Consider the following 271,609-nt stretch of genomic DNA (forward strand, 5'->3'; position numbering starts at 1 on the left):
TACTGTTAGATGAGGGCACACCAGTTAGGAATAGAGTCACATCCACCTAGCATTTCATACTATGTTTCTGAAGGTTCAGAAATGAATAGTTGGTGGTTTGATGACAATAGATTTAACTTTAATGACATATATAAGGGGGCTGGAGAGATGGCTCTGAGGTTGAAAGCACTGGCTGCTCTTCAACAGGGTCCTGAGTTCAATTCCCAGCAACCATCTCAAGATGATATATATATATATATATATATATATATATATATATATATCACCTCCCAATAATATTTTTAACCACACAAAATTTAAAGAATCCAGATAGAGGAAGGATTCAATAACTCACAAGGTTTAAGGACTGAGTGTATGGGTCCCCAGAATCCATACAAAGGCAGACACAGTAATAGGCACCCATAACCCCATCTAAAGGGAAGATGGGAGCAGAGACAGAAAAATCCCCGAAGCCTGTGAGCCAGGTGACCTAGCTTGTGAAGTGGTTGAACAACCAGAGACATTACCTCAAACAAGGTGCCTTTCACTGGGGACTGACATGGGAAGTTGTTCTCTCATCTCCACAGGCAAGCCATGACGTGCGTGTGGCTGCAGTCACACACGAGAATAAGCACACTACCCACAAAGATAAGTCAATTAATATTTAGAGAATCCGACATTTTGAAAGACTTAGGACACCATCCAAAACTGTAAGTGCAAAGCTTGGAGTTACACGGACTGTTCAGCTTCTGTCCATTTTACTCCAGTGACTGAGAGGGGGACGTGTCTGAAACAGACTCTAAGTTACTGAAAGAGGTCTTTTGGGGCCAAGTCACCCAGTGTCTTTCCTACATTCTCCACTTCAGTTGTGTTTGGACAGTCAGTAAACTCAGCTTTAGTTCTCCTTGGAGATGCCAAGAGGAAGTGACATTTCAAAAAACTCAGCTGGTTCCACAGATAAGAGACTTAAAAAAAATAATAAAGTCTATGTCAAAAAGATCTTACCAAACAGCTTCAGGCAGTAATTAGAACCCATCTGTTCCCCCTTGAGCCCCATCCTCCTTTCATGGGTTTGTCCTTATGCAAGTATAGGGAATTTATTTGGTCTGGGGTCTCTTCCTGATGTGGGCTGTGGATGAAATAATCAGCTCTTTGGAAAAAGTTGCCGACTTTTCAAAGACAAGCCTGTGATTGGAGAATCTTCTTAGATAATTCTTGCCACACCCTCACTTCTGTATCAGGCTCCCTGGCTCTAGAAGTGATTGAAAAGAATAGTAAAAAAAAAAAAATAGTTAGGTTTTATAGTCAAATAGAAATAGAGCTATCCTGAGAATTCATCTCTCACCAAGCTGTGCCAGAGGGGACGGTACAACTGTGTTCTCAACTGTGTTTTTAGGATTTGGTCTCCCTCCTAACAGCCTTTCCTAGAAGCCAGAAGTGGGGAACCCAGAAACCCTTTTCTTGGTGACTTTGTGTCATAGACCTACTTCATCTTGCAGTCAACTGCAAATCTGTGATAAATCATGCCATCAAACACCACATAGTTTTATAGTTAACTCAGAGCCAATCTATACTAACAGATGGCTGTTAGCAAGGGAATGCCATTCCCATTTATTGGGCTGATGGAATTAGCAGCTTGTTTTGAGCTTTAAAGGAGGACAATCTGATATTGTGTCTTGAATAGAGTGGGTGTTCCCAAAGTCCTTACTTAATTATCTATCTATAATCAGAAATGAGAAGGAAAAAATGTTCATATGCAGCTATCTATGCCAGTTGGAATTTGGTGAAGATACTTGGTTCAACACACACACACACATACACACACACACACACACACACACACCTACCTTTTCCAAAATACTTTCCCATTGTTGCTCTTACTTTAATTAAAGCATCTCCTGCCTGTCTTGCCAGAGCTATGAATACAGCTCCAAACTTTCCAATACACCTTACAATTGTGGCCTGAGGTCGCAGTACTCCAGAGGACAATGGAATAGATTGATTTGTGGAGGGGACGTCACAGGCGTGTCTGGGCTTCTTCCTCTCAAGCTCCCACCAGCTCTCCCTAGAAGACGATGCCAAGAGTGTACAAAGGTCTGCCCTTAGCTACAAATAACTGTGCTATTCTAAGGACTCCTGGGCCTCTATAAGGCAATGGAGCCAGAGGATTTGTGAGTTGAATTTTAGATACCAGCAAGGAAGCTTCCAGTGGAGCAGAGTGGGTCCAAATGAGATCAGAATTAGATGCTGGCCTCTACAAAGGGGAAGATGCTGACAGTAAGCAGAAAGCCAAGATTCATGGTACCACCCTCAGGACCAGAGCCTCATAGAGGACTTTCTTGGCTCTGATCCCACATGTCAGTTTCCCTCTCTGTGCCTCCTGTGCTGGGTTTTCAACATCAGCTGCAATGGTAGACAGAAGTCTGTGTATCCCCCGTTTCCTAGGAAGCTAGTTGTAAGGCTGGGAGCCATCTTTATAGATGATAGAATTTTAATAACCAGGAAACTAGAGCAACGTGACCCCCAGGAGCCTTCCCTCTCCCACTGTGATGATGGGACTCTGGGCCATGCCAGAGGATAAAGCTGCTTGGGTGGATGTGGTTCATCTTAAGGAAATGGTGTCAAGGCACCAGGTTTCCTAAAGGCCATATTTTTTGCTAATGGTACAATCACATTGCCATCACGGACCTTAAACCCACAAGGCTAATCAGAAGCCCTTCCACCATCTCCTGTGCGGTCTGAGCCAGTGTATCCAACCTATTACTTTCCTCTTCACACAATCTCTGGCATCTGTACCGGTTAGCTTTCATGCCGCCAGCTTGATCTCATTCCCAGTGTGCCCTTGGCCTTTTAAACACTGCGCGTGCTTCCTTCTGGAAACCTACTTTTCTGACGTCACTGCACCACACCCCTCCTCTGCTCAGAAGCCGTCATGGCGCCTGCCTGCGTGCTGTGCTAATAGATAAAGGTCTAAATTAACCTGGTATCTACAGGCTGTGAAAATCTAGCCCAGGGTTGTACTTCTACTCTTATCTTTTGACATAAATTATACATTCTTCCCAAGTGAGACTATTCAGTGGCCTGAAGACATTTGGCTTATTCCTACTTCCCTCACGCCCCAAAGGTTGTGACCCCTGGCCCCTGGCGGGGGAATGCTGTTCCTTCATTAATTTCCCTAAGTACAGTCCCTTGCTCCCCCACCCTCACACCAGCTAAATGTACTCAGAACTAGGCTAGGTCTGAAATGGGCAGTCTTACCTTTGGAGGACTTCTTCCATAGATGTGTGTCATTATTTGAAGATGTGCCAGAGGGCTAGGGAATCCTCTGTGGTCAGTCGTTAGCCCATATCCACTGGTGTGTGTATTCCAGGATCTAATGAGGACAAAGGATTCATAGTACACAATTTGGACTTGTGAAAAATGCTGACTTACACAATACTACTATTTGAAAAGAATGTAACAGACCCACACCTTGTTCTTCAAAGTGAGGTTCACAGACCAGCAGCTGTGGACACTAGGGACCTGTTAGCAACAGTGTTGGCCCTACCCTCTCCTACTGATTAGGACCTGCATAGTGACAAGGTTCCCAGGTGATCGGAGTGCACAGTGAGGACTGAGAGGTACCAGGACCAGCCCTCCCTTGAGACTGTGACATGGAAAGAGGAAAGAGCTAGTGAAGAACCTTTTGAAACATGAGCCAGAAGTTGGGCCTTTCGTGTCATTTCTTTGCTAGATCCTTGAAGGGAAAAAAAATCACTTAATAATTCAGAGGTTTGCTTTCACGGAGTGGTCGGGAGATTCAAAACAAGCAAGTAAACATGAAAAGGCGATGTTTTTAATTATGTAAGGCTAACACATATGGTTAAGTCATTGTTATTGGTATTTTCTGATTCATGCTTTCCTGAGGGTGTCAGAGCTGGTTTGTGGCAGAGCAGGGACCATGATATAGTGTCCAGCCTTCTACCCCAGTCCATGGTGAACAGGACTCTATCACCACAGACTCAGTCTTTGGCACTGCCAGAAAAGCTGGAAGTGCCTCTGGAGAAAGGAATTTGATATGTCCCCAGAGTCTTTAAATGTGTCAGTACCCTGTGACCCGGGCGTTCTCCACTGAGCTCTGCCTTAAGGAAATAAACAAGAATGCAGATGAGAACTTGCAAGTAATGCCACCCATTGCAAACTGACTTATATCGGGTTAAGAATACCTGCAAACAACATGAACATCTAACAACTGGCAATGGTTAAACCAATTACAGGAATTCATAAGCTAGTCCATTATGCAACTATTAAGATTTTTCCTTAAAAAGAGTTTGTAAGGACATGCAAGAAAAATGTTCAATGTAATATTTAGCCTAAGAGGGGAAAAAAAGAGATGGATCATAAAATTATATATAAAGTATGATCTCAACCCGGTTTTAAACAGTGTGTGGAGAAACGCCACAGGGAGACTTAGGAAAATGTTAACAGTGTGTGTGTCTGGACAGCAGTGCTTGTGTTGCTGTCCCTTCTTTTAAATGCTACTTGTCTGACTTTGTGCAGAGCGCTGGGGAATGCCTTTAGCGAACCAAAAGCACAGCGGATCCGGGCGGGGTGGCACAGGCCTTTAATCCCAGCATTCAGGAGACAGACGCAGATATCTCTGTGAATTTGAGTCCAGTCTGGTCTAGAGAGTGAGTTCCAGGACAGCCAGGGCTAAAAGAAAAAAAACAAAAAAGTGGTGTTCCTCTCTAGTCCATATAATGGAAGTGAAGTATCTGCTGGCCAGTAGCCACAGCTACTTTTAAAATAGCTTGTCCTTTTATTATTTATTCACATATTTGTGTATTGAGATAGGCTCTTAATCAGTATCTGAGACAAGCCTCAGACATAGGAAAATCCTATCTTGGCCTCCTGCATGCTGGGATTACAGGCAAGAGCCACAATGTCAAGCAAAATAACTTATTTTGTTTTTCTCTCATTATGAATCAAGAACACCACACACACACACACACACACACACACACACACACAGCCTTCAGACCCTATCTGCAACATCTGTGGAGTTAGAGTAAGACACAAATTTGGTCCACATAGCATCTGTCTAAACACTTAGATATTAGAAATCTTGGCAACCTGCCTGTAAATGGAATATTTCATCTTCTTCTTCTCCTTTTCTCCTTCTCCTTCTCCTTCTCCTTCTTCTTCTTTTCTTCTTCTTCTTCTTCTTCTTCTTCTTCTTCTTCTTCTTCTTCTTCTTCTTCTTCTTCTTCTTCTTCTTCTTCTTCTTCTTTCTCTCCTCCTCCTCCTCCTCCTTCTCCTTCTTTTTTTTTACAAAGACACCTTCACAATGGCCTGGATGTTTGGCTTCAAATCTGAGATTATCCAAGCCCACAAAGGAGACCAGCCATGACCTTGAACATCCAGCTCCGGGGACTCTTGAACACTTGTGTGCACATCCTGGTCACCTGTGCCTTAACAGGGAGGAGACCACTGCCTCTTGTGGATTTGGAAGTTGTGCTGAGGAGAAACTGCCAACTCTCTGGAGGCTAGGACCCAGTATCCGGGCTGTTCAGGAAGCAGGTGTAGGGACAATTCTTATTTCTTAGATACTTAGAGCAAGACCCGGGAGGGATGAGCTTGGCTCATTGGATGCCTGACCCTGTGGGGTGCAGGGCAGCCCCCCTGTCACCTGTTTGCTGGCTTTTCTTTTTCTTTTTGTATCTTCTCAAACACAGTTTGACAAGTTGTTGAGTGATCCTGGTGGCAAGCTGCTATAAAGATTTCATTGTCAAATTAACCTACCAATGCATATAAAATGACACAGTGGTTTATATTTCCTTTAATGCAAACCAAAATCAAACAAACAAATGACACACATATGCTTTGAGCCTGGTGTGGTAGAACAGCCCTGTAATCCCAGCGTGATGGGGCTGAAAGAGGAGAATCCTGAGTTTGGGGCTAGTCTAGGTTATGTAGTGAGGTCATGTCTAAAGAGGCAAACAAATTAAAAAAAATGAGATACACACATACACATAAACGTACATACATATATAGACACATACACACATGTACACACAAACACACACAGAGAGACACACATACAAAACACACAGACAACACACACATGCATACACAAACACACACATAGACATACACAAATACACATGCATACATTAATGCACACAGATAGGTGCAAACACACACATAGATATATACACACAAATATATAAACATACAGACAGACACACTTACACACCCAAAATACACACACACACAAACACAAGTGCACATATACATACACACTAATGCAAATCTGAAATATTGATCAAGAGCAGATTGTCTCTTTAGAAAATGCATCCTGGGTGGTGTTCTCTTCAGCACCTTTGTTCCATACCATGCCAGCACTGAGTGGTGATGAGCATTTTCTAAATGTTGCCAATCTGATAGGCAAAACAGGACGTGTAATCTCTCTCTCTCTCTCTCTCTCTCTCTCTCTATCTCTCTCTCTTTCTCTCTTGTAAACTGACAACTCATATCTTTTGCCTGTGGATGCTCTTTTTCTAACTGACTTGTACAGGGAAAGTGAGATACATTTTACTGGCATTTTTCAGTTTCGAAATTTGGACATGGTTTGCAGCATTTTTAATTTCTTTACTGTTTTGTGTTTTGAGACAGGATCTCTGCCTGGCCTTGAACTTACCATAATGATAAAGAAGACCTTAAACTTCTGATCTTCCTGCTTCAAACTCCTAAGACCCTAGCGCTAGGGTACATCACAAAGCCTGGCCCAGTGGTCCAATGGTCCAGTGGAGCTGGGGGTGGAACACAGGGGTGCTTGTGTACAAGGCAACCTTCTACCACAGAGCTATGTCCCCAGAGCCACAGTATTTTTAAGCTATGTTGTTAGTACCCTGGAGGAAGAGACCCAAAAATTGCTGCAAGTTTGTGACTAGTCTGGGGGCTACATTGCAAGACTGAGTCTTAGGAAACAATAGTGATTTTTTTTTTTCTGAATAAAACAACTTATGTGTGACTTATCCACAGAAGTTGATGGCTGATGATGAATAAACCTGTAGCACTGGAAGCGTTTGAAATAATCAGAAGATAAAGTTTTCCTTAGTAGAAACATGGATGCCAGATTGTAGATCTGTTGAATTACTGGTGGAGGGGAAGGGGGAAGGGTTGTCTGAAATTCTATTCTTTGTGTGGTGGCTTCGAGGGTCCTGTTTCTGCTGGGTGGGAAACGCAAGTTGAGTCATTTTGAGAAGAGAGTCAGGAGAAAGGCCAGTCTGACTACTCATTGTGTGGGGTTTTGGGGAGATCGTATGGTAGTTCTGAGGAAAGTCTTGGAAGTCTGAGGACAGAAAGAAGTTCTAACTAAGATCGTCTTTCTTTTTTTTTTTTTAGGAAGTTGGTGCCAGTTGTCAGGAAAGCCGCAGTGGTAGCCGCATTTATAACCTGTACTTTGAAGTTGGACTCGGACCTATTTTTACATGCCCAGGCGGGAGACAAACCTCAAAGCAGGTGCTGACCCAGGCAGCTAACTCTGCTTAGATCCACTGTGTGGTGGCTCCCACGAGTGACTCCACAATATAGAAAGAAGGTCCCCACACTGGGCCACCAGCCCTCTCTGCGCAGAGGTCAGCCAGGAATTAGTGTCAGTGAGACATCACAGGAAGGGTGCTGGAAACATCCAGAAACAGGAAGTAGGTGTCTTATTTGTCGGAAAGGGGACAAGGAAGCAGCTTGCCCTAGGTCATGTGGCCTCAAGGGTAACGTGCCTCAGAGAGAGAGAGAGAGAGAGAGAGAGAGAGAGAGAGAGAGAGAGAGAGAGAGAGAGAGAGAGAGAGAACAAACACCATATAAAGGCAGAGACTCCTCCTCACTCTCCATTTCAGCCCACCTCTAAACATTCTATCTTACAAACCCAGGTAGCCCTGTCTCTGAGTCCGTGGGCGTCAGTCTCCGTTACTTGAAAATACTCTGACACTAATTGAAGTTCAAAGAGGGAATTCCCGTAAAGGGCTGAGATCTTAACCAACACAGTCTGGACTCGGCTCATGCCAAGTAGATCTGGGCCACATCCCGCATTCTCTCCGCATCACATCCGACACTGCTTTGGTTCCTAGAGCAGTCCGCATCCTCTCCCTGCCGAGCTGCCCTCCCGGATCCCACCCTGCCTCATCCCCGTCCCCCACCCACCCCACTCTGGCTCAGCTTCGGGGCTGTGGAACAGGGCTGTTCAATTTCTGAAGCTGTTGGCTCCAGACAGATTTTCTTGAGCCCTGGCTGCTGAAGTTGGTTTTTTTTTCTCTGCCAGAGCCTGTGTCTCTCCTAAGCAGAGACCTTTTCAAACACTGCCTGGACTGCTCTTTATGAGGATCACCCTTATCTATGAGGTGGGTGCACAGTGACCAAACCTTCTGTTTCCTCCACCTTGGGGTTGAAGCTTCAGGCGACGACAAAACCCAGGGCTTTGTGTGCTGTACAAATACTCTACCAACTGAGCGAAATCCCTAGCAACTGAAATGTATTAGTGTATATCGATTATGCAAGTAATGGGGTTCCACTATGACATTTCCACATGTGTTAATAGGATATTTTTATCATCTCTCCCAGTCTCCCTAGTGATCTTTTTCTTTTCTCCCCTCTGGTCCCTTTCTACCTTCACGCCTTTTGGGAGGGTGGCCCATGCATTTCAGTGGAGTTGCTTACAGGAGTGTGGGCCCCTTACCAGTGCTTTCGGCGTTTGTTGTTGTTGTTGTTTTGTTTGTTTGTTTTTTGGTTTTTGGTTTTTTTTTTGTTTTTTTTTTTTTTTTTTTTGACGCAGAGTCACGTGTATCCAGGCTGTTTCTGAACTCACTGAGTAGCTAAGGGTGACCTTGAGTTCCTGACCTTCCAGCCTCCGCTTCCTAAATACCAACACCGGAGCAACCTGGTTCAATCCCCTCTGCCTTTTATTGTACATTCATTGCTAGTACGAAGTATCGGCCTTCCCCCACCCCACCCTCTCCCCCTTAACGTTACCATCTATCCCTTTAAAATGTACGGTCCAGAGCTGGGGCTGTATCTCAGAGGAAAGTCACTCAATGCTGGTAGAAGGCTTTGTGTTTGATCCCTCCCTTTGTTTGTTTGTTTGTTTGTTTGTTTTAGTATGCTTATAAATTCGGCTGAGTCCTACGTATTGCCTATAATTTTAGGAGATGTGCATTGTTCCCAAAAGAAACACTCCCTGTTGGCAGCCCTCCCCCCATTTGCCTCTCCTCCCAGACTCAGGCCGTCTGTTTTCTGTCTCTCTAAATTTGCCTGTTCTGAACATTTTCAAATAAATGAAGTTTTACAGCCTGTGGCTTGGTGTGTCTGGCTTCTTTCACTTGGGCTGAGATTTCTCAAGGGTCAGCCAGTTGTAGCGTGCACCAGTATTTTATTCTTTTAAATGGTTCAACCGTACTCCATACCATGGCTCCTTCCCATTATGTTTTTTTCAAAGCCGAGGGACATTTGACTTATTTCCGAGTTGGGACTATGATGCTCCAGGATGCCACTTTGAGGATCTGTAGACCAGGTCTTGTGCAAATGCACATTTTCCGATGCTCTTGTTACACCTAGGGGTGGAGATGCTGGGCTGCGTGGTTTCTCTGTTTAAGCTTTTTGAGAAACTGTCAGAATGATTGCCAAAGTGGCTACAGCTTTTTCCATTCCCAGCAGCAGAGGGTGTGGGCTGAGGCCTCCACATTGTAGTATAAAAGTCAATGTGAGGGAAGTTATTTGAGGTGAACAAGAATGCTGAGGAGGATTGAGCTCACTAATCTGTCAATCACTGATAGCCTAGAGCTCACATTGACGAGCAAGATCAACTTCAGATTGAATAACTCATGTCACCAAAGCTATCTGTAGTTTTAGAAAGCATTCAGACCCATGGATAGAAAAACCGCAGTAACTTTACAATTGAAAGCCACATAGCATTGGCTTTTGCCTAAGTCTAAGTCATCCCCTACTGGGGCTCAGGCATGTCTGGGCCTGCTCAGGACACTGGGCTGCCAGAAACGATTTTTTTTTTTTTTTTTTTTTTTTTTGGTTTCTTCGAGACAGGGTTTCTCTGTGTAGCCCTAGCTGTCCTGGCACTCACTTTGTAGACCAGGCTGGCCTCGAACTCAGAAATCCGCCTGCCTCTGCCTCCCGAGTGCTGGGACTAAAGGCGTGTGCCACCACGCCCGGCTCAGAAACGATTTTTTAAGAGAGACCAGTGAGTTTGGGAGAGAGCAAATTCATTTAGTGGAAGAGAGGCTGAAACAGAAATGCTCAAGGCTTCTGACAGACACTGGCTGTGTGGTAGCATCACTTCAATAATAGGGTGTATCATGGTTTCCAGAGGATCTGCCTCCACCTGAAGGTCATGTCAAGGTGGCGGGGATAGTAATGTTCTGTAGGGGGTGGTGACTGGGAATATTGGAGGTGGCTTTGAGTCACCTTCAAACAACCGATGGGCAGTAAGGGGCTGGGCAGCTGACATCACTGCAGATGGAGGCGGTACCCATAGGAACCCTACACTTTTCAGTAAGCTAGCTGAGATTCTCCCTGGAGACTCCCAGATGAGACAGAATTGGGGACAATAGTTCTCTATCAAGAGAAAGGGCTAGGAAACACACGGATCGTGACTGTGAATTAACAGGGAACTAACAGACGGTGATATTTTAGCTGGGAAACAGAGTCTGTTAGTGAAATAGAATGAAAAATGACCAAGGAGCCAAGAGATAAGCCAAACGAATTCAGACTGACTGCCCAAAGACACATTGTTCCTTTTGAGACGAATAGTGGGACTATAAAATCAAATCCTTTTCCATTTTCACAGTCTTTTGTGAGTGCTGTAGCTGACGCAGTGTGGCTATCTCACAGTCTTTCCTATCATAGGTGGCTGGGTTGGTCTCCTAGTTGGGAACTTTCCATTGCCTTGGGGACCGACTTTCCCACAGTTTTCCTCCCATGAAGCCTGCGTTTAGAGATGAAAGCAGCGAAAGTCAATGGCAGGAAGAGCGAGCAGCTGGTACACTGTGCTATGACTTCAGAGTGATGCAAGCGTCGCTGGAACCGGGATGCTGAACGAACAGAAACCCACAGTGCAGAACATCAGGGAGGCCAGCCACACCCTGACGGCCTCGCCTTGTGAGGACACAAAGGGACAGTTCATGGGCCAGCAAAAGATACTTTTCAGCCCTTTAATGAAGGAATGGTGGAGCTCATCTGACAAGTTCTCAGCACACAAGCGAAACATTCAAAACAGCTTGGGTGTGGCCTCTTTCTAGGGGAGAAGGGATGGAGGACACCTTTTTATATCATGGTCTTTTGTTGTTTTTGTTGCTGTAGCAAAATGCTAGAGGTCCAATGCTTTATAAAGATAAAAAATTCCTATGCTGCCATTGGCTCAGCCCTAGGGAAAGTTTTATGGTGGGTGACCTAAAAATGAGCAGACTGGGAGCAGAAGTGAAACACCACAGGGCTGGAGACACTCTTTTCATAACAATTTTGTCTTTTGGGAACTAACCCCACTTCAATTAGACAACGTTGGCGAGCATGGAACCCCATGACCTTTGATTTTCCTGTAGGTCCAACCTCTTCAAGGCTCCACTACTTCAGCAGGGCCACACTAGAAGCCAAACTTCCATTGCATGAGCCTTTGGGGACTAAATCTTCAAATCACAGCACCTAGATTCTGCTGGGGCTCCAACAATACTTTCAAAATGTTCTGGACTGGAGATACTAGAATGGCGCATAGATTTGTGGTCCCCTCAAAAAAAAATCAAACAAGTTTTTGATTGTGTGTGTGTGTGTATGTATATGGGTGTGTGTGCATACATGTGTGTTTAGGTGTGTGTGCATATATATGAGTGTGTGTGGAGGCCAGAGATCAATATTGGGTGTCTTCTTTAACAGCTCTATTTTTTAGATGGGTTTACCAATAATGTAGCAAAGGATGGCTTTGAACTCCTGATCCTCTCATCTCTACCTCTAAGTTCTAGGATTATAGTACTACCAGACCTGGCCTCCTCTGTTCAAATACACATTTTAGAGAAGGACTAAAAGACAATGTACAAAAGAGATTAAGGAGATAGGAAGGTGGTTCAGTTGGAAAAGTATTTGTCATACTCAGGTCTGAGGACCCAAGTTTGGATTCCCAGAACCTGGGTATAAAGCTGGGTATGGTGGAATGGATCTGTAATCCTAGCACTGGGTAGCCAGAGACAGGAGGCTCCCTGCACTCAGTGGCTAGCTGGTCTCATGGAATGGGTAAAGTCCAATTTTAGTAAGACACTTTGTCTACAAATACGAGTTGGAGAGCACTAGAGAAAGACACCTGATATCAAACTTTGACTTCCACACATGTGTACACATACATATGTGCACATGTGCGAACACACACACAGCCCAGAACATAGGGATTTGCAGAGAGGGGAGACAGAAAGCGTGGAGTCTGTTTGAATCCACTCTGCAAATATGGTTTCCCGCGAAGAGCTGTCTCTTGGCTGAATCCTGTACATTAATCACAGTCAAGGCAAGCCCAGTGGCTGTTCCTCTCTCACACCAGGAGCTCATCCGCTCCTGAGTCTCTTCTCAGACCCTGGCAACTTGTCACAGCTGCTTTGTTACTGAGCCACGTGGTCAACAGGGAGTGGAGCTCAGCTTTGCTGGATCTACCACCCCAGCCCCTGGCTGACCTCACTATACACCCTCATGTATGGCGGAGAAACTCAGGAGCCAGCGTGCATCGGTTAAACTGCTGGCCTCTCCAGGATTTGGGGAGCTCTGCTCAGCACAGTGGGGACACAAAAGGGAATTGGGGGACAACTATGGAAGTGGCAGAAGACTGCAGCGTCCTCGGCTTGGAAAGCCCGGTCACATTAGGACTCAGCTCCGTGGTCATTGGAAACTACGTGTCACAGATTGAGTCCAAACCCAGCCTTGACAGATTTCAGTTTTCATTCTGTACTCAGGCATTTTAAGGCACTAGCGAGAGAGCTGCTAATATTTTCCACACGTCACAATGGAATAAAATCAGGCAAGGAGCAGACACAGGCAGAAGTTCCTGCAGAAGGAGAAGATAAAATTGATGGAAATTAGCGATGCAGGATCTTAAGATTTTTTTGCATTCATTTATTTTTCAGTACACACACACACACACCCCTACCTGCTGAGCCACCTTTTCAGCTCCAATATCTGTGATCTTGATTTGTCACAACCTGACAAAGCAATATTTAATTTGTGAAGGCCCACAGAGCCCAGTGAGGCATCCACCTCCTCACGAGAGCTTCACCACCAGCATGGGGAGCAGGCAGATGAGTCAGCCCCTACTGGCTTCTGCCCCATCTGGCCTCTTGATCCTTCGGCATTTCCCAAGCCTTGAGCCTCCCAGGGGCCCATGTGACACAACTGGAGTTCTTCGCTTGTCACAGGGCCTGGAATTTCCATGTTGCTTCCACAGCTGGTCACCAGATGGTGTCACAGGTGAAGCTTCCAGGTGGGCTCCAAGCTGCAAGGTCCCCCTGTTGTGGCTGCTTTGCCACCTGGCCTTTTTTTTTTTTTTTTCCTGTCACTCTGTCCCCAGCTGTTGTCAGACTATTCATAACTGTTTATTCTCTATGTCCATTCACCCACCTCCGGATCATGGGAGTATCCTAACTTATTATTTTGGAATTTTCAAACAGCTGACAAGAGAAAGCAGTGCAGGGGCAGATTGTCTACATTTTTTTTTTGTATTTGCACTTTTTTACACACACACACATACATGCACCCCTATACACATATATACACAATACACACACATGCATACACACAGATAGAAAGACAGACAGACAGATTCTCTCTCTCTCTCTCTCTCTCTCTCTCTCACACACACACACACACACACACACACACACACACACAGTCCTTTACAGCTGCACCTTTTCAACCTATTATCCAGTTAGGGATCATGCATTGCCATTTTATTGTCTGTTGTTGTTGTTGTTGTTGTTGTTGTTGTTGTTGTTAGTGCCTATCTAGAACAGCTTTCTGGTTTTAGGGGATCCTTTTTTTTAGGGAGGGGGACCAGCAGAGTCTCATTCTGTAGCTCAGGCTGACAGGGAACTCTCTCAATCCTCCTGCCTCAGCTCCTTGGAGGGTTGTTATAGTGGCACCTCTAGCTTGTTCCACGTGGATGTTTATGAAGAGCACAGGGCCCCTTACAAAGCAAGCATGAGGGTTGTCTGATTGTCTCGCATGCTAGATGCAGGCTAAGCATTTGGAATGGCCTACTGCTGTACGGTTTCCTTGGCTGTGCCCAGTGCTCATTTTTACTCCTCTGCTCAGGAAACTTTCTCTGTCCTCATACCCTGACAGAAGGCAAAGCCCCACAGGTGCTTACAAATAGGGGACCCAGCTGGGCTGCGGCCACCAGTTATCGCTCTGACAACTCAGTCATCTAGACTTGGCTAAGGGGAACAGAAGAACACTCGGATGTCCTCCTGTGCTGTATGACAGAGGCGCTCTTAGCCCATGCCGATCTGGTTAGCCCGAGGTGGATTGTGAGGATAAGGGATGAGACAGAGTCTCCATGGAAGCAAGGGCTTAGTGACATCAAATCGGCAGGAACTGGAAGACCTAACCTTCACCTGTGGACAGAGTTGTCTACTCCAGTAGACACTCCCAGTACAGGGCTCCGGGCATCGACAGGAAGGATGGGAGCGAGAGGAGCCTGGAAGTCTGGCTGGGGTCAGAGATCTGGCAGATATCCATGCTCTGTGCTAGCAAGGATGTCAAGGTCTTCCTTGAAAAGGAAGTACGGGTATCACACGTTGAAAAAATTAAAGTGAACCCTAGTCCAGAAGCTGTCACGGACCAGGAGACAGTAGAACAGAGTTCCTCCCAGGCAGGAAGCCTTTCCTGTTCTGGTGTCCTTATGACTAAGCTCTGTGCTTGGTTCAGGGGAAACAGGTCATTTCTGCTTTAGAACGAGTGAACGTGGCTTGGGAGGTGATTCAGGGGACAGAGTGATGGCGTAGATGCACAGAGCTTGGGGTTTGATCCCCAGCTAGGCATAAAGGGAGAGAGAGCAATGGCATGTACCTGTAATCTCAGCACTTGGGAAGCAGAGGCAGGAAGAGCACAAGTGAAGGGCATTCTCAGCTACACAGTGAATCTGAGGCTAGCCTGGGCTACCAGAGATCTGATTTGTTTGTTATTCTTCAAAAACAGAAATGAATATGATTCCCCATATGCCAGGTTTAGTAAGCGTCCCAAGGTGCCTGCTGTTGGGATAAACCATCTGAGGAGAGAGAGAGAGACAGACAGAGAGAGAGAGAGAGAGAGACAGAGAGAGAGACAGAGAGAGAGAGAGAGAGACAGAGGGAGACGGAGACAGAGACAGAGAGAGAGGGAGAGAGACAGAGAGAGATAACCCTGTTGAGATATAGGACTGAGCCAGAGAAAGCTGTTGCCTGTTATTATAATTAAATTCAACCCACCAACACCACAAATGTTTTTCACAATAAATGAACCACCTTTTCTGCCCGCAGAGACCATTTTCCCAATCATACATTTAGTAGCAAAAGCAGGGTCACAAGGCTGGCTTTTCCCTCCACTGCCACACAGGGTGGGAAGAGAAAGAAAGACGTGGACGTACTCAGAGCCAGAAAGGAGCACCCGCTACTCAGTCCTAAACATCATAAAAGCTGGGAAGAAAGCCCCACGGGGGAATCTCTCCAGATGACGTGGATAGGAAGCCAAGGTACTCCTTATAAAAAAGGCTTGAACATAAAGGTTTGGCACATTCTTAAGGAGGACAGTCAGGGTGAGTGGTGGAGCTGTGTGCCCTGGCTGTGTTCAACATCTGGAGTCTTGGATGCTTCCAGCAAGGTTCATTAGACGGATCAGGTGACCATGGAAGATTCCTTACTGGCTAGAAGTATGGAGGTTGGGGGTGGGGGTGGTGAATCAGGTGGCTTAGAAGAAGGTATTTTTAAGTTGAGCCGAGTGCAATGGCATTACCATCTCCACATTTAGAGACTAGGAGTAAAAAAAGACACAAAGAAAGGAAGTGGACTGCTCTGGGCCTTGGGTTAACTACAGCCCGGCACTGCTTCCTTATATAGGTTTCGTGTCCTTGGGTTAGGCTTTCAACAACCCATGTTTTTGTTTTTTGTTTTTTGTTTATTTATAGGCAAGCAAACCCCAATTTTTCTAAATTCTCCCTAAAGATGATGCTGAGCAGACCGTAATTTCTATGATCGCCAGGCCTGGAGCCCAGCCTTTTGCCCTTCCTGTCTGGGCCCCTTAAAGAAACTAGGTTACCCCTCCAGGCCAGTGATATTTCCTTCCTCCTGTCTTTCCTTGCCTTCCTGCCTCTTCTCTCCCTTCCTCCCCCACCTCTTCCTTTCTCCTTTCTCCCCTCTATATCTGTCTCTCCCGTGCCCTCTCCTCCCTGTCCTTTTTCCCCTCCGGGTCCCCCTCTGGCTCTTGTCTCTAAGCCCCGCCCCCTCTTGTCTCTAAGCCCTCCCAGTCCCGGAGCTGGCGGGCTCCACTTCGTTCCTAGCCTGGCTGGAGGACAGCTGGGGGAGCATTCTGCTGCCAGGGAATTGGCAGAGAGAACAAACTACCGAGGCTCTCCTGGATGGATTTTGTCATGGCAGCTGGCGCACACGACACCTCATACTTAGGATAAGAAGCACGGCATTGCTTTAGGATGACAGGATCCCCGTTTCACTCTGCTCCGAATGTTTGTCCTGTTACAGAACTAGTGCAAACAACAACAAAAAAGTTAAAGGGAAACCCCACCCTTGCACCGTTTCCTCACGCATCTCCCTCCTGCTCCGGGCCTGCCTGGCAGGACCAAGGAGGGAAAATTCTTGTAGTTACAGCCAAGTGAATGGTGGGGCCAGGTTTGGCAGCTGCAAAGGGCTGAGTAAATCTTGGAACACTGGGTCTGAAAGAGCTCTTAAGGAGGACTGAGGCCCGCATTCTCCTCTAATGGGGAAACCAAAGCCAGGCAGGTTGTTTAGTGTTTAGATAAAATTGTGTCTCCCAGTGTTTACATATCGAGGTCCCAAGAGTCCTCAGAATTGAATGTTATTTAAAAATACGAGTCTTTAGAGAGGCAATTAAGTTCAAAATAAGGTCATCAGGATGGGCCCAAATCCAGGATTAACTGGGGGCCTGATAGGAAATGGAAACTTAAACTCAGAGGCATATCATGCAGAGGGAGAGACTGCCCAGCCATGCACAGTCCTCAGAAAATACCCAAGCCTACCTACCAACCAAAGTCTAGCCACCAGAATCAGGAAATAATAAGTTTCCATTGCGGAAGCCACCCAGCTTGTAGTGCTTTGTAATAGCAACCCTAGCAAACAGATACACATACTATTCCATAAGATGGATGGATATCTCACTATAATGATCGGTAGAGTGAGACAGGGTCCCTAACTCCCCTCCTTCCAGGTACCCTGCCCCTAGTCTAGCTACAAGTTATGTGATTGCCGAGAGCAAGGGTACTTTCAGGAGGGATAGTTCTCTAAGAACCTGAAGGTCAGCCCCGGCATCTCCCAGGCTGGTATCTGCACGTGTGAGTAGAGGCAAGACTCTGCTCCTACCTCCTTAGCTATTTATTTGTTCCATGTTTTTGAGACGCAGCCCTGGCTGTCCTGGAGCTCACAATGGAGACCAGGCTGGCCTCAAACTCATGGAGATGGGCCCGTCTCTGCCTCCCATGCTAGGATTAAAAGTGTGTGCCACCAGGTGGCTCAACAGGTGTAAGTTATGCCCAGTGAATTTGTTTTCAAGGAGCCCAGGAAAGAAAGAGGCAGTCTCTTTTTCTGTGATCGGCATTACAGTTTTAGGACTTGTGTTAACTTTTTAAAGTGACCAGGGTCCTTCAATCTTTTCTGTTCATTGGCTTAGTTTGGGACAGGATCCCTTGTCCCAGGATGGCCTTGGCCTTGCTCCTGAGCTGAGGTTTGCTTCGCTCTCTCAGTTCTTCCTTCCACCTCTGCATTGTGTGCTGGGGTTACAGGTATGGGCCACTACCCTGTTCTTAGCAGCTCTTTCAGTGAGAACATCCTCACCTTAGCCACTCTCATCTTCTCCTGTGTCCACAGCTGTGTTTCTTATCGTTATTACCAAGGGTGTCTCTGATTTTTATCAAATTAAAATTGTAAACGGGCTTGAAATATGTCATTCATGCTAGTTTTAACTGTCAACTTGACACTATAGAATCATCTGGGAAGGGAATCTTAATGAGGAATTATCTAGATCAGGTTGACCCCTGGTGGGTTATCTTGATTGTTAGTTGATGTAGGAAGACGTAGCCCACTCTGAGCAGCACCAATCCCTAGGCTGGGGCCTGAACTGTATGAGAGTGAGAAAGGCAGCCACAAAGCAAGCTGGCAGCATGTTTGCATTTGCTTCTCTTTATCTCGACTGTGCATGTGATGTGGCCCACTGTCCCAGGCTCCCACCTCTGTGACTTCCCTGTAATAATGAACTGTCACCTGGAGTTGCTCTGGAGAGTGTCCTCTTCTGTAAGTTGCCTTTTGGGGGGCAGTATTTTATCACAGCAACCACAGTGAGACTAGAATATACACCATGACAGTTTTCTAGTTGGAGAAAAATGTGTTTTGTTTTGTTTGAGACAAGGTTTAGAGCTTGATAAGTAGACCAGGCTGGCCCTGCACTTGCTGCCCTACTGCCGCTGCCTTCTGAGTGCTGGAATTGACAGGTACGTGCCATCACTCTCTGCTGGAGGGACATTTATAAGGGATGGAGTGATATGGACCCTTGGGAATGACTCTTCCCAAGAGGGTGAAGTTCTGACTAGAAAGGCGATCAAAAATTATCAGCAAGGACTGTCACTACCACTAAAGCTGCCTCGGTTGCAAAATGAGATTTTCGTAAGGGCATTAGGAAGGTCAGAAGGATCAGGTAACTTGAGTGGGCTTTATTTTCCTTCAGGGTAGGCGCACCAGATTCTATGTCTGGCACAAGCCTGAGAATTTTCCAGAAAAATCCTGGTAGGCAGGGATAGAGCTAGGGACAGGCACTGGGCACCCAGGGATAAGGATTAGCCAGCTGGCCCTAGGAGAGCTTGCCATAAGAACTCTAGCTTCTATTATTACCTCCAAAAGCATGAAGAAGCTAGTCGCACACATACTAGCTTTCCAAAGGGAAAGAGTGCATGGCTCCTGGCCGTGGTGGCGCACACCTTTAATCCCAGCACTTGGGAGGCAGAGGCAGGTGGACTTCTGAGTTCAAGGCCAGCCTGGTCTACAGAGTGAGTTCCAGGACAGCCAGGGCTACACAGAGAAACCCTGTCTCGACACAAACAAACAAACAAAGGACAACTGTTACTGAGGTAGAGTCCAGGGGGATCATCCCGTGGATGAACTGCTCGCCTTCAAAGCACAAGGGCCTGAGTTTGACTCATGGGACCCATAGGGTGGAAGGAAAGAACTAATGCCACAAAGTTGACTTTTGACCTCTACATGTTGTGTAAAGTGAGGACGTGACTCCCTGCCGGGTCTGGTTGAAGGGAAGGTTTTTATTGTAGATGTGAGGGAGGCTATAGCCAGAGGCATCTGGAAGAGTCCAGAGTGGGGGAGACAAAGTAGTCCGCTGAACATGGCTAGCTGACTGAACCCTGCCATGAAAGGAGAGGTAGGGTACGTGCGTGTATGTGTGTGTGAAAGAAGAAAGGGAGAGAGAGGGAGAGAGAGAGGGAGGGAGAGAGAGAGAGAGAGAGAGAAGAAGAAGAAGAAGAAGAAGAAGAAGAAGAAGAAGAAGAAGAAGAAGAAGAAGAAGAGGAGGAGGAGGAGGAGGAGGAGGAGGAGGAGAAAGAAGAAGAGGAGGAGGAGGAGGACCAAGAGAGTCAAAAAGAGCCAAGAGAACACATGGACAAGATGGATTTCTATAGGAATGATGGCGGGGGAAGGGGATCTGGAGAAGTTTAGGGTAGGGATTGAGGTGAGAGGAGCCAGGGCATCTGGCTTTGTAACAGGTACGTGTGTTGCTGAGAGAGTCTGGAAGCCAGCATGTATTTTAACATGTCTACTAACAGGCACCAGTTAACCACTTGTCTGGAGTTTCTTTTAAACCTGACACATCTCAGCCCCAACATTTGTAGCTCCCCCTGCTTATATAAAAATAGTCCCTCCACCTTGTTCCAAGAAGAGTCTTGTTTCTCTTCAGAAAGACTATGCTTGTTAGCCACAGTCGGTTCTCCAAAGGATATGTCACCCTCCCAACAGAAGGGAAGTTCCTCCTTGTGTTAGGCCAGGCCTTCCAGGTACAGAGTCAGAGACAAGGAGGGGGCTCAAGCAGGTTACACAGAAGAGATCCCAGCCTGGGAATGAGGATGTAGGAACGAGAAGGGGAAGCAGTGCAGCCCTCATGAGGATGTACTAGTGAGCAGGCTACCCCTGGGGTGATGGGGACACAGGGCACCCTTGGTTAGTGTCACACCACTGGAATGCCGCTCTGTGTCCCCAAAGGCACCCAGCATGAAGCATCTTTCACCTGCTACACACAAGCCGCTGAGGAAGCCCTTGGCACTGTTAAATAACAGTGAGTGCCTGGCAGACCTGGGTGGGGCAGCCAGACATCTTCTCTATCGCAGTCTTGCAGCCTTCCAGTCTTTGATCTGAAATTACTACCCCGATCTGCTCTTGTAAATATCTCTTTACCTAGGCTCATGTAAGTAACCCTACTTAACCTTAATAAGGACACACACACACACACACACACACACACACACACACAGAGTGAAACTTGAAAATAGGAGGGAGTCTATTTGGGAAGAGGAAGGGGAATCAGCAGGATGGGGGAGGGGTAAAAGAGCATAATGAGGGTGAAGATGACCCATATACATCATATATGGGAATGAAAACACACCAAAACACAATATTATAGATAATTAACATATGCTGATAAAAGTCAGACAGTCTCGTTCTGAAGTTGGAGCTACCTTCAAATTCACCATCTTCTTGCTTCAGTCTCACAAATGCTGGGGTTTGAGGTCTGCCTCACCACACCTGGCCTTTCTCCGTGGGTGGCCAGAGTGCTTCTAACAACCTCTGCCTCAAAATGTATAGGTGAGGTAGCTGACAGACAAGGTTGAGAGTGCGTGTGCTCTAAGCAAGCTCTTCCACCCTCACTAAGGAACGTTTGCTAGGTGACCTGAACCAGCAATGGCCCCTTGGCTTCCTCTGCGTGCCTACTCTGAGTGATTGGCAGCGGGCTGCCAGAGCACTGTGTTGAGAATTCAGAGGCTTAGGGAAGAGGAATTGGTTGGAGGTTTCAGTCTGGAATGTCCCCCCCCAGGTTCCTGGGTAGTCTGCATGTCTGCACGTGGCTGTTTTTGTTTCTGAACAGAGGCTTATTTGAGCTCTTAGCCCTGGCAGCTAAAAAGTATACAACCAGGTAAGAGGCACGTGGCCAGGTGGGAGTGGGGTGGAGGAGTGGACAGAAAGGGGATTCAGGAAAGAGATATTACACGACACGTTGTGGTGACAAACCTTATCTGAATGACAGTAAGACCAAAAGATTCCACTGAAAAGCTCTCAGGTGGAGAGATCTGTGTGGTTGGACTGCTTCCAGGACTGCTTCATTTGCATAGGTTAGAAACACAATTACATGCTTACATTTTTATCTTGCACACGAGTGCATGCTCACTTGTGAGAGGTAGGCCTCTCCCTCTATCGTGTGGATCCTGGGATCCAACTTAGATAGGCAGACTTGGCAGGGACATCTTTATACACTGAGCCATCCCTCTGGCCCTGTAAGGACAATTTTGCTTTGCCCCTTAGAGGTTGTAGGTGAGGAGCGTAATGGAAGACACATGTTCTGGTTGCATGTTGCAGGGGGACAATTCAAGGATCTGTCATCAACACAGAAGGTAAAAACAATCACTCTAGGAACACTTACATTTTAAAAACCCTTAGACTGTCTCCAAATTGCTAGTATCTGAACTGGAGAAGTATAAATGCCTGTGATAGTTAAATCTCCAGATTCATATGTGTCACAACTGTAATGTGCCAGCGGACGGTCCCCAACTGTCACAGGCAGGGCTGCTTTGCAGGGTGGATTATGAGACCTGGGGCTTTCTCGGCCTTTTTTAGCTTTCCCCTACTGTGTTTCTTCTCAGATCTTAAACACATACTCTCTCTCTCTCTCTCTCTCACACACACACACCACACACACTCATACACACCCCCTATAGCCTCACACTCGCACAAACACACGCACTCACATGTACTCACACAGAGACACACTCACAGAACACTTTCACATACACAGAGATAGACACACACACACTCATATACTCACAGAGAGTCACACTCACATACATAAACATACACAGGGCTTGGCCTCTATCTTATGGAACACACACTGATATGTTTCAGACAGATTAATATAAAAGGTCTCAACCTCCACCCCACCCCAGTGCTGGGGACTGAAGCAAAAACCTTATGCAGTTTAGGAGCATGCTCTCCCGTGACCTAAATCTCTAGTTTTGAGGACCTAAAAGACGGAAGGAAAAGGCTGGTAATGCCCAGGGTCGGCGCGGAAATGACCACAGGCATCCTGCAGGAGGAAGGTCTTTACTGAGGTGCTACCCATCCTGTAAATACACAGTTACCACACTTAACCAGATACAAGGACCAGGGGTGAGTTAAGGCACTATTTATAATGGTGAAAAACTGTGAATTAGTTAGTAATCCAGGTTTTCTCTAAAGAAAATTGGCTACATTAGTTAGGACCTGCTCTTATGGAATGTTTTGCAGCGTTTTGAAGGAATAAATTTGTATTACACAGCAATAAGTAAATAGCTCTGAGAGACATGCTATAGCTTATGTGAATTTAGTTTCTTTATCTATAAGATTAAAAAAACAAACATGTTTCTACAGTGACTTGGTGCAGCTAAAGGGTAGAATGTATGCTCACCCTGTGCAGGGCTCAGGGTTTGATTAGTATCAATGAAAGAAAACACACACACACACACACACACACACACACACACACAATCTTTAAAAATGTCTGTCTGTCTATCCATGTGTGCATCTATGTAGCTGGTCAGCTCTCTCCTTCCACCATGTGGACTCCAGTGATCCAATTCAGGCCACCAGCCTTGTTGGCATGCAGGCTGACCAAGGTGCCATCCTGCTGGCTCCTAAGATTCTTTAAAATCTCAATTCTAAGAAAAGAGATACATATCATGGGACGTGTTGGATGTATCATGTGTGGTGATGCATGCCTGCCATCCCAGCACCTGGGAGCTACGTAGAGACAGGAAGATCAGGAGTTCAGTTACCCTGGGCTCTATATAATGAGTTTGAAGCCATCTTGGGCTACCTCATGACCCTGTCTCAAAACCAACCAAACAAAATGCATCAGCCTTCTGTCCCAAGGAAACCCTGGGAGTAAATATGTTTCAAAGGTTTACTGAGGAAAGTAATGGCCAGACACGCAAGTGCTAAAGCCAGTATTCTCCTGGTTAAGCAACGAAACAACCACCCCATAAACCTGGCCTATATAATACCACATTGTTGAAATCTACCAGCAAGTATTCCCTCAGTATTCTATACAGACTGAGCTCAAAGCATGTGGAGGAGACTTCCAGGTTCTACCTAACTCAGTAGCTGGAGTCCTGCTCAAATTGGCTCCAATCAGAGGGGCTTCAAGTTTATATGCGTCAAAAGATTAAACAAACTAACAATGCAAGTAGTCTCCTGGGAGCAGATGGAATAGATAGGATTTTTTTTTTAATAGAAAAGATAACCAAGTGAAGAGGAAGTCTCATTTCACTTTGAATAACTTTCCATAACATAACCACTCGAGAACGCACAGTTCCGTGTTGTGTGAGCAGAAAACTGGCTTTGGCTTTCTGAGCCCCCAGCTTCCCCATGTGGGAAGCAGGTAGGAATGTTTGACTCAGCTTTCAGGGTCACTTTGGAGAAAGATGACTATCAGAAGAAACTTGTGAGCACAGAGGGAGCACGCACACACTGCCACGCTGAGACCTGGAGCACGCACACACTGCCACGCCGAGACCTGGAGCACGCACACACTGCCACGCTGAGACCTGGAGCACGCACACACTGCCACGCTGAGACCTGGAGCCCATCCAGTCACTGGGGCTTGCTTGTAGCCAGAAAGGCCTCTGACGCTCATTAGAGTCTGGAATTACTTCATCCAGTGGCCTGGAAATTTCAAAGGGGAATCTCAGGAAATTTCAAAGGAAACTTCCAAATCTGCTAGCTCTTCATCAGATGGTCACTTGGCTATTTAACTTCAAACCACTAGTCCAGGCTGAACTGCACACAGACTGAGCCAAATCCTGCCTTTATCTTTGGGCAGTTCTTCCTGTTGTCAATGTGCAGACAGAATATGACCCATTGTCCCACCAGATGCAAATCATGGTCCCGATTCAACCAAAAACATCTGTCTCCAACACAGGGAAAACCAGCAGAGACTTGAAGCCAGGCAAATGTTTTGTGATGTGGCGCTGTTTGCTGAAATTCACATTATGATTAGCAAGGAAAAGAAAAGTCATAGAGAGGATTAACCAATAGTTGTTTGGAAAGATGAAAAGCTTTTGAAAGGAATTTATTTGTATGACCTGTTTATCCACGCATGCAAAGGCCATCCAGCTCCGTCAGAACACTTCCTCATCTGTGGACCCTGGAAATTATTTATCAAAACCATGGGTGACTGACTCTCAAGCCACGTAGTTGAGCAATCTTAGTTAATAATCTTTCGAGACCAAGGACTCACTATGTAGCCCAGGTTGGCCTCAAAGAACCCAGGCTGGTCTAAACACTTGTGGCGTTTCCCAGCCTTTCAAATGCTGGGATTACTGGTGGGAGCCACCGCACCTGGCAGGATAAATTAGGTTTGTACTTCTTGTAATATAGTAACACCTTAACTTTAATCTGTTGCGTCTTTAGGTCTTTGTGCCTTTCCACTGCTTTGGTAGGACTGAGAGCTTTTGTCATGTATTGCTCTACAGGAGGGTGTGAAAGAGTTAACATGCAGAGAAGGAAACCAAGTTTATATGCCTAGCTTTGAGTTTCATAAACTTGGCTTTGAAGGTCTAGAGCCAAATAAGGAGTGTATACCAGGCTCACTGTGCCCGAGTCAGCAGTGAGCACTATAATTGTATTCTTTGTTAATAACGGTTGTTAGACAATGGTTTTCCTTTGTTATTGTATAGTTGTTAGTCATTTGTACTTGTTCACTTGTGAACTGTGTTTTATTATATCCTTTTCTCATTGATATACTGGAAAATCTTAGCTCATTCCTTATTTGTTTCCATGTTAATATTTCATATATATATATACACACACACATATGTAGTTATAGCAATTTGTCTGAAACTTCTCATTAAAAAAATAGCTTCTGATTTTGTGTGTGTGCGTGCACACTGAGGAGTAAAGCAGTGCTTGTGCATGCTAGGAAGAGCATTATCTTTAAACTACACTCCCGACCCTCATTTCTATTTTTTTCTTTAATCCATAGAATTGAATATTGAATGTTTTCATGTAATCAAATGAATAGGTTTCTACCCCGCCTATGTGGCCTTTCCTCTATAGCTCTGAAAGATAGGTCCTGCTAAGAGACAGAAACATATATTCATAATTTCTTTTATTTGCTTGCAATTTGATTTTTACCTCTCTCTCTCCCGCCCCCCAAGGTATGTATGTGGTGATTGTGGACATGAACATTTGTGCTTGTGTGTGTGGAGACATGAGGTCAATATTCAGTATCTTCTATTACTTTAAAATCATTGTTTATTATTGCTCATTATTGCTTTATTAGTTGTAAAGGCTTGCTAAGCCTGGAGCTCCCAGCTGGGCAGTAAGCCCCTGGACTCGCTGTCTCTGCCTCTCAGCACTGGGATCCCAGGTGCTCCTGTGTCCGCACTGGGGACTCAAGTTCTAGTCTCCATGTTTGTAGATCTCTTCACAGTCGGAGTCCTCTCCTGGGTCCTGACAACCAGCTTTTTATTCTAATCAGAAGTTTCATTCATTTGATCAGTAAATATTTTTTGAGTGGCCCTTTATGCTTGATCAAATGTAGATACTGGGGAAAAAGTAATAGCCAAAACTATTTAGAGTAGGACAGATGGGTGACCCACAGTCGGGGCTGTGGTGAAGGTGGCTTAGCTCTTCCTGGTGCTGTGCTGAGCCCAGTCGGTCAGGGTGGAACCCTGCAGAAGCTCCTCCAGACCTGAGCCTCGTTGTCAGGGGATTCCCTCGAGCTAACGTGATAAGGAACACAGTTTCTGCTACAGGCAGAATCTGATTAACTATGGAGCATTATTCACGGCCCACTAAGAGGCAAAAAGTCACCAGAAACACAGGAAGCAAGAGGATTGTGTTTAAAATACTTAAAATAACAACGCACTACATCTTCAGCATGACTTAGAATCAGGATTCAGAGGAACAAGGCCATTCTCAAATTTGGCTCTTGCACAACAATGAAAGGAAACCTTAAAGATTAGTAAATGGGAAAAATAAAAGAACCACCTCATTTGTAATCAATGTACAACTGAAAACAGGAAGGTAACATTTTATTCAGTTCAGCAAATACTTTAAAATAAAGGATGCAGAGAAGAAGGTGCCCCATACTGATGTATAAATTAGTAAATCGGTATCATTTTCTCCCTTAACCTTGTTCTTTCTTACCAAGATTTTATTAATTAGTTAATTAATTTATCATTGATTCTCTCAAAAACCCAGCTCTTGGTACTGTTGATTCTTTGTATATTCTTTGTTTCTAATTGGTTGATTTCAGCCCTAAGTTTGACTATTTCCTGCTGTTTACCTCTCTTGGGTATGTTTGCTTTTTTTTTTAATTGGATATTTTATTTACTTACCAAGATTTTAATTTGTCTTAGGCTGACCTTGAACTTGTGACTTTCCTACCTTTCCCCCTGAGTCCTGGCATTACAGGAGTGTGCTATCCTGTCTCGCCGATGCTGCAGGACAAACCTAGAACTTTGTGTGTGCTAGGCAAGTGAGATACAACTTCAGTTCCTAACCAGTGTAATTGTTATGGAGACAATTCAGGTATACTTATCAAAATCCTTAATACCTACACACAGTCTTGGACTCATTGATTCTTTCTAGAATTTATTTAATGCAAATGGAGATTATGTATGTGATCGTTTTTGATTAAAAAAAAAAACTCATCAAAGCAGCAAAGCTTGGGGGGGAAAATCCAACAATTGGGGGCTGATGAAATGACAAAATGCCACACAAGAAATCATTTCAAATGCCAAAATCATGGGAAATAATAGATAAAATAACAAAATGGGGCAAGAGATGGCTCACCAGTTAAAAGCACAGACTGACCTTCCAGACTACTATGGCTCAATTCCCAGCATCCACATGGCAGCTCATAATCGTCCGTAACTCCTGTTCCGGGCCCTCTTCTGGCCTCCAAAGGCACTAGACACACATATGGCATGCCAGCACACATGTAGCAAATAATTTACCATGTAGGATCCACACAAGTAGGTGTCCCTATACTTATGCTATGAGTATAAACCATAAGCTCCCATACACGTAGTATAAAAAAGTATGTATTGTGTACATAGTACGTAAAAAGTATGTATACATAGTACATAAAAATAACAAAATAATTGTTACGGTATCGACACAGGAATCATGTTTGAATGCATTTTCCTTCTGAATGCCAAGAGGCTAACCTGATAGATAGTAGAACTTCTCTATCAAGTCTCTAGCTTTTTCCTTGCCTTTTTAATAGGGGACTGGAGAAATGGCTCAATGGCTGTTCTTCCAGAGGTCCTGAGTTCAATTCCCAGCAACTACATGGTGGCTCACAATCATCTATAATGGGCATCTAATGCTGTCTTCTGCTGTGTCTGAAGACAGCGACAGTGTACCCACATACACGAAATTAATTAATTAAATAAACAAATTTATCTTTCCTCTTTAATGATGTAACTGGTAGAATCTGCTCTGGTAATCTAGAGGAAACTCCAAACAGATTCCAGGAGGGAGGAGGAGGGAGGAGAGGCTCGGAGCATCTGAAGAAAAGCCAGCTGTCACCTGCGCTTGACTGGATGGATGCTTCCTTTTAAAATGACTCGAAGGCCTGGAAGGTAGTTGACCCAGTGGACAAGGATTGGCTAATGCTTTTGCAAGGGTGTCATTTCCTGCTGAGTCGTCTGAGCCATGGCTGATTATCTAGACAAGCATCCTATTCTGATCCCAGTGTTGGCTCATGGGGTGCTTCAGCCATCAGCACTTCAGACAGGCTCTCACTGGTTCTGCCATCCCAGGAGATGCTGTGCCCCTCCGGCATTGGGCCTGGACATTCATATGTTTTAGGGGATTCCTAGATAATGGGCAAGTGAAAAATTGCTTCCTGCTGTTGTGAGTTGTTAGGTTTTGCATGTACTGATTAATTCTGTCAACTCAGAATGATATCCAGAGACTCAAACACATCTGGATATTTTTTGGAAGCGTCTATATTGCTTTGATGTATAATTAGCATTTAAATCAGTGCAGAGGATCAGACCCAGAGCCCTGTGCATAGCAGGTGAGATAGCTCCAGCCCTACTTAGTAGATTTTAAGCAGATGACCTTCCATAAGTGGGTGAACCTTGATGCACTCACTCACTCCCTCACTTCTGTAAGATTAGTCACACGCCTGCCCCTAACTACCCTTTAGGCCCTGGAGGACAAGGGTTCACTTGAGACCCATTGCAAGTATCTTGTATAAGGAGCTGCACCCTGGGGAGACAAATGCCTGGATCAAGTGCAACGTTAGAATATCTGAGAATCAGTTAAGAAGAGGATTTGTAAGCGACACCATGAAAGGCCCAGAAGAAAAGGCCACCCCAGGCCCAGAGCAAACCCAGAAAAGCAGATGAAGTAAAGAAGCAAGGCTGGAGAAAAATTGGGTGGGCATAAAAACTGTCATAAAAGCAGGACTTGGATAGCAAGCTAAAGAATTTAGACTTTATTCTCTAGGTTAGTTGATCTACCCTGCAGTCCACAGATCTGTCTAAAAGGGTTCTGCAATGCAGGCCGGACGAAAAGGCCAGAAACTTGTGTTAAAGGTTTAATCCATATTAAAGGTGGCTGTAGAATTTGACGGTCACTCTTACTACTGTTTTGAGACAGGGTCTCCTTCTATAGCAATTCTCCCTCCTCAGTCTTTCAAATGGTGGGATTATGGGTATGAATGACATTGCCCAATTTATTGTTATTAACCAATAAACAAGGATTTCTTAGGAATCTGGTTATCTAGTGAGACCTTCCCACTCCCTCTTAAGAAAAACAAAACAAAACAAAACACCACCCAAACCATCCCCCAACAAAAAGCCTGTGAAAGCACAATTATGGAATTTGTGTGTGTGTGTGTGTGTGTGTGTGTGTGTAGCACAGGCAACACAGCACGTAGGTGGGGTTCAGAGACCAACTTTCAAGAGTCAGTGCTCTCCTTCCTCCATGGTGGGCCCCAGAGATCAAACTCAGGTTTACAGGTTTAGTGGCCAGCGTCTTTATCCACTGAGCCAATCTCACTGGCCCAGAATTTGTTTTAGAAACAAGGTCTCACTATGAAGCTTTGGTTGGCCTGGAATTTGATATGAAGACCAGGTTGGCCCCAAGTCAGAGATCCTAGGATCAGAGGCATGCATTACCCATGCCTGGCAGAGTTTTTGCTACTACTATAAAAGAAACACATCTATTGTTATAAGTGATAACAAGCAAATATATATTTTTTTAAAGAAAAAGCATTTATTACACTTACTTCACAAAACAACACATTTCAACATTTTAGATGATATGAGTAAACGCAACAATAGAAGGTCCAGCTACAGGTAATGAGTGTTCATATTTGTTAAGCTCCAAGCTCCCTTCCCATGCATATGTCTAAACAAAGGTTTCAAACTTCACGCATTTAGTTTTGACCTTACACATACTTTTTCTGGCATTTGCTACATCCTTGTAAAGTTATTATTAAAGCGGAACGAGATGAGTGTGTCCACATCCCAGCTATCAGGCCTTGGGTAAGTCCAGTGTGTAACTAATATTACAGCCCTTGGTCCTGCGTCTCTAGGCAGTCTCCATGGTTGTTTATGGGTAACCTTTGCCCCATGCCCACCCTAGAAACAACTGCTTTCCATTGCCCTGTTTTACACACGTGCCGTTCCCGACAGGTCATCTGAAGAGAAGCACAGGATGGTGTGTGTTTTGTACACCTGGCTGCGCTCACGGAGCGTGTTTCTCACATCTATCTGGGTCATGCTGTGGCCGTTTGTTCTTGAGCTGTCTTCTAATTTGCAGTTCTCTGTTTCAAAGCCCATGCCCACTTTTCCACTGTGGCGGCACGGATTTCACGGGGAGAGGCACAGTTAGTCTCAGGCGAAGCTGAGTTCTAGTAGCACTGGGAAAAACGATGCTCTTTAGCTTCCAAAGCAAGGACCATCAGTCCACGTCTCCGGCACTGCTGAGCCGACCATCAGTCCACGGCTCCGAGCACATCTGGCACTGACGAGGAGGATTATTTATTTGAATCAAATTTTAGTTTCCTCTCTTCAAAGAATGACATACATTTCCTATTTATTCTGTAAAGTGGGTAATCCTTTGAAGTGCATCTCTGATAGAAACATTTTTTACTGGTGTACACAGAACATAAGTAGATAAATGTTACCTTACTAAAATGTGGCCTTAGAAGTTGTTTTCCTTCACCAAGGGCCCCTGTACGTTTCTCATCCCTCAGATAAGGGGGAAACCGCTGTTTGCAAATTAGTAATTTCTGAAAAAATTAAAAAACAAAACAAAAACCAAAAAACCAAAACCTAGGTGTGGTGGCACAGACCTGCCATCCCAGCTCTCTGGAGACAGGCAGGACGAGCACCACAAATTTGAGGCCAGACAGGGGTACACAATCAAGGCTCTTTCTCAAAGCAATACAACAAAACAATAATTAAAAAAAAAAAAAAACAGTAATAGCTTGTAAGACTCATGCCCAGGCACGGATGCTCCAACCTGGAAAAGAAAGATACCCTATTCGGATCCCAAATTAACCATTACTAGATTGGCACCTCATCTAGCCTTTCCAGAAATAAAAGCTCAGGTCTGGTAAAAGTAGGTCCAGAGAAACTCTGGTCACAGAGAAACTCAGGCCTGGTGCCCACTACCCTTCCTCCGGTTTCTTACGCTTCCTGGCTGTCCCAAACGGCCTGTGTCTGATCTACTCTTCAAGCTAACACAGCCGAATCCGGCTTCCCATTTGTAGGCGCTTCTTCCTACAGGAGGCTCCAGTCTGTGTTTTTGCTTAAAGGGGTAACACCAAACTGTGTAGATGACAGCCAGCCAGCATAAAACCTGGACCTGTCCTTCTAACCAAAGGTCCCCAGTGGGGCCTGGTGGAGCCCTCCCTGTGCTCCTGGCTCTGGGAGGTGAAGGAAAGAGATGCAAAACTCTGGGCCCTCACTGGCTACATAATGGGTCCAAAGCCCGGAGAGCCTGCAAGAGTCTCAATAACAATGTCTTCAAAGGTATTTATCTTAAAGGATAGTTCTCTATTAGAAGGCATGTGAACACATATTCCTATAAATCTTCTTTGCCATGATTAATCTTAGATATCTATTATATAAAGAATAAAAGCAATGATGTAGTGGTTCACCTGGAAGCCTAGCCCGTATTTATACAAATAATGAAATGCCACAATTCACCTGGGATGTGGAGGCGTTTTACACTGAAAACCACAACTCCCTCCAGGAAGTCCCGCTTAGCACATTTGGCATCCACACTCAGCTCATCAGAGACAGAGCACCAAGTGGGCAGGAGCCTGGCATCTCCGTGGCACATAAGGAAGGTGACTCAGTTGCTGGGTCACAAGGGTGGACAAAGGATGCTCCACCACCGGGGCCACACCTTGCCTGTTCACCACAGCGCTAAGCGCTTAACACAAGGTCAGGCATCCGGTAGGTTCTTAGGTACTGAATGATCAATCTGGAACCTAACTGACTCTTCCTCACCCCCCCCCCTGCCCCCCCGCCCCCCCTCCCGCCCCGCCCAGGGAATACTGGGGATTAAACCTGGCACCTCATACTTCTGAGGCAAATGCTGTACCCCTCAGCTACACCTCTAGCCCTACATTACTTTGGGGGAGGAGTATTTAAGAAAATCCTAGATAATAGAATAGCATCTAACACTTTCTATTTACGAGGAATCTTGACTAGTTAATCCAACAATCGGATCCTGAGGGGGGTGGGGAGGTGTCAGAACAGTGCGGCTCATCCCTGCTCGGGAACCGTAAGGCACAGTCTGTGATAAACACCGTGCCATTTTAAACTTTTAAAACAGTCTTACTTTACCTTTTCAGACCAGTTGGGAAATCAAGAAGAAAAATGATATTTGGTGGGGAAAAGAGTAATTTTACTTAAAGAAGCCAGAAAATTAGTGTTCTTTATTAGCGTTGAAGGCTCTGGAAAGTTATGCCTTTTCCAGGGCTTTTGGCCAGAAACTGGGCAACGCTTACCTAACGTGCCACAGCCACGAAAAACGTTCTTAGAGGGAGAGCACACACTGGTTTATGGGGATGGGCCCCTTAGGTCCCCGTTAACGTGTCATATACCTTTCCAGAAGATCAGGACATTCAAGAAGGCCCCTTACAGCCTGACATGGGACACAGCCACAGTCACTTAAGAAACTCAGTCCTGCAAAGGATGGGACTCAGCTGCTTCTGCCAGCGCCAGTGTTAGGAGGCAATAAAGTCCACTAGCAAAACCCCAGAGATATTTTTCTTCAAAATAATTCTGATTTCTTTTTTTCCTATAAAAAGACAAATAACATCTCAGAGAATTCTGTTTGCACGCTGAGGTTCCCATCAGAGCTGTTTTACAATATGTGTTTATACAATCTCAAGTGATTGCCAGACTGCGGGTGGGGCCAGCCGGGCCAGTTCACTTTGTATCATAGACTGGTTGCATGCTCTTGTTACAGGCCAACCTGACTTGGATTTGTTTGGGGGCATTCAAGTTGGTGTGAAGTTGAGTGAGACACAACATCCAAATCACCACCAACTTCTAAAAAGCCACCCATCAACACCACATCAGGAAAACGTGCAGTGTAACACACCCTGCTGCTACCAACTGTTTCAGTGAGGAACTCCGCCTGTGCTTGTGCGGCTGAACAGGGGCCACAGCCGGTTTGGGGAGGGTCTGGAGCTCTCAGGAAACGAAGTGCTACTGGAGGAAGTACGTCACGTCACGGGGGGCGGAGCTGGCTGTGAGTTTATAGACTCACCAAGCTGGACACTGTACTCTTGATCTCCTAGATGCAGATGCAACGTGATTTGCCAGCCCTGCTTTGGAGCCTGTTTCCAAGCCTTCCTGGGCATTATAGCTCCCTCTCTGGAGTGTAAGTCAAAGGAAACTCTTGCTTTGGGTCAGAGTATTTTATCACAAAAACAGAAACCAAACCAAACCAAACACCGTTACATCAATGAATGTAAACATTTGACATTTTGAATATTCATACTTAAATAAAAAATTTGGAAACTTTATAAATGTCTGTAGCACCCAGTGTATTACTAATTACATCCCACATTAAGCAATTATGCTTTCTGTCCAAGAGCCATAGGAAATCAATACTCCAGGGATCATAAAGAAGAAAGAATAAGCAGCTGAATGTCACAAAATGCATTTTAGAGGGAGTCTGCAAACTCCACAGAAGCAAGTACATGTAGCATATCTCTTCTACTTATCATAAGAGTGAGCACGGGAGTGCGGTCTGGGGGAATAGCGGGAACACGGAAACGGGTCCCTTGCCTCTAAGCAGCCCCTCCCACTCTGCCATGCCCCCCACCCCCAAGGACTCGATGCTGCTCTCACGGTGCTCAGTTAACTGCCTGGTGCACTGTCTGGCGCACCCTCTCTTCATTAGTTTTTTAAAAAAAGCTCCTCTAGGACATGCATGCTGTCTTTAACTCCTCCAGAGTCATGTGCATTGCTGACTATTCAGTTATTTAAACAGAACACTTAAGGGAATGATAATTAAAAAACACGCATCAAACATTTCCTTGGTAAGTTTCAAGTAGAAGCAGAGAACTAGCCCACAGCTACAGTGAGTAGTGGAACAGCACTTCTAAGACACATTGAATGTAAACGAAGCATTTCCCTTTAAAACAGCCTCTTCCGGGGCTGGTGAGATGGCTCAGTGGGTAAGAGCACCCGACTGCTCTTCCGAAGGTCCAGAGTTCAAATCCCAGCAACCACATGGTGGCTCACAACCATCCGCAAGGAGATCTGGCGCCCTCTTCTGGAGTGTCTGAAGACAGCTACAGTGTACTCATGTATAATAAATAAATAAATCTTTAAAAAAAAAAACAAAAAACAAAAAAAAAAAACAGCCTCTTCCAGGGGCTGCAATGACGCAGTCCTCCCTCCAAGCACATTTCTGGAGTGTGCTGATGGCAATGACTTGGCACAGCCGTCCATGCCCACAGGTGTAAAGTTTACCTCGACTTTTTCCCTTTCTAGCTTTAATATTAGCACAGCTCAAGTTCACTCAGAGGATTTCTAAGGAAGATCTCTCACTAAACAGCTCATTTTAACTTTTAGTGTCCTCAGGTGTGTTTACGTTAAAGAAGCTCAGGCTGGGGGGCTGAAGAGATGGCTCAGTGGGTAAGAGCACCAACTGCTCTTCCTGAGGTCCTGAGTTCAATTCCCAGCAACCACATGGTGGCTCACAACCATCTGTAATGGGATCTGATGCCCTCTTTGAGTGTGTCTGAAGACAGCTACAATGTACTCACATACATAAAATAAATACATAAATCTTTCTTTAAAAAAAAAAAAAAAAAAAAAAAAAAAAAAAAAGAAGCTCAGGCTGAAGGCCGGCCGTATGATAAGGTGAATGTGGCGTAGTGAGAAAGTTCAGAGATGAGAGCAGAGAGAGAAAGAAAGGGTAAGATGGCTGCATGTGGGTTCCTACCTCCCCCATTCTCATACGAGCCAGGACACACACACTTGTGCGCAGAGTTCTCTGACTCTGTGGCAAGGCCAAAGGAGGCTCATGGGGAAAACAAGGACAAAAATGGAAGGAGACAAAGTCATTTGGCTTGTCCAACAGGACATCAGGAAGAGGTCTAAATTGTTCAGTGTCCTTAAGACAACAAAAGCATGAATCCGTATTACTTTTTCGTCTGGAGGGTAGCATCCTTTGCTGGTTGGTTACCTTTTATCTTTTATCTATGAAATGGGCAAAACCACATCCAATTATCCTTGATTGTTAAAGCATCCAAGAACGTCTTTGGGAAGAAAAAAAAAAAAAGGAGTGGAAATTGTCTCTCGAGTCCTCAAAGACAAAAGAAACTGCTAAGAACATAGCGAGAACAAGTCAGGGACATTTCTTACATCACCCGGCCCTGACTCAGACGTCTCTAATGGAAGGCGACTGACTGTGCAGTCATGAAGTTCCAGAGTTCCTCGAGCACGGGCTCCCATGCAGCCCAATGTCCACGGCCGTTTCTGTGAGCCAGAGCTTTTGAGGCTAGCTCCATGGTAAATGTAACTGGGTTCAAAGTCTGGGCTATTAGCTGAATATGAAAGGTCTGTAGAAGTGAAATGACATAACGTCTGAGACTGGCTTTTAAAGATGTCGGTAGAAAAGAAACCTTGGGAGGAAGCTAATCCAGCTAACCCTACAATCACTAACCCCAGGGGGGGGGTGCACAGCAGCTTTCCACATTATTCTATTTGTGCATTTGCCTGACGGTTTTCATAATGAGGCTTTAGAAAGTGTTAGAAATTACAGATCCTTATAAACATAGACCCATGCTCTACTAGGATGTAAAGTTATCCTAAAAGAAATTAAAGCTGGTCTTAAATCTGGGGCTGCTTACCAGATTCACAAAACCATCTTACTTTTTTTTTTTTTTTTTTAAAGAACATGACACTGTCCTGGGAAGTGGAATTATGATGCGTTTAAAACAGTTTAGTCAAAATTAGAGACATCTAAATGCTTGTAGTTGTGGGTAGACCACAGACCCTGTTACACACGAGAGACAGATCTGGCTTCTGGTTTAGCTTTTTGTTCAGAAGGAAGATGGCAAGAGCGTTAACTCCAAGAATTTGCATTTCTCAGTCATCTTGTGAGACCCAACTCTTCCCTTCCTGTTCTGGAAGCAGGTAGAGGGGGTCGGCTCCTGGAGGCCACACCTGAACCAGGATGACTCGGGGCACACTGGGCGGTCCTACCCTTCCTAGCTATTCCCTTCCCTTCTGAAGAGCCTCACATGCCCATCTCCGCTTGTGCTTCCTCCATTGGGCTTCACAACAGTCCATGCAGTTCTCAAGGGCAAGAATCGAGGACAACTGCTTTTGTTCAGGTGTGAGATCTGGCTTGGGAATTGTAACCTCAACCTAGGCCATGGGGGCTGGATTCGAGTTAAGAGTCAGATAGCAATGGACTCTGTGCAAGTTGATCTGACACCTAATTTCTTTTGGTTTTCTCTCTTCTCTTTTAGTGTCTTGAGACAAGGCCTTATATAGCCAGGCTGGTTTCAAATTGGCCATAACCAGACTGGTCCCCAGAGCAAGTTTCAGGACAGCCAGGGATACATACAGAAAGGCTTTCTCAAGGAAAAAAAAACCCTAAACCCAACAAACAGTCCATCTCCCCAAGAGGCAAACTGGGGGTGACCTTAACCCCCAGACCCTCTCAGCTTCCATCTAGGTGCTCACGGACACACCAGCCACCCCACTGGCCCTAGCTGACACACAGCTTCTGACGGACTGACACTATTTAAAGTTTTTTGTTCTTCAGGTTAAGTGTTGAGTTAGGAATTCATCCCATTAATAATGATGCCATGGAAACTTCTTTTAAAATGAGGTATTTGGTTTTACTGTTGGAGACAGTTGAGCTTTGGGCAAACTGGGGAAATGGCCCAGCAAGTAAGAAGGTGGAAGAGCCCACATGGAAGCACACACAGGGTCTGGCAACATGCCCTGACCCAAGACCCCTGAGATTCCTCGCTGTGGGTGAAACACACCCACCTAACTTATCAACAGGAACATCAGTATGACCCCTCCCACATGTCTACTGGGATACATGGGAATGAGGGTCACTGAGAAAAACCATCCTTAATACTTACGCCCTCCCAGCATGAGTACAAAAATACTTATGAGAGACCATCATTTCCCTCGCTTTCAATTATCCTAGAAGAACACTTAGAATTACAGCAATGACAGCATTTTCAAGTTCTTTTATGCACAACCGTTGCCAAGGTTCAGAATACCATGAGAAATCTTGAGAAGAGAGTTTTCACATGAAAAACTGAGCAATCAGGTTCGCCAGGCCCAAAATGATGATGATAACGTGAAACACCAACTTAGGCCACGTCAGACGCTCCTCTTGATGAAGGGAGATTATATAGATGAGAGATGGGTATATGAACACGAAAGCCAGGCCGCATGCTGCTCCCGAATACCTGCAAAATAAAACTTTCTGCTTATAGAGTCTTACTGCATTTCTGATGCTTTATAATTAAGTAAATACAGTATGATTTAAACTGTACTAGGTCTCATTTTGAAACAAAATTTGTCATTTGTTACTGACATGAGTTTAAAACTTGTTTCATTTAAATTAATAAAATTATTATTTCTACCTTGCATGCTAAAGAGTTTTTTAGTCATTCCTTAAATCTCAGAAGCACCTGAGACAGGCTTTCATCTTGATCTTTTTGGAGACCAAGCTGGCCTTGAACTTGATGTACAGCTGAGGATGTTCTTGAACTTCTGGTTCTCCTGCCTCTGCTTCCTAAGTGGGGGTACTTCAAACACCATATTGGTTTAGGAGGTGCTGGGGATGGAGCCCTGGGGTTGAAGCACTCTACCAAATGAGCTATATCCCTGGACTCAATTTTTCACCTTTATTAAGTCTTTCAGAGTTTGTGAGCATCTGTTTATGAATGAGAAAAGATGAATTTGTCTGTGGCATTCAGTGTAATTATTAAGGAAGACAAAAATCCTTAAATGAGTTTGTGACAGAGAACCATTTTCTCAATTTTCTCAAGGAATACTTTAATAGGAACTTTAAAGTTCGTTATATTCCACAGGCACCAAAGAACACTCTCCCCCACAGACACCACAGACAGAACACTCTCCCCACAGGCTCCACAGACAGAACACTCTCCCCCATAGGCACCACAGAACACTCTCCCCACAGGCTCCACAGACAGAACACTCTCCCCCATAGGCACCACAGAACACTCTCCCCACAGGCACCACAGAACACTCTCCCCACAGGCTCCACAGAACACTCTCCCCCACAGGCACCACAGAACACTCTCCCCACAGGCTCCACAGAACACTCTCCCCCACAGGCTCCACAGAACACTCTCCCCACAGGCTCCACCGAACACTCTCCCCCACAGGCACCACAGAACACTCTCCCCACAGGCTCCACAGAACACTCTCCCCACAGGCACCACAGAACACTCTCCCCACAGGCTCCACAGAACACTCTCCCCCACAGGCACCACAGAACACTCTCCCCACAGGCTCCACAGAACACTCTCCCCCACAGGCACCACAGAACACTCTCCCAACAGGCTCCACAGAACACTCTCCCCACAGGCTCCACAGAACACTCTCCCCACAGGCTCCACAGAACACTCTCCCCCACAGGCTCCACAGAACACTCTCCCCACAGGCTCCACAGAATACTCTCCCCACAGGCACCACAGAACACTCTCCCCACAGGCTCCACAGAACACTCTCCCCACAGGCTCCACAGAACACTCTCCCCACAGGCTCCACAGAACACTCTCCCCACAGGCTCCACAAAACACTCTCCCCACAGGCTCCACAAAACACTCTCCCCACAGGCTCCACAGAACACTCTCCCCCACAGGCTCCACAGACAGAACACTCTCCCCACAGGCTCCACAGACAGAACACTCTCCCCACAGGCTCCACAGACAGAACACTCTCCCCCACAGGCTCCACAGACAGAACACTCTCCCCCACAGGCTCACAGACAGAACACTCTCCCCCACAGGCTTCACAGAGCACTCTCCCCCACAGGCTCCACAGACAGAACAATTGCTCCCACAGTCCCTTCTGTACCAGAGATCAGCAACAATGAAATTTAGTGAGCACTGTAACAAACACCAGGAAGTACACTTGAACACTACCAGTCTTAAATACTGACAGAAAATTCATTCAATTAAAAACCCAACAGCAATGATGATACCAGAGCATGATTCACAGATGCGTACCTTATGATCCCTCCTATGTTTGGGTAGAAACAGGCCATGGTTACTCCAGCTCCCACAATAACTAAGTTAAGAATCAGCACATGGAAAATGCTAGAAAACAGAAGAGAGTTTATAGGAAAGAAAAGATATAAACAGGTAAGTTATAATCAATTTTCAGGAGAATAAAACTCATTCTTAACTTCTTTAAAATGATTATCTTTAATCTGCCAGCAAAACTGAAATTCACTACTCAGTGCTGGTAATGAGACAATGAGACTGGCCTTTTTATCTAATTATATAAAAAGGCAAATTTTGTAAATGGAAACTAGTAGTATGCACCAGAGTGCACATTATATATATATATATATATATATATATATATATATATATATATTTTTTTTTTTTTTTTTCCGAGTCAGGTTGTAGCCCTGGCTGTCCTGGAACCCACTCTGTAGACCAGGCTGGTCTCAAACTCAGCAATCTGCCTGCTTCTGCCTCCCAAGTGCTGGGATTAAAGGCATGCACCACCATGCCCGGCTCTCTATATAATTTTATTTGGAATATCTTAAGAAAACAGAATCATGAAGAAACCTATTAAGTAAGGTAGTTATAGAAAAATAAGAAAATTTCAGGACAAGAAAGTCAACAGGTTACTTGACAGAACATAAAACAATTATTAAAAATAATATTTATGTAGATAACCAAAAACTACTTAAACAATTTGGAAAGAAGCTAGCTGAATTTTCACTAAACAAGAAAACCTAAAGGAAAAAAGTGTAGGAAGATATTGGGGACAATATTGTCAATGTAAGTAAGGAAAATTATTTATGCTGTAGGTGGTTAGCATATATCTTGATAAATGACAGAGATAGTAGGTATCAAGATTTGATTATTCACCCAGAATTTCAGTCTTCAACTTTCTGTACCTTGGTTGTTTTTACTAAAAGAAAAAATTTTGTTAATTTTCCAAAGTAGTGGCTGTTTCTCCAAGTGTGACCATGAATTCTGTCTCAGGAAGGCTCTGAGGTAAATAGGGTTCTCATATCACTGCAAGACATCATATGATTTAAGGCAACACATAAGGGTAAAGGCATCTGTATTCTATGATGGAGTTCTCACTGCAACACTTTCAAGAGAAAACAAAACAAGAAAACAATATTTATTAACTGTGTCTGTGAGAGGGCTGGGGATACAGCTCAGGCAGGGGACCACATTTACCTACTATGCTCAAGGCCTGGGTTTGATTTCCAGTGCCCAGGGGCTGCGAGGTGCGAAGCTCCCTTTACCGAATCTCACACGTGGAGTGTGCATCATTTTACTATTCTGCGTGTTCACACGGGGAAGCGATCAGGCACATCTGCACACCAAGGACTCGGGTGTCTTGAGGAAAAGCAGCTGGGCAGTGTAGCTGGACTGAACCATCTGACGGTCTCAACAAATGCTACCCTCCCTTGAATGCAGCCCAAACAGCAGGCATCAGCCCTTGGTGATGGACTGGCATTCTCTTTAAGTGAACGTTGATGCGCTTCGCATTTGAGGACAACAACAGACAGTATTTGTCCCTGACAGTAACAGTTGAGTTTTCGATAAAAACTAGGATTTCAGAAACCTGGCATTTGCAACTTTGAGTTTGATAGTTTTCCAAAATTTAAAGACATGTTTTAAAGATGAAGTTGGTGGTGATGTTAATGGATGTGAGCTTTAGTAGTGTTTAAAGAAATGTGTGAACATCTGAGAAACCTACAGAACTCTGTGAATCAATATTAACCAAACATGGTGTCGCAAATTACTCAGGACCAAAGAGGCAAAGAGCAAGGAAGCCCACTGGATGGACTGAAGACAACCAAGGTTCTGGTTATACAATTGGAACGAGGAACTACACGGTGTCACATTTCCTCACGGCACCAAAGATGCACATTTACCATTATCTGACAAGGCTATCAAAGGTGCTTCTTCTTTTCCAGTTATACATCTACCTAGGACTGAATTTTCTTCACATATTTAAATAAAATAACAGTATAACAGATAATGCAGAAACACAAGAGTTCAACTGTCAACCAGAAAAGCAGACATTAAAAGAGTTTATAGCTGTCAAACCATTTGGTTTTGGAACTAGTTATCTCTCATAAAGATACTATTCGTGTTAACAAGTCACTGCTTTACCACAGCTTTCGAGTGAGTGTCAGGATCTCAAGAGTGCTGCTTTTGTTTTCCAAGTCAGCCTCACATGCACGAGTCTCCTGTGGGTGGGATTACAGGTGTGTGCCTGAGTTTGGACCTACTTATTTTTTAATTTTAAGGGAATCAACAGATCCCTTAACATTCTCAGTTTTAGCTTTCCACATTAAGTATCGATAGATGTCTTTGGAGATGAAAGATCCTGGTAATCTTCTATAAAATGCCCCAGTATAAATAAGTCTTGAGTCCAAAAAAGCATGCACTGTCTGTGAAGCATGCAACTGTAGGGCAAATGACAGTGTGCGCTTGTCATGGGGAACTCTGGAAACACAGAGCTGCTCTGTGGACATTCCTCTTGGATAAGGGTAACTACCTCAACAGGTCTTTTTCAAGAGGATGCACAATTCCTCCACACTCATTAAGAAGCTAAAATTCCCATAGCAAGTTAAACTTGTCTTAATTATGTAAGAAATCCAACTCATTCTATGTTTCACCTTCAACACTAAATACTGAGCATTTCTACGAAACTATACAGCTATTAATAAACAAATGTATTAATATCCAATAATTAAGAGTATTGGCTCATATTAGCACACACACCAACATAGGTTCTAAGTGCTATAAACTTCTTAGCAAGGTGCTCTTAACAGCAGTTAAGTCTTCATATAAATATATAGTAGACATCAGAGCTAATTGACTCTCGGAAGGAATGGACATCAAATTGTCCTAGGCCAGGGAGTGGCTTCTCTATTTAAAGCTCTTCTGGGAAACAGACTCTGTGATCTATCCTTAGTAACCATTTTCATTAGGCAATTTTTTTTTTTTATATATATAGCAAAAGGATCAGTCACACTTTAAATGGACCTGTTTGCACAGTCATTGGTTGCTTGGCACATCTTGCTGGTCTAGAGAGGAACCCTTACCTAGGATAAATGTCACCGAAGATATGGCCCAAGAGCTGGACACGAGCCAAGTAGCCTAAGAGTGGATATACAGTCATCATCTGGAACAGCAGGAATATCCTCGCAATGAAGGACAGGATGTCACTGCTGGGGAAGTTGTCTAAGAAGTTCTAATCCAGAAAGACAATGAAATGTCAAAACTCATCCAGGACATTCAGATTCACAAACTTTTCTGCTTATTTTGTACATAATCCCCAAATAGTGGTTTATGTACTGATGCCTGTCTACAAACTGCTTGTGAACTATTTGTCAAGAGATGAGTACAGAAACCAAAATTACATTATTTAGAAATTGATTAAAAAATTGACACTGGCATATTCTATTTTATAAACGTTCTAGTCTGAAAATTAGTCTACATTAGAATAATTAAGAAAACTTTGTTCTTTACAACAAACACAAAAAGGAACACAGCTCTATAAAGTTCAAATACAATAAACAAATCTGTTCCTAATTTACTTAAATGGCCAATTAAATTCGATGGTACTGTATCTTTGCTATAGCTCTCTGGCTTTTCTTCCTTTGACACTGCAGCACGTTCAAAGAGTGTACATGGTGGGTGTCTATCTGTCACCTGTGCATGGTGGGTGTGCATCTTTCATATGTGCATGGTGAGTGTGCATCTGTCACCTGTGCATGGTGGGTGTGTATCTGTCACTGTGCATGGTGGGTGTGTATCTGTCACTGTGCATGGTGGGTGTGCATCTTTCATATGTGCATGGTGAGTGTGCATCTGTCACCTGTGCATGGTGAGTGTGCATCTGTCACCTGTGCATGGTGGGTGTGTATCTGTCACTGTGCATGGTGGGTGTGTATCTGTCACTGTGCATGGTGGGTGTGTATCTGTCACTGTGCATGGTGGGTGTGTATCTGTCACTGTGCATGGTGGGTGTGTATCGGTCACCTGTGCATGGTGAGTGTGTATTGGTCACCTGTGCATGGTGGGTGTGTATCTGTCACTGTGCATGGTGGGTGTGCATCTGTCACCTGTGCATGGTGGGTGTGCATCTGTCACCTGTGCATGGTGGGTGTGCATCTGTCACTGTGCATGGTGGGTGTGCATCTGTCACTGTGCATGGTGGGTGTGCATCTGTCACCTGTGCATGGTGGGTGTGCATCTGTCACTGTGCATGGTGGGTGTGCATCTGTCACTGTGCATGGTGGGTGTGTGCCATCAGCCCTTGCAGTGTAGCACTAGCAGGAAGGATTTACTTTGCACCAAGGCTTGCTTTCTTCAGTTCAGTTGGGCATCTAGAAAGGTTAATTGAGAATTACACTTTGAGAATACCACAAATATTCCTATTCCCTGGGGAGGAACTTTCTGTGGGCTTAGGAATCGGGGAAATTTTCTGCAAATGCTTGCCTGCCCCAGAACTTCCACAAGGAGAACAGTTCCAGGCACCACCCAGCAGCAGCCTGTTTCCTTGGAGGACACTGTCAATGCCACTGACCCACACCTTGTAACTGGCTTAAAACACCACCGCTGACCTCTGATAGGGTTTCCTCTGGCCAGAAAATCACCCATGAAACGCTGAAATTTTCACAAGAAATTCTTGAATACTGAAAGTGTTACTATTTCTAAGTTTCATTACAATTTTTTGCTGAAGGATTTCTCTCTTCCTGGTTCTGGCTTGCACTTTTTAATAGCTAAATTGTCTGTCTTTGTTTTAGTCCTTGTTACGCAGTCCCTAAACTGTCCCTTAAAGACTGATGTATTAAAACCCAGGACATTTCTGCAGCTAAGCTTTAGAAAAACCAGAGACCTCAGTGGAGTCGTGGTGGAGGTTTTAGAAATCCATGTGAACAACAGAAACAGTGGTCTATTCTAAGAGAACTCTATCTATCTATCTATCTATCTATCTATCTATCTATCTGAGAGAGAGTGGTTGTTTGAGCATTACAACTGCCGAGTATGCAGAGCCTTACTCCAGAGTTCATCTAAAAACCAAATGGAGCACGCGTGTATTCTGTTACTTCAGGAAAAACAAAGTAGAACCCTGCAAGGGATAGGGAAGGAAGAGGTGATATTCAAACCCAGGCCTGCCCGGTCTTGCTTCTGGATTGTTCTTCCTACTACATATACAACATCCCACGGGCATACACAGTGCCTTACCTGTTCAATACAATCTTTGGGTAATGGAGGCGAAGGGAATGAGGCAAAAACCAGGACACCAATATAGAGATAAGTCAATGTCACCAGCATATAAGCAATGCATAGGTCTCTCACCTGAATGTAAACACAGAACAAAATGCTCACTCAGTACAAAGATGTCACAGTAAGTCTACTGAAGCAATGATGACAGGGAAATCCAAATGTATCCTTTTATTTTGTATGTGTTTGTATACTGAGTTCTAATTTTCACAGAACTCAGTCACACACACACACACACACATCTGATTAAAGTACTCTGTCTAATTTTTAATTTTAATGTAGACTAAACTGCTTGTTAGAAGACTTGGGAAGCTAATACAAACTGTGGTTTTAACATGACCGAAGTTCTAATTTAATTTTAAAAGGTAACATTTGTCAAATTAAAAAAGAATAAGGATAATAAAAAGGCAACAAGAAAGTCTAAGCCACTTTTGGTTTGACCTGCACATTTTTAAAAATGCTTTTTTAGCAAGTTAGCTTTTATCATCAAAGTATGCGTAGGCCAATAGGAGTGGAACATATCAAAGGATATTTAATAAAGAAGAACACTAGTTAAAGAGTAGACAAGTGAGCACTAAGGACCAGCATTACATACTTAAATGTGAAACAAAAGGGCATTTGAAAAGCAGCTGTTCAAATAGCTGTCCAAAACTATTACTGGAATCAGCAAACAAACGCAGACTGTTAAATCGAGCAGCCAGCTTTCTTCTACTGCTGCTCCCATCCTCCCAGGCGTGCAAAATAAAAAGCTCCAAGAGACTGAAGGCAGCCAGCTGCTGGACCCAAGCAGAGCAGATTCCACAGCTTGCAAACTGTCTCCTCCACTTAAGTTACAGCCAAACAATTCAACACAAAAGGAATTGTGGCAACAAGCCTATTCATTTTAGATAGAAATAACTCAAAAGCTAGGGAAACAGATTAGGAAAAAACAATTCTATGTGATTTTTAAGTTTGGTGGCATGGCAAGGATGTCTGACACTAGGGAACATTTTGGATTTTTCTGGATGAGTCTTAAAATGGGCTGAAGCAGCAGCAGGGTTCATAAGCTTGAGATCCGCAAGTCTGGTTGAGAAGCAAACAACAACGTGTGAGAAGCCTCCTGGTCAGTTCTAAACTGACAATACACGCCAGGGACACATCAGAAAAAAGATAGCGCCTCGGCCTTCCGGCCTTCCGAGGTGGAGGCTTATGTAAATTGGCCCCAGGTCTCTCAAACCTCTGTGAGAGCTTACTGTTCAAGAGCTGGCTTCCAAGGCCTCCCTCCTTAGTACAAGAAGCAGCTCTAGTGCCCAGCTCAGGCAAGAATTCCGTTTCCCCTGGGGTTGTGTCTCACTCTTGTGTGGGATGAGCAAAACACATCAAGGAATCCTATTTTCACATCAAAAAGTAGCTGGCGTCAATGACAACATTCAAGGCATTCCAGTCTCCAGCTACTCAACTGGCTCAACCTCCTTAAAAAAAAATGAAAGAAAGATTTGTTATTTTTATGTATATGTGTGTTTGTGTGTGCTGGGAATTGAACTCAGGTCCTCTGAGAAGCAGTACAAGCTGAGATATCCCTGTCTTAGCCCAATAAAGCCTCTTAAAGAAAAAAAAACCACAAACACTTGGGGATCTGGGAAGATGGCTCGGTAGTTAAAGTGCCCATTACACACCATGAGGACCAGAGTTCAGACCTCCCTTAACCTACATCAATGCCAATCCAAAGAGTAAAAATGATAGTTAGCCACATCTGTGCGCTCTGGGTTTGACAGGGGGGGATTCTGCCTCAATAAAGTGGTAAGCGCAATCAAAAATGATTCCCAACTCCAGTCTTGCATATGTATGCCCATGCATATGTAAAACACGCACACATGTACTGGGACAGACAATAGACAGACCCTCGAAAACAAAAGCAGCTGTGCCAGAGAGAGGAGGGAAGGATTTCACTGATAATCTTAATTTATATACCACCTGAATCACTGTAGTCTGACCTCCTGGGAAACAAGTCCCTTAGTGAAGTCTGGAGAGCTGTGAAGGATAATTCTAAGCGCTTCCCAACAAGACAATGTCCCCTCCACTTCTCTCTTCTCAGGGCACTGGCCACACACAGCAATACTTGTTCTAGTTGCCACTAGCTTTCATTGTAAAAACAATCCACTTAAAAGAGTTACTACTGTTACTTTTTAATGTATGTGCGTGCCTGTGTCTGTGGGTCAGTGTATATGCATAGGAGTCAAGTGGAGGATGTTGGATTCTTTGGAGCTTGAGTTACAAGAAGTTGTGAGCTGCCCAGTGTGGGTACTGGGAACTGAACTTGGGCTCTCCGCAAAAGTAGTGCACACAATTAAAGGCTGAATCATTGATTTAGTTCCCGAAATAATCGTATTTTTGAAAAAACGTTCTCAAGTGGAAAGATATCCCTGGACATTAAAAAAAGAGCTAAGCTTAACAGTTCTTTAATCAACTTCTTTTCTCCAAATAGATGCATACCGTTGGACTGTAAAACCCTGGAGACGAGACTGTCTTTTTTATATTATACTTCCAGTGCCCGGGACAAGGCTGGACATAGCAGGAACTTGTAGGAGAAAATGCAGGCGTGAGCTGGCAGCCGGCCTTCCTGGCACACTGAGCTTCTAAATGAGAAGCATAGCACGCTATGCCCCAGAAGTCAGAATACCGAATTCTGGAGCAGCCCGAGTAGTTGGTCGCTGGCCTGTGACTGAGTCCTCATTCTCTGTGTCTCCTTGAATGTGTGTCTTCCACACTGGTGGCATGAGTGTTCACTGGCCAGACTGAGGTCATGTGCTAAGTAGTGACTGTTAAGCCACGGTCTATTCTATTATGGACGTGGTTGTTCACATGCAATAAAGCAGGTGCTGTTCCTTGCAACTGTTTCCAGAGTGGTTCTTCTCCATGCCCTTTACCCACCCACGGGCACTGTGGTCTTGCTGGGGGATGTCCTGGTAACAATGGCATTATAGGTAACTCAGTATAGGTAAGAAGGTATCTACCAGCATGTCTGCTAAGCCCCTGCAGGCCATTTCATTTGATCCCCATAAAACCTTACCACACAGCTGCAGCCAGTTCCTTTACAGATGAGGTAAACTGAGCACAGAAGCCACGAGAACTTGCTCCTGGTTATACGGTGAGTAGTTTGGTAAAGCCAATATTCTAATCCCCAAACAAGGTCTTTCTGGTGCCAAACTGTGCACTTAGCTACAATGATGAAGAGTTTACTAGTCTCCAGGTATTTAAGCCATATTTAATAAATTAACAAGAGGTAAGAAGAAACAAAGAATATAACAGGAAAGCATCATTAGAGACACAAGGAAAACACCAATGCCTGTGAGGCCAGCCTTGCTTCATGTGCTCAGCACACACTGAGAGCAACTCACAAGTTGTGTGTCTGTTCTCATGAGGAAACACTGATGAGCAGAGACGATGCTAAGAGCTGAGGCTCAGCGTGATTGAGGAAGCACGCTGCCCATGAGCAGCATGCACGTATCGGGGGCTTGCTATTCTTTGAGACCCATTCCATCTCTGGACTAGCCTAAAATACAGATTCCTAAAAGCCCCTCGGATGGAAGAGGGGAGGGAGAGCTATCTTCTGGCAAACTAGTGTGTTGGGGGGAGGAGGCTCCAAGCAAACAGTATGTTTAAAAAGAGACAGAGGTGGTGATATTAGACTGTCCAGAGGCCTGCACAGTAAGGTGCTCCCCTCTGCTTCATAGGGAAGCAATGACTGGAAGACCAAGGAACTACAGACAGGTAGAATGTCAATTCCAAAAGAGGGGTAGATTCACAGTAAGATCAAAAGCAAACCTGGGAACACTTCTGCTTGTCAAACATTGTTTGTTCCATGTACTGTTCATAATGAAAATACTACCCTGTAAAGCACTTATTATGAAAAATGACAATCACACAGATCTACCCTGAACTTTAAGATTAAAAACTTCTAATGTGTAGCCAAGTATCTACAGACTCAGACAAGAAAAAAAGAACAGCAAATGAGATAGAAGGTATCTCAAATCACTTTAAAGGTCAAAGCGAGAAACAGCTACATAAACGCAAATAACCAGACTGAACAGACAGCTCCGCCTAAGGTCTGACTCAACGCCTATCCTACGGGAATCCATAGCCACAGAGACTATGCATTTTGATAACTTCTTTTTCAACCACCTAATGTTTTCCTGGTTAAGTGTGCTTTAAGAAATAGAAATGATATTCAGTTAAGAAACACATATAGAAAGTTACATTTAGTGACAAAAGTCAGCAAGGGAAGTTGAACTTGGAAATCCAGGCCACCGTGCTTGGGTAGCTGCTGAGGGCTCTACTGCTCTCCACCAGTGCCAGGGAGGAAGGGGTCAGGCCCAGCTGTGGGGACACTGGAGGGAATGGCCTGGCTTTCTACTTTCAAACACTTTCATGACTCTCATGATTTCTGACTTTAATCCCAAGGACATTTTGTATCACACTATTAACTGGACATTTTTTAGTCACATTATTTAGGGAAAGCTCTTGAAAAGTATAATCTTAAAGCTCTTAAAAGTATAATTAAGCAAGTCAATATAGTGTCCACTTAGCTTGATTAATGCCAATATAAAAGCCAATTTTGTTATAATCAAGACACTATATATTCACATACATTTAGAAGGCTATTGGCACATAGTACTTCATAAATGTTACTACTACTTTTTCTGAGTAGTAATTAACATTTTAAGAAGTACAAATGGTTTATACAAAAACAGTTAAACCAGGGCTCAGCAGGTAAAGGCTTTTATCACACACACCTCAGGACCTGAGGTCAGTGCCCAGGACCCACGTGACAGAAGAAGCAAACTGACCCCAAAAGCTGTTCTCTGATTTCTACATAGAACACTGTACACACAAAATAAGGTTGTTAAAAACCTAAACTAAACAAAACAAAAACCTTTTAGACTTTTAAAGTTAGACCACCACTTCATACTACAGTTTTAATTAAGACAGTAAAAAGGAAACACATCCATTTAAACACTGGCATTTAAGTCTTTTTTTAAAAAAATATTTTCTATCAGTGACAAAACCTGAAGACAGATTTTGTTAGTCACCTAATATACTATTTCACAGAGCCCTCTCTGACCAATTCAGCAGCTGAAAAAGCCATGCGTCCAGCACTCTAGTTTGTTCTGTGTATGCACTGCTATCTCTTAACCTCATGCCTCACACAGTGCCGAGCAGGTGCTCCACTGACCTCCACTGTAGCCACTAGCCTGGTAGACCTCTTTAGCCCTGAGGGCAGTGAACCAAGGCACCTGTGTCTCTCCAGTTCTCAGCTTCCCACGAAGAGGCATGGTACCCTCCCAGACAAACAGGTTCAACCTTCTAGAAAAGCAATTCCACTTGAGACTTTTGGGAGCAAGAGTTAAGCCCTGACAGGCTGCATCTGGCAGTGCAGCAGTTCTGTGCAGCCAGAAGCTATGAATACCTGTGACAGTGACAGGAATTATGATGGTTGTGTAATCTTTGACAATTTTTGCTGGAACATTAAATTTTTTAGTATTTGCTACAAATGGAGAAGGAAATGAAAGAAATATTAGCATTGTAATTTAAAATATGCCAACAAAGGGCCTGGGGATGTAGCACTTTCCCACATGCACAAGGCCCTAGGTTCAATACCCAGCACTGCAATAAATGAACAAACAAATAAGTGAATTAATCCAAAGCACTGAACAATAGAATGTTCTGCTTTTTTAAAACCTCAGAGTAGTTTGATGTAAACTTCCTTCACCTGGCCTGGTCTTACGGAGCGCGGGAGCTGCCACTAATCATGCTGTGCGCGTGTTACTGACCCAGTGCTTTGTGAACGGAGAGCAGTGAGCATTATTCTAGTCAAGGTCCAGAACTCATAGCTTGGGCTAACTAAAATCTGAACCCTAGTGAGGCCCATGTAACCTGACCCACAGTAATTAAATTTGTGCATGTAGGGAATCATGAAATGTGAGAATCGCCTGCACTTTAACTCCTTATAAATCCTAGCATTCAGGAGGCAGATCAGTGTGAGTTCCAAGCCAGCCTGCTCTATACAGTGAGTTCCAGGCCAGACAAGACTCACAATAAAAACTTGTCTAAAACAACAACAACACCCATAAAATACAAAACAAAAAAAAATGACTTTCCCAGTCAACTGCTTTTCGTGTTTTGAAACACTTGGTTTCCCATGGTTCAGGCTGGTCTTAGACTCGCTATGTAGTGGCAGATGACCCTGGACTCCTGATTTTCCTGTGTAGCACTTGGAAGTGGAGGAAGGTCAGGCTTTTGATTTCACAATTTTATTTTTAATGTAGGTATTTTTAGCTGTACATATCCCTTTAAATACAGCTTTAGGGACAATCTCATGGATTTTAGTATTCTGAATTTTCATTTTTCAGTAACCTTCAAGGTTTTAAAATTTTTTTTCTTGTGACTTTTTCTTTAACTTGCTGGTTATATAGGGAAATGTTGGTTAACTTTCATATATTTGTAAATCCCCAAATGTCTGTTATTAGTTTGTATTCTTACTTTGTTATGGCTAGAGAACAGACTGGGCGCAGCTTTCCTTTGTGTCTACTGACACTTGTTTCGTGACCTAGCATGGACCTTATCTTGGTAGGTGTTTCTGGGTATTTGAAAAGAATATACATTCTGCTACTGAGAAGACTTTTATAAATTCAATCTAGCCGGTTCATGGTATTTTTCATGCTTTCTACACTTGTAATCTTTTGTCTATTTGTTCTTCCAGCTATTCAGGAGGAGGGAAGACAACTCCAATCATAATTGTGTACTTGTCTACTTTCACTTTGTTGTTACTTCATTTATCTTAACTTTTTTTTTTCTTTCTCTCCCCCCCCCCCACCCCCCACCGGTCCACCGAGACAGGGTTTCTCTGTGTAGTCCTGGATGTCCTGGAACTCACTTTGTAGACCAGGCTAGACTTGAACTCAGAAATCTGCCTGCCTCTGCCTCTCAAGTGCTGGGACTAAAGGCGTGAACCACCACGCCCAGCTTTATCTTAACTTTTAATTACATATTATTAATGTACTGACTGTGTGTGTCTCTGTGTGTGTCTGTGTTTGTGAGTGTGTGTGTGTCTCTGTGTGTAGGTCAGAAGACAGCTTTCCAGGGTCACTCTTCTACTGCATGGCTCCCAAGGACTGAGCTCAGGCTGACAGGCTTTTTGTAAGTGCTTTTGCCTGCCCTGCTCTGCCCACTCCAATCACTGAATGAATATAGATTTAGTATTATTACATTTGATTTAATCTTTCTTTTCCCCTTTCTTTCTCTCTACCTCTTTCTTTCTCTCTCCTCCTCTCTCTCTCTTTCTCTCTTTCTCCTTTCCTTTCCTTTCCTTTCTTTTCCTCTCCCCCCTCTCTGTCTCTCTCTCTTTCTTTCTTCCAAGAGAATGTTGTATTTCAATGCATAGTTTCTGTATAACCTGATATTAAAGCAAAAAAAGTAGCAAACATAGCATTTCCTCTGCAATGCACGATGTCTCGCTTACAAACGTGGTCACAAGCAAGCTTATAAAAACTAGTAGACTTAACATGGAAAGTGAGAAAAGAAGGAACACAAATGGAGAACATTGTGATCTAACAGTATCAACCGGACAGTACTTCATTTGTAATATTACATTTTTCAGTAACTAAGAGTAAATATACTGTTAACTAACATTTTTTATAATATTAGTAAATGGCCAAACCTAAATCAAACATAGGATGAACTTCTTCCTATAGGGCATTTTCTCAAATGTAAATTTTATGTATATCACCATGGTACTTCCAATCCAATCAGCTCATAAGGACCACAGTATAATCATTCATCTTTGACTCCGGCATTATCATTTGTGCTGCTAAGTTACATAGACTTTCTACTTTCTTATATTCCAAGGCTATATTTTTATATTAAAAGTTTCTTAAGGATATTATATAATTAATTTTATTTTTAAAAAATTTGACAATTTTTTATTGCAGTGCTTGGAGCATTTACATTTAGTGTAGTTTTTCAATGTTTAAATGTATTAGCTTGCTATTTAGTTTCTTTTTCATACCGATTTTTTTGTTCTTTTCTTGTCTTTAGTATCTTCATTTTTTAATAATTATTATTGGAGTTTTTGACCTGTTCTCTGCTTTTGCAAACAAAGCTTTTTTTGGAGCATAGATATTACCCATGTGTTTATTTATTGCCTGTGGCTGTTTTCACACTACAAAAGCAGGATTGGGCAGCTGTAACAAGAACATAGCCTGCAAAGCCTAAAATACTTACCATCTAAATTTTTCATATGTTTGACCACTGATCTACAATTTAAACTTAAAAAATTAAGATGTAATATCATCTTAACTTTACTCAAAACATAAAGTGCTTCAAACACGCATTAAAGTCTATGCTTACGAAATACTGAGGCAGCTTCCGAGTTAGCCACTCACATTATTTTCTTGGTTCTTGTTGTTTTTCAAGAGTGTGATGATGCAATTGTGAATAAAGAAGGCCAGAGTAAGCACCCCCATCAGCTGTGGAAACTGAGCTCTTATCTCTAGGAGAAAAGACAAAAACAAAATGTTAAAATGCTGAGTCGGATCAGCCATATGCTACTGTTTATCAGGTCCCTCACGGTGAGCAGTCTGTGTGGTCAGAACACTTGGAAGGGAAGGAGTGAGGGAGAGCGCGTTCTGCGGCTCTCTCTCCGTCACCGCTAGCCGAGACCCCACAAGGAGGTTTGCGTTCAGGGTTTGTCTATGAGTCCAAAATCTTTCTCTCTTCTAATACCTGAGGGTCTCAGAGAAGTCCCTCTAGAAATGGAATCATAGAGAGAGAAAAAGGCTACTCATGGCTCTTGGGTGACAAATCTAAAATGCATTTCTTAAAAATAAAGCTGGAGGGCTGGAGAGATGGCTCAGCGGTTAAGAGTGCCGATTGCTCTTCTGAAGGTCATGAGTTCAAATCCCAGCAACCACATGGTGGCTCACAACCATCCGTAATGAGATCTGATGCCCTCCTCTTGGGGTGTCTGAAGACAGCTACAGTGTGCTTACATATAATAAATAAATAAATATTTAAAAAAAATAAATAAAGCTGGATAAACTAAGCTATAGTTTTGCCGTGGGATGCAGTGAAGATTTAATGCCAGGACAAATGTCTAGGTGTCGAGCTTGTCAAGAATGATTCTGGTTTGTTTTTTTTAAATGCACATAAACAGCTGCAGATTTTTATACTCAAGGAAAGAAAGAAAAAAAAACATTAACACAATCACTGTGGTTTTTCCCTGGCTTCTAGGATTAATTTAAATTAACCACCTAATTTTCTATAATAAATAGTTATTTAAAATTAACATTCTGTGAGCACTATTCGGAGGCAGGTAATAAATATGCGAACAATTAGTTAATGTGGAGTCAGGCTACAATTTACTCGGTAATACTGGTAGGTCTAGGCACAACATGTGGCAGTCTAGAGAACAACCTGCCTCAGATTCAGCTTGGTGCCCAGAGCAGAAGTGTAGAAAGGGCCCCTGACTCTTCACTACACTGACTGGAAAGGAAGTGATTCAGTCTCTTACATCTCTGCTCTAAACACAAGCAGAAGGCAAGGCCAGCACACACAGGCTGCTCCCTTCTTTTTGCTTGATTTGCTTTACTGCCTCAGCCTCCTGAGGCCCACACTCAGCTTACTGGGATGAGTCATCATCATGGCTAAGTCTGTGTTCTGTCATATTTCCCGTCTGTCACCTTCCACCTGTATTTTTTATCCATGGATGCAATTCTTCCTTGGTTAGACTAAAAGATGTTTTTTAGTAATCTTTTTACACCACCTTTTAATGAACTGAGGTCACTTCTAGTTGACAACAGCAATACACACACACACACACACACACACACACGATTATAAAAGCACTATTTTTGTAAATGACATTTTGTAAATCATGTGCAGATAAAACTAACTTACTGATATGTTTAACAGAGAAATAACTAACAAACTCTTTAGCTGGAATCCAAAGTAAAGCAGCTAAGTAGAAAAGAAAAATCGCCAGTCATGGTGGTTCATGCCTGTAATCCTAGCATTGGGAGGCTGTGTCCGGGGCCAGTCTGGGCTAGTTAGTTAAATTCCAGATTTAGCCTGGGCTAGAGTGAGATCCTGTCTCAAAAGGCTACCTTGTACCATTAACATCGTTCTTACAGACATATAATAACAGGTTAGACGCTCTAAGAAAGCATACTAAACAATCCCATCCACATTAGCAAAACTGACATAAATTTGGCCTAGCAATGCTTTCCTCTCTATAAGCTAAATGTACATTCATGTACTTAGATGTGTTAGCGTTACCATAGATGTACAACACTCAGCATTACCATAGAAGTACAGCACTCAGCGTTACCATGGCTGTACAGCACTCAGTGTTACCATGTATGTACAACACTCAGCGTTACCATGTATGTACAGCACTCAGCGTTACCATGGATGTACAGCACTCAGAGTTACCATGGACGTACAGCACTCAGTGTTACCATGTATGAACAACACTCAGCGTTACCATGTATGTACAGCACTCAGCGTTACCATGGATGTACAGCACTCAGAGTTACCATGGACGTACAGCACTCAGTGTTACCATGTATGTACAACACTCAGCGTTACCATGTATGTACAGCACTCAGCGTTACCATGGATGTACAGCACTCAGAGTTACCATGGACGTACAGCACTCAGTGTTACCATGTATGTACAACACTCAGCGTTACCATGTATGTACAGCACTCAGCGTTACCATGGATGTACAGCACTCAGAGTTACCATGGACGTACAGCACTCAGTGTTACCATGTATGTACAACACTCAGCGTTACCATGTATGTACAGCACTCAGTGTTACCATGTATGTACAACACTCAGCGTTACCATGTATGTACAGCACTCAGTGTTACCATGTATGAACAACACTCAGCGTTACCATGTATGAACAACACTCAGCGTTACCATGGACGTACAGCACTCAGTGTTACCATGTATGAACAACACTCAGCGTTACCATGTATGTACAGCACTCAGCGTTACCATGGATGTACAGCACTCAGAGTTACCATGGACGTACAGCACTCAGTGTTACCATGTATGTACAACACTCAGCGTTACCATGTATGTACAGCACTCAGTGTTACCATGTATGTACAACACTCAGCGTTACCATGTATGTACAGCACTCAGTGTTACCATGTATGTACAACACTCAGCGTTACCATGGACGTACAGCACTCAGTGTTACCATGTATGTACAACACTCAGCGTTACCATGTATGTACAGCACTCAGTGTTACCATGTATGTACAACACTCAGCGTTACCATGTATGTACAGCACTCAGCGTTACCATGTATGTACAGCACTCAGTGTTACCCTGTAAGTACAGCACTCAGTGTTACCATGTAAGTACAGCACTCAGCGTTACCCTGTAAGTACAGCACTCAGTGTCACCCTGTAAGTACAGCACTCCGATTTCCCTTTAGTGACACCCTAAGCAAGGAGATTGCTAGCTGATAGTTTCTGGCTGCAGCCCTGGCTGTCTGCTGCCTGTTCCTGCCCCAGACATCCTTCCACTGGACAGCTACTAGTCAGCTCTGATGTGCATTAGGGTTCAGGCACATTTATGGAACCCGAGACTACTCTAGAGACAATATTTGCATTGAGGGTCATGGCGGGTTGGCCAGGACGTTCTGAATTCACTGCTTCCGTTCTTTCTCTTCTTTCCTACACATCTCGACCATGCGTAGTCTTGCTCCCAACACTTTCATCTTTCACAAGTGCTGCCCCAATACATTTCTTGCTCTTCTAAGCCCGTTTTGGCACCTGCTTACAGAACCTAAACTGACCCAGTCAGTACTGAAAGTAGTCTAAGAAACTGGGCAGTGAGAAGGGATCTGAGGACTGGCTCCCCCTCCCATATTCATCTGTGCTGTGGTTTATGCTAGAGCCTAAGGTTCTTTATGGTTTTGTGATAGGATCTTATGCAGCCCAGGCTGCCCTAAACCCACTATGTACTTGAGAATGACTTTGAACTGCACGGTCCTCCTAGATCTACCTCTCTGGGCCATACACAGTTTTAGGAGGTGCTGAGGACCAAACCCAAGGGCTCTTGCACACCAGGCAAGCACTGGGTGAATGGTGCTAGCCCAGCCCCAAAGGTTCTGACAGTGTTCTACTGTGAGTGAGAGTGACTAACGGAGGGAACGCGCCCCTGACCTCACCCTTTTTGGGGAGTATCCCATCATGATAGCTTCACTATAAATTCTGTTTTTAAGCAGAGAACTATAGGACCATTCTTCCTTCTCTCTGATGCTCTTCTGAGGACATAAAAGCCTATCTTGCAAGTGTGGGAGGAGGGGGAGGAGAAGGTCATGACTGGCCTTTAGAGTTATATTTAGCTTAAAAGAGAAGGCTGTTCACTCTGGTCCATCCCTTTTAGGACTTCCTACCATTTTCTCAACAAGTATTCTTTTACTTGAGCCATTCAGATTCTCATGATTTCCTAAATGAGTCATGTTACTTCAGATCTTAACTGGGCATGGCATGGCATGGCCCTGAGAATTCTCCAATTTCTCATTTAGAGATCTCCTTTTAGCCATTAATAGATCCCTCAGAGATCCCTTCCCTGCCTCCTCTTGTATGTGCAATCCTTATGTACTCCGGGATCCCTTGGGTATTTCTTTTGTTACCATGGTTACAGCATCAAATGCCCCACTGCTCAACTGGTATCTCTTGGAGGACGGTGGGTCATGTTTTCTGTAGCACTGGCATGTAGCAGGAACACTATTTTTAAAACTGAAGGACTCCCAGCCATGGACACGATCAAAATTCTATTTAAAACTATTTTAGAGTTGAGATCTTCTAATTTTACTTTGACAGGTCTCAGAGAACTCAGTCAGTCTGTGCTGCCCTGTGAAACTGGTCCTTTCCAAACTGAGGCTTTTGCAATTTTGTGTTGGTTGTGTGCAAACCAACACAAATACTTTTTGAATAACATTTTTAAAACTTGAGATTTTTTCATTGCTATTAAAATATAATTCCTATGTTTTATCCATGCAAAGTGTAAACATGAGTGGTTTTTAGTATATTCAGGATTGTGTGACCACAACCACATTACTTTGTTCCTTTCTAATGCTGAATAATATTCCACTGTACGGATACATCATGCTTTATATACCGGTCGGGGCAGACATTGAGTTGCTTTCACTTTTACGATTACAAATAATGCAGTCATGAACACACGCGCGCGCGCACACACACACATGGAAATGCGCCAAGTACGAATTTTCACAGAATATAACATTCACGCTAGGATTATTACCTCACAACTAAAGAAGACAGATTCACAACAAGTTTAAGGGCTTCCTAAACCTCTAGTCATTCTCAAACCATTTAATTTCTCTTTTGAAAACGTGTGTCAGAAGAGGATGCAGGTTCGTGCTGGGATGGAGCTATGGTGCTTGCCTGGCGTATGCAAGGCCCTAAGACTTATTCCAAACAGTGGGGACAGGGAGAAGATAATTTCAATAAATCCATCCGACGAAGTACTAATAGCCAGGATAAGGAAATATAAGTTAAGGCATGAAAAACAGAAGACACTCAGAGAAGTACTTCACCATGTCTAGTGACATGAATAAGTGCTACCTTGCTGGGCAAGATGACCCAATGCCTGTAAACCCAGCACTCAGGAAGCCGAGGCAAGAGGATGAGTGCTGGTGAGGGCGTGGAGCAGCTACAGTGCATAAACAAGATCAGCAGAACGGACCGGGCACAGCCACTGTGCAAAGCCGCTGGGCAGCGTCTCTCAAGCAGGACAGCATATTCTCTGACCTAGGTTTATACCCATGAGAAGGCAGCCACACGCTCCTCAAGCTGTATGGGAATGAAGAGTACTGCAGATTGAAACTAGTATTAAAAATTAGAGACTACGCAGATCTTCGATAATGGCAAAACCAGACTGTAGCAGATACACAAAGCAACGGCTTACGTACACTTACGCACACCACATGCACCAGTGGGGCCTGATCTCACATGAAGAGCCAGACCCCAAACAACACAGGGGTGGGCAGGGGGTAACTGGTGTCTAAAGTCTCTCTGAAGTCTATGAGGACTGGGTTGGTTTTTTTTTTTTTTTTCTATTTTGTTTTGCTTTTTAAGATAGGTCTTACTATGTAGCCCAGACTAACCTCTAATTTGTGATAATCCCTCTGGCTCAGCCATCTGGGTGCTAGGGGTACAGGTCTGAGCCACACTATATCTAGCTCAGAAATGTCATCTTAAGTGCAGTTTTAAGTGTACGAATTGTGTAGTGTTAGCCTGGCATCGTGGCGTATACCTATGATCTTAGCACCATGGAGAAAGAGGCAAGAACAGGATTTGAAGGCTATCCTCAGGTACACAGTACATTAGGCCAGCCTAAGCTACATAAAACCCTGTCTGCTCCCTTCCCCCCAGGATGAGGGGGAAACACAACCAAACACAAATAGCTAAAGGTCAGACACCATTGGGGGGGGCATGGTTTAGTCACTAAAGCACATGCCAAGAATGATGGAGGACTGGATCCGCCCTCAGCAGCACACAAACCACATGTGGTGGTTGGGGCTAATAGTCAACACGGATCAGAGGGGCTAAGTAATCAGGGTCTTAATTTGGATTTGAAAAATCAAGTATTATTTTTATGATTATGATGGAATTCATAGTAAGCTGTGCATTGAGCTGTTTTTCTGGAGAAAATAAATAACTTTCTTCTTTTTTCAGTCCCTTACTAAATACTAGTAATGCTAGTTAATACTAGTTAATACTAGTTTTCCCTCGAATTTTACTCAGGCATTGTGAGCTCTCCCCTCTCAATCTATAGAAAACATCAAGCATGCTTTGTACCCCACCGTGGGCATCTGCCTACGTCTTGCAGTTTGCTCTGGCTTCCTGTGCAGCCTGTCCCTAGTTCTTCCTTCACTATGTCTCTTATATTTTAATGTAACTTAGGAGGAAGGCAAATAAACGCATTTACTTAGTCAATAATTCTTTCTTTACAGCTTGTTGTTTTATTTGTGTGTATGAGTGTGTGTGTGCGTGTATGTGTATGTGTGTATGTGTATGTGTGTACGTGTATGTGTGTGTGTGTGTATGTGTGTGTGTATGAGTGTGTGTGAGTGTGTATGAGTGTGTGTATGTGTGTGTGTGTGAGTGTGTATGAGTGTGTGTATGAGTATGTGTGTGAGAGTGTGTGTGTATATATGAGTATGTATGAGTGTGTATGAGTGTGTATGAGTGTGTGTATGAGTGTGTGTGTGTGTGTGTGTGAGTGTGGCAGTCAGACGACAACTTGAGGGAGCTGGTTCTCTCTTCGGCGTGTGTGGATCTCGGGGATTGAACTCAGGGCGTCAGGTTTGGCAGCAGGTGCCTTTACCTGTTGAGTCAGCTCACTGACCTTCAACACTTATCTCTTATTAGCACCATGTGTGCCAGGAAATCTATAGGATTTGGGAATACCACAGTGTACTGGCTATTTTTATGTCAACTTGACACAGCTGGAGTTATCACAGAGAAAGGAGCTTCAGTTGAGGAAATGCCTCCATGAGATCCAACTGTAAGGCATTTTCTCAATTAGTGATCAAGGGGGAAAGGCCCCTTGTGGGTGGGACCATCCCTGGGCTGGTAGTCTTGGGTTCTATAAGAGAGTAGGCTGAGCAAGTCAGGGGAGGCAAGCCAGTGAAGAACATCCCTCCATGGCTTCTGCATCAGCTCCTGCTTTCTGACCTGCTTGAGTTCCAGTCCTGACTTCCTTTGGTGATGAACAGCAGTATGGAAGTGTAAGGCGAATAAACCCTTTCCTCCCCAACTTGCTTCTTGGTCATGATGTTTGTGCAGGAATAGGAACCCTGACTAAGACATACAGTAATACAGTAGTTTAAAAACAAAACAAAACAAGAATACTACTCCTTTTCTCAGAGTGTAATATTCCAGTTAAAGGAGACAGATATGTAAATAGAAAATAAATTTTCAATATCAGAATTCAAGAACCCAAAACATTGAGCAACATTTCTGTCTAAGTTCCTTTTACGGCAACTTTTGCTACTTGGTAACACTCAGGAACAAAATGGACTGGAGTAAGCTGGGCCCCCCAAGATCCTGACTCACTAAAATCAGGCATATTAACAGATACCACAGGTACCTGCACACAAGACTGAGTGCTGGGAAGAGCTTCAAAGAGAATTCTCAAGGAGACTGAGGGTGGATAGGTAGTTGGAGATCTGAGAAGACAGGGTGTTCATATGCTGGGAACAGCAAATGCCAACATTCTCAGATAGGAATGTGCAACATACAACAGCAAGACAGCCAGTGCAATGTGGTGTGAGTCAGAGGGAAAGCGGTAGGCAAGTCAAGGACAAGAGTAGTCAGACCAGACTGGCTCTAAGGACTATGACAGACCTGGTGCCATTCTGAATGACACGTGAAATCATTACAGATTCCTGTGGGTTCTGGTTTGTGTTTTGTTGTTCTTGTATTAAGATGGGGCTTATTATGTCATTCAGGCTGGCCTTAAACTCCAGAGCCTTTAAGGTATGCATGACCAAACTGGCTTGGGTTGATTTACAAGGGTTACTCTAACTGCTGGGTGTACAATAGTTTTCAGTGGAGAAGACAGACCATTAGTTAGGAGGACACTACTGTAATCCAGGCATGAGATTAATAGCTTGACATAGTTCTTTTGGGTTGAGATGCTCAGAAGTCAGATGATCAGCTGTTTTTTAAAGAATAAAACAGACGCACTTTGCAGATGGATTGAGTGTAGATGGAGAACAGTCAAAGACTATGGAGTGTTTGACCAATTGGAAAACAAAGCTGGAAGAGTCTGAGAGAAGAGCGAGTCACACAGGTTGCCTGACAGGGATGGACACTTAAACACCTAAGTATTTGGTCTTCGTCAATTTGAGCTTGACATGGCCACAGACAAGGACGTAGACAGAGACAGAGAAGGTGTGAGTTGGGCCCGTGAGAATGGCCTTCTTGGAGGATCTGGGCTGGAGATGTAAAATTGGGACTGGTTACCACACAGACAGCACATAAAGCCAGTTGACTATGTGACGTTACTTAGGGGATAAAAGTCTGAATGGCGAAGAAAGTAGAATAAGTGCTTAAGTTTTTCCCCAACTACTACCCAAGAGCAAAGCTGATGACGGACTTACTAAAGCATCGAGGTTTAGAAATAAGAATACAGAGCAAGCCAGATGCTCATCGGGGAAAGGCACTTGCTGCTAAGACTGACAACCCGAGTTCCACACGCAGTGCACTGGCTTCTTTTATGTCATCAGAGAGGAAGGAACCTCAGTCGAGAAAACGCCTCCATAAGATCCAGCTGTAAGGCATTTTCTTAATTAGTGACTACTGGGGAGGGCCCAGACCTTTGTGGGTGGTGCCCTCCCTGGGAGGGCGGTCCTGGGTTCTGTAAGAAAGCAGGCAGAGTAAGTCATGAAGAGCAAGCCAGCAAGCAGCACCCTCCATAGCCTCTCTATCAGCTCCTGCCATGCTTGAGTTCCTGTCCTGACTTCCTCTGATGATGAACTGTGATGTGGAAGTGTAAGCAAAATAAACCCTTTCCTCCCCAAGTTGCTTTTTTGGTCCTGGTGTTTTGTTGCAGCAATAGAAACTCTGACTAGGACACTCAGTAACCCACAGGTTGAAGAAGAAAACCAGTGTCAAAAATTGTCCTGGGATGTCCACACACATCCTGTGGTATGTGCATAAATAAATGAGTGTCATGAATAATTGTAAAAGAAACAAGAATATTCAAAGTTCCATCAGAATTGCACAGTGTGACTTCTCATGAGGACAGTAGAGGCTTACCCTCTCCAGTGCTCTGGTATTTAGTTAGCCTTCCAGAAAACACTTAGAACACTTCATTTTTCAGACAGTCCCTAATAGTAATTTTAGGATCCTAGTTATGAAAACATGCCTTGTTTAATCTCTGTTGTTTCCCCTTTGTACTTTATAAAACTGGACAACGGAAAATGAATGACTCACTATGTACTCAGAAATTTCTTCTTTTCTGTTTCCCAGATGACTATTTTTCCTTTCCCTGGTTACACATTTTTAGAAACATATTTATCTTATGTTTAGTATAATTCTGTTGTGTAAGTATGTTCATGTGGGTACAGGCACCCACAGGTGTAACTGTGTCTGTGTGAGGATGTGGTGAGGGTACAGGCACCCACAGGTGTAACTGTGTCTGTGTGAGGATGTGGTGTGGGTACAGGCACCCACAGGTGTAACTGTCTGTGTGAGGATGTGGTGTGGGTACAGGCACCCACAGGTGTTACTGTGTCTGTATGAGGATGTGGTGTGGGTACAGGCACCCACAGGTGTAACTGTGTCTGTGTGAGGATGTGGTGTGGGTACAGGCACCCACAGGTGTAACTGTGTCTGTATGAGGATGTGGTGTGGGTACAGGTACCCACAGGTGTAACTGTGTCTGTGTGAGGATGTGGTGTGGGTACAGGCACCCACAGGTGTAACTGTGTCTGTGTAAGGATGTGGTGAGGGTACAGGTACCCACAGGTGTAACTGTGTCTGTGTGAGGATGTGGTGTGGGTACAGGCACCCACAGGTGTTACTGTGTCTGTGTGAGGATGTGGTGTGGGTACAGGCACCCACAGGTGTTACTGTGTCTGTGTGAGGATGTGGTGTGGGTACAGGCACCCACAGGTGTAACTGTGTCTGTGTGAGGATGTGGTGAGGGTACAGGCACCCACAGGTGTAACTGTGTCTGTGTGAGGATGTGGTGTGGGTACAGGCACCCACAGGTGTTACTGTGTCTGTGAGGATGTGGTGAGGGTACAGGCACCCACAGGTGTTACTGTGTCTGTGTGAGGATGTGGTGTGGGTACAGGTACCCACAGGTGTAACTGTGTCTGTGTGAGGATGTGGTGAGGGTACAGGTACCCACAGGTGTAACTGTGTCTGTGTGAGGATGTGGTGTGGGTACAGGCACCCACAGGTGTTACTGTGTCTGTGTGAGGATGTGGTGTGGGTACAGGCACCCACAGGTGTAACTGTGTCTGTGTGAGGATGTGGTGAGGGTACAGGCACCCACAGGTGTAACTGTGTCTGTGTGAGGATGTGGTGTGGGTACAGGCACCCACAGGTGTTACTGTGTCTGTGTGAGGATGTGGTGAGGGTACAGGCACCCACAGGTGTTACTGTGTCTGTGTGAGGATGTGGTGTGGGTACAGGTACCCACAGGTGTAACTGTGTCTGTGTGAGGATGTGGTGAGGGTACAGGTACCCACAGGTGTTACTGTGTCTGTGTGAGGATGTGGTGTGGGTACAGGCACCCACAGGTGTAACTGTGTCTGTGTGAGGATGTGGTGTGGGTACAGGCACCCACAGGTGTAACTGTGTCTGTGTGAGGATGTGGTGTGGGTACAGGCACCCACAGGTGTTACTGTGTCTGTGTGAGGATGTGGTGTGGGTACAGGCACCCACAGGTGTAACTGTGTCTGTGTGAGGATGTGGTGAGGGTACAGGTACCCACAGGTGTAACTGTGTCTGTGTGAGGATGTGGTGTGGGTACAGGCACCCACAGGTGTTACTGTGTCTGTGTGAGGATGTGGTGTGGGTACAGGCACCCACAGGTGTAACTGTGTCTGTGTGAGGATGTGGTGAGGGTACAGGCACCCACAGGTGTAACTGTGTCTGTGTGAGGATGTGGTGTGGGTACAGGCACCCACAGGTGTTACTGTGTCTGTGTGAGGATGTGGTGAGGGTACAGGCACCCACAGGTGTTACTGTGTCTGTGTGAGGATGTGGTGTGGGTACAGGTACCCACAGGTGTAACTGTGTCTGTGTGAGGATGTGGTGAGGGTACAGGTACCCACAGGTGTTACTGTGTCTGTGTGAGGATGTGGTGTGGGTACAGGCACCCACAGGTGTAACTGTGTCTGTGTGAGGATGTGGTGTGGGTACAGGCACCCACAGGTGTAACTGTGTCTGTGTGAGGATGTGGTGTGGGTACAGGCACCCACAGGTGTTACTGTGTCTGTGTGAGGATGTGGTGTGGGTACAGGCACCCACAGGTGTAACTGTGTCTGTGTGAGGATGTGGTGAGGGTACAGGCACCCACAGGTGTAACTGTGTCTGTGTGAGGATGTGGTGTGGGTACAGGCACCCACAGGTGTTACTGTGTCTGTGTGAGGATGTGGTGAGGGTACAGGCACCCACAGGTGTTACTGTGTCTGTGTGAGGATGTGGTGTGGGTACAGGTACCCACAGGTGTAACTGTGTCTGTGTGAGGATGTGGTGAGGGTACAGGTACCCACAGGTGTTACTGTGTCTGTGTGAGGATGTGGTGTGGGTACAGGCACCCACAGGTGTTACTGTGTCTGTGTGAGGATGTGGTGTGGGTACAGGCACCCACAGGTGTTACTGTGTCTGTGTGAGGATGTGGTGTGGGTACAGGTACCCACAGGTGTAACTGTGTCTGTGTGAGGATGTGGTGAGGGTACAGGCACCCACAGGTGTAACTGTGTCTGTGTGAGGATGTGGTGTGGGTACAGGTACCCACAGGTGTAACTGTGTCTGTGTGAGGATGTGGTGTGGGTACAGGCACCCACAGGTGTAACTGTGTCTGTGTGAGGATGTGGTGTGGGTACAGGCACCCACAGGTGTAACTGTGTCTGTGTGAGGATGTGGTGAGGGTACAGGTACCCACAGGTGTTACTGTGTCTGTGTGAGGATGTGGTGTGGGTACAGGTACCCACAGGTGTAACTGTGTCTGTGTGAGGATGTGGTGAGGGTACAGGCACCCACTGGTGTAACTGTGTCTGTGTGAGGATGTGGTGTGGGTACAGGCACCCACAGGTGTTACTGTGTCTGTGTGAGGATGTGGTGTGGGTACAGGCACCCACAGGTGTAACTGTGTCTGTGTGAGGATGTGGTGAGGGTACAGGCACCCACAGGTGTAACTGTGTCTGTGTGAGGATGTGGTGTGGGTACAGGCACCCACAGGTGTTACTGTGTCTGTGTGAGGATGTGGTGAGGGTACAGGCACCCACAGGTGTTACTGTGTCTGTGTGAGGATGTGGTGTGGGTACAGGTACCCACAGGTGTAACTGTGTCTGTGTGAGGATGTGGTGAGGGTACAGGCACCCACAGGTGTTACTGTGTCTGTGTGAGGATGTGGTGTGGGTACAGGTACCCACAGGTGTAACTGTGTCTGTGTGAGGATGTGGTGAGGGTACAGGTACCCACAGGTGTTACTGTGTCTGTGTGAGGATGTGGTGTGGGTACAGGCACCCACAGGTGTAACTGTGTCTGTGTGAGGATGTGGTGTGGGTACAGGCACCCACAGGTGTAACTGTGTCTGTGTGAGGATGTGGTGTGGGTACAGGCACCTACAGGTGTTACTGTGTCTGTGTGAGGATGTGGTGTGGGTACAGGCACCCACAGGTGTAACTGTGTCTGTGTGAGGATGTGGTGAGGGTACAGGTACCCACAGGTGTAACTGTGTCTGTGTGAGGATGTGGTGTGGGTACAGGCACCCACAGGTGTTACTGTGTCTGTGTGAGGATGTGGTGAGGGTACAGGCACCCACAGGTGTTACTGTGTCTGTGTGAGGATGTGGTGTGGGTACAGGTACCCACAGGTGTAACTGTGTCTGTGTGAGGATGTGGTGAGGGTACAGGTACCCACAGGTGTTACTGTGTCTGTGTGAGGATGTGGTGTGGGTACAGGCACCCACAGGTGTTACTGTGTCTGTGTGAGGATGTGGTGAGGGTACAGGTACCCACAGGTGTTACTGTGTCTGTGTGAGGATGTGGTGTGGGTACAGGCACCCACAGGTGTAACTGTGTCTGTGTGAGGATGTGGTGTGGGTACAGGCACCCACAGGTGTAACTGTGTCTGTGTGAGGATGTGGTGTGGGTACAGGCACCCACAGGTGTTACTGTGTCTGTGTGAGGATGTGGTGTGGGTACAGGCACCCACAGGTGTAACTGTGTCTGTGTGAGGATGTGGTGAGGGTACAGGCACCCACAGGTGTAACTGTGTCTGTGTGAGGATGTGGTGTGGGTACAGGCACCCACAGGTGTTACTGTGTCTGTGTGAGGATGTGGTGAGGGTACAGGCACCCACAGGTGTTACTGTGTCTGTGTGAGGATGTGGTGTGGGTACAGGTACCCACAGGTGTAACTGTGTCTGTGTGAGGATGTGGTGAGGGTACAGGTACCCACAGGTGTTACTGTGTCTGTGTGAGGATGTGGTGTGGGTACAGGCACCCACAGGTGTTACTGTGTCTGTGTGAGGATGTGGTGAGGGTACAGGTACCCACAGGTGTTACTGTGTCTGTGTGAGGATGTGGTGTGGGTACAGGCACCCACAGGTGTAACTGTGTCTGTGTGAGGATGTGGTGTGGGTACAGGCACCCACAGGTGTAACTGTGTCTGTGTGAGGATGTGGTGTGGGTACAGGCACCCACAGGTGTTACTGTGTCTGTGTGAGGATGTGGTGTGGGTACAGGCACCCACAGGTGTAACTGTGTCTGTGTGAGGATGTGGTGAGGGTACAGGCACCCACAGGTGTAACTGTGTCTGTGTGAGGATGTGGTGTGGGTACAGGCACCCACAGGTGTTACTGTGTCTGTGTGAGGATGTGGTGAGGGTACAGGCACCCACAGGTGTTACTGTGTCTGTGTGAGGATGTGGTGTGGGTACAGGTACCCACAGGTGTAACTGTGTCTGTGTGAGGATGTGGTGAGGGTACAGGTACCCACAGGTGTTACTGTGTCTGTGTGAGGATGTGGTGTGGGTACAGGCACCCACAGGTGTTACTGTGTCTGTGTGAGGATGTGGTGTGGGTACAGGCACCCACAGGTGTTACTGTGTCTGTGTGAGGATGTGGTGTGGGTACAGGTACCCACAGGTGTAACTGTGTCTGTGTGAGGATGTGGTGAGGGTACAGGCACCCACAGGTGTAACTGTGTCTGTGTGAGGATGTGGTGTGGGTACAGGCACCCACAGGTGTTACTGTGTCTGTGTGAGGATGTGGTGTGGGTACAGGCACCCACAGGTGTAACTGTGTCTGTGTGAGGATGTGGTGAGGGTACAGGCACCCACAGGTGTAACTGTGTCTGTGTGAGGATGTGGTGTGGGTACAGGCACCCACAGGTGTTACTGTGTCTGTGTGAGGATGTGGTGAGGGTACAGGCACCCACAGGTGTTACTGTGTCTGTGTGAGGATGTGGTGTGGGTACAGGCACCCACTGGTGTAACTGTGTCTGTGTGAGGATGTGGTGTGGGTACAGGCACCCACAGGTGTAACTGTGTCTGTGTGAGGATGTGGTGTGGGTACAGGCACCCACAGGTGTTACTGTGTCTGTGTGAGGATGTGGTGTGGGTACAGGTACCCACAGGTGTAACTGTGTCTGTGTGAGGATGTGGTGTGGGTACAGGCACCCACAGGTGTAACTGTGTCTGTGTGAGGATGTGGTGTGGGTACAGGCACCCACAGGTGTAACTGTGTCTGTGTGAGGATGTGGTGTGGGTACAGGCACCCACAGGTGTAACTGTGTCTGTGTGAGGATGTGGTGTACACTGGTTCCTTGAAGTTGGAGTTACACCTGGTGGTTGCAGGTTCTGGAAGCCAAGTGTGAATCCTTTACCAGAACAGCAAATACTCCTAGTTGCTATATCTTGTCTCTAGTTCCACTAACTATTTTTAGTGTACTATCACTAGTAGAAACTTCCCTCACTATTGCTTAATAAATAACAATAGATAGAATATGAAAAAGCAATATCCTAGACTATTTCTGTCGATCAGTGGAAGAATTCAATACTGCCGTTGTCAGTGGGCTTTTCTTTTTTCTTTTCTTTTCTTTTTGTCTTTTTGTGACGGGGTCTCTCAATTATGTAGCTTTGGCTGTCCTGGAACTCACAGAGATCCAGCTGCCTCCTCCTCCCCAATGCTGGGATTAAAGGTGTGTGCCACCACACCATCTGGAAAGAAGTATGCCCTTTCAAGGCTCAATATGTTGGAAAATCAAAGAGAATAAAGTCAAATGTGCTGAGAACAAGTAGCCATAGTAACATAATCAACAGTTTCCAATAACCTCCTACTCAATGCAGCTTGAAAACCTACAAAAGTTATAATAAATAAACAAACAAACAAACAACAATGACAAAGAGAGAGACAGCTCCAAGCACAAACTTCACAAGCACAGCCCGCTTCTGAGTAGCGACGGGGATTGCAGGCTGCTAGCGTTGATGGCGGAACGCAGACCAGTCTCTAAACCAGAATCAGTGCCATTCGCTCATGATCACTGTGCAAGATGTGTGTGAGACAGTCATTTTCCTTTCTTAATCGTTTTTCTCATTTAGTGGCCACTCATTCATTTATTCATTGTTTTATTGGTGCTTTTTTCTTTAAGTGTCGTACATCTTTTACATTTGGGTGAACTAAATTGTCATATCATAATCGGGAAGAGAAATGGGACAGGTATAAAATCCATTTAATAATTGTAATCTTAACCTGAAAAACATAAAATTACTAACAGAAAAACCTATAAGGAGAATGAGTTTTCTTCCTCTCACTTGCTCTCTCCCTCCCTCGCCCCTCCTTCCCTTTCTTTCCTTCTTTCTTTCTGTAGACAGGGTCTCACGATGCATACTATGTAGCCCTGGCTGGTCTGGAAATCACAATAAGGCCAGCTGGTCTCAAAGTTGCAGCGATCCTGCTTGCCTCTGCCTTGTGCGTACTGGGATTAAAGGCGTGTGCCGTCAGGCCCAGCCATGAACAATGATTTTTATGAGCAAATTATCGACATGCATCACGATGTTCTAAGTCTCTGACACTCAAAGCATGCGTTCCCTAGAAAGGTCTTGAGAATAAACTTTAGTTTTTTTTAAGGGTACTATAAATTAAATAGACTTCAAGTGTCTAGTTGAAAATAAAACCTTGGTTATCCTTAGCTGTCTGAAATACCAACTGTTGTCCTGTATTGTTTATTTATTTTTGCTTTTCTAAGGCACATCTCACTCCATGACCCAGGCTGGCCTAGAACTCTGTCTCTGCCTCCCAAGTGCTGATATCAGCAGTGAGAGCTAGCACATTATCCTGCTATTGCCTGTTTCAGACTTACAGTCCATAGCAGTCACCTTAAAGAACACGTTGTCATTATGTAGTGATTGAGTTCTTATTTTGACAAACTCACCTGGTACAAAAAATTCTGTTGGCGCAAACCAGTGAAATTCCAGATGGAATCCTAAGCGAACAGCCTTCAGGGTAACAACGAAAATCAAATAGAGGACAGACACCGTTCCTGTAAGGACAAACGGGCAAACCTAGAAACCATGCCTCATCTTTGCATATCTTACAGACTACTTGAAAAACCTGGATTGCAGAAACTATCTTCATTGATTTTTTAAAAAACCCCAGCTAGGTTCTAGAGAGTTTAGCCGCGTGGGCTGTCAGAGAATGAAACAATCGGGTAGGAAATAAACATAAGGACCCAAGACTAGGGAGACCACGAGTCACCCACTGAGTGGGAACTGCTCCGTCCGATTAGGAACCCAGTGGAAGCAACGAACCAAGGCCACCACACAATTGTCAGCTAGACAAGAAAAACGAAAACCAAACCGAACCGTGAAACCAACTTCTTTTGTTTTTAGTGTTGGGAGATACCTAACACACCTGGAAAGTTTGCCAAGTTAATTTGAAATGACAAGAAAGTCAAAAGAAGAAAAAGAAAAGAAAGATAGCAAGCATTTTCTCAGGGCAAATGCATGAGCTAGCAGCTACATATGGCTCTGCCATACAGAAGTTTTAGTAGTGTAGCAATTAGAGAATTCTTATCTTTTAATTAAAAAAATAAATGTTTTTCAAAGCATTGGGAATCAAACTCAGAGCCTTTTTGGTATCCACCAGGGAAGTGCTCACCCGCTGGCTGAGCTACAGCTCCAACTCCAGGTTATTCCTCCTGAGAAAGTAGATGCAGTCATCACGGAGGACAACCGAGCTGTTTCTGAATGCCCTGGGAGGCTGCTGCTGCTCTGTGGAAGTGGCAGTTTTAGGAGGAAGGGGAAACGGCATGGAGGACAACAGCAGACTGTCCTTAAGAAGTCTGCATGGAAGCCTGAGCCTGCTGGTGTCTCACTGTGCAAACTCTAAGTTCATGCGCTTGTGAAAGACTTGTTCCACTGGGAAGACAGAAGCGAGTCAGGGAACCACAGCAAGCCTCTAAGCTGAGAGATCAGCTGGTTCGGAAAGATGAAGACAGGAGGCTGAGCTTATGGAGCAGCTCCTTCTTGTGCTCATGCTGGCTTCCATGCTGCTCTGAGGGAGACAGTCAGAGCCTATCTTTACACTTTTGCTCTGTCAACTTAAGTAGAGTTAAACTATTCCTTTGGGGATTTCAGTAGAGCAGGACACACACACAGAGATCCATTCCTTTAAGGAGGCAACTGCACTATGAAGGCAAAACTGAGGAAGAGCAGAGAGCAGGTTGAACCCAAGAGGCCGAGCTAGGGCTGAGCAGTAGAGCGCGTTGCCCGGCAGGCACAAGGCCCTGCTGCCTTTCTGTTTGCTTTTAAAGCACTGGGTTTGATCCCAAAGACCACATGGATGGATGGATGGATGGATGGATGGATGGATGGATGAGTGAGGAAAAACAGCTCCAGAATGATCTTCTCCATTTAAAGTTAGATGGTAATTCTCTGCAATGCCTGTCTGCCCGCCCCCTTGGTTCTCTCTGTAGCCAAGGATGGCCTTGAACTCCTGCTCCTGTGCCCCATCTCCTTGGCACTGGGATTAGTGGTGTGTGTCAACACACCTGGCAGTGCAATACTCTTAAATGGGAGCTTTTGATATCTCCTCAGACTTTAGTCTATCTCCTCTAGCTGCATTCTCACAGGAAGTAAGAGTTGTTCTAGACGGTTAGATGGGAAACCTAGTAATTCCTATCAGGAAAACCAAACCAAAAACCAAAACATAACAAAACAAAGCAAAAAGAACCTGAAATGGTTGTGTCCATTTTTTTTGTGTGTGTGCGCCAAACTTTACAGAAAAAACAAAAGGCAATAGAATCAAAAGAATAGTATGAATGAACAAGTTAAGCAGCTCAGAACAGTAGGGAGGTGACTGTCACCCCACTGGCAGGAAGTTCCACAAAGCAGCGTCTTACCCAGGATATTAAATTTGGAGAAGAATGAAGGAGACTTGAAGTTGAGCAGCGGCAAGAGGAGCCCTATAAGGTAGAAGGGCACTGTTCTGGACTTGTCCCACCACTTCTCAAACAACTGCACTTCTGTGTTGTTGTAGAAAATCATGGAACTGTTGTCAGGACGGCCACCACTGCCAGCGTTTGGACATATCACTGTGAAAGCAAGAGTGTGCCAGGTCAGAGATTGAGAGCGCACGAGCTGGAGAGTCACTGTGCCCGGGGACTGGCACCTGCTCAGCTGCCAGCATGAATGCAGGCTCCCTTCTTGGAAGCGTTGTATGCATACTTTAGAAATCTTTTTGTTCGTTTTGAATAGATTTTTGAGTTTTATTGATATTTTACATGAACAAGAAATTGGAAATACAATCACATTGAAGAACAGCTTGTCACAGCTTTGATGTTTAAGCCAAACAAATTTTGTAGGGGCAGATTTTAAAGAGGTGTGGTTATAACAACTTACAAACATACTTAACCTGCTCCTAGGAATGCAAAACATGCAGCCATAGGTTACTTTCAATACAAGGAAACTTAAGTCTGTGTGCGTTAATTTCTTAAAACTACTAAGACCAAGCACTGGCTCGTACTTTTATTTACAGCATACTTCACACTCCTATGTACTCCATTCCAAATCCCAAAACCCACAACTGTTCAAACCAAAGGCTCTGCAAAATCACGATTTAACAGTTTCTTCTGCAACTAGGATGATGCTTGGAAGGATAAAAGCTTTGTAACCCCAGAGAATGCAGGCCCAGTAATGCCCAAGAGCATCAAGAAAAGAAAAGAAAAAAAGAAGCCTTGAGTGTATACACAATAGTGACTTCTTCAGCTGAATACAAATGGCAGCACACTGCTAAAGATGGAAGTTAGGCTAATTTTGTTTGAAGAATGCAGATCTAGAGTCAATTGGATCTTGACAATCGTTTTCAAGCCCTCGAAGGTTTATTTCCACTGTTGTCCACAGGTATCCTGATAAAATTCTTGGTTGTCATTATAGTAACCATAGTTACCAGAATAGTCACCACCTTGCTGAAGTGGCTGCCGAGCGATGAGTTGGGAACCCCGTTCTGTTGGTTGTTGGTCTGACGATGTTTGGAATCAGGCCGGTTGTACCCATCTGCCTTTCTCTTGCCTCCTACATTGCCCCCTCGACTGTCCCGAGCTCTACAAGAACTATGGCCTCTCTGCTGTTGTGCAGGATCCCCTCTGACACACCTTGAGCCTCTTGGTGGTCCCAAAGGTGCCCCTCCTCTGTGAAGAGCCAGCTCCACCTCTTAGAGGTGGTGCTCCGCGCCCCCTTGGTGGTGGTGGAGCACCTCACCCCCTTCTTCCTCCTCCTCCTCTTCTTATGGCATAGACATCATCATAACCACAGTAGGGATCTTCGTGATAGTCGTGATAATCAAAACCACAGTAGGGATCTTCGTGATAGTCGTGATCATCATAACCACAGTAGGGATCTTCGTGATAGTCGTGATAATCAAAACCACAGTAGGGATCTTCGTGATAGTCGTGATCATCATAACCACAGTAGGGATCTTCATGATAGTCGTGATAATCTAACCACAGTAGGGATCTTCATGATAGTCGTGATAATCAAAACCACAGTAGGGATCTTCGTGATAGTCGTGATAATCATAACCACAGTAGGGATCTTCGTGATAGTCGTGATCATCATAACCACAGTAGGGATCTTCGTGATAGTCGTGATCATCATAACCACAGTAGGGATCTTCGTGATAGTCGTGATCATCATAACCACAGTAGGGATCTTCGTGATAGTCGTGATCATCATAACCACAGTAGGGATCTTCGTGATAGTCGTGATAATCTAACCACAGTAGGGATCTTCATGATAGTCGTGATAATCATAACCACAGTAGGGATCTTCGTGATAGTCGTGATAATCATAACCACAGTAGGGATCTTCATGATAGTCGTGATAATCATAACCACAGTAGGGATCTTCATGATAGTCGTGATAATCATAACCACAGTAGGGATCTTCGTGATAGTCGTGATAATCATAACCACAGTAGGGATCTTCGTGATAGTCGTGATCATCATAACCACAGTAGGGATCTTCGTGATAGTCGTGATCATCATAACCACAGTAGGGATCTTCGTGATAGTCGTGATCATCATAACCACAGTAGGGATCTTCGTGATAGTCGTGATAATCATAGCCACAGTAGGGATCTTCGTGATAGTCGTGATAATCATCGTCAGCGTCTTCACAGCCATAGTAATCTGCAGGGGAGCCTTACCCACCTCTCCCTCCACGCCCTTGACCTCTCATTGGCGGTGGCATTCGGGAGGAGGGTGATAACCCTCATCTTCATGTGCACTGCGTCTGGAGGCCTGTCAGGCAGCCTGGCGCTCTTTCCTTTTCTTGTCTGGTGGCTTAGCTAAGACAATTTCAACTTCTTCCCCTTTTATTTCTTTTCCATTCACTTCATCCATAACCTGGACAGCAGCTGAGAGTGGATCCGTCATGAGGCGTAGACCCCAGGTAGGACCAGTCTTCTCTAAGCGGGGCACGAACTCATCCGCAGACAAGTCTCCTGGGATTTGACCTACAAAGAACTCTGTTCCACTTCCGGGTTGCACATCCGAGTAAACACTGTCTGGTGGAGGGCCACCATGCTTCCTCTGCCCCGTGGTTACATCCAAAGTCTAACCAGTCCTCTCAAGCAAGGCCTTGGTCTTTGCCTCATCTCTGTGGACTCCTGCACCTTGCTGTCTTGTTTCTCTCTTTGTCTGTGGGTCTTCAGAACTCCACATAAAATGCACTTTTGTTCTGAACCAGAGATAAGTCACTTTCTTTGAACTGCTGTAGTATAGACAAGAGCTCCTTCTTCATTAAATTCCCTGAGAGCATCGACTGCTCTTCCATCAAGATAGACATAAGCTACCAACCCAGGGCAGAGCTGAGGGTCCAGTGGCCTGGTCTGTGAGAATCAGTTTAAGAAGCTTTGAAAATGACTAGAAATGGTGCCCGCCCCCCCCCCCCCCTTTTAGGAATCTTTCACCCAAACATAAATAGTGAAAGGTAAGGGAATCGTTCAAAAGTTTTGAGGTAGCATGCACTTATATTAGGAACCAGAGAAAGCACCTATAGAATGTTCCTTGGCCCCATTGCTGGACTGAAAATACTGGACTTATGGAATCTCAATAATACAGGAAATCTCATGCGGAGTAACTGTTGCATTATTAGCCATACAAAGGCTAACTAGCAAGGTTTTCTCTTTTAAAAATATATTAGAGTTATTATGTGTATGTGTGCATGTTTGTCACAGCTCGTGTGAAGAGGTCACGGGACAACTTAGCAGAGTCAATGCCTGCCCTCCACTGTCCAGGCCTTGGGACTCAACTCAGGCCACCAGGCTTGCTTCAAGGACCTTCACCTACTGACCCATTTCACTGGCCCTCTCTGTTTCTTTTCTTAATAACAACAGTAACAAGAAAAAACAATCTATGTGTTAGGGAATTAAAAGCAGAAGTCCTCACTCATTGGTGAAAAACTGAACAATTTGGAGAATGTGAACAAGTCAAACTAATTCTGCAGTTCGCTGCATGGAGAGCAGCCGAAGAGTCTAGATGGGACCCTGAGAACTGGGAGCCTGGACAATGTGTTTCTCTTTGCCCCCTTCCTCTCTTCTCTCTCAGCATCCATCCATCCGTCTGTCTATCTATCTATCTATCTTTCTATCACCTATTTGCTATGCCACAGTTCCTTACTCAGCCATGTAGGTCCACGGGGCCAAAGTCAGGTTGTCAGGCCTGTTGCCCTTGGGATATCTCATTTTAATGCTCTGTTTAATCTTTATTCTTTCATGGGGCTGACGGTCAGAGCCAAGGCTTCACTTGCCAGGCAGGTGCCCCACCAGGGAATCACACTCCCACTTGTTTTTAATAGATACACCTATTCCGAAACATAACACTAATAATTTAACAGTGAGTCAGTAACATAGTAACATTTTTTCCCCAACCATTTACCTTAAATGGGGTCATGGATTCTATTTTTAAGTCCTTTCGGGAGCAGGAATGGGGACAAGGAAACAAACTGAATTCCAAGCTACTTACCAGGGTTGCTATTATTGGTGCTCAGTACAGTGTCTGTGTCATTAATGTGATGAATAAAATCTAAAAGTTAAAGATAAACATGTAATTAGACAATGAATGAACCGCGCCAAATCCCATCGCCACCTAAAGTCTTTTGTTTATAAAAGTAGTTATTTCCTCATAGAGCATCATTGAGTACACTGACCCCCAGCTATTTCAGCGTTACATATTTCACTTTTAGTTTCCTTTGCCTACACGAGAGAAATGTCACTTGCTTCATAGTGCCATGTAGAAAAAAAATTACATAATAATTTTATATAAGGTTTAAAAAAACAAACAAAACCTACTCACAAGACTGAATTAATGGTAGTCAAAAAGTTTGGAAGGAAGATAATGTATACAATGGTTTCTTATATTTACATCGGTTTATTGGAGGACAGCTACATTTTATGTTCTCAAGTATGCCAAAGGAGACCAACAACCATACCTGGCCGAGCCTATCTGGGAAGCCACTTAAAGTTTTCAGGAGCTACAGGAAGCTTTTAGGAAGCTAAGGCTGTATAGGAACTAATGTGCTTGTAGGAACTGTGGAGTCCCACCGGAGGAAGCACCAAAGGGTACAGGCACATGCAGGTGCCCAGGCACTCATGCCGTTCTATCCTGAATGTTTGATGGGTAAGCTGCGTGCTAAGCCAGACATTGTTGTTTGTTTGGTACAGGGTCATGCTTAATACCTAAGAAACAAACATAACTACAGATACTTTAATGCTTGAATTAGGGCGTGTGGACTATTTTATAGCCCAGGCTTTCTCAATGCATGTGATATCGTTTTCAAGGAGAAAAAGTCATTCATGAAGGGAGGAAAAAAATTACTTTTAAGAGACATAATGTGGAGATAATACCATTTATTAAAGGCGATATTAAAATTTCACTGAAGCATCAATTGGAATAAAATGTCTAAAAAGTGTTCTCAAGGGGCAGTCATTTTTTTAGAAGTGGGGAACTAGAAAACCCCGCTACAGACTATGGGGACAGAAGAAGGTTGGCAGCTGTCACACTCATGTGAGGAATATGCAGAGTCCTTGTATCATTCTGTTTATTTTGTACATGTCTGAATTTTTTATAACAAAAAGTATGAGTCTTATAATAGACTGAAACTACATTTACAAAGCCAAATTAAGGCATCACGGAAAAACTATTTCTAAAGTATGTAAGACTTTCAGCAAGAAAAATGCGAAAGACATTAAACAGAAACTTAAACTCTGCTATGATCATGGATAGGAAAACAATATCCTAGCGTATTTTCTTCCCATACCTATAAACTCAATGCAATTCTGATTAATCCTAAATCAATAGCCTAATGATATTAATTACGGTATATTGACTGAAAAATTCAATGCAATTTCAATCAAGATCTGATTACATTGTTATAGAATTTGACAAGTTGGTCTACTCTAAAATATATATAAAAGACGAATCTTAATGAAAAAAAAAAACTAATTTGAAGGTTAAAAAAAAAGATCTGCCTAGAATCACTGCATAGAAGTGAATACAAGCTATTAAGACATTGACAGCACAATGGTGGATACACAGTTAGTATTAAGACATTGACAACACAATGGTGGATACATGGTTAGTATTAAGACATTGATAGCACAATGGTGGCTACATGGTTAGTATAAATCATCAGCCTTAGACGCCCAAAAACCCAAGTGGAAGATGGAGAAAACCTATTCCCAAAGTTCTCCTCTGACTTCTCACGTGTGCCCTGGCATGTGTGTACCCACCCACATACAATACAAATAAATGCCAAAAAGGAAGCTTCAAATGGACATCTTCCATTCAATTAAAAGCCATTATGAAAAGTGCTTGGCTTGGCCATTTAGTGCCCTCCGTAGAATTGTAGAGCCGAGATGAGTAGGTAGCAGTTCTGTGGTACATAAATATTACTTAAAATTCAGTATTCTCCTGCTTTCTACTTTTAGCTTCTAATGTTTCAGTAAGTAAAACTGTTCACTGTTCAAATATTAAATTCTTCAACAACACATACCAGTGAATTTCATAAACTTTTCTACTAACAGCACTACAATTTTGTAGAAACATTTATACTGGCCGGGCGGTGGTGGCGCACGCCTTTAATCCCAGCACTCGGGAGGTAGAGGCAGGTGGATTTCTGAGTTCGAGGCCATCCTGGTCTACAGAGTAAGTTCCAGGACAGCCAGGGCTACACAGAGAAACCCTGTCTCAAAATAACAAAAAAACAAAACAAAACAAAAAAAACAAAACAAAAAAAAAACCAAAAACATTTATACTAATTGGCCCTTTTGGAGAAACATCCCTTATAAAGGTTGATGTAGCTGGGGAGGTCATACGCCCTGGTGCTGGTGTGGAAGCTACCGCTGCTGCTTGCTAAGGACCATGATGTGCCTGTCAGGCAGCCTTCTGCATAGCTATGCATATGCTCATGAGACAGTGCTGCCTTTGGTCAGCTTTGGCCAGAGAAGCTTCATTTGCAGTGGTCAGTGGTGAGTGCAGAGACTCTTAAACTGGCCAAAGCATGGAGAATAAATGACTGTGAACTGCCCAGTCGTAAGTGGGACAACTGTGACACCCTCTCCATGCTCATGGAATAACCTGGAAGATGAACCGAGGCCCCAAAACAAAACAACAAATCAAATCAAATCAAAACAAAACAAAACCAACAAACACACACCAAACCCCAAATCCCTTAGGAGACAGAGGGAGTCAGGGGCAGACGGCAAGGTAACTTCTGGGCATGATATGATTGTGCACTCTGAATGCACAGCAGTTGTGACTAACTTCCTAAGGCTGGATGGTCAAGACACTTCCAACAAGCAACCCTTGATGGGGAAGGAGAGACAGTGTGGCCAGTGGCGCAGACACTGCTGAAGCGTGGGTGCGTGAGCAGACAAGCTCTCACCCATGTTCCTGGAATCAATGTGAGCAACCCCAGTGAAACTCACGGGGGGGATAAAAAGAAAGGCATCAAAGTAGGAGGAGTCCAGCAGGGAGGAGGAAAGGGGAACAGGGGAGCAGAACAGGAAGTGCATATGACTGAACAGGAAGTGCATATAATTGTACAGGAAGTACATATGATTGTATAGGAAGTGCATATGATTGTACAGGAAGTGCATATGATTGAACAGGAAGTGCATATGATTGAACAGGAAGTGCATATAATTGAACAGGAAGTGCATATGATTGAACAGGAAGTGCATATGATTGAAATGCATTATGAAAATGTCAGAATGAAACCCATTATCTATGTAAAAAATTCATGTTTATACACACAACATTTGAGCATAGAAAAGCCTAATCAAGTGCATTATCCAGAATTTATAATAATTTACATCAAAAATGTGAGGCTAAAACTAAAATATTACAATGATATTTGGAGTAACTGTGTTAAAGGCTAGATCAATACTTACTAAAAATAAACTTTCCAGTATTAAAAAGAAAATTAGACATAAGCACCCAATAAACTATCATTGCTCCAATGAGAGACACCAAGGAGAAAAGGAGACTTGACCATTGCCCAAAGGAGCCAAAATAATGTTTGCAGACATCTGGATATTCCCAGGTACTTGTGTCCGATGTACCTAGATAAAAATGAAAGAGAAAGAATGAAACTAGGTACTATTATACACTCCACATTCATAATTTGATTTCCCCCAATTAACTCAAAATATTTAGCAAAATAGTGTGGCTACTTTACCAACAAATACAAGAACACATTATGAAAAAAAATAGCAATAAAATATAAAATAAAATAGAAATCTGTTCAGTGAAATAGCATAATCAGAGAAACAACTAGGATCCTAAGTTTTTATAACGAATTAGATCATGTGATAACCAATAGTGGGAAAACTAATTAGAAAAAAATAGAACACACACTCTCTTTTTAGCTTTAATGAGATGGTGTCTTGCTACACAGCCCACGCTAACGCCAAACTCACAACAATCCTCAAGCCGCAACCTCCCAGGTTTCTGGAACTGCAGGCTTACATCACCCCGCCGTTCATTTAAAACACTACTTAACAGTTAAACACTGTTTGACAACATGAGTGAAAGCTGCCTCGAGTCATATTTTATGCTATAAGCCAATTTAAATGTTAGATAACTAAGTTAAGAATTTAAAAGTAAAGCTAGGCATGGAAATGCACACCTGTAGTTCTAGGCTTCAGGATGCTGAGGCAGGAACATGCAAACTCCAGGCCAGCCTGGGTTACACAATGAGTTTCTGAACAGCATGAAAAACATAAACAGAGCAAGACAAAAACAACAGCACAAGATTAACACATTACAGTCACAGCACTGAAGTCTAAGATGAAAGGCTATCCTGTCTCTGAACTGAGGAAATGGTAATGGGGAAACAGAAAGTCTCAGGGAAGCCATTCAGACAGAGTGAGAAAGGAAGCCACAGGAACTTGTAGACAGGAAGCTAACAGCAACGTCACAGAGGGCTCTGAGAACAACTACAAAGGCACTCATAAACTATAAAGACTCATGGACAACCAGCAAGAGGACGGACAAACAGTACACTTAAAGGAAGCCATACCAGGAAGCCATACCACTTGGCAAGCAGAGGCAGGCGGATTTCTGAGTTCGAGGCCAGCCTGGTCTACTGAGTGAGTTCCAGGACAGTCAGGGCTACACAGAGAAACCCTGCCAAAAAGAAAAAAAAAAAAAAAAGAAAGAAAGAAAACAGAACAGAACAAAACTGGAAACACAAAATAACATGCTTCAAAGTGGCCTATCATTCATGTATATCTGGAACCACTGGAAATTACTACAGCTCTTAGAAATAAATTTAAATTTAGTGATTGTCCTTCCCTCCCTCCCTTCCTCCCTCCCTCCCTCCTTCCTTCCCTCTTCCCTCCCTCCTTCCCTCTTCCCTCCCTCCTTCCCTCTTCCCTCACCCCACTTCCTTCCTTCTGAACTGGTGATTGAACCCAAATGGCTTTGCACATGCTAAGTATGTGCTCTGCCACTTAGCCATATCTCCAGCCCATGATTTTTCCCCCTTAGGGGTCAAAATTTAAGTGAAGCAATCCAAAAGAATACCTAAAATATGCATACATTATTTTAGAAGGGTCTCTCTTAGGATAGTAACAACAGACCAGGGTGTAAACGTGCAGCAGTCCACAACTGCTAATCAATACAACAGAGCCACAAGGTACAACACACAGTCATTCAACAAACCAAACAACAAGCAAAGATAGTAATGGTGACGGCACCCATAAAGTTCACTTAAAAAAAGAGTGATGAAGTGGGAGCCAAGAGTAGAAGAAAACATACTAAATGATAAAAGACATTTGCGTAAGAAAGAACAAAAATATTTATATTTCTATGGTTGGATTATTGCCATAGCAATTTCTTTGTTTCAATATCTCAGTAAGGAATAAGAACACAAATAGGTCTAAGACAAGGTTATTTTAACTGCCCTCAACTTATAGTAACTTTATGACTCATCTTGTTTCCCAGGGGTGGAGGTGGAGAGAAATGAGGTATATAATGTGACTGTCTGTCTGTGTGTATTATATGGTAGTATATAAGTAGGAGCAGTAGAGTGCTGACCTAGCCCCCAAATCTTGTCCAATATATGTGTTTTTATGGTTCTACTCCAATAGCATTCTTATAAACATTGGGGTGTCTAAAATAAAAATAAACCACCACAAAGACAGGAAAAACACTTTTAGCCTAGAAACGCCCAATCATACTGGACTCTGAAGAATACAGATAACAAGCTTATTTATAGATATAGCACAGGAAGGTTTCTTCACGAATGACGGATAGGAACCGTCTCCTTGATTAGCAGTTGTGTCGTTAATGTTCGGCTGGAGAGTTTCACCGTAACTGCTGTACACGGTAGTCATGGATTTGTTTTCTCTGCAGGTTACATAAAGCACGGACTCCACCTTGGAGGGATGTGGCTCCTACAAATGTCCTCTTGACTACCTTACCAGGATGATTTCTGGTAATGGCCTGTGATTTTGTGATAGATTTCTTTTAAAGATGCTATATCGTCTGTATTGATCAGGAAAATCTCAATTGCTAGTTTATATGTGCAATCTCCTACATCTTTTGTAATATCTTTTTTTTTTTTTTTTTTTTTTTTTTTTTTTTTTTAGTTTTTCAAGACAGGGTTTCTCTGTATAGCCCTGGCTGTCCTGGAACTCACTTTGTAGACCAGGCTGGCCTTGAACTCAGGAATCCACCTGCCTCTGCCTCCCGAGTGCTGGGATTAAAGGCGTGTGCCACTACGTCCGGCTCTTTTCTAATATCTTTATGGATTTATTTTTTCATATTTTAGTTTGAATGCCATCTGGAGTATATTTTTGTATAAGGTATCATACAGAGTTTTTACACACACACACACACACACACACACACACACACACACAGAGTCACACACACACACAGAGTCTCACACACACACACACACACACACACACAGAGTCTCACACACACACAGTCACACACACACAGAGTCACACACACACAGAGTCACACACACACACAGAGTCACACACACACAGCAGATACTCAGTTTAACAGACATCAAATATGACAGGAAACTCATAAACCTGAGATTTATGTTTCCTTTCCCAGTCTAATTTTATAAAGATTAAACATTTTTATTCCATGTGTATGGACGATTTGCCTGAATTTCTCTGTACCATGTAGTCCCCGAGGTCAGAGCAAGGCATTTGATCTCCAAGAACTAGAGGTTGGACAGCTACGAGCTGTAGGTGCCAGGAACCAAACCTGGGTCCTCTGGAAGAGCAGCAAGAGCTTTTAAGCAGCAGCCGCCTGTCTATCCCGTCTGTCCTCTCTGGTCTTCCTGTCTCTAAGGCAGTCGTCCTCTGCTTTATCACCGTTGCTCTGTAGTATGTCTCAGTACCTGGTCGGTCTGATTCTTCCACGCCACTTCTTTTTCCTCCTTAATTTCCCTGGCTCTGTTTTAAATGGGGCTGAATTTATACATGTGGCTTTTTGTGGCTTGCCATACTGAATCTTCCAAACCACATGGCATGTTTTTCTTACTCGAGCAGATTTTATTCTTTGTGTTTAGGTAGACTATATATTTTTTTTTCCATCAAATGTGTTCTCTTGCTAAATTTTATCTACGTCCTTCAGAGTTGACTGCTGTGGTGAGTAGAATAATGTTCTCTACACTGTGGTTCTAGCTGCTGATTCTTGATTTCATAGGCAGTTAACTTTCAGATTCTTATTAATTCTAATCGCACGAGTCTTCATTCTGATACATTCTTTTGCTGTAATTATTAGTCTGTTCTAGTTTTTATATTAGCTCAACATTCTTTGGTGTATTGATACTATGTCAGACAGCTAGGAGTCACCATGAGCATTTCCTAGGACTTCGTCCTCTTCTTCCTCCTCCCCTTCTTCCTCCTCCCCTTCTTCCTCCTCCCCTTCTTCCTCCTCCTTCTCTTCTTTGACTTAAATGGAAATAGCTTTAGGCATTTTATCACTGTAGAGCTGCTGGTCCTGGTTTGGGATAAAGAAACTGTAATTTGTGTAAGTCATGCTTTCCTTAGAGCTTTACAAGATAAAGGATGCTTGCCACCATCCAATGGCTGTTTTTGTGGGGTGGTTAACAATTGATGCAACCCTGGATTTTACCTTGATTTTGTTAGTGCAGTGAACTGTGTTTGGCTTCTTAATAACAAAGTGTCCTCTCCCCTCCCTGGAATAAACACATTTTAAACACATCCTATTTTAAACACCGGATATTATTTTTTTACACTACTGATTCAAACGTTTTGTAAGTTGGTTTTTCTTTTATTTATTTTTTGTTCTGTGTGGCCTTGTACTAGGCTTGTGTTGACTTTGTAAAATGAACTGATGCAAGTTCATTGTTTTAAATGGAAGAGTTTAGGAAACCAGGCATTACCTGCTCTGTAACAGTGAGAGTGCGTGCAGAAGAGACTTTCCAGGCAGACAGCCTGGAGTAAAATTCCCACTCTCTGCATTTGTATAAAGAGCTCTCTGCCCTTTCAGTCAGCACAAAACCCACAGAAACCAAAGGCTAAACAAACTCAACCAGGAGATTGAATGGCTTTTAAACAGGCTTCTCCCAAGATCTCAAACAGTGACAACAAACTCCCCAGTGACTGGGACTCTGCTTAACTGGAGAAAGGAGCTGCTTAGACAGAAACAACTAGAAGTTGGTTTGCATTTGCTAATATGACTGAAGGAAAACCATGCCTGTCTAGGCCCTTAAAGACACACGCCCTAATATAATGTAATATAATATAATATAAAATAAATGTCTTCTCCAAAGAATGCTCAGCCCTGAATTTCAGAGTGAGCCAGCTGGGGCCAGCAGGAGCTTAGGTTAGGGAGCTGCTATCCCAGAGAACCTCACAGCACACACACACACACACACACACACACACACACACACACACACACACACAGAGAGAAAAGGTAAAAGGAGACACATATATAGAATGTACACAGTAGGATCTGCCTCATAGGAAAGTGTATTATTCCCCACAACAACCTGCCTCTACTTACTTATCATACTCCGGGACTTCACCACTCTATAGCAGCAGTAAAGTGTCAGAAGGCCCATCAGCACGATGACACACATCCCAGTGGTAAATCCAGCCTTTTTAAAAATAAAAAGTCAGGTTCCTTTCGTTACGTAAGAATAACTTCGTATGCAATTACACTGATACCCTAAACAATTCTGACAAAAACATGGTAGTGGAAAAATAAACAGAACCATCTGCTTTCTAAAGAGAATTTTACGTAAGTAATAGAACAAAATATAGTGATCATTTTCTTTTCCAGTGCTGTTATTCATTTATTTACACAGGCTAGCTTAAAATGTACTATGTAGCCCAAACTGGTCTTGAACTCACGGTCCCGTCGTCGCCTTGGCCTAAGTGTTGGGATTATAGGGATAGAAAAATCCTCGCGGGTTGAAGAGACGGCTCAGCAGTTCTGAATGCATTCTGGCCTTTCAGAGCACTGAAGCCTGGTTCGCTGCACCCATGTTGGGTGGCTCACAACTGCCTGCAACCCCAGTTCCAGGAAGGTCCAACGCCTCTGACCCCCCATGGGCACAGGGGGCTATATGCAAACACCCACACTCAGACTTGCTAATATGCATAATTAAAAATAAAAAATCATAAATCTTAAGACATTTTTAGATAAAAGTGTACTCAAAGTTCTATTACCTGTTTTATGCCCCAAGGAATACTTAGTATAGATGTCCCCATCATGGTATTCCAAATCATAAAACTGAAAGAGGAATAGCAGGAACACTGTGAGGTCAGGCTCCTCAAGCATTTTAATCAAGACAGAAGTAAACAGCCAGTTATCTTCATTCACGCATTTTACTTCATGCTCCAAGAGGTAGTTTACTCACATAGTAACTAAGCTGGTGTTTTTACCATAGCCTTCAGTGTAACTCTTAAGTTTATAGGCAGAGCCCAATGGACTATACACATAGCATTCCTCCGGAGCAGGGACTACATGGTCTGGAGCAATCTTGGAGAAAAGAAAAGAGAAATATCAGAACCGGTGTATGGACAAAAAGGATGTTTTCTGTTGATTAAAGAAACTGACTAGACACGCTTCTCAGATTTACACGGGGCTGGACCAGCTGGGGGCTCTGCTTGACGGGCTCCTCTGAGGAGCTGCCAGTGAGACTCTTGACTATTACACATCTCCCTTCCTTCCTGTCTCAAAGGTGTGATTCCCCTGCCTCCGCTGCATGACTGTTGAGATTATAAAAAGCTACCAGCATGCATATCTTTAAGACACATCTTAGTATATGTTTCTAAGTCACATAAGCATTTAGCATTACGCATCCATGATTATTTTTTCAAATATAGCAGCGGGTATAAAGGAGAATTAAGTTACTTCTACCATCAAAGTACTTTTCGCATTCATGAGAAAGTAGGAAGCCAGTAATTAAAGAAATCTCCAAGGAGGAGGCTGTCCTCAATTGAAGAGCTTTTCAGTAACAAAGTGGTGTTTACCTAACTCTGAGGTGAAGATGGTCATCTAAGACTAAAGAATTGAGGTGCCGATGCACAGTAAATGAAGAAATAGCTCATAACTTCGTGCTATGTTTCTTATTTGAGAGTAAAGTTAACAGCCTCAAACTGCCTCGAATTCCAGTTGGACACACGAAGCAATTAGATGAGATTAGGAGACACAATACAATTAAGTGTTCAACTCTGTGCTGTACTATCTCACTGGGTAAAGCAAGGAGCACCAGGGAAGACTTGAAGGAAGACATGGAGTATGAGGCCTTAGTGGGAAAAAGGGGATAGGTTATGATCACAGAAATGGCATAGCTTTCTCTTTTAATGCAATACTACCAGTGGTGACTTTGTAGGGGAGAATATCCTGAATGCTATGCATGGTGTGGATTCAGGGACAGCTAGTTCCTAGAGACACAGATAAAAATACAGATGAAAATTGTGTTTTTCCTTCTCTTTATTTACTTTTCTCTATGACCTAGATGATATTCTCCCATGAGCAAAGAAAAAGTGCAAGACTATGAATGCCCCATCAAGAAGGAAAAACAGTATAGCTGACAAAATGAATGGGAAAAAAAAACCAAAATAACAACAACAACAAAACAAGTCAAATCAGAACTTATAAGGAGCATGGTTCAATACGAGGTAGAAAAATTCTGGTTGTGGTTTTACACTGTCCTAACACAAAACGGAAGAATAAACCTATTCCATGTACACCTCACCTAATCCTGTGCCCTGTGTTAGCCTCTGGGTCTGGCTCAGGCACGGGAAGATGTGGAGGATGGGGGTGGGAAGAGTGGCAGATGCTTAGGAGGCATGGGAACAGGCAAGAGCACACCGTGGCAGTGGTGTGGTGTGGGGCAGCATTTCCATCTGAACATTCTCATGACACACAGGCTCTTGCTGACATGCAGCCCATGCTTCCCTGGCTCCGACTAAGCCCTGCACAGTGCCTTTTTGCTAAGTCCTCAGTGACACTGACAAGGCTGCTCTGTAGGCATGTGCGTTTAGTAGCAAGGACACAGGGGATGCTGGCAGGCAACTTCCTCCCCTTTCCAGCTTATAATAATAATAATAATAATAATAATAATAGCATTTCTTCCATAAATGAAGAGGCTTTACTCTATGAGCAGTGATTTATTGTTCTTCTCCAAAACACCCCGTTAGGGAAAGTGACTTGGGGAGTTTTAGAACATGAGTGTGGATGTTTATACAAATCGTTACAAGTGGAGAAATCATATTAACCTTGGCAACTGGTTAGATGCACTAGTCGTCTCTCTCAGTGCCATCTAACAGAGGGTTATGACTCAGTGCACAGTGTTGGCTTTACTTCCAGGCAGTTCTGCCCATCCAGCTCCAGATGGTATCTCTGCGGCCTGCTTCTAAAAGTACAGCCTCTGGGAGGCTGAATCAGCCTGGGATCTCAAGGCCCCAAGCATTTATATAATTCTATAATGCACTTCACCATCACTAGTCATGTAAAGGGCCCCACGGGGCAGGTAAAGATAAAAAAAAAAATTAAAACTACGAAAATTGATCCTCCATATAGCATTTCATAAGTCTTTGTTTTCAATCTTAGAGCCCAGGTATGGTGGTTTGTGCTATAAACCAAGGAGATAAGGTAGGAAGCTCGGGTTTAAGGTCACTCTCCATACACACAGAGTTGGAGGTCAGCTTGGACATCATGAGATGCTTCAAATTTAGAAGTTAACTTAAATGTTTACAAGACTAGCCAGAACCTTATGTTTTTGTCTAAGCTGCTATTTCAAAAGCAATTTGTCTTCCTCAGAGCTTTTGGTATCTGAGATAAGAAAAAAATTAAACATCAAAGCTCCAAGCTATTGTCAAACAGAGCGTTCCAAATGTCTCTACTCCAGGGCAGATAAGAATGAACAAGCCTGAAGCACATATTAACCACTATTGCTTTGACTTTGCATGATGCTATCTTTGGACTCCTCCAGTGAAAAGTTCAACCCCTGGGAGTTGCCCTGGTTTTGGTGTTTACTGTTCATTACAACTGAACTCGAGACAAACAGCAGAGCTTTGCTCCTTACCAGTGCCTTGTCTGCAGGAGTGGTGAGCCGGCTGTAGTAGTGAATCCGCTTGTTCATAGCAGCAGCATGGTCACTAACCCTCTGAATGACATCATTCACATTGACAATGTTGGTAGGCTCTATATAGAAAGGCCTAAAGAAGGGAATATATACTTGACAAAAAGCATTCAGGCAAGAATTCTGGAAGTCAGCCATTGTAGAGAATAATCTCTTGTCCTCCATGTGAAGCGGGCGGGCGCACAAAGGAAAGGCATTCACGTCTCACTTTTGGTGGGAAAAGAAAACGTCAGAGGAGAAGTGTTATCCTCCCCATAAAATACAGTTCTTGTCTCATGATACTTTTACTTTAAACACACTTGAAGCTTAAGGAAATTTACCAACAGAGGAGAGACAGCAGAAAACACTAGAGAAGTCATTAAAGAGAAATTTGGCAAAGGAAACAAAATGTATCAGCTGTTGGTCTCCAACAATTTAAGTGAGATAGAAACTGCTTTGATTAGTCTTTTAAAATACTCTGGCACTGAATCAGAGGACTTATAGACCAAATGTCCTTTTACTGAAGAGGACACTCCACTCCTTCCTCTATAAGCCAAAGTTATTTCCTTTCACAAACACATTCCTATTTCTCAGCTCATGTCCTAATGACCAGTGACCTCAACCTCTTTCTTTGTGTGGGGATCCAAAGTGGATCAAATGGAACACGGCAGCACCGGAGAGCTTTGCCCCATGGACTTTCCTTGGATCCTGGTAACATACTCTAATGTCCTATTACTTATGTTCGTTTCCTTCCTCACTATGTCCTGATAAACTGCAGATTCTAGCTTTCAATCATCATCTCCAGTCAGCCCTTCAGTGCCGTTCTGAACCTCCCTCAGTGTTTTCTAAGTTTCCCATAATGAGCACTCCAAAATGGAGAGACAAGGTAGAATCGCATTGCTCTGCCGAGTCTCAGACTCTCTGAAGTAGCAAACAGCACTGTGCCCCAGACTGTGGCTGTTAGTCTTCCACATGACACGTTGGTAAAAAGAATGGGAAAACAAAAGAAAACAAACCCCCAAGAAAATTTCCTTTCTGCTACTTTTCTAACCAACTCTGATACCTAAGACACGGTAGTTGAGTTTAGCCTTCTGACTGACATACAGAACATTTGAGTCACTTGCTATTTATTCTCCATGACAACATTCAAATATAGTAGGTATTAACTAGTCAATTTCATGGATAGTAACAAGAGCATTTATAAAAGTAAACCCATGGGCAGAGAGATCAACATAGCATGTCAAACATACTGGCAAATAAATTATAAGGGGGATATAGTAAAAGTGAGTGGGCCAGAGGCTAAACAATCACTACATATATATTTGGTAGCCTAATATAACCACCAATCTCTCAAAAGTGTTACGGTATGATATATTATTTCTACTTCTACCATGATAGTGATTCTTCATGGTGATGTACAAATATCGATGTCTGAGGGCTAGGGCGATGGTCCAGTTAGTAAAGTGCTTGCTGCACAGTATGAGGAACTGCAATTAGATCTGCAGGATGCACAGGCAAGCACAGGGACACGGCTTTAACCCCAGATCTGGGGAGGAGGTAGAAACAGATGAAGCACCGGAGCCCACTGGCTAGCCCATCTAGGCAAGCTGATGAGCTCCAGGGTCTCAAGAGGTAAGGCGGAGTGCAGTGGAGGAAGATATTCAGCACTGACTCTAGCCTCCAAAACACACGCACACGTGTGCATGCACACGCGTGCACACAGGCATCCTGGAGATACTACGTTAGGAAGCTCACACTCTACAGGATTTTCCAGCAGGATCAGTGCCCCACAAAACTCAAGAATGCTAACTTTAGGCAGATACTTGGGCTACTAAAGGACTAATATTGATAGAAAGAGGTATAGATGTTCTTCTTGTCACTGTTTACTCTGGAATTCAACGGCATTAACATCCAACCACTGGGTTGGTTTGAAGGTCTGCTGAAAAGCAGTCCGGGAAGTGTTAGGCCTTGGCTCCTGGCTCTGGCTGGCGCGTTAACTGTACCAGTTTAGTTGGCTTGGGTACTCTGAGAACAGAATGGCTTTGAAAGCTTTTCTTTTCCAACCGTTTTCATCGAGATGTTGAGTGCCTGTTCAAACAAATATTTTGGAATTTTTTCAAAACAGATTCTCTTTAAAAATATACAATTCAGCATATTTTTGGTGAATTATTAGAAACACATTTTAGAAAGTGAAAATATGAACTTTACTTAAAACACTTTAAAAATGAAGAACACTACATAGAGGATAATGTTCAGGATAAAAGACTTAAGAGCTTTTATCTTTGAACTCTCTTTCAATTGTGCCTGTCAGGGTCACTTGCCATTTGACACGCAGTTCAGCTGTACCCAATGAGAACAAGGAGGGCATATCTATCTCACCTTGTAAATAGTTAAGCTCATGCCAAAGCAAAAGAGTTTTAATTTGGAGCAAAATTTACAACATAATTTAAAATGTGATTCTATTCTCATATATTCATTTAATACACACATAAACAACGAAACCACACTCCTGCTAACACCTTTTTTAGAGTGTACTCCTTAAATTCCTTAAAATCTTTTGGCTTTTCAATCTGTCTCCACCCTCCTACTGCCAAGCCACGCTCCTGGGAGGGTTTAGTAACAACTCTATGACTCATGGCAAGGCTCATGCCCAGTGTGGAAATCTTGATTTGAAATTGCCCAGTTATTTGCATCCCTATGGAAGTTGAAGTGTTCTAACGCCCAACAGACTGGTTGGGGTAATTTATTAACACAAAACAAAACCAGACAAAAATAACAAGGCAATCAAGTATTCCAAAAATGTTACACAGATACACTTTCAAATAGTGAGCCTCTGTACTTGCTTCTACCTACTTGGTAAAACACGTTGCCTACCAGAAAGCTTTTCAATACACAGGGCAGAAAAAGAAATTACTCAGGCCACTGCACCTGGAAAGCCCTGCTGCTAGGGAATGCTGGTGAGGGCTGGCCCCCTGGTGTGTTTCTTACTTCCTCTGAAGCCCAAATATCAGCATCTCTTTACAAACACCTGCCCTGCAACCCAGCTTGAAGCACACTTGCCAAGGCTGAGCTTATATAAGCTTCTCTACTTTGGCTACTTTATTTAGAAGTGGTTTTCCAATTTATTGTATAAACATTATTTAAGTTCCAACCAAGTATTCTGCATTTGTGTTAGGCATTAAACAGTGACTAGAACACAGAACCATGAGGACTGTACAATAACCTGCTGCAGAGATATATAAATAAGTGGCATAGACCCAGAGGGAAGAAACCAAGTGTTTCATGCAACAATGGGAGCGAGGCAATTGGGAGAGCTGTGTGATGCTTCGGTTATGTGGGGGATGGGGAAGGCACAGAGAAGAGGGAACTACATCATCTGGCAGACTGTGGAGGAATTTATAGGTAAGCCGAATCTTAGAGAGGTATGGTCAATAGGAGAAAAAAGTGTTTCAAAGAATGGAAGACTAGGGATGATGTAACTCACAGGCTCAGCATGTGTAAAGCCTTGGGTTCACTCCCTGTACACACACACACACACCACAACACATGGGAGTGGAGGGAGAAGAGAGAGAATCAAAAAGAAAAAGTATGAGATATATTTTAAAACACACATTGGTCAGTGTATGGAGATTTTCACACGCTAACCCAGAATTTAATCTAAAGGAAGGAAGCCATTGCATCTGTCTCTTTGACTGATTACTTCTCAGATCTCTAATTTTTAAATGTAAGGAATCCTAGAGTTCTCAGAACAGGAGTTCTCTCCTGTGATCTCAGTCCATCAGCCGGTTCGTGCAACTTGCATCCATACAGATACTGGCTGTCCTGATGTATGCTGTCCAGACTGAAAGCCCGGCTGGTGTATCAACCGGTTCCCCACTGTGCCTCCCTTATCCCACATGTTGGACTTGAGTGCCCACAGGAGCCTCACCAGTCCTCCAACACTACAGGTGTGCACACAGCTTCTTCAGGACCTTTGCTATTCATTTCAGGTAAAACAAACTCTACAGACCTTTTATCTAGATTCCTGCACAGCTGATTTGTCACCTCTTTTAGCTCTTTCCTAAGCTGTCCCTTTCTCAACAAGGCCTTTGATGATTACGGTCATCACATGGAAACCTCAACACCTCTTTGACACTTGCTATCCACCTCTGTAGATCTTCTCCTCAGCAGCAACGATACCTAATATGATGGACAAATATTAATTTTTTGGTCCTCTCGGGTATTGTTGCTGTCATTTTGGTCACGAGCACATTTAGAGAGCCAATAACTGTATTTGGCATGTTACAGCACTGTACAAAACGTGCTAAGTGGGGGTTGGTGGTTTATCTCAGTGGTAGTGCACTTTAAAAACATGTGGTAAGGGAACACAGGATACACCAGTGCTTTAAGGAAAGCATGTGTGCCCATGTGTAGGTGTGAACATGTGTGTGTATGATGTATGTGCTTGGCGCCCAGAAGCTGACATAGGAGGTCTTCTTTAGTCAGGCTTCACGTAGTTTTTGAGATGACCATGGAGCGAGCGCATCAGTTTGGCCGGGCTGACTAGTCAGTGAGCTCGACGGAGCTGACTGTCTCCCAGTCAGAGCCCCCTAGTGCTGGGATCACAAATGCAGGCCACTGCCCCGGCTTTTATGTGGTGCTAGGGATCCAAACTCATGGTTTCATGCTTGAGTGCAAGCACTTCATGGAATGAGCCATCTTTCCAGATCCAAGGAAAAATTAGCTCGAAATAACTTTAGATTGCTACACAGAAGCTGGAAGAGCACCACATGTTTCACAAGCGGAGCAGCAGCCGTAAGAACGCTCAGCAGTTCCAAATCTAACCTATTAGCTAGGAACGCACCCAGAGCTGTCTCTGTTTCCGGGCCAAAGAGCCTACTGCAACCCGGGATGTACCAGGTCCAGAAAGGCTCTGAGATATTCCTGTAGTGTTTAGAGCTCCGCCCATGCAGCGCTCACAGAAGCTGGGTGACTCTTCCACTTTGGAAGAGGGTCGTTCAGTACACTAACTCTTCTTCCTCCATAGAAGATATGCTACCTACTGAAGGCTCCCTCTTCATCAGTGTGTGCGTGTGCGTGCGTGTGTGCGTGCGTGTGTGCGTGTGTATGCGTGCGTGTGTGTGTGTGTGTGTGTGTGTGTGTGTGTGCGTGCATGCATGTGTGTGTGCGTGTGTATGCGTGTGTGTGTGTGTGTGTGTGTGTGTGTTTGGAGCAGACAGGTGCTTGCATGTAAAGATAAAATGAACACAGAGAGTGTTAGGAATGAAGAGGGACACTTTGTGTACAGAGAGAGAGAGAAGTCGGGGGCTACATGCTGATTGGCTCCACATTAACACTATTATACCAACAATACCAGTACTTTGAGCTTTAACAAACATCCAGAGCAAGGGAGCTCATGTCTGCAATACTAGTACTCAGTAGGACGTGGCAGAAAGACTGTTAGGAGTTTGAGGCTAGCCTGGGTTATATAATGAGTTCCAGACCAGCTTGTGCTACAGAGACTTGTCTAAAAAACTAACCAACAAGAACAAGAACTGTATGGAATACCAAAATATACAAATACTATTATTTCAAGTGCTAAGTGTAAAAGAAAATTACCAGTAAATTTCAACAATTTCCACATAATTACTAGATGAAATTGAAATGAGTTTGAAATCAGCCTAAATAATTGTTACAATGTTATTTTAGAAAAGCATATCGAAGGCTTGTTATTGTAAAGTGACCTTTCACTAGACTGTTAGTATATGCCACCCAGTTGTTATCAGCATTGCTTATTTCTTATAATTAGAAGTTTCTGTGATGTATGTTAACTTACAGGATATATGAAATAAAGTGTAAGGAAGTACACACGTGTGATTTGCAAATGAACGAGTGCACGGACACACATTTATATGCAGTCCAATTTTTAGGATCACTAGTGCTATTTTTCTTAAATTTATTTTACGTGTATGAGTGCTTTGCCTGTTTGTTTGTCTGTGTACCCTATGAGTGCCTGCTGCCCATGGAGACCAGAAAGGGTGCTGGTTCCCCTGGGACTGACATTGTGGACAGTTGTGAGAGGTCATGGGGTGCTAGGGAATTGAACCTGGGTCCTCTGGAAGAGCAGCCAGGCTCTTCAACATCATGCTCTCTTTCCAGCCCCACCTGGTACTTTTAACTGAGAAGAAGATCGTGCTGAAGGAGGTCTAGAAATGTGAATGCTGAGAAGCACTTGGTTGAAGGTTATGAATTCCCCATTTTAGAATTCCAAGCTGTTAACTTAGTTGCAAGTAAACATCTTCATGAAAACCGCACGGCAAAGAACTTGGACTGAAAGTTAATTCTCAGGCTCCTACCATCCTAATGAAGTACAGATCCCACTAAGAATGAATTCCAACACTATTTTGATGCAATTCATGTTTCAAATTTTGGCTCTCAAAAATGCCACAGATGAATGTTTTAATTCTGCAATAGAAATGCAAGGATTCAGTTTTTATCTTCTTTTTCAGTATTTCATGGGGAAAGGGCAAGAGAGTCAGATCAAGAGAAGAAATGTCACAACCAAGTTCAGATGATAGGTGTACCTGTGGGTCAACCCCACATATGTGTCTATGTTTTTCTCTAGTTGATATCAACAGTGATGCCCCGCTCCACCTCAGCATGTGCTTAAAGAAGGCCATCCCATACAGGACTGCCGCAGACCCTCTGGGCCCCTTTGTCTGCGTGGAACGGGTCTCTAGTTGCGGGTGGGCAAAGTGTCGGATGAGATGACAGACAGATGCACACAGGAGAGGTTGTGTAGAATCTGAACGTAATTTGTCAAATCGAGCATCAAACTTTTTATACAGAAGACAATAAGGAAGTTGGGTGACACACCAGCAAGGTACAAAGAGGTTACTGGATTCTTACATAAAACAGAGGAATGCAAACACAGAAGGTCTAACAGGAACCACCTGGGATAGAATTCATTGTTAACAACTGGGATCAACAAGGGCTCCACCTAAGATTCACTTAATCTTAGAAGCCAGGGTCAAGGGCTTCATGCCCTTGCTATTGGAACACTGGTGAAGGCTTTAGCTATGTCAGAATTTAATCTTAAAAGGCACTTATAATAGGATAATACTAGAAGAGAGCACGTGGATCCATACACTAGACTAACGCGGGAATGGAATATTAATGTGTGGGTTAGAGAGGACGCCAGACTCCAGGAGTGAGTTTCCATGAAACTCTTCTGCCTTGTGAGTGGCTTTTAGGCCTCTCGGCTTGTCAAGCTGACTCGGCCAGAGTGCGTGGCACAGGACATGGTGAGTGACAGTCCCAAAAAGGAGATCAGGAACTCGGGATCTTCAAGCAGCTCTTCCTTACCCACTATGTGTGAATGACAAAACAAATCCAAACAGTCTTAAGTACACATAATAATTGCGAGGGGTATCGACATAATATTCTGAAACAAAGTGCTTGTTTCAATTATAAATAAAGAGTAGGCTTCTGATGTCAGGGCCATTATAAATCAGCCAAAAAAAATTCTCAAAGTATTAAGCCACCAGTCTTTGTACTCTAAACATTCCACAATGGAGTGTGTGTGGAAGGGAGGAGTAGGGAAATAAAAACATGATAGGCTAGTGGCTACCATTTTAACCAAAATTTACCCAAATTTTACCATTGACTTGAACTTTTCTTTCTTTAGAAACTTGACATATTGGAAGAATTGAGAATACACATACAGAGAGAGAGAGAGGGGGGGGGGGAGAGAGAGAGAAAAGAGGGGGGGGGAAGAGAGAGACAGAGAGAGAGAGAAAGCAGGAGAGACAGAGATAGAGAAAGAGGAAAATATCTTGCTTTTAATTTCTATATATGGTACTAAAATTGCCTTTTAAAAATCTGCTACCCTATGTAACGGTTGTGCAGCTCGGTCTTCATGTGGGACTCCTAACAGCAGGAGCAGGAGCTGTCTCTGACTCTGTTGCCTGCCTTTGGATCCCTGTCCCCTAACTGGGCTGCTTGCCTAGACACAATAGGAGAAAATATGCCTAGTCCTACTGCAACTTGTTATGCCTAGGAGGGATTATATCCATGGGAAGCCTCTATTTTTCTATCCTTGTCTCAGAAAATGGAGGGTGGGAGGATGGCGGGGAGGAAAGATGAGGAGAAAAGAGAGGAAGCTGTGACTGGGATGTAAAGTAAATTAATATATTAATAAAAAATATGCTGCCTATGTGGCCTTGAACTTCTAGTTCAGACAACTGCCACTTACCTAGCCCGCTTTTGCCATTTTACTGTAATGATTCAGAAATGGAAAAACAAGACTATGAACACTTAAACACAGCACTGAAGAACATGAGCCTCTTAATCATTCCCCTTAACCGCTTCTGAAGGATTTCTGTATTTTGCCTGTGTATGTCTGTGCACTGTATGTGTGCCTGGTATAGTTGGAGGCCAGAAGAGGCCTCCAGTGAGCTGAAACTTGAACCTGGTTCCTCTATAGGAACAAGAGTTCTGAGCTGCCTCCTCAGCCCATCTCCCTTAGTCTTCCTCAGAACCTATGTTCCCCCTCAGGGACTCAGAACTGGAGCAGGACTTCCTGCATGCCATTACAGATTTATGTCAGGGAGCAGCTATATAGCTTTATGGTCTTTCCTTAGAGATGTTTATCATCTAGGCCGCCCTAGGCCTCGTTCAGCTCAGGCTCTTACAGCTTGCACAGAGTAGCATCAGCAGAGCTCCCACCCAAGCACTTCTCAACCTGTGTGTCATGACCCCCTTGGGGTTGCATATAATATACCCCACATATCAGATATTTATATTATGAGTCACCATAGTAGAAAAGGTACAGTTATGACGTAGCAACCAAATAATGTCGTGGCTTGGGGTCACCACAACAGGAGGAACTGTATTAAAGGGTCACAGCACTAGGAAGGCTGAGAGCGCTGCTCTAGCCCTTAGCAGCACAAACAGCACCAGCACGGACATCCAGAATGCTGTGATTCCGAGGGGTCCTTGGGACCCTGGCTGGCTCAGGATGAGTTTAACTAGCATTTTCCGGGTGAAAAGTAAGGTTTGAAGACACACACATATTTTTAAAAATATTTTTAACCACTGAGTCATCCATCCTGCTTCACTATTTCTGATAGAAGGAAACACCGGGTGTATAAAGCATCTAACACACAGTGGGAACTTATAAAGCATCTAGCACACAGTGGGAACTTATAAAGCATCTAGCACACAGTGGGAATTTATAAAGCATCTAGCACACAGTGGGAACTTATAAAGCATCTAGCACACAGTGGGAACTTAGCGTTTGTTGTCAAAAGGAAGGAATGAAGAAAGAAAGGGAAATGAGAAAGAAAAGCACAAAAGAGGACAAGAGAGGAAACTATAAAAGAGGAAGGCAGAGAAGATAGACACACAAACAAACAGGGAACGACTTACGGAAGCCATACTCCTATGTGGTTTAAGTTCCAATTGACTAGGCTCACATACACTTTATACACTAAAGCACCACAGAAAGGCAGCTCCCAGGTCAGTCTTAGCAATGCTTGCTTCTGTGTGATGGATGGGGTGTGTTTCCTTATGCTTCCAGGTTTCATCCTATAGTTCTTGTATGATCCTCATCCCAAACCTTCCCAATCAGAGACAAAACAAGACAGAGTAAGAAAGAGGAGGGAGAGAAGGAAGGAAGGAAATGAACATGATCCTACAGAAGCACAGGCGATTTAAACAAAAACTTTAGCAAGGCCAGCTTATCATTCGATATCGTGTTTGTATCTAAATCAGACAAGTAATGTAGCTCATCAGAAAAGTACTATATATATATATATATATATATATATACACACACAGATATATATATACTGCAGATAATGTAAACATTGTTGAGATAATTGCTGTTGTGCTGGGTTCATTACTCAGCAGTACAGCATTTGCTTAGCATGCATCAGGCTCTGGATTCAATCTGAACACTGCAGAATGAACTAAATGGCCCAGCAACATTTTGGTGCATGGCTGAGAAACATGCATGAATGACGGACATGTGCATTTTGGTTTTGACTCCTTCTGATCTTTACATAAGACAGAATAACAATCACACATGGTGTCATTTTCTAATTTTTTCTTTGTTTGATGCTTTAAGACAGGGTCTCTTGAAGTTCAGACTGGTCTGAAACTCACAATCCTCTTGCCTCCCAGCTCCCAAGAGCTGGGATTGCAGGCTGTGCCACCGAGCTGTCATGATATGACATGTATCTAGCTTCCTCTGAGAACATTATCTTTAATGTACGTGAGATTCATCTCGTTCCCCAGCGGTGGGATCACAAGCATGTGTCACTGCACCAACCTCCTCATGGGGTTTCTGGGGGTCAAAATCAGGATCTCATGCTTGTAAGGCGAGGTCTTCACAGACTTAAGCTATCTTCCTAAGACCCCAGACCCATTTTACGAACATTATTAGCATCCGGCTTTTAACCCGTTGAAAGCCATCTTGACTCTCTTGTTACCACTACTGGCTTCAAGCTCTGGTGGTGGTGGTGGTACTGCACCCACAAATCCCTTCTGACTACACCCCGACCTAACACTGACCAGACGGATAAGGGTTTTGTTTTTGTTTTTGTTTTTTGCCTTAACTCTTCATTAACTCTTCATTCCTTTTCTGCTCAACAAAATGACTTTGACTTGACCCTGCGGAGTATCAGTTACCTCCAAAAGCTCCCTTGATCCTCCAGCTTCTCTCACTAATGTCAGTGAGAGAGGGAGAAAGTACAATAAAGTACAACGAACTTCCCAGGAGTGGGAAGAAAACAAAACAGACAAGCAAACACTCCGGAGCTGACAGATCTAAAGGGCTAAACTCAGGTGAGCTGAGCAGATACCGGAGCTGACAGATCTAAAGGGCTAAACTCAGGTGAGCTGAGCAGATACCGATCGATGGGGAAACGTTTAAAAAGATGTCTAGGGAAGAGGGAGAGAAGGAAAAAGGCACAGAAACCAAGAATTTGGGAGAGTAAGAGGATTCCAATGAGACTAGGAAAAAACCCTCATCTAGTGAAGTAACAAAGTCACATACAAATTTAAGGTGCCTCTAACACTAAGACCAAGATTTTTTTTTCCTTAAGCACTTGGCAAAAATATAGTTCTTTGAGGGACAAAAGAAAGAGGAGAAGGTGAGAAAGTATGGAGAAAACCGGGCCAAGGAGGGAAAAGGAGGGGGAGGGAAAGGAGCAGAGGAGACAGGGGAGAGATGGGTTTGATAGGGGCAGTAATACAATTTGTACGCTTGCCCCAGCGCAGTGATACCAGCGACAACTGAGGTCCTGTCTATCTAGTTATGACTGCTTGGTGGCAAGCTCTTCATCGTGTAATTCATGGTAGCGTAGCACACTAGCCCTCCTGGGAAAATCAATTGCTCTTTTTCTCCCCCTCCCCTTCCTCTCTTTAGGAAGTTTAAGATCAAATTTAGGGCCTTGTGCATGCTAAGAACATTGTCTCCACTGCCTGAATTCTTCTCATTTTTGTTGCCTATACAATCCCAAACTCTAAAATCATCAAGCACCCGGTAACCACTTCCAGTTGCTGCCAGGAGCCAGCATCTATTAAACATTTTACCTTGCCTTGGCAAACTGCGTGAGTCTTCCTCTCTCCTAAGGCCACAAATGCCCTCCTGTCAACTCAGGCTGACCTACAGTGACAGCATTTGTGGGAGGAGAAATAGAGAGGCTGATTCACAAACGCACAGACTGTAGATACCCTAAACAGCAAGGTGCCATAATGTATCTTACACGCTCCAAGGTGTGAGGAAGCTGTACATTTGAAATATCCAATTATTGGTGGCTTGTCAGAGCACTACAACATCCTCAATAGCAAAAGCTTGAATGTTAGGATTTGGTATTTTGAGATGTTTTGGTGTTGAAATGAAAACAGCCGTGTGAGTGTAATAGATGATATCTCTGATAGATCAGATTATTCTCCATTCTGATACCAGGTGGGCAACAGAGTCCTACAAGAACAGAACAGCCGAGTGCTGGTAAGTAAGCGGTAGGAGAAAAGTCTGTGTACAGAGCATGCTAAGGGGGCTGCAGCCTGAGCGAGCTCCTGCCTTACGGTGTAACCCTGGGCCTATAAAGGAGCAGCAGAAGGAAAGGGGAAACAAAGACACACAGAGAAGGGGAAAGCTAAAAATCGAGCCAAGCCCCAGTAGAGGGTTTGCGTGGCAATACACAAGGCCATGGGTTCAATGCCCAGAACTGGAAAGAAATTAAAAATCAACCATTTCATAACTTTATTGGCTGCCTGGGGTGGTCAACTTTCCCAGGGCATAGTCACAGAGAAGTAGGAAAATATGAGGCTACCCTGAGAACCAGCTCCATTAGTAGTCTCCAAAAGCCTGAGAAAAGCCTGCTCATTCCCAGTAGAATGTATCGAATAGAACACAGCAGACTTCTAGACCTTTCTGCTCTTCCATTTACTTTTTATTGTTCATTCTACCCCCAAACAGGTGACAAAATAGCATCAGAGGGAGGCGTGCTGAAGAAAAAGGGGCCTCACTTTTTTATAATGCGCCTAAATGATCCACATGCCGATGGCATGCAACTTACAACACCAAAGCCCTTCCTCCACCTGCTTTAGACTCCATCAAAATGCTTGGCCTGCAACCCCTTAGTCTGTGCCAGCTAAAAGTCTTACATCTGAACTAATTTAAGACGCAAATGCCACCTAGTGGGAGATAGAAAAATAACACAAGCTAACCGTAGGCTAAGAAACACTCAGACATCAAATGCTGTTTCCCATCATCCTACAGCCAAAGTTTCCCAAGTGCAGGATGACCCTTGACACCACAATCGTGAATGCTGACTGGCTGGTGTATATAGCAATATAAATTAGAAAAGTATACGCACTCTAAAGTCTTCACTTTACAAACATGAGATAAAGCTAAATGAACTCAGAGCTGGAAGGGGAGCAGACTGGTAAGAAACATCCAATTATACTCCCTCTCTCTCTCTCTCTCATATATATATATATATACACACACACACATATCTATATGCATATATATATACACACACACATATATATATACACATATATATACACAAGGGTGGCACTAGAGCCCGGTGACTCAAAGAACTGAAGCTTGGTACTAGTTGTCTATGTTTTATTTACATGGAAAGTTGGAGAATCTATCCCTCAGCAGGAACAATGTCTTAAAGTACTCACATACTTTTTCTTATCTAATAGTATCTGCTTTCTCCAGCAGAGATTAACCCACAAGCAGAAGCAACAAGGATTGCTAAGTTCTTACAAGTGGTTGCTCTCCTTTATACGCGCTTACCAGTTACGCCAGGATTGAAAATAGCGGATTCCTTCCTTTTTGAAGTTTCATTATAGAAAATGTATTTCCATTTAATATACCCTGTTAGATTAAAATTTCAAGGAACTGAACTGCTAACTTATCATAATGGAATGCACTTTAATGACCTATGTCTCATTGTCACAGTGGCCAATTATTTATCACAGAACTTAGAAGCTTCAAGAAAAACTCTAAGCATTCAGTCAGCATTTGTAAGTGGACTACATTCACTAATACTGGAATATACCAGTGAGAATCACAATTATCGATTTCTCTATTTCTTCTGATAGCCACTGTTAACGACACTTTCTTCAGGGATAAATTTCACACTACCAGTTTTAGCTACAAGAAGAACTGAGAAATCAACTATCAGAAGAAATGATAACAACACCGCCAGGATCAGCTCACTGCAATCTTCTTATCTCCTGGGCTGGAAATAGCTGCAGCTCTTATCTACACTAACATTCTGCTGATAGCAACGAGGGTAGTCACTGACTGGGTACTGAGGATCTACTAACTCTACGCACCAGGCTCCCTTACCTCAGCTGTGCAGTTCCTCTCAGCCATCCAAGCCTTCCCCGACTCCATCTGCACACACTGTATTGTCTTATAACACAGTGAGCAACTTTACATGAATGGTGGCAGACTATAGATACTGCTCTGCAACTCACTTTTTTCTTTTAACAAAATAACTCGAAGAGTTGTTTCATTTTGATATGTCATAAGCCCACCTCCTTTGTATTAGATGAAAAATATTCCATGTGTATGAACACACTATAATTTAGTTTTTCAGCCCTGGAAGAAAACATATTTAGTCACTCTCAATCTTAGCAATGTATACGACTCCATGCACGCACCGTTTGACACTGTAAAGCAGTGAGATTCTGCTACACAGAAACCTCAGGGTTGCTGCTGGGATCTGAGTGTAGGATCACACAAAATTTGTGGGTTCAATTCTTTTTTTCTGGTGTGCATAAGAATATGTGAGCACAAGTATAAAAAGGCCAGTCGTCATCATCAGGTATCTAATTGAACTATTTCTCTCTCTCTCTCTCTCTCTCTCTCTCTCTCTCTCTCTCTATTTAGTGGCATATTTGAGATGGTTTGTTCATTTATTTGCTATTTATTGAGACAGTCTCTTACCAGCCTGGAGCTCATCAATTTGGCTGGCCTCGCTAGCCAATGCTCTCCAGAAGCCCCCTGTCCCTGCCTCCCTAGTGTGGTGGTTACAGGTACACACCATAGCTCCTGGATTTTATATGGGTGCTCAAGCTTGTGTGACAAATACGTCACTGACGGAACCGCTCCCCTGGATTTAATCCCCCCTACATCACAATTGTATTCCTCCTGCCTGCAGTAGACAATGACTTCTGTCATAGCTTACTGATAAGGTATTTTTCTAATATCTACACTTAGACATTTCTAAATGAGGACACCTCACAATCTCTAACACCTGATGTCTGAATTCCTGTTGGCCAGGTGGCAGTGTGCTCGCTACCTTCTGGTGGTGTGCTGACATCCAACTGCCAGGCCATCTCTGTCCAACCACTGAAGGAAGGAATGGGAACCGTAAGTGAGAAGACCTCTCATGACACCATCTGGTGAGACCAGGACGGTGCAAGGACGGGAACCTGCGAGCGTCCTCAGTGCTGCTGCAGGAAGGTTGTGTCATCAAAGTCACCCACTCTCTTTACGGCCAAGGGACAACTGTCCACGTAGGAGGGACACACAACTTGTCTGATGACTAAATCAAAAGGTGATCCAGAAGAGCCAGGTTTTTTTTTTTTTTTTTTTTTTTTTGTTTTTTCGAGACAGGGTTTCTCTGTATAGCCCTGGCTGTCCTGGAACTCACTTTGTAGACCAGGCTGGCCTCGAACTCAGAAATCCGCCTGCCTCTGCCTCCCAAGTGCTGGGATTAAAGGCGTGCGCCACCACTGCCCGGCCAGGTTTTTAAAGTATGAGGTGTTAATAATGTCTTAACCAATACACTTTGTTTCTATGATCAACTTGTATAGTTCCATAAGAGACAAGTGAGAAGTAACACATATGGTCAAGAGTTCTTCCAGTGAAAACAAAGCAAAAATTCCAAGTCCAGCAGTGTACATGTATGATACACACGGGCACAGCATGCGTGAGTGAGTGTGTGCGTGTTGTGTGTTAGGTTTTTTGAAATGATCTGATTATGTGTATGGGTGCTTTGTCTGCAAGAATGTCTGCGCACCATGTGCATGGCTATTGTTGATGGAGAACAGAAGCAGGCGTCAGATCTCCTGGGACTGGAATTACAGACAGTTGTGGGCTATCTTGTATGTATGTGCTAGGAATCAAATCCAGGCCCTCTAACAGAGCAGTCAGTTCTCTTAACCACTGAACTTCGTTCCAAACCCTCTTTGTCCATCTGTCTGTCTATCAGTGTGTCTTTCTGACCCACTGGCTGACTGACCGACCTACCTACCTACCCACCATGCAAGACAAGTCTCAGTATGTAGTCCCAGCTCTCCTGGAACTCACTCTAGACCACACTGGCCTCAAACCCATAGAAATCTGCCAGTTTGTACCTCACAAGTGTTGGGATTAAAAGCATGTGCCACTATGCCAGGCTTTGTATATTTTAAACGCAATTGTCAACCAACAGCATCTCAGATTTGATGAAATATTCCAAATCCCACGTTACATCATTCAGGAACATTTTAGTTTTTCTCACAGATTTTGCACATTCCTGTTAAAACTACTACAAGCATATTTTATATATTTTTCTACCTCATTTTCTCATCTTTTTTTCCTCTCTTTCTTTCTTCATTTATTTATCTAGAGTGTGAACAAACAAGTGCTATTGTATATATCTGCAGGTCTGAAAACTTTCTTCGGGTAAGTTCTCTCCTGCTATCCTGTGCATCCTGGGGATTTAACTCAAGTAGTCAGGCTCAGTGACCTTTTCCTGCTGAGCCATCTTGCTGGTACCTTGGGGTTTTTTGCAATGCTACCTCTTTCTTTTCTTTCCTTTTCCTTTTTTTTTTTTAAACAGACAAGGTATGAGTAAGTAGCCCAGGCTGGCCCCAATCTCACAATCTTCCTGCCTCTGCCTCTTGAGTGCTAAATGCTAGGAATGGGCCATCACACATTTGGTCTTATTTTTGCCTATTTTGTAAGTAACCACTTTGTGTATGTGTGCCCACAAGTTTGTATATGCATTGAGGCCAGAGGACGGCAATTATCTTCTCTCTTGTTTCTAAGAGGCAAGGTGTCTTTCTTAGTCTGGAACTCATGTGGGTTTTTTGTTTGTTTGTTTGTTTGTTTGTTTTTTATAGACTGGCAGCCAGCAAGTCGTGGCGATCCTCCTGTCTCGACTCACTCCATCACTGTGTTTACAGTTGTACGTGGGCTCACATCTAGCTTCTGTGGTTGCTAGGATGCAACCTTTGGCCCTTCAGTTTGCACACGGAGCTTCTTACTCACGTCAGCATCTTTCTACCCAATAACTCCTTGATTGAACTCACTTTCTGGGACTTTTTTTTTTTTTTAAAGGAGATTCTTTTGATTCCAGTCATAAACTGAAAGATTATTTAATCTCAAATGGTTTTAAATTACCCGCTGTCATTGTAGCTCAGTGAAGGCAAAGGCCTATTCCTTCTCTATCTGTAGCTTACTTTGCACGAAGCAGGTAACCAACAGGCATCTGCGTCCCTTACATAAATGCGCCCTCCTTGACAAAACCCAACCCTGTGCTTAACAGACTCGTTTATCCCAAGGCACAAAAATGTGCAAGGAGGAAACAGGACTCATATGCACATACATCAGGGTATGAGTCCCGTAAGAAAATGATGATTTCATTATCGATTCTATTGATCTTTTGGGCTGTAATGTATTATGTCTTAATTGTTAGAAGCCCTAGTTATGAAATAAGCACATTAAGACCTCACCTTTTAGATCTCAGATCTGATGAATCAAATTGGATGTTCATAGGTCCAGGGCTTACTTCATGTTCCACCTCAGAGAGAAGATGCCTGGAATCACTATCCACATTTGCCATTTTTCCTCAGATTCCAGGCACTGGGGCAGCCAGTCCTATAGCAACCAGAAAAAAAAAAACGTAATTTTGTTTAATCTTAAAAAAACATTTTACTATTTTTAATATATTTGCATGCAAACAAAATAGAGAAGTATTGGAATTTGTTGCTGGTATCGATTTTAAAGAAGGCTTCCTATTCCCCAGGTTGGTCTCCGACTCTTTTTTTTTTTTTTTTTTAAAGATTTATTTATTATATGTAAGTACACTGTAGCTGTCTTCAGACACTCCAGAAGAAGGAGTCAGATCTTGTTACGGATGGTTGTGAGCCACCATGTGGTTGCTGGGATTTGAACTCTGGACCTTCAGAAGAGCAGTCGGGTGCTCTTACCCACTGAGCCATCTCACCAGCCCCGGTCTCCGACTCTTAACCAAGCCTAGGACCATAGGTGTAAAGCCACCAGGACTTAAATGAGGTATATATGATTGACATTTATCAGAAATATCATTACTAACTTGATTTTTTTTCTTTTTTTGTCTTTCAGCCTAAAGAAAAATAAGTGAGACAATCCATTTCCAGGAGTATACAGATTCAGTTATTTGGACCCAACCCTGGAATAGAATATTTTAAAAATCTTTTGGAAAGCTTAAAAAAGAGGGAATGAGATTAGGTAAGCTGGTGGCAACGAAAAGAACCATTGAAATGGCCGCAAGGGATGGGTGCAGGGAACGGCTGCTCTTTCGGAGTATTAGATGATGTCTTCAAAGCCTCCAGACTTTGGGAAACAGACAGAGACCGAGGTCCACCTAAAGGAAAGACTGTAAGAGTTTCCCCTCAGAGCAGCTCTCACGAGGAAGCTAAGTCTTCTCAACACTGTGGCTATCACATGAGGAGGTATGAAGATAAAGTGCTTCAACTACAGACAGTGCAGGAGATTGAAGGATGCCAACTTCTGCAGCAATGTTTCTAGTCAAGCATCAATCCTGAACGCACCTGCACATTCAGCTAAGCTACTCAGCATCTTTTCCTAGGTAGAATTGTATAACTCAAACTTAGCATGTTCCAAACTCGACTTTCTTCCTCAAAAATAAAAAACCTAACCCAAACCACATGCATACTCTTCCCCTACTTCAACTGGTGGCCTCCTGGTCCTTCTGCCCGTCCCGTCGGAGACTTCTCATACTCAGCATCTAATCCATTTGAACGCTTCCTGGCTTTCCCTTCACTGAAATCCAGAAGCACGGCATCTCCATTCCTTACCATCACAACTGTCTTCTTGTTTTGAGAATACACTATTTTTTTTATTATTACTGGTGCATATGAAATTTTTATTTTTAAATGTTTAAAAAGGATTATCTTCTCATCCTTGGGTACTCATGGTTTAACAGAAAACAAGCCTGGGGAGGTTAAGGGGAGAGTGTATAATGTTTTCTTCATCTATGGGCTCAGAATTTTAATTATATTAGAATTCTGGGAATCTTTCGTAGGCATTATACTATAAACCACATGGTACTATGCTGATATACTCTAGAATAACTCACTTGTTGAAATACGCTTTGTTTTGCTTACTTTATTTTTTATTGAAAAATCATCACTGCTACAATTAAAATGACCTAAAATAAAAGACAATATTTTTAACAGTAGCAGCACATGCAACCTAAGACAACTTCTCCAGTTCAGAAAAGATTGTACAGGACTCAACTGCATCTCTTTCTTCAATCAGGTTCTCCAAACACTATTTAATGTAAAGGGATAAATAACTCCAACAGATGAGTTGAACTCTCTGCTATGATCCCAGCCCTACAGTTTATTCTACCACAAAGAGGTGTAGACCACAGCAATATAGAGGGAATTTGACATCATGCAATGAGTCGGTGTAATTTGGGGGAGGATGTCTTTTAACTGACATATCAAGGACAGAGAACAGTGAGCTACTAAACATCTATAATGCATGAGACAGCTTCCTTTCAGGAAATGATCCAGGTGAAGCAGCACCACTTCTGACGCCGAGAGAACCCGCTGGAAGGAGGATCAGAGGGTTGTAACAGGAAAGACAGGAGATCTCATACGGTACTGGCAGTATGTTGTTCTTCTTCAATCTAATTGTTGTTACGGGGATATTTGCTCTGTAACTCTATGTATGTGTGAGTGTGTGCTTAATTCACTTTTGTGTATGTATATTTCACTCTACAATGCAAAGAACTATATAAAATGAAATACATTGTGAGCTGTAAAAGCAATTGCTGTTCTTATTCTTTACTGTGTAAGTTGCTGTTGGAACTGTTGTTATATGTAAAAAGGTAGAAGGTATAAAGGACCAATCACGGACTGTCAGGACCAGGCAGTCCAAATCTGAGCTGACCCTCTTCACCAGTGCTGTGCCACTTCTCCTGTTCTCTGTCAAGTCGCACTTCTGTCGCTTTCACCGTCTCCTACTTCACATTACTCTGACACTGAACAAGTAGCATCAGTCCTGATTTGTTTAACGGACTTATGTTAACTTTCCCCTGCTCCCTCCCTCTCCTTCCTTTCCACCTCCCTCTTTCTCTCTAGAGATCAGTTCAGGACACATGGCTGCTGGGTGAGTGCTCTACTCCTGAGCTTCAGGCTAGCCAATCTTATCCTGATTTCCTCACAATAATATTTATGGACGGATTGAAAGGAAATAAGGTTTTGTATTAGAAATTGGCTCTTCACTTACATGATTTAGTACCACCCATTTAACCTTTACGCCACCACCTTCCCACCTGCAAAATCAAAACAATCACACTCGCCTCTCCGGTTTACATAAGGGTTAAAAACAATACTAAGTACATTAGAACTCTGTGCCGAGAAATGTTCAGTTGTATTATTATTCATCACAATAAACAGATAAAAATACTTTTTAATGCCACCTTTTGAACTGCTCCCTTTTAAATAAAAGACGTCCTTAATAATAAACATGTAGACAACTGCCATCGACGCGCCACTGACTTTGTGACACAGATGCCAGTAACATGCTCTATTCCCCAAAGCTGTGCATTTCTGTTCTGCTTCTTTCCCTTTCACTTCCCTCTTCGCTTCTGCTTTTCTGCCCAATGCGTAAGCCAGCCAGGCCCTTACTGGGACCACTAAAGGCAAGCAAATGCTACAGACAGCCATTAGGCAGTATCTTGGGAGAGTAACGCTTCAAAGAGACTGGAAGGGAAAGACAACAGAGCTTAATGGCACAGTACTTGCACATTACATGAGAGGTCCCAGAACCACAAAGGGAAAGGGGTATAACCAAAACTAATATCACCCCAAATAAGTATTTCACTTCCACACACTGCATGGGTTAGGATGGCGGAAATTACTAAGACAGCCAAAATATTAAGTAACAGTAATGTTAAACACACTCACTCATTCAGCAAGGACTTACTGAGTCCCGACAATGTAAAGAGGTACTGGGAAAAATAGAAAATTAAGTTACATCTCCTACCATCAATAACTTTAAAAATATAATTTATAAAGCTGAGAGAAATATTATCCCCTAAATCTCTTGAGAGCTAACCTAGCTGGCGGCTGCAAACCCAATGCTAATTTTCATTTCATTACTTCAGTTTTAGTTCATCTGTATACCAATCGCTGGTTCTACTTTCTGAATCAGCTTAGCAAAACATCAGTGAAGGATTTAGTCCAAGTTGCATATTGTGAACAGTGCTTCAATAACCAAGGATGAGCAAAAAAACCAAACCAAACAGGGTTTATCCCAGGTTAAAAAGTTTCAATCAACTCTTTTGAGACAGATTCATAGAGCACACAGATTGCACACTTTCAAATGTGGAGCAAGAGAGTCTTCTATTGCAGGTGGTTCTCAACCTTCCTCATGCTGTGGTGGCCCCCAACCATAAAATGATTTCACTGCTACCTCTTCACTGTAATTCTGCTCTGTTCTGAATCGTGACATAAGTATCTGATGTGCAGGCTATCAGACGGAGATTCACGGGTTAAGAACCGTTGCTTTAGTGTAAAGGACGCACTGTTTTAAGGTAGCGGTAACTAGAATCCCGTGAAGATGGGAGCAACTCAGATAACATTAATTTCACCGAAACAGTTAAAAGAAAAAAACAGAAATCTGAAGTTTCTATTTATTTATTTATGTATTTATTTATTTATTGGCAAGAGTTCACGAGGTAGCCCTGTTGGTCTCAAATTTGCTAAGCTGTACCCAGCGTGATCGAACTGATCTCAACCCCTTCATCTACCTATTAAAACAGACAGTTCGTTTGCTTGCCTTAAGTTTTAACTAAAGTGTCAAAACTAAAGCCTTAGATTCTAAGGCAAGACATATAAGCTAAGATGTGAAAAGAAAGGGGGCCCTGGTCTCAGGTTCACTTAAACTCTCTTACCTGAGACAAGCCAAAGGTTCCAGCAAAATTAACGAAACTGTCTTAGGGATAGCCCACATAGAGGCAATGTTATTTTTATAGAGATATTTCATTATCAGGGACCATGCTTAAGGCTGAAATCACTCTGGCTTTATTCCTTTTCAAGATTGAAACCTGCATTTTCCGGGGAATCTAACAAACAAACAAGAATAGAAACTTTCTTTAAGCCATGCTGTAATCTCCTGTATATAAATGACACGCCTGCACACACACACACACACACACACACACACACACTCACACACACATACACACACACACTCACACACACATACACACACTCACACACACACATACACACACACTCACACACATACACACACACACACACACACACACACACACACACACACACACACACGGGGGAAGTTCACACCTCACGTACCGGCAATACTGTCTTTCCCTCCTGAGCACACACTCTGTTAACATCATCCATTTGTAAATATGGATTTAAAATAGATTACCAGTACATTTAACCCTGCTTCAGACTGACTCTTCCTGAAATTCTAGTCTGTAGCCGAGGCAGGGATCCCACGGCTTCTCTGTGGCGGTGTCTAAAGAGAATGCCCCAGGCTGCTGCTGCAGGTCAGTGGGGATCTCGGCTCCCACTCAGTTTAGTTTCTACACTGAAGACATGCCTAAGTTCAGGGACCATGAATCCTTTCATCTCAGGGAGCTTACCTTAACTAAGAATGGAAGGCTACTAAGAGAGTCGAGAAATTTAGGACGGTCCTTGAATTTCAGGTGGCCTCACTAAAGTGAGACTGGGATTATGGAAAGATAAGGAGCAGGAGAAGATGAAGATGGAAAAGAATTTGTCTTCTATCACTTAGAGCCACAGAGAAGCATGAAATCAAATCATGCTGGGACCCAGGACCAGTTTCTCTATGTCTAAATTGACGCTAACCTACTTATTAAGTGAGCCCTCACAATTCCATTGTTTCATTAATGTAAAAGTACAAATTTGACTAATTCTAAAAATGGCTCTTTGAGGCAATGGGTAAAATCATTCCATATGCAATATACGTGAAGCGTGGGAAATTAATCTGGGACATACGACGGCATTAAAAGCTTATGGATGCTGTAAAGATCTTGTAGGCTAGCCACCTTCAGGATTCTGCTATACCTTATATGATTTTTAAATTCTTTCAGCTGAAAAGGGCATTTTAGAAATTGAAAAAATGATTTGCAAGGAAAACAGTGTCCTCTCATAAAAAAGAATGGCCTGAGGTGAGGGGGTGGGAAGAGGAGCTTCGCCAAAATGCATTTGGAAAATCTAAAACCCTAAAAGGCTTCCTTTGCAATGGATACCTTAGCCCAGAAGCTCAGAATACCCAAGTTACAATTTGCAAAAACCCATGAAACTCAAGAAGAAGGAAGACAAAAGTGTGGATACTTCAATCCTTCTTAGAAAGGGGAACAAAATACTCATGGAAGGAGTTACAGAGACAAAGTTTGGAGCAGAGACTGAAGGCATGACCATCCAGAGACTGCCCCACCTGGGGATCCATCCCATAAACAACCACCAAACCCAGACACTATTGTGGATGCCAACAAATGCTTGCTGACAGGAGTCTGATACAGCTGTCTCCTAAGAGGCTCTACCAGTGCCTGACAAATACAGAAGTGGATGCTCATAGCCATCCATTGGATGGAGCACAGGGTCCTCAACGAAGGAGCTAGAGAAGTTTGTAGCCCCATAGGAGGAACAACAATATGAACCAATCAGTACCCCCAGAGCTCCCAGGGACTAAACCACCAATCGAAGAAAACACATGATGGGACTCATGGCTCTAGCTGCCTATATAACAGAGGATGGCCTAGTAGGACATCAATGGGAGGAGAGGCCCTTGGTCCTGTGAAAGTTCTATGCCCATATAGGGGAATGCCAGGGCCAGGGAGTGGGTAGGTTGGGGAGCAGGGGGAGGGGGAGGGGATAAGGGATTTTCGGAGGGGAAACTAGGAAAGGGGATAACATTTGAAATGTAAATAAAGGAAATATCTAATAAAAATTTTTAAAAAATTTAAAAAAAAGAAAAGGATACATTTGTTTGTATAAAACCATGCCAACCACTATTATTCTGTGAACAGGAGTTTTCACAGAGTATTTAGTATAAAGAGTACATTCTGAAGTAGAAAAAAATAAAAAGGTTGATCTTCACAGAATCATTGAACAACCACAAACAAAACAGTGCTAAAGAGAAAGAATGTGCTCCTAGTGAGCCATCGCATGCTGCTTTAGAGGAACCCCAGAGAGAAGGATGCATCTGTCAGTAGGAAGGGCGTGGGAGGCGGTGCTCCCGCTGTCGCCTACTGTCTCATGTTTTGCTTGATGCTGTTTAAACCGTTGAATTTTGGTAAATAAATATTACTGTCACATTAGAAGGCAGGCAGGGGGAAGGAGACAAGGAAGGGATAAGGAGAAACAAGTGGAATCTCAGAGAAGAAACTGGTCCTAGATCACGTAGCTGATAGAGCCCCAGCTGGAACTGACTCTGACCAGTGTGATGCCCCATGCTACCTCCTCCACACTGATGCTTGCCTTAAGGAAGAGCTTGAGTTCTCTGAAAGACCCAAGAAGATCTGAAAAATCAGGTCTTCATCATCTAGATCATGAATAAAAGACCATTAACAGCCAACATAACAAACAGGCCTTAACCTCTAAAACAGATGGAACTGGAAGAGATGGAATTACATGTTTATGCCTCCATTATTAGAAATTAAGCATAATAACTGTTTTATTTGAGGCAAACTAGTTTAGCAGACTCTGTTTCCTGATGCAAGTTTTGGGTTTTTTGTTTTGTTTTGTTTTGTTTTATTTTGTTTTGTTTGAAGGATATTTCCCAAGCCACCTTCAGTCCTTTCAGGGACAGTTCAACTGGAGAAAGGGTCCATGTGAGAGTAACAACCAATCTTCTTAAATGGTGGAAGAGGTGGTGACTACATTTCCCTGTTTGTAAACCAACACTGCAGGGTTGGTTCTTAAATAAACTAAGAGTATTCATAGGTTCAGAACGAGTCGGTCCTTTTAGGTCCTGAAGATATTTTAACTAGGGGTCGAATACTACTAAACTGGGAAAGAGGAAATATTTAGGAAGATTCTTTAAAGTCAGTCAGCCTTACCAAAAAGTGACTGATATTAGGGAAGACATGACGGCCATTCCGGAACTTAAAGGTTCTAGGTTAGCTACACATGCCTGTATTTATTTTGAGCAATGTTGAAACGTGTGGCATAGTAAAATTGGAGAGTCATTCCAAGGAAGCCCAAAGTTGATTTAAATAAAAACTCATAAACGAGGAGTCCAAAGTTCTTATTGCCTCTTTTATCAACTAGTTAAACATTTTTAAACAAATGAGCAGAGAACGTGGTGGTTTCCAGTTGCCCCAGTCAGTCAGCTCAGACTTCAAGCTCTCCGGAAACACCAATGATTCCAAAAGCAACTTAACGGTTTTTAAAAATGAGTAAAACTATAAGATACTCAGCTATGTGATGAGGTGTGTTGAGAAGGGAGAGTTCTGTGACTGTCGGTTAGCATGCAGGATGGTCCATGGCTAAGCATCCATATAATATCTCTTTGCTGCTGTCTTAATGATATGATTTGGTGGGTGTTAAACAGGCAAGGTAACATAAACAGACATATTCAGCTCTAGTATCTTAATCTTTGAGCTTTAAAACAAAGCCCTAAATCCAAGACTCTTAACCCCTAGCTAAGTCATTAAGAGTTCCTGATTGTTTAAAACTAATTTTAGTACAGGGGATACTGCTATGCTTACCTCCAAGGCTTCAGTGTTGAAGGTAATTATCAAGGCTGGAGGGACAACTCAGTGTTAAAGTCCTAAGTGGCCTTTAGGAGATGCTCAAGTCACCAATGTGATTAGTAGGGATGCAGGGTTTAAGCTGGCAGCCCCACTTTGCCCTTCCGTCCCTTTTACTTTGTGAGAACTTAGCAAGAAGGAGTCACCCTGGCAGGTCCTTACCAAGCAGCCAAAATAACTGCGCCCTGACCTTGGACTCCCTAGTCTTCAAAACTGTCAGATATAAACTTGTTTATAAATAAATTACTTCATCTCAAGTATTTTATGAGAATAGCATGAAAAAATAATAAGACAGGTCTCAAAAGGAAGTTGATGGCTTATAGAATTTGTGTGATACTGGGATAAAAACAAATGTGAGTTCAAATGAATGTCAGGATTGAAATGGTGACTTTGAGATCACTGGGGATAGGAAATAAAAGGGGTTCTAGCTGGGCATGAGATAGCCAAGCCAATGAGATAAGGAGAGAGCCCTGAAAAAACAACAACTTTGGTGGCAGGAGGTGCCATCTGGCTCCCACAAAGTCCCTACCACCACCTGAGAACATACCCAAGACAATGTTGCCCTTTCGACTCTTCTTGCAACATTGTGACAATGGCTTCTAATAAAGCCCTACCTAGTACATCCCCACTCCTACAGGCCTCTAAAGAGGATGGGGCTCTAAGTTAATATATGACCTGCATAGGTATGCTAAAAGTCACAGAGGTACTAGAAAGCAAGGATGGCTGATTAATGTATGACTATAAGTTGACTCCAACCGCAGGCAGGCGGCGAGGAGCTGGGCTTGCTGGGCTTGGTGGCAGCATGGACAGAGATGGGACTTGCTTGCCTGGAGTGTTCTCTAGCTATGGCCTGAAGGGCCTAGGTGTCCTAACACCCTCCCTATAATGATCCATAAGTGAATCTCTAGTGCCTATGCTAAGATGCTAGCATCAACTTGCAGAGCGCACTAGGTTGTGGTAAGATAAATATCTCTATGGACATAAACATCCAAGGAGTTTATGTTCTTTCTCAAAGGCTGGTATTAGTTATTGTCCAATACATTTACATATGTGATAAAATTTAAGATACTTTATATTGTTTATTAGGCATAGAGAGACTTTTTTCTATAACGGGGCAGAAAGAAATTGTCTAAGCCACTGGGCATCTGGAATTTATTCAGCTCTGCCTTTTAGTATGACAGATAGTATGAAAATGAGTATACATGGTTGTATTCTAATAACACTTTATAAAAGGAAAAGACATCAGCAGGAGATATTTGGTAAGACTTTATCTACCTCTGTAGTATATATATAAAAAAAAAGGGAATTGTGTCATTTAAAAACAGCAGCCTGCTAGATGCAGTTATTACACGTGTATCTCTTTTCTCTATAAGTCCGCTAGAGTCTACTAACACACATATATTCCTTCTTTATGAAGACTTTACCGGTGTGTTAATAGCTAATAGCCATAATTCTACAATTCTGATGTTACAGGGTGGAGGTGGGGGAGGCACATCTTTCTACTCTGATTAACTAATGCTTCAAAGGATGTTAAAAATCTGGCAGTGATGGACACAATGTAGTCTAGAAAGCACCAAAGCAATACTGTGACAACAAAGAACTTCTCCTTCTCCTAGATGAGCAACACTAGATTTTCTGAAGTAAATAAACAATTGAAATAAACAAACCAAAAGCTACTGGCAAAGCACTAAAGTTTAAATGTATTATAAAAACGCAGGCCTGCTAAAAAATTTTAACCTCTTATAATTTTTTCCTTTTTCCTATATCACTAGTGTTGGACATCACTATGTGCACCTTAACACCAGGTTTTGTTTTTTTTACAAAGGTGCAACGACCCATACACACGCTGGGTCTTCATGCTTGCAAGGTCAGCACTTTAGAGACCAGCCATTTCTCTAGCCCTGGATTTCAGATTTGAAGTCTCACTATTTAAACTGGAGACCATCCATTCCCCTGCCTCACCTTTCTAAGTCCTGGGCTTACAGGCTTGCCCCATGCCTATCTGGTTGTACTTGTTTACAAGGTATACAGGTTTCTCTTTAATTTACAAGTGTCTTTTGACCTACTGAAAAGTTCTGTTGAAAACAAATAACAAAACCCCAAATAAATAGCGAACAAACAAAAACTTTTGTCTGGTACTCCGCATGCCACTTCTTTGTTATATTTGAAGGCATGGAATAGGAAAACAGAGAGTGACCTCAACAATAGATGAGGCACGGCTAAGGGATCCTTACAATTAGGTTTTGGACAAGTTGGCTAATAAGTGACTGATGATAAGCGGATGTCTTCAATTCTGTGTAGGTCCTTTCCTGATTTATAAACCGAGGAGAAAACGTTTGACTAGCTGCCTCACAACTCCAGTATTTCAAGACAGCCAACACAGCATTGCCACCCACAATTAGAGCAGTCAGTCACTCATGGGCTGGGGAAGTAGCTTGGTGGTAGAGCGACTTCACTGCCCAGCCCTGGGTTGCATCTCCAGCACCTGTCCCAGCACAAGTGAGTCATACCCTTACCACCAGTGTGGTAGGCACAGCAGGGGCTTCCGCTCCCAATTCCCCTCTCTAGATCTTTCTCTATCCCTGCAATAATCCCAACAGTCCTCTCACCCCGGCTTCGGGTGTTCATCTGCTGTAACCCTTCCTGCCTTTTCCCAGAGGCTCCAGCAGACCCAGACTTTCTCAGCTCCCGCGGACTCCCCGCACTTGACCCATTCGAGGGACCTGCGCCAGTCTGGAGCAGTGTCCCTAGCCCGGGGCTTGGCTCTCCTGGCATCCCAAAAGACCCCTCCGTGCTGACAGCCCATTGGCTGCAAACTCAGCCCTTCCTTCCTCGCCTGGGCTCCCGCTTGGTCTGTCCCAGGGTGAGTTTGCCAGGAGCGAGAACGTGTCTACCTCAGCAGGCCAATCCCTCTACGTCGGAAAGCCAGAGCAGGAGGCGAAGACCCTTTCACAGACCTCTCAGTAGGCAGCGGCTTAGAGAGAATAGTCCTCTAAACAGGAAGAGGCAGCGGCTTAGGCCGCGGGGGATGGCGGGGGATGGAGTCCTAGGAAAACACAGTCCACGGCTTCTGTGAAAGCGCCGCCATCTGGAACTACAACTCCCAGAGGGCTCTGCAGCAGCCGGCCAGCCTACCTAAGAGCCCCGCCCTCCACCTCCGGAGGCGGGGTCGCCGAGCAGGTGCTCGAACCTCTGACCGGCTGGGTCGTCTTCTCCTCCCGAACTACCTAGGAAGAGAGAAAAAGAAGAGATCTCTTTAGGTGCTTTACAGCATCACAGGCCACGTGAGAACAAGATGATGTGCCTGACGTTCCTGGTGACGTTTTTCTCAGGCTTTCCTGGCTCCTGTTATGTTCTTCGGTCACGCCCTTGGATCCTGAGGGAAGCTGGATTGGGGTGGAATGGGGGAGCTGTTAATGAGCATTGATTTTCCTCCTGTGGTCTTCTTGTTTTGTGTTTGTTTTGGTTTGTTTTTTGTTTTGTTATTCGAGACAGTTTCTCTGTGTGTCCCTGTCTGTCCTGGAACTCACTCTGTAGACCAGGTTAGCTTCAAACTCAAAAGAACTGCCTGCTTCTGCCTCTGCCTCCTGAGTGGTGATATTAAGGAATGTCACCAATACCAGGTCTGGGTCTCACTCTCCGGAGCCCTGCTCCAACCCCCTGCCCTCCCCCCTCTGTTAACAAATTGGATTCTAGACTAAAAAGAGACTTTCAGAGAATATTGACTCCCCTCAAGTTTTCCCCAAATCGACTCAAATAAACATACGATGAACCTAAAAAAATCAATGTATGTTGGTAATGAAGTCATCTCATGGTAAGATAAGACTGATATGGCATGTCCTAAACCAGGGCTCTATAAAGAAAGCTAACATTCAAAAGCAATGTGCTATAATGTGATCAAGACCCTAAGACCTAAACTTATCAAATAGTAATGAATTCCAAGAATTTTACATTTATCGTTTTTTAAAGTCTTTGGAAACTTCATGCTTTACCTATTTTTACCAATAATGAAACAGTCTTAGAAAAGTTGTGACATGGCAAGGCTAGACAGACTTTCAAGTGGCAAAATATCTGGAATTCAAACCAAGGTCTTCCAAACTCTGCTCTTAAACTCCTCTAAATATCCACTCTGATACTGAGGGCTTAAAATTGCAAGTAGTAGTGAATGGTACCTTTTAGGGAAATACAAGTTATTTTGTTGACAGTGTTCTTGTTCCAAAAGGCTTACAACTGCATCTGGCTATACATCTGCATCTGCATTTGAAAATGAATGATACATGATTTTGTAAGTCTCTGTAATAGGAAAATTTTCTTTTTTCTTTCTTTTTTTTTCCCTGAATTCCAGTCTGAGAAAACAGTTTTAGTCAAGATTGGAAAGAGCAAAATGAATAAGCACCTTACAACTGCTGGAGAGATACTTAAAACCACAGTAACAAAATTGCTGAATTTGATAAGGCGGCACTGGTCAACTCCCACTTTCAGGTAGTGGTGACCTTAAATATGGCAGTCTACATTCTTGATGAAGGTCACTGGCACCAAAGGGAGAAGAGACCTTTTCAAGAAATTGTAACTGCCTAGTATGTTCTTGAAAGTTTCATACAAGGTTTTACCTTGGTTTTATGGGCAAAACCTTGGTTTCATGGTTTCTTGGCTCACAGGGCAGTGCTTGTCCAAATATTTGAACACATAGTCATACCTACAGGCACAAGGTCTCAGTTCAAACAAGAAATAAACAGACTAGTACTGTGCCAGGTTTCCCACTAAGAAATCCTTAATAATACATTCATGTACTATAGACTAAGATTTAAAAATTACTCAAGATACAGATAGATCAACAATTGAGAACAAATTCTAAGACACACTTAGTTTGAGTTTCTATTGCTGAAAAAAAAAAAAAAGCAAAGTCAGGGAGGAAAGAGTTTATTTGGGTATATCAGTTTTCATCAGCAAAGGAAGTCAGAACAGGAACTCAAACAGGGCAGGAACCTGTAGGCAGGAGCTGGTGTAGAGGCCATGATGTACTGCTAACTGGCCTGCTCCCCATGACTTGTGTAACCTGTTTTCTTACATAACCCAGTACCACCAGCCCAGGGATGGTACCACCCACAATGGGCTGGGCCCACCTACATCAATCAGTAATAAAGAAAATGCCCTACACACAACACACACTAACATTTAATGATTAAGTAGAGAAGGAGGCCTCAAAAGAAAAGATTCAGAATGAATTGGTCAGAGCAGTAGACAAGAACGGCCAGGAAAAGCCAGGGAGGAGAGGACAATTCTTCATGACTGTTTGGTTTTTATTTTTATTTAATTCTTAGTTACGGTCTCTGTATCCCACATTGACCCAGAACTTGCCCTGTGACCCAGGATGGCCTTGAACTTGTGACCCTTTTGCCACCTAAATGCTTGTAGTAGCAGTAGCAACAGCAGTAGCAGCAGCAGCAGCAGCAGCAGCAGCAGCAGCAGCAGCAGCAGCAGCAGCAGCAGTAGAACCTGAATCACCGGGCCTAGTTTTTTCATCTGTTTTAGTGGAAAGTTTAGCTATATACAGATGTAGAAAGTATAGGGAACCTCTATGTTTCCATTACTCATAAAAAAAAAAAAAAAACAAAAACAAAAACAAACAATCAATAAAGAACCAGGTCTCATGTCCTCTATAACCACATCTTGGTATATCTAAAATACAGAGACTGCTTTAAAAAGTCATAACCTCCCTATCAGCATACCTAAAACATGAATATTCGCTTAACATTGTTTAGTATCTAGTCAGTTAATATATCTCCCGAAGCTGTGGAGATAGCTCAGTTGGAAAAGTGCTTCCCCCCAAAGCACAGAGACTTGCATTTAATCCCCCAAAACCACATCATAAGAAAAAGCCCAGACTCATGATGGCATGTGCTGGTGATACCAATGCTGGAGATACAGAAACAGGTGAAGCCCCAGGGCTCATGGCTGGCCAAGGCTAGCCAGCTGATCAATGAGAGGCCTTGCCTCAGAAAATGAGATGGATGGTTCCCAAGGAAGGACACCGAGGATGTTCCAGGCTTCCATGCATATAAACATACACACACGCTCCCACATAAAAAAGCATGCCTTCACACACACTCAAAATAAATATCTCAATTTTTGTTTTTGAGATAGGTTCTCACTATGTAACTCCGAACTGGCCTAGAACATGCTTTGTAGACAAGACTGGTCTCAAACTCATAGAGCTCTGCCTACCTCTGCCTCCTGAGTGCTAGATTAAGGACATGTGCCACCATGCCTGGCCCAGTTTCTTGCTTTGTATCATAAACTTTATAGCTGGTAAGACTCTGGACCCACACGTGTTTGATTTGTCTCTTCTCTCCTGAGACATTTTTTTCCCAGCAACATTTCCTGCATTTTGTATTTTGTTGTCACTGCATCTGTGCTGAAACATAACATCTTCTGTTTCTTCTATTTGCCATGAACTGGGAGTTAAGTCTAAGAATTTGATTAAAGCTGAAGTTGAGTTTGAAATCAAGCCTCTACATGTAGCGTTTTGTATTTCCCACTGTGATACATCAACCAGCACATGGTTCTTGGAGGTCTTTGCTTTGTGGTATAATGTTGGCCCAGTGTGTTTAAATGTTGTCCTCTTTAAGGAGGTAGCTAGGTAAGATCACACGCCGGTTACCTACCTCCCTACTGATGCACTAACTGGTGTGTCTAGCCTAGCCTAAGGCCCTAGGGTACCATGCATCCCATAATAGCTTATGTGAGGCCCAACACATTTGTAGATAACAGCATCAGGTCATAGTGTCATAAGGTTGGACACCCCTGGCAGAGTTGCATGCACCACACTACCTTCAAAAGAGCTAAAGAAGTAAGGTGGAAAAAACAAACATCACAGTGTTCTGATTTTACTGTAACAGGAAAAGACTCACTGAAAAGATGCCAAGGCCCAGATTGCCCCTCCCACAATTCCAAGCTTCATGGAGAATGATACCTCCACTTTGGGGATGGAGAAGGAATTAAATCCTGACCACAGACTTGAAGCAGTAAGAATTTATCACCGTGATGTCAGTTCTGGGTGGAACCCTATGCATCCCGTGGCCCTGTACCTGCAGATGCTGCTGCTGGACCTGTGATAGATGGCCAACACTGCAGTTAGGAATCTTCCTGACAACTGAAGCTTTTAGAATGGAAAGCAAAACTCCACCTACTGGATGGCACAGCATGAAAGCAAGGACTCTGCCTTGCAGCTCAGGGCCAGCCTTAGTACTAGTCTCTGAGGGACCGTTGCTACCACCCGTTCCCAACCTGTAGCAGCACAACTATCCTGGACCAGTGTTCACGGATGGAACTCAAGACCTTGACATCTGTCACAGTTATGCTCTGCACCATGAGGAACTTGTCTCAGTTTGCCTTACTGCCACAGCACTGACTGTGGGCTCAGCATTGTGACATTCAGAGCCACAGTTCTGGAGTAGGAACCAGGGCTGGACCCTCTGGTGATTCTACAGTTCACAACCAGAGACAGTTGGCTTTGGAAGGCACCTGGAGGTCTATGCAAGCCCCGGACAGAGGCTTGTGTGGATGAACTACCCTTTATAAAAAGCTCCCTAATTGAGTCTTGAAAAACCCACCCGCTGAGGATTTAGGAGAAACCTAAGCTTGGATCGCCTCCTAACTCTGCCACAGGTAACCTGAATTTTGGTGCTATCTAGTGTTAGAAACTATAGGCAGAGAGAGAGAGAGAGAGAGAGAGAGAGAGAGAGAGAGAGAGAGAGAGAGAGAGAGAGAGAGAGAGAGAGAGAGAAGCATTCTTTTTTTTTCAATTTCTGAAAACAAACAAAACCAAAACAAGCCATATTATGAAGACCAGAATAAATACCTAATCCTTTGTCCTCGAATGACATCACACATCAATAAGAACCAAGGATGTTTAAGGAACTATGACCTCATCTGACAGTATAAATATAAAATGCCAGAAACTGTCAAGATAGTAACCAGTGTAGGTGGATGCTCATATGTGTACTGTATTAGTTACTTTTCCGTTGTTGTGATAAAATACCATGACTAAAGCCTGACTTATAGGAGAAGGAATTTATCCTGGCTGTGTTTTCAGAGTGATAAGACTCCATCATGGCAGGGACTCATGGAAGCCAGCAACAGGTATGATGCTGGGGCAGCAAGCTGAGAGCTCACATCCGCCACTGAAGGCACAAAACAGCAAGTGTGAGCTGGAAGTGGTGTGAGGCTATACACTAGCAAAGGCTGCCCTACTGATAACGCTGTCTCCAGGAGGACTGCATTCCCCAAGCTTCCCTGATCATCACAACCAACTGAGAACTAAATGTTCAAATGCCTGGGTCAATGGGGATCATTTCTCATTCAAACTTCCACAGATAATTAAAAGCAAATAAACGAACAAGGTTTAAGGAAACTTACTGAATTCCAATAGAAAATATAGAAATAAATCAATACTTTAGTAGATATAATTGACTGAGACATGGGGGCAATTTTTAAAAAGTTGAAATCCTTTATAATGAAGGTATACTAAACAAAACAAAATTGCATTAGGGAAGCATTGATGATAGAGTAAATCAAGCAGAAGAGAGAATGAGTGAATTCAAAGATAGGCCATTTGAAAATGCACAGAAGAGAAAAAGAATTAAGAGGAAGAAATGTACTCATGGTAACTTTGGAGCAACAGTGAAAGGGTAAGTAGGTGAGTGGGGATATGGACGGGACTTGAGAACACCAAAGGAGTTAATTGATGCAACTACGTTATGATCAACCACAGTCAGGTTCCAGGTTCTGCAGTAAACTGAATCTCCAGTTTTCACGTTATGCAGATCCATCTCCATGAATCTGGCCTGGCCTTGTGACTTTCTGGTAACTGATTAGTTGAAAGTTGCAAATATAATTGTTTAACTTCTTATGCTAGAATTCAAGAAGCCTTGCAACCATTACCCTGGTCCTTTGGAGCGATGTCCCTGACAAGTCTGTCCAGTTGAAATGCAACATCCTTACAGAGTCTGACTGAGATTGTCCAACAACCTTCAAAGCTTAAGCCGGCCTCTTGTAAAGAAAGTATTCAATTGTTCTGGCCATCCTAGCCACTAGATGCCAGAGTAGAGAAGTCACCTTGGATGTTTAAACAAACTGGTATTGGAGGTTGGGGATAAACTCAGTGGTACAGAGCTTTCCTGGCACACTCAAGTACCTAGGTTCAAACTCTGGCAATGCCAAAAAAGAAAAAAAGTTGATAGCAAACTGTCAGATAATTCAAGTTCTAGTTAGCACTTGAATGGAATTGTATGAGATGGTCTCCTGAGCCCTCTCAATCCGTGAGATAGAATTTTTTGTAAGTCAACACATTTTGCAATAGTTTGTTATATAGTTGTACTGGCTAATTTGGGTCAAACTGGAGTTATCACAGAGAAAGGAGCTTCAGTTGAGGAAATGCCTCCACGAGATCCAACTGGAAGGCATTTTCTCAATTAGTGATCAAGCGGGGAAGGCCCCTTGTGGGTGGTGCAACTCTGGGCTGGTAGTCTTGGTTCTACAAGAGAGCAGGCTGAGCAAGGTGAGCCAGGGGAAGGGAGCAAGCCAGTAAGTAACATCCCTCCATGGCCTCAGAATCAACTCCTGCTTCCTGACCTGCTTGAGTTCCAGTCCTGACTTCCTTTGGTGATTAATAGCAATGTGGAAAGTGTAAGCTGAATAAACCCTTTCCTCCCCAATTTGCTTAGTGGTCATGATGTTTTGTCCTGGAATAGAAACCCTGACTGAGACAATAGTAATAGGTAACAAGAAGAGAGCTGTGAACTCGTCATGTAATTAAGTGTTTGCTAGATTTCCTATTGCATAGTTCCCATTTTCTCTTTATATTTGGAAACAATTGTGGTAACATACCTCAGACACTATTGTTGTTCTCCCCCCTGCCCTGCACTCAAAGCTGAATTCTCAGCCAGATTCTAGTGATGTCCTCTCCATTCAAAAGCTTCAACCTTTTAGTGTTTTTTTTAAATGTTATTATTACATTTATTTATTCTGTGGTGTGTGTGTGTGTGTTTGTTAAATCAGAACATGAGTGTGTGTGTGTAAGACAGAGACAGGGTGTGTGTGTGTGTGTCAGTGGACAAGTTGTGAAAGTCAGTTCTTTTCTTCCCTTACGCGGATCTCAGGAATCAAACTCAAGTCCTCAGGTGGCCAGGTACATGTCACCTGCCTTTGCTTTATTATTATTTAGTTTTGGCTTTTGAGCCTAAGTGTTATGTTTCATAGGTTGACCTTGAATTAGCTATGCACTGAGCTCCTGATCATCCTGCCTATATCTTCCAAGTAATGGCTACAGGAATGGGCCACTGGACCTAGCAAGTGAACCTACCTGTTCACTCCAAAAATGCACAGCAAAGAATGTTTTAAAATAGGTTCATTTTAGGAAGCTTGTCCACATTTTAAATGACAGTTCTGTTAAAGTATATTGTGTTTTGGCCTTTGTTAAATGTGACTTTTAAAAGCAATTCACCTTAATAGCCTGGGAGACTATAGTGCTCACTGTATTTTTGGTGCTGAAACAGAAAGGTGGCTCTAGAAAGCTGGAGTTCCTCATCTTTAAGTTCCAGACTGAGATATCTATCTAGATATCTTCAAAAATTCAGGGAAAGGCAAGCGGTGGAAATGAAAATTAAAAACAAGAACAAGCTTTACATATATTTGATTGTTATCCCTTTGGTGGGTACTTGGAAAACCACGGATGGAATTTTCCTTCTGAAAGAGGTGAGGAGCAGGCAGAATGTGAACATCTAGTTAATGAGCTGAACTGGCCAGTGCCATCAGGACTGTAAGCAGCTATACCACAAATCCAGGCCTTGGCAAACTGGCCAATTTTTCCTCTCTTCGGTTTTCTTTTTACAGACTGGCTTTCTTGACAACTTCAAGATGGAGTCTCATCCTTGCCCTTTTTATGAAGAAGAGAAGCATAGCTTCTAGTTAGTTTTAGTAGAGGAGTGAAGTACATTTCTCAGATACAAAGAGAGCACTTCAGATGTTTAGACGCAGAATGGCCAAGCCTGGCACTTTGGGAGGTCAAGAGAAGGCTTGAATGGCTGGGAGAGAAAGCAATTAGATGTTCCACACCTTTGGTTTTTCCCCAGACAGGGTTTCTCTGTGTAGCCCTGACTGTCCTGAAGTTTGCTCTGTAGACCAGGCTGGCCTCCACCCAGAGATTTGCCTGCCTCTGCCTCCCCGAGCCCCAGATTTTAATGTTTATTTATTTATATATTTTTCTAACTTTTGAATGAACACAATGGAATGGATGGGCCCTTGGAGAGAGAAACAGGATGGAGTGCGTGGCAGCCCCGGGGATCAGCTCACTCCCACAGGCCTCCCAGGCCGTGGAGCCAAGAGGCCTCCCTGCCTCGGCCTCGGCCTCAACAAAGGCGGAGAACGCGCAGGCCGTCGGTCCATGGGGCGGGAAGCCGCGCGCCGCGGCCGCTGATTGGCTGGCGGGCCCGGTCGCCTGGTGCTATTTGTTGTCCCCGCGCCAATGACGCAGTCGGCGTCCCGGCGTCCGCCCGCACGTGCAGCCGTTTAAGCCGCGTCGGCGGGCCGCGAGGAGCCCGGGGAGCCTGGAGCGGAGAGGTGAGTGGGCCGGCGGCCTCGTCTGCCTTCCAAGCCTGGCCCTGGCCGCCCTCGCCGGGCCCCGCTGGCCTTGTGGGCAGACGCCGGCCGGCCGGAGGCTGCGCCCGTGGGCCTGCCGGGGTGGTGGGCCTTGAGGTCGGCCCGCTGGGGCCTTCCCGCCGCCGCCCCGTGGCGTCGTGCGGAGCGGAGCGCAGCGCAGAGCGGGTGTGAAGGCTTGAGGCCTGCACGGGAGGGAGGCCCAGGGAAACCTGCAGCTCAGCGCCGGGGCGGCCATTTCTCCGAAGAAACGGTGTTGGCGGTGCTCGGGAAGCGCTTGGCCCTACGGCGAAGGAATTGGGGGGCCCAGCTCTGGACAATTTTACCCCCTTAAGTCTCCAAGGCCTCAACATCCTGTCTACCAACAAACAACATCCTGTGTACCATGGCGCGGCCACAGTGGGAAATAAACTTGAATATTATTTCAGAAACTACCCGTCCACCTCATACGCACGAAGCCATTTGGGAATCCTTTCGGGCAGAACCAACAGATTTTGGGGGGCAAATTGGCACCCCTGGGAATGTGGGGATTGCTTGAATTGCTTGATTCACCAAGCCTATGAAAGATAAAAGTGCTGGCTATAAAGATCACCCTTAGGCAAGACGGTAAAGGCTTTGGGGAGGCGGGGGGAGTTAGTTTAGTAGTTGCACGTGGTGAGAAGGGACAAAAAGAATATATATATATATATATATACACACACATACATACATACATATAATGTGGTGGTCGCAAACCCTACTGCTTCATTTACTATGGGGTTGCTAGAGTACAGCCCCATAGAAGGGACAAAAAGATTATATATATATATATATATATATATATATATATATATATTGTGGTCGCAAACCCTACTACTTCATTTACTATGTCTTTGACCTAGAGTACAGCCCCATAGTTGAAAGATAGCAATTCTGATGTGTGCATGGTCAAAAGTATCTTTTCTTCTTCTTCTTGTTTTTTTTTTATTTTAAGGAACCTGAAGCTATCATGGGAGATGAAGATTGGGAGGCAGAAATACTCAAACCTCATGTGTCTTCCTATGTTCCTGTATTTGAGAAGGTAATAAAACTTACCGAGTTATTAAAAGGTGTGGATTTGTATCAGTTAATAAACTGGCGAGGAAGTTGTAAATGTTTATAGCCTGTTTCAGTGTTTATCTGCATGTGATTTTTTTTTTACCTATCTTTTATGGGGAATGAGAAAGGCAGGCTGGGCTTCCAGTTGTAATGTGATAGTAACAAGCAAAAGCTGTGTAATTCAAATCTCAATGATTTGAGACTTAGAGGCGAACACAGATTTGTACAATTGTGTTTGAAAGTCTTGGCAGATAACTTGTAAATAGAAAATATTGAAAGTAGTGATTTGATTTTGGGTGGTACTTTGAATTCTGAAAAGTAATTTTACATAAGGGGCTCAATGAGAATATACTAGACTATAAAATAGTAGATTAGATTTGCTGAACGGCCTTTGGGGAGTTAAAATTATAACTCAAGAAGGAGCTTTGGGGTTTCATCTTTTAATGGAATGTATTTTATAAGCTACTGTGTTTTGCAGAAGTTCCCTCACACTCAGAATTCCCATTTTATGCGGACGTCAGTTCTGATTCCAAGTGATGTTCTTGTGGAAGCGCTTATTTTATACCAACATAAAACATTCAGTGTTTTGATTTAATTGGAGTTGATTGATATGTGGGCTTTGAATTCAAATACCTCAAATAATAATCTGACTGGGTAATATTTCTTGGCTTGGAATCTATTTTAGGTCTAGCACCTTTAATATATGTTATCTGTTAATGGTTCTCTTTACATCATAAAAATAAATCTTTTGGAAGACAAATTACCTAAAAGTCTTGCTCTCCCGCTAGATTTTTAGTATTTACTCTTCAAAAAATGTACATAGTTTTAGTGATAGTTATAACAATTTTGATTTTTTAACTTTACTAATTATGAATTTATTAATATTTTTTACAGCATTGTATTTTGCAAAAGAATGTACTACAATATGTGATTTTCTTTGGGTGTTTTAAGATAATGGTAGCTTTTTGTTCTTATATTATTATTTATATCTATAGCTGGTTTAATTTGGAATTTTTTTCCAAAAGTGGGACTGTTGCTCCATATGCTCAGAAGACATTTAATGGCTTGTTGTTCCTTCTAGTTCTTAATAGATTTGTACAATAAAAATCTAATTAACTGATGCAGACTCTGCTCTGCTTGTACTTTGAAAGGATCTGTCTGTTTTTCTTTTCTTCAAGATTTTTTATTGTTAAACACTGTGGAGTGTGTTGTGCATATTTTTTTTGCACTGGGTTTCTGAAGTTGGGTGGAAGTTAAAATTTCATACCTTGCTTCCTCTTCCTCTTCCTTTCCCTTCGATTCTCTTTCTCTCTCCCTCCCCTCCCCTCCCCTCCCCTCCCCTCCCCTCCCCTCCCCTCCCCTCCCCTCCCCCTTCCTTTAACCTCTAAATGCAGGTGTTACGGGCTATCAGATTGGCAGGCTGTTAGGTCTTTGAAATGCACCTTTTTGGAATCTGTACTTTTCAGCAACATAACCAAGACTCTTGACATTGAGAATACTACATTGATAATTACACCTTATGATTTATTATCGTTATATGGAGCCAGTTTGTAGTAAGTTTCTTCTTTTATCTTCAGATTTGACCTCATTGTTGGCTTACTATTAGTGGCTTGGCTTTGTTGATGTGAGTGAACATGATCTAGTTCATGGCCTCTTGACCTTTCTTGAGTAAAAAGTGCAAACAATGGCGAAGGAGAAATATCATTTTTATGGAGGAAAATCTAGTATTTCATTCAGGATTTTAAGACGCTGTTAGATCCACTGAATTTTCATTTCCATTTTTAATTTATTAGTGTATTTGATATAGTGTTATGCTAATACCAGCTTAAACAGTATCTGTGATCAGACTTTTAATGAGCATTCTTTAAGATATAACAATATATGCTTATATACTTAGAAATGTTAGGGTAGTGTTCTGATAGCTCTTAGTACTCCCCAAATCTAGATTTGGAAGTGAATGTACCACCTGTGGCTAGAGCAAAGGGAGTGGAATTGTGAAAGACTGCTTAGCAGCATAGTTGAGGAGTCACAGTTGCTCCACATGAGTACTCTGTTGGCTTCTTGGAGTGAATGTCTTAGACACTTGGTTTGATTACTGTGCAGTGGTGCTTTTTGTTAACTGACTGGGAGAAATTGTAAACACAATCATTTCTGTGTAAGGCCTGTGTGCCTGTTTGGTACATTTTAGGATCGAAAAGTTCCTGAAATTAAAGTGGAAATAAATTGATTTAATCTCTCCATAACTGAAATTTTAGTAGCAGTGATAGTTGATGAGATAAGAAAATGGTAGATGACACCTCAGAGTTAACAGTAAGAATTCAGACAAATATATTCATTCAAAGTTATTTGTAGCTACAGAGAATCTTTATGGGTTAAATATTTGAAATTTCTCTATTGATGTGTTTGGGTGGCTTAAGAGACTACAAATGGTTTGTAGCTAGGTGTTCTAAAAGTAAATGATTAACGACCTGTGATTTATTCAACATAGTTTTACTTAATCCTGTGGGCTATAAATAGTGTTGGACATGATAAAATACTTTCTACCAAAGACATTGCATTGTAGGAGACAGAATAAGCACATTTGAGAACCCACTTAACTGCATGGTAGAGGGAGCTATGAATGCTTAGGCTAAGGTAATGAATCGCATGAGAAATAAAGTGCACCTCTTTTGGTTAACAAGGACTTTTTTATAGTTCTTTTCAATTAAAAATATTTTCAAAACCAATTTGAGTATCACATGTATTGTGTATTTTGGGTGGGGTCATGCATGCATGCTGCAGCCCAGGAGTGGAGAGAAGAGGACAGCTGGCAGGAGTCAGGGTCTGTCCTTCCACCATGTGGGCTCTGGGGCTGGCACGCAGGCTGTCAGGCTTGGTGCACGTACCCTTACTGACTCATGAGACGTGTGAGTCTGTTATGTTGAGGTAGGTTTAATCAAGTGGACAGGGATGGCTTCCTGAAGGTTCTGACTAGTGATCTGAGGCAGTCTCAGCATGTCTGTCCTCTTATGTGTGTGTTCTCCTATTACTTCTCTCTTAATGACACCCAGGATGACAAATTAAGACTCAGCTGGATAATCTAGGATAACACCATATCAGAATCCTTAATTATGCGATTTTCTTTCAAATAAGATATTTATGAATTCCAAGGGTTAGCAGCATATATGGGACAGGAGCTCACCTCTAGGTAAAAAGCTGATGGCAATTGATGGTTCTTAGGGGAGGGAGAGTCAGGTTTTTTTCAGGGATGTAGCCCCTGAGAGGCTACTTGTCATCTGCTGGCTGTGCTCAGTAAGGAGGCTTACTTGATGTAAGTGCTCAGGGAATTTGTAAAAATCATATATGGTGAGGAGGGAAACACGGTGGTGTGAGCATAGAGGAGGATCTGACAGGCAGGGGATAGGGATGGGGATGGGATTTGATCAAGGCTCGGTATATGCATGTATGACATTCTCAAGCAACAACAAACACCACTGCAATTCCGAGAGGAGAGGCTACATTTTTTACAAAGCATTTGAGGTCAGAGGTGAATGGAAGCTGGGCTGGGCACAGCTTGAAGGAAGCAAGGGAGGCAGCAGCTGTGGATGATGTTCTAAGGGAGGCAGAGAAATGGGGCAGCAGCTGGAGAGACAAGGAAGGCAATTTAAGCTAACGAGAAGGGTTAAAAGCATTTTCCTTTTAAACTATTTTGAAAAATCAAACTTAAGCATGGATGAGTTAGAGCAGTAGAATGCACATCCTAACTCCTCAGTCCTTACCTGTTGTAATGTAAGCATGTACCTATTTTCACACGTTGCCTTGGAATTTGTAAGTTAAACATGTGAATATTGAGTTTCATAGCTTGAGGCATCATGTAGTGGTAAAATGTTCCGTTTGCTAGTGCAGGAATGTACCATCATCATTTATTGGTTTAGATACATGAAACCAGTAGGATTTTTACTCTGTTTCACTGGCAGTATCCTGTACTGATAGGGCTGGTTGGATCATTCTTGTTTTGGTATCTGGTAGCAATCAATTTGGGCTGTTTTATTATAGCAGTTTTACAGGGAATTTCAGTGACTGTTGTGGTTTTGCTCTTAGTAAGAACTTTGGAAAATAATTGGATGGTTCCTGAGCTACATAAAACTTTTAAAAGTTGCATAGTGTCTTTTGTGAGAGAAATTTTAGAAAAGTATTAGCTGAAGATAACTACTATGGGTGAACTCTCTCCAACTTTAGGTTGTAACTTTGTATTGCAGTCATTTGACTCTAATATCTATAAGTTTAGGTCATTTCATTTTAACTTACTCGTATTGTGTTCTTATATACATGAATTTCAGAGGTATAGTCTGAAAGTTTTTATTAAGAGGAAGCTTACACAAGAAGAAGTAAAGGAGTGGGCTAATGATGGAAGGCCATTATAGGTGCTAGAAATGAGAAAAGTCACTCCTATTGACTTAACACAGAGAAACTCTGAGAAATGCTGGGATCTTCCAAAGTTAGCTGGGTACTTAGCTATTCATTTTGTAACACAAGTTGAATCTGTTAAGCCCGTTGGTTGGTTTAATTCTGCCACAGTAATGTACAGGTACCTACAGTAGTTTGTTTTTAAGACTAGAAACAGCAACAGTGAGTGTTTGAGATTATTGAAGATAATCTCCAACCACTGGTCCCTCAAGATTAATTGAAATTAACCATGACTATTCTGACCCAGTAGGTTATTCACCACGTCATTGGATTTGAGGAACAGCCCCAGAACCCATTTAGTTTTCAGTAGGTAGCTGGAGTATTCTTTAAAGGTGGGTTCAGGACGCAAGCGGAGAAAACTCACTTCAGAGAGAGAATCTTGAAACGAAAGGATCTGAACCGAGTCCCTGAAGGGAGATGGTACATTTTTATAGGATGGGAATACAAAGTAAAGGGGATCAGGGTGGGCTATTACATTGACCAATCATATTTTGAAACAAGGGGTTAAGCAAGGAAGTTAACATTGGTGACTTGGCCTTAACTGGGTCACCTGGTTTCAAGGTCTTTGAGTTAGCTTTTGTAGCCAGGTCCCCTCCTGGACTCTGGCCTGGAATTTCAGAATGATAATGGAACAAAGGAGTGGGCAAGCTGTATGTAGTCAGTTAAGTGAAGACAAGCAACACATTTACACGTGTGGCTTAGTTAGATAACAGGATATCAGCATCTTCCCTCTCTCTATCCTTTACTGGTTAACAGACGAACATGAAACATCTGAAGAAGCAGGGTAGAACATGAACTCAGCTTTGATCCTGCCAGCCAGGTGGAACACAGGAGGCTGTGCCCTAACAAGTGTAAACATACTAACTCATTTTGGTTAACTTATTTACAATGGTAGTGTCTTAGAAACCATTCTTGAGATAGTCGTCTTATGTAGCCCAAGCTGGCCTGTCTCCTCCTCTTCCTGAGTGTTAGTCATTCCTAGTCACAGTGGCAGTCACAGTAAAGTAAGTGTCTTTACCTGGAGCCTGCTTCTGATAGCTCTGTCCTGTGTTCTACTCTACTCTGCAGCATTGCTGAGTGTACTTGTGATACCCTGAGCTCTGCAGACAATAGTGTGTATTGTCTCTGGCTTATTTACATAATAACAGTTTAAACTTCTCAGTATGAGTCAGCAAACATTTTATGTACAATACTAGTCTGCGAATGATTTAGGCTTTGTAAGTTTTAGTCTCAGGCACAGCTTGGCTATTATATCTATTGATATCATAATTAATGAATTGCTGTATTCCAATAAAATTGTTTACAGAAATGGGTAGCCTACCAGATTTGTCCTGTGGCTGTAGTTTATTAATTTAAGTGATAAATTTATGTAACACGTACAAATTAGGTTACTGTGTCCTGGAATAACTAATGAGAATACATCTGTTGACCTAGAAACCCTCACTGTTTACTGGTGTTTTGCATGCAGTCATACAATAATCTCTCTTATGCAGTATTAAGCAAAGTCATAAAATAATCTCTTTAACTGCAATTTTGCTTTTCATGGTTTCAGTTATAAGTTGCTAACTGTGGCGTAAAAATATTAAGTGGGAAATTTCAGAAGTAAATAGCTGATGTTTTAAATTTCATGTCATTTTGGGTAGCGTGTTAAAACTTGCCACCATCTCCCTTTGTCTTGCCCAGGAAAGTAAGTCATCCCTTTGTCTGGGGCATCTGTGTACACACTGTCTGACATTATGGGTTTAGGGCCCACTGTTACCTAGACGGGCTGATTCTCCTGATGTATGTCAGAAGGTCACAGTAGCTTGATCTTAAAACATCTCTGTGATCCATCGTGCTTCATCTCGTGTAGGTGGCATTAGATCATGTCACCACAGGAGGAGTGAGTAGGGTCAGCAAGGGCTTAACACTGTAGTGCCATAATTGTTGTTATTCTCTTACTACGCCAAATTCATAAACCTTTTCATAGGCATATATTATAAGAAAAAGTATCTCATATATTTTGTATGTATGAGAGATGGGGAAGAGGGAGTGAGGCAGAGAGCGAGACAAGATATGCATGATTATACGCTACTCATGGTTTCAGGCACAAATAGATGACATGTTCTTATTATTCAGAGTAGGAAACTTGACTTTCTTTCTTACAGGATAAATATTCTTCTGGAGCAAATGGAGACACTTTTAACAGGACTTCAGCTTCATCAGGTATGTGTTTAAGGCAAGATGGCTTTTCTTTTTAGGGTAAATAGACTGATATAGAGTGTGTTTTTAAGTTTCCTAATGAGGAGGACTCATTCTAATTTGGATATTTTAGAATAGGGTAACTTGTAGCTAAAGAAATTACAGTGTTATAGACTGTATTATTTAATTTAGTGAGTTGCTGCAAAACTTTTTCCAACTTGAAGGTTGCATGTTTGGCTTCAGGTTGCTAAGCATTGTCCGTCTCCTGATATAAGGAAGCAGGATAGATGGTGAGATTATAAAGCAGGTTCTAATCATGATGGCTGGCCCCAAACAATGGATTAAGCCAGACTTGTCTTACCATTAAGAACATGAATTTTTTTTTTGCCCCAGAAAACTAATTTACTGAAGTTTCCAAGAGAATGAAAGATAAATTCAAAACGAAGTTTCAACCTATTCTGCTGCTCCTGACCCCTCTCTCTGTACAGCTTTTCATCTGGGCTGCCCTCCCCTGCCTGTGGACTACCTCTATTCTATAGAGTTAATGTATGTGCTAACATGGTAGGAAGGGTAGGGGTTGGGCTAAGAAATTAAATCATGGCAGTGTTTTGTTTTGTTGGAGCCTGAAACCGGCCCAAATGTGATTGCTGCTGTGCAGTGAGAGACTTTTTAATTATGGTAAAGTGTACATAATAGTGACCATCTTCACCACTGATGTTTTTATGACTGTGTGTGTGCATTATGTGTGTGGATGCTGTGGCATGTGTGTGGAGTTCGGTGTTCTGGGAATCGAACTCTGGATGCTCAGGCCTGTCCAGCAAGGACTTCTACTTGCCAGCCCCAATCTTTGCCATTAAAAAGAAAAGATTTACTTATTATTTATGTGTATATGTGTTTTGCTAACGTGTGTGTAAGTGCAACATATGTATGCCTGGTACCTGAAGAAGCCAGAATAACATGATAGGTCCTCTGGAACTGGATTTAGAGATGGTTGTGAACGGCCGTGTCTGTGTGTGTGTGTGTGTGTGTGTGTCTGTGTGTGTGCGCGCGCAGGGAACTGAACCTGACTTCTCTGCAAGAGCAGTCAGTGCTCTTTAACTGCTGAGCCATTGCTGCAGCCCCAAGAGTCTATTTTTTTTTTTTTTTTTTTGATTTTTTGAGACAGGGTTTCTCTGTATAGCCCTGGCTGTCCTGGAACTCTCTTTGTAGACCAGGCTGGCCTCGAACTCAGAAATCCGCCTGCCTCTGCCTCCCCAGTGCTGGGATTAAAGGCGTGCGCCACCACGCCCGGCAAGAGTCTATTTTTTTTTATCTTCACTGGTTTTAGGTGTATAGTTAGTTGTCAGGCATTAAGCACTCACATGCTACATCATCTGCTATCTACCTTGAGATGTTTTTCATCTTTGCAAACTGAAATTCTGTTCCTATAAAAATAATAGCTCCTGGCTCCTTCTGTGTCCAACCCCTGGCAACCAGACTACTGCACTGCACTGCACTGTACTGCACTGTACTGTAGGGAGTTGAAGTCGCTGTGTATGCATGTGAACTACTGCTCATTTTAAGGAAGTCAAACGCAAGGCCTGTGGGCACACGAGTTTATCATTTCTCCATTAAAGTTAGAGGATGAGGTAAAGCGTCTTACAGTCAGTGGAACTGTTAGCTCACTAGAACTTGGCTTAAAGTGAAGACAAAAAACCCAACTGTGCCAAGGTAGTTTGTAGAATGTGAGCAGGGGTGGGGGTGGGGGGTTGAGACTCAGTTGATGTAGTTAAAGCAAATTTAATTCCTATGGCTCCTTTAAGTTCAAGGTAAATCTGTTGACAAAAGTTCATTAAAACCTTTGCTACTGTCAAGGAGTACTTCTCCCATAAAAGTTTAAATGTATGGCTTTAATATATAACCAGAGGCTCAAGAGCCTGCCTGAAACTAAGAGAAAGCTAATCTTGCTCCCTCCGCATGAAGACTGAGATCTTTTAAACATGAAAAAGATGGGTGTGTAAAAGTGCATTTGATAACGTAACCAGCAGGAACCTGGTTCTTTGAGCTATCAACAAAAGGCGGTTTCAGTAAAGGGATGAAGTAGGCCTATATCATAAGAGAGCGTCGTGATCTGTTGTCATAGAATTTAAAAATTAGATTGAAATAACCACCCACTAAAAGCCATAACTATTGATCTATGAATGCTTAGGCTAAGGTAATGAATCGCATGAGAAATAAAGTGCACCTCTTTTGGTTAACAAGGACTTTTTTATAGTTCTTTTCAATTAAAAATATTTTCAAAACCAATTTGAGTATCACATGTATTGTGTATTTTGGGTGGGGTCATGCATGCATGCTGCAGCCCAGGAGTGGAGAGAAGAGGACAGCTGGCAGGAGTCAGGGTCTGTCCTTCCACCATGTGGGCTCTGGGGCTGGCACGCAGGCTGTCAGGCTTGGTGCACGTACCCTTACTGACTCATTGTGTTGGTCCTATTTTATGATTGTAAGTGTAGCTTGTGGACCTACTTAGAAAGTTATTTTCTTATTGCAGCACATTCTAGTCAAGTGAATGTAGACTAAAATCGATAGATACCTACATAATTGTCAGAAATTTAAAAGTTAGGAACTAAATAATAACATTTCAAATTACCAAATTATCACCGAATTATTCAAAATCTTGGCCTCTGGGTTTGCAGTCCACTGACAGTGACTGATTCTTTTTTAGATTTCTCTATATATTCTGACATAATTGTATCAAATTTCATTTGAATTTTATGGATGTATATTGACATATTTTTTGTTGTTGAGACACAGACTTGCTTGACTTTGTTTAGCTGTCCTTGCTTTCTATACCTTTTCATTCTGTTAAGTTATACTTGATCTGGTTTCTTTTCATTTTTCCCAGAAAGGGAATCTTATTATGTTGTCTCTTGCTTTTAATTATTGTGCCCTGGTTAGTTTTTATCATTAATTTGACACAGCCTAGAGTCACTTAGAAGAAAGATCCTCAATTGAAGAATTACCTGATCATACTGGTCTGAGACCATGTATGGGGAGCATTTTCCTTATTGCTAGTTGATCTAGGAGGGCCAGCTCATGGTGGTTAGAACCATCTATAGGCAGGGTCATTATAGAAGCTACTGGAACATAGGATATTCTCCTAGAGAGGTACTAACAAACACAACTCACTTTTCAGTCAGGCTCTTTGTTGTCATTTTCCTTCTTACACTAGAGATGGAGCCTAGGGCCTCATGCATCCTAAGCAAGACAGAGATACATTCCTAGCCCTCTTTTAACTCTGTGATTCAATTTTGTTTTGAGAATGTATCTCAATACATAGCTGGCTTTGAACTTATATTGTAGCTAAGACTGTTCATGGGTCTCTTCTGCTTCAGCCTCCCAAGTAGCTTGGATCTCACTTTTCTTGTCGGTAAATAAAATTTCTCTGTTAAGTGTGTGGCACATTGAAAAGGCTTTAAATTTGTATATCTGGACACACATTTTTATTTGACTTGCTTTGAAGTGTTGTTTGCTTTAGAAATGGAAGATGGGCCTTCTGGAAGAGATCATTTCATGAGAAGTGGGTTTCCTTCTGGAAGAAGTTTAGGAAACAGAGGTAAGCACCATCTTTCTTTAATCATCCGAACTGTTGAATAATGGCATAGGGGCTTTGATTAGCTATTTGGTGCAAAGCTAGTAAGTCTGCTATAACTTAGTGGATAATAGGTCTTGTTGGTATAATGAGTTAATTTTGTGTGTGTGTAATTTTGTTTTGTTTTTTTTTGGTTTTTTTTTTTTTTTTTTTTTTTTTTTTTGAGACAGGGTTTCTCTGCGTAGCTCTGGCTGTCCTATAACTTGCTCTGTAGAACCAGGCTGGCCTTGAACTCCCAGAGATCCACCTGACTCTGCCTCCTGAATGCTGGGATTAAAGGCATGTACCACCACTGCTTGGCAAGTTAATTTTTATTTAATGTCAGGGCTGTGGGGCAGAGAAACGAGGACAGGCATGCCCAACTAGCTTTAAACTCTATATAGTATAATCCATGCTGGCCTTAAACACAGGCTGCTCATAAACTCCATGTGTAATACAGTACAGACAAGTATTGAACTTGGGATCCTCCTTCCACAGCCTCCTAAGTGCTGGGAGTGGAGGTCTGTCCACCACACTGGGTAATGCCTGAGTACTTCATGCTGTTTTATCTCTCTGGTATTAGAAGACATAGTTAAGTGGACAGACAGACAGATTGGTCCCATAGATCAGCTGCTGCTTAATTTCAGGTTTCTGTTTCTAGGAATTGATGTGAGAAGAATGTTGTAAAAACCTTGGGAGCTTAGGGTATAAGGAACTTGGGTGTTAGCTTTCTTAACAAAAGCAGTGTGGGACACACTTCTGTTAGCTCATCGGTATTAAGTCTGACAAGCTATTTACTTACTTTTGAGACAGGGTCTCTTTAACTCAGACTGGCCTCAAATCTGCTGTGTAGCTGAGACTGGCCTTAAAATTCTTATCTTCCTGCCTCCACATCCTAAATGTTGGGTTTTAAAATTACATTTTTAAGCTGTCAAAACTTGTCATGTGCACTGTAATTCCAGCACTTGGCAGGAGGATTTTGAGTTAAGGCCATCCTAGGCTGCATGCAAAACTCTTTCTCTAAACAAACACATGAACAAACGAAAAACTAGGAACATTTGGGTTTAGTAGTTATAGAGCAAAATACCTTCATTTCCCCATAATTAATAGAGTTTGATATTAAAGTGCTGAAAAATTTTATACTATGTTTTGTTATAATGCAATAACATGGTCCTAAAATTTCATGCTAACTCGAGCCTTTATGAGCTTTTTGTCTTTCAAGACATAGCATAGCTAGGACTGTTGGGTAATTTAAAAGTATCTAACACCCATTTCTTTCTCTTTGTGCTTCTTTTAATATATATATTTTTAATCTTTATTCTTTGTGAATTTCACATCATTCACCTCAATCCCATTTTTCTCTCCAATCCTTCTTATCTTCCCTCTGCCTTTTCAACCTCCTCCCTCCAAAGAAAATAGAAAAGAAAAATAAACAAAACAAAGCATAGAAAACATCTCATTGTGGAAGCTGTGGTGTATCACAGTGTTTCCCCCAGATGTTCACATCTTTACTTACAGATGTTCACTGCAGTGAGTCACTGGTCTGGTTTTGAGGCCTCTGGCTTCTGCTACACCATCAATACTAGCTCCTTACCAGGACTCCTCTTGAGTATCCTTTTGTTGCTCTGTGTCATGAGATTGCTGTAGCTTTGGATCAGCAGGACCAGCCTTTCACGTGCTCCAGCAGATAATAGATGAGGTTTTGAGGGTGGGCCAACTTAAAGCCCTGGATCTGGGCCTGGGTGATAGCTAAGTTGGTCATCCTGCCAGCTCTCCTGGGCACCACCAGGGAGAACTCTTCAGCACTGCCCTGGCCAGCTCACCCAGTGCTGCAGCTGGAAAAGGGCTGGACCAGCTCTCTCACTCTCTCACCCTTGGGTTGGCTCACTTGTGCCTTCCCCATCAGGGCCAGCTCTACTGTGTTGCCCAGGTGGGTGCAGGGCCAGCCTGCTCTTCCTGTGCTGCATGCAGCCAGTGAGGGCAGAGAGGGCCGGCTCTCCCGTTCTCATGGCCTTGGGACCAGCTCTCCTGACTGCCTCAGGTGTTGAGGAGGAGAGGAGAGCACTCTCTGTTGCCCTTGCTCACACCACCTCACAGCAGGCAAGTAGCCAGCTCCCCTGCGCCATCAGGGCCAGCTCTACTGTGCTGCTCAGGGGGAGGCCAACACTCATTCTTAAATTTATCTTTTGAAAAACTTGATTAACTCTTTTTCTATTGCTATCATAATTAAGGTATTTCATTTGACATTTGGAAAACCTAATTTCTTATTAATATATAAACACAAATTTGAATTTTATATTTGAGCACCTCACTACTAATTGTTATGATATTTAAATATTAATGTATATTTTGTTTTTAAATGTTTACATATTAATGTACATTGATGGTTTGGATCATATAGTGGATTGTTGTTTTGTTTTCCCATTTTAAAGAGTATAGCCTTATCTGTGGTGGACTTGCTATGTAAACCGACTGGCTCTGAACTTGAGTGATCCTCTTGCCTCGGCCTCATAAGTGCTAGGGTTATAAGCGTGCACACCACACTAATCTCCACCATGTAAGTGAGACAAAAGTTCAAAGGTTTTGCTAGCTCCTGCTGGCAGCAGAAATACTTAATATCTTAGTGTTATATTTAGGAGAGAATTAACAGTGTAATTATATTTTCAAACTTTAAAGAGGCTGTATGATATATTTTGATGAAAGCTTCTAAATAATAAGAGTAGAAGACTATACTTCCAGAATCCTTTCTTCTTTTTGTGCTGGGATTAAAGGCATGTGATGACATGCCTGGCCTAAATAGTACTTCTCAATGAGAAAAGGGCCAATGTAACAGATTTTGTTACAAGCTATTTTCATATGTTTTAGGTTGAAATGCATGTTGATGTTTTAAAACTAGAACTCTGAGCTAGGTGTGGTAATGCACAGCTATAGTCCCAAGCAGTACGGAAGCTTGGGAGCCTGTGGGCTCACAACCAGTCCAGAGCTGCACAGTAAGATCTGTCTCAGACAAAACCAAAATATCCCTTCTGGTTGAATGGCAATAACTTTAACAGTTATTCTTGGTACTATATATAATCTCAGAAGTTCTTCTCCTTATGGCTGACCTAAAATTTTATATATAGTTTAATCTTGGCAGTGATTTTTTTGAATTTGTGTAATTCAGTGTGTGTTAATGTGCTTTTGATTTGATTCTTAGAATTGAAATATAGCATTGATTAGCTTTTTGCAGCCTTCAAATGATGGCTGAGTACCTTTAGGTTCTTGGATTACATTACAGTTCCTAAGATATGATGAAAACACTTGGTTGTTGGCATGTGTAGTTAATACAGGCTTTTAGGAATTTTGAAGTTTTCCTTCAACACCTCTAAAATGGAATGTTAGAGAGAGAGGTAAGACAGTTTGTAGGGCCCACAGAAAACTTTCTCACAGTTACAGTTTATAGTAACAGTGCATGCTGATTTGGCTGTCTCTGTTGTGGCTGTCTCTGTTGTTCTTTTCTATTCCAGGTAGAGAAGGTAAGGGGTGTGTGTGTGTGTGTGTTTGTGTGTGTGTTTGTGTGTGTGTTTGTGTGTGTACATGCCCATGCACGCACACCTACACATATGCTCAAAATACACTGTATGAGATTCTCTCGACAATTAATGAAAATACTATAAACAACCAACGATCCTCCCTGTATTTCTGACCTTAAGAGTATTTTTCTTTTTTTGAGACGAGATTCTTATAGTGTTGTTCAGTTTGGTTCCGGTCTCTTGGGTTCAAGGGATTTTCCTACCTCAGCCTCCTAAGTATCTAGTTTGTCCGACTAAGCCTAGCTGGCTCTTGACTTAGTGGTGAGAAACACATGGACTATTCCTAAGAAGAGGCCCAGGGAGTACTAGCTCTCGGGATGATAGAGTGCTAGAGAAGCCTTCACAGAGGGATCGGTCAGGAAGAATAGGGAAGCAGGGATACTATGCCAAAGGGAACAGCATATAGAAAAAAAAAACAACTCTATGTTCACAGTATGAAGATGGAGTTATTTAGTGTGCTGGAAAGTTGGCTCATTTTTCTATATGAGTCTGATACCCTGAGTTCAGCCCCCAGCCCCACCCCCAATTCCAGACTGGAAGAAGAGTGTAAACTGAAAACTATCTTCTGACCTTTGCATATCTTTGCATATGTGCCATGGCATACATAAGTCTGCACTCAAATACACCACACACGAACACACACACACACACACATACATACATACATACATACATACATACATACATATATACCGCCACCACCACCACCACCAACAACAACAACAACTAATTAAGGGTGGTGTCATACACCCTTAATCTCAGCACAGAGAGAAATGTATCTCTAAGTTTGAGGCCAGCCTGGTTTACCTAGTGAGTTCAAGGCCAGCTAGGGCTACATGATGAGACTCTCAAAAATAGAAGAATAGTAGAGTGCTGGCAAGGTTGCTCACAGGTAAGGGTGCTTTCTGCCAAGCCCAACAACCGGGGCTTGGTTCATCATGGAAGAGTAGAGTTCACCCTGTGATTTTCAAATGCATACTCACACGGAGCTCACACAGAAATAAGTGTAAATGTTTTTAAAGTAGGAAGCTTGGAAGTGACAGAGGTGTTAGAAAATAAATAGTAGGACAATAAAATTAATATAGAACAGATTTTCAATAATGAAGATCATCATGTGGGCTGGATATAATGCTTTAGTCTGTTGAGGCAGGGGGTTTAGTTTATACTAAATCAGGGATCATGAAGTGAATTCTTGATAGAAGGAAATATAATGAGTAGAGCTTACATTTTACCATTAGTAGGTTTATGATTTTTATTCTTGAATCATAACTTGATAATTAAAGAAAACCTTTCAAGTATATAACTTATTTTTAAGTTTGTTTTCTATTTTCTTACCATCTGTAAAAGTCGTCTAACTGCAAACCTTAATTTCAGCCCTATTTTTTGATGACATAATTTTGGATATTAAGTCTAAGTAAATTTTTTCAGATACTGGCGAGTGTAGTAAGAAGGAGAGCGCATGCGCACCTGGTGGCTTCGGAAGAGGGAAGGGCTTTGGAAGCAGAGGTAATACTTGTAACGTTTTACAACCACACTTTTAGCTGACGCCAGGGCTTCCAGTTTATTTTTTTAGAAAGGAAAGCACAGAAAGTGTGTGCCATGTAGAAATCACAAGGCTCATAGAAAGTGGTTTCGTATAGGCATCGTGTAAAGGCAGCAGCCCATGCTGTCCTGGGTATGTGCAGTTTGTCTGGGTATGTCCGTTTGTCTTTTAAAGAAGAGTTTCTTCTTAGTGCATGTGTGGAGGAGTGGGTAGGTTTAGGGGGTTGCACATGTACTGCAGTGCATGTGTGGAGAATATGAGTGACTTGCAGCCATTGCTTCTCTCCTTCCTCCATGTGGGCCCCCAGGTCAGATCAGGCTTTTGCAGTGAGCACTCTAACCCGCGCTGGACCATTGCTGGCCCTCCATTTATTTGCATTTCTCGTGCTGTAGCATCATTGATTCACCTTGCACACAAGCCTATGTTCTTTCCTCCTTTACTCCTTAGGGCTCCCAGTTCCTATAGTGATTGATTGATTTCGTACCTCTGTAGGGGAACGTGCTGAGCAAGTTCTGTAGCTGAGCAAGGAGAGAGCAGTAATGCAGAGACAGGAGTTTCCTTTCTCAGGAGCTCAGCACTGACTCTTCCTGGTCACAGAATTGAGGAAGTGCAGGCAGCCATGGAGACGGCACTAGAATAGATAGAGTCCTTTTCACAAGAGCTTTGAAGATATTTAATTTAATACTTAGGCTTTTTGTAGAAATAATATTCTTTTTAGGAATTATGTATATATTTTGAAAGGAAATACCTGCTAAAGGATTTTTCTGGTCAATCATACAGTGAATACTTTTGCTTTTATACGAGAATTGTGTATTAAACTTCCATTATATTTTATTGCCACAAAGGTTTAAATTTGGTTAAACCTGTAGATGATAACACACATACCATTTATAAATTGAACAACTGCCTAAGTAACTGGATGGTTCTTATATGAAACAAGCCCAGTTGTAACTGAGTTCTTTATAATATAGTTTAGATAATGATTGATAGGCATTCCATATTGACATTTACTTTTAAGGTATGTGTCCCCAAGTATCTCTTCTGTATGTGTGAGCTAGAGCAGGACAGCCTGGGGTATCTCACTATGCTGCCCAGGTAGGTTTCTCAGCCATGAACTCAGGCGATAGATACACTGTAATTAGCTTCCAGATACCTAGGGCTGCAGCCGTGCACCACTGTACCCAGCTCCCTGAAAATTGCACACTAAAGACAGGTCTCTCAGTGAACCCAGAGCTTATTGATTTGGCCAGCCTGCCTGCCCCAGGATGCTCTTGTTCTTGCTTCCTCAGTGTGGAAATCATAGACAGGGACCATGTGTGTGACTTTGTCACAGTGGACTGGGCTGGACTCAAGCCCCTCATGCTTACATGGCAGCCACGTTATCAACTGAGCCGTCCCCTCAGCCCCAAATATATTATTTTTGATATTTTGAATAGAAAGCAAATAATGGTTATAGTGATACATACTGTTGTCTTGCCTGTGCATATAAGGGGGGATATAGGGTATTTGAAATAATATAAAATCTACTGAAACATTTTTAAATTTAAAAGAATAGAGCTAATAATCTGATAGAGGCAGAAGTTTAGTATTATTTGAATTAGTTCTCATCCTGTGTCTGTGTATGTTGTTTTTATAGAGAGTTTATCTCATTCTGTAGGGTCATCATAACTAGTTGTCCCTGAAAGACTCTTAAAACAGATTTTATTTATGTGTATATGCACATTGTATGTGTTTCTGCACACATCCTCTGGAGGTTAGCCATGGGTGTCAGATCCCTTGAAGCTGGAATTACTGGCATTGTGAGCCACCTGACGTGAGGGATCTGAACCCTGGCCCTTAGGATGGAGCACTAAGCACTTACTTCACTGTTGTATTGAGCCATCCCACCAGTCCTGAAAACTGTTTTTTAAACTATAGAGGTAAAAGAAATTCTTTCAGAAATTTGCAGTTCTCTTTTATATTTTGTATAGGTTTTTTAAATAACAAGTTTGAAGAAGGTGATAGCTCTGGTTTCTGGAAAGGTAAGTTGTATTTCTGTGCAACTTTAAAAACTTACACTGTCAGAAGCACGTACTAGAGAGACTCAGACTGGCAGTCTTACTCCGCTTCTAAGTTCATGAGGCAGTTTCATGAAGCAGCTGTAGAGACCTTAGGCAAGGGTGTAGATAAAGAATCCAGGCACCTTTAATTTGGTATTTCCCACCTGTCTTAGCTAACCTATAAAGTACAACCTTTGAAAATTGTTATCTTTAGAAAAAGTAAGTCAAGACTTAAACTCCACTGTAGGGTACTTGCAGTTACCAGCACACTTCATGAGCTGAGTTCAATCTTTAGGACCACATGTCAGAAGGGGATAACTGATTCCAGAAAGCTGCTCTCTGACCTCCATGTGTGCCCTGTGGCATGTATAAGCCCACACACACACAAATAGACGCATGCATGCACATGTGCAAATTTTATTTTTAAATTCAAGTAAGTCTAAGAGGAAAGTGATGAGAAAATGAATCTCTGTTCAGAGTAAAAGCATGTCTAAGGTACCCAAGCTCTCAGGACAAGCATGGTGAGAACGGAATGATGTTCTAGAAGGTCAGCTGCTTTACTGTGTCTGGTGGACCAGGTTTGTGCAGGGTCTTGGAACTGTATATACAGTGCATCTCTGGTGATTTTGAGATGGTTTTTGTCTGAAAAACACTAATGTATCAAATCTTGACATTGAGTTGCAGAGTTCTCAGCCCTGGCTACCTGCTAGTCTGGTGTAACTAAAGCCAGTAATTCACGCCAAGCCAGTGTTTACTACACTGTAGAATGGGGCCGTCCATCTTATGGGCTAGCTATTATGCTGTCAGTAAAAGAACAGGGCATAGTACAATTTGTGGTAAATATTTAATGTCATTTCTTAATTAGATATTTGAGGTTTGATCTTGGATTGGAGCTTAGTGGTAGTCTAATATACACAAGACCCTGGGTTCCATCCCCAGCATTTGGAGGAAAGAGAATAGGGGCTTATTTTATTATATACTTTGATTACCAAAGTCAAAACTAAGATTAAACATAATCTCTAAAACTTTAAGAATTGAGATTGGGTAATGTGTAGCTTTTGAGCATGAGCTTGCACTGTAGCCCAGGATGGCTTTGAACGTATGGTAGTTCTCCTGCCTTAGCCTTCTGAGTGCAGTGCCGGGAGTATGAGCCACCATACCTGGCTTAGGATTGGATTATAGTTCTATCAAATAAGACAGTTTCTTCCAACCATTGCTTTTAACCCTGTCCCATTCAAAAGAAAACATATAAAGGAGAATTAGTGTTCAAGAGGAAAACTTTTAAAGATTTCTTTAGTTTTGAATACTTTTGTTTTACCCTATTAATTTTTAACCTACTTACTGGTTATATTGTGTTTTCTGTGTTATTCTGTGTTACTGTAATAAAAGCAACTTAAGGAAATTTATTCCAAGAAGGCAATAGTCTGTCATGGGGGTGCATGGCAGAGGGAGTGGGGCATGGCTGGTTCTGTTGCACATACAATGAGAGAGAGGGGCCAAAGAGGCACCCAGCTCACCTTTCCTGTCATTTTTATTCACATCAGGACTCTAGCGCATGGGGTAGTGAGAGCCACATGGAGGTTGGATGGATCTATCTCCCCGGAAACAGTCTCACAGACACACTCAGAGTTGTGGTCTTATATGATTCTAAATCAGTCAACAATGAAACCTAACCATCACCATAGTCAAGACAATTCCCATCTAAGCACAGACTCCTGCATCTCCCAGTTGAATCCTTTCTAGCAGTGGGGGATCAAATAACAGCAGAGCATAAATTCCAAGTTTTCATTATGCTAGAGTGCTTTCTCCAAAATGGATTTTGCTTTTGTCTATTTCTGTTATTTTTCTTTGTTCCTCTCAGAGAAGACAAATGACACATATGGATCAAGTTCCTTCAGTCCCGCAGCTGTGGACAAATCCAGGAACGGGTTTTAGATGACCAAGCAAGATGTTTAGATGTTAAGGTGTTGCTTGTGCCACAGCCAGTGCTTTACGGCTCTGCCTCACTTGGTGTAGTGTGGTCCTAAGGGCCGGATATTTTGGAGCTGAATGCCTGAAATTTAAGACCCAGATCATCCTCGTGGTGGTTGTGTTGCCTTAAAAATGGTATTTAACTGTTTAAAGATTGTTTTTCTCTGTTTATAAGATGAGGATTATAGCTGCTGGACAAGGTGTTTCTGAGAGTTAAAGTTAGTACAGCAAAACAAAGCTGGGTGTGATAGCTTGTCTTCTGGTCCTAGCTCAGGGAACACTAAGAAGATCAGGCCAAGCTTGGGTCTCATCTCTTTAATCCCAGCACTTGGGAGGCAGAGGTAGGTGGATCTCCATTCATTTGAGGCAAATTTGGTCTACACAGAGAGTTGTAGGACAGTTTAGCATATAAAGAGAGATTCTGTCTTAAAGAACAAATGCAACACAACAAGATAAATAAGAATGTCCTTGTGCCTCGGAGTTTATGACCATTCTGGCAATTGTCGTCAGACTGTGACAGGTAGGAAGGCAGAAAGGAGGGAGTGCATGAATGACTTATCCCTTTAGAGCAGTGCCAGCTGCATAGGTTATGCAGGACATTGTTCACAGGCTGTGCAATTGTTAGGTTGTAACTATTTAATTTTACTTAATTTCATCTGTACTCTCTTTATCTTCTAGATCCACAAAGGTAACTTTTTATTTTAAACTTAAACTTACTTCTAAAATGGTTAGTTACTTCTAAAATGGTCACAAGCAGTTAGAATATAGTATAGGATTGGTTTTCATCCAAGTTTGCCTAATGCCATTATGTTTTAAAATGACAAAAAAATGACAAAAGCCACCCATATCCTAAACTGATTTATGCGGTATTTTTCTTAAAGTAGTATGAGTCAGCTCTCTCCTCTATCTCAGAGTCTAAAAACACTTTCGTCCCCAATTCTCTTGCTTAAATCTTCTTTTCAAGAAAGTTGTGTTAGAGTGCTGGCCTGGGTCTGCTTTCCCACTCTGGATATCCAGGCATCATTGTACCCTGGGGCTGGCCTGGAAGGGATTAAGCTTAGCTGGGCTTAGGTCGGTTAGAGGGACTTGGTCTGTGTGGGAGCAGAAGAAATGGCCTTCTCCACAGACAGTTTTGAGTGCAACAGCTCCCTTTATTTGGAGTTAAATAAGGATTATATAAACCTTGGGGAGTGGGTAGGTTTTGTGGTGTGTGTGTATCATTGACTGGGGTTGAGGTGCTAGGAATGCTTCATTTGCATGAAGAGGAAATCCATATGTTAGCTGGACATGTCCTTACAGGGAGAGGAAGTTTAACCTGTAAACTGACCACCAGGCTATGTGACTACCCTCAGGGATGGAGGCCGTGTGGGATGCAAGGCTTATGTGCGCTGGGACATGCTGGCCCAGAGCAAGGAGCAAGCAGTCCTATTCCCGCCAGCCTCAGGACGAGTTTTCTCAGCCTCACTCTTGCTCTGGACTGACTCCTGCAGTTGCATGATTTTCAGCTCCCACATTATATGACTCTCTTTCAGAATACATGCTGACTGCATCCGAATCTGTAAAGAGCAAATAAGTTACTTTTACAGTGATATCGATGACTGCAGATGCACAGTTGCAAAAGAGACATGGAAGGTTTCTGTGACAACCCTTACCGTTACCTCAAGCCTTCCTCCACCCCTCAAAAAAGTAGTAACAGCCTAGACAGGAAGCCATCAGAGAGAACTCAAATAGGATGCTGGGGTTTCACCTTCCACAGTGAATGACTTCCAGCAGGGATGCAGGAGGGGAAGGTCTCAGCTCCATTAGGGGGCAGAGCCCTGAGAGCTTGACCATACCCCCGTGAATAAATAGAGAACACAAATGGGACTTTTTTTTTTTCTGGGGTAAAAAGGGTGTGGGGGAGGAATCTATGATGTGCAACTCCCAAAGAACCAATAAGTATAAAACAGGCTGACTGCTGAGGCTCAGATAGTCAAGGAGCAGGGCCTTCAGCTAGCTATCAGGATAATGTTTTTAAAAATATAAAACAAAACATATTAGTTAGACAGGTACTGTAGGAGTTTAGATGATAGCCCGTAAGCTGTTTGGTCACTTGACTTTCTGTTTGAAGTTCTTGAATACTGGACACCAGTGACATGTGCTAGATATCTTGAGGCTATCTCTGTATTCCCCAAATAGGCTGTTCTAGAACTTCTGAAGAGCTTAGAGTTATATTAATAATATAAAACGTTTAAAGTTTAAAAAATTGTGCATTCCTTGCTACCACCCAGCACTAGGAACATAAAGTCTGGGAATGGAGCTTCGACATTTATTCTCACCCATTTCACTTGAGTATCCATCAGTGTTGTGACTGGTCCTCACACCACTGTTCAGAGAAGCCCTAAACGGATAGTTGTACTGTCATTAAAACAGAAAAGCTGTTGAGTTATTTGAGTTAATTAGGAAAAATGAGGAAAAGTTTGCATGGATGTAAGAAAGCACAACTGTCTAGCATTGCTAAGAATGGTAAATTATAGAAAAAGAAATGACAGTTTTAAATAGAACAGTCATGTGTCTCTAATAGCCTACGAATGCTTTTCTGAACCATTTGTTTACTTGTGGACGTTTTTCTTTTTGTATTGTTTTGTCTGGTTTTGTGGTAAGCAAATAGTGGGTGCTCAATCATTTACATTAAATATTGATATTCATAGATATACTGTATAGGGGATTTACTCTGAGCAATGTTTTTATGTTCCCAGTAAAATTATTTTAAGAATCAATGTTTATATTCAACTTGAAAACTATTTTTGATACAGTTCTGTTCTTAGCTCTTATGTCATTAAAATTACCTAGATGCAATTCACATCTTTATGTTTCTATTTAAGAGTCTAACAATGACTGTGAAGATAATCAGACTCGAAGCAGAGGGTTTTCCAAGCGAGGTGGTAAGGACAATGCTTTGAACCATTTGTTTATAAGACGAAAAGAAACGGACAAAACTGACTTTAGAAGGGCCAAAAGAAAAGTAATGAAAACGTTAAGAAAACTATGTCGATCCGTGCTTCTTGCTCCTGATACTCGAGCGGCTATCTGCAGCTCCACTTCTTCAGTTCTGCCAGTGGGGATTTGGTCCCCAAGGATCTTAAGAAGGTCATAATTGACAAAAGAGGGATTTTTGGTGTTTTGATCAGTCACAGTTTAGATAACTGAGAATGTGTTTGTCATTAGACATTTGGAAGGTCATTAGACATTTGGAAGAGGCAAGAAATTGCACATTTTTTTGTTCAGCTCTCATGATAATTCAGTACACTTTGTTAATTCTACCTATAACAAATATGAGGTGACATGTTATAGCAACCATCATGCATATTTCATGAATATCTAGGGAGACATGCTAAGACAGCAGCAGAGATGCCTTCAAAAGGAAAAGGGAAAGCCCAGTAAGTTAGGATAGAGTGTGCATCTGTGATAAAGGCTTTCCTCTTTGAAACTCCATGCTGGTATGACTTGGGAGAATCCCTCCTTTTGCCTGTAACATAGTTAGCTGACTGACTGAACAACAGGCTCTTCTCCCTCTCTAGCAAAGCTATCACTCAATTTCAGATTGAAGAAATCTGTCTCCTAAGCCAGAATTCTGCAAAGATGTGATAGTGGGGAAATATGAAATTAAGTACATCTTTTAGAATTGCTTGTTTTTAAAAGCCATTGCTGGGCGGTGTGCCCTGGCTTCCCCCTGCTGAGCTGCATCCTGTTCTTCTCTCTCTCTCTCTCTCTCTTTCCTCTCTCTCTCTCAATATTTTTTTATTTACATTTCAAATGTTATCCCCTTTCCTGGTTTTCCCTCCCAAAAACACCCTCCCGATATCCTCCTGTCCCCTCCCGCTGCTCACCAACCCACCCACCCACTCCTGCTTCCTGGCCCCGGCATTCCCCTATACTGGGGCATAGAGCCTTCACAGGACTGAGGGCCTCTCCTCCCAGTGATGTCTGACTAGGGCATCCTCTGCTGCATATGTAGCTAGCCATGAGACCCACCGTGTGTGCTCTTTGGTTGGTGGTTTAGTCCCTGGGAGCTTTCCTGTTTCTTACAACCAGTTTTGGTTTGGTTTGGTTTGGTTTGGACACCAACTGTGTAGAAAGATTGTTACATTTTTAAATATTCTGAATGTTTTCTGGAGAATGGTGAATATCTGTGTTACCTTTAAGTCAGATTAATTTATATATCTTCTTCTTCCTTCCTTTCCTCCTCTTATTCCTCCTGCTCCTCCTCCTCTTTTTTGGAGGCAGGGTTTCTCTGTGTAGCCCTGGCTATCCTAGACTTCGCTCTGTAGACCAGGCTGGTCTACAAATCTGCCTCTTGAGTGCTGGGGTTAAAGGCGTGCACCCCCACACCCAGCTAGAAGTTGTTTTTAAGTAAAACTGAAGGATAATCAGAGAAAGGAGAAAATAAAGTGGTATTAATCTTTAGACACGTCCATATGCTAGAAGGGGCAGGGACAGAGGCACACAGGAAAGACTGGAGTGAGGAAGGGCAGTGGGGAAAATGATATAATTCAATTAAAAAAAATTAACCTCAACCCCCCACACCATGGCCAAAGCATCTGCTGAAATACCAAATTCCAAAGACATCAAGTTTTACAAGGAAGGTATTTTTTTGCATTTTACATTTGGAAATAAATAATTGATCTTTACAAAGCATTTCTCCAGCTATTCATGAATTAGTTAGAACACTAAAGGAGAACAACAACAACAATAAAAACAAAAAACTGGGAAAAAAATCAGAGACAAACCACCATAAGGTGGTAGAATTAAAAATGCATGTATCGGTAATCATAACATTATTTGATGTTATGTTTCAAACAAAATATAACTAGCAATGAACATAGCATAAGGGGAGAATGTGCGAATCCTAGTATGTTTTTAGTTCTATTTCCCTCAGAAAGTAGGAGGGAGCAAACCAGAAACCACTATAGCTTTGTATACCAGCTAGCTAGCAGACTTCATGTAACATTTCTGTTTGGAATCATAGATCCTAAAATTATAAACTAGATGTTTTTTTCATCATACATTGAAATTACAGATTGATCATTTAGTAAGACCAGAAGAAACACAGAAATTGTACTATAGATTTTGTGTCATGGACAATTTCTCTCATTAAATAAAGTACAATAAAAAAGAAAAAAACTGAATCAGTAATAGATGTCTAACCTTTGTGGTTTGAGAACTGATTTTTCTCAATTTATAGTTTAGAGTCAAAATGTGAAGTGTTTTATTACCCAATAGCAATAAAAGTAGACCATGGTGATGAGGTACAGCTAGTTTATTTGGTGGGGACTAGTAAGCTGAGTTCCTGAAGGACGATAAGACAGTAAAGAGAAGATAAGAAGACAGTAGATGCAGATTAAACTGGAGCTCCTGAGATAGAGTACACTTCCTCAGTAGACTAGGAAAGCCAAACAGAAGAAATGTGGAATGGCTTCTCTGTGGTTTCACAGCAGAATTATACAGGATTCTTAGGTCTGTGTACATAGATGATGATAAGCACAGGGCAGTACAAGGCAGTGTTGGTTGGGTCTGTGAGGCAGAGAGGTACTTGAGAGAAACAAGGCAAAAACCAAACAACCCCCCATGGGCACAGTTGTACTAGGAGCTTATTAATCTTAAGCTGGATAGAAGATCCATTTGGCTTTATTATGTTTTAAATCTATATATATGTTTTATATCTTATTTGACAATGTTTATGAAAATAGTTCCTGCTTAGAAAAAGAGAAGTTTATGATTTAAAAAAAAAAGCGAGTAAGTTGATAGACTTTTTTAAAAAATGTAAATAATTTAAAATTATTAAATGAAAATAACAATTAACATATAGACAGTTGACAGATTAAGGTCTAGGTTAGCTAATAGATACGTAAATTTGAATTTTCTTTGATTGTTCTTTGGTTGGTGCTGACGATAAAGCACAGCTTCTCTTACATGCTAGGCAAGAAATTCTGCAATTGAGCCAGATCTCCAGCCCATGAATGCACTTTTACTTAGCTCTGTGTTATTGTATGATCAGGATTTTAAAATATACATAATTTACTGTCAATAATTCAAACATATAGGATTTTGGATTTTAGTAATCATTGTGTTGTTATAAATAGTAGCAAATGCATAAACTAAACATTTTTTATGTATTTTTAGCATTTGAAAGTGATCTACCTTTGCATTAAAGGAAGTCACACTTGTTGTTTGAAACAGGAAAGAGACTTTACATGGACCTGAGTTCTGTACTTTTGTTAAAGTATCTTATTTTTTTATAGGGGACAAATATACACTTGGGTTTGTTTAATCTGGTACTACATAGTAGAAATCTAGCTAATGGTGTAGTTGTGACAACTTACTGTGCTATTCAAGCAACATGTGTCTTTGACTCAGTCTTGAGTCTTCAAGCAATGCCGTTTTTGTCATAGCAATATCTATATCAGTAAAGGAGAATGGTCTACAGGTCAGTCGTGACTTTTGAAAAGTTAACTGTTTTCTTTAACTTAGATTAAATTATTTAATCTAAATATTAAATATTTAGTCAATTCTTTAATTTAGATTAAAGCCACTTGAATCATACAAATGGTAAATCCCATTACCATGTCTCCAAGATGCCTTTGTTGTTGTTGTTTTGTGCTGCTGTTGTGTGTGTGTTGATGCAGGCTATCAAGATGGAAATGATTCAGAAGCATCCAGGCCATTCAGAAGAGGTGGAAGAGGAAGTTTCCGAGGCTGCCGTGGAGGATTTGGTCTAGGAAGACCAAGTTAGTAGTGGATTGCATAAGAAAGGGTTCATTTGTTGGAAATTGTTTTTAAAAAGTTGCTATGATGCGAATATTTTAGTAGAGGAGCAGACGAGTGTCCACTCCATGTCATGTATCACTATTTTCAGAAACACGGGTAACTGAATAATAACTTGGAGCACTTATTTCAGAAGTTTGTGTTAGCTCCCAAGTCTTTATACAGCATTGTGTATTACTAAGTGCCTGGAGGCTGGGGACTATGGCTGACCTTATGAATGAGTGGTCTTCTATATGGCTCTCCCTCATATATTCTTTCACAAACAACATGGCTTCTTATTTTAAAGTCTGACAGCCAACAGTTTCTAGAAAGAAAGTATTATTTTTCATAAATCACATAGAATACATGTGTCTCTCAATAGTAATTTTGTAAACTAATGACATTGATAAATTTTCAATACTCATTAAATAAATATATAAAGTTAAATAAATTGCCCCTTATTTTAAAAACTGTACAGGTCTTTGAAGGCCAGGGCTGATAGTGTTAAATTGGCAGTGGTGGGAGCAGGGGTGATGTTTGGGTGAACAGGCAGTGAGACAATACAGTGTGGTCTCTCTGCACAATAAAAGTCCCATTTTGGGGAGGAGACTTCTGTTTGGGGTAATACTGATCCTAACTTATTTATAAAATAACATTATTTTTGAGGAAGTTATTTGTAATTCAAGTATATAATTTGTAGAGAAATCCTTTCTGTGACACTTATATATATATATATTGTGATTCTTGTTATACTATTTTACACATTTTTTTAACCTGTAATGCCATGCTTGGAGTAAAATGTTGTTAAAAGTAACACAGTCAAATTCTGTTTCTTTCAAATAAAGATAGTGAATCTGACCAAGATCAGGGGACACAGCGTGGTGGTGGCCTTTTTGGTTCTAGGAAACCAGCAGCAAGTGATTCAGGTGAGAAATGAAACTGTTACTGAGTTTGATGGTCATATATGTTCTTATGCTTTTAGCAAGAGGGCATGTTTAAGTATATCTCCAGGTTAGCTCACAGTTCCCCCGAGGCTTAGTTATGTAGGCAGAAATACGTGTGTAGTTTTGCCTCCCTTAGAACAGTGGTGCACAATGAATTGCCTTTTCTGAGCGGGCTGACAGTATGAGATGGCAGTAGATATTTATTGGGAAGAAGGGAAAAAAGGCTTGCATTGGTTTCAAAGAAAGTTTCTGAGGTAGAGGGGGAAATGATATGTATGGTTTGAGGTGAAATATAAAAAAAATTACAACTGTATTACAATTACAAGTGAAAATGCCTTAAAAGGGGTAAGGTTTAAATTAATTGTAAAATTTTTTTTTAAAAAAATCAAAGGGCCTAGGAATCCCGTTGAGTGACTATTGAATACAGTTCTTCTCCTTGTGTATCTGAGGGGAAGGGGAGTCGGGAGGCGTGTTTCCTCTAATGTGTTGCAGTGCAATGTCTTACAGGCAATGGTGACACTTACCAAAGCAGAAGTGGAAGTGGCCGAGGTGAGCTTACTTGACTGACTTCTCTGTCAGCCTTCATTTATTGTAATCTAAGTCTATTTTCTTTAGGATAAAAGTAATTGTTATTGTTTCTACATACCTGATAACTATGAACTTTTTATGACCTGTTCAAGTTCCTTAATATCAGCTTATTTTCTTTCTGGTCTAGCAATTCTATTGTAAGACTCACAAATGATAGGAGCATTTGTAAACACATGCACAAGAATGCTCACTGAGTTCTCTTTATATTAGGAAACCTGAAAATCACCTAAAATTCATCAATAAATATTTAATATAACCACAAGTGGGATATCATGTAGATGTTAAATATCGAGATATTTGTACAAATTATTAAAATACCCCTTTCATAATCTAAGAGTAAAGGAAAGATAATAAATGTGACTTCTTTACTCTCAAAAAGGTTTTTCCCCAGAGCATAAATACTTAAGTATTGTATAAAACTTAAAATACTTTTCAAATTAGTAGATCAATAAAGGTTACTTGATTTTTGGTAAATCATTAGTCTAAAAGCATTCAAAGTATTGAAGCCCCTGCCTTCTTACATTTTCCAACATTGAACAAAAAAAGTGTTAGAATCCATTTAACTCAGATCATCCCAGATGTTCACAGCTTGTCTGAAGGAGGCTTGGATACACTGAAGAGCTGAGAAGCCTGTGGGGGCCTTTGAAGTGTGACTCAAAGCATTTTGCCATGAGTCAGAGAGGACAAAGGGATACAAGACAGGAGTTCAAAGGTGATCCATTTAACTGTCAAGTTGACAAGAGATAGGTAATATTGTCAACTTGACAAGATCTGTAATCACCTGGGAGCCAAGCTTGTGTGTAAGGGATTTCCTAGACTGGGTTAATGGAGGTGTGAAGACTCCTGTGGGCAGTACAATTCCACAGGCTGGGAGCCTAGAACGAATGGAAAGCAGGGTGAGCTGAGCGCCTGCGTTCTGCTCTCTGTGCCCTCACTGCTAGCGCATGTGGCCATCTCCCTCAGGCTCCTGCAGCCCTGGCTGCTTTGCCATAATGGACTGTACCCAAAACCCAGCCAGAATTAATTCTCGCCTCCTTCAGCTGTCTTTTGTCACATCAATAGGAAAGGAAGCAAGGTTCTGCATCCCTTACTCTAGTCAGATGAATTGCTTAGCTAACTTTGGAGGACTTGGAATTGGGACAGATTGCCATTCTTTTAATCGATAAGAGTAAATCATTGTGCCCTAAATATATTATGTAGTTTATGCTGAATACTGCCTTTTTCTGTGAGGGTCTTGGATTTTATGCTATATGCTAGGCAGAAGGTACAGAAGTTACCAACTTTCAAGTGAAAATTCTGGATGAGTCTCTGAAGTGCTCTGGTAAATACTGTGTTGTCAAAACTCCCTTAGAGACGACTGGGAAGCTTGACTCAGGTCCCTCTTTCTTGGTTGAGTATGCTCCTTAGTAATTCACTTTAGTACATCATAGCTACGACGACGGCCACAATCTGGGTGGTCCTCGCAGAGTCATGGATGCTGAAGAATGGTCTTAGGCACTTCCCAACGCAGTTTTAGTTTCTTATAGAAAATTATTTCCTTGCTGATCAGGGAAAAGATCTCATAGCTTAAGGAAAGACATAGCGCAGTCTGTAATGCACATAAAACCATCATGTTGATTACTAAACAACCTTAAAATGTGTAAGATTCTCTCTCTTTACCTTTTTTCCCATCTCATTTTTCTCCTCTCCCTCCTTTCTTCTCATGCTGGGGATTGACATACCCGGGGACTTGTGCACATTAAATTAACACTTAGCACTGAGATGTGCCTGTAGCCTCTAACCCCACTTGTAAGCAGTGACTTTAAAGATGCTCTCGGTTTTAAGACCGTGAGAGTAAAGACACGCCCAGCTTTGTGTCGTAATTGATTATCACTCTGAATTTCTTTAATAGGTGGTTACAAAGGTTTAAATGAAGAAGTAGTAACAGGTTCTGGAAAGAGTAAGTTTTATTTTGGAAAAAGATTTTGATCTTTATAGTACTGTTATTTTATTCCTCAGTTAACATTTATCCTTCTGGTTTTATCCCCTTTAAGATTCTTGGAAGTCAGAAACTGAAGGAGGTGAAAGCAGTGATATTCAAGGTACATTGGTGTTTGCATTATCTAGCTGAATATGTGCACAATTTCCTCAGCCTGGTCTACACAGTGAGCGCCAGGACAGCCAGGGCTACACAGAGAAACCTTGTCTGGAAAAAAAATATTTAAAGCTTTAGTTAAATTAAAAACATTTGCACAATGAAAATCTTAGTAGTTATTACACTTATAATATTAATTATTAATAATCTTAACAGTTATTTTCTATTTGGGTTTGTCTGTTTTTGTCATTTTCTCTTGTTTGTACTTCTAGTTTGTAAATTATATTTTTTATTTACATTCCAAGGTCCAAAAGTGACATATATACCCCCTCCTCCACCAGAGGATGAGGACTCCATCTTTGCACATTATCAGACAGGCATAAACTTTGATAAATATGACACCATACTTGTTGAAGTATCTGGACATGATGCACCACCGGCAATTTTGGTCAGTGTATTATTTCTGTATTGATATACATGCATGGTATGATGAAATTGCTATCAATATGAAGTTACCTTTTCCATGCCTACGATCCTTGAATGACAATTGAGAGGCATTGCTTACCATTTCAGTAGGATTGCTGTATCACAAGAGGAAGTACTGGAATTCATCTCTACTCCCCATACCATATTAAGAACTTTGTTTAAATTTATGGAAAAGGCTACTTTTTCTTTTTTTTTTTTTAGCATTTCGAGTGTTTTACTTAATTATACATTTATGTACATGTCTGCATAATGTTCACATCCTAATTACGTGAGAAAAGTAGCTCTTAGGATGTGGATTTTATGTGTATGGCTGTTTTGTCTTTGTACATGACTGTCTTGTGGCTGTAATAGCCAGAAGATGGCATCAGAGCCCCTAGAACTGGAATTACAGATGGTTGTTGTAAGTCTCTATGTGGGTTCATATCCTTTGGAAGAGCTGCCAGTGCTCTCAGCTGCTGAGCTGTTTCTTCAGCCATGGGAAGTGGGATTTTGTATGGAGAATAGCAGAAATCTCCTATTGCCTGTTAATTATCTTCACAGTAAGCCTTCGTTACTTACCAGAGCTTTCTGTGCCTCAGGATTTATGAGGGCTGATAAAGTATTGACAAGGAATGTTTATGGGAAATCGTTTCCCAGTGTCATGAAAATGCATGTTTATAGTGGGGTATGTTGCTATGTAAGGTGGAGTCTAAGTTTAAGGTTCCCTCCCCCAGAGGGTGTTTATGGGATGGTGAGCACTCGATGTCTGCCATTTATCACTTAGGCGTTGACTTCTTTCCCTCTTTAGACTTTTGAAGAAGCTAATCTCTGTCAGACACTGAATAACAACATTGCTAAAGCTGGCTATACTAAGCTTACTCCTGTGCAGAAATACAGCATTCCCATTGTATTAGCAGGACGAGATTTGATGGCTTGTGCTCAAACAGGGTCTGGGAAGACTGTAAGTCATCTTTCCAAATAGACTAGCTGTCAAACTGTTTGTTGTTGAGTTTTGTTTTTTTACTTTGGTGTTTCCTAAGTAGCCTGAATCTCTTCTACTGGTTAGAAGATCTGTAGATAATCTGAGCCGTCATTAGGATTCACGGTCTTCTAATTTCTGATTTTCTTGGTGTTTATGTTGTCACTGTGCAAGATACATAAATATGCTTACTTTCTTAAAAGACTAATATGTTGAGCTAGATTAATTTATGACTAAGAAGACCCAGTTAACTCCTTGCAATAAAAGTTATGCTAAGTTTTTATCATAAATCTACCAGCAAGAAGGAAGGAAGTCTTAAGGCTATAAAGTAGAACTAGCTCTTGGCAGGGACAAAAATGCTAAGTTGTAAATCAATCAATTTAACTTCTAGGCAGCTTTTCTCTTGCCTATTTTGGCTCATATGATGCGGGATGGAATAACTGCCAGTCGCTTTAAAGAACTGCAGGAGCCAGAGTGTCTTATTGTAGCACCAACTCGAGAACTGATCAACCAGATTTACTTGGAAGCCAGAAAGTTCTCTTTTGGGTAAGTAAAGCACATCTGGACTCACACAGCTTTAGTATAATTGAATGAGCTGCATTTTCTTATAGTCTTGTTTATTATGTTTTTAGAAGAAACAAAATTAGGTAGCATGTAAAAAATAAGAAAAAATTTCAAATACTGGTGTTGAGTAGCTTGCCTTTTCTGACACTAAGGATTGACTGCAAAGCCCTTGCGTGTGCTAGGCAGGCACTCTCTCAGTAAGCTACATTCCTTTAAAACTTTGAGATGGATCTCACTAAGTTGCCAGGACTAGTCTCAAATTGATACTCTCCCCTAGTTTCTCAAGTAGCCAGATCATAGGTGTCTGGCACCATCCTTGGCTCTTTTTATTTGCAATTTTTAAAAATATTTTATTTCTGCATTTATTTATGAATATTTATTTGTGTGTGTATGTGTGCCCTCTCTCAAATAACTGAGAGAGCTAAGAACTTGGAAGTGTCCTCTCTCCTTTTACATGTGGGTTCCAAAGACGAAATCTAGAACATCAGACTTACAGGTAAATGTCTTTACCTGCTGAGCCGTCTCGATGACCTTTCTGGTTGGTTTATAAGGCATATTTAAACTGGGATGGGGCAGCTGGAGAGATGACTCAGGTTAAGAGCACCTTCTGTTTTTGCAGAACACCAGGTTTGGTTCTCAGCACACACTCGGTGGCTCACACTACCTCTAATTCCAGTTCTAGGGGCTCTAATTGCTTATTCTGACCTCCACTGAGACTATACACATATAGTCCACATATATAATGCAAGCACACATACAAATAAATAAGTACATTTTTTAAAACTTTGAAAAGTTTACAAAACGACCTTGAATGTCCCTGGTAATTACCTACTTTTTGGCTTAACAGTGTAGAAGACGACTTTTATACAATCAAATTTAATGTCTTGCTGTGCAAAGCTTTTATGGGGGCTGGGGAAGGTGGCTTAGTTAATGAATGTGTTTGTTTTGTGAACATGAGGATCTGAGTTCAGATCCCTACACTTTGCATGTAAAGCTGGGTGCAGCAGTGTGCCTCTGTTAATTCCAGTGCTGGAGGGGTTAGACTGAGACAGGCAAGTCCCAGGAGCTCATTGGCAGTCAGCCTAGTGAGAAATCCTGTCCCCAAAACTAAGGGGAGAGTAACAGGAACACACCTGACTTTGACCCTGGCTTCTGAACACAGAAAGAGGGTGGGGTCAGGGGAGGGAGGGAGCGAGGGAGAGAGAGAGACAGAGAAAGACAATTTATGGTTTTAATTTTTATGAGGTGAGGCTTTGCTTTTTTTGTTTAAGCTGACTTTGAACTCCTAGCCAAAGTGATCCTCCTGTCTTAGCCTTTTGAATAACTGGGAGTATGGGTGTGTGCCACTTTACCCAGGTTTTCTCTTTTAAGGATCTGCATGTAGAGTGGCTTTTGTTACTGTACACTAATGTACATTTTTATTACTCAAGTGAGAAGTTCAGTTTAACTATATACTTAACCAACATTTGGTATTGTGTTATCTATTGATGCCTAACAAATTACTCTAAGATCCAGTTGGTTACAACAATCAGTATCATGCCACACTTTGTGATGGTTAAGGATTGGGGAGCAGCTTTGTTGTGTGTTTCTGGCATATAGTCTCTTATGAGATAACAGCCAAGTTTGCAGTGGTCCAGTGGTTTGATTGCACTGTGTCTTAGTTAGGGTTTCTGTTGCTGTGATGAGACACCATGAAAAAAAAAAGCAAGTTGGGGAGGAAAGGGTTTATTCAGCTTATATTTCTGCAACACTGTTCATTACTGAAGAAAATCAGGACAGGAACTCAAACAGGGCAGGCACCTGGAAGACAGGAAATGATGCAGAGGCCATGGAGGGCTGCTGCTTACTGGCTTCCTTCCCCTAGCTTGCTTAGTCTGCTTTATTATAGAACCCAGGAAGACCTGCCCAGGGATGGCCCCATCCACAATGGGCTAGGCTTTCTCCCATTGTTTACTAATTGAGAAAATGCCTAACAGCTGGCTCTCATGGAGGCATTTCTTCAACACAGGCTCCCTACTCTCTGATGACTCTAAAGTTGTGTCAAGTTGACACAAAGCCATCCAGTACAGATTGCCCAGAATAATGCTTAACTGTCTTAGGAAACGGTAGGTGGTTCTCTAGATTAAGTTCTCAGTGAGAGAGCAAATAGAAGGCTGCAGTAGTTATACAGTAGCAGTCTCATAACTCATGCACTGTCAGCCCACTGCACTGTAGGAAGAATGTCATTAACTAGTCCACTGTCATGTAATTTGCCAGAACTTACATAAAATTAAAGTTTTTGAGCCCTTTGCTCCAAAGCTATTAAAAGTTGCAAGATAACATTAAGCCAAGTACCAGGACTCTTTGGTGTAACTGTCTTTGGCTACTTTGAGTTGTTCTTCTACCCTTCTCCACTTTCCTTCCACCTTTTCAACCCTCTCACACTAGGTAAGAGAGGAAAGGGGGATCTGTGAATGGAGCCAGGGTTCAGAAAGAGGGAGTTGTTAGGGTTAGATGACTTCCTGCTAATTAGGTGCATCAAATTCCTTGGGGCAAGTTTGATCTTCCATATCAGGATATTTAATTTCTGATTGTTGTTGTTTCTTTTTTGCTAACAACTACTTAACAAACCATGACCAACAACAACCCACCAACTCAACTTCTTGGGGCCTTAGCAGTTATAGACCTTCCGAAAAGACCCTGGAATTCCAAACATCACACAATTGCAGAAACTCTGCAGCTGGCAAAATCAAACCTCTGCTAGAGCATGAGGCAAATCATAGCCAGCTGCTATGGAGAATCTGTAGCAGTCCCATATGCCACACCTGGGATTAATATGAAAAAAATCTTAATATTTCTGTAATTTTTAAAGAAACCAGAATTGCAGAGTTTTCACTATGCTTTGGAGTTTGAGACACTGTAACTCTATAGGTTGCACACCTTCGAAGCCAGCTCTGCCACACAAGTAGTCAGGAGCCTCATTGAAAACCTTTCAAAGGTGAAACATTGGGGAGGCAGGCATTCGAGAAGGTGTTGAGTCAATACCATTAAGGCCACGGAGTCTCTCCTAGGAGTCTGAGAGACACAGGGATGCTTCTCAAGGAGACACAGAAGCAGAGGATGAGCCTGCGGAGCGTATCCAGGGGAAGAAGCTTGTAAAGACATGTTTCCTGGAACTGGGTGGGGGCAAAGATGGAATGGAGTGGAGAAACTAGTGACTTTGTAGCTATGGCTGCAGCAGGGCAGGGGCGGCTCCTCAGGCTGCAGGGTATCGCCCCGCCTGCCATGCCTCCTTGCTGCCTGGCAGACCAGTGCTGCCACTCCACCTGCTGGCCCAGCTTGAAGCATGGAGCCACCTCTGCTGCTGCCTGCTTGCCAGGAGGAAAACTTGGTTCTGCCTGCAGGCTGCTCCCAGGGTGTACTCATCGTAGCCAGTGCCCCGGGCAAGGTGGTGTACAGCGGCCATGGAGCTCTTGCAGATTCTGCCCCAGAGCTTGCTCCCCAGCCCCACTGTCTCTGAACAAGAAGATATCTGAGATCAAGGACGGTTCCTTTTCTGGATTAAGTCTCCTGAAAGTCCATGCTGCTGCTTGGAGGCCATGCTGGTGTCAGTGATCCGTGCTGCCCCTGCAGGCTGTATTGCTGCACGAGGTCCGTGTTGATACCTGAGGTCCATGCTGCTACTGGCTTCTGTGGGCACGGAACAATGAGTGAGAACTCAAGTCTGAGGATGAGAGACATTGAAGGTTCCTGTGACAACTCCCTCCACCCTCCAGAAAAGAAATTTCAGGCAGGAAGCTATTGAAGAGAGCCCTTAAAAAGTGTGATGGGGATGCTGCAGTGTGATGGGTTCTGGCAGGAGACTGTGTAGAAATCCTCAGTTTTCTTCAAGGGTCTGGCCGCTGGGAGTTTGACCATGCTCTGAGTATATGGGCGACACAAATTGGACTTGGTGTATTTTGGGGGAAGGGAGGGGGATAAGAGTGGGAGGGTAGACCTGGGAGGAATGAGAAGCAAGTGTGATTGGGGTACATTGTATGGAATTTCCAAATAATAAATAAAAATAGTATATTGGGGGAAAAGATGAAACATTGAAGAGTTTGTCAATGCTTAAAATTACAGGAACTCTTCTGTTTTGATATATTCATTATTATCAAGTAGGACCTTTTACTTTTTAATGATTTATTTTATGTATATGAATCCACTATAACTGTCTTCAGAAACTCCAGAAGAGGGCATCAGATCTTGTAACTTAAATTTTTTTCAAACCTTATTTTTAATGATGGATCTTAAATGCTGTAACCTCCATTTTAGCCCACCACCCACCAGTGGTAGTAGGAAAGAAAGGATATGGGGGAAGTGGACCTGTTTAGAAGGAAATTGGCAGTTCGGTTCACAGGTTAACAGTGGCAGCTCGATCCACTCACAGACACTTCATAGATACACCAGCAGTCCAGTTCGCTAGAGTTGGGTTAGCAACAGCGGTGACCAGACCTAGCAGAGACATCCAGGCCTCAGCCTTGGCACAAGTCACCAGGCAGGATCAGGAAAAACACCAGAAGTTCTCAGCCTTGCCTTTCTTACGAAGCAAGAATGATCAGAGAAGATGGGAGACCCACAAGCATTGCACAGCTAGCTCTATAAGCAAGCCTAGGTCAGCCTCTGTCACTGTCCTTCAAGTCCCGTTTATACCCTCCAAACATTGCATGTCTTGCCTCACACACACACACACACACATCTGTCTCAGCTGACATCACTCTGCCAATCAGCCCAAGTCCATGGAAGTGCAAGAAACTCGCACACCACCACAAGTTTTTTGGTGTTTCTATGTTCCCAACAAATGCAGCTCAACTAGACAATGTGAGACAGACCAATACATGTGTGTTAGCAAAGAACCCTTCATTACCTGTCCTTTCACGTGCTTGCTTTAGCAAAACATCCTTTCTCCTTGCTTCAGCTCAATTCCTTCATGAGTCTGCCTTATTATTTCACCTGTGTCCACTTCAGAAAACACTCCTTCACGTGTTTGCCCCAGCAAAGCACCCATCAAACTGACTTCCCAGAGAACCCTTAGGTTTCCACTTCATATCCCCCTTTCTAGGAATTTTCCTTTTCTTATCTAACATTAACAATCTGTACACAATAGAACCATCACATTGTCAACAAATGGCTTATGTACAGTAGTCAGACAATAGCCTAACAAAACAACCTCTAAATATCTATCAATATGCAACAATTCAAATCATACAACTTAAATTTCTATATTTCTGTCAACATACATTAAAAGAAACATTATTAACATGTAATAAAAACTTAAATTTCTAATAAAAAAAAAACCTTAAATTTCAGTCTGAAAAAAACCCTAGCTGTAGCATTTGTTGCCCAGTCTTTGGGTTAATCCAGTCTCTGTATTGTCTGTTGTTTGGACCCTAAGGGAAAAAGGTTGGTCTGAGAAAAGCTAGTTGGAGCATTATTGCTCAGTCTCTGTATTGTCTATCCAGTCTATGTGTTGTCCATTTCTTTGTGATCGATTACTTGGGCTAGCCCTTTTGAAGTTGATTTGCATGCTTTTTGTTGTTGGTGAAGAAATCAAGAATTGAAACAATCCATGAATTGTTTGGGCTAATTGCTTTGTGACCAAACAATTTGAGAAATTTGAGACATCCATGTCTCAAATAATAAGAGGTTTTCCTTGGTCGAATCTGATTTTTATAAGTTTTGTTGCTATTCATATTTTTTCGTTCCCTGTAGATAACATAAACATAACCATGTTCACATCCTATAGTCTATTGCAGGTTTCTATTCTAACATCAGCACATCCTTATAGTCTATTGGTTGGCTTAGTTCCTCAATTTTTCCAATAACCCAGTGTCTCTCAGCTGCTGATGATCCTTTTTCACCAAGATTAAGAAAACTGAGAGTTAACAAAGCATTATTTAGTCAGTTCCTGGGGGTTTCCTTTTCTCCTTTTTTATTTAATAAGCATCTCCTTTTAGATAATGGTTGGTTCTTTGTATAATTGCATGTCTTGTGGGATTGTGTGGTATACCAGTAACAGGATCCCATTCCAGATGGTTACAAGCCACCCTGTGGTTGTTAGGAATTGAACTCAGGACCTCTGGGAGAACATTCAGTACTCTCTAACTGCTGAGCCATCTCTCCAGCTCCAGTAGAACCACATTTTGAGTGCTTAGCTTTTCATGAATTATCCATCGGTTACCCACAGCTTATCCACTGGAATTTTAGTGTTTTTTAGTGCTTATTGTTTATAAACCACTAGCCTTTTATTTTTATAAAATTTAAAATGACTATTAAAATATCTTTAATGTCAAACCTTATAGTTCTTTTGTAAAACTTAGGTATAATTGCTTAGATAAGTACTATGTTGATATCTGATTTTAAATTGAGTAAAAGAAGAGACATTTTCAAAAACAAAGAGCATGCTTGGTAAATTTAGATAATGTCTGTACCCAGAGATGAGTGAATAGCATTGGGATGTTGGTATTGACCAGGCAGCTTCCTTCCTGCTTGCCAGCTGTCATAGCATAGAGAATTTGTAACTCCTTCGTGTGAGTGAGTGACTGTCTGTGGACGATGGATGATAGTGGTACTTCCAACAGACTGAGTCTCGTCCTATTTGTTTTATTTGCCGTTTGACATGATAAGCTTCCCGTTTTCAACAGAATTTAACATTTTTTAGATAGCTGAATTTTTTTCTTTATGGATCTTGCTTCATAAAGTGACAAATGAGTAATTTCCAAATAACTAGAAAAAGGCATTTCTCTTATCTATAGGACTTGTGTAAGAGCTGTGGTCATATATGGAGGAACCCAGTTTGGGCATTCAGTTCGACAGATAGTACAAGGGTGTAACATATTGTGTGCTACTCCAGGGAGGCTGATGGACATCATAGGCAAAGAAAAGGTAAGCCTTAAAAAGCAACAGGTTGTTAGCCTGATGGTTATTTTATAGGGAAAGGGTTGGAGGGAATGATGAGAGGTGTATTTCCTAGGTTAGCCTGATGGTTATTTTATAGGGAAAGGGTTGGAGGGAATGATGAGAGGTGTATTTCCTAGGTTAGCCTGATGGTTATTTTATAGGGAAAGGGTTGGAGGGAATGATGAGAGGTGTATTTCCTAGGTTTGGTTCTAGTGGGTGCTTTGAATTAATTTTCATAATTGTCAAGGTAATCCCACAGGGCATAGCATTTTCCATATTATACTTGGGGAAACAAAATGAGGTTAACAATTTACTCAGAAAGTCTTTAGTTAGCTCTAATCAATGAGTTAGGGCTAGAATCTGTATCTGATTTGAGTAATATTTTATTACATGGAAGAAAATACAATGAGTATTTTTATATAGTTTCATATATGTTTTGGTGAAGTAGTTTTTTTCCTAAGACACATTCTTAATATTTTTAACATCAATAACTTTGTCTTCTGCTAAAGTATGTGAATGGTAATAATGGGAGTTGTCAACTTTCTAAGTCTTTTAAGAAGAGATTTTATTTACTTGGAATCTTATACCCAATTATTACATCTCTTAATTCTTTAAGTTCATGTTAATGAACTGCAATTGATTATTTTGCATTCTATAAAGGAGGTACTTAAAAACTCTTGTTGGTAAATGTACCTTTAAAATTATATTTATTAAAAATAGCTAAAGAAGCCAATGTCAGATATCTACTAACCATCTTTGTGTTAGTATCAAAGTTACTTGTAGTTCCAGGACAGCCAGAGCTACACAGTGAGACCCAGTCTCCAAAAAGAAAAAGTCAATCTATTTTCAGTATTTCATGGCATTAGATTTTATTTTCTTGCATTAAAGTTAGATTTTTATCATGATTTTATCAAGATTAGATAGTATGGGTCCATGCTGTTTCCTACAAGTTAACTATTAGCCATATGTTACTGTATATTTTATAATAAAACATTTAGTTTCGTATTTATTCCAACTACATTTTTCAAAGTACATATGGTTAGTGCCTAATAAGTTAGACACTGGAGATAATAGAAGTTCTAGTATAAAGTATTACTGTAGATATTTTAGGTTCTGTTAAACTTAATTTGTAACACATTTTATTTATTAGTAAAAGTTTAGATCAGCTATATTATGATTATCTATGATTAGACCAGTAATTCTCATCATTGTATGCCTTGATTTTCTGTGCTTTAGATAGGGTAAACACCATGACCAAAACCAACTTGGGTTATCACAGACTGTCACTGAAGGAAGTTAGGGCAGGAATTTGGAGGCAGGAAACTGAAGCTGAGGCCATGGACGGATTTTGCTTCCTATAGCAACTCAGGACTTCCAGACCAGAGGTGGCGCCACACACTGTGAGCCGGCCCTCCACATACGTCATTAAATCAACGCCCCCAGGCTCCCCAGGCCAGTTTGAGGAAGGCATGTTTTTCAAGTGAGGGATTCCTCCCAACTGATTCTAGTTGTGTCAAGATGACACACAACTAGCCAGCATAACCACTAGGTATTTTTTAAAAGTCGAAATTGTGGAGCATATTGTAGCTTAATGTAAACTAGTATGTATGTTCTGGTTTTGTCTTTGAAAAATATCTTTAAAGATTGGCCTCAAACAAGTCAAGTACTTAGTTTTGGATGAAGCTGATCGAATGTTGGATATGGGTTTTGGACCAGAGATGAAGAAACTAATTTCTTGTCCAGGAATGCCATCAAAGGAACAACGCCAAACCCTTTTATTCAGTGCGACTTTTCCAGAAGAAATCCAGAGGTAAATATCTTTCTTCTCAAAAATGAAAGTGAATGGTAGTGTGTGCCTTTGGTCCCAACACTCAGGAGACAGAGAAATATGAATCTCTGTGTTTGAGGCCAGTCAGGCTTACGTAGTGAGACACTGCCTCAAAATTAATTAATTTAGAGGTAGGTAACATGCCTGTCATGCAAGTATATAGATGTGAGTGCCATCCCTACCACACATGGACGGAGTTGGCTTCTTCCTCCAGTGCTGAGGAGGCAGAGACCGAGAAACGCCTAGGGCTCCTTGGCCAGCCAGTTTAGCTTGTGATAGGCAGATCCCAGATTTCAGTAAGAAACCCTGTCTCAGAAACGAAGGTTGACCTCTGGCCACCCTATGCACAACCATAACATACAAACATGCAAATGTATGGACACGTGAGCACAAAGTTGTTACCAAAACAGAGCTTTACACATGCAGTACAGAAGTAAGCATATGCTTAAAAGTTTGCCACTTTTCTTATGTTTCAATTTTATTCCTGATTATCATTATAATCTCCTCCCTCTCTTCCATCTCCCCGCTCCTACCCTGTGTATATAGCTGGGAAACAGTAAGTGTTTACTAAAGTTATTCTCACTATGCTTCACATTTTTAATCCTAAATGTATAGAATTGGTCTTTGGTAGGAAGTTCATAAACCAATTATTGTCAGATACTTGGGAATCATCCTGTGTATCCTGTGGCATTGTAAACTCAGAGACTGGGACTACGCATCTTTCTTGGGTAGCAACTTCTTCTATCAGCTTGTTCCTTACTTGGCACAGGGAGCCTGAACAGTCTAGGCAAAGGCAGTAGCCTAGATCCAGCAGAGTTCTTTCTTGCTCTTTGGTTTGATGGAACTGTTCTCTTTGAGGACTGGGAACTCTATTCCTCTCCATCTAAGAGGAAGATGATTTCCCAAGTTAGTTGACTAGTGAGGGAGTGACAGTGGATGGTGGACTCTGTGTGTACACCATAAGGACCCACGTTTCTAGGACTAGGATGCTGTGTTGTGTTGCTTGGCATCCTCTCATAAAGTGTTGCCTCCAAGGAGATCCCATCCATGGCTGTTCTGTGCACAGAAAGCACAGTTCATGCAGGCTTGGAGCTTAGGTAGTGCAGTGTGTGATGTAGTCTGTGGCTCCCAGGATACAGGGCTGCTGCTTTGATGCATAGTTGGTCTCTGGTCTCACAAAACATGTGGGATCCAGTGCTCGTGTGTCAGACTCCACAGACCTTGGCTAGGCGTGGCCATTGAGTTATTTTACTTATGTAACCAAAACTTTCCAAAGGAGAATTAAAAGGTCTTCATTGTAGAAAACTAAATCATAGAATATTAGAAAAATTCTTAGTGGTACTTAAGGTAGTCATTTCTTTTCCTAAAATTCAATATCTTTCTAAATTCAGTAGTGGTATTTGTGGATCTTTTATGAGTCTTGTTTCGTTGTTAACCTTGGATATACATGATCAATAGAAGATCTCTTTATTTTTAAGTTATTGACATTTTGTTTCCAGATTCATTTCTTATTTTTAAAAAATGATTTGTTAATGATTGCATTGTATCTTAAATTTGAAATGGAGCATCTTCATTCCTATCAGTGTTGATAAGATGAAGTAGGCATTAACCCCAGCGATTAGCAGGTAATAGTCCTGCTGCTATCTCTTCAGATTTTCTTCAACATAGGAAAGTACTTTTATGTTGGTCACTCAAAATGATTCATGTATACTATTGTCAGTAGTGGTATTTGTAAATCTTTTATGAGTCATGTTTGATACGCATTCATAGTTGGTCTCAGGTCTCACAAAACATGTGGGATCCTGTGCTAGTGTATCAGACTCCACAGACCTTGGTTAGGTGTGGCCATTGACCATTGATTTATTTTACTTATGTGACTTACATTAACCTTGAATATACACAAAAAAAGAAGATCTCTTGATTTTAAATTATTTTTGTTTCTAGCCTCATTTGTTATTTTTAAAAATAATTAAAATTAACATATGCATACTATATATCATTCCCCTCCCTTTCTCTTTAACTACTCCTGTATCTCTACTCATTCTCAAATTTAGGGCCTCTTTTTAAAATTACTCTTATGTACAGATTATCTTTCTTCTCACCTCACACACACCCACACCCACACATGTTTGCTCACACACACACACACACACACACACCCCTGTATGTATTGGGGCTGGCCAGTTAGTATTGGATAGTCAATAGCATGCTCATCCTTGGGAAGACTGGGTCTCCTTCTCTCAGCAGTCACTAATTGCCTGTAGCTTTTTCTAGGTGTGGAGCCTTGTCACAGTTCCCTTGTCTAAACTGGTATGCCAACTAATGGTATCAGTGTTGAGATCTTGTTTAGGCAACCATTTTGTTGAAACTTCCTTGCGGGATAGTTTCCTTGACATGTACAGATTCTAACAGCAGCAGACAGTCCTCTGGCTCTTAGAATCTTTCTACCCTGCTCTTCAGTATTCCCTGAGCCCTAGGTGTAGGAGTTACTTTGCAGATTTATTGGTTGGGGCTGGGCATCCCATGGACAGTACCTATAGTTGTACCAGTTGTAGTTTTCTATAATGGTCATTTTCTGTTGCAGAAAGCACCTTTTTTGGTGGTGAGAGCAAGCACATTTGTACGACAAGTATTTAGGATGCAGTTAGAAACTATACTGGTTTAATAAAAGGGCAAATAGCAGGGTTTTCTCTAGGTTCCATGGCTTGACTTGCCATGGTAGGTAGTTAGGTTACAGTAGTAGGCCTGAATTCTATCTTTGAATAGGCCTTAACTCCAACTGAGACAGTCATTGGTGCCTTCAGGACATTGAGTGCCACTATTGTACTGCTGCTGGGATTCTTCAGTGCCGATCAGTATTGGCTTTGTGTCACGACTGCTCTTCTTGAGCACAGGAACGGGCTCTGGTATTCTTTCTCTCCTCATACTGTACAGCTTTTATACAGCTTGCTCTTTCATTGTAGATCTCCATAAGAGTGGTCATTAATAACCATATGGCATAGTCAGTATGAGACTGTCTTAAAATTTCCTCTGCCAGTGACATTAGCCCCAAAGTTTTAAGTTTAGCCTTTGACATATTTTTGGATCTGCCAAAAGTAACTATATTCTTTGCCAAAATAACACAAGAATGATCTCTAGGACAGTTGCTGTTGTTCTTTGAAACCTCTTGAGCTGGGCTTCAGCTGTCCACATTGCTGTCAGCACTCTTATTTGCCGTGCTCCAATTTCAACCAATTTCCTAATACAAAGTCCTAAAGTTCACATTCCACCAACAAGCATGGTCAGGCAATATACCACTCTCTGGTATCAATAGTACCATGAAGGACTGAGCATTCAAACTTAGGATCGTATGGGGCCATTCTCATTCCAACCACCCAGAGTAGGACAGTGTGCATGGCCTTCCCACTGAAAGCTAGTCCTCAGGGAGCAGGTTTCCAGGCCATATCTAGCTTGATTTTCCCACCTCCCATGTTTGAAGTTGAAGTCGTCAGCCAAAGGAAGTTAGCTTCAGTTCTGGGAGACAACCGAGGGCAACAGTAATAACCTGTGTTTTTCTGTGAGTTTCTAAGACTCCAGTGACTAACAACTTGGAGGTTTTTCATACTACGTTCTGGGCGTTTCCTTAGATAATCTATGGCTTTTGGGGAGAGCATTATCACCCGAGTATTCACTGCCCACTTTAAAGTTTTACCTGTTGCCCATTTTCTATCTACATTTTAGCCTTTATTTCTCTTAATGTGTGTGGTATAGGCATGTATGTTTGTTCCGGTGCCATTTGGGCATGCATATTGATGTCAAAGGACAGTATTTTTCTCGTGGTTTGAGACAGGTTCTCTGGTTGAACCTGCAGCCCCTTCACTGGCCTAGCCTGGCTAACCAGTGAGCTCTGGGGTCTGCCTGCCTCTGCCACCAGGTCTAGAGTTGCAGATTCGTGCTTCTCTGACCAGATTTGATGTGGATGCTGGAGATCTAAACTCAGCTCCTCAGGGTTTCACATTGAACTTGGAGCCAGGCTGGTAGCCAATAAACCCAATGATCTCCTGTTTCTGCTCCCCTCGGAGCCCTGTTTCTTTTTTCTTTTAACTTTGCTCTAACAAACGGCTGCACGAGATGCTTCCTTTCTCCGTCTGGATTATTTTAACAATTCTATCCATTTTTCTGCAAATGACCCTTGATTTTTGTGATTGGTACGACTATATTGTGTTTTGTGACATTTTAAAAATCACCTGTTGATGGACACTTAGGCTGATTCTTTATATTTATTAGGTACCGTGAATAATTCAACACTAAATGTGGGTATTGATGTATCTCTTTTGTGTGCTGACTTCATTTCTTTCAGATACTAGCTGGATACCATGGTAGCTGTACTTTTTGACAACTGTGTACTGTTTTCCATGGCAGCTGTACTCTTTACACTCTCATGAACAAGAGGTGTTCTTCTCTGTGTTCGTTCCAGCACTTAGTTCTTTACAACATACTTCTGATGGCTAAAAAAGTCTCCATTATATATCTTATTAGCTACTTTTACTTCCCATCAGTGCCTATTCACGTGCTCATGTTTTGATTGAACTACTTGTTCTTTTAGTATTAAGATTTTAGGTTCTTTTCAATTCTGAATATTGTTTTTATCAAAGGAGTAGCTAAAGAGTTTCCTCCTACTCTCTACATGATCTCTTTGTTCTGTTGACTGCTTCTTTGCTGTGCAGCCGCTCTTTAATGCAATTCCACTTACCAATTCTCGGTTTTGTTCCCTGGGACGCTGGAATCATATGTAGGAAGTCCTTGTTGGTACCAGGATCTTGAAGTTAACTCTTTGCCTCTCTTGCAGTAGATTGGGTATTTAGGCCTTTGGCTGTGCTGAGCAGATTTCTGTCCACATGAGAGCTGCATGTCTGGTTTCAGCATACTGCACATGCCCAGCCTGTTCCCCAGCTCCACTGGCTGAGGCTCTGTTTACTCCTCAGTGCTGTTGTTGGTTGGTTTGGTTTTTAAGACAGGGTCTCACTATCTTGCCCTGGCTTTCCCGAGACTCATTATATGGACCAGGCTGACCTTAAAGGCACAGAGATTCACCTGGCTTTGCCTCTCAAGTGTGGGAATTAAAGGTATGTACCACCAAGCCTGGTACTTTCCAGTGTGCTATTGATGCCGTCATTGAGATTCAGTTGTTACAGATGTATGCCTTCGCTTTTGGATTCTTACTCCATTCTCGTGAGTCTCATTTACGCTGTCACCATGAAGTTTTGTTACTTTGTACTGTACTTTTGAAGTCAGGTTTAAGGACCTCAAATCTTTGTGTCACTTATCTTTGCTATTGCTATGGGGTCAATATATAGACTGGCTTGTTAGAACCCTTCTCACTGTCGGGTGATCATCTGGGTGTTTCATGTACTCTGTAATTTAATTTCAAGTATCTGCTAAAGTTCATCTAGGACTGGGTTTGAAGTAGAAGAAAGTACAGTTTATTTTGTCTGGGCTTGGTGATGTAATTGAGTGGCAAAATGTGCCACCTAGCACTACATAGAAGCAAACAAGCAACCACAGACTGAAACAAAACAGATGATCAAAATAAAAAACAACAACTACAACCCTGACAAATCAGAATGTGCAAAACACAGTAGGACAAACTGAAGTGTTAGACAGAAAGGAACTTTTGAAAGGAAGAGAAACAAAAAACATGAAAAGAAGCTTTTCCTCATTTTGAAGCAAAAATACTTTGAATTATGGTATTGCTTCTTTACATTCCTTTCCTTTTCTGTCTTTGAAAAATATTCAGATTGATAATTATCTAAAACTTAATCAAATTTAAATTTCTTTGCTTAGTGATCCTGTGGATGAAGCCTAAACTTTTTGAAGGTTCTTCTACATAGATTTCCTTTGTCCCTTTGTCCCTTTCCTGCCCGTTTCTCATGTGCATATTTCTTGGACATGGATATGTTTAATATCATATGCAGTAAATGGTAACTATTCTGATGCTGAATTTAAAAAATTAATTTGTCCTACTTGAGGCTAATACTACTGTATTCATCTCTACTCACAGTATCATGAATGTGTAAGCAGTTGAAGGGGTGACAGACTCAGAATTTCAGTTGCCTGGGAGAGAGGGTGTTAACTCTTGACAGAGGATACTAAAAAATAGCTTTCTGAAAACATGTGCATACGTTACAGTATGCAATAATTAACATTACATAGACTGATTAAGTTGTATATATACATTTAGGAATGAATATACATATGTGTGTGTGTGTGTATACATATATTATAACAATTAAAATGAGGTCATAAATTTAAAAGGGAGCAAGGTAGAAGGTATGGTATATGGGAGAGTATGAATGGAGGAAGGTAAGGAGAAAATTATATAATTTCAAAAATTAAAAAAATTATTGGAGAAAACTAAGGAAAATGTTTTGGTTTTATGCTAAGAGAATAAATATGGAGTGAGAAGAAGTAGTAATTTGTGAGTAATTTATGTAGGCTCTGGGTATGCTGAGTCTGAGCTATTTTGTGACATTCAAGGAAACAACTAGAAAATAAGGGGCTGCTGCACAGCAGGAAGAACTGACCAAGTGCTCGTGTGCTCCCTTCTAATGTACAAAGCTCAGCACCTTACTTGTCAGGGTCCCCATTGGTGCTTATGGATGCGGTAAAGCAGCGTCTTTCAGTTGCATGCTTATAGTAAACTATTATATGTCAAAGTGTTGATCTTTCAACTGCAACCTTACACAATTCTTCATGGCCCTTAGGTCTTATTTTTCTATATGTATCATGGCATGAAAAGCATTTACCTGCAATCTGGTTTACTCATAATTACTTACAGAAGAGTAACTTAATATTTCAGAAAACAAATCTGAACAGTAGCATGTATTCATAAGTGTTGAGGTTAGAACAGAATTGGGCGTTAGGGCTACAATCAGTTCCTCCCTGCATCCTTCCCTCCCTTTCATAAGACAGGGTCTTATATGTCCCAGACGGGCCTCAAGTTCACTATGAAGCTTTGGGTCATGTTGAGCGTCTGGGGATCATCCTGCCTCTCTATCCTGAGTGCTGAGATTATAGGCAGGCTCTACCCCAGCCTGGTTGACATGGTGCTGGCAATCAAACCCAGGCCTTTGTACGTGCTGAAGGAGCACTCTTAACAACTGAGGCCCCCTTGCAGTTCAGTCTTTAATGTAAAGAATTCTGCTTGTTAGAGTCAGCATTGTAGTTCATATGTTTATTGTTATGCACACATTTATATAATTTTTCATAGAGAATTTACTGGAAGTTCCTGTGTTCATAATTTGACACAAATGTTTTGCTACTAAGTATATTTTAAAGATCTTAACATTTTATTCTGATCTTTGAAAATAGTACTTGAATGACATAAGTAATGACTTTGCCGCTGTTCTGTGTTGGTGTCTAGTCAGTATGAGATGATATTAACAGGGCTGAGCACAAGTGCGTGAGGGTAAAGCTGAAGAACAATGTTTTCTCTCTCTCTTAAGGTTGGCTGGGGAGTTTCTAAAGTCCAATTATTTGTTTGTTGCTGTTGGGCAAGTGGGAGGAGCTTGCAGAGATGTTCAGCAGACGATTCTTCAAGTTGGCCAGTATTCAAAAAGAGAAAAGCTTGTTGAGATTCTACGAAACATAGGTACCGCATTTTAATAGGATTATTTTTGTCATGTTTTTAAATTTTAAAACATTACTTATTTTTTAAAGTCATCATTGTTTTGAATAAATTTTAATAAATCTTATTTTTCTATAAATCTTTTATAGGTGACTTTATGGCTTAGTTTTTGTATAAATTATATAAGAACATTCCTTTAGCTCTATAAAAGTTAAATATAGAAGGTATTTGAGACTTACCTAAATACTTGGCTAAAAAGTATTTCAGCAGACATTATATATATATATATATATATATATATGTACATATATATACATATACATACATATATATATGTTTGTGTGTGTGTGTTACACATACATATACTTTATGTATATGGATATATGAAAACTAGAAAGGCATTATAGTAATACATGTTTTTATCTATTGAGTAACAGCGACACTGTTATGCTTTCATGAAAGTAAGGCAGGCCGATTGTGATCTTGAAGCTAGTCTCTGGCCTACATAGCAAGCTCTAGTCTTCAAAGGGAAAACAGCCTGAGCTCTTGCTGATTTTAACTGGTTCCTCATTTCTTACCTACTAATGAGTCTTCCCATATTCATAAGATTTAAAGTGTTTCAAAGCTAAAGGGTACCCTTTTTTTCCTCTTAATTTTGTTGTTTGGATGTTAATCTTGTTTTATAGGTGATGAAAGAACTATGGTCTTTGTTGAAACCAAGAAAAAAGCAGATTTCATTGCAACTTTTCTTTGTCAAGAAAAAATATCAACTACAAGTATTCATGGGTGAGTGCGATAATATGATTTTCTAGTGAGAAAATAACTTTTGTTTGTTGTTTAAAAGGCATGCCCCATGAAAATACTTTGGTCAGTGACAAACTGCATATATAGTGTCTCCTGTAAGATGATATCACCCAGAGAGGCATAATCTTAGTTTGTATCCGTATGCTTGCTCTCTGGTGCACTGATGGTGTAGTAATACCAGTCATCAGTGCTTTACTAGGAAATCTAAAATCAGTCTTGAGTATGGAGAATTCTGTAATTGTATTTTAAGAATATTTTAAGCGGGCTGGTGAGATGGCTCAGTGGGTAAGAGCACCCGACTGCTCTTCCAGAGGTCCAGAGTTCAAATCCCAGCAACCACATGGTGGCTCACAACCATCTTTAACGAGATCTGGCACCCTCTTCTGGAGTGTCTGAGGACAGCTACAGTGTACTTACATATAATAAATAAATAAATAAATCTTTAAAAAAAAAAAAAAACAAGAATATTTTAAGCAATCATTCTTTTGCCCAGAATAAAAATGATTGTTTTTATACACACAACAATTTATTTTATAAATAAATAAATGTACATGTGTATGTATATGTATGTATGTATGTATGTATGTATGTATGTTCTGGCCCTGTGATGTCTCTTACTCTGTCTTCTAATAGAGGTAGTTGTTCCAACTAAAGACTGTAAGGATAAAGTGGTAGCTGGGGTTGGATTATTATAGTACCTGGTTATTATAGTGTGTGGAAAGTAGGCATTTATAGTAAGTGTTGTAATTTTTAGTTTTTAAAATATACTACCTGATGAACTTTAATAAATTTCTCAAAAGTGGCTCTAATCTAAACTTTTTTGTTTTAAGTGATCGGGAACAGAGGGAGAGAGAGCAAGCTCTTGGAGATTTTCGCTGTGGAAAGTGCCCAGTTCTTGTTGCTACTTCAGTGGCTGCCAGAGGGCTTGATATTGAAAATGTTCAACATGTTATCAATTTTGACCTTCCTTCTACCATTGATGAATATGTTCATCGAATTGGGCGCACTGGCCGCTGTGGAAATACTGGCAGGGCGATTTCTTTTTTTGATACTGACTCTGATAATCATTTAGCACAGCCTCTAGTTAAAGTACTGTCAGACGTAAGTTGAAACAGTTTTTAACTTTACATATTTAAAACTGAATAGTTCTTTGTTGTTGAGAGGTCTTTTACAGTTTTTGAAGTTTCATGTTGCATAAGAAATGTTTATTTTCTCCAGGCTCAACAGGATGTCCCTGCATGGCTAGAAGAGATTGCCTTCAGTACCTATGTGCCTCCCAGCTTCAGTAGCAGCACAAGAGGAGGAGCTGTGTTTGCATCTGTTGACACAAGGAAGGTTAGTGAGAAACATTAAGGAGGGGGTTTCTAATTACTCTGTAAAAATGAACTCGATTCTACATACTATTCAATTAAAACTGTCATTTTAATTACACACACACACACACACACACACATACACACACACACACACACACACACACACACACACACACACGTTTCAGGTTTATAGCCTTAACATCCCAGTTCCTTTTGCTGGTATTTGTTGGGATCTTCTGAACTTTGTAGAGAATTCTTTAATTCTGACCACATTACTAATACAAAATTCTAGACCTGTAGAGTTACAAGTCTTACGGATATGCCAGCCCATTTTTCTTCTTCTTCAGTAAACCTTGGTATAGAAGAGTGTTCTAATTAAATATTTATGCCGATTTAAAGTGTAATAAATTTTTCAGCTCTCTAAAAGCTTGTGACTTGAAAAATCATTTTCTTCAGTTATTTTGAACAGTGTAGACTTCACAGGATTACATTGGCCTTTCTTTGAAGTGAATCATTTTATAGGAAGCCATTAGATGCTTAGGATAATCGAGGTAGAAAATGTGAATCTTTGCTGTCAGTCTGGACTATGTAACATTGGGGCTGTCATAACTTGTTTCTTTCATTTTCTTTTCTTCTTTTAAAAGAATTACCAGGGCAAGCACACGTTGAATACCGTGGGGATTTCTTCTTCACAAGCTCCCAATCCAGTTGATGACGAGTCATGGGATTAAAGCAAACAAACGTCAAGTCTGATCGTTCTGATGCAGAGAAGAGAAAGAGTTTTTATTTTTAAAATTTTAACAGAAGTGTGAAACCTGATACTCTTATATCTCCTGTTCTTCTGTTCTTCCTCCCAAACTTTAAAAAATAGCCAGCTTCATTGATTAGTTATGTGAAATGCTGACGTTACAACACTGCAGGTACTGATACAAATGGTGTTAACTGGAAATATTAAAGCATTCTATATGTTTTGCTTATTTCTAGTATATTCTTCAGAAAGCTAAGACATGTTTCATGTCCAAGTGCTAAGTCTTAGTACAGTGTTTATGATCCTATAAAACAAGCAATAGGATGTGATGTGCTCTTGTTTAATTATTGGGTCTAATTTCTACTTGATCCTTTAAAAGAATAGTGTATCAGTACAATGTAATAACATGATTTTCATGAAACAGTAGAGACTGAAGCCTTTCAAAGTTATTTGATTTTTAGATTATCAGACATGTAATGAAAATGGTTCAGTTTGCAATGTGAGCGCTGTACTTGGTGGTATGACAAATGTTTGCTTTTATAATATACAGATTTTTCTTACAAATAAAAGATGAAACACATTTCCCCCTAAGTTTTCCAACAGAATTTTTCATTTTTCTTGTAGCATATTACAGTTCCTACCTTTCATATTTGGGTATTTTGTATCTTGTGAAATCAGTACGGTGAGCAAGAAGTGTTAGACAAATATTAATGTGTAAATCCATACAAATACCAAGATGTTGACATGAAAATTAGTCTTAGAATCTAACCCACTATCAACAAACACGGTATTTCAGTTTCCTCATAACTTTTTACTCATGTTTTACAGTTGATAAGGAAAGAATGCTGTCATTCTCACTCAGTCACAGGCTTACCTACTCCATGAGATTGTTTTTTCAGATACATTTTTTTCTTTTATTGGATATTTTCTTTATTTACATTTCAAATATCCCCCATTCCCAGTTTCCCCTCCGGAAGCCCTCTATCCCATCCCTCCTCCCCCTGCTTCTATGAGGGTGCTCCCCTACCCACCCACCCACTCCTTCCTCCCCACCCTGGCATTCCACTACATTGGGGCATCGAGCCTTCACAGGACCAATGGCCTTTCCTCCCACTGACAAGGCTGTTCTCTGCTACATAAGTGACTGGAGCCATGGGTCAATCCATACGTAATCTTTGATTGGTGGTTTAGTCCCTGGGATCTGGGGTTGGGGGCAGGTCTGGTTGGCTGATATTGTTGTTCTCCCTATGGGGTTGCAAACCCCTTCAGCTCCTTCAGTCCTTTCTCTAACTCCTCCATTGGGGACCCTGTGCTCAGTCCAATGGTTGGCTGTGAGAATCCACCTCTGTTGTGAGAATCCACCTCTGTATTTGTCAGGCTCTGACAGAGCTTCTCAAGAGACAGCTATATCAGGGTCCTGTCAGCAAAATCTTGCTGGCGTATGCAATAGTGTCTGGGTTTGGTGGTTGTTTATGGGATAGATCCCCAGGTGGGGTAGTTTCTGGATGGTCCATCCTTTCGTCTCAGCTCCGAACTTTGTCTCTGTAACTCCTTCCATGGGTATTTTGTTCCATATTCTAAGAAGGAATGAAGAATCTACACTTTGGTCTTCCTTCTTGAGTTTCCTGTGTTTTGCAAATTGTATCTTGGGTATTCTAAGTTTCTGGGCTAATATCCACTTATCAGTGAGTGCATATCAAGTGACTTCTTTTGTGATTAGGTTGCCTCACTCAGGATGATAGCCTCTAGATATATCCATTTGCCCAAGAATTTCATAAATTCATTATTTTTAATAGCTGAGTAGTATTCTATTGTGTAAATGTACCACATTTTCTGGGTCCTTTCCAGCTTCTGGCTATTATAAATAGGGCTGCTGTGAACATAGTGGAGCATGTGTCCTTATAACCAGTTGGAACATCTTCTGGGTATATTCCCAGGAGAGGTATTGCGGGATCCTCCGGTAGTACTATGTCCAATTTTCTGAGGAACCACCAGACTGATTTCCAGAGTGGTTGTACAAGCTTGCAATCCCACCAGCAATGGAGGAGTGTTCCTCTTTTTCCACTTCCTTGCCAGCATCTGCTGTCACCTAAGTTTTTTTTTTTTTTTTTTTTTTTTTTTTAATCTTAGTCATTCTGACTGGTGTGACGTAGAATCTCAGGGTTGTTTTGATTTTCATTTCCCTGATGACTAAGGATGTTGAGCATTTCTTTAGGTGCTTCTCGGCCATTCAGTAACTCCTCAGCTGAGAATTCTTTTTTAGCTCTTTACCCCATTTTTTAATAGGGTTATTTGATTCTCTGGAGTCTTAACTTCTAGAGTTCTTTGTATATATTGGATATTAGCCCTCTATCAGATGTAGGACTGGTAAAGATCTTTTCACAATCTGTTGGTTGCTGTTTTGTCTATTTGACAGTGTCCTTTGCCTTACAGAAGCTTTGCAATTTTATGAGGTCCCATTTGTCTGTTGTTGATCTTAGAGTATAAGCCATTGGTGTTCTGTTGAGGAATTTCTCCCCTCTGCCCATGTGCCTGAGGCTCTTCCCCACTTTCTCTATTAGTTTCAGTGTATCTGGTTTTATGTAGAGTTCCTTGATTCACTTAGACTTGAGCTTTGTACAAGGTGATAAGAATGGATCGGTTTGCATTCTTCTACATGCTGACCTCCAGTTGAGGCAACACCATTTGTTGAAAATGCTGTCTTTTTTTCCACTGGATAGTTTCAGCTCCTTCGTCAAAGATAAGTGACCATAAAGCCCAGGACCAGATGGGTTTAGTGTAGAATTCTATCAGATCTTCAAAGAAGACCTAATGCCAGTACTCTTCAAACTATTCCACCAAATAGAAACAGAAGGAACACCACCCAGTTAGTTCTGTGAAGCCACAGTTATGTTCATACCTAAACCACACAAAGACCCAACAAAGAGAGAACTTCAGACCAGTTATTTATCTCCATCTTTCCTGCACATCCTTGTCCACAAGCCCAGAGTGGAGGCCACAGACCCTAGCTCTCCCTGAGACCTTACATGGTGGTTACTTCCCTTTTCCTCCAAGGCATGGCAAAAAAAAAGCCTCTCCGTCCCTGGGTACTTCTTCCTCCTGGGACCTGGAAATCCTGCCTGTACCTTCCACCCAGCAGTTGGCTCTTGACTTTCTTTATTGACAAATCAAGTACCAATTGGGGAGCAGGACCTCAGAATCGGTAACCACCACCCCCTTACAATTATCCATGAGATAATTCTACAGACCTTTCAAAAATGCTGTAATGATACTCTGTACTTTCATGTATGCTGATTTTAAAAGCCCAGACTACAAAGTATAGAATTTTAAAAAACTTTTTAAGTATGAATTAAGGTTGAATTGAAGTTCTAAGAACAGAAAAGGAATATAATGGCTAAAAATATGTTAAGCCTATAGAAAAAATGAAAAGGAGACAAGGAACTCTGTGTGACCACATGATTATCAGTGTGTCTCTCTATGCATGGATGTGTAGGGATACTGATGAACAATATAACACCCTGCATGGACAACTCAAGTAGGGAATGCCAACTAACGGAAATCTGGAAAACATTTCACTTTAGAATCTCACTTCTGGGAAAGACTAAATGAATAAAGATGTTTGCATTATTATTTGCAACATCTGTGTGTTTTAGTTTTCTAATGTTGTATTTTCAGAGAGCATAATGAATGATTGTCGCATTTTCTTTTCATTACTCAGAGACTTAGTCATATCTATCGTGATTTCTTTCTAAGTTCGTGATTTTGCTTTAGTTGTAAAAGATCTATACATGGCAGATTTGAATCAAAGATAAAACTGGAGAGTATACATAATCCTACCAAGATCACAGACAGCTGTGAATCTTCCTACATTCAGTTAAGCCTCTTGTCTCTAGGTATAGGTTTGAATAATTTCCTTTAAAAATTACCAGGCCCCCAATGGAGGAGCTAGAGAAAGTACCCAAGGAGCTGGGGGGATCTGCAACCCTATAGGTGGAACAACAATATGAACTAACCAGTACCCCCCCCCTCCCCCGGAGCTCCTGACTCTAGCTGCATATGAATCAGAAGATGGCCTAGTTGGCCATCAGTGGAAAGAGAGGCCCATTGGTCATGCAAACTTTATGTGCCTCAGTACAGGGGAATGCCAGGGCCAAGAAGTGGGAGTGGGTGGGTGGGGGAGTGGGTGGGGGAGCATGTGGGGAACTTTTGGGATAGCATTGGAAATGTAAATGAAATAAATATTCAATAAAAAAAATGGAAAAAATAAAAAAATAAAAACCCAGTCAACTCAGAAAATATTCCTAGTATTAAAAGCTACAATTCTTTTTTTTTTGTTTGTTTTTTAATTTTTAATATTTTTATTACGTATTTTCCTCAATTACATTTCCAATGCTATCCCAAAAGTCCCCCATACCCCCCCCCACTTCCCTACCTACCCATTCCCATTCTTTTGGCCCTGGCATTCCCCTGTATTGGGGCATATAAAGTTTGCAACTCCAATGGGCCTCTCTTTCCAGTGATGGCCGACTAGGCCATCTTTCGATACATATGCAGCTAGAGACAAGAGCTCCAGGGTACTGGTTAGTTCATCATGTGGTTCCCCCTATAGGGTTGCAGATCCCTTTAACTCCTTGGGTACTTTCTCTAGCTTCTCCATTGGGGGCCCTGTGATCCGTCCAATAGCTGACTGTGAGCATCCACTTCTGTGTTTGCTAGGCCCCGGCATTGTCTCACAAGAGACAGCTATATCTGGGTCCTTTCAGCAAAATCTTGCTAGTGTATGCAATGGTGTCAGCGTTTGGAAGCTGATTGTGGGATGGATCCTTGGATATGGCAGTCTCTAGATGGTCCATCCTTTCATCACAGCTCCAAACTTTGTCTATGTAACTCCTTCCATGGGTGTTTTGTTCCCAATTCTAAGAAGGGGCATAGTGTCCACACTTTGGTCTTCATTCTTCTTGAGTTTCATGTGTTTAGTAAATTATATCTTATATCTTGGGTATCCTAAGTTTTGGGCTAATATCCACTTATCAGTGAATACATATTGTGTGAGTTCCTTTGTGATTGTGTTACCTCACTCAGGATGATGCCCTCCAGGTCCATCCATTTGGCTAGGAATTTCATAAATTCATTCTTTTTAATAGCTGAGTAGTACTCCATTGTGTGAATGTACCATAATTTCTGTATCCATTCCTCTGTTGAGGGGCATCTGGGTTCTTTCCAGCTTCTGGCTATTATAAATAAGGCTGCTATGAACATAGTGGAGCATATGTCCTTCTTACCGGTTGGGACATCTTCTGGATATATGCCCAGGAGAGGTATTGCTGGATCCTCCGGTAGTACTATGTCCAATTTTCTGAGGAACCGCCAGACTGATTTCCAGAGTGGTTGTACAAGCTTGCAATCCCACCAATAATGGAGGAGTGTTCCTCTTTCTCCACATCCTTGCCAGCATCTGCTGTTCACCTGAATTTTTGATCTTAGCCATTCTGACTGGTGTGAGGTGGAATCTCAGGGTTGTTTTGATTTGCATTTCCCTGATGATTAAGGATGTTGAACATTTTTTCAGGTGCTTCTCTGCCATTCAGTATTCCTCAGGTGAGAATTCTTTGTTCAGTTCTGAGCCCCATTTTTTAATGGGGTTATTTGATTTTCTGGAGTCTATCTTCTTGAGTTCTTTATATATATATTGGATATTAGTCCCTTATCTGATTTAGGATAGGTAAAGATCCTTTCCCAATCTGTTGGTGGTTTTTTTGTCTTATTGATGGTGTCTTTTGCCTTGCAGAAGCTTTGCAGTTTCATGAGGTCCCACTTGTCAATTCTCGATCTTACAGCACAAGCCATTGCTGTTCTATTCAAGAATTTTTTCCCCTGTGCCCATATCTTCAAGGCTTTTCCCCACTTTCTCCTCTATAAGTTTCAGTGTCTCTGGTTTTATGTGAAGTTCCTTGATCCACTTAGACTTGACCTTAGTACAAGGAGATAGGAATGGATCGATTCGCATTCTTCTACATGATAACAACCAGTTGTGCCAGCACCATTTGTTGAAAATGCTGTCTTTCTTCCACTGGATGGTTTTAGCTCCCTTGTTAAAGATCAAGTGACCGTAGGTGTGTGGGTTCATTTCTGGGTCTTCAATTCTATTCCATTGGTCTACTTGTCTGTCACTATACCAGTACCACGCAGTTTTTATCACAATTGCTCTGTAGTAAAGCTTTAGGTCCGGCATGGTGATTCCACCAGAGGTTCTTTTATCCTTGAGAAGAGTTTTTGCTATCCTAGGTTTTTTGTTATTCCAGATGAATTTGCAGATTGCACTTTCTAATTCGTTGAAGAATTGAGTTGGAATTTTGATGGGGATTGCTTTGAATCTGTAGATTGCTTTTGGCAAGATAGCCATTTTTACAATGTTGTTCCTGCCAATCCATGAGCATGGGAAATCTTTCCATCTTCTGAGATCTTCTATAATTTCTTTCTTCAGAGACTTGAAGTTTTTATTATACAGATCTTTCACTTTCTTAGTTAGAGTCACACCAAGATATATTATTTGTGACTATTGAGAAGGGTGTTGTTTCCCTAATTTCTTTCTCAGCCTGTTTATTCTTTGTGTAGAGAAAGGCCATTGATTTGTTTGAGTTAATTTTATATCCAGCTACTTCACCGAAGCTATTTATCAGGCTTAGGAGTTCTCTGGTGGAATTTTTAGGGTCACTTATATATACTATCATATCATCTGTAAAAACTGATATTTTGACTTCATCTTTTCCAATTTGTATCCCTTTGATCTCCTTTTGTTTTCGAATTGCTCTGGCTAGGACTTCAAGTACGATGTTGAATAGGTATGGAGAAAGTGGACAGCCTTGTCTCATCCCTGATTTTAGAGGGATTGCTTCCAACTTCTCACCATTTAATTTAATGTTGGCTACTGGTTTGTGTAGATTGCTTTTATCATGTTTAGGTATGGGCCTTGAATTCCTGATCTTTCCAAGACTTTTATCATGAATGGGTGTTGGATCTTGTCAAATGCTTTTTCCGCATCTAACGAGATGATCATGCGGTTATTGTCTTTGAGTTTGTTTATATACTGGATTACATTGATGGATTTCTGTATATTGAACCATCCCTGCATCCCTGGGATGAAACCTACTTGGTCAGGGTGGATGATTGTTTTGATGTGTTCTTGGATTCGGTTAGCAAGAACTTTATTGAGGATTTTTGCATCAATATTCATAAGGGATATTGGTCTGAATTTTTCTATCTTTGTTGTGTCTTTTTGTGGTTTAGGTATTAGAGTAATTGTGGCTTCATAGAATGAGTTGGGTAGAGTACCTTCTGTTTCTATTTTGTGGAATAGTTTGTGAAGAACTGGGATTAGATCTTCTTTGAAGGTCTGATAGAACTCTGCACTAAACCCATCTGGTCCTGGGCTTTTTTTGGTTGGGAAACTATTAATGACTGCTTCTATTTCTTTGGGGGATATAGGGCTGTTTAGATCATTAACCTGATCTTGATTCAACTTTGGTACCTGGTATCTGTCTAGAAACTTCTCCATTTCATCCAGGTTCTCCAGTTTTGTTGAGTATAGCCTTTTGTAGAAGGATCTGATGGTGTTTTGGATATCTTCAGGATCTGTTGTTATGTCTCCTTTTTCATTTCTGATTTTGTTAATTCGAATGCTTTCCCTGTGCCCTCTTGTGAGTCTGGCTAAGGGTTTATCTATCTAGTTGATTTTCTCAAAGAACCAGCTCCTTGATTGGTTGATTCTTTGAATAGTTCTTCTTGTTTCCACTTGGTTGATTTCGCCCCTGAGTTTGATTATTTCCTGCCGTCTACTCCTCTTGGGTGAATTTGCTTCCTTTTGTTCTAGTGCTTTTAGGTGTGTTGTCAAGCTGCTAATGTGTGCTCTCTCTAGTTTCTTTTTGGAGGCACTCAGAGCTATGAGTTTTCCTCTTAGAAATGCTTTCATTGCGTCCCATAAGTTTGGGTATGTTGTGGCTTCATTTTCATTGAGCTCTAAAAAGTCCTTAATTTCTTTCTTTATTCCTTCCTTGACCAAGGTATCATTGAGAAGAGTGTTGTTCAGTTTCCACGTGAAGGTTGGCTTTCTATTATTTATTTTGTTATTGAAGATCAGCCTTAGTCCATGGTGATCTGATAGGATGCATGGGACAATTTCAATATTTTTGTATCTGTTGAGGCCTGTTTTGTGACCAATTATGTGGTCAATTTTGGAGAAGGTACCATGAGGTGCTGAGAAGAAGGTATATCCTTTTGTTTTAGGATAGAATGTTCTGTAGATATCTGCCAGATCCATTTGATTCATAACTTCTGTTAGTTTCACTGTGTCCCTGTTTAGTTTGTTTCCATGATCTGTCCATTGGTGAAAGTGGTGTGTTGAAGTCTCCCACTATTATTGTATGAGGTGCAATGTGTGTTTTGAGATTTACTAAAGTTTCTTTAATGAATGTGGCTGCCCTTGTATTTGGAGCATAGATATTCAGAATTGATAGTTCCTCTTGGAGGATTTTACCTTTGATGAGTATGAAGTGCCCCTCCCTGTCTTTTTTGATGACTTTGGGTTGGAAGTCAATCTTATCAGATATTAGAATGGCTACTCCAGCTTGTTTCTTCAGACCATTTGCTTGGAAAATTGTTTTCCAGCCTTTCATTCTGAGGTAGTGTCTATCTTTTTCTCTGAGATGAGTTTCCTCTAAGCAGCAAAATGTTGGGTCTTGTTTGTGTATCCAGTTTGTTAGTCTATGTCTTTTTATTGGGGAGTTGAGTCCATTGATATTAAGAGATATTAAGGAAAAGTAATTGTTGCTTCCTGTTATTTTTGTTGTTAAAGTTGGCATTCTGTTCTTGTGGCTGTCTTCTAGGTTTGTTGAGGGATTACCTTCTTGCTTTTTCTAGGGCATGGTTCCCATCCTTGTATTGGTTTTTTTTTCTGTTATTATCCTTTGAAGGGCTGGATTCGTGGAGAGATAATCGGTGAATTTGGTTTTGTCGTGGAATACTTTGGTTTCTCCATCTATGTTAATTGAGAGTTTGGCTGGGTATAGTAGCCTGGTCTGGAATTTGTGTTCTTTTAGTGTCTGTATAACATCTGTCCAGGATCTTCTGGCTTTCATAGTCTCTGGTGAAAAATCTGGTGTAATTCTGATAGGCTTGCCTTTATATGTTATTTGACCTTTTTCCCTTACTGCTTTTAGTATTCTATCTTTATTTAGAGCATTTGTTGTTCTGATTATTATGTGTCGGGAGGTATTTCTTTTCTGGTCCAGTCTATTTGGAGTTCTGTAGGCTTCTTGTATGTTCATGGGCATCTCTTTCTTTAGATTTGGGAAGTTTTCTTCTATAATTTTGTTGAAGATGTTTGCTGGTCCTTTGAGTTGAAAATCTTCATTCTCATCCACTCCTATTATCCGTAGGTTTGGTCTTCTCATTGTGTCCTGGATTTCCTGGATGTTTTGAGTTAGGATCTTTTTGCCTTTTCCATTTTCTTTGATTGTTGTGCCTATGTTCTCTATGGAATCTTCTGCACCTGAGATTCTCTCTTCCATCTCTTGTATTCTGTTGCTGATGCTCACATCTATGGTTCCAGATTTCTTTCCTAGTGTTTCTATCTCCAGTGTTACCTCACTTTGGGTTTTCTTTATTGTGTCTACTTCCCTTTTTAGGTCTTGGATGGTTTTATTCAATTCCATCACCTGTTTGGTTGTGTTTTCCTGCAATTCTTTAAGGGATTTTTGTGCTTCCTCTTTAATGTCTTCTACTTGTTTAGCAGTGTTCTCCTGTATTTCTTTAAGTGAGTTATTAAAGTCCTTCTTGATGTCCTCTACCATCATCATGAGATATGCTTTTAAATCCAGGTCTAGCTTTTCAGGTGTGTTGGGGTGCCCTGGATTGGGCAAAGTGGGAGTGCTGGGTTCTGATGATGGTGAGTGGTCTTGGTTTCTGTTAGTAAGATTCTTACGTTTACCTTTCGCCATCTGGTAATCTCTGGAGTTGTTATAGTTGTCTCTGTTTAGAGATTGTTCTTCTGGTGATTCTGATTACCGTCTATCAGCAGACCTGGGAGACAGGCTCTCTCCTCTGAGTTTCAGTGGTTAGAGCACTCTCTGCTGACAAGCTCTCCTCTTACAGGGAAGGTGCACAGTTATCTGGTGTTTGGACCTCCTCCTGGCTGAAGAAGAAGGCCCAAAACAGGACCTTTCCCAGATGCTGTGTTGCTTTGGCATGTCACAGAAGCTGTCAGCTTCAGTGGTGCACACTCTCACCTGTGCAGACTAAGTTCCTAAGTTCGGCGGAGTCCCGGATCCAAAATGGCGTTCCCTGCTCCCGAGGCAGAGGGCTCCCGTGCAGGGTGTACCACTGTCCTCCGGCTGGGAGGGTGCCGGATGTCTGCGGCCCCAAAAGGGTGCTGCCTCAGCTGCTCTGTGGCTCCCGCCTGTCCCAGAAGCTGTCTGCCTCTGTGGTGCACACTCTCACCTGTGCAGACTAAGTTCCTAAGTTCGGCGGAGTCCTGGGACCAATATGGCGCTCCCTTCTCCTGAGGCAGAGGGCTCCCATCTGTTTGTTTTTTTAAAAGCTACAATTTTTTTCTGTTATCAGTAAAAATAAATAAATGAATAAATAAAATAAAAAATAAAATAAAATTACCTATAGTTAGGAAATAAAAATCTTTTAATATATATATATATTTTTTTATTACGTATTTTCCTCAATTACATTTCCAATGCTATCCCAAAAGTTCCGCATACCCCCTCCCCACTTCCCTACCCACCCATTCCCATTCTTTTGTCCCTGGCGTTCCCCTGTATTGGGGCATATAAAGTTTGCAAGTCCAATGGGCCTCTCTTTCCAGTGATGGCTGACTAGGCCATCTTTCGATACATATGCAGCTAGAGACAAGAGCTCCGGGGTACTGGTTAGTTCATCATGTTGTTCCCCCTGTAGGGTTGCAGATCCCTTTAACTCCTTGGGTACTTTCTCTAGCTTCTCCATTGGGAGCCCTGTGATCCATCCAATAGCTGACTGTGAGCATCCACTTCTGTGTTTGCTAGGCCCCGGCATAGTCTCACAAGAGACAGCTATATCTGGGTCCTTTCAGCAAAATCTTGCTAGTGTATGCAATGGTGTCAGCATTTGGAAGCTGATTATGGGATGGATTCCTGGATATGGCAGTCTCTAGATGGTCCATCCTTTCATCACAGCTCCAAACTTTGTCTCTGTAACTCCTTCTATGGGTGTTTTGTTCCCAATTCTAAGAAGGGGCATAACAATAGATCCTGAAGACATCCAAAACACCATCAGATCCTTCTACAAAAGGCTATACTCAACAAAACTGGAGAACCTGCATGAAAAGGAAATAAAATTCTATGACAAGTGTTTATAGTAATATTCTCTGTCCTTCTTTGTTCAAATTCCCAGTCCCATTTTATAATCAACTTTTAACAGTTCCTGGCTGTTGGGACTTTATTTCTTCATACTTAGTTTTTGCCTGTAATGTTTAGGCATCTACAAATTTTGATGTTAGGATATAATTCACACACACACACACACAAGAGGGGGAGGGGGAGAGGAAGGGAGAGGGAGAGGGAGAGGGAGAGGGAGAGGGAGAGGGAGAGGGAGAGGGAGAGGGAGAGGGAGAGGGAGAGAGGAGAGAGGAGAGAGGAGAGGAGAGGAGAGAGAGTTTTCTGCTGGGGATCTAATCAGAGCCTGGCACATTCCAAGTAAGTTCTGTGCCACTGAACTATATATCTATATACCTTGATAAATTTTTACATGCATGGAAAACTGGAGTCCATACTTAGTGTATAGAGAAGCATTGCCAGAGGCTGTGTTTAAAGTTTAAGCAGTCTGTCCCATATCAATACCTTTACCTTCACCCCTTAGAAGGTTGTTATTGTCCTTTTCATCTGGTCATGCTGAATATACTCTCAAGATGTGCTTTGGGAATTGCACCGTGACTGGGAAGAGTTACATTTTATTCCTTGAACCATTAAGCTTCTCCCATCCTGCACTGCATTACTCTCATGGTATGTTTTGTAAAAATGAATTTCATGTTTCCAGGGCCTCTGGCTGTGAGGCTTGGCCAGGAACGTCTAGCACTGGCAGCTGGCTGCTTGTGATGGGTGGCTGGCCACTTGCATCTGGCTACCTGTGCTGGAGCCATTGCAGAGCTACAACTAGTCTGGAGAAGGTGCTGCTGTCCGGGCTCTCAGAGAAGGCAGTGCTGGAGGCATTGCTGGCCCCGGTCTCCTCCTCCTCTGTTCCTGGTAGCCCAGCCTTCTCGGGTGGAAGGAGAAGCTGGCCAGGTGAGCTCTGAGGAAGGAAGCTGAGCAGCCAGAAGGGACCCTGCAGCCAGGAACCAGGGGCAGTCCACATCCAGGTGAGAGTTGCGGTGTTCCTGTGGATTATAGAGCAAAACATTATGTTAAATGTCAGGCAAGTTCTCAACTTTCCAAGCACACGTCTCTGTTAGAAGGAAGAGCTGAGAGCTGCAAATTAATGCAAATGATGCCACAAGAAATGCCCTATAAAAGAGGATAAGGAGTAACAGTAAAGTTAGAGTGTGGGGATGCTAAGGTGAATGCTGCGAGTTTAATGAGCAAATGAGACACTCTGGATAACTTCCTCAGTCTTCTGCGTAAGCGATTATTTTACTGTGATATAGAGAGTGACTATCAAATCATCCAAGTAGGGCACCAGTAAGTTATTTTTTTTAATTGGGGGATTCCATGAAGAATTTTGTCTATATGGCTAATATTTTCTTTATTTGCAGTCTCATTTCTGTGAAATTCCCTTTCACTGTTCAGGAGCAAAATCTTTTTTCTTCTTTCTGAACATATGCACTTACCCTAAAGTCTTGGGATTATTTGTTTCAACTTGATTTTCATGTGAGAGATTGAAAGATTCTTGATAGATATCACAGCACTTTAACATCAAGAACTTCTACATGTAGCAGAAGCTGCTGCACAGTGAAGTGAGCATGAGGTCTCATATGTAGCTAATTGGAGTAATCTTAACATTAACGTTGTTGTGAGTGAGTGGGTGGGGGAGGTAAGAAAGGGAGGGAGGGGAGGAAAGAAACAGAATACTGGTTATCTCCTCTGGCTTAGTTAACTTGTATAAAAGGAAGATAATAACTGGGCCCCTTCCCACCCGTTTTGCATGATTAAGTCAGACAATCCATGTAGTCACGTAAGTTTTGAGAGACAGACTTATGTAAGGATGAAGCCTATCATAGCTGAATGCCAGTGTGTGTGTGTAATGTTTATGTATTAACTTCTCTATCGATGTTAGACAGTGGGTTCTTGAGAAGTCAGGAACCACAGTTCCAACTATATTGTTTGTCTATATTGTAAGTAATTTTATATACCCTTGAGTTATCACGTAACTTGTTTAATTGGCTATCTTGGCATCATACTACATACTTAATTAATTGTTTCATCAGAGTGTTCCACCATTGGAAATTTGTTCGTGATAATCCAGGAGTACTAATCAGCTCAGACGAATCCTTAGTGTGTTCTTGCCAGTAAATGGTATATTGTGATGTCTAATATTTGCCTCTTAATATGCTCTTCAGCTGAATAGTTAACTGGGTTAGCAGTCATCTGAAAAGGAGATTCTGATTCCAATAATTGACTTTAAATTTATAAACAGAATTACCTATGTAATGCCCTAAATTTAATTAAGTTGTTTGGGATTTAGAATGTGACTGTGTCTCAGTAAGTATAGTTTGTCACAGTATACTATAAGTAAACATGCTGAGTTATGATAATCACTTTTGAGTAACTGCAGAATTCAATTCTCTTATCTATGTAGAATTCAGTAGAAAAGAAACCCTATATTGAGGAAGTAACTGACATTGACTACTGTAGGCTTAAGTTTTTCAAAGACCTACTATTATTTTTTTGCTTTATTTATTTATTTATTTATTTTTATTGGATGTTTTTAAATTTAAATTTCAAATGTTATCCCCTTTCCCGGTTTCCCCAAGACCTACTTTTAATAAGGGTTCTTAAATGCTGTAACTCCCTTGTAGCCCAGCACCCACCAGAGGTAGGGAAAGAAAGGTTATTAGGATCCAGGGAAGTGGACCTGCTTAGCAATAGTTCCTTGGAGCAAATGTATACCAGCAGTCCAGTTCAGCAGTGCCAGGATAGCAAACAAAGTCAGCAGCAATGGCACGACCCAGCAGAAGTAGCCGGGCCTGAGCTGAGTCAGTACTACAGGAGTGACCAACACCAGCAGGGGCTCCAGAAGAAATTCTCTGCTGAGCCTCTCGAAAGGAAGTGAAGATCAGAGAAGACGAAGACAGGATACCAAGAAGCAAAGCTAGCGATGCAAGCCCTCGTCACTCTCCGTTAGGTCCTATTTATACTCCTCCAAATATCACACGTCTTCGCACGAGTTTTGCCTCACCGTTTGGATATGTATCAGCCAACATCAGTCTGACAATCAGCCTGAGTCCTCAGAAGTGCCAAAAGCCACCAGAACCTCACAAGAAGTTCTTTGGTGATTTTCTCTCTATAGAGTCAGGACAAACAGCTCATCATGTGTCCTTCCACGTGCTTGTTTTAACAAAACATCCTTTCACCTGTATTTGCTTCAGTGAAATGTCCCTTCACATGTCTGCCTTAGCAAAACATCCTCTCATCTGTATCTGCTTCAGAAAAACCCTCCACGTGTCTACCCCAGCAAAACACCATCCAACACAACTGATTTTCCAAAGCACCCATAGGTTTCCACTTCAGACCATTACTAATTATGTCATCCTGTGCATGTTAATTCATTTTTTTATTTTTATTATGTTTTATTCTGTCTCTGTGTGCACATGCCTTCTAAAGTCTTTGTGCTTTCCTTTTGTCAAGCCAGAAAAAGGGTGTATTAGGGTTTTACTGCTGTGAACAGACACTATGACCAAGGCAAGTCTTATAAAAAAACAACATTTAATTAGGGCTGGCTTACAGGTTCAGAGGTTCAGTCCATTATCATCAAGGTGGGAGCATGGCAGTATCCAGGCAGGCGTGGCGCAGGAGGAGCTGAGAGTTCTATGTCTTCATCCAAAGGCTGCTAGTGGAAGACTGACTTCCAGGCAACTAGGGTGGGGATCTTATACCCACACCCACAGTGACACACCCATTCCAACCAGGTCACATCTAATCCAACAAGGCCACACACCTTCAAATGGTGCTATTCCCTGGTCCAAGGATTTACAAACCATCACATTCCACTCCCTGGTCCCCATAGACTTCTTCAAAGACATGAGTCTATGGGGGCCATACTTAAACATAGCATAATGCAAAATGCATTTAGTCCAACTTTCAAAGTCCTCATAGTCTATAGCAGTCGCAACAATGTTAAAAGTCCAAAGTTCAAGGTCTCTTCTGAGATTCATTCATGATTAACTGTAATCCCCAAATCAAGGCAGGAAACCAGCTGGGCAAACTCCAAACTCTGCATCTCCATGGCTGATGTCAAAGCGGTCTTCAGATCTCCTCTCCTTTTTCATCTTTGTTGACTACAACAATCTGCTTTCTCCTGGGCTAGTTCCACTCCCTGTTAGCAGCTTTCCTCAGCATGTGTCCCATGGCTCTGGCATCTTTAACATCTTTGAGTCTCCAAGGCAATTTCAATGTTACAGCTTCTTCTTTCAGTGTCTGGGATTCCACTTGATCTTTTGGACTCCTCCTAAGGGCTGGCATAACTTTTCCAGCTCTGTGCTCTGTAGCACTCTAAGCCCAGGTTGATCCACTTCACTACGGCTGCTGTTCTTGGTGATCATCTCATGGTATTGACATCTCCAATACACTGGGGTGTTCCACTCCAACTAGGCTTCACCAATAGCCTCTCATAGGCTCTCTTCAGGGTGCCAAGCTTCAAATCCTTTGCATGACCCCTTCAGTCCTGGGCCATCAACTACAGCTGAGGCTTCACCTTCTCCAATGGCCTTCCCTGGCCTCTCACAGTGCTAAGCCTTGGCTTCTCTCCATGATCCCTTCATTCCTTCACAAGCAGTACCACCTGAGTGACTCTTACACATTACCAAGTCCAGCTGCAGCATGAGGTACAACCTTGGGTATCTCTAAAACACAGCTTCTTTGTGCTCCCAGAAAACAATTTCCAGAAGATTTCACCTCAGTGATGCTGGTCTCTTCTTAATCACTGCTAATTCCTTAGCTCCAGCTAACCAGCATCAATTTTCCCAGTAGTTCCTTCCATTCTTAACTCTAGAGCCAGAGCCACATGGCTGAAGCTGCCGAGTTCTGCTGCTTACAGGAACTAGAACATGATCCCCTTGTCCTATTACATTATCACTAGCTTTATGTTTTCTAAATCCTCCACTGCCTAAGCTTGGCTATCCTGGTTCTTGCTCTGTAGATTGACCTTGAATGCAGAGATCAGCATGCCTGTCTCCTGAGATTAAAGGTGTGTACCACACCTTTAATTTAGCTGGGTAGGATCTTGCCCCAAGGTTCCACTCCCTTAATCTTTTATCTCCTAGAACACAAGATTTTGCTCCATTTCACTTCCTGGTACCCCTTTAATACTCCAACCATATATTTTATATTTTTCCTTTCTAAGCTTGCTATGCTTGTTCAAACTTCTCTTCATAAGACTTAACCAGAGAACAAAGTCTCTGCTGGGCTTTTTTGAAACTTCTTTTGTCAATGCAATTAATCCAAGTCTCTTCACCTTAGCCTCAGGCAAACTTTTCAGACAAGGGCAAAAAGTAGCCACATTCTTCACCAAAATACCACAAAACCAGTCTTTATGCCACATTCTGAAATTCTTCTTCTTTGAAATCTCTTGGGCCAGGTCAACACACTTCAAATTATTCCCAGCAACTAAGTCTTCCATATTCCCACTAGGATGACCCATTAAGCCCCATTTAAAGCATTCCATTGCTTTCCAAATACAAAGTCCCAAAATCCACATTCTTTCAAATAAAAGCATGGTCAGGCCTATCACAGCAATACCCCACTTCTGGTACCAACTTCTGTATTAGTTAGGGTTTTACTGCTGTGAACAGACACTATGACCAAGGCAAGTCTTATAAAAAAACAACATTTAATTAGGGCTGGCTTACAGGTTCAGAGGTTCAGTCCATTATCATCAAGGTGGGAGCATGGCAGTATCCAGGCAGGCATGGCGCAGGAGGAGCTGAGAGTTCTATGTCTTCATCCAAAGGCTGCTAGTGGAAGACTGACTTCCAGGCAACTAGGGTGGGGATCTTATACCCACACCCACAGTGACACACCCATTCCAACCAGGTCACATCTAATCCAACAAGGCCACACACCTTCAAATGGTGCTATTCCCTGGTCCAAGGATTTACAAACCATCACAAAGGGCAAGAGTAGGAGTGGGACTAATGGAGGTGGGCATAAGATTGCTGACTTAGACAAGGGAAGAGCGAATGTGTCTTGTCACATTCCATGTTGGGAACTTGGCCTTATTTGTGTGTCCAGGAAGCTGAGACTCAACTGGAAGTCTTGGCAATCGTGATTAAATAATGATTAAATGAAAACACCAGGACATAATGATATTGTCTAAGATATTCATTAAGTTTCTGTACAAAATTGAGTCAGAACAAAGATGCACTTGTACATGCATTAGAGGGAGGGAGCTAGGAGGAAGAGAGAAAAGAGTGAGGCTGAGTGTGCACACACTGCTGTGGAGGCTAAAAGTAGACAATTGGGCATCTCACTAACTGCCCCCTAGGTTGGTTGGTTTGTCTTTTAAAGACTGGATCTCTCACTGGATGAAGAGCTCACTGAGTCACTAGATTGGCTGACCAATGAGCTTGAGCCAATGAACCTGTCTGTTCCCTCCCACTCCTGGCACTAGGGCTGCCAAAGTAGGCCACTCATCTGGGTTTTTATGCAGGTGCTAGGGAGCCACACTTGCATCAGTGAGTCAGTGCCAGGCATTTTATTTGGCACTCTTTCTATCCCAGGACAGAGACTTCTTGATTTGCTTCAGATACTAGAGCGTTTGTAGATTGTTAAAGAAGAGCCTCTTCTCTCTTGCTTTCTTCAGCCTGAAGCCAGGCAGTGGTGTTGCACGCCTTTTATCCAGGCACTTGGGAAGCAGAGGCAGGTGGGTCTCTGAGTTTGAGGCCAGCCTGGTCAACAGAGGGAATTTCAGGACAGCCAGAACTGCATGGAGAAACCCTGTCTCAAAACAACACAAAAACAAAGACTTGGAAAGTGACCATAAAAGTACAGGAAACAGGGCTGCTGAGGTAGCTCAGTGGTAAGGGCTTGCTGCCATGCCTGATTCTGAGTTTGATTCTTGGCCCCACATAGTAGAAGGAGAGAACTGACTTCCACAAGCTGTCTTAGAACTTCCATATGTCAAACACACACAAATAAACATTAACAATAATACAGGAATCAACTTACTAACTCAATTCTGTGTGTTGGGAATATAGTACAGTGGCAGGGCCCATGGCCTAGTGTGTGAAGGCTTGGGTTTATACCCAGTAAAGAACCTCAACCAATAGGAATGGAAAATAAAAGCCTCGAAGCTTAGCAGACCTTAAAGTCTCCTTTTTCATCCTGTCCCCCCCCCCCCCCCCGCCCCCGACCCCCACTTCTGGACATTCCTTAAAGTCTTGCCTGGCAATTTTGGGGAAAGGTGACATGACTATAAGTGAAAATTTCCATTCATTTGTTTCACTTATCCCTAGGATAGGAGGATAGGGGTAAGGAGGAGAGCTTCCTTCTGGACACAGCATGGTAGCAGCTGTGATTACCTGCTCAGATTTATGTAAGATCCAGCAGTCAAAAAAGAGCGCAGGCTGGGAAGGAGCACTCAAGGCGCCACCCGTTACTAAGGAGTTTAGTGGCGGTTGACCGTTGCTGGGCGAGGGAGAACTTTTTTTCCACCTATGTTCACGGGCAGCAATTAATTGGACTTACTGACATTTTTAAAAACACAAAAATGGGAGAGGCATATGTTGAAGGGAATCTGTGGGGAATGTGATATGATCGTGTGTGTGTGTGTGTGTGTATGAAATTTTCTACTTTAATATCCACACATAAAATAGATCACTTCACTGGACTTTTTGTCAGGAGTGTCATAAGATGTTGCAAATTCCAGTGCAGAACAGATGAATCAAAAGTCAGATGTTCTGTGAGCATCTTCAGGACCAGACCAAAGCCATTTTACCCAAATTCATCCAGGAGCAAGAACTGAAGCTATATTCTGTTTTTATTGGATATTTTCTTTATTTACATTTCAAATGTTACCCCCTCTCCCAGTCCCCCCCCCCATGGAAACCCCCTATCCCACCAGCCCTCCCCATGATTTTATGAGGGTGTTCCCCCACCCACCTACCCACCCACTCCTGCCTCCGCATCCTGGTATTCCCCTACACTGGGGCATTGAGCCTTCACAGGACCAATGGCCTCTCCTCCCATTGGTGCCAGATAAGGCCATCCTCTGCTACATATGCATCTGGAGCCATGGATCCCTCCATGGCTCTTTGGTTGGTGGTTTAGTCCCTGGGCACTATTCTTTATGACATTATGACAATGTCTGTCTACACTGTCATTCACTGTTACAGTTTGAGAAATGTCCCCTACTGGGCGATGTGTTCAAACACTTCTCAAGTTGTGGAAATGTTTTGGGGTGTTGTGGATCCTTTGATACTGAAGGCATGACTGGAAGGCATATGATATTTTGAGGATTGCAGCCTAATCCCATTTCCAACCTGAGCTCTGTTTTCTGAACTACCATGCTATAAAGAGCCACCAGCTACCATGCCTTCCTCTGCCCTGATGATGGACTGGTAGCCCCTGAAACTGTGAGGTAGGATGAATCCTTGCCCTCCACTTGTTTCTGTCAGGTATTTGGTCAGTATGAGAAAATTAACAAATTTTCTGATGTAGTTTTGGATACCATAACCAAATGGTAGTAGAGGAACCAGTCTATTATCATTATTTATTATTATTACTATTATTATTATTTGCATTGTGGACTGATCTCATGGTTTTGCATATGTCATGCAAGTACCATGTCACTGAGACACATCCCCATCCCCTGTCTTAGCAAAAGACTTGTAGACCAAATCATGGGACATTGGCCTAGAAAACTTTTATCCTCAGTGGATTCAACCAGGGGCTTAGAGTTAGGACTCTCTGAGATGCAGCTTCTTTTAATTATCTGACTTTACTATTCATGTATTTTTTCCTTCTAACATTTCCTTAACAGTGGGTTATTCTATTGTTATGCATGCCTACTTAACTACTGGCCTACCCTACATGTATATGTGTTCTGTTTTTCTATTTCCTTGAATTTTGCTCTAGTTACCTATTGGCATAAAATTACACCTAAGCTGAGTGACATAAAACATTTATTAACTTTTGTGTAAGTTAGAAATATGGACAAGGCTTAACTACTTCCTGGGTTTTAGGTTCTTACAAGGCAAGATATCAGCTACAATATAATCAAGGCATGTCCGAGAAAGGGTCTGCCTGCAGACCGATTGTATCAGTTTCTTAGAGCCATTGACCAGAGTCTATCTGGGGTTTCTTGCCATGTGTACCTCCCACAGAGTAGCCTGTAACATAGCAGTTGATGTCATCAAAGCAGAGGACAAAAGTGGGAAAAAAGACATTACAGTCTTTTAATTGGATCCAGACATGCTCCATCACTTTGCCTGTTCTCTGTTAAATGTGAATCCATAGTTTCAAATGTAGCAGAAAGATTTCTTAAGAGGACACGTGAGGCAAAATAACTGAGGGATTTTAGAAGTATCCATGGTATTCCATTCCTTAACTCTTGAGTGTAACACTATCATACTTTAAACATCTAACTTGAGTCTAACAGTTGTCTTACTGACATATCTAGATGTTTAATCCTAGCTTCTTGCTTGTCTTATACTTGATAAGAACAGTCAGCGTTTTGCTTATAATGGGGAAGAATGGAAAAAGAAATTACTAATTAAGCTTTCAGAATTACCTCAGTGGACAAGGTATCCAGAGAAAAACATCATTTAAATATGCTTATTGTGCCAAGCTGTTAATCATAGCTTTGAAATTTTTGTTTTCTTTGGCTGTCAGACGTGACGAAGGGTTGATTTATCTGCAAATTCTGTCTTCTGCCCAGTTCAAGCTTGTCGAAGGAAGTGCTAATTGCTTTTGCAAACTTTGTCTATTTACTATTGCCCTTAATTATCACTCCACGTTACTGGGGTAACGCTGTGAAGCTCTCTAAGCAAAGGATCATCTGCCTGCACTCTTTCAAATTCCTGGCTGTGTTCTACGAAAATGTCCAATTACTAGCAGATTGCGTTAGTAACATGGGGATGTTTACTATCAAGAACTAGCAAAACTTTGATCAGTTACCCATTCTTCACTTTATTTTTCTTTAAGAAATCCAAATTTTAATGGGTGAGCTTTACAGTAACATGGGGTTTTTTTATAAAATATATTTTTATAGGTAAATATAAGAATAAAAGTAGTTATATAAACTTAAACTATAAACTAAAGTCGCTATGTAATTGAAGCATTTTTGTAACTAGTGAGATGAAATGAAGTTTGCCTTTTGTTTTTGGTCAGCTTTGAAACATGGTCTTTGTTATATTTCATTCTTTTGTGAGCTGGAGTGTTTTCCTTCATATATGTTAACTGGTGGTAAGAAGTTTCTCCTCAAAATATTTTCCACATTTAAAAATTATATGTGGAACAAGTAGTTAATAGGCTGTCCCTGTTTAGGCGTGTTTGGAATAGAGTTGTGGAGCACAGTCCCAGTGGATGCATTACAAAACATTCCCACGCTTAAGGCTCAGGGACTGTTTCGGGAGGAGGGGGGATTTTAAGAGCCAGGAGATCAGGGAGTTTGTTGTGAGATTGTGAATCCTTGTAATGTCATACTTTATGCCCACAAAGTCTCACCACCATGACTGCCTAAACATGAACAACGCCAATAGACACTTCACAGTGGCTAGGGAAAGCCACTGAGCCTTCAACCCTACACAAAGTGCTATTGGCAACTAAGGAGTACGGACTGGGAAGATCTCTCTAAGGAAGAGCATATCCATAGGTTATCCAATACCAAATGCTCAGCCCAGAGAACATAGATATGAGTAACATTATACAAATTGTGAGTAGGCTGTAGTTAGGAATATATACATATTATATATGTTTATATAATATATGTATATGCACATAACAATGAAAAGATGTCATGAATAAGGAAGAACAAGGAGAGGGGTATATGGAAGGATTTGGAAGAAATAAAGGGAGGAAGGGGGGATTGATATAATTACCATATCTCAAAACCTAAAAAAACAATGAGTGATTTGCTGGTGTGTGCCTATAATCTTTGCTTTCTAGAAACTGAAAGGGGCAGGGAGATGGTACCGTGGTTGAGAGCACTTGCTTTCAGAGGTCTTTCAGAGGACCTCCTTTTGGATCCAAGAACCTTATGAAGGCTCATAACTGTCTGTCAATGCCAGTTTCATGGGTTCCAGTGCCCTTTTCTGGCCTCTGTGGGCAATGCATGGTGCATGTACATACATACTGGCAAGTCGAAACACTGATATGTGTTAAAGAACTAACAACAACAACAAATCCACCGAGACCAACTTGGGCCACGTGGCAAGTTTCACTGAAATCCTCAGTGAGACCCTGTCACGGAGGGAAAAGTGTAGCTGACTCCTGCTGTTCTTGTTACTTTACCTTTAAAATGTAAACCATGCGTCATGGTCTACACCTGGAATCCCAGTGCTCAGGACTCTTAAGTTGAAGGGTCATGAATTGGAGGCCAGCTTCAGGTACCTAGTTTGATCTTTTCTCAGAGAAACCAAATAACTAGCACTAGGAATGTAGATTTGGTAGAATATATGCCATTCGCAAAGTACCTGTATTCATTACTCAGCATAATATAGAACTGAGCAGTGTCTATAAACCAGCACTTGGAAGGGGAAAACTGGGGGATGGAAAGTTCAAGAACATCTTCAGCTCCATAGCAAGTTTATAGCCGGTCTGGGCTACATGATACACTGTCCCAGGCCTCCTCACTCAAAATCAAAATAAATGAACCTTCCCCTGAAATACGTAGGTATCTAGTTTATGACATGGGTTAACACACAAAGCTACTCTCCCCGTTTCAGTCATCTGTCACTGCACTAAAACTATCCTAAGTGCCAGGGAGATGATTCCGTTGGTAAGGAGCTTGCGGGCAAGCACGAGAACCTGAGTTTCATCTAGAACTCATGTTTTGTTTTGTTTTGTTTTTTAATGGCTGTTGTAGACATGCTGGTGTAAGGCTGTACTAAGCAGCTGGTGACTTGATGCAGGAGGATTGCTTGCTGGCTAGCCAGTCTAGCTTAATTGGAGAGCTTCAGCAGGAGGCTGTCTCTTAATAAGGCGGAGAGCAAATGAAGAAGGCAGCCAACATCCAACTATGTCTACACACACACACACACACACACACACACACACACACACACACACGTGCATGCGCACTTCCTCCCACTCTGCCATTGTTTGTGTCAGCGTTCCATCGCTGCAGAGCTGTTCAAGACAGTCATGTTCACACTTATGGAGGTTTTGCTTCATTATCAACTGGCATTTTTTCCCTTTAGGCTTGTGGTGAGACAGTGCACTGTGGTGTGGAGAGGGAGGAGGAAGCCAGAATCATATATCAACTTTTCGTCTTTAAGGACATGCCTGAAATCACCCAAAACTCTCCACTAGCTCCTAAAAATCCACCGTTTCATTGCTGTGCTACGCTGCAAGGCCATTCCCCCATGAACCTTTGTGGGAGATGCTCTGGTACCTATTTTAGAGTCAGTACTCTGAAGGCTCCCCGACTGCCCCACGCAGATGAGATAATCAATGCATGTTACCTCTGCTGAGAATCTGAGCCTTTGCCAAGAAGGGCTGTGTAGTACTGTCGCACTGTCACACAAATTTAATGCGTGCGTGCACAGCGAATAGTTGCAGGTTGATTGTGCCAAAATTCTCTTTGTGCTTAAGCTAAAGTCAACTCATGGTTGTTGGTGCAGTTCCCGTCCTTTGTGCCAGGAGAGAAAGCAAGAGAGAAAGGTTGTGACCAGGGAAGGAAGCTTATAACCTAGAGATCACAATTGCAGTAAGAGTTTTATATGTATATGGTGTGATGGTTGCCCCATGGGAAGTGGCACTATTAGGAAGTGTGGCCTTATTGGATAAAGCATGTCACTGTGAGGGTGGGCTTTGAGGTCTCCTTTGAGTTCAACCTCCACCAATTTGGGAAGAGAGACCCTCCTGCAGGGCTGCCTGCAGAAGAGAGTCTTTGCTGCCTATGGATCAAGTTGTAGACCTATCAGCTTCTTCTCCAGCACCCTGTGTGCCTGGATGCTATATTTTCCATCATGATGATAATGGACTGAACCTCTGAACCCCATTTAAATGTTTTCCTTTATAAGAGTTGTCTTGGTCATGGTGTCTCTTCACAGCGATGGAAACCCTAACAAAGACAAATGGTAAGTGTATTCAGGGGAAGAACTCAGATGTTCCTACTTATCTTCAATAAGAACCAGACCTATAGATAGGAATGTCATGCAAAAGGAAAATGCAGAGCCCTTTGTCCAAAACAATTACTAAGAATTTCAAGGCAGCTGGGCTTGGTGGCACTCGCCTTTAATCTCAGCATCCTGGAATCTTTGAGTTCTAGGCTAACCAGCTCTTCATTTTGAGACTCTGTCTCAAAAAACCAAACCAAACCAAAATCAGAATTCAAGGCAGTAATACCAAGACTTTAAAACAGAAGAAGACCCAAGAAGAGCTAGGTGACATGGTACATAGGGCATACCCTGTATGTGAAAGGTTAACAAGGAGGAGTGAGATGCTGCAAAGTGACTGAAAGCAAGGGTCCATTTGTGTGAAGTCAGTAACCCAAAAGACTGCATTCCATACAGTGTCAGACCAAATTCTTCTCTTGTGTGATATATAGAGGATTGATATGATTTTTAGTGTCAGAGACTGTCAACTAGATGGAGTCACCTTTTCAGAGGGAATGAGTCTGATTTTTATGTTGATCAAAATAAGGAAACCGAAGAAAAAATGCCAGGAACCGATTGCCCGGAGACGTCAGCTATCCTCGCTGAGAGTTTCTATCTCTAAGTCTGAGGCCAGACAAACATAAGCGCCTTTAAGGGTAACAAATGATCAGACCTGTGTGTGGGTGGGTGGGGGGGGTGGTTTTAAAAAGTTGAGAACCACAGCTACAGAACTGCATAAATTTGAATATGAAAAATCGCCATGCGATTTGCAGGATACAACTTCATCTATTCAACAAATATTCATCGAGAGCCTGATTGCCCTGGTCTATCCAGGAGCACAGAAGACCTTCTTTTCAGGGTGGGAATTGCGCCTGCTTGCTTTCCCTTTGGACATAGCATGCTCATCAATGCCTGTGAAAGGGAGGGGAGAAAAAAGGATTGGCAAGGGGGTCAGCCACCGTGAGAGGTCAGAACTGAGAGGCAGGGCCAGCAGAACCCACGAATCGTTGGTAGACAAGCTCTTAATGCCTTTGTGCTAACTGGCTCTTACTAGGAATAAAAACTGAAAGACATGAGGGACTTGTGTCTGTGTCCAGGGTTCTCTGTAGTTTCCTTTCAGTCATGATCATGTGGAAAAAAACATTTTGTACTAGTGAGGCATGCATAATTATGAGAAAGAGCAGATAACTTTTCCACTCTGTTTTTAAGGAAACATTTTTAAGTGTAATTTATGAGGCAAAAGCTTAAAATGCCTGAAGGGTTTCCAGGAAATTGTGATAATACATTGTGCTTGGCATGATAAGCTAACGGGATCCATTTGTACTCCCTGGCAAGGGTTTACAATTATGTCATTCTGTTGTATTTAAGGAAGGGTTTCAGAAACCCCACAAAGTGCCTGAGTTGCACTGCTTTGTAGTGGAATTACACCTTGCTGCAGCTTTTCTGTTCTGCGTTAGTGCCGTTCTGTGATCAGCCTGAAAAGCTCCCAAGGCCAGCAACGGGAGAGTTGCTTCTTGAAAATATATAGTTCAAGCTATGGAGGCATGAATATGTAAGTTAAAGATTTATGCCTTAAGAACAAGCCACGATTTATTGATCTAAGGAAACCTTGAGCACCAAAGTATCATGAGATAACAGATACATTCCAAGGGTGTTAAATTGATCAGTGTTTAATAATTCCAAGTATCTTTTTGGATAATCCCTTTAGCTTGCTAGTCTAGGGTGGTATTTGTGAGAAACTAGCTTTTTGAGAATTCTCTCCGTTGGTTTGCACAGTGGCTGCACCTGTGTGCAGTCCCACTCACACTAAGTAAGGCTCTTTCCCCAAATCCCTCCAACGTGTGCTGTCCATTGTCTTGTTGACCTTTGCCATTCTGACTGCGGTAAATGAAATCTCAAAGTTGTTTTGATTTGCATTTCTTATTGATGGGAACTTTTAAAATATTTGTTTGTTTGTTGAGACATACTTTCTCTGTGTAGCCCTTGCTGTCCTGGAACTCACTGTAGAACAGGCTGGCCTTGAATTCCAAGATCTCTGCCTCCCAAGTGCTGGGATTAAAGGTAGTTCTTTATATATTCTGTATATTAATCCTCTGTCATGTGTAGCTGGGAAAGATGCTTTCCCATTCTGTAGGCCTCCTCTTCTCTCAATTAGTTTCTTCAGCTGTGCAGAAGGTCCCACTTGTTAATTGTTGGCCTTAATTCTTGGATAAATTAAGTCCTAGTCAGAAAGTCCTCTCCCAGTGCTCAACTGTGTGGGGCTCTGCCTCTGTTCCTCTAGCAGTCTCAGTGTCCCAGGTTTCACATTCAGGTTTTTGATCTCTTTGGAGTTCATTTTGTGCAAAGTGATAGATACGAGTCTAACTGCTTGTGGGCCTCCAGCTTTCCCAGCACCATTGGTGGAGGGTGTTTTCTCTCCAGAATTTCTCTTTTTGGCTTCTTTATCTACGTGACTGAAGTTATGAGTAATCGTGCTTCCGTGCTGTTCCGTGGTCTACACATCTGTTTTGTGCCAGTGTCATGTTTTTATTGCCATGGCTCTGTACCATGTCTTAAGATCTGGAATGACCATTCCTTCAGCATTGCTTTTGCTACATCAGAATTGTTTTGCCTATCTGCAGCCTTTTGTGGCTCCATGTGAATTTTAGGGTAGGATTTTTTTCCTATTATTTCTGTGAAGAATGAGATGGGGATTTTGATTGGAATCGCATTGAATCTGTGAGTAGGTTTTGGTAAAATGGGTCATTTTCACATTACAAGTCCTGCCAATCCCTCAGCATTGATGTTTTTCCATTTTCCAATGTCCATCTTTTTCTTCAGAAGTTTAAATTCTTCATTGTAGAGGTTTTTTGCTTCCTTGGTTAGTTTTAATACTAGATATTTTAATTTCTTTGAGGCTATTACAAATAGGAATGTGTCCATAATCTCTGAATATTTGTTGTTCGTTTAGAAAAGCTATTGATAGTGTAAGTTGATTCTGCATCCTTCCACATTGCTGAATTTTCTTATTGTTTCTAGTTTTCTAGTAGAAGTTTTGAGGATCTCTAGTACATATTATGTCATCTGTAAATACGGATAGTTTGATGTCTTCCTTTTTTATTTTATTCCTTAATTTCTTTCTCTTGCCATATTATTCCAGCTAGTACGTCCAGTACAATATCACACAGCACCAGGGTAACCACATAGGTAACATTCCTGTCTTATTCCTGATTTCAGTGGGATTGCTACAGACTTTTCTCCATTTTATAATGTAGGCTGTGAGTTTCTCATATACAGCTTTTATTACGTTGAGGTATATTCCCTCTAGTCCTATATTCTCTAGAACTTTTATTGAGTCATGTTGGATTTAGTCAAAGGCCTTTTCTGTTGCGAAGGCCCCTGGCGGGTGTTGACGCGATGTGATTTCTGCCCAGTGCTCTGAATGTCAAAGTGAAGAAATTCAATGAAGCGCGGGTAAACGGCGGGAGTAATTATGACTCTCTTAAGGTAGCCAAATGCCTCGTTATCTAATTAGTGGCGCGCATGAATGGATGAACGAGATTCCCACTGTCCCTACCTACTATCCAGCGAAACCATAGCCAAGGGAACAGGCTTGGCGGAATCAGTGGGGAAAGAAGACCCTGTTGAGCTTGACTCTAGTCTGGCACGGTGAAGAGACATGAGAGGTGTAGAATAAGTGGGAGGCCCCCGGCGCCCTCCCCACCCCGTTCCCCGAGAGAGGTCGGGGTGGGGTACGCTGGCCTCGCGTGGCCTTTCTCTACACAAAGGATAAACAGGTTGAGAAAGAAGTTAGGGAAACAACACCCTTCACAATAGTCACAGATAATATAAAATACCTTGGTGTGACTCTAACTAAGGAAGTGAAAGATCTGTATGATAAGAACTTCAAGTCTCTGAAGAAAGAAATCGAAGAAAATCTCAGAAGATGGAAAGATCTCCCATGCTCATGGATTGGCAGGATTAATATAGTAAAAATGGCTATCCTGCCAAAAGCAATCTACAGATTCAATGCAATCCCCATCAAAATTCCAACTCAATTCTTCATAGAGTTAGAAAGGGCAATTTGCAAATTCATCCGAAATAACAAAAAACCTAGCATAGCAAAAACTATTTTCAATGATAAAAGAACCTCTGGTGGAATCACCATGCCTGACCTTAAGTTGTACTACACAGCAATCGTGATAAAAACTGCATGGTACTGGTACAGCGACAGACAGACCAATGGACTAGAATTGAAGACCCAGAAATGAACCCACACACCTATGGTCACTTGATCTTTGACAAGGGAGCTAAAACCATCCAGTGGGAAAACAGCATTTTCAACAAGTGTGCTGGCACAACTGGTGGTTATCATGTAGAAGAATGCAAATTGATCCATTCTTATTTCCTTGTACAAAGCTCAAGATGTTCTGTCTTCTGCAAGGCCTCCCTTTCAGTTTTCTAGCTCAGTTACTGGGCTTTCCATTTCCATTCTCATTTCAGCTTGGGTCCTCTTTGGTGTTTCTATCTCTTCATTAAATCATTTGCAAGCTATGGATTGTCTTCATCAAGTCCATCAGCCTATCTTTGTGTTGTCTTGGGCATCCCTCAGTCCTTGTTCTCCTTAAGTTCTTTGTCTTTATTTCATTGAGCTGTTTCTTTGTGTCTTCTCTAAATTCCTTGAATTCTTTGATGAAGCTCTCAATTGTTCTTTTAAATTCTGTATCCTGGGGCTCATTGAGGTAATTCTCATTGGCAATCATTTCCACAGGACTGATAGGCTATGGAGATGAGAGACTGGATTGATTTTTTTTTCATATTGTTTGTAGTTTTGCAGTGATATCTGCACCTGTGAACTCCTTTTGTTAGTTCTAAGTCTGATATGGACAGAGCAGATTGGGGCTGAAGAGGGGTTTTATGGGCAGATTGAACCTAGAGGCTGGGAATGGCTCAGGTTGGAATGAAGTCAGGTGGGCAGAGGTGACTGGGTTGGTGTGCAGGATGTACATGCTGATCCAAGCCTGCAGAATGGGAGTAGATTTGGCAGACTAGATCCTAGAGAAGGATGTGTATGCAGGATCTAGCTGATTAACTTTTTAATTAATGTTTTAGGTTACCTAACAGAGTTTGGGTTTTATTATATATCTTCATATTACATATTACATATGTGTCAGTACACCTTGTTCTCCTCCCTCATTCCCTTAGTTGGCCCCTCTTTCTGCTTTCCTATTCCATTGCTCTATTTCCCAGCTCACTTAAGAGCTCTTCTCTCTCCTGGTCTCCCTTCCAGTTCTGTCTGTCTGTGTCTGTGTCTGTGTCTGTGTTTCTGTGCCTGTGCCTGTGTCTGTGTCTGTGTCTGTCTGTCTGTCTGTCTGTCTGTCTGTCTTTCTCTTTCTGTCTCACATACACACACACACACACACACACACACACACACTTTCAATATATGAGGTATGAGCAAAACCTTACACATCATTTGTCTTTCTAAGTCTGATTTATTTTGATTAGCGTAATCATTTCCCATGGCATCCATTTTCCTGCAGATGTTATACTGGTCTCATTTTTCTTTATGACCACACAACATTACTTTGTGAATATGCTTCACATTTTCTTTATCCATTCATGTTTGTTGATGGACATATAGTCTAGTTTTGTTCTCTGAAACAGTATATCCAGAAAACTGGACATGCAGTTATTTTTGTGATATGCTGATTTGTATCATAGAGGGTTAGATGGTAATTCTATCTTCAGTTTCTTGAACAACTATACTGATTTTCACAAATTTATATTTCACCCAACAGTGAGAAAGGTTACTCTTTCCCCATATCCTGGTCAGCATTTGCCATTTGTTTTCTTGATGATAGCTCCTCTGAGTAGAGGGAGACAAACTCTGAAAGCAGATTTAATTTACATTTCCCTGATGGCTACAGATGTTAAAACAATAAAAATAAAAACCTTTCCAGTAATTATTGGCCTTTGGTATCTCCTTTTTTGATAATTATTCATTAACCCGCTTATTGTTTGGATTACTTGGACTTTTGGTGTGTAGTTGTGTAGCTCTTTGTATATCTTAGATATTAATACACCATCTTATGTGTAGTTGATAGCATTCTCCCCCACCCCATTTTATAAGGCAGTCTCTTAAGTCTGGTGATTGCTTTCTGCTGTATCAGTTTCATTTCCCTTGCTCTGATAAAATATCGTTACAACAAACAACTTTGAGGTCAAATGGCTTCTTTTAGCTCACAATTCCAGGATACAGGTCAAGTCAAGGAAATCCACGGAGCTCCTTTTTTTATTATTATTTTAATTACGAATTTTATTTTTAAAAATAGATTTATTATCTATGCTGTGTGTGGCGAGAGTGTTGTGCACATGCCTGGGTGTATGTATGCTGCACTATATTCATGGAGATGCTGGAGGAGGCAAGAAGAGGGAGGGCCCAGATAGCCTGGAGCTGGGATTACAGGCAGTGTGAGCTACCTCAAAGTGGTTGCTGGGTGCCAGGCCCAGGTGCTCTGGAAGAGCCGCCATGTATTCTCAACTTCTGGTCCATCTCTCCAACTCCTGTTTGGGTGGGGACGTTTTGTTTTGTTTTGTTTTGCTTTGCTTTGTTTTGCTTTGCTTTGCTTTTTAATACTACCATGATAGTTATCCTCAAGAGAGTTTCTCCAGAAAGCTCCGTCATTATTCATTTTTAATAAATGTCTAAAAGTGGAATTTCTGCACCAATGGCATATCTGATTCATGGACCATTTTGTAGGAAACTGTTCATCATTCTGTCAGGTTGTCACTTAACTGCTCATCTCTGACGACTTCCTCCTCATCTCCGACTTCCTCCTTTCAAAGCCAATAAACAAGGGAAAAAAGAAACAAAAGAAATAAAACAAAGATTCCCTCTTAAATTCTTTAGTGACCCAATAAGCCAGTTCCATTTGTTCCTCGTGGCAGGAAATGGTTTATGTGTGAGACTGAGAGTCACATTCCTCATGCGAAGAGCACTTGTTAATTCGCCCATATATTCTCACTATAATGTAGTTGTATGCATTACACAGTACTCTGCCTTTGTAGTATGCACTTTAAAGGCTTATGACCTAGGAAATCTAGGGCCATATCTCTTCCCAGACTTTCCTCCAGAAACACCATCACTTTAGTTGTATGGTGGGGACTAAACTCACATTCTTATGCATGCTAGGCACATAAGTCCTTAATCACTCAGCTACACCCCCTCCCCGGCCCTTGCAATTCTCAGCTAAGATCTGACTGTACAGCACAGGCTAGCTTTGAACCCAAGATGCTCTTGGTTTAGCTTGCCAGGGGTGGGTATATAAGCATATCTCCTCCTCATACCCAATATTGTAATTTGGGATTTCAGACAGTTATTATCTTCTTCTTATAATAACTTAACTCCCAGTAGTGAAAAATGAGTGCAATAATATTATATACATGTATGGAATTGTTAAATAAAAAATAAAGTTTACTATTTTTTATTTTTTAATTTTTAAATTATATCTATTTAAAATTTTTAATATGTGTAAATGTGTGTGGGTGCTTGTGTGTCATGTCAGAAGGTAGCTTGTGGGAATAGATTGCATCCTTTAACCGTGTGGGTCTCAGAGGTGGAACTAAGATTTTCAGCTTGCAGGCCAAGTGCCTTTGTGCACTGAGCCATTTCACAGACTTTACTATTAACACTAGTTCTTCTCCAAGCCTTCTAACTGATCGGCAAGGCCTTGCCAGTTTCGATATCTGTCACTTTTTTTCTTCACGTGTTTGAGCCATCCCTGTTTGAGCCCAGTGTCTGCCACTTGTCCGGTAAAGATGATTTCTGGTTGGTGTCAGGTCCTTTGGGAGTCCCCTTGCTCACCGTTCTTGGAATTTCCTCTCCTATTAGCAAGAGACTTCCTTTTTCCTTCAGCACATTTATCTGAAACATCTTCAACAAAATTGTCTAAAAACATTTTTGTAAACCTCTGGTGTTTGAAAATGTCTTCACCCTTCAGATGGGTGAAGCGCCCTGATGAGGGGTCATTTTCCCCGAGTGTAGAAAATCCATTGATCCACTGCTTTCCAGCCACTTGCTCTGCATTGAAAAGTCTGAGGCCATCCTCATGGCTAACTTGAGAGTTTGTTTCCTGCGTTTTTTTCTGTGTATCTTTGATACCTAACTATCACACTTTTGTTCTTGAGGGTGGATTTATTTTCAGGGGTTTTACTAGGAACAGTAAGAGCTTTCAATCCAGTCAGTACCGTTCCTCAGTTCTGACTGAATTACTCTTATTTTATAGGTATGGTCTTTTATTTTCCTGAGGGCTGGTGTAATAATTTCATAATTAAAAATACCTTGTTTTATACACTGGATCTCTTCCCGCTTATTTTTGTGTAACTGGTGGGGGCGGGGGGATTGAGTCAATTTAGCTTTGTGGAGTTGAGAAGTTTCTAGGAGTCTATTTTTTTCTGCAGATTTTCAACCAATAATTCATATCTTCATTTTCCCTCAAATCAATTGTTATTTCTGACAGTTTTGTTCTCTAAAGTCAGCTTTTAGTGAATTTACACTGAATTTGCAAATACCGAACTATTTTCCCTATGGGAAATACAGAGTTCCTCTGGGTCTTAGCTCTGTTTTGTACTTTAGGGTGGATTTGTTTTTACTTACTGTGCTAGGGACAGTGCGACCTTTCCGTCTACAAAGAAATGTTCTTCAATTCTGGGAATTCTATTAGTTCTCACATGATACTCCCATCACTTAAATAATGCATAACCTCGTTTTGCCTGTGTTTCCCTTTAAAATGCCTTGTTTGTAGTGTCTTGTTGATTTATCATCATTGACCTCAACTCACAGCTAAGCTGTAATTCATGCCTGGGTGAAGCTTTGTCTAGCCTTTATTTGCTCCATAAGACACACGCAGACTTGGGAATGGTAGCAGCACTCAAAACTGCATGTGGCCATTTGAAACAGTATAGTCAGCGAAAACCCGTACAGAAAACAGAAGGGTGACACTAAATGAACCACAAAGGGGACACTTGTATACTTGGAGGGCGGGTCAGAAGAGGCAGCTGGCTGCTCTGTGTTGGCCTCAGCTGAAAATTTGTGTATCGAGTTATTGAATTTTCTGATACTGTATGCACATCTACAAATGACCAAAATACTATATGCATTTACAAACAAATTTTAGTGGGTGAGCAGGTTTTGAAATAAAAGCCATAAAAATGCAGGTCAGTTGGACCAACTGGTATCTCAAGTTCCTGAACTATGTATGATTTGGTAGCGTAATTATGTTTATTCCCTACTGACATTCTTTACATACTCTTCAACCTCAGTTTTCTCATTTAACATTTTTTTTTAGATTCCCGGAGCCAAGATGGCGCTCCCGTGCAGGGCGGACCACTGATTTTTCTTCCCACTTTTTTTTTTGGAAAAATATATTTAAATTTTTAATCAAAATACAATTGCTTTCCTTTTCCCCTCCCTGTCTTCCCTCCAACCCTTCTCATAATCCCTTCTCTGAAACTCTTCCATGCCCGAAATTGATGACCTCAGTTTGATTATTATTTTACATATGAAATAAATGCATATGTACAGCCTGCTGACTCAATGAGGGTGCTCATTCCTGCGAGAGCCTGTCTCTCAGAGGTCAGTACAGTTCTTGGCCTGGGGGCCACGCCCTGTGGAGTTTCTTCTTTCTTTGTTAATATGTCTATTGGTATTATCATTTGTTCAGGTCTCGTCTAGTCAGACACAGTGATGATGTGTTGTGGGTGTAGCTTCTCTGTCATTTCTAGGAGAACCAAGCTCAGATCAGACTTCCTGTTCCTCGGGTTCTTCTCCCACCTCTTCTGGGATGTTACGAAGAGGGGTTGTGTTCAACATCCGTCTGTTGTAACCAGGCTCCACATGATCGGCTGAACTGGACATTACAACCTGTTGTGGTTTTCTGTAATGATCATTGATGAGCGGTGGGAGCTGCACTTGTCTGTGGATATAAGGGTAAGTTTTAGCATCTAACTAGGAATTATGCTGGTCTATTAAAGTGGTGGTGTAGGTTTTCTTCTATGATCCATGACTTCAGTAATTCTGGGTAGGTTTCTACTACCAGGTATGGTTTCCCTCCTTTCGAGTGGGCTGAAAGACCCATTAGATAGCTGTGATTAGTTACTGCCAAATTGCATCCTTAGGGATATCTTGCCAGTGACCATTGGAATCACACTGTTATAATTCACTGGAATCACACTGTTATAATTCACTGGAATCACACTGCTATAATTCACTGGAATCACACTGTTATAATTCACTGGAATCACACTGTCACACTGCTGATTCCTTCTCTCCCTTGGCAGCTTGCACAGTGCTGCATTTTCTGCCATTATTACAGCTAGACCACAAAAAGGAGTACGTCTGATTAGAGCCAGCTAAAATTTGAGCTCTGTACCCAAAGTGTGCACTGCCTTCAGCTATAGGAACTTAAACCTTAGGCGACTCTGAGAGGCAACTAAGGACAGCAGCCGAAGCCTGTATTGTTTTAGGAGTCACTTGAACTACCCTGACCAAATTCACATAGAGCTTTGTAGTGAGATGGTTTTTTTTTTTTTTTTGGAATTTTGGATTCCTTAGAAACTACAGAAATATTGAAAGAGTGTGTTTTTGTTCTAATCCTGGGTGTAGGGATATGGGGTTGCTTCAGACTGTCTGCTGCAGCTGACAGCAATTTGCCTCTTGTTCTAATAGAGGTGTAGTTTTGTCAGCTGCAGTTAGTTTCTTCTCTGTGGGACATTTGGAATTCTGGGGACTCTTCAGAGGGTATATAAATGCTGGAGAACAGACAGGCAGGGGTTGGTGATAGTTGGGCATTCAGGGGGAGCCTTGGTTTATTAGTAGTTATTATGCTCAAGAAAGAAACAAAAGGAAAGATTCGGGATTCTCTCTCTCTCCCATCTCTTTCCTCTCTATCCTTCTTTCTTTCCTATCAAGTGATTGGGGGTGATGCCCAGAGAGATAAAGGGTGGTTAAAAGCCCACAAAGTAGCAAACACCAGCTACAGAGGTTTCTCATAACTGGTGCTGGGGGTTTGTTAGTGTTATAAGAAGCAATGTCAGCTCAAGTGATATAATTTAATTTATGTGTGTGTGTGTGTATACACACGTATCTGTGTATGTGTATTTATATGTTATGTATAATTTTAGGTAAATATAAAACAATATGACTCCTTGAAGCTTTGTCAAACATTCTTAGTGTTATTTGTCCCTCCTCTTTTCCTCTCCATTTATGTTGATTTCCCCTTAAATCCAACTCTCAAAAAAAAAATCATCTCTTCTTTGTTGTTTTCTCTTTTCTCGTTTATATTGTTTTTCATTCTATAGTTTCCTGAGAGAGTGAAGGAGGTGCCTTCAGTTAGCCATGTCTGAAGTAGAATTCCCTAATACGTGCTTCTAGGCCGAGGATATGTATGGAATAAGTATTGATGGTATAAAGTACTTTGTATTTTCTGCTATTTAGCTTTCCTATGTAGTGCACTATAACAACACTTTAAATATTTTATGTTTATGTTTCCTATGTAAACAACTAGGTCTGTTTCCCCTATGTATCTGCTAATTTCTTCTACATAGTGGAACATTGCCTAAGGAATGTGGGGCGTGGGTTTAAAATAAACAGACACCAGTGTGGCAAATATGTCTTGTCTTAAAACTTAGGCTGGGTTTCTTTCCTGTTGTATCACAACCTCTTCTCTGGTCTTATTATTTTTCTGTGTTGATGATTTCATCAGCCAGTAGCAAAAGGTTGCAAAGGCGTGGTATACAAAGGAGTCCCCCAAATCATCTCGTTTGATCTCGGTGTTCATCATCAGGTGGCCTTAGTTTCGCTCCAAGCTCCTATATTAGTCACTTTTCTACTTATTTAATACGTATTTAATAAAATGCGATGACCAAAAATGACTTATAGAGGAAAGAGTCTATTTGTTTTACATATCCTGAGTCACACACAGTCCATTGAGGAAAGCAAGGGCAGGAACTCAAAGAGGGCAGGAATCTAGAGGCAGGAGCTGATGCAGTGGCCATGGAGGGGTGCTGTTAACTGGATTGCTCCTTATGGCTTGCTCAGCCTGCTTTCTTCTTCTTCTTCTTCTTCTTCTTCTTCTTCTTCTTCTTCTTCTTCTTCTTCTTCTTCTTCTTCTTCTTCTTCTTCCTCTTCCACTTCTTCCTCTTCTTCTTCTTCCTCCTCGTCCTCCTCCTCCTCCTCGCTGTCCTGGAACTCACTCTGTAGATCATCAGCCTGCTTTCTTACAGAATCTGAGACCACTGTCCGAGGGATGGCACCACCCACAATAGGCTGGGCCTTCTCCCACCAATTACTAATTAAGAATATGCCCTACAGGCTTACCTGCAGCCAGATCTTACATAGGCATTTATTTTCTCAATTGAAGTTCCCTCTTCTTAGATGAGCTTGTGACAAGTTGACTTAAACTAGCCAGAGCATCTCCACATTTTATACACGTTCTCAGCTGTTTTGAATTCAATTACTTCACCTGTGCAGTAGGAATACTGTCAATTTCACAGAATTATTATGAAGACCAAGTGAGAAAATTAAAGTTATTAGTACTAATCTCAACACATAGCAAGCATTAGTGCTGTTAACTAAGCTGGGCTTCTGCACTGTGCAGGTTAAATAGAAATAAGACTTATAACCCTCTTTTCAGAGTTAACAACTGTATCTCTTCCCCTGGCTCCCTCCTGGAGTACATAGCATGTCATGGTTGTAGATTTCTTTCTCTCGAGTTGAGGATACTCTTAACACTTCCTATCCTTTGTCACATTGGTCAGGACTTCCCGAATATAAACTTGAAAATTGAGTAGTTCTCTTGAGTTGTTTATGGCCTCTCAGATGACGACTCCTCCTTTAAAGCTGAGTGGTAGAACAGAAGCAGACGATTACCTATTTAATTGTGCCATTACAGTAAATGCAACATTTCTCAGAGAAAGTGGGTAAGTGCCACCCTGGGCTGGGCTGGATTTAAAAGTCAAGGGAAAGCCCTCAGATAAGCACAGGAAGCACACATCTCCCTGAGGATAAAGCACCTCTCACCTGGTACATCCTGGCTTGGGCATAGCATTGGTTTCCATGAGCATCCTTTGAATGAGCTGGACATTATGGGGTGCCACCTAGTCATGAAGGTGAGTGTGAGGACTCATTTGTTGATAATCAGATTCTCCTTGTCCTACTATGTGTGGTTGATTGCTGAAATTATGGGTCATAATTCCATCACGTGGGTTATTCCTTTAATAGTTATACTCTTTTGGAAAGTCATGTTTTTTTAAGCTATGGCGAGGAACCGTGGGGATCGAAAGTGAGAAGGTGGTGGAATATTCTGAACGAAACAGACTTCAACTATAGACCAGAGAAAACCAGAGCAGGGTTAACTGGAGCGAACTCCTGTGGGTAGTGGATATTGGAAGCAGGAGAGATGAGGGAGAATCAGTCACTGAGAGCTACCTTATAGCTCTACTTTAGACAGCTATAGTCAGAGCCATCAATCACTGAGAGCTACCTTATAGCTCTACTTTAGACAGCTATAGTCAGAGCCATCAATCACTGAGCGCTACCTTATAGCTCTACTTTAGACAGCTGTAGTCGGGAGCCGTACAGGGGAGCTTGGATTTGTTTTTGTCCCCCACAAACTGTTATTTTTGAAATGTTTATGGACTATCTCTGATGTTCAATTTGCTTATCTATGAAGTGGAGGTAAGACCAACTCTACAGGGATTTGGAGGCAAGGGGACAATTAATATAATGTAATAAGCACCCAATAGGTTCTTACTGCTACAGTATCTGCTGCTGGTCATTTAGAATGTTCTTCCTTGGAAGCAGCTCACTACCCAATGGGCTCACTGACTTTGAAACTGAAGGCAAATATCTGGTGTCTCTTAATGTTATCCTGGAAAGCATTCCATATCCTCATATAAAAAAAGTAAGGAAACAATTATTTATTAAGTTCATATTGCCAATATTTGACTGAGTTTGATTTTATGAAAGTAGAAATTTTATATAACTTAACCTAAAATATAACAGATAAAATATCCTTTACACAACTTTAAATATTTAAATAGATACAAAATATAAATATAATGGTATCTACCTTATTTACTTCAAAGACCTAAGTAAAAATGCATGGGTGAGTGCTGTTTAAAGCTGTTTAAGAGATGTTCAAATCAGCATTGAAGAGAACGAGAGGGGGCTAGAGTGATGGTTTACGTGGTACAGTGCTTACCACACAAGCATAAGGACCTGAGTTCAATCCCCTAGAGCCCATATAGAAAAGCTGGGAACAACGGTACTCAGCTGTAATCCCAGCACCAGGGAGGCTGGGATGGGAAGATCTTTGGAACGCTGCCCTGGCAATCTAGCTGAATCATCAAGCACTAGATGGATGAGAGACATCGTGTATCTTGTATCTTCTTTTGCTTAAAGAGAAGGGTCCCCTGTTCTCATTCTCCTTTGCTGCTGTGTGTATAGGTTCATGTGTGCATGTGTGAGCATGTGTGTAGAGGTCAACACTCAACAGATGAGCCCACCATGTGGGTGCTGGGAACCGGAACAAAACAACAACAACAACAACAACAACAACAACAAAAACCTGTCCTCATGAAGAGCAGCCAATCTCTCTACCAAATCCGAGCCTGTGAGGAATTCTGAGGTACTGTACTCAGTACTCTCTAGTCAACCCTACTGGGCTAGGCAGCCCGTTGCTTTGTAAAGACAAGTGTGAGTGAACATAAAGGAGCTGATGAAGCTATCAAGCAGGCTGCCCAGCCTCGCTCAGTGTGCTGGCTGGTTTTGTGGGCAACTTGACACAGGCTGGAGTTATCACAGAGAAAGGAGCTTCCCTTGAGGAAATGCCTCCATGAGATCCAGCTGTGAAACATTTTCTCAATTAGTGATCAAGGGTGGGAGGACCCATTTTGGGTGGGGCCATCCTTGGGCTGGTAGCCCTAGATTCTATAAGAAAGCAAGCTGAGCAGGCCAAGGGAAGCAATCCAACAAGCAACACCCTCCATGACCTCTGCATCAGCTCCTGCCTCCAATTTCCTACCCTGTGTGAATTCCTGTCCTGACTTCCATTGGTGATGAACAGCAATGTGGAAGTGTAAGTTGAGTAAACCCTTTCTTTCCCAACTTGCTTCTTGGTCATGATGTTTCGTGCAGGAATAGAAATCCTATCTAAGACACTCAGTCCCCAGAATTTCTCACAGACGATTCGGACTTGGCTGATAGTTTTATTCTGCTGGGAAGAGCATTGTCAGCTGACAAAGAGTTGAATGGACTATTAACTGAATGAAAGAAAATAAAAATGGAATTGGACAAAGTTCATCATCTAGGAGCCAACCTTGATTGAGATTTGAAATACCAAAAGTGTCCTGTGGAGTGGAGGATTGCTAGGGAGAGAACAGCTGCCCCTCCCTTTGTGGCATGTGACAGGATGTGGGAAGGTGGAGACAAAGGCAGGAGACTCCTCCTACTTTTTCTCTCTTACTTCATCCTGGCCAGTGCTTGTAGCCAGCAGTAATTGTTTTCTCATCTCTGATGGCAGCTGCCCTAGGGTTACATCCTTGGTGATGTAGTCAGTGAGTCTGAGATGGAGACGTGGTGGCATCGCCGAGAGCACTAAGAGTCCACCCTGACATATTCATTGTACTGTCAGGAAACTCTGAGCCTCTATCCGATACTCCGTTCAAATGGATGTCCTGTGGGTGAGAATGCCAGTGTCTGGGAAAGGGGCCTTCTCCGAAGACCAGTTACTACCAAGCTGTTCCATTTCAAAATAAAGGTCGTTTATCTAAGATCAGGAAATGTTGAGGGTTCTCCCTGGGAGCACAGCAGAATCTTTCCAGTTTTCCTATGACGTTCACCTCACTTAAGCGTCTAAGAGACCCAAGAGGGATGGTCTGTTTAAGACAGGAAGTCCCAAATCCCTTGCCCTGGGCTTTCCGTTATGTTAAATCTGTAATCACAAGACAAAACAAAACAAAACAACCTTCTGATTTTGAGTAACCTGGAAAGGAGACTTGATCTTGAGATATTTTTCCCAAGGCTGTGGTGTGATCTTGTAGCTGCCCTGTTAGAATCTATCACTCTGGTGACAGAACATTTTGAAACTTCCCCCAGTAAATGGTACTGGATATAAACTGCTGTGTGTGTGTGTGTGTGTGTGTGTGTGTGTAAACATTCTTGCCTCTGTGTGTGTGTGTGTGTGTGTGTGTGTGTGTGTGAGAGAGAGAGAGCATTCCTGCCCCCAAGAGCATATGAAGGTCCCTTGGCATCCTAGTCTATCGCTTCCTGTCCCTCCCTTGAGGCAAGGGTTTTTCACTGAAAAGACCCTGGAGGACAAACATACTGGAATAAGGGTCCCTGTCCTGAGGGAGTTGGTTGGATGTCTACAGTCATTACTTCGTGTCTCTTCTTAGCTGCTCTGTGTTTTCCCTGTACAATTATCTTTGCCATGGAATATTTAAGGTCACAGTTCACTCTCTGACTACACAAGGAGACCCGAGACTTTTACTCATTTTTGGCTCAAACTCCCTGGAAGAATTACAGCATGATAGTCATCAGTAATATCGTCTTACTCATTGGTAGCTTAAAAAAAAAAAAAAAAACAACAACTCTGGCTTCCCTCTCTATCTCTGTCCCTTATTAAGAAGCCACTGTCCGGCTCTTGGAAGTCAAAGCTGGGCTCTTCTACACTCAGTGTACAATGCTGAATGAATCCAAGAAATCCAGCTGTGGCTGTCTCCGTTTCTAGAAAGACACTCTCCCCAACTGTGACTGCTCCAGCTTTGCCGCCGGACCGTTTAAAGCTGCTTTTTAAACCTTCACGAATAACAGGTAAGTGTTCTCATAGTAAAGGGGTGGTGATGATTGGCATTAATTGAAAACATTGAACGCTAGCTAAAATCTTATTTAACATGAAACAGCCAAAGATTTAAACATGAAAAATAACTTATTACCAATAGTATTAGCTTTATTATATAGCTATTAATTGACTCAATTATTGGGCTGATAGCATCTGTTTTTATAGAATTTCCATATCTGGACCTCCCTCCAATTCCAACAATGCTTTTGAACATGTAAGTGGGAGCAAAGACTAAAAGACATGTTTTCTCCTAAAACTAGAAACAGATTAATATGGATTTCTAACAATGAGAAACAGAAGAGCAACATTTCATTGTTAGGCAATGATTTCATTTTTGCCTCTTTTTGAGTTTTTTTATTTTTATCTTGATGAAGAACTTTAATTTTAGTTTGTGTGTGTGTGTGTGTGTGTGTGTGTGTGTGTGTGCGCACATGCTCGTTGAAGTCACAATTGAACTCAGGCCTCAGCCTCCTGAATCTGGGATTACAGGCGCAGGTCACCTCTCCTGAGCGTTTTTATTTCTGTAGAACCTAGGTCTCATGCTGCGCTATTACTTAAGGCATTTTCATCTAGTAGGTACTTTAGCTGGCTGACGCATGTGAGACTTTTATCCCTGTGGCTCATCCAACCATCTGTCACAGGAAAATGTAGCATCGTTTACTTCTTCCTGGGATGAGGTACGTTTTTTTACGTTTGCCTCATCTTTAGGTTCCCCTAGCCCAGAGCTAGCATCCATGTTATTCCTTATTAACAGCCATACAACATAAGCAGTACCACATGAACATGCCTACCATGTAGCAGGCCTGCGCTGAATAGCGTTCATTCTCACGAAGCTAGTCTCAGAATGAGGGGAAGGCAGAAAGTGTGTTGCTAAGCACCATTCACACAACTCTGAGGGGAATGTTCTGTGGGTGCTCAGGGAGGGCATCCTGGCCTAGATTGGCCTTGAAATGAGTCTAGGAAAGTGATTAATTTGCTGGAAATAAGGATGTGGCAGGAAAAACAAAAAGGTCTCCATTTCTTCTGCCGCTACATCACAGTCATCATAGAAACTTCTAGTAGCAGACGGGTGGGGATTTCTCACATAGCAAACCATTGATTCTGTAGCATCAGATGCCAGATAGAGGGCCTCTGAGCCAATTCGGCTCGGATACCACATTCCTAGATATAACACCCCAGGCTGGAGGCACAAACCTCAAGACTGGCTCCCTGAAAATGTGTCTGCTAGTTCTAAGCCTTGGGTGATTTTATTTGTGCTTTTGACCAACTGACTATATAAACCATTGTTATTATAGCTTCCTCTTTGAGTTTGGCTAATTTGCTTGAACAGCTCCCTGAACTAAGAGGAGCAGGCTTATCAGGTTATTTATTAAAAATATAATAGAAAACATACAGATAAAGAGATGCATAGGAGAAGGTGTGGGCTCTCACAACCCTCGGGAAGTCTCTATGTGTCCTTCTGTCTGAGAGCTCCTGGCATCATGTCCTTTGGGGTTTTCCCAGTGTATAGGCTCAGTTGCTAGTAGGTTGGGTGGAATAGCCTAGGATAGCCCAGCAAGCCTGTGTATAAAGACTTTCTTCCTCTAGGAAATGGAATGGGCTTCCTCTTCAGTGACAAGAGTTTTATGACTGTTGGTCCTGCAGAAGGGCAGGTAGGTCAGAGGGTTCATGCTTAGTAGCAAGATAGAAAGGCAGGAGAAGCCGGTGTGGTAACTCATGCCTGGAATCCTAGCACTTACGGTGGCTGAGACAGGAGGATTGCTGCTATGAGTTCAATGTCAGCCTTGGCCACATAAAGCCCTTAGTGAAACTAACCCTAGTTACAGTGTGAAAACCTATTTCTACAAAGAAAGCAAGGAAGAGAGGGAGAGAAGGAAGGAGGAAAAAGGAGATAAAGGGAAAAAGGCAGGGAAAATTAGAAAGTCTGATAGAGTTTCTTTGACTCATCTCAAGAAAGAGAAATGTCAGTTTCTACTACCTGCCTTTGGGGAGGAGTTACGAGTCAAGAACTAGGTATAAAACCAAAGTATCATGTATCATGATTTTATAATGGGAAGGGGCTCTGGTAGGCAAACACAGTTTGGAGATATGAAATAGAACATTGTTTCTGGAAAGCCTTGGTTAATCCCTTTGGCCCAGGACTCAGTAACTGAGGCAAAGGCTAGAAGCTGGTCTCAGATCTGTACAGATTCGTAGTGCCTTCTGCCTGCCTTAGCCCTGTTCTTGGTGGTAGTTTGCTTTGAGTGTGCATTGTGAGTGGTATGCATTGTGGATAAAAACAAACAAAACAAAACAAAACAAAAAAACAAAACAAGAACCCATTGCCAGTACATATCTTTAAAATGGGGACTGGGTTGATGAAATAGAAAAGATCTGTGTTGTGAAAGACAGCCATCAGGATGGGGTGGGGTGGAGTGGGATGGGGTGGGATGGAAATGAAGCTCCCTCCTGCCCAAATGCCTAGAATCTGTCAATGTTGTTAAAGAGAGGCAGGAAGCAGCCTCTCTCTTGACTGATGCCATTTTGAACTCTCTCTCCAGCCTCTGGGTGTGAACTCTGGAATAATGTGGACCTTGGCACTGTGGGTATTCTCTTTCCTCTGCAAATTCAGCCTGGCAGGTAGGTTAGCCTTTCATGGATCGTATAATTCATATGTTTTGGGGGAAGAATTTTTAACTTTGGAACAAAGGGATTCTGAATATTCACAGTAGAATCCTTGACAGTTTCAATGCACGTGTGTGCCCATGCATGGGCACAAGCTTGCCTGTGTGTGCCGACAATAGAAATACTTTTGTGCATGTAAATTTGGAGAGATGATCTGTTGCATTCTTAATCAATGACCTCATAAGGATCAAGTGCATTCAGACATGTCCAACATCTGGCCCAGAGGCTCCATACATTCCAGGAGAGCTATGAATGAGACCCAATGTATTTCCAGAGCATAATATCATGACAATATGTCAAAAGTGTAGACAGCCCAGGGATAGCTATAAGCATAGCCCAGCATAAAATTGTAAACTTACTTTATGAGATAGGTTTTTCAAAAAGATTTTTAGTAACTCTATTATGTGATTCTCAAGAGTGAACTTCATATATGACAGTTTCTTGTGCCAGTGTCAAAAGCTTCATCCCACCTAAATCATGCCAACCTCAGAGCAATTTAGTTTATCACAACCTATGTTTAAAAAATAATTAAGATGTAAAAAAAAATCACTGTGGGCTGAATATTGAAAGGCAGAGAGATGCAATTTACCAGCAATTGTTTCTTGCATGTCACATGATCAAGGCATGCCCCGTGGCCATTCCCAGTCTTAAAGGGCCAAGGAGGTAAAGTCCGCCTGTGTGTTCAGGAAGAAGAGATACTGACACTGAAGAACTGTAACACCTGTATCGAATGTCTGTGCTTGGCAAGCAACAAGCTCTGAACCGAGGTGGCCCCATGCAAATGGACCTGGTTGGGTGGAAAACAACTTCTGGAGCCATTTTCTTTTTTCCTGACACCTGGTGACATTCTTATTTCTGGAAACCACATATGTCATTCCTTCTGCTTACGGATTCTAGTACATGTTAACGGAAGCTGCTTCTTTGTCTTTGAAATCTGGCTTTAATGAGATAAGATTCACATGTCCGACAGTTCTGTTGAGAGCATTAAGATCCATAAGCTCTTGGTTTGCTCAGTAGTGTGACCTACAGCTAGTTTTAGTGTTGCAGAGGAAATAGCTCAGCGGTCAAGAACACTTGCTGCTCTTGCAGAGGACCATAGTTCGGTTCCCAGCAGTTTACAGTGACCAGGAATCCCAGCTCCAGAGGAGGCCGGATCCTGCTCTATCCACTGCAGGTACTAGCACTTACGTGGACATGCCCCAACACAGGTAGACATGAATACAGATCTTTAGAAAAACCTATAGTCAGTTTTAGAGCATTTTCTTCATCCAAAAAAGAAACCTTAACCATTAAAAGTCATTCTCCTTTTCTCTCCCCTCCCTGCCACCCCTAGTCAACTTCTCATCTCTCTTATGGTCTGGCCCTATGCATTTGCATGTTTCTGACATTTAAGAAGCACTTGCATTTAGCTATAATTATATATACATTAATAAGTGTCTTTCTATACATCATCCCCTCTAACTACCCACACTTCTAGTATCTTCTTCCATGAGGTCAGCCTTTTTTAAAGTACACAGGGAGACTGTAATATTTATCTTTCTTTGCCTCTATTATTCCACTGTGTGTGTGTATGTGTGTGTGTGTCTGTCTGTCTGTCTGTCTGTGTCTGTGTGGAGTGTATGTGAGTCTGGAAACCAGAGGAAATCTTTATCACAAGTCACCATCCACTTTTGAGATTTTTAAAGACAAGGTTTTTCATTGGCTTGGAACTTACCACACGGGCTTGGCTTGCCCCAGGATCCACATCCACATGGTGGTGCCACCATGCCAGACTTTGGCTTTTCAAAAACAGATTAGAAAAATTAAAGTAGAAATTTATTGACTGAGCTATCTTCCAGGCCATGAATGTCTCATTAGCCTATATAACTGTCTTCATATCGGTAACTCACTGCTGAGATTACTGGGGTTATTATTTCATACTTGTGTGTGGTGTGTGTACTTGTTAATAAGCAGGTGGGCGCATCTACATGTGTGTGGAGGCCCAAGGGTCATGTGACGTTCCTTTCCTGTTTTTTGAGACAAGTTCTTTCATTGAATCTGGATCTCAAGGACTAGGCTAGGCTGGCTGTGCAGTGAGCTTCAAGGTCTGCCTTTCTCTGTCCATCCACCATTGCTATGGCTGGAGTTAGAGGCACACTGCCACACCCAGCCCTTCACACTCACAGTGTATGTGAATCCTATACACTCCCACAAGCCCTGGATACCACACACACTATACACTGTACACAGTGCATGCAGCAAACACACGTGCACACATATAAATACAGTGCTGCTCTCTCTGAGTCCTGGACATAGGAGTGCATCAGTCAACAGATGAGTCATTTCTCTTGGGATAACCCTTAGTTCATCTCTACGAGATTCTCCCCGTAACCCTTGTGAACTATTCAGGCTGTTAACATCCTGCTTGCTGTCCCAAGGACTCCCCAGGGACGTCTTAAGTTGTGTGTGGGCCCTTTGTGGAATGTGTTAATTCTGCACCTTCCAACCTCCATGTAACAGAGACTATTACTTAGGTCTAGCATTTCATTTTGGTCTTGTTATGCATCTAAACTTGCAAGTCACCATCTTTGTCATGGTTTTGGCTACAAAAGCTGTGACGATAGAAATTCTTACTGAGCTACTGAGTGACGGGTACGGATATAGCACCTATGGGAGGGAGTCAGAGACATCTCGCTTTTTCTCGTTCTCCTGTGTCACTGTCTGGGGTCTCCTTTGTGCATGTGGACAATGTACATACTATAGAACAAATATATAAGTAAATATGTATATAAACATTTATATCTAGAGCCCTTTAAAATCATAACTGCTAAAATCTAAACAGAAGGATGAATGTCACTCATCCTGGAGCCCTTTACTGCCTTCGTAGGAGACAGTAATATGTCTCTGAAAGAGTCAAAGAACAGATAGCATTGCTCGGGCATTAGAGGAGTAGAATACCACTGTTTTCTATGATCAAGTTAAATTAAACAAAGTCTCCTGTCAACTGAAAGAAAAATCAGGCAGGAATACAGAAACAGGAGAAGTTGAAGAGCCTTAAAGGCTATTCATTAGTCCTATCTCACTTTCTTCTGGTTTCCAGCAACTTTGGGTTAACTCAGTCTTTCTGGGGTAAAAACTTCACTGCCAAAATTCTTGCTATCCCCTTGTTCTTTCTTCTGATGGTGTCTGGGCATTCGAGTAGGATTTGCCTAACACTAGTGTCCTCAGGAATGAGTCCTTACACTCCACTAGTCTTCTCTGGCCCATCTGGTATTGCCCAGCCTCTCCTCTGCTAGTCACTGTGAGTCAGCTGGCTTTAGCTGAGCAGTGAGGTATTAAGCTACACCAAGTTGTTTGTGTGTGGTCTGGAAGTCCCTCTGTGTATACACGCCTTTGTCCCAGTCCTCAGCCTACTTTAATCTTAGAGGTCTACCTTCAGACCACCCCCAATCCTGGAGCACAAGAAAGATTCGGAATCCCTGGATGCTATACTCACCTCTAGGCAGTTCACCTGAAGGGTTGCTCTAGGCCTCCCTTCTGCCACTGAGGATGAAGATGTCTTGCTGGAGTTGGTGCTGCATACTGAAACCTAGCTTCTTCTAGACTTCCCCACCTTTTCATGCTGAGCCCTGTAAAATGGGATGTTAGCCCAGATGGCTGGTGGGGGCCCATTTGCATGTTTATCTTGCTCTGCCCTCTTTTCATTCCAATCTCCTTCTCTTCAGTTGGTCCTTGCTAGAAGGGATGAGTTGCTACGACAACCAATACCTCTTCCTCCTCTTCTCCCCCCTTCTCTCCTATGAGCATGTATGTGTACATGTGCGTGTATGTGGGGGGTGGGGGGATGATGTGTGCTCGTACAGCGGCATCTGCCCAGACGAAGACCAGAAGAGGCTATTAGATGTCCTGCTTTTTCACTCTCTGCCTTGTTTCCTTCAGATCTTTATTGTGAGATCCTGAGCTAGGCTGGTGGCCAGCAGAGCCCAGGAGTTCTGCTTCCCACACAGTGCTGGTTTGCAGGTCGTGTGTAGCTTCTTACGTCAGCTGAGGAACACACCCAGGTTCTCATGATTCTGCAGGAAGCACTCTTACTCACAGAACCATCTCCCCAACCCACCCTTTTCTATTCCTTGTCCAATAGGGACTTCTTTTCTAAGAAGTATTAAAGCTTTGATTTGATATGTGATTGTGACTCGGTTTCCCCTCTGAAATATACCTTCTCTTAAAGACTATTATCTAGTCAAACATTCAAAAGACATTAGTGGGAGTTTATCATTGCCCTTAGTATAAAATTTCCCTCAGCTCTTGCATTTGTGTATGTATTAGAAATCCATCATTTGGCCTAGTCGGCCATCATTGGGAAGAGAGGCCCCTTGGTCTTGCAAACTTTATATGCCTCAGTACAGGGGAACACCAGGGCCAAGAAGTGGGAGTGGGTGGGTAGGGGAGTGGGGGGGGGGAGGGTATGGGGGACTTTTGGGATAGCATTTGAAATGTAAATGAAAACATAATTTAAAAAATTTGGAAATGATAAAAAATTAAAAAAAATAAATAAAATGACCGCAAAACCAGAAAAAAAAGAAAGAAAGAAAGAAATCCATCATTACCTGGTGAACCCACTTCTCAAAATAATATATCAGTGCAAAAAACCCCACCCAAAACAACACAATCTAAGATTACAAGGAATCTAATCATATTAGAAATCAAACTTTCAAAAAATGAAAAATTTACTAATTTTTTTTTTTTTTTTTTTTTTTTTGGTTTTTTGAGACACGGTTTCTCTGTGTAGCCCTGGCTGTCCTGGAACTCACTTTGTAGATCAGGCTGGCCTTGAACTTAGAAATCCGCCTGCCTCTGCCTCTCTGCCTCTCTGCCTCTCTCTCTGCCTCTCTGCCTCTCTGCCTCTCTCTCTGCCTCTCTGCCTCTCTGCCTCTCTGCCTCTCTGCCTCTCTGCCTCTCTGCCTCTCTCTCTGCCTCTCTGCCTCTCTGCCTCTCTGCCTCTCTGCCTCTCTGCCTCTCTGCCTCTGCCTGCCTCGAGTGCTGGAATTAAAGGCATGTGCCACCATGCCCAGCTAAATAGTAAGATCTAATGATTAATTTATGACCAATATTAAGCTGATCTAATCATGACCTTAATCGAGAAACTGTGACATTGTATCTTATATTTCATGCTATCTACAACTGAAATAAAATGTAAAAATTTATAAGAATTTTTTTTTAAAAGTCCAAGGTAATGATTCGGTTTCTACTGTTTGTTGACTACATTCATGATGAAATAAAATTGTGCATAAGTCAGTGAAAAATCAGGATATAATGTCACCTCTCCAGAGGCCGTGGGATCTAGAAAATGGAGCCAATAACTGAGGTGGACTGAAGCCTCACGCAGTAGCCGACTTTACTCGGAGCATCAGTCAATTTATACTCTGAGGGCTAAGAAGGGTCACATGAGTAAAGTGTCCAATCACAAGGATAAGCCATAAATGGCAAAAACATGCTTTTCCGTAGAAGCACATAAGAATTAATCAATAACCAGTTAAAATGAATAATCAGAAGTAAACTCAGTCCCATCCACCACACATTCCAAGAACGGTTTCATGCTTTGAAGAAGTCGAGGCCACAGGATTCTTGTTTTCTTGGAATTTTTTCACAAGCGCTCAGAATTTTCCTCATACCACACCATTCTTGGATCATATTCTGACAATGTAACTCACCCCCACTACTGTTTATTAATATATAAATTCTACTATTTAGGAACTGTGATGGTTTGTGTATGCTTGGCCAGGGAGTGGTACTCTTAGAAGGTGTGGCCTTGTTGGAGTAGGAGTATCACTGTGGATGTGGGTTTAAGACCCTCACCCTAGCTGCCTAGAAGCCAGTCTTCCACTAGCAGCCTTCAGATGAAGATGTAGATCTCTCAGCTCTGCCTGAGCCATGCCTGCCTAGATGCTGCCATGCTCCCATCTTGATGATAATGGACTGAACCTCTGAACCTGTAAGCCAGCCCAGTGAAATGTCCTTATAAGAGTTGCCTTGGTCATGGTGTCTGTTCACAGAGGTGAAACCCTAGCTAAGACAGGGGCCCCTTAGGGCACGAGAGTTTTGTTCTGGATGAGACAGTCTGTGCTTTTCTTGTACCATAGGGAACTACCAAGAGCATCAGCTACAGACATGCAAGCATCGTGCACCATGATGTAGTATAGATCGAATTTTTGAATTTTTCTTATGTCCATATTCATAATCCAGTTATTCTGAGTGGTTCATTTGATGCCTTGCTTAGTAGTTCACCCTATCTAATGTTACTTAAATAACTTTTGCTTCTAAGTGAGTTTTTGTTGTTGTTCTTATTGCTGTTTTGTTTTTTGGAGTCAGGGTTTCTCTGTGTAGCCCTAGCTGCCCTGGAACCACTGGCTTCAATTCAGAGATCTGCCTGCCTCTGCTTCCCTAATGCTAGAATTAAAAGTGTGTACCACTACTACCTGGCTCTATGTGTTTATTTTTATTGGGGCTGTAAAATGTATTTTTTTCTAAAAGTAGACATCTCTTCAAAGGCAGTAACTGAAGTAACAGACTTTTTCTGAGTCTGGTCAGGACAGTGGTTCTCAACCTATGGGTTGCAACCCCTTTCACAAGGGTAGCTTCAGATATCCTGCATATCAGGTATTTACATTACAATTCATAACAGTAGCAAAATTACAGTTATGAAGTTCCAACAAAAATAATTTTGTGATGGGGGAGTGGTTACCACAATATGAGGAGCTGCATTAAAGGACAGCAGTATTAGGAAGGCTGAGAACCACGGGGTTAGGAGAATCTCCTCTACTTAGCAAATGCAATGTGGAAGGCACTGATTAAAGTGTGAGGTGCTAGCAATGGCTCTTGTGTTCTAAAGCTGTGATTCTCTGACTTTTCCCTAGTCCTGCCGACTAAGCCAGAGAACATTTCCTGCGTCTTTTACTTCGACAGAAATCTGACTTGCACTTGGAGACCAGAGAAGGAAACCAATGATACCAGCTACGTTGTGACTTTGACTTAGTAAGTGTGGGAACTCTGTGTGTGTGCTCTCAGCAGGAGGCGGGGCTTCTGATTCACCCCTGAGTCAAGTTACTTAGGAAGGATGACATTTCTCAGTAACTTGTGGGTGACAGCTACATCAGTAAAGTGGGTGGGTGGGTGGCATCCCAGTTCCTTGCAGACTGGCTGACAGGATTGAACCGGAAGAGGGAGGACTATAGGCCATGTGGTGATCTGCCATTAGAAATGCCAGAATTGCTAAGAGTTGTCTCCAGTTAGGAGCATGATGGGAAAGTCTTCATTTACCATATTTGCTCTTACTCCTCTTCTTTCTAGAAAGAGCTTGATACCGCTGTTTTGTTTTCATGGGTTCGGATGTAGTGGCTGTGGCTTTGAGCTAAGAGGACTTGCCTCAGCCTGCCACTGACTCTATGGGGCTGTTTGTCAGTTCAGTGGTCACCGACTTTTCCTCACCACCTCGAGCATCCCTTTTGATTACAGTTCCATTAGAATATAATTTTTATCATTTAAAAACTACAGTTCTAACCATAAGCCAAGTGTTTTAGTATGTGCAAGTTTTAAATTTTTTTCTAAGAAAGCTCATGAAACCATTCATTTGTGTTCCCCTACAAACAAAATTACTCAGGCTTGAGATTATTTTGAGATGGACTTTTGGTTTTGGGTTTTTTTTTCTATTTCAAGTAGAGAGCCAATTATTACAAGGATGATGTTGGTGGTGGTGGTGGTGGTGGTGTGTCTGTCTGTCTGTCTGTCTGTCTTTATGTGTTCACATATGTATGCACTCAAAGAGAAGTCTAGTTTACATTTACAAAAGAAGAAAAGAAAAGAACAAATCCTTGCCCTGGGGAAGAGAGAAGAGGTGGGTAGTTTTTAAGTTGAGACTTCAAAGACATCTGATAGTGTGGGAAAGAAGAGAAAGGGCTCATTTCTGATTCCCACCCACCTGATTCCTGTTAATGATGTGAGAATAACACCTTGAGAGGGTCTATCAGTCCACAATCAGTCAGCAGTCATTATCTGTTATATATTACCTGTCTCTTGTCTCTCATCTTACTGTTCTGTTGCTATGAAGAGACACCGTGGCCAAGGCAACTCTTATAAAAGCAAGAATTTATCTGGGAGCTTGCTTCCAGCTTCAGAGGGTCAGTGCGTTATCACCATGGTAGGAAGCACACACTCATGGCACTGAAGCAGCAGCTGAGAACTTTACATCCTGATCCATACGCACAGCAGCAAGAAAGGGAGGGGGAGAAGGGAGAAAGGTGGGCAAGAGAGGAGGGGAGACACACATACACTGGTCCTCAAAGCCCACCTCCTGTGATACACCTCCTGTAACAGCCACACCTCCTAATCCTTTCCCCATCAGCTGGGGATTAAGCTTACATACCTATGAACCTATGGGGGAATTCTCATTCAAATCAACACATCTCCCTACCCTCTTTCTGCCATCTATTGCCTCTCTAATCTGTCTTTTATCTTATAACATATAAGATAAAAGATATCTTATAACATATCTGCCTGTATGCATAGCTACCTAGCTTTATGAGTTTTTAAAACACTATATGCATATGATAAAAAATTCAGCTTGAAGCATACAAATTCTTAGTTGCGTTGTCAAAGGGCAGTCATTTAAGCATTTTTATGAAGAGCTTTCCAAGCACCTGTGACACATCCATAAATATATGTTTTTCTAAAATGGTGATTATTCTGCACATGATCTATATCCTGAATTAGAAGATAAGGTATTTTAAATATTAGTTACATTTGCAATAATTTATTTAGCAAATCCTCTGGTGTTTTAAATTTGGGGGTGGGGGAGGAGACAGGGTTTCTCTGTGTAACTCTGTCATGGAACTTACTGTAGAGCAGGCTAGCTTTGAACTCACAGAAATCTACCTGTCTCTGCCAACAGAGTGCTGGGATTAAAAGCATGCACCACCACTGACAGCCTTGAAAGGATGAATTCTTAAGGATCTAGCTTCAATATTTTGATTCTAATAGGGAATTTGAACAATCTGTTGATTATTTCTTAAAGTAGGAATGCATTGCCATATAGTCTACAGGGTTGATTATATAACCTGGACTTTGGGCAATCTGTTCTTTCTTATAGTAGGAAGGCACCTACTATAATCATATAGTATATCATATATACTCTGTGGGGTCTCCAGAGGGTCTGTGTGGCTCACAGCATCTCAGGCAGGCAGGAAGCAGGTACCCTTCGCAGATGCACCAAATCCCCACATAATTTCCTGAGAAATCCAGAGCAGAAGTCACAGATGATGCTTAGCCCATCGAAGTGTGATTTTGTTTTCAAACTCATGTTAACTTCCTCCTTCTTTTAAAGCTCCTATGGAAAAAGCAGTTATACTGACAATGCTGCAGAGGCTTCGTATTCTTTCCCCCTTTCCTGTGCAATGCCCCCGGACATCTGCAGTGTCGAAGTAGAAGCTCAAAATGGGGATGGTAAAGTTAAATCTGACATCACATATTGGCATTTAACCTCCATAGGTAAGTAGTTGATGGTGTCTATGTAGGGGCATTGGAGTAATTGCTCTTCCAACTTCCTTCCCCTAATGAAGGAATCTTTAGGTTCAAATGCAGACTCAGAGTGTGAGGGAATAATTGATATATACCACCACGGGTCTGCTGAGGTTTGGTCTATTGCTATGTATTGTAACGCTGAATTCTGTATCACAAGGTCTAGTTGCCTCAAGACAAATGATTTCTCATGTATGCCAGCTTTTGTTGTGGAAACCTTGCTCCTTAATTTAAAACCATTGGTTGAGTAAAATGCCTATATCCTGTAATTGGGCAGAAGAGAGGTAGGCAGAAGGGAGAGGGGTCTGAGAAGAGACCATGAGGAGAAAGAGGAGGAGAAGGGAGAAGGCACCTTCAGGTAGGTGGATCATGAGCTCAGGGCCATGAGGTCCAGCCAGTTGGAGTAGAAGTGGCCAGGAACATGGCAAGTGAAATTTTGGGATTATTAACAGGGAAATAGAAAAAAATAGCATAGAAGGTTGTTGGAACTAAATAATCTTGGGTGAAGTAAACATGCAAATAATATTTACCATAACAGGGCCAATAATAGATATGAGTATTAAGGAAGGAGGAAGATGTGGAGGGAGAAAGAAAGGGCAAAAAGAAGGGAGAGGAAGGAAGGAATTAATTAAATGAGGAGAAAAAAGAACAATAAACAAGAGATATCTTGCTGACCACTAATCTCTTTTGCAGTATGTAACATAAATGGCTCTCAGAGAAATAGCCATGGCCCCGTCGTGGCCCCATCGTGATGCCATCGTGGCCCATGTAGGAAATGAGGAGCTCTTGTTTTGTTTTGGTTTTTTTGTTTGTTTGTTTGTTTTAAAATTTTTATTTATTTATTTATTATATGTAAATACACTGTAGCTGTCCTCAGACACTCCAGAAGAGGGCGCCAGATCTTGTTACGGATGGTTGTGAGCCACCATGTGGTTGCTGGGATTTGAACTCCGGACCTTCGGAAGAGCAGTCAGGTGCTCTTACCCACTGAGCCATCTCACCAGCCCCCTTGGTTTTTTTTTTTTTAAGTGTCTCCAATTGCGATCTTTCAAACTTTTTTCCAAAAGTCAATTTCGCCATGTAATTTAAAGTAACTGGTTTATTTAAATACAATTAATATATTAGAAATTCAAAACACTAGAGTATGCAATTCAGTCGATTTATTATATGTACAAAGTTGTGCAAGTATCACCACTCAGTTCAGAAATAGGATTAAGTTCAGTGTAGTCAGAAAACTTCATACTTACCAGGAACAAGTCCCCAACCGTTTATTTACTTTTTCTTCTAACATCTAGCAAGTTCAACCTGGTTTTTTTTTTCTTTCTTAACTCTATGCATTTGCCTAATAGGAACATTTTATATGAATAGAATTGTATAACATATGCCCTTTAAAAAAAAAAAAAAGTCTGGCTTCTAGAATGTATTCAAGATCTGTCCTGTATTATTCCATTCTTAAGGTTGAATTGTAGCCCATGGGATGGATATATCATTATGTTTGTCCCCTTCAGCTCCTTCAGTCCTTCTCCTAGCTCTCCATTGGGGTCCCTGGGCTCAGTCCAATGGTTGTCTGTTAGTATTTACATCTGTATTGGGCCACGTGCTGGTAGAACCTCTCGGGGAACAGTCAGACCAGGACCTGTTGGCAAGTGCTTCTCGGTGCCTGAGTAGCTCCTAACGTATTTAACTATTTAATCTGTTCTGTGTTTGCTACTTGGTTAGTTACCTCCTCTGTAGTCCCTGCCCGCTTCTCCCTTTGCTTATGAACGTATTATTATGTCTTACCATCATGGTGGTTGGCACTGAGACCAGGACTGACTTGCAAAGAAGTCACAGGAGCAATACTCCTGTTGCTGTTTCCATTTGTTCAGGCCTTGGGGGCGTGGCACTCTCTTTCCACTGCCTTGCTAATGAATCTGTGTAGAGTAGACCACAGAATATGGGCTGTCTTTGGCTCTCTAGGCTTACTGTGCTCTCAACTCTCAGTAGACACTATTAGTACCTTCTCGTCTGTCTGTAAATATGAAGATTGTATTTTGTTTTGTTTTGTTTTTCAGCAAAAACCGAACCACCTATAATTTTAAGTGTGAATCCAATTTTTAATAGAATGTTCCAGATACAATGGAAACCCTGTGAAAAGACTCGTGGGTTTCCTTTAGCGTGCATGCTTCGGTTCAGAACTGTCAACAGTAGCCATTGGGTAAGTTATCCCAGTGTGGTCTTTCCGCTAGAGACCCAAGGAAGGGACTTATTGACAACTTCTGTTCATCCAGAATTGCATTTTTCACTTTTTACATGGAAAACAGAAAAAATATTAATGGTAACTATTCTATTTCCCCATTTTCATTTGTACCTTTTAGCGTGGGTGTACATTCTACCATATATATTTTGTATTCCGAACACAATGACACCCTGAAGAATTAGAAATTTGGTTTTGTATTATACCCTGTTTTATATATCGGAGTATCGGCCACTAGAAACTATTATTTGGCCACTTTAAACATTTCTTAAATCTTTATGAAATAGCATATTTTAAGTGAACAAAATATACATTGCATCTACTAAATTGTTACTAAGTCAGCATTCCTGTCAGAACCCACCCAAGTCAGAAACAGAACACCCAATAGTCTGTCAGAGCCTTCTTACCCGTTCCTGATCACTGCCTGTACTTAGAGCATGGTTAGCAACCTTGTTGGGGATTACATATCAGATATTCTGCATACCAAATATTTACATTAAGATTCATAATAGTAGCAAGACTATAGTTATAAAGTACCATAAAATATTTTTATGGTTGGGGATCACCACAACATGAGGAACTGTGTTTAGGGTCTGAGTGTTTGGAAGGTTGGAAACGACTGTTGTAGGGCTAGCTACTTCGTCGTGACAATTATCTCTCTGCTTTTCACGCTTGTTTGTTTTGCTTTATTTTGCTAGATTTCTGAGTATCAGAATCATCTTGGAGTTTAAGCCAAAGACTGGGTTGCCCCTGGGTCTTTGGGCTCTGCATTGTACCCCTCAGAGTAGTGGACACTAAGTCTCTGTCACACAAACTTCCAACTAGCGAAGGGAGAGGAGGAGGATGGTGATTCGGGGTGTGAGCCACACCTAGTGTGGGTATGACTTGTCTCAGCAAGAAATCACCAGAGCTGACGCTGAGAAGCAGAAACGTAATATATGCTATCTCCATTCCTGCTTAGAGTCCATTCTGTCTTACAGACGGAAGTCAATTTTGAAAACTGTAAACAGGTCTGCAACCTCACAGGACTTCAGGCTTTCACAGAATATGTCCTGGCTCTACGATTCAGGTTCAATGACTCAAGATATTGGAGCAAGTGGAGCAAAGAAGAAATCGGAGTGACTATGGAGGAAGGCAAGCCCCTCTCTTCTCTTCCTCATCTGCTTATTCTGGTGTAGGGCTCCTGGATTGAGCCTTAGTGGGGTTTGACACATGGGATTGGGATTCGTGAATTCTTGGGGAACCAGGACCTAAAGTGTGTGGAGGACCCCTCTCCGTGAAACATTAGTGCTGTCTTCTAAGCCCCCTGGGAATTAGCTAGAGTCCTCAGATGCCCAAGTTACCACAGCAGTTTTGTGTACCCAGAGATATAGGACCTCATCTCTCATATTGTTAGGAGATTCTTAAACTCTAGAAGTGGCATTATATCCTTGGAAGGCATCCTATGACAAGTTGAAGCTATACACGTCTTAAACCTTAAGGATGGCTCCTAACTACATTAAGTTTGTGATAATACAAGAAAACAGGTCCTATTTTTAATGAGAGCAAAGGAAAGAAAGAAACAGGCTGTACAAAGCCACCTCCCATAGCTGGTCTCTGGAATGAACTTCCATACTCCTGGTCTGGAATTTATTTCTTCCTGTTCCTGATTGAGTTTCCAGGAGACCAACTTGGAAGTATCGAATATTTGTCACCGTTAACCTTTTGGTTAGATTCAGGAACCTGTCTGATACCTTCTGAATTTGTATTCCCCATTGGAAGTGTTCCAACTTAGTCAGTAACTTTCTCTCCATGGCTGTAGTTCCTGCATCAGTTGGGGGATTGGGTATCCTCCTCTGAGATTCTTACATGCCATGGTCTGGTACTATGAGGAAGAGACCACAGAAAATCCAAAAATCACACGCTCACGTGTTAGGACCAGACCTTGTATGCATTGGGCATAAATTCTACAGACACCCTCTCAAACTGCTTAAGCAATATGAATATCTACAGGTAAAAAAATATGCACATAAAGTGCACAATAAGAGATGGCCAAATGGTGCTATGACTGAGCCGAGCTCTCTCTGTAAAACACCAGGATGAACCTTCCCATTCTTTCCCAAACTGTCCTCTTCCTCAGCGACCCCTTTCACCAGGTGACTTAATGATGAAGTAACCCAGAGTGTGGTTAAAGCTTGCCCAGATCCTGCTGTGGCCATCACGTTTCTTTCACGGTGCTAGCACAGCTCAGTCTCCAGCTGTGCCTGCTTCTCAGTCCAGGATGTCCTCATGTCACTATCCTCAACATTCTCTGCTGTCAGCACTGTAAGTTATTATTTCTTCTGGTTCAGCTAGCTGCCATCACCCCAGGACTCTGGCTCTGAGTGGGACATTCTGCTCTTGTTTGTCTTCTTCTTTTTTTTTTTTTTCAGGACCTGAGAAAGGGGTGGTGGTGGATGGATGACCTAAAACCCAGAAAGTCCTAAGTTCTTGCTTTCCAACTCACAAACCAACCATTTTCTATTTCATAATGGAATGCTAGTTATCTAATTCACACCATCTCAAACCTTAAAATTATTTGAAAAGTTCTAAGCCACATTGAAGTTATCATTTTTTTCTTTCAACCTATTGATGATTAGAACTAGCTACCTGTATTTAAGTATTTAAATATCTATCCATATCATACAGAAGTACTTAGCCTTAAATCCTAGCTATATTTCTTAAAAGCTTGTATAATTGGATATAATATACATACTTTCTCTACAAGGATGGTGATGTCAAATCCCCACTGTGACAGGACTGTAGGGATTGAATGAGCTCATCCAGGTACAACGCTTTGTGCAGTGGTACTTGCTAGACGTTAGCTGTTGCCACTGTTGGTCATTAGTAGTAGTACTAGTATGTGTCTGATTGCAGATGGAAGCACTATTGTGCTAATGTATACAGGTGTCAAATCTCAGAGGGCATAGGATGGTGCAAACCCATCCAATTTTAGATGACCCAGTGTATTCCAGTGGAGTATATTCTATCTGCCCTCCCCATCTATATTATTATTAAGTTATCATAGGGGTGCACTTTTATTTTGAAATATGGTTGATTCCAGTCCTTCAACCACAAAATGAAGACTTTGTTGGGCACTGTAAGGCTCACCCTCTCCTCTCTGCCTCTCACCCTCTCTCCGTCAAGCATCTCCTTCCCAAGGGCAGGGTATCCAGTGGCTCGGTGCTCATCCATCTACTGCTGCATCCCTCTTCTGTCAGTCATGAGCTTCCTCTTGTTCTTTTCAGTTCCACATGTCCTGGACCTGTGGAGAATTCTGGGACCAGCAGACATGAACGGAGACAGGAAAGTGCGATTGCTGTGGAAGGTGAGCTCCTTTGTCTCACTTAACCCTACCCCCTGGTTAGAAACCTTTGGTCTCTTCCACTCAAGACACTGTGATCCGTGATGTTTTGTCTCCTAACTTTCCCTTTCTGTAGGGCTTTGTGCTTGCCTCAAAGCTCCCAGTTGTTGTGTAGGTCTGAAACTCCCCATAGGTTAACCCTGTAGACGGCTCAAGTACACATTGTACATCGGCTGCTTTCTTTGATCTGACTTGTTAATATTTGGGGCAGTAACAAGTGCAACCACAGGATGCTTTGTGGCCTTCTGGGGGAAGCTGCCTCTGGCTTCCATCCCCTAGAACCCAGTGTGAGTTCCTGCAGCTTCATTCTTATACCTACAAGGAGCACTGTCTGGGGTCATCAGCATTCCCCTGGTGTGTGTGTGTGTGTGTGTGTGTGTGTGTGTGTGTGTGTGTGTGTTCATCTGTCATTACCAACACATTTGATATGTGTGTTCCTTTAAGTAATAGAATAGTATAGTGTACAAAGGCAGGAGAGGTGATCATGTGGCCCTTTCTAGGGTGAAAGTATGGGCCTGAGGGAAAAAGAGAAGATGGTAAATGATACAGGGAAGAGGGGAAGGGAAGAACTAATAAGGAAGGAAGGAAGGAAGGAAGGAAGGAAGGAAGGAAGGAAGGAAGGAAAGAAGGAAGGAAGGAAGAGAGAGAGAGAAAGAAAGAAAGAAAGAAAGAAAGAAAGAAAGAAAGAAAGAAAGAAAGAAAGAAAGAAAGAGAGAGAGAAAGAAAGAGAGAAAGAGAGAGAGAGAGGGAGGGAGGGAGAGAAAGAAGAAAAAAGAGAGAGGAAGAAAAACGGAAGGAAAGAAAGAAGAGAAAGAAGGAAGGAAGAAAAAAAGAGAGATAGAAAGAGATGGGAGGAACACAAAGGGAGAGCAATGAGGCAAACAGGGAAGGAAAGGGAAAATTAGAGAAAAACCCACAGGAAACAGAAGAGAAAAATGGGAAGTTGAAGGAAACAAGAATAGGTTAAGAAGAAGCTGTTGGGACTCCATTGTATGTCTGCAGAACTATCAAGAAATAATCTCTCTGCTCAAGTTTGGCAGCTTAAGTCTTTTGAGTGGCAACATCATCCTGGCTTGCTAAGTGACATCCCCAAACCAATCACCTCAGGGTTGACATTGTTCTGTCCGTCTCCTTGGGTCACCCAAGGCATGGACATAGGAAAGCACAGCCAGGGATGCTGAGGATATTAACCTTGGGCATGATGTAATGTGGAAAGGGATGGCTCTGTGGATGCGTTTTAGGAGGAAAGTGAGCAGCGATGCTTACCCTTATGTGGTCTTGGCATGATGCCTTCCCTTGCACAATCTTGCTAGGCAGTGGGAGGAGTCCAGCAGGCCAGCCTGAGAAATAAGTGACCAGGCTTCCCCACCTACCTCACCTCTGTGTCTCAGGAGATGATGGTTTTCTGCTGGTTTTATTTTTTGTTTTTGTTTTCTGAGACAGGGTTTCTCTGTGTACCCCTGGCTGTCCTGGAACTCACTCTATAGATCAGGGTGACCTTGAATTTAGAGATCATCTGCCTCTGCCTCCAGAGTGCTGGGATTAAAGGCGTGCGCCACCACCCTTCTAGGTTTCCTAAGAATTCAAGTTATTTAGCAGAGCCTGCACTAAAAGACTCTAAAGTTTGATTGTGGTAAAGGATGTGAGATTTTGTGACTAACTTGAGAACCACTGACTTGTTTTAAGTATGGAAATCGATAGGTTCAATGGTAGAGTGCTTGCCTAGCATTGGTGAAGCTGTGGGCACGATTTGCAACACTGAAAACGAATAATAACATCCAGCAATTTTTTTTTTTAAAATATGAACTACATGTCAGCAAAACACAAAAGGGGAGAGATAAGGATTCATCATGAGGACCTCTAGTTTAGACTTTAGACAGGTTCTAGCTGGTCTTCTTATTCCTCTGGCCAGTGAAAGGGCAATTCCTGAACTAGGATGGCACTGGGTCAAAGTGAATGCAAGCTCTATCTGACCACACAGCCACTCATTCTGTCCCACGTATGTTTGTAATGAGTAATAAATATCAGAAAACTGGGTGTCCCCAGAATTCCCCAGAACTACTCATCGTGCTTACTCCTAGATAAAACATCTGGTCAGCGTGTCTAAGGTCAAGACTAGAAATAAGAAAATGGGTCAGGGTTTCTGGGGTTTCACTTTGGGTTTCCTCTTAAGAGGACTGGCAGGGAAGCCCTGAGTATTTTCGTCCTTTTGGCTGGATTACCTAGCTGGACATCTTGCCGAGGACACACCAATCTCCCTGTGGAGGGAAACTGTAGGAATAAAGGATAAAGGCACAGCTACCTACCAGCCTTTCATGACTTGTTTTGATGAACTTGGTTTTGGCCCAGAATGAAATGCCTTGGCTCGAGATTTTACAACCCTCCCCACACATGACAGAAGGAAAGACACAGATGGAATTAGAAGTGGCTTGCTCACACCAGCCTGACCCCAGGAAGCTGGACTTGTATTAACTGATATCAAGTTACCATTTGGTATAGATCATCTCTTCTGGCACTTGAAGGGTTGACATCGCCCGCCAGCAAACATTTGTGTTGGAAAGATAAACACCTGCTTGTAACTTAGTGTCTGATGGCTAACATGACATCTCTCCATTTGTCACTGTTCCCGTGCCTTTCTCTTTCTGGTATCGGCAATAACTTTTGTTTTCTTTGGATACAGAAGGCAAGAGGAGCCCCAGTCTTGGAGAAAACATTTGGCTACAACATACAGTACTTTGCAGAGAACAGCACTAACCTCACAGAGATAAACAACATCACCACCCAGCAGTATGAACTGCTTCTGATGAACCAGACACACTCTGTGTCCGTGACTTCTTTTAATTCTCTTGGCAAGTCCCAAGAGGCCATCCTGAGGATCCCAGATGTCCGTGAGGAGAGTAGGTACCTTGTTCTCAATGTGTAGCCCCACCTGGCTCAAGAAAGAGTGGTCTCTGTCCTCAGAGTAGCTGTTGTTCCTCTTTAATCAGATGGAAGAGAGGGGAACAGGGGCTCTTTAGGTTGTTGTGGAAAAACACGATCTGTTTAACAGTCCCTTCCACCCCAAACTACAGTTCCATGGAACAAAGCCTGTGCTGAGAGTTAAAGACCAGTCACCCAGCTCAGTCAAAGCCTCGAAACTGTGATTGCTGCTTCTGTTGGTTCTGGTCCAAATGGTTGAATGCTGGCTTGAGTCATTAAAAAAAAAAAAGGTCATATTCAAGACCCCTGTTATCAACGCTGTGTCCTCTCCTAAACTCTGTTCTTCTCAGATGTCCCTGTGTCCCAGCTGTGGTTTAGTGTTCCTTGTCCTGTTTTCTGTCTTTCCTCCTTCTGCCTGACTGCCCAGCTAGGAAAACCCTTGTATGTATATAGACTTGCCAATAAGTTGCTTGTTAAGTTTTTTTGACAAGAGATCCCACTCTGCAGCTGCCCTCTAATTTACAGCCAGGTCTGCTTCATGTCAGGAGTGATGGTATTGCTGACATCAGCCATCATGCCTGGCATCTATGGAGACCACACTGGACATTACTGAACCCAGGCAAAGTGGCAAAGCCTTATTTTCTGTTTTGGAATTTAAAAGCCTTCTTGGATTGTGTGTGAATGCTGTCGTGTGTGTGTGTGTGTGTGTGTGTGTGTGTGTTGTATATGAGTGTTATGTTGTATGTGTGTGTGCTATATCATATGTATATGTGTCTGAGTGTTGTATCCTGTGTATGTGTTGTGTATGTGCTATATCATGTGTATGTGCTGTGTCATGTGTATGTGCTATGTCATATGTATGGATGAGTGCTATCTTGTGGGTGTGTGTGTATAAGTGCTGTGTTGTATGTGTGTGTGCTGTGTTGTATATGTACATGTGTATGCCTATGTGCGTCTGTGTGAATGTGTGAGTGTGAGTGCTGTGTCATGTATGTGCATGTGTGTGTGTGTCTGTGTGTATGTGTGAGTGCTGTGTCATGTATGTGCGTGTATCTGTGTCTGTGTGTATCTGTGTGTTTCTGGGTGTGTCTAGGTGTGTGTCTGTGTGTATGTATGAGTGTGAGTGCTGTGTCATGTATATGCATGTGTGTGTCTGTGTGTGTCTATGTGTGTCTGTGTATGTGTGTGTGTCTATGTGTGTCTGTGTATGTGTGTGTGTCTATGTGTGTCTGTGTATGTGTGTGTGTCTGTGTCTATGTGTGTCTGTGTGTCTGTGTTTGTGTGTGTGTGTGTGTGTCTATGTGTGTCTGTGTATGTGTGTGTGTCTGTGTCTGTGTGTGTGTCTGTGTATATGTGTATGTCTGTGTGTGTCTATGTATGTCTGTGTGTGTGTGTGTGTATGTGTGTGTGTGTGCACCACTGTGGAGCCCAGAACCTGATGCTGGATGTCTCCTCTATGACTCTCTACCTTATTTTTTATGCTAGGGCCTCTCACTGACCACATCCCACTGACTGACTAAACTGTCTGGCAGGATGCTTGCTGGGGCCCTCCTGTCTCCCTCCCAGTGTTGTAATTGTAGGCATGTGCCGCCATGCCTGGGGTCTTATGTGGTTGCTAGGATCCAGCCCCAGCTGCGCATGCCTATGCAGCAAGCACTTTACCCACTGAGCTTTGTCCTCAGCCTCCTCACTTTTGGGTCTGGGTTAAAAACTTGCAAGCAATAAATGGGACTCTGCTGTCTGCACAGAGCTTCCCATCCTCTGGTTTCTACTTTGTTAACTGAACTAACTCTCTCTCTCTCTTTCTCTCCCCCCCCCCCATCCTCCCTCTCCTTCCCCCCTTCCCTTCCCCTTCTCAAGAGGATACATACCCCATGAAGGCAGTACTTTTTAAAAACAGTACTTATATGAATTTTTAAGAATTTCGTGCCATGCATTTTGAACATATTCTTCTCCTAACTCCTCCCAGATTCCCCCCCCCCCATCCTCATCCCCTTACCCACCCAAATTTGAGTTTCCTTCTTCTTCTGACCTCCCCTGATGAATCTGGTTGTATTGCCCAATGCCACTTGATTGTGGGCCCAGAGGGCAGGGTTTTGTTTGTTTGCTGGGTTTTGTTTCTTTAAAAACAATTTCTGAATGTCAAATAACAGAAGAGCTGGCACAGACATCAAGGAGCTCTTCTGTTTGACTGACAGCTCTGTTTGCTCAGCCCAGCCTAGACCAGACATCTGTACCACAGCTCTACACTGCCGTCTGTCCTTCTCCCCTCTCCTCCCTTGAATCTGACCCACTTCTGCCTTTATTTTAGAATTCTGCAAGGCTCATGATTTTGTGTTTTGAGTCAGTGTCCTTAACATCCCAGTTCCTGGCTCTAAGAATCTAGTGACATCAAAACAAATGATATGTGATTGGAATAGATATTCTTTGATAAATAGAGGTACTGCCAAAAGTAATTAATCTCAGTTCCCACTATTGCCCTGTAATGGGAAGCAAGAGAGAGCAGAGGGTGGACGTGTGGTCCTTGGAGTCCAGCAGCCCTGGGTTCAAACCTTAGCTCTCCCACAAGATACCACTCCCATTGGGTGAGCCAGCTCACCCTTTAAGATGCTTGTAAACTGGAACTCTTACACACACATCAATCTCACAAAACTGTTGTGTGGAATAAGTGAGATTCTCTGGGGTGATGTTTTGTCTGGTGCTGATCACTGTTCCTTTTGTTGGTTTTGAGACAGGGTCTCATGTAACTGGGCCGTCCTCAGACTCACAGTGAAGCAGAGGATGGCCTTGTGTTTCTGGTCCTCCTGTCTCTTTCCCCAGTATACAAGCATAGCAGGTTTATGCTGTGCTAAGGATTGAACCCAGGCTTCCCTGTGCTAGGTGAGCACTCCACTGATTGAGTTCCACCTCTAGTCCTGCTGTCATTGTTCTCTGTGTGTCTCTGTCTCTCTGTCCTCTCTCATGCTGGGGATTAAATGGAGGACCCCGTGCATGTTACACAGCCAAGCTCTCACCACTTAGATAGTAGGTTACAGTGGCCTACTATCATCATTCTTAATAAAGTTCCAATTAATTACATTTCTACTAGGTATGGATTGTCAACTTAAAAATAATATAAAGTATACTTTAACTAAACTCATGCTAAAGTCACTTAGGACTTTTTATATTTGGTATTGAAACTATTACCTATAATGGTCCTAGATGAGCTACAGGCCAAATCTGGCCCAATGCATTTTTTGTTTTGCAAATGACCTTTTTAACTGTAGCCATGTGCAGGTTTTCGTGCACTCTGTGGCTTCTTTCCACAACCGCTGTGTAATGAGTAATTGTGATAGAGACCACGGTGTAGCCTCTGAACACTAAAATGCTACTGTCTAGCTCTCTATAGAGGAAGCTTGCAGAAGGTTGTCATTCCTTTTTCAGTATCAGTGACCACCGGTGACAGCTGATATTTAATATGCGTGTCGAAAGGCATTATCTGTGCATGTTAATGGAGGCACAGGAAAACATAATGCCCATTATACCTCTGGCTGCTCGTTCAGGGCTTACCATAACGTATCACAGAAAAGTGAGACTCTACGGAGTTTTGTTTAATAATAAAGTAAAACCAGGTCGGAAAAGAGCTAAGTAATATAATGTTGGTGCTTAACTCTCACTGGGTCACTATGATCGTCACATGTCGTGCACCAGGCTATGTCGGGCATTGTGACAAGATGGCATGGTTTATCTCAGCCTCGAAATGGCCCATGAGGCAGATTCTGTTAGGTCTGTCCTCTACACGATGAAAAGACCCAGGAAAGTTTTGTGGTTTGTACAAGGTTTTTCCAGTCCAATCCCAACCCAGAACTGTATGAACTAAACTGGTGTGATGTGTTTATTTTAGAATTAGTGTTCATAAAGTGTAGCTAGGCTTTTGGCTACTTTATTGGGTTCTTATATCTACTACCCTTCAGACCCTTATTCCACCCTAATCCTTTCCAACCCCCAACACTAAATCAGAGAGAAATAAGGTTAGAGGGGAAAAGGAGCATAGACCTCTTTAGACTACTTCCTGGTGATTAGCTATGTCAAGTTCCTAAGGCAAGTCCAATCTTTGTCATCAGAATATCTCCAACCACCAAGCAGCGATCCAGCAATAGCAAAAGCAGCAGCAGAGGGAGCAGCAGCTGCCACAGGCCCTCTCTGGCCTCTTGAATTTTTGTCCTCTTGAGTCCCCAGAATTCTAAACATAAACTATCTGTAGCTGGTAAAAATCACGCCCCTCCTAGAGCACGAGACAACCACAGTGGCGTGGACAGTCTGAAGCAGTCCCCTATCCCACACCTGGGATTAAAACAAAGACATAGTCACATAACATAACTGACTGGGTGTTTTTAAGAAACCAAAATTCTTACCACAATACTGTGACTCGGAATTCTGGTCACAGATGCAGCACAAGCCGAGATGGTCACTTGCCTCTGTGGGTATCATCTTTAAAGTAAAGGATTGGCAGAGCTAACCCTTCAGGGTCTCTCTACTCTTGAACTTCTTGAAATTTACGTGTCTTCAGTCACAGGCAGGATTGGTCTGGTACAGGATGTGGGAAGCAAAGCCACTTGTGTGGTGAGCTGACCGAGGGGCAGTGGGGACGGCATCAGGGAGAGAGTTGGGGCTCAGTCTGAACTGGTCCTGAGAACAGGATCGGTCAGATCTAGGGTGGTTGTCTTCATGACCATCACAAGGTATCACCAATGTTCACAGTCAGCCCTCTCCCCTGCCTCCAGGGCAGATCAAGTTTTCCTCTTACTCTCGAGAGGCTTTTAGGAGCCCAAGGTGTTCTTGATGAAGAATGGTGATTAGTCTTTATTCCGTAGGATGATTTAGAAACTTTTTCTTGGCACTTCCTTAATGAGGCCAAGTGCTCCCTCTCGCGTGGCTGATTCACAGTTTCAGAACTCCTTTCCGATCTCCTCATGATCTCCTTCCCAGCCCCTGCAGCGTACCTGGCTCTTGGGGCTCCAGGACTGGTGAGCCGGAGGACTTGAGGTCTGGAGGTGTGCTCACACATCTTCAGGGCAGGAGACCTTGCCAGGTTACTTGCTCAGAAAGCGCCTCCAGGAGACCAGAGGAGGAAGTGGTGGACACAGGCTAGAGGCAAAGGTACTATCTTACGATCCTAAGGCTACTGCTGGGAACCACCACCAACTGGGTGCTTTCAAACAACAGAAGCACATTGTCCCGAGGTTCTGGAGGTTAGAGGGACGGGAAAGCAAGTTGTGGACTGGGCCATGTTCCCTGAGTCTCTAGAGAAGGATCCTCTTCAACCTTTCCATATTTCTTGTGGCCCTAGGCCCTGGCTTGGGGCAACTCCAATATCTCCAATTTCTTCCATTCTACCTCTCCATCCCTGCTTGCTTGCTCCTTTCTTATCATTCTTTTTCTTTTATATGTGCTTTTTGTGCATATTAATTTGTATACATGTATGGAGGCCAGAGGCAGACATCAGTTGTCTTCTTCAATTGTTCTTCACTTTATTTTTTAAGTAGGGTGTGTGTGTGTGTGTGTGTGCGTGTGCGCATACATGTGCATATGTACATGCTTGTGTGCATCCATATCTGTGTGTGCATATGTGTGTGTATATTCTTGTATGCATGCATGCATGTCTGTGTGTGTATGTGTGCATGCATGCATTGTGTGTATGTGAATATGCATGTGTGTGAGTACATGTGTGTGTATGTATGTATGTGCATGCATTTGCATATGTACATGCTTGTGCGCACATGTGTGAATATGCTTGTGTGCATGTGTGCATGCATGCATTGTGTGTACGTGTATATTCATGTGTGTGTGAGTGTGTGTGTGTTGAGATGTTCTCTCTATGTCACCCTGCTGTATTGGAATTTCCCAATGCTGGGGTTAAAGGCATGCACCACCACACCCTTCTAGGTTTATTTTTCTTAGTTTTGATTTTGTATGTATGTGTGTGGGTATGTGCACGTGAGGGTCGTTGTCCATGACACCAGAGTTATTCGATCTCCCTGCAGCTTAAGCTACAGGCACTTGTGAGCATCCTCTGTGGGTGCTTGGAACCCATCTCCAGTCTTCTGCAAGAGACTTGTTCTCTTTACTCTTTACTGAGCCATCTCAGTGGTAAGGAGACAGGTTCAAGGGTCCTCCTGCCTCTGCCTCTCAAGTCCCCTGAACTCAGCATTTTATGTGGATGTTGAGGGTCAAATTCAGCTCCTTGTGTTTGTGTCTTAAGCACCTGACAGACTGAGCCATCTTCCCAGCCTTGCCCTCCCCCCAATTTCCCTCTCTTATAAGAACATCAGTTACATCAACTGCAGGGGCCACTGTCTGCACTACTTCTACAGTGGACTCATTTCCACATAAAGTCATTCTCTGTAGCGCTGGGTTATTATTCTGGAGAATATTCATCGACGCATAACAGCTGTGGGCGGGGGACGCAGGGGAGAAGCAGCAGGAGCCCCAAGGAAGAGGTGACAATGCCCAAGCTCTGTGCTGCTTGCCCTGGCTCTGCTCTTACATCACCTTCATCCTCTCCAACCCAGCGACCTTTTCAGGTTGACAAATTACCTGACTGAGCTTCTGGGAGTTGCAGTGGGAATCTCAAGCGCAGAGCCAGTTTGAGAAAGGAACCCATGAGCTGCAGCCTTTAGGGATGAGGATAAATTTCCTCTCCTGCTTGGAGACTTTGATTTACAGAGGACGCATAGGCTGCAAGTCCCTCTGGATCCTAGCTAACTAGCGAGATCTGTTTCTGGAATCCCGTCAGTTTAAGGGAGGTTAAAGCAGATATAAAAGGCGTTTAACCACCAGAGATACTCGATAAAGGACAAGGACAAGGACGGAAGGGAAGCTTTCAGAATTACAGTGGAGATCTTGAGCTTTGTTTGACCCTTTGCAATTTGGCACTGACTGGATGCCAGTGGGGCCTGTACATTTGGGTTGATTTGTGAATCAATCCTTTCTCCCTCTCCTCAGCCTTCCAGTGCATTAAGAGCATGCAGGCCCACATAGCCGAGCCCCTGCTGGTGGTGAACTGGCAGAGCTCCATTCCTGAGGTGGACACTTGGATAGTGGAGTGGCTCCCAGAAGCTGCTGCATCGAAGTTCCCTGCCCTTTCCTGGGAATCCGTGTCTCAGGTCACGAACTGGACCATCGAGCAAGGTAACTGGCTCAGAGCCTGCAGGCTGCTGTGGCACAGGGTTTGGTTTCACTTAAATCGGGTTTGAAGGCTGTGTGGACAGCACTGGAGATTAGTAAATGTCACGGCTCTTGGCATTTCCCAGGAGAAGCTGGCACAGAAAGCCAGGTGGGAAAGCAAGCAGAATCTTATCCACTCATGTTAATGGAGACACAGGGAAATAATAATGTGCACCAGCTACCCTGCTAGTGATAATCATAATTTAACAGAAAAGAAGTAAGGCTTTTAAAAATAGTGCTAATTAAGCCTGCTAATTTCCTATGAGCATACAACATGTTTTGCCCATATCTAACCAACTCCTCCCACATTACTTCCCATTTTCTCCCACCTCTCCCAACGTTCTGTTCCTCCCTTTATTTTTATTTTTTAAATAACCTACTGAGTGGAATTAGTGCTGCCCTATTAGGCATAGGTGTAGGGCCACCCACTGAGAGGGATTGGCCTACTGGGGAGTGGAAGACACACCCTTGAAGAAAATTGACTCTCCGTCCCTATCACCCATCGCCTGCCTGTTAGAGTGCCTCACTAGAAGTGGGTCTCATTCTCATACGTCCTCCCACTTTATGCTGGAATGTTGACTGGGTTGATCTGGGTGGGCAAGCAAGGCTACTGTGAATTCATGAATGCAGTGATCCTGTGCTGTCCAAAAGAAACACAGTCTTAACAGCCACCAGAGGCAAGCCCTGCTTATCCGGGGTAACAGCAGAGTTTGGATCCCATTTGTCCTACTTCAGGAACTCCCTGCTGCTCTAGTGACCTGCTTAAGAGCTAGCCACCCATCCTTAGTAAGTCCGTTTCCCATATAAGACATACGCTAAGTTTGTCTTTAAGTCTCATCGTTTCTACTGTTGCCCAGTACTCAACAGCATCTATATTAAGAAATGCATGAGCCCTTTGTGGTGGTATGTATCTCTAATCCCAGCCCTCTGGAGGAGGCTGAAGCAAGTGGAGGACCTTGAGTTTAAGGCTAGCCTGGGCTATATCATGATCATTTTAGGAGATGCTGTCTCCTAAAAACATAACAAGACAAAACACAAAGCCTTATGAAGGAATGTGAAGAGGTAGAGAACTAAATAGAATTCAAGGTTCTTGAGTGTATACTGTTATCAGAAGGGCTACATTTTTTTCAGTATGTCCCCAAAGCACATGATAAAAGTCATTGATGGAGGAAGGAGCCCCACCCCCACCCTTCATGATGGAGCTTTAATATTCTTGAAATGATCTCAGTTTAGTTCTGGGAGTTAGACAGAACATCTCAGAGCAAGAGAAGGCATTAGAGAGAAACAGAACATCTTCTGTAAGTCTTAGGCCACAACTCAGTCCTCTATTTTTTCTACTCTTTGTACTTAAGCAGCCCTCTCTCCCCCCCTCTCTCCTCAGATAAACTAAAACCTTTCACATGCTATAATATATCAGTGTATCCAGTGTTGGGACACCGAGTCGGAGAGCCGTATCCAATCCAAGCTTATGCCAAAGAAGGAGGTATGTGTAGACCAACTGTGGGGGAAGGGAAATAGGCTATTACAAGTTCAGATGCAGGGCTGTCTCAAGGCTCGTTTCTAAAACATGCACCATCTTCATGTTCATCTTCAACCGTGTGTGTTTGACACACTTGAGGCCAGAGTATAGCATCACTACATTTCACAGGTGGGCAGATAGGAAGAGTTCAAGGCATCCAGCCACTTCCTGTTTCACAGTGGGGAATTGAAGCTCTCACCGAGGTGAGACTCCTTGCCTAATGTCATAACAAAACAGCAGCTGAGACTGTCACCAGCGTTAACGTTAATTAAGATCAATTCTGGGAGCCTGGCAAGCTCATCATACACACGTTAGAAATGATTCTCTGGGAGTGCACACGTGGGTGTGCACGTTGGTCATGGGCGTTTTGATGCACATGTATGAAGGCTAGAAGCCAACCTTGTCATTTCTCAGAAGCCATTCACCTTGTTTATGTTTTGAGATTTCTCCCTGGGACCTGGGGCTTTCCCATTGGCATAGCTGCCCGTTGGCTGGCGAGCAATTCCCAGAGATCTGCCTGTCTCCACCCCTTCAGCTCTGATATTGTCACAGAGGCCACCATGGCCAGCTTTTTACGTGACCTTATGCTTTCACAGCAAGTGCCTTCCCCACTGGGCTATCTCACCTCCTCCCAGGTGTCTTTTGTGAGACAATAGGCAAGGTACATCACTCAGACTTTATCTTTTGGGAAATGAGCATCTTCTAGATTCAACCCTGGAAAGTGTCTCCTGCTGTATAAAGGTAGGCCAGGGAAGCTACACTTTATAGACAGGAATGAAAGTTGGGTGCTAATTAGAATCAGGGAACAACAGGCAAGTACATTTTCTTGGGGCTTTGAAATTCCTTGTCATCTTATATAAGATGCCTGACTGGGGAAAAAAAATAAAACAATCTCTACAAACAAGTTCACTCCTCAGTCCCCCTGTTCAACCTCCTGGTTCCAACCCCAGCATTGTGGGTTTTGCCTGAAACAATGGTAGCAGCTCTCGGGCAGCGGTTGATCTTCTAGGATGTGATTCAGCCTTGGTAATTTTTTTTTTAAATCTCCCTGACCTCTGAAGCTCCATTAAAAGGTCCTGAGACCAGGGTGGAGAATATCGGTCTGAGGACAGCCACGATCACATGGAAGGAGATTCCCAAGATTGCTAGAAATGGATTTATCAACAATTACACTGTATTTTACCAAGCTGAAGGTGGAAAAGAACTCTGTAAGTGGGCACATGGCCAGGCTGAGCAAGCTCAGTCCACCCCTCCGCTCCCCTGCTATCCCGCCCCCAGATGATGTGAATAGACCTGACACAGAGGTGGCTCCCAGGGCTGTGACCGGCATAGTCATCCAAATACTTAGCTTCTCTGTGCCTCTCTGAAAATAGAGTCGAGGGCACCACCTCATGAGTTGCAAACGTGTAAAAAAGTCCCCTCAGACTTTTCCGACCATTGTTTTGCGTGGGATTTGCCCATCTTAAAGAGTAGATTTGTATGTAGGGACAGCCCTTGTTTGATGGTACTTGTCTTAGTACAGAGCTCTTTAAGCATAAGTTCTACCTCCCATTGCCCAGAGCTTTCTTTTTGAGTCCACAGTATCTTCTGACATCCTAAGCTCTGGGCTAGGCTTGGATTTCCGTTTAGGCTAAATTTGATTTTATTACATTATAGTACACGTAATGTAAAACTTGGTACTAAATATTTGAAGGTGTATAGTTCAGTGGTCTTAAGAACATTTACCCAATTGTGTAATCACCACCTCTCTCTTCTCCCCCTCCATGTGGAAGCTCTGTGTTCTTTTAATCAATTGTTCCCCCGCCCCTCCTCCCGTGGCCTCTGGTAACTACCGGACTCTGTCTATAGATTATTATTCAGATCATTTCACAGAAGTAATCAAGGCTGAGGAGGCAGCTCAGAGCCTGAGCATGTTTCTAGCATGCACAAGGTTTTACGTTCACTGCAAAATAAAATAGGTTAACCTTACAGCATGAGTTTTCCTGGGGGTATCTCATTTAGAAAGCTTTTTCCCCTAGTCACTAATGATATCAAGCAATCCTCTGTTGTAGTTATTGGCCACTTGCATATCTTCTTCACAGAAAAAAACTTCATCACCCATTTTAACATTAGATTGTCTTTAATGAAGTTCAGTTTAATATTGTTTGGGGTAGTTGCTTGTGCGTTGGGTATCATATTTTATAAGGACCCTCCATAATTCAAAGTTGTGGGTTAGTTATTTGGGCTTTTGAAGAGTTTTATACTTTTACCTCTTATGTTTAGGTCATTGATGCATCTTGGTAGACTTGTTTTAAGTGGAAGTTGAAAAGCTAGAATTGCAGGTCAGGGCCCCCTGGGTCAATGCTAACACACATTTTCAGTTTGTCTTGCTACACTAGATCGGTTTCTATTTTTCCTTTCAGCCAAGACTGTTAACTCCCATGCCCTGCAGTGTGACCTGGAGTCTCTGACACGAAGGACCTCTTACACTGTTTGGGTCATGGCCAGCACCAGAGCTGGAGGGACCAACGGGGTGAGAATAAACTTCAAGACATTGTCAATCAGTGAGTACTGGCTTCAGGCCTCATTCTGGAGTTTACTTCGGGTTGGAAATGTTTGTCAGAAGCAAGGAGAGCCAGCAGAGGGCAGCAGAGCATGGCTTCTCCTGCTCTCTCTGGCTCATTCCCTCCCAGGAGTCACTGAGGAGCTGGCAAAGGGAGGGCTGAGTTAGACCAACAGGCCATTTTGATCCTTGCTGATAAGCAGCCACAAATAATCTTAAGATGAAGCAAGCAACATCCACTTCAGCCTCAGCCACGTCAAAGGCTGTTGCCTGAGCTCACACTGCCCAGTTCCTAAATGTCAAGAGTTGTGCAATAGAACCTGGGAAGGAATAACTGGTTGATCAGAAGTCACTGACAAGAGACTTAATGTTACCATCTGCGGTGGGGCTTTTGTTTCGTTTTGTTTGTTTGCAAAAAGATGTGTGTATTCAACTTATCAGCTTTTACGTTGAAAACATGAAAAGCAGGACAAATTTGTTAGATATCACATATAATGTGAAATATAATAGTTTAATAATTTAGTAGGAAAGCTGAGGGCATGTAATAGACAGGGAAAAGAAGAGGAAAGCCAGTCTGGTCTACAAAGTGAGTTCCAGGACAGCCAGGGCTACATGGAGAAGCCCTGTCTCATTCAATCAATCAATCAATCAATCAATCAATCAAAATTCAAGCAGCATTGACAAGTTTTGCAATAACTGCTATAAACCAAAAAAGTCATCTTGATATATCTCAGAAGCCCGTTGTTATTTATGTTCCTGAAGAATAAAGTAGACTGTGGCTCTGAGAACCATGAGCAAGATAACACGTTCTGTCCTGCAGCCTAACAATGCCTTCTTGGTATTCTTTTTGATACAACTTCTAAAATAATTTTTTTTAAAAAAAAATCATGCTACAGCTTCAGAAGACTGGGTACAAGTTGTGTCAGCTCATGAGAATTTCTCTCAGGATCAAATTGAAGGCACAATCCTGTGTTGGACCCTTAAAATTTCTCTCCTTGTTCTGTAGATTTGAGTGCAGACTACTTCCCTCCTGGGTCCTCCACAACCCATTCTCCTTTTTATGAAAGACTATTATTATTATTATTTATTATTATTATTATTAATGTGTATATGTGTGTGTCTGAGTAAGCTTATGTACACCACATGCCTGCATTGGTTAGAACAAAGTCTCGCATCGCTTGCAACTGGAGTTGCAGGCAGTCGTGAGCAGCTTCGTGGGTGTGGAGAGCTGGACTTCTGCAAGAGCAGCCAGTGCTCTTATGATCATCTCCCAGACCTCTAGAACCGACTCAGGCACAGCAGCCACAGTTTAAAGTTCTAGATTTTCTGAACTCACCAGTTACAGCTTCATGTTTTAAACAAAATACAAGCTACCCTCCCCTTACCTCGTTTCCCATCACTTTCTGACTCGGTTTCTCTCCCTCTTCAAAGCTTTGCATCTCCCTTTGCTTTTCTGCAAAATCCAGGGCAGACTCTAGATTAGATCTAGCCAGGCAAGGTGATGCACGCAGGTCTCAGTACCCAGGAGGCTGAAACAGGAAAGTCTAAAATATAAGGCTAGATCAGCCTACATGGCGAGTTCAGGCCACACAATGAGACCCTATCTGGAAAATTAAATAAGTGATACATAAATAAATAGGAGATTAAGAGGCTAACCTCCCTTCACTTTGCCCTAAGTACTCTATTTGATCATCTATTTTATCTGAAGTATTTTTAACATTATTCTATTACTTAGGATTCTCTAGGAGAACAGAAAAGTATTTTTAACATTATTCTATTATTTAGGATTTTCTAGGAGAACAGAACAGATGCAGTTTAAGTAATTGGAAGCTAGGTTCTTCAGCAGTGGGATTCACCATGCAGGGCCCCCAGTAGCCACTCAGTCTGAAAAATCTGAATCTTTAGAACAAGAGTAGGGGTTAAGGATGCAGTCCCCGTCTAAAGATGGATGCCTGGAAGCTCTCTTCAGAGTTGTGTCCAAAGGCTGGCTAAGCTGAAGTTGGAAATCTGTGAGTAATGACCACAGCAATCAGTGTTCATGCCCAGGGAGAAGAGAACTTGGGTGCACTGACCATCTTCCTCTTTTTCGACTTTTAGCCCATCTGGTAGTGGTACTGCCAGCCTATCAGATGGTACTGCCAGCCTATCAGATGGTATTGCCTGTGTTTAGGGTGGACCCTCCCCTAAGTGTTCTCCCATGTCAGTTCTTTGGACTCACCTTCACAGACACAATAGCATGTACTTGCCATTCTGTAGGTATATTTTAGTCCAGGCAAATCGACAAGTCAAAGATTACCTGTCAAAGTTTATCGTGTGAGTTTTTCTACCCCGGGATATACGAACCATGGGAATGAGGATCTGATTTTTTTTTTTGCTTATTTGTTTGTTTTATTTCTCGGAATAATGGGGGGAGACTAATAGTTATGCTATTAATTACTGACTAAATGGATGAAGTTGGAAGCTGACCCTGGCAAACGCAACAGCTACCAGTACATAATATGTAACACTTGGAGATGTCAATGAAACCCAGTATTCTGTAAAATACAATAACACAAAAGAAAATATATCAATATCTATCATGTTACATAGGGAAAAGACAGCTAGATAGGGGGCCAAAATCCCAGTGGTTTCAATAGAAATAAATTAAATTTAAATAGGAAATTAAAGAGAAATGTTGCTAAAGAAAGAGAAAAGCTAAAAAGAAAAAGTTAATATTTGATTCTTGTCAAAAGAACTTTACTGACAACTGGTCTTTTGTTCTCTTTGTCACAAAGGTGTGTTTGAAATTGTCCTTCTAACATCTCTAGTTGGAGGAAGCCTTCTTCTACTTAGCATCAAAACAGTGACTTTTGGCCTCAGAAAGACAAAGTGAGTTCATGATTGACAGTGAATGTCTTAACAGTCGGCCACAGAAAGCAGCAGGTGCCATCGTGGCAGGTGGTATGAGAGGGAACTCCGCCCCAGGGGAGGGCTGGCTCGTTCATTCATTTGATCCATATGTGTGAGAAGGATTAAAGGCCATACCCTCAGACTCATGAGGATTCCCACAAACAAGAAGACATATTTGTGCAGGTCTGTACACCAAGTCTAGATTCTTCTGAGGCCAAGGGAGCACTACCTGCCCCATAGGCTCTGCCTGCCAATGTCTGTCACTTGAGGCTGGAACAGAAAGGAGACTGAGCCCTGGGTGTTAGCCAACTGGATGAGAGCACGGGTCTGTTCTTTGTGATATGAAGTTGGGGTTGGGGGGGGCTGGCTGCAGGTACATTTGTCCTGCCTGCTCTTGCCAGTGTGGGGAAAGACGTTTGTCTTCAATATCTTATATTTCTCCCTGCAGTGAGCCTTAGGCTGCCTCAGTGTCCCTCCTTGGTAGGGTACTCTACACTGGCCCTTGTGAGCCTTCTGCCCAGCAGCTGGGCCTCATTTGTGACTAAGCTAATGTCAACCTCAATCATGATCAATATACTGCAGCCAAGTCACAGCATAAATTTTTGTACATCGTATTCTTAAGTAATCATCTTCAACCTAGACACATGTCAGAACTGGATCCTGCCCCAGGAGTTTCTGACTCAGGGTTCTGGGATAAAGACAAGGAATGTGTCTTTTGATTAGTGAGTGATGCTGGTGCTGAAGTTGGGAACATACTTTGGGAACACTAAGCAGAAGTGTGGGTAGTTAGTGCATCAACTGCTCCTGAGAATGCATTTGTCAAAGTGACTGTAGTGCAGTTTCCAACATCAGGACCAGGGTAGAGATACACTGGTAATAGAGAAAGAGAGGAAGGTAAGGATATAAATATGTGGGGGAGCAGCTCCTTTTCGGTTGTCTCATAGACAACTGCTTCCTATTTCCTGTCAGTCAAGAGTGTGCATACTTATCCTTATTGAATAGAAAGCTGGGCAGCTGCCTTCTGTCTTGGTTATTTTCTATTGCTCTGATAAGACGACATGATCAAGGTAACTTATAAAGCTTTTATTTGAGGTTTAGAGTTTCAGAGGGTTAGAGGCCATCCATGACCATTACGGTAGGGAGTATGGCAGCAAAACTGCTGGCTTGGCTCTGGAACGGCAGCTGAGAGCTCATACTTTGAGATACAGACAGAGAGAGCTAATTGAGAATGGGTGGGCTTTTGAAACCTCCAAGCCTGCCTGAAGTGACACACCTCCTCCTAGAAGGCCACACCTCCTCCTACAAGGCCACGTCTCCTAATCCTTCCCAAACAGTTCCACCAACTGGGGACCAAGGATTCAAACCTGTGAGCCTGTGGGGGCCCCTCTCGCTCAAACCAACCAGACCCTTCTTGAGTAGGGAGTCATATGGTTGCCTTTAATAAACCTTGCCCTTCGGTCAGCCCCACATTATGCATGGACTATGTCCTGAGCTTACCTCCTCTCTGTAAAATCTCATCTTTTAACAGCCGGTTGACTCCTCTGTGTTGTCCTGATGTTCCCAACCCTGCTGAAAGTAGTTTAGCCACATGGCTCGGAGATGGTTTCAAGGTACACGTTACTGGGTTTTGTCCAGAAAATGGTGCAGACTGGGAGGAGGACCAGGTGGATGGGAACGGGAGGGTTTTTCCCAAGGTTCACAGAGAAAGAACTGAAAGTTTGAAAGACCCAGGGAACAGCTGAATGGGCAGATGGAATCAGTCTTCCTCCTGTGACTTCCAGACTTGCACTCTGGACTGGAAGAACGATTCTCACCAGGGCCTGAGGTATCCCCCCCATAGAAGTGATTCTGTCAGGATATCACAGAAGAGGACTTGTTTCACAGATTGGCTTTCTGATGGGGAGCAAGAGGGCCTCACTACCACCTCCGAGGTCATTTGAAAAGCAACCAAGAGCAAATTAATCTGGGGGCTGCTCAGAGACACAGCAGTACTGGGGGAAATAGCGAACCAAAGGCAGCTTTGGAGTTGTGCTCTCCAACGGCAGGAGTTATTGTTTAAGTAGCAGTAGGGCTTCCTGGTGTATTTTTTTTTCAAGTAGAAAACCTCTATTTAAGGATATTTTAAAGTAGGAAACTTGAAAAATATCTATCTTATGACTTCTCCCTTAAGTGGAAATCAGCCTAGGCAAACATAGCTCTGAGATCCTTAGTATTAAAAGTCCTTCCCCAGGTTGGCCTCAATGCAAGAATTTAAAATATTAGTATTTTTCTTCAACTTAGATTTTTAAAAAATTCATGGACATTTTTGTAATAACGAGCTCTAGTTTTGCTCCATTTGCATTCTTTGCATAGTCTGCAGGACAGTCCTCTATAGCCTGTACTGTTCAACTGTACACCAGGCACTGGGCCAGGTTGGCAGGAGACAAAGAAGACAGAGACCCTGCCTTGTTGTGAGGCCGCCTTAGGTTTTCTGGTGGTGTCTTTTGCCTTTATGGCCTTCCCCTAAGGCTTCTCACCTCACTGGGAGTTTTGTTAATATGGTCTGGAAGATAGCCTTAAGCTCTCTGAAAGGATCATGGGCTGTTGGGTGCTGTCCCCCAGGAAGCGGAGCACTGTTGCCAAGCACCTGAGGAACATTGTGTGCACCAAGGAGGGATGCAGGGGAGCGGCAGGGGGGACTATGTTAGGGGCAGGGCTTCTGTGTCCCAAATCTAATAATTTGGCTAATCATTTGCACTCCTTACATGACCCCTGGGGTGTCCCCCTTTCTCTTTTGTAGAAGTCAAATATGAAGGAGACTGGAAACTCTGTGAACACAGAAGACGGGGTCCTAAAACCATGCCCCGTCCCCGCGGATCTCATTGACAAGCTGGTAGTGAACTTTGAGAATTTTCTGGAAGTAGTTTTGACAGAGGAAGCTGGAAAGGGCCAGGCGAGCCTTTTGGGAGGAGAAGCGAATGAGTGTGTGACCTCCCCGTCTAGGCCCGACGGTCCCACAGGGAAAAGTTTTAAGGAGCCCTCCGTTTTAATTGAGGTTGCTTCTAAAGACTCCCACAGCCCGTGTTCCAGAATGGCGGACGAGGAGTACTCAGAATTGGCCAGGCAGCCTTCGTCTTCCTGTCAGAGTCCAGGGCTAGCGCCTCCCTGTGAAGACCAAGCTCAGAATCCGTATTTGAAAAATTCAGTGACAACCAGGGAATTTCTTGTGCATGAAAATATCCCAGAGCACAGCAAAGGAGAAGTCTGAGTGCTGCTATGGCATGAAGTCCTCAGAAACTGGATGGATCTCTTCCCTAGAAAAGACACTGAGACTTCCAGAAACCGCCTTTGACCCTTCCCTGTTCAGTTTGCTGCTGAGCCGGGAAATTGGTGACACAGATGTGGACTTAGGCCAGGAAGACTGGAGTCCTTTACAGGGCAAAGGAAGTTATTTTCTTCTGTGTGCTCTCACAGAGGCCCCTTGAAATGATGGCCTCAAGAGAAAGGCCAAGCTTCGGGGCTTAAAGGATGCGCCCAGGCAGATGTGTCAGATCTTATCCCCAGGAACCAAGTTGTCCTGGCCATTGCTGAAGCTCCCCTCAGGGTCCAGGACAGCTATTTTGTTAGCACTTGACTCTGGCAGGAACCTGATCTCTGCTCTTCTTCTCCCTGTCTCCGGACACTTTCTCTCCTTCGTGCAGAGACCAGGAGTAGAGTGGATTCCTCATGGTATGCCAGGCTTCTCAGTCCTTGCTCGGTCTCAGGATCTTCAACAATGGCCTTTCTGGGACACTCCATCACCCACTTATATTTATTTTTTTGCAACATTGGGGATTGAACCCTGGGACTTGTTTATGCGAGGTAACTATGCTACCCATCTCACCCCAAGTTTATTACGCATTGACTGCTGCAAATCAAGAAACTCCAGAAACCTCCAGTAAGACCCTGCCATGGGCTGTGGGCTAGGTAGCAGGTCAGCTTGCTTTGTCGGCCATTTCCTCTGTCTTGTGCTATACCTGGTAGGAGAAGGCACCAAACAAGGTGCTCAGTGGCTTTTGTTCAGAGACACATAGGGGCCCAGGGGTGCTTTCTGAGCAGACCCTGAAAGGGCCTCTTCCCAGCCACCCTGAGCAAGGCCTGGCAAGAGGCAGCACTTAGCAACCATATTGCTGCCTTATGAGGACTTCTGCCCCTTGGCTATAGCCAAGCACAGAGCTTGCGACAAGAAGGCACCTTTGGCAGAAGTGCCCATCACAGGATTTATTTGTTTAGGCTTGGGGAACTGTGTGGCTTGTACACAGTGGGCTACCCTCTGGCCCCTTTGTCTTGCTCTCAAGCCTGGGAAGTGACTTTAAAAAAACCAAACCAAACTCTGAGCTCTCCCCAGGGAATTTCTGACTGGGGAGGCTCTGGCCCAGCCTTCTGTCTTGACCTGAGGAGAAACAACCAAGGGTGCTCTCACACCTGGGGAAGTCTCAGATCTCAGGGAGGTTACAGGAGCCGGCAGAGCCTCAAAAGACATGATGAGGCCTTGGAATCTAAAGTCCTTGAACAGTGGGGTGGGGTGGGTGCAGAACAGACACGCACACACACACCTCCCAGAGCTGCTGCTGCTGTTGCCGCCCTCGGCCTGCCCTGCTGGATGACCGATGCTGGAAGCATCTTGCACTTCCTTTTGTACCTGCTGCCCTGCCTCCTCCCCTTTTCATTTTAGCCTCCTGACTTCCCTTCTCCTCAGGCTCTCTGAGAGGTGCATCTCTCCACCTCTCTGCTTCTTTTCACTTCTTTCTCCCTTCTCAGCCTTCTTGTGTCATGTTCCATATTGGCCTTTCCTGGGTGGGATGCAGGCTCAGAAGCCATGATGGCTTCCCCTACCGGATCAGATCACTGCACGCAGGTTCTGCACCAGGGGTTGCTTCTGTGGGAAAAAGAAGGCCATCGGTGTTTTCTCTCTTTACTGTCAAAGAAAAGGGACGTTGGAAGGACCCAGGGAAGTCATTCAGTGGCAAAGTCAGTAAGAAATTATAAAATTCGTGGCAAAGAGCTTTCTGAGACCTTAGGAGCCATGCAGACATCTAGGTGAATGCCATCAGTGGTCTTTTATTTTCAATAGTAGCAAAAAAATAGGGGTGGAGCGGGGGGGGGGATGGCTCAAAGGTTTAGGGCAGTGGTGGCGCACACCTTTAACCCCAGCACTTGGGAGGCAGAGGCAGGTAGATTTCTGAGTTCGAGGCCAGCCTGGTCTACAAAGTGAGTTCCAGGACAGCCAGGGCTACACAGAGAAACCCTGTCTCGAAGGGAAAAAAAAAAAGGTTTAGAGCATTGGCTGTTCTTCCACAGCCCTGAGTTCAATCCCCAGCACCCTCACATGGCAGCTTACAACTGTCTATAATGGGATCTGGTGTGCAGGTATGCATGCATTCAGGCAAAGAGCCCGTATACATAACATAAATCTAAAAAGAGAAAACAGCATTAAAAATTGGTGGAGAACCCAATCTGTTCTTAACAGAAAAACAGAGACCAAAAGGCAATGCTTCCCTTCTGGTGTCCCAGGAGACAGTGCTATGGGGAACCTGTAATATTGGACCCCACAGGGGTTTGGTGGGGCTGGAGGTGGGGGGAGGGGCAAGAGAGGACCCTCAGTGGGGATCCCCTTCAGTGTGCTTGTAGCCCACGCCTGAGCACTGTCTCCAACCTGGCTCCTAAGCAAGCTCTTAGGTATCGCAGACTCTAGCTAGGTACGCTGTAGCCCAGAGGCCTCCGACAGCTCCTCCCCTCAGACCAATCTAGCTGCTGTTCATATAGATCTATGAGCAAGTGATGGTGTAGGCATTTTTAAATGGTTAAAAAAAAAATCCAAAGGATGCATAATATCCTGTGACATGAAAAATGTATACAATTTCAATAAAGCTTAATACCAGGGTCCGAGTTCACCATATCTCATTTACATATTATGGCCGGTTCATTCCCACCTACCCAAAAGCAACTTCAGTAACTGCGGCAGAGACTTAGGACTGGAGATCTGACCCTTTGCAGAAGGTTTCTGGACATCTGTCCCTGTGTGAGCCTCAGACAGCATTGTCTTTACTTTGAATCAGCTTCCAAATTAATAAAAGAACAACAAGAGCCGGGCGTGGTGGCGCACGCCTTTAATCCCAGCACTCGGGAGGCAGAGGCAGGCGGATTTCTGAGTTCGAGGCCAGCCTGGTCTACAAAGTGAGTGCCAGGACAGCCAGGGCTACACAGAGAAACCCTGTCTCGAAAAACCAAAAAAAAAAAAAAAAAAAAAAAAAAAGAACAACAAACAGAGGTGGCATAACAGGTAAGAGTGTGTGCTGAGCAAATCTGAGAACCTGGACTCAAATGCCCAGCATCCACATAAAAACGTGGGCATAATCGTGTGTGTAACCTCAGAGCTGGAGACAGGAGGATTGCTGGGCTTGCTGGCTTCCTGCTTGGCTCCACATCCAGTGAGAGAGACCTTGTCTGCTCCTGTAGGATACACATTCAAGATTCCCCGGCCCTCATCCCTTCCTGTCCCCTGCCCAGCCCCGTGGCTGTTTTTCACCTGTACTGGTTGTTTTCAACCAGGGTTCATTTCCCCTCCCACCTCCAACGTCAGACAGATAATCAATGCCGTGCCGGGAGATGCTTTGGCTGTCAAGGCTGGGAGGGGCGCTGCTGGCATCTCCTGGTAGCTGCTAGCCACGTTGAGCTCTGCCTACTCTGCACAGCCAGCTCCTAGCTAAGGGTTTCAAGGTCTCCACGTGTTTGTATGCCGTGGTCTGTAAGACACTGCTTCAGTCTACTGGGCTGTGCTGAACTTCTTTTGGAATAGAGAATGCCTATGATAGACATCTTTGTTCAAAATAGTTTTCTTACCTCTGTCCTATCTGCTTGGGGATGCTTACTGTACTGGCTGGTTTTGTGTGTCAACTTGACACAGACTGGAGTTACCACAGAGAAAGGAGCCTCTGGTGAGGAAATGCCTCCATGAGATCCAGCTATAAGGCATTTTCTCAATTAGTGATCAAGGGAGGAGGGCCCCTTGTGGGTGGTGCCATCCCTGGGCTGCTAGTCCTGGGTTTTATAAGAAAACAAGCTTAAGCTGGGTGGTGGTGGCACACGCCTTTAATTCCAGCACTTACTTGGGAGGCAGAGGCAGGCGGATTTCTGAGTTCGAGGCCAGCCTGGTCTACAAAGTGAGTTCCAGGACAGCCAGGACTACACAGAGAAGCCCTGTCTCGAAAAACAAAACAAAACAAAAAGCAAGCTTAGCAAGGCAGGGGAAGCAAGGCAGTAAAGAACATCCCTCCATGGCCTCTGCATCAGCTCCTGCTTCCTGACCTGCTTGAGTTCCAGTCCTGACCTCCTTTGGTGATCAACATCAGGGTGGGAAGAGTAAGCTGAATAAACCCTTTCCTCCCCAACGTGCTTCTTGGTCAAGATGTTTGTGCAGGACTAGAGACCCTGACTAAGACACTTACAAAATTGAATTTGCTGCAGGTTTATGATCACATCTTGCCCGATACAACCTCAAAGGGCGGGCTACAGTGACTTTGGTGTTAGTTGGGATATCTAAGGGATAGCTTGTATTTCACTGACAGTCAGCTATTCCCTGCCATGTGCTTGATTTCATTCCTTTTAGTTCTTTGATGTGAATGTTAACTTTTATAGCGCCTACCCATAGTCAGCCATGCAGAAGTGTCAGTGTCTTGTACTCATAGTGTGGGAATCTGAGAGAATGGAGCTTAGTAGAGGAGGTTAGAGGTCCTCATTCCCACTGCACTGGGGTCAGTGGGGAGTTTGGGCAGAAGTGCAAACATCTCGAGTCCATGTTGGAAGAGCCCAGAGGCCACAACTCTGTATTGAGTTCTGTGTGCATAGTCCTGGCCAAGGTGCGTGTCCTGAGCCACTGAGAAGGATGTGGAGGAAGAACTTAGGAGAGGACAAAGCAGCATAAGCAGGGCTCCCGGGGTCCTTCCGAGGGGGCTGGATGCATATGCTACCAATTTCACTTTTAGACATCCTATCTTTTGCCAAAATTCAGTCAGTGTGTAGATGGGGGTAAAGATGGGAGAGAACTGTCCTAAAGCTTAGACTTGACATGGAAATAAAAGTCTGTCAGCCAGAATGGGCACAGAGTTCCAAATGACCACAGCAACATAAAACAGCAGGCCCGTGTCCCCTGAGGCTGGGCATGTTCGCATCTTCACAGATTTATTAAGACAGGAACGGGAGCTATGTGGTGCGGGGTGGGGATGAAAAATGTCACCATTGCGATGGGAGGAGCTTCCCAGGTGTTTTTTGTCAACAAATTTGTATTTTGACCATCCATAGAAAGCCATAAAACCACCTTTATAATATTCTGTACTTCTCGGTTTCACCTACTTCACCCCCCCACACACACACAACATAATATATTTATTGATTACTTGGGAATCTCCCATCATGCACCCCATCACACTCACTTCCCAGTACTTCCAGGTTTGCCTCCCCACCCTTGGACAGCCCTGCCCCACAAATAAAACAAGTCCAGTTTGTGTTATCTGTGCACTCAGTGGAGCATGGTCAACCCCACCCCCAGTGGCCAGCCCCTTAAAGAATACTGAGTCCTACCTCACTCGCACGCCCACCAGAAGCCATCCATTGTGGAGAGCTACACTTGAGCATCCTTATCCAAGAATTCTCTCCCATGGCTTTCGGTCTAGGCTGTTATTTCAGGGTGGGGGAGGGGTTGTCACAGAAGCCTCCTATGTCCCTCCTTCTCAGCTCTTGAGTCTGCAGTCATCAATACCATTGCAAAATCAAATGTAGCGCCCTTGCCCTTTACAGTCAATGGGAGCATGAATCACGGTCTTCCACATGGTTTCTAGGGGCAGCACAGATCACGGTCTCCAGCATCATGCACGTGCCGCGGACCTCCGCGTGGTCTCAGGCAGCAGTACGGACCATGGACATCACCACGGACATCAATACTGCCCTCTGCCGCAGCATGGCCACAGAGGCCACGATGGTCATGGCCCTCTGCGGCAGCACAGGCCAGGGGCATCTGCCTGGCTTCAGTGCTAATACGGGCCTAAGGTGCACACACAGGCCATTCTCACCAATATGGTTCCCTGCAGTAGCCCGGCCCACGGACACTAAGATGGACTCCTGCATTAGCAAAGACTGCAGTTTTCCACCTGGCCTGCACGGGCCTCAAATATCTCCCTGCTGTCAGTGCCGGCCAGCAGGCACGACCTCTGTGCTTACAGCCTGCTGGCTGAGGTGGCCAAGCATAGAGATTCATCACTCGCTGGGGCAGGCAGCTCTCTTCTGCCATCTTGGTTTTCAATTTTCAGAATCTACTTTTCAAAAGCATCCCTCCATAAGACCTGCTTTTTATTTTTCATAGTTGTTATGGAGCTGTTGTGGATTCTATAGACCCCTTTTCTGCAGCTGTGTTCCCCCCCCCCTTCAGACCCCCCATGGGTCTCTCGGACTCCTTGGAGCCCTGAGGCAGCCTCAGCCATCTTGGTTTTCTCCTCCCACTTCTTCATTCTTTAATCTGCAAATCTGACCGGGTATGATGGTGCACGTCATTAATCCCAGTACTTGGCAGGCAGAGGCAGAGGCAGGGGGGTTGTTGCAAGTTCGAAGCCAACCTGGTCTACACAGAAGGACAGCCATGCTTCCAGAGGGTGGGCACACAGAATGAGTAGAGGTCGGGGCCTTCAGGTGGTCAAGGAAAGAATGCTTGATAACCTGGACTCTCTAGGTCACCATTTTCTTTGTTCCTCCCACCAAAAACCCCATCTATCCCAAAGTCTCTCTCTCTCTCCCCCTCTCCCTCTTTTTCTCTCTCTCTCCTCCCTTCTTCCCTCCCTCCCTATCCCCTCCCCCTCCTCCCCTCCCTCACTCTTGCCTCTCCTCCCCGGCCACTCCAGCAGAATCTTCAAACTTCCTCTAGCTCCCAGGTTCCCCTGTAGGTCTCACTTTGCTGGTCCAAGCAGATGATATCATACCCACAGTGCTGACTTTGAGCCAACAGCCAGTCTCTTTATGTTCAGACCAGGTTCCTGGGACAGTCTCTGGATGACAACTGGCTCTGCGTTGTCCTCAGGCTCTGGACCCTCCTCCAGTCTCTTGTTGTCAGTTCCTTCCCTCTGCCTCTAAACATGCTTGCTCAGGCCTCTGCCATCTTAAAGAGAAGATCTAGCTCTTGCGTCTTCACCACCTCTAGCCCCCTGACCACCCTCCTCAGAGACCAGGCTGAGGCTTAAAACACACCCTGCCCCCATGCAGCAGGTTCTTCCGGTGTCTGGCCAGTGGTGTTTTTTTTTTTTTTTTTTTTTTTTTTTTTTGTAGAGAAAGAATCACTTTCCTGGAACTTTCTAGAGGGATAGAAAGCAAATATCCAAATATCAGGCAAATACCCAACCATTTTCCAAGGGCAGTGCCTCAAACACCACACACAGCAATCCCACTGTACACTCTGGCTACATTCTTTCATACTTTGTAATAAAGGCTAATGTCCCAGCAATTATGTTTACCAGGCTCCGTGCTGGGGTTTTGTGCACCTCTCTGGGACTCTGCTCAACCTCTTGTTGTGAGACACAAAGCACGGTTGTTATCGATGCTAAACAGCTCTGAGAGGTTAAGGGGTGTGTGACTTGAAAGTGGTGAGTTGGAGCCCAGGCCTCTGACGGACTGCTTTTGTGTAGTAGGAGGAATTTTGGATGTTCCCCCCCCCCCAAAAAAAATCAATGTCTGAGGTGATAACAGTGCTGATAATGCTAGTTACACTGTCTGATCATCTCACACTGTATTCATAGAAATAGCTTCTGTACAATTTCTAAGAAAGTCTATTAGGAAGAAAGAGGAAGGAGGAAGACACTTGGTGCCAGAGAGAGAGGGAAAGAGAGAGAGAGAGAGAGAGAGAGAGAGAGAGAGGGAAAGAGAGAGAGAGAGAGAGATTGACTGATTCATGGCGTGGGCCCTAACACCAGTGGTTCTCAGCCTTCCTAATGCTGTGACCCTTTAATACAGTGCCTCATGTTGTGGTGACCCCAACCATTAAATTATATTCATTGCTACTTCATAACTATAACCTTGCTACTTCTAATGAGTCATAGTGCAAATATCTGACATGCAGGTTATCTGCAATGTGAGTCCTGTGGAAGGGTCGTCCGTGGAAGGGGTCGTGACTCACAGATTGAGAACCACTGCTCTGGAAGGTCTCCTTTGGGTGGGAATGTAGACCTCCCTTCCCCTCCGTGTCTCTCAGGACCCTGGGGCTGTTTTCAGAAGCAGCTGACTCAGAGGAACGCTTATATCAGATAGGCAATGAAGCAGAAAGACCACGTCCATGTTCACAGCACAAGGATGCTGAGAGAAGACCCAGGCTGTAAGAAGGGCTCGGGATGGCTGTAGCAAGAAATCCTATGGCAATGCCAATTTTGTGAGCATCTGACTTGGGCAGGGCAGAGGAAGTCTGGTAGAAGGATAGACCTTTTGCTTGATGGTTGGAACAAGCTCCACACAATGCCTTCCATTCCCCTTCTACTCCATTTTCTACACATTCCCAACCCCCAACTCCTTCCCTCTCCTTAACTCTCTCCAATGTTCCGAATTACTCTTCGGCTCTCTGTTTCTGTCTTCCCTTGGCTAACCTGTCCTTGATTCTTTGTGATCTCAGCCCTGATGGTACAGCTCACGGACCAGACTCTCCATCTTCCACATCTGGGCTTTGGCAGTATCTGTGTCACCACCACCACCTCAATCTCCAGATTCACTCTCTTCCCTGCTGAGCTCAACACCCACATTTTAATGTGTCAGTACAAACTCTTAATGTGTACACCCCTCAACTCCTCTCTTATGTTTTCTCTCTCTGTTTTTCCTTTCACTTGACTTGGACTCTTGGGGTCATTGGAGCCTCCTCTTCCCTTGCCCTCCACAATACCTAATGCTCACCATTTTTTGGAAAAAAAAACTTTTTTGAAAAACCTGTCTCACTAGTCCTTAGGTTCTCCCTCACTGATTCTGTGATAGGGCCAGCCTTCTGAGCCTTCAGAGAGCCTTCTCATTGCTCTTCCTGAGTTCAGAACTGCTTCCTCCCCAAATGGCTTCTGAAGGGGTGCTTTCCTGTGAGCTCTGGCTCCACCTGCTGCAGCCTCTCAATCCTTTTTTGACTTACTGGTAAAGAATGCATGGATTAACATGAGAAGGAAGGAAGTCTCTTCTAAATTATTGACTCAAGCAATGTGCTTCCAAATAATTAAGTCCAAGAGTATCCTTTGAGGGAACAAAACCTACTTTTATTATGTATGCGTGTGCCTAGTATGTGTAGGTGGGCGTGGGTGTCACAGCATGTGTGGACTTCAGCAGGCAGCTTTGTGGAGTCTTTCTGGTCTTTCATCTTCGCAGGGGCTCAAAGGGTCTAACTCAGAATGCCAGACTCGCACTGCAAGCCATTTACCTGCTGAGCTATTTCATTTCAAATGCAGTACATTTTCATAAATTTAATTAAAGAACACAAATTATCTCTTTTAGAGTTGTGCAGGTTGGAAGTTCAGCTGGGTCTCTCTGGGCCAAAGTTCAAGCTATTCTGGAGAGAGAAGCGTCCTGCCCTTTCCTAGCTCCTGGAATGTGTCCTTCTGTGGCGGTGGCCTCCTCTTCCTCCCTCTCCCACATCATCAGGGCTATGTCTCTCTGCTCTCCCAAAGCTGCATTTTGCTCAGCCTGTTGGGTCTGCATGCAGCTCGAGGCTTAGAGTTTATCTTATTATTGGCATCCTACCTAGAAAAACTACACTTTGTTTGGAGTGCATGAATGCACAGCTGCTAATCAGGCTACAAGACCAAAGGAATGAGGGAGGCAGGGATGCCGGCTCTAAGGACAGGACTAAGCACTTTCATTTCAATTCAAAATTCCAGATGACCCACAGGACACACAGGTGCACATCCCAGCTAATGAAATATTCAGAGCACTAGGAGAGCTGAAACCAGAAATGGGCTCCATGTGGTGGTATTTACTTGTAATCCCAGCAAAGCAAGTAGGAGACAGGGAGATGAGGAGAGTTTGAAGCCAACCTAGGGTATGCAGTGGTCCCTGTCTGGAAACAAGAAAAGCCAACAAACATGATTATTACACCCATCCATCCATCTATCCACCCACCCATCCATCCACCCACACATCCATCCATCCATCCATCCGACCAACCAACCAACCAACCAACCAACCAATCAACCAACCAGACAACCATGGCCAGACACATGGACATCTCCAGTTTCTGTGCTTCAAAACTGCTTTTGTAGGAAACAGCTCAAAGGAACACAGCCACAGTAATACAGCTGGCTTTTCAAAACCAACAATGTACTTAGACACGAAGCTGCACATTTCTCTATGTATCAGCATATATTAAGGGGTTTGTCCATCCTCTTCCAAGATATGTTTATCCATCGGCTGTCTTGTCCTCCAGGAAATAAAAAGAAGTTCTAGGAAAAATGACAGACTTGCTGGCTGTTGATTTCTACACAAGCTTGGCAACAGCCTCCTAGTTGACGAGTCAGGACATCTTCTGGACTAGCTCCACGGGACATCCTTTTATCTCTTCATCAGGGGTGGGGTGGGGGTGGGTGGGAATGATCCACCCAAAGGCCTTCATTTCTGAGCAAATACTCTGTATTGTTTGCTCTCTCTCTCTCTCTCTCTCTCTCTCTCTCTATATATATATATATATATATATATATATATATATATATTAGTTTTTTTCTGAGCTCTGATTTTTAATGTAAATAAAATTCATCAAACGTGACGACTATTTGGACTATTTGTAAGAAATCGTTCTGACTTTTAATATTTTCAGACGCACTTTAGTGTATGTTGGAAAAAAATTTTAAAATGTATTGCATCTTCCAATGTCATAACAAGGACCATCCAAGTTCTAATTAAGAGAGGTAGATAACATTTTTTTGAGGTTTTTAATATGTTGTTTTTGAAAGTATTGGTATTCAACTAGGGAAAGTTGAAAGTGTTTATGACTTCTTAGGAATCATTTGGGGGTGGGTGTGGGGGGGGACAGTTGATGCTGTTGAACATGCCATGAACTCGCTAGCCTCTGACCTTTGTGTCCAACATCCTGTGATTACAGGCATGCACCACCAACGTGGCTTAGGATACCGGTTAATTTAAACAAGAAAGCCACCAGTTCTAACTACACCTGTAAACGTTTCATCCATGAATAACATCTCTGTAAATTCCAAGAGAACAGTGCTGACATTATGTTTTATTACACATTCAATGAAACATTCTTTTATTTCAGCTTCATAATTTTTTTTCTTGGCTGGCTACTGATGGGAGCTAAGTGTTAAAACGGACACGCCCAACTCGGTCAGTCAGAAATCACTTCCGTGGCCAGCATCACTTAGACACAGTCTATGAAGCAAACAAGTGTGTGTGTGTGTGTGTGTGTGTGTGTGTGTGTGTGTGTGTGTGTGGTTTTGATGGAAGGCATGGGTTGGGGTTCAGCTGTATCAGGTGTAGAAGCAGGAAGTTAGCTGCTAGGCTGACAGGACCTGGGCAGTTATCCAAATGGAGCCAGTGCCCACTGGGTGTTAAATGTGGCACCTAGATAGGCTTTCCACAAATCCTGGAAGTTTGGTGAACTGAGGACCCGTGAGTTTGTCACTTTGCATGATCCCAAGTGCCATCAAGCAACCATCACGGGGGTCCCTCCTTTGCTCTCCTGGCCACTGTCATCGCAAGTATAGGACTGTACCTCCTCTGTCACAATTTGGAAGGCTGCTGTTTTATAGAAGTGAGGTCAGGGATGGTCACTTAAGTTCCCCAGAAACAAACCAGGGGACAAATACAGGTCCAGTGACCGAAGGGCCTGCTCCAGGTGGAACTGGGAAGGGAGCGGGAAGCATGGAGGGACGGGAAGACCCCTGAGCAGGTCGATCCGTGGAGGACTCTGAAACTGCTCCTTGGAGCTTGTCCACGGTAGGCAATGGACAGACTGTTCTGCCATTGCTGAGACCATGCCCACAGGGTATGCAAGCTCCAGCCACAGCTTTTCAACTCTGTTGTAGTGAACAAGAGAGCCTGGCTGGCTGCCAGATTCAAGAGAGCGCTTCCATGCAGGGCTTTATCAGATAAGTTTACCAAACTTTGTCCTCGGTTCTGGAATGGCCCGTTCTGCAGTTTTTAAGGCAGACTATAGTTGCTGGGAGCAAGAGTGTTGAGATAACCCATTTATAAGTCTCAGATTGGCTGCCTATTCACCTATGGCTTAATAATTTCCTAGGCCTTGTTTATCTAAATCTGTAAAGTGGGGAAATAGAAACACACACACACACACACACTCGTGGCTGAGAGATGAAACCCAGTGCTGACAGCGCTGAGCTGGGTTTAGTATTCAGCAAGTGCTCTGTGAACAACAGCAAACTTTTTTTTTCCCCATCTCAAGTAGGGTGAGTGTCTGAAAGGTTGTACCAAGTCTGCTCACCTTCCAATGCCCCAACTCTAAGTATGGCTTTGCACCGTTTTTAGCTTCGGGGTGGGTCTCTGACTAAAAAGGGCTGAACTCAGGAAGGCGTGGGCTGGCCAGTTATTACTGAGAACACATTTTCCTGCTCCCCCACCCTGTTGGTGCCGCTTTCCCTGACAGCATCCAAGTGGAGATAGGATTGTTCAGGTTGGAGGGACCCAGAACCTTGGAGGAGGCCAGCAGTCTTGGGAGGTGTGTGTGTGTGTGTGTTATATGTATGACTACAATTAGGAGAGGCGAGGCTTGTGTGGTGTATGACTGTAACTGGGAGGTGTCTATGTGACTCTAATTTCCCTGAAAGAGGAAGTGGACTAGTTCTCAGCTCCTGGCTATCAGTAGTGACTGAAGATTCCCTGACTAGAGTGTATTCTGTGTTCCCTGCTGCTAGCTCCACTTCCCCCAGCTCTTATAGATGGCCTTGTTGGCTTCGGCATGGGCCCTGACATCAAAACCTTCCTGGTTGCTTCCCTAGGGAGGAGGCTGGGTTTGCTGAACCCAGAGACAGGTTCAGTGGTGAAAGCTGTCTAGATGAATCCAGTCTCACAACTCGCTTGTCCCCGACTGCCCCCCCCCAACCCCGCTCCCCCAGGCTGGTTGCCTTTCTTTCTCAGGAGTCTTGGTCTGATTGGTCAGTTTTGCCTGATGTCTCTGTTCCATTTTTTCTGTTGCTCTCAGCCCCCTTCAGACTTCACCCAGAGCAAAGAAACATTCCCAAATGGTCCCTCATCTCCCTTGGTCTACTTATCCCTCAAATGCTGGAATGTCCTTCTCAGAGTGAATAAAATGGAGAACTCAGAACATCTTCCACTCTCCTGTGGTGACGACCCTACCCAAACACCCACACTGAGCCCTTTGTATGGGAGAACACGTATGCAGTTTGTGGGAGAATCTTTATATATTCCTCTAAGAAAAAGCAAGCAGTAGGAAGCTGAACAAGCCTTAGTAAGAGAACCATTTCCCTCTAGGGAAGCAGGATGATAATCCTTTTGAAAGCAGGAAGGACTTTTATCCATGCACACAGTGCAGTCAATCAGCTGGGAGACTACTGTACATCAGAGGGCAAGCTGGGCTTCTGATGCCTGTAGTGGGTATGGGACTTAACCATATATACCAAAGAGAAGGTTTTGTATAAAGCTCACTATAGATTTGAAGGGGTGAGATTCACTCCTTGACTAGGTTGTAGGTGTGACCCACCGTGTTTAGATTAGACCTTAGTAGCCACGACCTTTCCTTACCTAACTAGCCAACTTAGCTTTATGGCGAGGCAAACATGGACACTACAGCAGCACAGGCACCGACAAGCCACAAGGTGGCGCAGTACCTCTATATTTGGTCCCTGAGCAAATACACAAGGGACCATGGACTGGGATGAAGATGCTGGGATTCCAGAATTTATGTAGTAAGTATGCAAACTGTAGGCTACTGTCATGTCTTCTGTTATTGAGGTCAACACTGTGTACCAGTTTATTCTAACTCCTAGTCCATTATGCTAAAAGAGCATTTAACAAGTCATAAAAGCCTCATAAAATACCATCTATACTAAGACCCATGCTAACCAACACCAGTAGTGATAAATGCTGAAACGCCATACATGACGACACTCAAGACGGAGGTGACCGCAGACAGAAAAGACAGCAGTTTCTTTCTCAGATTTATTTAAAGGGTTAGAGATGATATAGTAAGACATTTATGGCAGGGTCAACATAAACATGATAGCTTTGGTTATACTTAGCACATGCAACTTACTCAGAGGAAACACACATACAAGCTTCCATGTGAAACTGCACGGGTGGTGGTGGTGGTGGCAGGAAAGGAGAGAGAACTGTGCGCACATGGAGTACAGCTAAGAGCAAAGGCGTAAGAAGCCATACCTAATGCCTACTGCCGCACTAGGCTAGCAAAGTGCACTTGCTTTAGAGTATATCACACACGAGCATTAAGGCTACAGAGTTCCCAACCCCTCGAACATCCCTTTCTTTCTGGCACATCACATTGTCCTGCTTACGTAACGGCACTTGCAGTCTGCAGCAACCAGACTAAGCGAGCAACCACAGGACTAAGAGTCCCTACCCAACCAGCCTGGTACATCTTCATCCCAACCCCTCCCTCACCAGTATTGACAACTGGTTAAGAAAAAAAAAAAAAAAAAAAAACCTGACCAGTTTGTGGGAGCTCACAGGTGGCAAAAAGCCCTACGAGTTAGACCGAGTAACATCTGGAGCCTGCCTTCACCTTTTTCTCTTTGAGTGACTGAGCATATGCTAATCTGCATGTGACAGGAAAACAAACTTTTGTCTATGAACTATTCCGTTTGCCATTTGATGGCTGTGTTCTAACTCATCGAAAGGCACATTTAAAAGATACAATCTTACCTGGGCAAAGTAACCTACCAGCAGTACCTATAGCCGGAAGCTAGCCCGAGAGGTTATTTTTAATAATTGACCTTTAGTTTTTTATTATTTTTTGCAGCTTATTGATTCTACTTATCTCATTAAAAACTTTACTAGATAGAAGTTGTGTTAAAAACTTGCTTGTAAAGAAACTCAGTGACATGAAACAGAAGAATGAACGTAATAGGCTAAAGTCTACTGGCTTGTTCTACTTGGTTAATAT

At 42.8% G+C, this 271,609-nt stretch overlaps 3 protein-coding genes, 2 long non-coding RNA genes and 1 pseudogene across 15 annotated transcripts in view; 3 read left to right on the top strand and 3 right to left on the bottom strand.

Moving 5' to 3' along the window:
• The window catches only part of LOC115032932 (uncharacterized), an 8,022-nt gene extending 6,019 nt beyond the window's left edge, over positions 1–2,003 (bottom strand). Inside the window, exons 1-2 of the long non-coding RNA XR_015045489.1 lie at positions 1,827–2,003; positions 985–1,231 (exon numbers count right to left, since the gene is read on the bottom strand). This is a non-coding gene — a long non-coding RNA (uncharacterized LOC115032932). The remainder of the gene's footprint in view (positions 1–984; positions 1,232–1,826) is intronic.
• A 31,225-nt stretch (positions 2,004–33,228) lies between these two features.
• Slc38a9 (solute carrier family 38 member 9) lies at positions 33,229–116,525 on the bottom strand. Of its 6 annotated transcripts, XM_085830816.1 has the most exons (16): positions 116,369–116,525; positions 105,163–105,307; positions 87,889–88,021; positions 85,213–85,334; positions 85,022–85,085; positions 84,354–84,447; positions 79,241–79,411; positions 75,813–75,872; positions 71,691–71,882; positions 69,723–69,830; positions 52,935–53,041; positions 44,476–44,589; positions 42,327–42,475; positions 39,247–39,336; positions 37,264–37,455; positions 33,229–33,376 (listed from the first exon to the last, which is right to left on the bottom strand). In XM_085830816.1, the coding sequence occupies exons 2-15, from the start codon at positions 105,270–105,272 to the stop codon at positions 37,290–37,292; spliced, it is 1,680 nt and encodes a 559-aa protein (XP_085686942.1). In that variant the 5' UTR covers positions 105,273–105,307; positions 116,369–116,525; the 3' UTR covers positions 33,229–33,376; positions 37,264–37,289. The 6 variants fall into 6 exon arrangements, with proteins under 6 accessions (XP_085686942.1, XP_021035933.1, XP_029324251.1 ...); XM_021180274.3 differs by lacking the exon at positions 33,229–33,376 and having other exon boundaries at positions 36,843–37,455; positions 116,369–116,524; XM_029468391.2 differs by lacking the exon at positions 33,229–33,376 and having other exon boundaries at positions 36,843–37,455; positions 116,432–116,508.
• Positions 72,669–75,740, bottom strand: LOC110308426 (heterogeneous nuclear ribonucleoprotein R pseudogene; annotated as a pseudogene).
• On the top strand, positions 102,937–106,248 carry LOC147000854 (uncharacterized). Its single transcript, XR_015045362.1, has 3 exons — positions 102,937–102,998; positions 104,055–104,110; positions 105,794–106,248. It is a non-coding gene; the product is annotated as an uncharacterized LOC147000854 (long non-coding RNA).
• Positions 116,526–125,038: 8,513 nt separating the features above from the next.
• On the top strand, positions 125,039–177,766 carry Ddx4 (DEAD-box helicase 4). 4 transcript variants are annotated; one of them, XM_021180692.2, is made up of 22 exons: positions 125,039–125,093; positions 126,103–126,189; positions 132,800–132,857; positions 136,336–136,428; positions 141,444–141,521; positions 143,529–143,579; positions 148,433–148,492; positions 152,234–152,335; positions 153,197–153,277; positions 153,788–153,844; positions 155,775–155,822; positions 155,917–155,964; positions 156,263–156,405; positions 157,231–157,383; positions 157,793–157,947; positions 164,739–164,868; positions 166,527–166,693; positions 174,196–174,341; positions 175,004–175,103; positions 175,952–176,222; positions 176,340–176,456; positions 177,082–177,766. In XM_021180692.2, the coding sequence occupies exons 2-22, from the start codon at positions 126,118–126,120 to the stop codon at positions 177,166–177,168; spliced, it is 2,217 nt and encodes a 738-aa protein (XP_021036351.1). In that variant the 5' UTR covers positions 125,039–125,093; positions 126,103–126,117; the 3' UTR covers positions 177,169–177,766. The 4 variants fall into 4 exon arrangements, with proteins under 4 accessions (XP_021036351.1, XP_021036353.1, XP_021036354.1 ...); XM_021180694.2 differs by having other exon boundaries at positions 153,803–153,844; XM_021180695.2 differs by having other exon boundaries at positions 136,351–136,428.
• Positions 177,767–221,143: 43,377 nt separating this feature from the next.
• Il31ra (interleukin 31 receptor A) lies at positions 221,144–256,732 on the top strand. 3 transcript variants are annotated; one of them, XM_085831317.1, is made up of 15 exons: positions 221,144–221,198; positions 228,137–228,254; positions 230,599–230,762; positions 232,847–232,989; positions 234,009–234,162; positions 236,295–236,374; positions 239,091–239,307; positions 246,314–246,499; positions 247,917–248,018; positions 249,116–249,262; positions 250,457–250,597; positions 253,371–253,464; positions 253,516–253,518; positions 255,014–255,101; positions 256,268–256,732. In XM_085831317.1, the coding sequence occupies exons 1-15, from the start codon at positions 221,144–221,146 to the stop codon at positions 256,730–256,732; spliced, it is 2,157 nt and encodes a 718-aa protein (XP_085687443.1). The 3 variants fall into 3 exon arrangements, with proteins under 3 accessions (XP_085687443.1, XP_085687444.1, XP_021036172.1); XM_085831318.1 differs by lacking the exon at positions 253,516–253,518; XM_021180513.3 differs by lacking the exon at positions 253,516–253,518 and having other exon boundaries at positions 255,014–255,095; positions 256,265–256,732.
• Positions 256,733–271,609: the final 14,877 nt, after the last annotated feature.

The sequence above is a fragment of the Mus caroli genome, unplaced genomic scaffold, assembly GCF_978045245.1.
Source record: "Mus caroli unplaced genomic scaffold, Mus_caroli_1 scaffold_15, whole genome shotgun sequence".
NCBI lineage: Eukaryota > Metazoa > Chordata > Mammalia > Rodentia > Muridae > Mus > Mus caroli.

Bases quoted from the DNA above. Each gene is read 5' to 3' on its own strand.
- Ddx4 (XM_021180692.2), top strand. From the start codon at position 126,118: ATGGGAGATGAAGATTGGGAGGCAGAAATACTCAAACCTCATGTGTCT. The intron at 152,336-153,196 runs GTTAGTAGTGGA...TTTCAAATAAAG, and splicing joins ATTTGGTCTAGGAAGACCAA to ATAGTGAATCTGACCAAGAT. The intron at 176,223-176,339 runs GTAAGTTGAAAC...TATTTTCTCCAG, and splicing joins TAGTTAAAGTACTGTCAGAC to GCTCAACAGGATGTCCCTGC.
- Slc38a9 (XM_085830816.1), bottom strand. From the start codon at position 105,272: ATGGCAAATGTGGATAGTGATTCCAGGCATCTTCTCTCTGAGGTGGAA. The intron at 79,412-84,353 runs GTAAGTAGAGGC...ATTTTTATCTAG, and splicing joins GAAGTCCCGGAGTATGATAA to GTACATCGGACACAAGTACC. The intron at 39,337-42,326 runs GTAAGGGTTCCT...TCTGTTTTCTAG, and splicing joins TTCGGTGACATTTATCCTAG to CATTTTCCATGTGCTGATTC.
- Il31ra (XM_085831317.1), top strand. From the start codon at position 221,144: ATGTGGACCTTGGCACTGTGGGTATTCTCTTTCCTCTGCAAATTCAGC. The intron at 230,763-232,846 runs GTAAGTAGTTGA...TTTGTTTTTCAG, and splicing joins TTGGCATTTAACCTCCATAG to CAAAAACCGAACCACCTATA. The intron at 250,598-253,370 runs GTGAGTACTGGC...TTTGTCACAAAG, and splicing joins CTTCAAGACATTGTCAATCA to GTGTGTTTGAAATTGTCCTT.